Consider the following 288,358-nt stretch of genomic DNA (forward strand, 5'->3'; position numbering starts at 1 on the left):
ATAGCATAATACGTTACTAAACGGAAAAGAAAACATTGAATCAATTTAATAATAATTGAATATTTGAGTTATAATATTATTTGTAATCTGATAATGAGATGCGAGTGATTTTTAGTTAAACACACACATTATTTTGTTTGTGTAACGTGCTCGGAGAGACATTATTCATCTACACGAGATGGAAAAGCATTGTAAATATATTTTAGAGAGGTAAATGCTGATTTGCTGGAATTTGCTCTGCTATGCCCATTTATTTATCTATTGTAAACCTGCTTCAAAAATGTATGCCTTAAATACCGAATATACAGTAATAGTTGGCGGATCATGGAGTCCCCCACACAAACGGAAATAACTGCCTACCTGCACCCGATACAGACAATAGTACACATTGACCAATATGTACTACATACAAATAGTAACCATTAGGCAATGTGCAAAATTATATGTCCATATACTGCCGTGTATGCAGTACCCATTTCCCAATGTTACTAACATGTACTACAGTGTACTTACTAGCCAGCGTGGACGAGTTAGTCACCGCCCAAGCCGATTGCAGCCTTGCAAACCAAATTTTGCCCAACCCTATATTGTAGTGGCCGATATTATGGGCGCATTACACCAAATCACTGCGCGAAAGGTGCATTGTGATGAGTTTGTTTGTTTGTTTTAAATGATCTTCCCGTAGGAACTCGACAACAACCCATAATAGGAGAGGGTTACGGCCCGCACTACCCCACCCTCGGTCTACGCCAAGCTGGCACAACTAGGCCAATTTCTACCAACTTTTACGTCTTTCAGGAAATGCCATTTTGTAAGACTTGCATCTTGATAATATCCTTAGGGGGTACAATATTTGCTCTAGCCTTTTGGGTAACGAGAAAGGACTAACTGATTCCAGTCTCTAACAAGTTCCAGTTAAAAGTATATGGCTACTGGAGATGATGTCATGCGCGTATTTGGGTGGGGCTTTGGGTGCGCCAGCCTCCCGGTGTAAAAGCAGGGGGCGGCTAAAACTAAGGGGCGGTGGAAGAAGGGGTGGCAAAAAGTTGGGCGGCGAAAGAAGAAGCGGCGGCAAATAGTATTAGTAAAGAAGAAAGGGCGGAAAAAATTTGAAAAAGTATACAAATTTGTGACTATAGCCTACATTTATTGCTTTTAGGGCGCTAGCGCCTAATCCTTATTTAAAAAAAAAAATTTTCTCTCTTCACTTTTTCAAACAACCTTAAAAATATTGGGTCAACCTTTTCAGGCTGTTGACTAGGGGCGGAAAATTTTCTTCAGCCCCCCGGGATCCGGGCCCGGGATAGGAGCGGCCATGGTACACCACTGGATGTGGTGTCCTTAGGGACCATGTTCTTCGTGAGGTTGGCATGTTCTGATTTAAATGAAAGATGCTATACCTATTAATGACTAAAATAGCTATGATTTTATACCAATCGATTTCACAAGAAAAGTAGGCCCTGTCCAAATTACTGCTAAGGGGTGGTGCAATAATTATGTGTACCCCGGGGTGAATTCTCAAAATGGTCTGCCAAAATCGCTTGACCCTCCCCCTTTGGCCGTGCCAAAAACCTTTGCCCCCCCTTTCGACGTGCCAAAAATCTTTGCCCCCCCCCTTGCACATGCAAGATTTTGGGGAACCGGAATTTAAAACCTTAAAGTGTCTTAACATATAATGCGAGCACAGCGAGCAGGAAATTTTGCATATTTGAACGTGTTCGTAACGTTTTCCTACGCCTTTTAGGGCGTAATATAGAAACAGTGCCCAAAATATCTGTGCCAAAAATTGCTTGCCCCCCTTTCGACCTGCCAAAAATCACTTGATCCCCCTTTCGACCTGCCAAAAATGCTTGCCCCCCTTTTGGCCTGCCAACAAATCTTTGCCCCCCCCTATAATTCACCCCTGGGGTACACATAATTATTGCACCACCCCTAACGGAACAAGTTTTTTTGGCGTTGAAATAGCGGCGTCGCTTTTCAACATTTTTTATAAAAAACTGAATCTGTAAAGTTCCCAAAATCGAAGCTTAACCTTAATTAATACAGGGATGATGTTAAAAAGTGTAAAATATTGTCACGCCTGGTAGAAAACGCCGCTTAAAAAAAGTTGATTTTACGTGCTTTTCAAAGGGAAGTTATTTGGTGGTCTGCGCCCTTATAGTACTTATTTTACCCAGAATGCAACTCGTTGGCATACTATATTCCCAGTAATGACGATACTTTTCAATATTCATCATAATGACGTCACAAATATGCCAGATTCCAAAATCTTATATAGTAGGGGCTGAGCAATAATTAGCAAGCTGGGGGGGCGTAAATGTCCAAATACGGTGATTGGCCCACCCTCCCGGCCTGCCAAATATCGATTGACCCTCCTGTTCTTGGCCTGCCAAAAATCCCCATGCACATTGCCAATTTTTGTAGTTGCGGCCGCTTTGCCCCCAGGCTGGACAAAAAATTGTCATTATTAGGATTGCATCCAGTGGCTTAGGGCTGTGCAATAATTATGAGCCCCCAAATGGTTCGCCAAAAATTGCTTGCCCCCTCTCAGACCGCCAAAAATCGCTTGCTCCCCCCTCACGGCCCATCAAAAATTCTTTGCCCCACCCCTTGCGCATGCCAAATTTTTGGGATCCCAATTTACAAACCTTAAATGGTGTAGATGCATGTTGCGAGCGGAGCGAGCAGGAAAATTTGCGTATATAAGCGTGATCTGTACTGTTTTCCTAAGCCTTTTTAGAGCGTATTGTTTAAAAGGCGCAACATGAATGTGTGCCAAAAATCGCTTGCCCCCCCTCTCGTCTTGACAAAAATTGCTTGCCCCCCCCTTTCGGCTCACCAAAATGTCTTTCTCCCCCCATTTTACCCTCCCCAGGGCTCATAATTATTGCACAGCCCCTTAGCTATCGGGCTTAGCTAGGGGTTGTGGCGCCCAGGGCTACGGATACGGATACATAATGGCACCCCCAAATACATTTCTTGAAACAATTGCGAACAGATGCGTGCCAAAATTTGGATAAATATGGCCAACCACAATTAATTTTGGTTTAATGAAGGTGAATATCGGTCTTAATGATCTTTCAAATGATTTTGCGCTGAAATGCACGCGAAGCGTGCAAAAATTTTGACTTTAATCGCTTGGAGGGGCGCAGAATCGATGTCGAATCGGTCAATTCAGCGCTCCCCGCGCCCCCTTGTAACCCCGACGCCATGCTACTGGGCATCTTGTGGAAAGGGGGGGCAGGAACATCAGTATTGTCTAGTTTTAAGTTTTGGTTAGTAGTTTTTTATCGTCTAGCTTTCTCTTACAGTCCTTCTCCTTCTCCTACTTTTTCTCTTTCTCCCCATTCTTCGTCCCCATTTTTTCCCCTTCTCCATCCCCAATTTTTCGGTGTCCAGGCAGGGCAGTATGTCCCCTGCCCCCCCCCCCCTTGCTGGCTACGCTTTATGGTGTCATGCGATTTTGGCAGTTCATTTTGAGAACTGGCCACTAATTTATTTATTTATTTATTTATTTATTTATTTATTTATTTATTTATTTATTTATTTATTTATTTATTTATTTATTTATTTATTTATTTATTTATTTATTTATTTTTATTATTATTTTTTTTATTTATTTATTTATTTATTTATCTATTTATCTATTTATTTATTTATTTATTTATTTATCTATTTATCTATTTATCTATTTATTTATTTATCTATTTATCTATTTATCTATTTATCTACTTATCTATTTATTTATTTATTTATCTATTTATCTATTTATTTATTTATTTATCTATTTATCTACTTATTTATTTAATTATATATTTATCTATTTATTTATCTATTTATTTATTTATTTATTTATTTATTTATTTATTTATTTATTTATTTATTTATTTATTTATTTATTTATTTATTTATCTATTTATTTATCTATTTATTTTAATAGTTATTTAGTTAATATTTAGTTATGTAGTTAATTATTTAGTCATTTAGTTATTTAGTTTGTTTGTTTGTTTGTTTGTTAGTTAGTTAGTTAGTTTTTATTTTTGTTTTTATTTCTTATTTGTTTGTTTGTTTGTTTTTTCGTCCAGTTCTATAATAGAAGCCGGGAATAGAAGCAATGTCAAACGGGTGTTGCAACGTGATGACGTCAACAATTAATATTAATGAGGTCAACGTGTATGGACAGAACCAGGTCAAAGATCATCCTACGTTGCAGTCAGTAAGATCTTGTCCAAGTCTCCAAAATATTTATCTGTGATCGAATACGGAAGGAAGCGCAAAATTCAGGGTACTTCAGCGAGATTCATGCTATTGCTAGACACTGTCATTTATTTACGATTGGACATATTTTTATGTATGTCCCGGGATAGTTGTACACTTGACGTTGTGATTTTCTTGCGTAGAAAATAGAGTAGGGGTCCTACTTAATGTCATCGAGTACATGAGTAAGTATGGGAATTATTAATCACATAATATCACAAATGAAATAATCATGATAAATAAGAAGAGCTGCTACTGTGCTAGCTGTGTGTATTGTGTGTGTGAGCATGTGTAAAACAACACATTACTATGCAATCAATACATGTACCGATAACCCTACAGGGCCACACAGGGTGATGAGTACAGTACAGAAGCAGAAGCATGTGCACATAATACAGACGACGGTGGCCGACATAATTCATGTTGCAACAGCCAATAAGCGTAAACAAAACAGACAATAATATGGCGGCAACACTGCCTGGACGTTCATGATGTTGGGCGCCCGTGCCGAGCCCGAGCCTGCCGAGGTGCGTTTTAGCTCTAATTGGCCATGTTAGTGTGTTACAGAAAAAAAAAGCATAAAATATATTTCTCAGTGCAATGTATACATTTTCACATGAAAATAAATATTTTTGGATTCAAACAAAATGAATGTGAAGAAAAAAAATTATTACTATGTCTAGCCAGGAGTGGGAATCGATCTCGGGACCCTCTGCGTGGGAGGCGAAGACCTTACCGCTAGACCATGCAAACAAAGATACACGATGGGAGAAATTTTTAGTATGTGTCATAAACATATCGTTTGTTAATATTCATACAAAACATTAAAAAAACATGAGGTTCACTGTCGAACCTCAATGGATTTAGACTAATAAAATAGTGCTTAATATTACATGCATACACTTCCACTTTTGGAATTATTGGAGACATTTTAGTGTTTACGTGTAAAACCAATGACAACATCAAAATTCAGTCAATCTTGACCCCCGATGTACATTGTGTATGATCTCCATAGTCAATGGTAGTAGTTCGGCAAGAAAAGTGGCTTATGGAATTCAATCGTAGCAATTTTTGGCACATGTGTCGAGAGGTGGGACAATTAAATTTTGGCGCACATCCGACCATGTAGCCCGAGGTAAACCTACTCACACCTCCGTCACTACGATTTCCACTTTTCAATGCAAAGGTCTGAGATGTCTACCTTAAACCTTTCCAGGGACATAAAATACCACTTTTTCTAATTAATAAATACCACTTCCTACCATTCCTCATGTGAAGATGAGACTTAAACAAAACATATTTGGTGCATGTTCGTAAATTTTGAGCACATTTGAGGATGTGAAAGACCAGACTTGTATCATCGCCGTGTTTTGAATTCTTCCTATAAATAGATGCCGTCAGCGTGACGTCATCACCGCGACATCAGTTCAGACTTTTTAACATGGTACGCGTTCATGGCCCTATGGCGAGGAAGGAACAACTAGGGCCATGATGTTTGAACTACCGACCATGGGGACACGGTGGGGGTGGTTCTAGTACTAGTTCTGGCCACGCGTTTTGAACTCGCCACCCAAAAATGGTGGTTATTTTGTTGCGCTTTTCCAAATCGAGACTTGTTCAAATTGTTATATCTCTGATAAACAAAAGGTATTATAGTGTATTTGGTGTCAGTTTGTAGCTAAATGAGTGCCCTAACAGACCTCCAAAGGAGAATTGTTTATCAGCTACATGTAAGATAGTGGAGTTAGAGTTGTTTGAGTTCAGAATGACCGAGGTGGTTGATGAGGTGGTGGCGGATGAGGCGGTGGCGGTATGAACAAAGTCTATGGGAAATAAAGATTTTCTGCTAATTATTTTTAATCATTTTGAACTCTTTATGATTGGTTTAGTCTATAAAATACAAACTTTTACGTGCGCACAAAACTACCCGTTTTCATATTAAACACTGTAGTAAGCAATGCGGATGTCTTCAAAATTTAAAAGTTGCTGTAAATTTTAATTACGGTACTTACCCTATCATAGTCAAAGTAAACATTTTCTGAGAGGAAATTTGATGAGGAATCTAAATATGGACTTGGTTGCATGTCATGAATTGGTCATCTTTTGTGTAACATAATGTAAAATGAGGAAAATATCACCAATTTTGATTCGCTTCAACACAACTTTTAATAAATACATTTTAGACCATTATAAGTATATATTTCTGGAAAGCTTATATTACAAGGATGCCAAATCAACAAAATATAACATCATAATACAGGGTGGGTAAGAAATATACAGGGTGGAACATCAACAAAATTAGCATTTTCCTTGTCATAGTGAACCCCATATTTTTCTTTTCTGAAAGCTATGTAGGTCAAAATGAATATGGATTCAGAAAGACATTTCATGGGCCCTTCAAACAAATTAGGAAGAAAGAGTTTGGTATCCCTTGTGTTAAACATACAGGGTGGTCAAAAATTGTAAAATAATTTTACAATTTTTATGACATTTATCAATCAAAACTTTTTTCCTCCATTTCTGGCACTAAAACTAATAGCATAATTGAATTCCTCATCAAATTTCCTTAAAATATGTGTACTTTTGAATAAGCAGGATGACCGGGCCAAAGATGGGCCATTTAGAAATGTCAGAGCATTACGTGTACACTTTGTACAGTAACATATAGGAAAAACTGTCTTAATTAGCATTTAATTAGGCAATTAATTAGTTACATCTTTTGTTACAGTTGATCTACTATGAGGTAGATCTACAATCCAGGATGATATACATGTATGTGCAATTTGTGGTCCATGCTAGTTGTACTTTTTAAGATACAAAGGTTTGAAGTTGGCCATATTTTCACAATTTTGTGTACAACCCTATGGGTCTCCCCCGCCCCAGCTCCCCCGCCCCGGCTCCCCCATTGACATATCTTACATTTATAATGAAGTATAAATCTCAAAGTAGTTGCCCAATTGACTTGTTTTTTTTTTTGTATTTGACAAAGAACATAATTATCTACAAAATGACACCAAACTTTCCAAAATAGGTACTATACTTATAGAATAAACCAAACTTGAAGTGTGAAGAAAGCATTTTCATGTTACGGCTCCTCCATTTTTGGGTGACCTATTTGTGACATGCGACCACTTACTTTTTCTGTATGGGTTAGGGGTAAAATGTTTCAGTTCAAAACATGTTGAATTGTAAAAAAATTTGAACATATTTTGGGACACCCTGTATTCCGAGATTACCAATCAGCTGTGATTTTTTTTCTTCCAAAGTCAGTAGTCTCCCCTTAACCTCTAACCAAATCAATGTTGTTTACTTTCAGTTTATATCTGCAAGTTAGTAATGTAAGCAATGGCCCATTTTATATTTGGAATTTTTTTATTCCACCCTGTATAACTTCAAGGTCACCCTGTACAATGAGTTGAAATGTGTATATTTAAATTGCTTTTGCCTTCAGCTTTCCAAAAATGTATACTTTTGCTAGTCTATAGGGTTGATAGTTATGGAGATATTCTAATTTGAAACTTGATTGGTGTAAAAACTCATAATATTTGTGATGCAACGCTAAGGGTGGCGAGTTCAAAAGCGTGGCCTTCTACTGGATTTATTGGTAGACAACTAAGTTAGGGGCTATGCAATAATTATGAGTCCTGTGGAGGGTAAAATTGAGGGGACACAAAATGTTTGGCGAGCCGAAAGGGGGAGGAGCGGGTGAAAGCAAGTTTTGACAAATCTGAGAGGGGGGGGCAAGTGATTTTTGGCATACATTCGTGGGGTGCCTTTTAGTGCTTGCGGTTAAATTGGATTGATAAACAAGCATGATTGACAGTGTGTTTTAGAGACCAAAGTCCCGGGGTAAAGTTCTGCTTAAGATCCAATGTACATAGTCGGATTTTTTACTCATGCTTCAGCGATCAATAAACTGGTAGATTCCAATTCCAAAATCAGAATGGTTTAGTATTGAAGTGAGCCATTATAATTATGCAAGATATATGTTGTATTCGATAACTTTTATTTTCACTAATCATCTAATTATGATATTTCTTATCTCTTTATGACCATTTTACTATTGAACACTTTAATTTTAACATGTTTTAAAATAAACATCAATATAATTTTAAGTTCAACGGAATGCTTTCATCATGATTAAATTATAATAACATATTTTTATCAAAATTCGACTATGGCTTAGTCTCGCACCGCTTACGTTGTATGGTGCCCATCTTGTCCTCCTCTTTTCGAATAGCTCTGATGACACTTTAACATGCACAGGGATGAATCCTCCTGAACACGGGACAAACGGCTTTATGTGACTTCCGAATCACGGACGTTGCACATACACTACCTATATCTGCACATGATGCTAAGCAGTGTATGGGGCGAGAAGAAATTCTACAATTAAATTCTGTGATGAAACAACTTAATTGAAGGATTCCCGACCATATAGTCCTAGACTTCTTGGGAGGGAAGAGAATTTTCACTATATAGTCCTAGACTTCTTGGGAGGGAAGAGAATTTTCACCTAAGGCAAACCCAAGGCTCGAACCCTCGCCGATCGTATCTCCCAACCGACAATGCCACTGCTCTGCCATCTCACCTTCAAGTTTGGTTTTAGTAGGGGTGTGCAGCTGAGAATTTGGAAGTGGACCCATCAATATATACCAATTCTGGACGCAAGAAATTTGGACGCATCGAATTGATATAATTATACCATTTAGAAGCAAAGCATGAAAAAAAGCAAATTATCACTGCAAGTCATGAAATGAGGCTTTTTTTGTTTCGGAGGCTTCATGTTAAAACATTATGGAACTTTTTTCCCCATAAGAACACTGTTAGTATCATCTAAGATGTGATATTTTTGTATGTATTGAATCAATAATTCTGTGTCGCTGATATTGTAGATTTATCACACTTTAATTTTTTCACCCATTTGTTAAGTATGGTGTCAACGTGCATGTAAAGCATCCGAAACAGGCTTCTGTGGGTATCGGTATATTTTTCAAACAGTAACCATTATAATATATCAACACTTGTTTAAATTTATGACATTCTACACATATCAAGTAACAATTTAATGCAGATATCAGTATGAAACGCTCCCAATTTAGATGCGCAAAGATGATAATTAATCTTATTGTTGTTTCGGAGACTTCTTTTGTTTCGGAGGCTTCAAGTGTTAACGGAAAGTTTGTATTGGGTCCCATTTTCATACGGTGATGTATATCTCTACTGTTTTAAAGACAAGTGACTTGAGGATATAAATGCTACATTTTGATAAATAGATTGGATGATCTCTTTTATTTATATTTGCTTTCAAGTTCAGTCATCAACTGTTATGAATCAAGAAGAAAATGAAGAAATAACAAAGAATTATGAATCAAAGCTATACCCACAAAGTTTGTTCGGAAAATGAAGCCTCCGAAACGACAAATATCAAAGTCCGGGGTCGAAGAAAACTTTATTAGTCATGCGAAATATACACAATATACATGTATGAAGAGCTTTGTTGCAAAACCCTTTACATCCACTTGAGCAATTTTGAGAAAACATCAATAAATCATCAAAATGATAATTTTCAACAAAAAGCAGTTTTGGGCGGGATGCTTGGGTAGGATGAGCATGAAAGTCCCGAACATTTTTTTTAAATCAACAAATTTTTGGATTGATGGGCAATAAGAAGATATATTTTTCAAAATAGGCACGTTATTTTACTCAAAAACATTACTGGGTTAGTCATTTTTGCCAAATGATTTGAGAGGTGCAAGTATTGATGAAGCCGTTGATCATGGCGAAAGTTTGAGACAGAATATACCCCAAAAATGTTGCATTTTTAATTAATGGGTCTTGCAGTGCATTATTTTTCTGCCTATCTTGAAGTTTAAACTTCAATGCAGAGCCTGGTTGTTATTAGACTACTCCGTAGTCCACTTGCCCATTAATGCATACGCTGGATATTGCATTTAAGTGTAAAACTCCGATTTAATTAATTTGTGCACAATTGATAGATTTTCACAATTGATCATCTGACTTTGGATTGCGGTTTACATGCTTAACACGGCTGTCTATGAGCTTCTATGGATGAGATTGTCGGATTCCTGGCTTCTAAAATTGGCCATGATGTAATGCATCTTCAAATGGATCTGGCTTGTGATTGCTCGCACAGATCTCGTTATGGTTTAAATACTCCGGGCACCTGCCATTACCATTAATAACTACATGGTACAGAACTATGCGGCATTTGTGTCGGCGGGAACATGAGCGCGTCTTGTACCATGCTTGTATTTCCAGGCTATGTGCGTGCGGTTAAATTGGATGATAAACAAGTATGATTGACAGTGTTTGTTTAAAATTCAATGTCCATAGTCTATCCTAATATGCGATTAATAAACTGGTAGATTCTAAAATCAGAATTGTTCAGTATTCAGACTGAAGTGCTTATATAATGACATTATGAGTTTGCATTTAATAATATAAGCCTACATATACTTTACTTTTACTGTCACTAATATAATATAAACTTTTTCATAACAATTTTATACTAGTATTTTGATGTAATAAATATCAGTATAATTTCGAGTTCAACTGAATGCTTTCATCATGATTAATAACATGTTTTATTTGTCAACAATCGACTATGGCATAGTCTAGGTTGTTATGAGTTATTATTTATTCTATCATTTCATCTGAAATATCCAGGTTCGGCCGTTTTCTATCTCTGTTAGTCTTTTTGTTCATAGGCCTATAAAAAGATACCATGCACGTATTAAAATAGGCTTACAAGAGCATAGAGTGTAAGTTATATTCACAACTTGCATCTCATCGATCCAGAACACAAAAGGTATAGAAATCGTTGACATTAGAGTACAATGTTGCCAACACTGCGGTTAAAGTGCCAAATTGTTCTAGTTCAGTTTATAACATAACGTAGTCTCTTGGATTGGATTAATTATAAACACTATTAAATCAAACACAAAGGGACCACCAGACTCATGCACACACAAAGTGATCTACATGTATACATAGAGTTGCATTTGCTATTTTAAGATGAAATTCATAGTTCTAGACTTCTAGTCCAATAAAACAGCATTTACTGTGGACGTTTCAAAGTCTGAAAGATTTTCAAACATGTGAGTTGGATTGTATTGCCCCTCGTCTCTGCTCATGGCAATGCCTTGTTGCCTGATTTTCACAGTTTCCAATGTGGTATATATGTCTGCCGCTCTGCCTCTATGATGTGGTCTTTTTCTAGAACATCGATCAATATTTAAAAAAATCAAAGAAATTGGGCAGATTTTGTGAAAAAAATTGTGTCAGGTGTTAAATGTAGGCTTGATTCCAAGCATCTAGCCAAGATTGAGAAAGATTCTGTGTTTTTGTCCAGATTTTTAATGTATTTCTCAAGCCGCCACTTTCTAGGTATAATCACAAGTGTCACTATTCTGAAAATGAAAAAACTTGATAGTCTTCACGGTCCACCAGTAGTTAGAAAATTCAATAGTCACCAATATATTGCTTTTTGTTTGTTTACTTTCTTGTTTGTTTGTCTTTCAGGAAAATATTGCTTCGAAAACTTGAGTCACTTCATAAGGTAGCAAGAGCCATTTGAACAGAGGCCATTTTGTACACAAAGTATAGGGAAATTTATAGTATTGTGCACCATGAAGGGAGTGTATGTGTGTGAGCCTATACGAAGGATGTTTTGATCGAGCAAGTTGTGCCAAACAGGTTTTGATTAGCATTTGCATATTGATTGAGGTGTTTTTAATTGTAATTCATATAATTTATAGCTAAAATCGCAGAAAAAAGCAACATATACTAGTTTACCAGTGCTAAGGTGAGTTATAGCCCGAAATGGGAGACCGGAGAAACATCAGTATGGTGGCACTCAATGTTGGTCAATACCTGGACAGGTAAGCTTACCTTTTGTGAGTGGGGGTGTGTTGGGGGGGTGTGAGTGTGGGCTAGGGTAGGCTAAGCTTAATTATGACAGGCAGCCAAGTTGGAGATAGAGAAAATGTCGATACAGTTTCACTGTTATAAAACTGTCTGGATGGGGTATGAGGGTGTGAGTGTGGGGGTGGTGGATAGGCTAAAATTATGACAGACAGCAAGAAAGACACAGATATGAAAAACATGACCACAAATGCAATGCATGAATTATAGGCCTACTTATTGTTGAATTACATCCGTCTTTGGTCATGTTGGTGAAATCATAAGCTTAGCCTACCCACCCACCCACCCCCACACACAAGGTAAGTTTACCTGATCCAGGGGCCCGTGACATAGGCTCCAGTAGCTATTGTGTTTGTTTGTTTCCATGCATTACCAAATTAATTTGATGCCTCAAACATTATACAGATGGGGATCAACATTTTCAAAATAAATTGATTTTAATTTGATCCATTCCAGTACCTCCATGACCTTTTAAATGTACTATCTACAGTAGATAGCACATTAATAGAATTTAATGCCAATTTGAATTTGTCCCCAAAAATGTCAACTTGAGATCGGTCCTCATAGTGAAGTTACATATAATGTTAATTAGTATTAAAACCCTTAGAAAATAAATCAGACATCTTGAGGTCCCTGAAGATTTCACATCACCAAATAATGTCTCTAAAGGCCTTCCATCCCCGATATACAGCGTTTAAATTACATTTCGGTAAAAGTTAAACAACTATAAATAAATATTAAAATCAAAGAAATTCGGCAGATTTTGTGAAAAATTTGTGTCAGGTATTAAATGTAGGCTTGATTCCAAGCATCTGGCCCAGATTGAGAAAGATTCTTTGTTTTTATCCAAATTTATTCTGAAAATGGGATGAAAAAACTTGATAGTCTTCACGGTCCAGTAGTTCGAAAATTCAATGGTCACCAATATATTTCTTTTTGTTTGTTTACTTGCTTGTTTGTTTGTCTTTCAGGAAAATATATTGCTTCGAAAAATTGAGTCGCTTCATAAGGTAGCTAGAGCCATTTGAATAGAAGCCATTTTGTAAACAAAGTATAGGGAAATTTATTAGTATTGTGCACCCTTCAAAGCTATAGTGCTGGTGACTGGAGGTAGAGTATAGTTTTGTTTCATCTTTCTTATTTGTCTTCTGCATAGGGGTGTGCATCTGCTGTGGAACTTTTTCAATACAATATAGCCGCTGTTACTAAGAGCTTTCTTGATGATGCCTTCTTCACCTATCTTGACTTGATTTTCTGTTTTATGAACTTATTTTTCCTGCCCATGAGGGTATGTATTGCTCCCAATTTCTGATATAAGTTCATGTAATGGATGGTGCGAACTGAATATCAGATATTAGTTGGTGTGGGTTGCTTTATGGTACACCAATAATTTCATTGTGTCATCTTCACGCTGAACTACAATGTATCAAAGTGTCTATATGAATTGTATGTTTCATCATTTTCCTGCTATATGTACATGTACATTTGAGATGTTCTGTGTGCAGAGGTATACTGTGTCCTTATTGTCAACCTCAAGCATTATTTATAAAACATGCTATTTGTCTACAAAACTTTAATACTGGTTTTGACGAAAGAGCACCAGATATTTTTTTTACTGACTTGGTACATGGAGTCAGTGTTTCAAATAAAGTGGGCCCAAGGGCCCACAGCTAATAAAAATCAGTCTGGGCCTACTGCATGAAAAAGCTACCGTACAGTACAGGCCTGTTGGGCCAGTGTTGGCCCATGATTAGATTGTGTAATATTCATTGTTCTGATCGTTCTTCATAATTATTCATATTTCAACTTTTTGGGCAGTTACACAGGCCCTGAAAATTTCAAATCCAAGAGCCCAAATGGCCCAATGATTTTACTGCATGAATACTTAGAGTAAACATTGGGTGAGGGTGGACTTGGTAAAAGTTTTTTAGTGTGTGTGTGCCCGGTGTGTGTGCGCACAAAGGGTAATGCTACAATGTACATAATTTCTTTTAAGCATGCTTCTATGGTTTATCCTTAGCATAAGAGAGCACAAAATACTAATAGGATTAGAGTTAGGGTTAGGATTTAGGGTTAAGGTAAGGGTAGGATTAGGGTTAGGATAAGGCTTGGGATTTGATTGGTGTTCTTTTACACGAAGGATACACTGCTTTCGTGAATGTCTCTTCGACACAATGGCCTTTGGATGTATTGGCACATAAAAGATGTCAGCATATTAGAGGTCATCTACAGGTCACATGATGGATTGGCACATAAAGATGTCAGCATATTAGAGGTCATCTACAGGTCACATGATGGATTGGCACATAAAAGATGTCAGCATATTAGAGGTCATCTACAGGTCACATGATGGATTGGCACATAAAAGATGTCAGCATATTAGAGGTCATCTACAGGTCACATGATGGATGTCATTTGATAAGATCATTGCTAAATAGGGCACAAAAGCTAAATATCTGGCCATTGTTAGATCCACTATGGCAGGTGATGCATGTTCTTTGGAACAGTGTTTATTGTTTATTAATTTTATTATTAATAATTGAATTCAGACTAACTTTATAGAAAATGCTAGATATGCCATCAGTCATAGATGTAATGTTACTTCACTGTAACATGTGTGCCAGTGTACTGCAAGCAAAGGTGTTGCTAGTTGTTTAATATTTTACTCTCTGTTTTGTTACGTCTATAAATAGTTAGCAGACAACAAGTGTGGGGATACCGTGTGGAAGGCTGCAGGAGCACAGAACACTACCAAAGCTAAACAGGATGAGATGGGCTTGGCTGTTGCCAGATGTTGCCATACATTGACCCGAAACATGTTTAGTGGTGAAATGTATGGTTACCCTCATTTTCTCCACACCAGCTTCATGCTGCAAGAAGGGGTGCAGTTCATGTGGTAGGACGTGATATGCAAATATTGGCTGTGGGCAAAAAAAACAGCAAAATAAACCAGATTATATGCCAGGGGTACAACAGCAATGAAGCCTGGGACAGTCAGGTGAGTTAACTTACTCCACGTGGTGACAATGTCTGACACTATAATTGAAACGTGCAGTATATCGCCAGGTCTTATTTTGGGGTAAGACCATAAGAGGTGGATGTATTTGTATTATTTTTCTTTATGTACCCCACCAACAAGTACTGATTACTTAGTACGGAGAAATAAAGTTTAATCTATGTGGTAAATTAAATTAAACTGAAGGCCTATAGATAATAACATCACTGCTCCTCTCCATCTGACTTATTAGCTCAGTTGGTAGAGCATCGGTCCGGTGATCCGAAGGACGCAGGTTCAAATCCTGGATAGTCAGTGAAATTTTTTCACTGGGTGTCAGTTTATGTATGTGTTGACTTGACTTAAAAACCTTGCTCTTATTACTTGGTAGTTATTGAAATACATCAGGGCCGTAGCAAGCGTGGTGGCCGGGGATGCTATGGCCGCACCACTTTTTGAGAAATTTGTTATGTTTTTCTTTGTATGTTTATTTCAATATGGGCATAGATTTGTAATTTGGCCACCCATATTTGTAATGGCCGCCTCACATGAATACAAATAGTTGAGATAAACAAATGAGAGCATCATCAAGGAGTACATAGATCAGTAGGTCATCCTCTTGTTGATGGGTTATTACCCAGTGAGTTCAGTGTTTTGCTTGAGACAAAGTAAATGCATCATAAAAACTTGATAATTAGCATATGGTCTCATGTCATAATTTTGGTATGCAAAAAGGATGGAGGGATTACACTTTTCTGAAAATTGTGATACAAATTTGATTGGCTTTCCATAACCCCACATCCTACTGCAGTGGTTGATACCTCATTTTTTTCCTTCCTTCCTTCCTTCCTTCCAATACTGTGCAGCTCTCATTTGGTTCAGAATAAATGCACAATGTGTTGTGGGCTTGCGTCCCGTAAGACGACAAGAAAATTGAAAAACAGGTGCAAATATAAACATGTGCAAGAAAAAAAGTCCGGTGGCGCCTACTTCAGAAGAACATCCCTCAGAGCAGTCTTGAAGCAGTTGAGAGATGGGTATGCAGCAGGGTCTACTGGCAGACGGTTCCACTCCACTCCGGGATGGTGTGAGGGAAGAACGCGCTGGCATATGTTGAAGAGTGGGTGCGTGGAATAAAGGACCTAGAGCTGTGGCCTCTGGTGGTTGATGTACATGTAAGCTGAGATATGTACTGGTGGTTCCACGGGATGTCGACCAGGTTGAACCGGATTTTGTACATCGATGTGCAGTCTGCTATTGCGGCGGCATTCCTGAAGTGAAATCCAGCTACATTGTAAGATGTTTCAGCATGGCGGTGACACTACTGTACTTGCAGTAATCACCCATGACATACCGAGCTGAACTACGTTGGACTTGCTCCAGTTTGCTTGTATTCCTCTGTGTGTGGGGTCCCATGAGGTGGCAGCATATTTGACTGTTGGGCGGATGAAGGTAGTGTACACAGCTTCTTTAACCCTGTGTCTGCTGTGACTCAGGTTTCTGGAAAAGAAGGCTCTGTTAGCTCTTTTGGGGTTGTGTCTACATGGGTATTGAAGCTCAACCGAGAATCTAGACTGACTCCAAGCTACTTGGCCATGGATGGTGTAATATTGGCTGGGATTGGTCTACGCTTATTGGTGATCTGTACAGCTTGACACTTGGACACTTTTAAGCCTAATTTTATTCTCTTTCAGTCTACTGAAGCATACACAATATATAATATTGATATTCTTTTCCTTAATAATAGAATAACCGTCTCGCTATTAAATTACTCAAATTTGTCATTTTTGACCATGCGACTATATTATGTATGTGCTTACCATCAAGCGCTTTTGAAAACATGAAATTGTACCAAAGTCTGGCGCTTTACCAACTGAGCTAATGGGGTTGAGACACAAATTTGCAGGGTTACTTGTTCGTATATAGCTATAATGTCTATCGATGATTTGCTCAAAACCCTAGCTATCAAGTTTTTACGGTAACAGGCACCCATATGCCGATACACAATTTTATTTTCAAAATCAAATAGAAATGTTACAACTCATTGTGTTGTTTAAGTGATAAATTTACATGATGTACATCACATTAAACACTTCTTAAATTTATTAAATATTCTAAATTTTGCCTTTGAAGGACACTTACCAATTTATGTTTTTGATACCTAACAGGTCAAATGGGGCAGCCGATACCAAGAAGATGCAGGCATGGGCAGAGGTGAAGAAATGGAACAGATATTCAGCTACTTATCAAGGTTGAATTCTATGACAAAGAATGTGTCTGCTGCAAGTAAGTGAATACTGTTAATAATGATCAACCTACTGCATAATTCTCTGAGCCTTGTATACATATATTTCATGTTTATTATATGGACGTGAAAATTTCCCACTCAAAAAATAGTAAGTCCAGTTGACTAGATTATAGTTCAAATTTCATTATTGTTTACTACCTGGATGAATGATAATCTTCACAAACATGAAAAACTCCACATATTGGTGCTTTTGTATTTTGAATATGTTTGAGAAGGGCTGTATTAAAAAGAATTGTGATTTCACATTTTGGACACAACCCACGGGCCTAAAGTATTGCTGCTGTAGGTAGCTGATCAGGGTATTTTTATGGGACAGCCAAGTGTAGCCAACAATCGGGGTTATTATCCTGATCGGAACCGATTGTAACAAGGTCTTTCATCATGGATCTTCTGCCTGGCCTTTATCAGATGAGTCACATAGAGAACGGATAAGGTTTTTTGTCCTGCAGGAATTGAACCAAAGACTGCTTGCACCAAAGGTAAAGACCTGAACCAGTATGTCACACAACTCCCTATACATACTATTGGTTGTGCTACCACCAATAGTATTATCAGGGATCGATGCAAAGGGATGGGCATCCTAGTATTACGTAACAAACCGGAAGATGTAGTTTAAGTCTAGACAATAGGCGGATTAGCGGCCATTTTGTCTTCGACATGATTTTATTCACGTGTCTTTATACTTTAGTACACAAATATATAAGTTAACATGTTTACAATATTAAAATTATATTTTGAATAATCAATTATATTCTGTAGTAAATCGATCAAATAACGGTGATTGTTTTGGTATTATATGCTTGATAAAATTAAACTGTCTGACAAGTATTCTTATCCGCCGTCAGTGTGATTCCAGACATTCCACGTACCATGTTGAGAAGGTGGAGGAGACTAAAGCTGTATTAACGAACACGCATGCGTTAAAAATGATGTAGTTTAAGTCGAACAATAGAGTGACGTAGTTTCCGGCATTGTTCCTATGCACTTTCACCCTCCTGGTATTATCATATATATTATTTCAAGATATTAGTGCTGACATGGGAAGAAATTAATACTCACATTTGGACAATCCTAAAATATCCATTTAAAACATTGTTAAACAATTGACACAATAACAAAATTGCCTATCAATTAACTGCACATAATTATGCATTATGTATTTTCCATCACCATGCAAAATACAAGAGCAAAGGGGTTAGAAGGAATGAAAAAAAAACGCAGATTGTGCGATATTATATTACTTTACATCTGCACTGCTGCATGCTCAATTATCCAAATGGTATGCTTTAAAGATGGCACATACTCTATGTGAAAGAACAAGATATGCCTATAGCAGTATCATCATTTGTAAGTAAAAATGTAGATAAATGGCAAACAATGTTTTTATGGACACATACTTTAAGTGCAAGGAGGAGATTTTATCTTTGCAGTTTCAATGCCCATTATTTCACTATGAAACTTGGACAGAGTTTGTCACTTACCCTCTGGTAGCAGAAATTGATAACTCCATTTTTCAGGATTGTGTGACTTAAGCCCATTCTATATTTATTGTTTTCAATTAATTGTACACAATTTTGGTGCTGTTGTTGTTAGTAGACAGATGTGTTTATAACACCATCTGTTATGCTATGAAAAGTTCTATGTGCACCAACGGGTGTCTTGTTGTTCTTGATTTTGTGACTACCTGTAATGATGGAAGTCATGTACAGAAAGGAATTACACGTACCAAACATCAATGGGATCAAACCCCATTGTTGTTTTATTGCTATGTAGATGACATCCAATGCAAAGTGAAGAATTTTCATCAATCTGAAGTATTTACTGATCATCTGGATCAGGACATTTAGTTTACCAGAAAAGGAAAAAAAACTGTTTGTTTTCTTAATGCCATATATTGTAATATTATAATATTTCCATAAGAAATAGATTATATTGTATTATATTGTAAATTGTATTTTTTTGTCCATAAAATGTTATTTTTCACTGTCGGATATAAACTCACATCCAAAACCACAGTTTATAATTACCAGTTTTTTTATTTGTTTCCTTTTTATTTTATTTTTTTTTTACACAGACAGAGTCGATACCATAACAGAACATGTATTTTTCTGGAATACAAGAAAGATCGTACCAATGTCAGCACATCAGTGAATAGATTCATCAGGTTTGTAAAACATATCAATTAGCAATTTTTGCTTGACAAAACCAGTAAGGTTTTACTTACTCTAATATTTCGTCCTACATGTCGGAGGACTTCATCAGATGTGACCATCTGATGCACTTTCCCAAGAAATGTGACTTTCGGTTGTGATTGGTCTGGTCTCCTGTCTTTAAAGAGACTGAAGAGTAGGTTCATGAAATGCTGAAAGACGAAAGAACTTTAAAAAATTGAAGACTGACCCCACCCCAAAGTACAAGCGAGAGTTAACTACCATCCTCGCTAGACTTAAGAAAGAACAAAATTGATGGTAAACAATATAAGCTTTTGTACCCTACAAAAGCAAATACCTACGACTTTATTGCACTGCAAAATTCACAAGCAAGGCAACCTCTAATATGATCAATCGTCGATTATACAGATTCCCTCGGCTATGAGACATCAAAAGCCCATGTCGATTTGCTCAATCCTTTGGTCGGTACCAAGGAACACCACGATAAAAATTCAAAAGAATTAGCGGAGGACCTAAGTGGAGTGTGTATTGAGGAAAATGAAATATTTAACTCTCACGACGTGGTATCCTTGTTTACCAACACCCCAATAAGGAGGCCTTAGATGTGGTTAAACCAAGACTGGTGGATGACAAAGATCTTAAAATGCGCACCAAACTTGTTGATGACATTATCGAACTCCTTGATACTCACCACCACATATTTTGAATTCAGAGGTGCCATATATAGGCAAAGGTTTGGTGCAGCGATGGGCAGCCCAGTCAGCCCCATCATAGCGAATTTCTTTATGGAATTCCTGGAACAGCAAGCAATCGTGACTGCCCCGATTGATTGTAAGCCAGTACGGCATTGGCGTCATTATGTGGATGACGTGCTCGAAATCATAAAAACAGATGAAGTTCAAAATTTAATTGATCATCTAAACCAAGTTGACAAAAACAGACAGTGTAAAATTCATGTACAAGGAAGAGAAAGAAGGGCAAATACCATTTCTCGACACGCTTATTGTTCGGAAACATGGCGGTTCGGTAAAGCTCCTGGTATACAGGAAACCAACCCATACTGATCAATACCTCGGTTTTAATTCAGAACACCCCGTCCTTCAGCAAATGGGTGTAATCTGAACTCTATTTGACCGTATGTACAGCGTGGTCACAGAAGAAGCGGATAGAATGAATGAAGAAAAACATGTGTGTGGAGCCCTGAAAAACTGTGGCTATCCTAAATGGGCAGTGGATCAAGTCAAAGCTAAAATGCAACAAAAATCTAAAGCGGCTGTGAAACCTAGCGCAAAGAAAGATCAAAAGAATGATTGTAACATTCACCAATTATCTGTGCAGCTCCCCAAATTTCATTGGGTGAAGGAAGTTTTTGATAACCAAACAACTAATCACCGATTTTTGCGTTACAGGAGGAAACTGGAGATCCCGGAGAAAACCTGCGAGAGAGCTGTTTTGAATTGGTAGAATTATTGTATCCTGTGAAAATTTATTGGCATCATTTGTTACACAGTTATTTTAAAGCGGGCTTGATGAAGAATTAAAATATCACAGTTACACTTAATTTTGAAGGAGTGGTTTCTGGAGTTCTGATGTGCAGCGGGTTCATAAAACAACACATATCTCAAGAACCACAGTACATGAATTAATCTAGACAATGACAATTCATGTAAGTTGAAAGATTATGACAACTCTAAATAGTCTTAAAGCATGTCAGGGTATTCATGGTCATTCAACATGTTCAACTCCCCCCAAAATAAATTTTCATTGTTTAGATTAGTGGTTAATGAAAAATGACACCTTAAGACTTTAATGGGTATGGAATGCAAAACATGCACTTTCAAAAATTGCTTAAGGTATTGTGGTTCTTGAGATATAGGTTGTTTTATGAAGCTGTTTCTTTTTGACAATCATTACATCAGAACTCAAGAACCATAAGACATACAAAAGTGCAACTGTGGTATTTTTATTCTTCATCATGCCTGTTTTCAAGTAGCTGCAACAAATGCCAGTGGTCATTACTATTTACATGATACAATGATTTGACCAATCCACAACAGCTAACAAAGGAAAACATGGGGATTTTGTAATCCATAGCCCCCTACCCCCCATCCTCTCATATACACACTTTTCTAATAAAAACTTTTTTTAAACCACTAGAAAGCTTTGTCTCTATACATCATGTTTATGTACCAAATATTTCTTCCTGATCAATTCGTTAAGCAGAAATATCACAAGTATTAAAAAATTGTTTGATTGGCGTAACCTAAAAAGGGGTAGGTAGGCAGGGATTTTTTTAAACTTTTAAAGCTGTTAATCGTGTAAATTTGGGGCCTTGGGAACCTTTTTTATTTCTTTTACTTTTAACTTTATCTATTTATTTATTTGTATTACTTATTATTCTTTTTTGCAAAAAAAAACAACCAAAAAAGCTTGGGTCAGGCCTACTTTTAAGGTCAGTCGTGTTGTGCCAATCAAGCAATTGTTTTTGTTTTAGGCCTTACGTTCTGGTATACCAGAATGAAATTACAACACAGTGGCGTATATGGAGCAGTGTAATACACATAATCATGCATAACTCGCAAATGCAAAATCAGAATAAACTGAAATTTTAAGAATACGCTTTTTCATGGATACTGAAAATGCTAGGATGACGAAATACTCCTTAACCATGAATTGCTTTCTAATGTTTTGCATTGTGTGACACAATAATCTGTCTGTTGCACACATAGTGACTCAAATTCCCTTAACAATTGTATTTTCTTATAATGTTGTTTGTTAAAATATGGCATACTACATTGGATTAAAATTTTAATAATAGACAAACTATTAATTTTTTTACCCTTAAAATTGTGTTTTGTTGCACATTGTTTATTAAAATATGGCATACCACATTGGAATAAAAAATTAACAGACAAATCTTTTAGCCTAATAGGGAATGAATGCTTAAAAACCATGAACGTGCATTCACGGTGAAATTCCACCTATGTATGGAAGTATATGTGACCAGCTCCAACAACACCCGGAACAAGTTGCCAGACACGTCTTTTGAGTTGTAGGCCTTTAAGCTGGTACTGCACCCCCTGATAAATTTGTGGCTAATTTGACATTTTTTACAAAAATAACTACACACTGGTAACAAAAGTTATGTACATTATAGGGGCAAGGAATCCAATTACTTCACTGAAATTTCAATGATTCAAGACAAGTTGTTCATTATATATGTTAAGAAATTAGGTACGTTCTAGCGGTACCACTCTTCTTGTTATGTATATTATAGGGGCAAGGAATCCAATTCACTGAAATTTCAATGATTCAAGACAAGTTGTTCATTATATATGTTAAGAAATGAGGTACATTCTTGCAGTACCTCTCTTCTTATCATAAATAACTTGTTGCAGGGGCGTAGCATCATGAAATTTAAAAAAATCCCATATGAAAATTGCCAAAAAATGGCTTGTCCCCCCCCTTCCCCAATCAGATACGGTGCCCCCATCATGGTCGGTGCTCCCCCATGTGATGACCCATGCCACTGACTTGCTGCTTGTCTTGAGTCTCTGAAATTCCAGTATATAACTGGATTCCTTGGCCCTAAATATACATAACCTTTGTTACCATTGTGTTATTATTTTTTGAGAAAAATGCAAAAATATAGTCACAAATTTATCAAGAGGTGTAGTATCACCTTTAAGATGACATTCCCATAAAAAATATATCAAATTTTGGAATTCTTGATTTCATGGTATTTGACTGTGGGACTAAGTGGACTTTCAAATCCTTGAAAGTACTAATCAAAAAGAGGTTTATTTAATCAATAAGTAACTGTTGAGCTGTGATAATCCTTATTCAATCCTGTGTAAAGCATGTCACTATTTGGCCCATTACTATATTCAGTTTTGGTGTTTTCAAAACTACTGTTCATTGCAATTGATGACAAAAATAGACAAACTTTTGCCATGGCAAGTTTAAAAAGTTAACTGTATGATTTGATCTCAAATATACGGTCAGATATAGTATCATGATGGGTACAGCAAATATGTATAGCTATCTCCATTCTATAGTCGACTTGAAATAGGCAAGACTTGTTTATTTTTAATACTGCATGATATGGGACCATAGAGTGCCAAATTAATTTTAAAAAGCATGTTAAATTAGTATGAAAAGTGCAGTTCACGTATGTGGAGCTGCGCCAGCCAGCTATGCATGCGTACGCCATTCTATATCAATCCATGATGTTACAAGTCCTGCCTATTACGAGCTGATCATAGCGTAATTTTATTATTGTACATAGAAATGAGTTTCACTTTGAAATAAAGACCTTTGCGGTGTCACCTGATGACCAACAACAAAAATAAAACTTTGAAAGGACATTTCGTGATTTTCAGTCTGAGCATATTTGCAGACACTTTTTAGCATGGTACATAGATATTTTAGTAAACTGGCTTTTCAAATTACCCCATCTGGGATGATAAATGAAAAATGTACCTTAACCTTTATTTGGAATTTGTCACCATGTGATTTAGTATGCAATTCTGTTTGGCATAAGAGCATTATAATGTTAGTATAGTAACAAAACATTGCAAACACAAAATAAGCCAAATACTGTCACAGATCAACATAAATACCTATATTATAGTTACAGCTTAATACGGTGCATGTATGGCACAATGCTTTGTTAACATCACGGTGCATGGCACGATCTTAGGGCTGCAAGAGGTGTCACCTGGAAAAATATGAAAAGAGGAAAATAATTGTACTACTTGCACCTTATATTTGTACACTGTGGGTATGCAACTCACCGACACACAACACTAGGGGGCTAATGTTAATTCAATGCATTGAAATCGAATTGAATTGAAATGAATTTTGGGCGATTTTCATTTCAATGCATTGGAATTGAATTGGAATCGAAATGAGTGGGCTTGGGCATGAATTGAATTGGATTGGAATTGAAATCATCGTGAGCAATGAAGAATTGAATTGGATTGGAATTGAAATCATGTTGAGTGATGAAGAATGAAGTGGAATTGAAATGAAATTCAGCTTTGATTTCAATTCAGCATTTCAATTCACAAGATCATTTCTGTAAAAAGTGCCCTTCCATTTAAACAAACTAAACATGATAAATAAAAAAGAAACAGCAGTCACCATAAACTGGTACAAAACATAAACATAAAGTGTTACAAAACATATTTTAACTAAGTATTCTGGAAAGCTTTTATTTAAAAATACACTGTACATATTGAAGAAAATTAAAAGTATGATATCATTTCTCATACACAGGTATAGTTAAACTTGTTCTTCTTAATCTGTCTTTAGAAAAATATATACTGTCTCTCTTGTCATGTGGAAAAATTATAGGTTCTATGTTCATAAAGACACTAATATCTTCTAATATGATGCAAATTGATTCTTAGCATTTCCAATGTTTTAAATTGCTTGATATGATCGATAATGTGAGTATGAGACCCCCCCCCAACTTGCCAAAGATCTCAAACTTTTGGCACTGATCATATATAAAGCCCCTATTTTTCTCAAGCTCCTAATTTTTATGCTCAAGAGTCATTGTACATTTGAACAAATTGTGAGAAAACCATAAAAGAAAATGCTTATCTTTGACAGCTTTTTTCACACTTTTCAAAAGTACAAGGATTTTGGGTGTAAAATCAAAACCTTGATTTTTGACATCTTTGAGGTCAGTGTGGGGACAGGGTCTCATTATCGATTGTACCACACACCTTAAGTTTAGAAAATAATGTGCATGGTGGACAAGAAGTTAAGACAAATATTAGGAAGTCAGTTACCTAAGAACTAAGTTCCAAAGTTTCATAAAATAGGACCCAGAGGTCAAGGATCACTCGCATTGTTTGAATGTGAAAAGTGAGTTAACATAACAATAAGTATCTTCTGTTGAAATGTTTTTGTGACAAGTAGTGTACTTGATTTTGACTTTGTGTTGCTGACTCAAGTGTTATAAAATTGATAGTAAAATTTAAAACATGCACTGCAAAAACAGTGTCTAGATATTAAACACCATTCTAGAGACCATCTTGTCCTCGATTTGTAAACATGTCTAAATGCTAAACATGTTTAGTAATTTGATGCCTTGTGTTTAGATATTAAACACTTGATGTTTTGAAGTTTGACATTTGTGTTTAGATTTTACACGTGTTTACAAATCGAGGACAAAAAAATGTTCAATCTCTAGACACAACTTTTGCAGTGTGCCTTTAGTCAATTAACGCAAACTGCAACTGTATTGGAATTGGAATTGAATTGGAATTGAAATGAATGCTCAGAATTGAATTGAAATTGATTAGCTGTTAATTTCACTGCATTGGATTGGAATTGAAATGAAATGATTTTGGAATTGAAAAATTGAATTGGAATCGAATTGAATTAATTCTAAATTGGAATTGAATAGCAAGACTCCGGGTGTAGAAAGAATTGAATTTGAATATAATTGAAATCAATTTTCTGGAGTGAAATAACAATACACTAGGCACACAAGGAGGGGGAGAGCTGGAGAACTAAGAGAGGGACAGACAGAGAGAGAATGAGAGAAAGAGAGATAGGAACAAGTGGCATTGCCAGGGGCATATGCCTCCAGTCAGAACTCTTTCTCCCCAGTTGCCCACCCCAGAAAAAAAACATAATTATGAAAATGTCCAGTGTTTGCTTGCGCAAAAGTACGTTACCCTCCCTGAAATTGACTTCCCCTCCAAAAAAAACTCTAGTGCCGCCACTAATCGGAACAGATTCAAGTCATATAGATAGACTTGACTAAAATCATAGAAAATAATACCCCCATCTTCATCATGAAGAGAGAGATAGAGACAGACAAAAAAAGGAAGTAAAGAGATGCAAACAGACTGAGAGGCAGACTTGACTAACGTGATCAGGAAACAATGCCTTCATCATCTACTCCATTTTTTTTTTAACAGGACAAGAAACACCTTCAACTTCATCCATCCATATTTTCTTCACCACCTTTGAATGTACAAGGGTTATTCAAAACGTTGTGCCTCAACCCTCATATCTGAAAATAGCAGCCCCTTCATATTTTCCACAGTTATGATATAAGGGCAGGCCCTCTCAACTGGCAGCGCGTGCACCACTTGTGACAATTGAAGTCAGTCGAAGTGGCACATGAAGTGGCGCACAGTAATTTTAATTATTATTTTTACATAAATCTTAAACAAAAATGGGGTGAAAAATACCCAATCTAGGCATTAAAAAACCTTAAAATCTAGGAGCTTCCAGGGCAATGCCCTTGGACCCCAAATACAGCTTCACCACTTTACCTCAAGTTATTATTCGCTATGCGCACACGCTAACTCGCAAAGTCCTCCCTTAACATATTGGCACTTCATGATCTCTCAAATTTTCCTTTGGCACTTAAAATAAACTAGTTAGAAGGCCTGAGACTACAAGATTCCCATTGCGGCTGCCTGCACAGGTACGCCGTCACCAAGGTAGCGGGCTGGTACATGGAGAGTATACCTACACAGCACCAATGATGCTTCTGCACATTACCCACCAGCAGTGGTACTGTACTGGTACTACATTGGTACTCCCCTTGTACTGTACAGTACCAGCCAAGTACTGGTGGGAGAGCGTGGCGCAATGGTTAGGGTACTTGCCTTTAGTGCATGAGGTCCCGGGTTCAATTCCCGGTGGTGGTGATTTACTGGGATACGGACTTGGATAAAAAAGATCTGAAATTAATTGGCAGCATTTGTAGATTAAATTCAGACTTCCGCTCTCCCCGTGGTTCATTTAGAATTGTGTAAATGAATCATGATAGTACCCTGTCCTTCGGATTGGATGTTAAGCCATCGGTCCCGTGTGCAGAGAGACATTACTGTACATGTATCTCGCAGCCAGTTTCGAAAAGAGTAGGGTTTTAACCCCTGACTGTTCCCAACCCGTCCCGGTATTCAAATGGACCCCAATGGAAATAAGCTTCAATGTAGGCTTTCTTGGGTTATCCAGGCTCGTCCAAACCCGAACAATTAAATCAAATCAAAAATTATATAAGATCATGCTTTACATGTTAAAATGTCTGCATGGATATGGACCAAATTATCTCATTGAATCAATTTCATTGTACAACCAAACTTGTCCTGGCTCGCATTCTGCAATGGACACTAAACGTCTCTCTATACTAAAAGTCAACCATAAAGGCCTGCAATCAGCTTTCGACAAGAGTTTTTCTCTCACCGCACCTGCACTCTGGAACTCACTTCCATTTGAACTCCGTCCTGCTGTTTCTCTGCCAATTTTCAAGAAAGGTCTCAAAACATTCCTGTTCCCTCAATAATCTGGTGGCTTTGTTTCAGTTTGCTGTTTTATTTTGCCTTTCAAATGTTTTGTGTTCTATCTTGGCGCCATGGTCTTTATGAAATGGCCCTATAAATGCCTTGTATGTATGTATGTATGTATGTCCCATAGATTTTCCAAACGGGAAAAATACGATATCTGCAGAAGGAAGGTGGTATGAAAGTCAAACAACCACAAAAAAGTGTATCTTTATAACATTATACCAATAACTCAATTTCAGCCAAAAGTGGATTTGCAACAGAGCGCTTCATAGGTTAATTACGTTTCCTATTTTAGATGGTATCATTACAGTTTAATCAATTTCTTGATAAATATTTGATGTTTCTCTGTAAACATTGCTTAATTTGGCCTTAGGGCCACAGTGCTTTTTTAATCAAATGAAATGTAATGAATGAGTGATTAACCATCACATGCCTTGAAAATCTATACCCATTGATCTACTACACAGGCCAAAACAATACTAAAATGGTTATTTTTATAATTGTACATGTAGGGCGAATTTCTCGACGGGTGGCTTAGCAGTTGGCTAGTCTAGCCTCAAGGTTTAAGAGGTCGTAAGATCAGGCTTAACTGAAAACATGTTCCCCGAAGCATGGCTACCATAGCCTCGAGGCTTCGTTAGCCTGTGGGCCAGGCTTGTAGGATTAGCCCCAGGCTTCGGTAAAATTTGCATTTCTCGAAATCAGTCTTCTGTAGCCGTAGTCTACGCAAGCCTGTTAGATCAGGCTTACAGCGGCTTTTCTTGGCTCTGCCTCAGAGCAGGTCTTGGGTCGTAAGCTGTGGTCTATTTCAATTGACAAATTGCTTAAATTGTAATGCAAAGTTTTTCTTTCATATTTTTGAGAAATCGAAACAGATGCTGTCTTTCATTCAACATAGAGTAAGTAATAATTATTGTTCGATTTAGTTGAACATTTCAACATTTTAAATATAATAATAAATGTCGTGAGCATCTTCAGGAGAGCAATGATCCTTTTCTGAAGTATTCGGATACCAAATTTAAATCGCGCTGCCGATTCAGTAAAGACAATGTATTAAGGCCTACTGATCTGCTTGGCTTGAACCTAACTTGTAACGGTCAACAAATAGGAGCAACCCTCTCCTTCCTGTTCCTGCCCCCCCCCATATTTGACATGTCCAAAAACCTTGACGTTCCACATGAACTTGCTCCCATGCTTTTCTCTTTTTTGCCTGAGATTTGCTTGCTTTCAATGATAATAATGGCTATATTTGTGAACGGACACGTTTTGCTAACATACCCGAAGGAACAGTTCTTGAAACATTTGAATGATCAAGAAACAAAACATTCTTTTTTTTCTCCTCCTCCTCCTCCTCCTCCTCCTCATCCTCATCCTCAACCTCATCCTCATCCTCATCCTCATCATCATCATCATCATCATCATCATCATCATCAACTATAAACTCATGCTAAATTCGCAAATAGAACATGAAAATATCAGCAGTAGATAGCACGCAAGATGGTTGTCAAATGCTTGGTTATGTTTTTGTTTTTGCACCAAAATTATCCTTAAATAATGTTATTTTACTTTTGACAAACATGTGTATGATTGTGAAACAATTTTTGCTTTAGGCCTACTTTTAGGGGAATCAGAGTTTCCTTTTCTGTAGGCTTGCAGTTTGACCCTTTTTGAAATGCAAAGAAAAATTAATGAGTCAAGTAAAAAACATAGAAATATCATTCATGCAAGCAGGACTCATAATAATTAAGTAAAGTGAAAATAAAATAATACATAAAGGACACAAAAAACAGAAAAAATAGTCTTGCATCAAGTTGTGTACGGTGTAAGCCCAAACATAATACCGCCGGTTTAGGCTAGTCTTTGTGCTGATATCATTGCGATAATAAAACGGTAACCTTGTTTGTACGGTAAACCGTGACGGAAAACAGCTTATGCACATCTACCTCCAACTGCCAATACAATTAAGTCGCTGGTAGAAAGGGACACGGTTGTCAAGCATTAAGCCTGCAAGGCCTCTAAGACCAGGTTGAATTTGCGTTCAAGAAATCCGGCTACAGTTAAGACTCGGGCTTCGAGAGCAGGCTAGGCTTTAGCCTCAAGGCCACCTTAAGCCTATCGAGAAATTCGCCCGTAATGACTTACCTAAAAGGTTAGTAATTCAATATAAATTGGAGTTTACACCGGAAATGTAAATACCCCGGAATACTTACCTCCACTGGCTCCTTCTTTCTCGCCTGATACTACATAACCAATATGCGCCACTGCTCTGTGTTCTATTAATTGCAAACAAGAAATACATTCAAATAATATTTCCAAGAAACTGTGAGAGATTTAAATTAAACTAGATGCCACCCAAAGTAACAAGATTCAGACTGCCTGCCCTCCAGTAAAAGGAAAGTCAGTTTCCTAACAAGTTTCAAGTGGCACTAGATTTGCTTGTTTCTTGCCCAGATGAACTTCATATCAAGCAAATATTTCCAAGAAACAGTGTGAGATTGAAACTGAAAAGAAACACATACCTCAGCATATCAAATGGACATTTCGACCGTCTGCCTTTGGGTCGAGAGAAAGGCAAATTCCTAGATTTCCTTGTTCTTTGTCCAGAGGAACTTTAAGCTATTCATCGTTGTAGTGCGATGTTAAAAATTGAGTCAATGGGTTGATAACAGGTGTACAACCCATGCAAGTCTTGAGCACAAACCAGATGAATCACTCACTACAACGGCAAATTAAAGTCAATTTTCTTTAATAAGTACAGCTAGATGAACAGTGTGCGGGGTCAACTGCTGCCTTGCTGATTTCCATCCTGACTGCAAAGCTATTCATTGAATTCAGTATTTCCATTTAAATTACAATTCGCATTTACATAAATACTTACCTCCACTGGCTCCTTTTTCTCGCCTGATACTACATAACCAATATGCGCCACTGCTCTGGGTTCTATTAATTGCAAACAAGAAATACATTCAAATAATATTTCCAAGATACTGTGAGAGATTTAAATTAAACTAGATGCCACCCAAAGTAACAAGATTCAGACTGCCTGCCCTCCAGTAAAAGGAAAGTCAGTTTCCTAACAAGTTTCAAGTGGCACTAGACTTGCTTGTTCCTTGCCCAGATGAACTTCGAGCACATTAAACTCAATTTTCTTGCATAAATGCAGATGAATAGTGTTTGTGGGGTCAAATGATTCTTTATCAATTTCTATTCTGACTGCAATAAGCTATGATTGAATATAAGCTAATATAGTATGTATTTCCATTTAAAATACAGTTCATATCTACATAAATACTTACCTCCACTGGCTCCACCATTGGCTGCACACACGCCCTGTGTATTGCTTTGGCTTCTATTAATTGCAAACAAGAAATATATAAGAAACGTATTTCCAAGAAACAGTGTCATTTTTAAACTAAAATGAAAAAAAAAAACACCACCCCAGTGTATCAAGTGGACATTTTGACTTGTATTGTCTGCCCTTGGAAAATTCCTGCTGAGGTTTGACTGGCCCTACATGTAGGTTTAACTCACTGATGGAAACAAAATCAGTCAAAGTCACTATATTAAATTGCTGCATATTTTCTGTTAATTTTGGCTAAAATGTTGCCTTTTCCAATTTCTTGCATTATAAAACTTTGAATTACACTCTATATTATTGATATTCATGTCTTGAATTTTAAGCTATTTGGAGCATTCAAAGAGAAGAAAATTCCCATGGAAACAGCCATTTACACCCATTTTTGTGAATTTTACTGGGAAATTTTACACTGCTTAAAGTGAGCATTAATGGCCATTGCCATGGAAATTGCATTCTCTTTGAATGCTCTCAATACCCTAAAATTAAAGAAGCCTTGTTTATTAATAAAGTTAAGGTGGTACTACACCCCTGGCAAATTTTGTGCCTATTTTTGCATTTTTCTCAAAAATGATAGCGTATTGGTGACAAGTAAGATATGTATATTATAGGGGCAAGGACTACAACTACTACACAGCACAGACAACAGTTGTGGAGTTACAGTCAAAAATAAGGGAAAATCAATATTTGATCAATAAATAAATAACTACTTGCCATGAGTTGCTGAATTTTCAGTGCAGTAGTTGTAGTCCTTGCGCCTATAATATACATATCTTACTTGTCACCAACGCACTATAATTTTGAGAAAAATACAAATATAGGCAAAAAAAAATGGCCAGGGGTGTAGTACCACCTTAAGTGTAATTCAAACTTTTGGAATGTAAGAAATTGCAAAAAAATGGTTAAAAGGGTCCATTTTTGGCTAAAATGACCAAAATCACTAAAAAACATGCATTATTATGAATTATGATTTACTTTACTACACAACTAGATGGCACAGCTGTGTTTGAGCAACACACATATTTGCCAACACTGAACTGTAACCCGCCATAACAGACCCTTATCCCACTGTGACACCCCTTAAACGTGCCACCTCTTAAAACACCATAACACTCCTTAGCCAATTGTAATATCATATACACCCCTTAACCCTAACAGGACGGTATACTACAAAATACTACTTGATATATGCGCTGTTCGTGCAAGCATCCCATGTGGTGTGATGACGCAATCACCCTAAGTGATATAAAGGCACGGTTTCGCTGGCCAGCGAAGCCCAAGACCTGTGGCAAAGTGTCGCCGACCCAGTGCCTGGCATGCGAGGGGTCTCGGGTTCGAATCCCACCCAGAGCAAACAACTTCTTTCCTTCTTTTCTCTCTTTATTCCTTCCTTCTTTCCCTTCCCGTCGCCAAAAAGCCCTTAGGCGGTTAGGGTTAGAGCCATAATGTGTGATTTGCTCCACAGCAACACCCTCAATTTTTCTTGAATTTCTACTTGCATGATTGTAATGCAGAGTGATGAGCCTGATGTATCAATGAATCAGTGATGTATAAATTGTGTACATATCACTATCTTCATACTGTACGTCTGATATTATACATCCCAGCTGCGTAAAGCTCCCCAGTAATTAATACAATCAGCGAGCTAATACACGCACTGTATGCGCTGGAATGAAATAACAATTTTCTTCATTTTACCTCGTTTGTTAGGCTCAAAATTAAATGGGGACAATGTAATCAGTGAAAACTAACATATGAATCAATATCTTTATGCAAATCACACATTATTACTTGATACCCCTTAACATAATACAACACACTTCACATTATGATAGCACCTCTTAATCCTCCAACACTCATTTACTCACTCTGACAACCCTTAAAGGAAGTGTCCGGCAATCACAACATTAAGTCTTATATGTTAGAAAAATAATTATCAAGCACGCATCACATGGTTTTATTTCAATCAAACTCATATTAACCATAAAAACGAATAAAAACAGCCACCTCTCAACACGCGATATTCAAAATTCCCGCGCCGAAATTGTCTAGAGCAGTGACGTCCCAATAGTTCAATGAAGCCTGTCGACAAATGAGCACAAATAACCATGACATCACTGCTCTAGAACATTATTTTGAATATCGCGTGTTGATTGTTTTTATTCGTTTTATGGTTAATATGAGTTTGATTGAAATAAAACCATGTGATTCGTGCTTGATAATTATTTTCTAACATATAAGACCTAATGTTGTGATTGCCGGACACTTCCTTTAACCCACCTGAACTGATTGTATGTGCATTGTGAAGACTTGTGTCTAAAGCCAGTATTATTGCAAATTATAGCTAGCTACCACATTAGTGATAATTGGACTATACTAAACAATGATGTACATATTTTGCTTTTTATTACCTATGAACTTAGATCTGGGGTCACAGCTACTAGGCCATCAGTGTACAATCTACCAAGAAATGTACCATATTTTTCAAGCTTTGGTAATTTTTGCTTAACCATATACCATCCAAAGGGCTTATTGGCAAATACAGTTTAGTTCTGCATGCTGATACATCGATCTTATATGAAATGGGCACATTGATATTTCCATACGTGCTGCATTTATTTAGTTATATTTTAACCTAGACATTATTTTAGGCAAAAAACAAAATATTTCGCCCCCAGCCCCCCACTGAAAAATCATGCACATAAAACAAACTACAATGAGATTATTGATGAGATTCATCAGGATCGTTCAAAAGTCAATTAATTAAATGAGATTCTGGTTACAGATCAAAAAAAATTGAAGTACTCACTCGAAATATTTCAGTTCCAATCAGGAACCTTGTTCACTCTGCAATGACTGTAAGTGGTGTTTCTAGATGTCGGCAGTCCTAGGTGGCTGTGATGACGTCGCCACTTTTGTAGGTTGCCTGAAAAAATAAGTGCCAAAAATTTCACAAGGTTCCTGATTGGAACTGAAATATTTTGAGTGAGTACTTCAATTTTTTTTTATCTATAACCAGAATCTCATTTAATTAATAAACTACAATGAGGCATGGGATCTCACATACCACCCACACTTTTCCCTGGCTTTTTTTTTCAATATATGAGCACAAATGCTCTAGCTCATGCACCGCAACGACTTGCCATAAAATGACAAAAAGACTTTCTGCTAATATTGTTTCATACATTTTGACAAAGAATAACAAAATAAAAAAATTGATCAAAAGCCTATACACTGGAACCTATATCGTCTAATTTCTATGTTCTGAGATTCATATTTCTTTTGCTTCTAAAGTATCATTACATCCGATTGCACTTACTCTTAAATTGCCCCACTGCTTCTTCACATTCTCTGTATTCATCATTTTACTAACCATCTTCTCCGTTACTACGATGCATTATTAGTATGCTTTCTGTAGAGAAAAGGAACAAAAAGGAAAGGTGAAAACAGAAACTTGATACATTTTCCCCACTTTGAATTATATCTTAACATTTGATATGAAACATTAACTTTATTATGACAAAAAAAAAACAGTTTCCTGTAGCAGATCTAAAAAGTCAAATGCAAAATGCATTTAAAACGCTTTTTTTTTTTTTAGCTATTTTTTGAAATGAAAAATAAACAACAATTTAAATACCATTTCTGCTGCAAATTGGAATGGAAATTTACAGTGGGTTTCTCCAACAAACACCAAAAAAAATCATATTTCTTCATATTCAAGAATTGATCTCTGGTAGTTTTTCAATACGCTCATTTATTGATCTAATTAATCGATTTAATGTCTTTACTCCAGTAGTGTTATATATATTAATATTATTTTGGGAATTTTTTTCGGTTTATTGCGGAAAAAAAATTGAAATTCGCAAAATAAGCTGTCAAAAACTAAATTTGTGCGCGCTACAGGAAACAAACTTGGTTTTTTTGGCCTTATACAGTTCCCCTAAACTTAGAATTAGAATGAATGATTCTGAATAATATTGCATGATCACCGGCGTGTCCAGCATCTTTTCTTGTGTGGGGTTCGGAGGGCCTTTCAGAGTTATGTAGGGAGCTTAAAGGGGCATTTCATGATCCACAGCCTCATCCCCCACTTTTCTCAAAAAAGTTGAGATTTTTATATCACTGGAAACCTCTGGCTACATAATGTTTATGTACAAAATATTTCTTGCAGATTAATTCGTTAAACAAATATCGTGAAATTTGAATTTCGTTCTGGTGCACCAGAACGAAATTACAACGTATTGTCTATGGAGCAGTGTAATACACATAATCATGCACAACTCGCAAACGCAATATCGGAATCAACTGAAATTTTGGGGATATGCTTTTTTTGTGGATATGTACTGAAAAATGTCATAAAAAGAGGATGCTAGGATCACGAAATACTCCTTTAAGGATAAAATCCCAAAAATACACCTGAGCACCCCAAAGCAGCCCCCCCCCCGACATGCCACTAATGATGATAAATCAATGAAAATCTCGGCCAAAAGTATCTTCCATAGCTGATATTGATCTAATCATTTCATGCAAACTGTTTGCTTCGTATATTGATTTACTTTGGTGCTTGTTTTTGTAGCCAATCATTATATTGTATGTGTGCCATTGACTGTATGTAAGATGTGTCAATGGAGGATCCGGGGTGGGAGAGCCCCATAGGATTGTACACAAAATTGAGAAAATATGGCCAACATTAAACCTTTGTATCTTAAGGGGGTACTACACCCCTGCCGAATTTTGTGCCTCTTTTTGCATTTTTCTCAAAAATTATAGCGCATTGGTGACAAATAAGATATGTACAATTGTACATGTATATTATAGGGGCAAGGACTACAACTACTGCACTAGAAATTTTATTTCAGCACAGACAACAGTTGTGGTGTTACAGTCAAAAATGAGGGAAAGCCAATATTTGAACAATAAATCAATAACTATTTGAAATGAATTGCTGAATTTGCAGTGCAGTAGTTGTAGTCCTTGCCCGACATATCTTACTTGTCACCAATGCGCTATAATTTTTGAGAAATGGGAATAAACATATATCATCCTGGATTGTAGATCTACCTCATAGTAGATCAAATATAACAAACTAATAAATTGCCTAATTAAATGCTAAGACAGTTTTCCCTATATGTTACTGTACAAAGTGTGCACGTAACACTCCGACATTTCTAAGTGGCTTATCTCTTGCCAGAGTCACCCTGCTTATTCAAAAGTACACATATTTGAAAGGACATTTGAAGAGAAATTCAATTATGCTATTAGTTTTAGTGCCAGAAATGGAGGGAAAAAGTTTTGATTTGATAATGTCATTAAAATTGTACAATTATTTTACAATTTTTGACCACTATGTATGTTTAACACAAGGGATAGCAAACTCTTTTTTCCTAATTTGCTTGAAGGGCCCATGCAATGTCTTTGTGAATCCATATTTATTTTGAGCTACATGTACATAGCTTTCAGAAAAGAAAAATAAGGGGTTCATCATGACAAGAAAGATGCAATTTTGTTGTTGTTTCACCTTGTATATTTCTTACCCACCCTGTATTATGTTATACTTTGTTGATTCGGCATCCTTGTAATATAAGCTTTCCAGAAACATATACTTTTAATGGTCTAAAATGTTTTCATTAAAGGTGGTGTGTAAGTGAATCAAAATTGGTGATTTTTTTCTCATTTTACATTATGCTACACGAAAGATGGCCAGTTCATGACATGCGACCATATGTGTTGTATTGCATGTGAATCAAATGGTTCCTCAGACTAATGAGTTTTTGTTTTGTTTTGTTTTTCCCTTTCCCCCCCCTCTTTTTTCCTCTAAAACACCAAAGCAACCGACGGTCAAAATGTTATCCACGAACAGGCAGCGCTCCATAAGTGATATCAGGCCAGCTAAAATAGTGTGTGTCAACAATCATGGTGGAGCCCAGTCCTGATGTATTGTGGCTGACACTTTCATGTCTAAATGATCATGATGACATTAATATCATTTAATTACCTCCTGCAATGGGCATCACGATTGTGGCATAATATGCAACCTCCATGCCGTTGTAAGTCATGTTTTTTATGTTAGCCCTGTAAAAACAAGAAATAAAGATACAACTCTGTAATTACATCCCAGCAAACAAAATGCTTTATACAAAAAATGTAAGGTATAAAAAGCTTTCAGAAAACATTTTGAAAACTTATTTTATTATTTTTTGCAATAATATTTTAACAGCAAAAGAAAGACATTTTAGAGAAATTGGCTTTTTGAGCACCTATTTCTCAAGCAACTATGACAAGTTATATATCATTTTAAAGCTTGATTTAAAAAGATTTCAACTGTTTAATATTAAGAACTCAAAATTACTTCAAGAAACACAAATATCAGGTGGCCGCTGATATGGTTTTTGCAGTTAAGTGTCAGGATCATTTTCCCCGACTTACAAACCAATTGGAGCAACTTTGAAATTGACCTGATCTTTGACCTCAGATGACCTTTGTGGTTTTATACTCCCCAAGTTATGAGATTGTTTTTCCTAAATTACAGTTCCATCGCAGCATCTTTAAATTTGACCTGACTTTTGACATGGGCAAAGTTTAACATTTTAGTGAACAGTCAGGAATACAATTAGCCCTAGAACATATTAACCATTTTTACTTAGGGCCAGTGGCACTTTACATTGAAACACTTGTAGAACATGCTTGACAATCCAGTACAAAAGTTGAAAGCATTTCAATGCTTACTGAACCAGTACAAAAGTGTCACTAATAAATCCCACATTTCTAAAGATACCAGTGTGCAAATTTGGAAAAAATCAGGTCATCCAGCGGATGACCAGGTCATGAAATCTGGTCTTCCGCAAAAAATATTTGGTAATTTTGGTCAACCATAGATATATATTTTAAAATTTAGATTTTATTTTTTTTTAAGTTAGAACTTTGCATATTAGGCTAAAAAAAAACATGTTTGTTTCCTGTAGCAGGTGAGGCCTAAAAAGTCCAATGAGATATATGCGTTTTTTTATCTGTGTCTTGAAATGAAAATCCTGCAATGGTAATTTACAGTGGGTTTCTTCAACACACACCCCCATCCACTGCCACACACAAATCATAGACCCTATTTCTTAATATTCAAGAATACTTATGACCCCCGTTCAACCGGCAGATTAAAAAAGTATTTAAAAAATCACAAGAGATATTTTTTGTAAGAAAAACATAGAAACAGTGGTGTTCTTTTCTTCTCTTAGTATTTATTTGCTCACTGCTTGCTTGCGCCAGGTCTTGGAAGTTTAACTTAATTTGAGCCTTTGCGTGTGTTTTTATCTTTGTGTGTGACTTCGGGTAAACTTAGTGACTTTTAATACTTTGGACACTCCCATTAGGTCCTTGATTTTGTTTCAAATGAGTCTTAAAATAGCAAGCACAATAAGGTGGGTACCAATTTTATATACTGTTGACCAAATTTTGATGAAATTTTTCATATAGACGAATCCAATTTCACGCATTCCTACACCTCAATGGCAGCCATTACCTGGGTCCCCGCCGGCTCTATCTCACCTAAAATGTGAAATGATGCGGCCTTGGAGGGTATTTTAAACTGCATTCTATCACCTGTGTTACACGTAAACAAAAGAATGATGACAGTTTACAACACAAAAGAATCTAACATCAAATTTCAAGCTGGTTTAATCCACCCTGTTTGGTGCATGCGTGGACCCAATAATGGTCGACCAAATCCTGACCATGATTTGTCTGTACTGACCTGCACAAATCGTTAAGTGTATGGTGTAAGGTATGGCGTACATGTAGGACTGGTGACTGATGAGTGAGTCCAGACATAGGCCCTAAATTACAGTTCCATCGCAGCATCTTTAAATTTGACCTGACTTTTGACATGGGCAAAGTTTAACATTTTAGTGAACAGTCAGGAATACAATTAGCCCTAGAACATATTAACCATTTTTACTTAGGGCCAGTGGCACTTTACATTGAAACACTTGTAGAACATGCTTGACAATCCAGTACAAAAGTTGAAAGCATTTCAATGCTTACTGAACCAGTACAAAAGTGTCACTAATAAATCCCACATTTCTAAAGATACCAGTGTGCAAATTTGGAAAAAAATCAGGTCATCCAGCGGATGACCAGGTCATGAAATCTGGTCTTCCGCAAAAAATATTTGGTCATTTTGGTCAACCATAGATATATATTTTAAAATTTAGATTTTTTTTTTTTTAAGTTAGAACTTTGCATATTAGGCTAAAAAAACATGTTTGTTTCCTGTAGCAGGTGAGGCCTAAAAAGTCCAATGAGATATATGCGTTTTTTATCTGTGTCTTGAAATGAAAATCCTGCAATGGTAATTTACAGTGGGTTTCTTCAACACACACCCCCATCCACTGCCACACACAAATCATAGACCCTATTTCTTAATATTCAAGAATACTTATGACCCCCGTTCAACCGGCAGATTAAAAAGTATTTAAAAAATCACAAGAGATATTTTTTGTAAGAAAAACATAGAAACAGTGGTGTTCTTTTCTTCTCTTAGTATTTATTTGCTCACTGCTTGCTTGCGAAGTTTAACTTAATTTGAGCCTTTGCGTGTGTTTTTATCTTTGTGTGTGACTTCGGGTAAACTTAGTGACTTTTAATACTTTGGACACTCCCATTAGGTCCTTGATTTTGTTTCAAATGAGTCTTAAAATAGCAAGCACAATAAGGTGGGTACCAATTTTATATACTGTTGACCAAATTTTGATGAAATTTTTCATATAGACGAATCCAATTTCACGCATTCCTACACCTCAATGGCAGCCATTACCTGGGTCCCCGCCGGCTCTATCTCACCTAAAATGTGAAATGATGCGGCCTTGGAGGGTATTTTAAACTGCATTCTATCACCTGTGTTACACGTAAACAAAAGAATGATGACAGTTTACAACACAAAAGAATCTAACATCAAATTTCAAGCTGGTTTAATCCACCCTGTTTGGTGCATGCGTGGACCCAATAATGGTCGACCAAATCCTGACCATGATTTGTCTGTACTGACCTGCACAAATCGTTAAGTGTATGGTGTAAGGTATGGCGTACATGTAGGACTGGTGACTGATGAGTGAGTCCAGACATAGGCCTTTAAAAGGTACATGTACGGTATATTCTGGTGTATAACAAACACCAAATTGGCGTTTTATGACCTTTGACATGCATGCATACATTGACATTCTTTTGTCGAGAGTGACATGGTCTTTCAATTTATTCCGCAATTTATGCTGAGTGTCCCAGGGATATAGTCGGGATAGGCATCTGAAATGATGTAACGAAACCGGAAGATGTAGCCTAGGTCTAGACAATAGGCGGATTAGCGGCCATTTTGTTTCTACATGATGTTATTCATGTGTCCTTTTATTTTAGTACATATAGAAGTTGATAGGTTTACAATTGTAAAATTATATTTTGAGTACCGGTATACAATATATTCTGTAGTGAATCAATCAAATGACGGTGTTGGTTCAGGTATTATGCTTGATAGAATTAAACTGTCTGACCAGCTAGCATTCTCCTCCGCCGTACCGTGTTGCGAAGGTGTAGGAGACTAAAGCTGTATTGAAGAACACGCATGCGTTAAAAATGATGTAGCCTAGGTCAAAAAATAGCGTGACGTAGTTCCCGAAATTGCCCCTATGAACAGGCACCCTCCTGAGTGTCATTGGCAGACTTGACTATGCTTCAGTGGTCATGAAAGGATTCATATATATTGTAGATAACGGTCCTTTGCCCCAATAATCCCAAAGCAAGGCTAAGCTATCAATGGTCAGAAACTGCTCTTCGGAAAATGTAGCATAAGAACTCCCCAGTCCAAATGCTGGTCATAAACGGCCAATAGATAAATGACTATCATTGGAGACTGAGTTCCGCAGTCTAAACAAGTCTAAAAATGTCCGGAGTTTTTTACTCTCTGGTATATCCCAGTGGCGGCATCAGGAAAATTTTTTCGGGGGGGGCAAAGTGAATTTCGAGGGGGGGCTAAATTGCCTCAAATAGCGGAAATTTATGTAATTTTGGGGATTTCGTCTCTGGTATACCAGAACGAAATTCAAATTTGATGATATTATTGCTAAACAAATTAATCTGCAATACATAAACCCGGGACATAATTATTATGTAGCCAGAGGTTTCCAGTGGTATAAAAATCTCAACTTTTTTGAGAAAATGGGGAATGAGGCTCCCATGACGGCCATGAGGCTGGATCACGAAATACCCTAAAACATAATGTTTGTCAATTGTCATGTGTAACTAAATTTTTGTTTATTAACTAGCATGACTAGCAATGCATTCTTTTACTGATAGCAATTGTGCATTCTTCTTATTGATAAATTAAGAATTTATAAGATGCATCTAGTACAAGGAACTGTCCTCATTCACAAACTGATACTATCTGACATGCCCAACCAGGGTTGTAGCTACGCCAGGCGGTGGCGGGCGAACCCGCCCAGCACTCTTAATTTCTACCCGGCACTCAAGTTAATTTTGAGCCCAATTACCCGGCACTCCAGTCTCAAATGTTTCAAATTTAATGAACAATCAGTACAAAATTTGAAATTCTTATCAAATTTCAATTTTTTTACAATTTCATATAAATTTCACCCGGCACTAAGATTTAGCTAGCTATAACCCTGTGTCCAACGTATAAGGCTAAGACCGTCAAGAATAGGCTACGTCACCTGTTGTTTGGGATCCCTCACAGTCTCTCAAAACATCAAAACACCAAAAGCGATGCACATACTTAATTAAGACTGTCTTTTATCATATTTTATCAGTTTTGTCAACTTGCCTAGAAAGGTCAAATTTTGCCAAATATAATCGCTTGCATAGGATTCCGCATCACATCAATATCGGCGATCATGTTTTTAAACTGAATTTTTAGTGAATTAGGCTGGTTCCCACCCGCATCGACATCATGCACGTGACACAGCTAAAATAATCGACCAGAAATCGGGGATCATTAAACATCAACCGTTTCAAAATACCTAATGACAGTAAACTGAATGGCGAGCAGTCCAAATTTTGAGCCATACATCATCATCTCCCACTTTTCTAAAAAAAGTTGAGATTTTTATAGCACTGGAAACCTCTGGCTACATAATGTTTATGTACAAAATATTTCTTGCAGATTAATTCGTTTAGCAAAGATATCGTGAAATTTGAATGTTTGTCATCGGCCTGGTCATTGGCCCTCAGACTGTGGTGGAACTCACTTCCCGGCACCATCCTAGTCTCACCGTCTGTTGAGACTTTCAGGGGAGCTGTGGCGGCATCAGTCTAGTCTGCAGCTATTGGTTTTTTACTCGCACACTGTATTTGTATTAATACACACACTCACTCTTGCACCACTCATGGACAAAGTCCCTGGGCTATATATCCACATGTGGAACCTACCGAGTACAGAAGTAGAAGTAGAAGTGTAGGAACCCATGGATTCGACCACTGTTGATTTGACCCATGTAACATTGTCTATGGAGTATGGAGCAGTACACATAATCATGCAAAAAAATAACTCACAAACACAAAATCGGAATCAACTTAAATTTTGGGAATAAGCTTTTTTCGCGGATATCTACTGAAAAATGTCATGTATTAAAAAGAAGATGATAGGATCACGAAATACTACCCTTGTTTAGTTGCCGAGCAGGCGTTGACGAGTATTTTCGTAGAAGTAGAAGTAGAAGTACCGGTACTCCTTTAATTTGATCTCGTGTGCTAGCTTTTAATGTTTGAATGTTTCCATGTTCTAGTGTATGATGCGTATTCTGTCGGTCGGACATCCGGGCATGAACCGGCTGACAATAGCACTGCACTGGAGTGAAAACAACATTCGCTGAACTCTGCTCTGCCACTTTGACTTTGCCCTGGCCTGTACACTATTGACATGATTGAATATTCACTCGGTCGGACATCCGGGAACATTGTCCCCTTCGTCCCCTTTGCACAAGCGCGTGCATAGCAACCAGCTCGAGAAAGGGGAACTGCACATGCGCTGCACATGCGCACACTGGTTTTACAAGGCTATTTCCCCTTTGTGACGTCAGCCCGACCAAGAGAATTGTACCAGGTAAGTTGTTTTCACTCCAATGCATAAATGGATGTGACGTGGCCCCGACTAGACGTTCGCTTTTCGTATCTCTTTCCTTGTTGGAAAGGTATAACGTTGACGAGATAGGAACATGTACCGAACATCCGGGACCTACAATGTACTCTGCCCTGTTTGGCTGAGTAACAGTACATGAACATGGTCTTTCATGTCTTTTGTGCCTATGTAAATTAGTCACTGTGTAAAGCTGTGTTTATAGTTTATACCCATAGGTTACTCATCATCACACTGAATCATTGTCGTTAACTGCACAAGTTATGTGTGCAATTCTAGAGAACGTTGACCGACAGAGGGTGTCAATATAGGCCTACGTGTCGCTTTTGAAAAACAGCGATTCATGCGCATGCTCAGCAGGCAAATACGACGGCGATTTAGTACACTGATCATGTGTGCGATTCAGATTTCTGCAAAAGCGATTGAGTATAAATGCATCTTTAGAAATGACTGGTGATTGTGTGTTCTGAAGTGGGTTTTATCATGTTAATTAGTGACCTGACACACATTTGTATAATTTCGGCTCGATCGATCAAGCATTGATTTTTTGTACTGGATCGTTCAAGCATCTCCAACAAATTTTTCAATGTAAAGTGCCTCTGGCCCTAGTGGAAGTAAAAGCGGATACTATGGCCAGAGTTCTAGGGCTAGCCCCGACCGAGAGAATAGAAGCCGTCAGCGTGACGTCATATGCCGCTATCTTGTGGGTACACGTTGCGATGGTCGTTCGATCTCCATGGGTGAACAGCAAAATCACCATGCCAATGCGCGATAACAGTTGCGTGGCAAGCTGCGCCCTGCGCGTAGTGTCCGACGCATGCAACCGCGTATCATTTGTACCCACAAGATGGCGAAAGGCTGACGGCCTCTATTGGGTATTAAAAAAGCCTATTCCCTACAATGCAGTACGTACACAAGTACGCAGAATTCGGCACCCTCAATCATTCCCGAGGCTACGCATTCACATCATTGTGTGGTTGTGCCTGATCAAAACCGCGCAAAATGACAATTATAATTATACCTTAGGTATATCCACGACAAACGTACAGAAAAGGGATAAATTACATGGAAAAGCTGCTACTACGTACCTCTCCGCACAGGGTCCTACCCGATTTCGTGTTCGATCGCCAGTGCATGGAGATCGCCATCTTGGTTATCACTGGTAAAACTGGCTGGTTCCCGAAACATTTCCACATCATATTTTAACGGAACTCTATGCTGACGAGAATTGTACGGTAGTAGCATTAAAGAATGCTACTATCCATATGCCAGTATATAGACATTATAATTTCGCACATTGCCTAATGCTTACTATTTTTTTCCAGTACATATTGGCTAATGCGTACTGTTTAAAGAATCGCCTGCTACCACTCAGTAAAGCAGCCAGGAAAGAAAGAGCAAGAAAGAGAGGGAGGTAGGGTACAGAGTGTGCAGACTGCAACGGAATGTAGATTTTAAGGTAAATTCAAGCCGGAAGGGCGGCTTACCGGGATGACCAATTCGATCTATCTTACAGATATTGGACCACCATTGCAGTGTGCACCCCTCCTCTTTTGGCCCGCTTTACAACATATTTGAATTTTTAATTATGGGCCAAAATAGTGTACATTTTTACACAATTTTCTGGGTAAAATTCGAGAAAGTTAGGATCAATACTTTACCATATTTATAGTTTCTGTAAAACAATTGCACACAGAGAAAGAAAGTGCATATGCTTCCTGTCCGGGTTTCATTTTGCACCGAGGGAAGGCTAAGGCTAGCACCTATTACCGCCCAGCCCTAACAACAATGTAATCCAAACAGGGCGGCTGAGCCAACTCAACTGTACATAGTACATTGTAGTATGTCGCGCATGTCTTGGCTGTACCGCTGTTTGGTCCTATCTGCCGATGAGTACCTCCCTCAACTTGAGGATTGTCGTACTTGTCGTCCTATAAGAATGTTACTTAAGAAACATGTCATAAATAACATTAAGAACACAATAGTACCATTAATGCTTGAATCAAAATGATTAGCTCCTGCAATTGGTACAAACTTAATAACCATCATAGTAAATAAATTTATAGGCCGCTTAATATGGAAATGGAGGAAAAATTGTCAGGTAACATGACTTTGTTGACTACTATCCTTCCCTAAACAAGACTAAAGTTGAAAAATAAATAGTAGAGAGATTGCGATTTTCCAAACGTAGACGTAGGACGTACGTTAACACGTACGTTAACACGTACGTTTTTACGTAGCTATGTATTGCAGTGAGGCCACATACTTTACCAACGCTCGTGTTGTGGCGCTATGTCCTATAGTCAGTCATCTGGTGATTTGTTTTGCATGAAATCAGCCCGGGGTAGTCGGTAGGGTCAGGGATCAATACAGGGATCTTAATCCTCTCTACGTCATACATAAATTCGCCAATCTCATTTCCCTAATATTAAATTTAAAAAAAAAATGGAATTTCAGTTCGGCACAGGTGGTCCTCGAACCCACGCCGCTGCTACATACAGACACAGAGCATACCTTGAGAGGACACTTGGCTCATTTGCATGGCAGGCGGACTCTCCATTGTATTTGTTCATTTGTGTATGGAGAGCAATGGCGACCCTTCATTGTATTTGTTCATTTGTGTATGGAGAGCCATTCTTGGAGCCCATGGGACTCAGGCTAGGTGCTCAGGTAGAGTCAGACGCTGTATATACTAGAAACGCATATTCTTAATTCCGCGTTTATTCAATGTTAGCATTAAATTTGTATTGCCCGGCAGCCCCGCGCAATGGAAAAACCTGAATTTGTTACATAAAAAGAAATGAAAATTAAAAAAAGTCGGGTTCCACCTGAGTACATATTAAATGGGTGTAGAAATTGTTCTGAAAATATTAATTAATTTAGACAAACATACGGGATATAATGAACCTTTGACATGACGCCATGATGACATGATTTTATTAGTCGTTTTTGTGTCATAATACCAATATTTTGTAATTTTATATAAGAACTAATATTTTGCATCATAAATGCGCAGTCCATATGTACAAACAAATACTAATCTTCAAGATATTAAGCTTTAGAAGACTTTAAAATAACATGTCACTAAGCAGGTCATAGGTGCTGGCCTTGTCCTATTGTACTTGTTCATTTGTGTATGGAGAGCTCACTGACCTGTATAGAGGTCAATGGGAGAGCTTCTTTACGGGGCACTTCTCCATCGGTTTCAGGGCGTAGTTCATTGAACTCAACGGGCTGTTATTTGAAGTGCTTTTATGTTATTGCAAAACGGATCGTGGCGAAAGCTAATAAATAATTCATACCAGGGTTTAATTGATCTGGGATGCGGACATTCATTATTCGCAAACCACCGGAATTCGATATAGGTTTGCGTTGTAAAATGAAAATGTGAATGAGAGTGTCATCCCCTTGATACAGAATACAGAAGTCCAGCGCACTAATCCACTGCACCACATGACAGTTCGGTAGCCATATTGAATTTTAAACATATAGGCTATAGGCAACTCCAAAATTGATCGGGTATAGACCACTTGACATGTGACGTCATTGCCCGGCAGTATGCGCGCGAATTATGACAATTTCCAGTGTTCTTTGCACTGCAGTATGCGTACGCATCGTAGTTTGCTCAGGGCACGTGCATTTCAAATCGCCCACCATATTTCATATATATAGCAGAGAGTAGATATTCTTGAGAGGGCACTCTATTCACGTGGTTTCTTTTCCAACGCTAAAAGATCACGAATTTTGGTGGTTTGCAAATGAAAAAATGTCCGCGCTATCGATTGATTGCGTAACTGTTATGAATAATTTATTAGGTTTTTCAATGCAATCGCCTCGACCCATTAATACATATTATCTGTATTATCAAAGTACTTGGAATAGCAATCCGGTGAGTTCACTGAACTACGCCCTAATACTGATGGAGTTTTAATGGCGTTTAATGGCGCTAATCCTCTCCATACACAGATGAACAAATACAATAGATGAAGGTCAACACGTATGACCTCCTATGTGACATGTTATATGTGATGTACAAAACCTGAATATCATAAAGATCAGTATTCGTTTGTGCATATGAACTGCACATTTACGTTGCTAAATATTACTCATTATATATAATGACAAATGTTGGTATTATGACAATACGGTATATACATTGTATATAAAACGACTAATAGATCCTACTATCATGGCGTCAGGTCAATGTTCATCATACCCAGTATGTTTCTTAAAATTCATTCATATTTGAGACAAATTGCTGTGCCAATTTTATTGGTGCACAGGTAGATCCGTGTTTTTTTTTAATTTTCATTTCCTTTTAATGAAAGAATTAAGGTCTTCCACTGCACGGGGGCCACAAGGGTGATACTAATTGTAATGCTATATTTTCATAACGAATACGTGCTCCCGGTTGGCTCTATAGCGATTTCACAGAAAAGGTATTTCTAGTGCAATACAGCGTCGGACTCTAGCTGAGAGCGTAGCCTAAGTCATTCCGGACTCCAAAAAGGGCTCTCCATACACAAATGAACAAACACAAAGGAGGGTAGTCTCCTCCGTGACCAGCTTGATTTCGATGGAGCGGAACCAAATTGACTGCGGAGGAGACGGGTCATTTGGATATGCAAATTAGGTAGTGTCGCTGCCCTGTATATAGTACAAGAAAGCCATTGAACAGTGTAGCGGTTTGTTTGAGCATATCGACAGACGAGTCCCTCGCCTTTGTTGATAAACAATGATTTCATATTAGCATAATGACAATGCTCATCAGTTAATAGCCACTTGGTGAATAGATGGGCATTATCAGCTATCAAAGAGATGTCTTATGCAGCTGCCAATCACGATAGAGGCTTGAAAACATTTTAATATAAACCCAAAAGTGATAGAAGGACAAAACTGTGCATGTTGGTACTTGATTATTTGGATTCTTATATGTTGAAAATCCCTTGTAGTAGTATTTTTTATGTGTAGTGTATATTGTTTATAAATTATACAGCTTTTCAATTTTGGACATTAATGCTCTGTTGCACTGTTTTCATCAACCTATTTTATCGTAGTGCATTTCTTATGTGTGTGAGCCGAAATGTCATGGTAGATTGCAATCATGCTTTTGTTGAACTGCACTCCGCCATAACTACGGTGAAGGACACCGGTTCAAATCCTTTGTTTGGAGCCAAGTGATAATAGAATGCAGGTCCTCTGTAAGTTAAGAAGTTACGTAGTAATCGCAATAGATGAATACAATGTTTGAATAGATCGCCCAACCATGCCAACACAAGCAGATTGCACTAATCACCTGTGTATGTCTGCAAACATAGATTGAATACAATTGTGCATATTTGAACGTGTTCCTAATGTTCCTAAAATATCTGAGCCAAAATGTCCTTGCCCTCCCCGGCCACCCAACTTTCGACCTGCAAAAAAAAATGCTTGCCACCCTCCTTTTTGACCTGCAAACCAATCCCCCCCCCCCCACCCCCTATAATACTTCACCGCCTCGGGGATACACAAAGTTATTGCACCACCCCTCAGCTGTACAAAAAACACATGATATTTTGACTATAACATTCGTAGAGAAACACTCGTTCTCTACGTTTCCTTTACCTAGACTCGAGGTAAAATCAGCCTATTTCCACGTGGAACCATGGTGGAACGTACGTTTTAATGCTACGTTGAGTCCAAAATGTCAAATCGCAAGGACATTTTTTATACGCAAAGTATCACACACATTTCAATAGACAATCTCTGCGTATGAATATTGCGTTTAAATTTAGTCCATTTATAACACATCGCTGTACCTTTATTATAATGATTTGTTACAAACAAAAAGGATCATAATAATAATGAGACTTTCCTTCGTATGTTCATTATCTTTGACTGTCTTTAACATATTGTGAAATGGACAAATTTTGTGCATTTTCAACGATGTATCTACGTCGATTTCGCACGTGGAATATCTTCAAAAATAGCTAAATACGTGACCTCGCTTCGATACAGGAGAGTGATTTTGAATAGATCAACGTACGTCCGATGTCTACGTTTGGAAATCGCAATCTCTAGTGTTTTGCTTTAGTGGTGCAACCTTAGAGTGGGTACTTGTGGACCTTTAAGGTACAATGGAACAGTAGCAGTTGAGGCCTTTTATGTCGTGCCTTGCAGGCTTTGCTGTTTAGGGCAAATGATTGAAAGCGTCATTGTTTAAAAAACTTTATGTAATAATTTAAGGTGTACAGAGTTAATCTTAAAAGATACCAGTGGGTACGTTGAAATCAGATTGAAATGTCTACGTCCTATTTGCGAATAGACTTCTAGTTTGAAATCAAGTAGTTACCCCTTTTAATACGAGATAATAATTATAATTATGCATCAAATTTGAAATAACAAAAAGAAATTCAATTTTGTTTTCCAAATGAAGATGGTTTTGTTTTGGGCCGAGGTATTTTTCGGGGACCAAAACAAAACCCGACAATTTCACATACTGAACTCAAAATAGATGGTGGAAAAGGTATCTGATAGTAAATCACAGTGGCTTTTTATTTCATTATATGCTATAAAACGCTGTTAAATATTAACAGTTTCAATTATTGTTATAACCTACCCTACAACAAAATCGACTAGGCAATCACGAAAGTGTGACGGGATTGCGTTTGCGTGTGCGTTGACACGCAATAAGCACGCGGCCAGGCAATCAATTTATTTTGATTTGGATCACAGGCTTTGCGTATAGGCTATTCATGAGGTTATGAATTTGTCTTGATAACACAAAATGTGCTGCTACGATTTTAAGCTTGCCGATGAATGACACTCATACCGACACACGCAATGTCTATCCTGTTCCTCACTTAAGGTGTTCTTACAATGTCTATCCTTGTTTAGGGGCAAATTTCAAAAACTAATTCCTCGCTTAGAGTGTTTTTATTTGAATAAAATCCACGTTGAGGATTAGTTTGACACATTTTCAATATCCTAGATTAGGGTCATTTTTGAAAGTCAATTCACGCGGATGCTTACAACTTTTATACATGAGTGCCCCCCCCCCCTTCCGGGAACAGTTTGGAACATTGAAATACCGTAACCAGTTTAAAACCACAATTTCTTCCACAATCGTTACATGTTTTGAGTTCTAAGTTCTGCTTTTCTTTTTAGAATCTTTCAACTGTTTTCTAAATAGTTCCATAGAGATATCATCTATCATACTCCGCTTTCCAGGGTAGAATCATGATCCGCCCAGTTTCTCTATCATACAGGTCAACCAGTTGCTGCTTCAATCTTATCACATCAAAAACCTGTATGATGTAAAAAAGAAGACACAGTAGAATGAATTTAATGGTAGATATAATAAATAATCCAAGGAGCGTAACCACGAATTCTTGATGTTTGGATCACACTTGCTGCCCGACGCAGGGGGTGTCACAGGCAGAATGAGCCCCCAAATAATTGGGCAATGTTCTAATATTAAGGCACAATTGAAGCCATTTGGTGTACATTTCTACACTATTAGTGGGTACATTTTTGATGGAAAAAGTTTGAAATATTTTGAAAATGGACCATTTTTTAAATTAATATTACTTTAAGAAAAAAAGGGGCCCGTAGTAAAACTATTATTTGCCTAAGAAAATGTGGCACCATATGTGACATGATCTGGTCTATGGAGCCCAAAGGCGGCAAATATGAAACTGAGATAAAGGTAAAAATATGCAGTAAAAAAACAATAAAATACAAAAGAAAACAGACATCAAAAAACTTTATTTACAACCAAGTATGTTAGACCTTTGGTGTTAAAATTTGATATTATTAAATTTCCGTTACTATTTCGAGCAGAAATAAATATCAAAGAACATGGATGGTAGGAAGCTAAAATTATTTCCGAGCAATTTGCACACAAAACCTGAACGTGGGAATGTTCCCTTCTCTAAACACTGATAGCGGCCATAACAAAAGGTTATCACCAGGAGCTTCCAGGGCTGCTTATCACAATATGAAGCAAAATATTATTGCTAAGGCTATAAGTCAAGAGGTGTGATTACCTGTGCAGACTTCTTGTTCATGGTTTATTAATGTTCATAGCAGAAATAATGTACAAACAAACTAGAAAGTAAAAGTAAATTAAATTAAACTTCAACACTACTTGTTTATTTTCGCTCATCGGGAGCGCTTTCGAAGAACTTCCACGTCGTCAGCCGATGTTGATGGCTCTGATGTATTTCTTGGAAACGGCTATAACCTAAAATAAATGTGAATTGTGGTGAAAACATCTGTATGATACGATTTTAGTCATGACGGAGGGCATATAGTTTTCCTTCGTCAAAAGCGTGAATGGTAATTTGCCCGAAGCGGAACTGAAAATAAATTAGTATTACTAATAAACCAATACAGTTAATTGGTGCTACATAAGTGCTTATTGTAAAATGCGTCGAGTATGTGTAAAACTGTATCATTGTTCTTAGGGAGCGATCACAGGGGAGGACGGAGGATGTTCATATATTTTCGCACACAAATTTTATGTCCTCCCTTAAAGCCTTAATGTACGATCTTTTTTCAGAATACCTTTATTTTTTTCAAAAACGATTGTTTTGGCATATTTGTAATACTGACACATGTTCCAACCTACATCTATGAGCAAACTGTCAAATTCGTCCTATTTGTAGTAAAACGGGATGATTTTATGTTGGTCCGACATATTATCATAATTTTCAGATTATGATAATATGTCGGAACGATCGTATGTTTGGTTACGCTCCCTCCCCACATGTGGAGGGAGCGTTACCAATCTGGCTTCTTAGGAGACTCTGAGGCCGCACTCGTCGTCCTAATCCAAAAGGTGCGAGATATTTCGAGTGATAGAGGTAAAGTTTATGATGTTGTTTCTTTTCAAATTTCCAATGTGTTTCGCGTCCAAATGTATTGGGAACTTTCATAATGATTGCGCTATGTTATCATTTTAGAAGAAAAAAGGCTTTAAATCAATCAAAAAAATTCGCGCCCACCCTTAAAATCATCTGTTCCCCCCTCCCTTAAATTTCAATAAGATAAACTCCTCAACGAAAGTTTGGAAAATTGTTCAAGCATCTGTATATCAAATTATTTGTTACATATTCATATCGTATTGCATATCGATGGATAGCTACAATACTCCACTTTACAATGACACCACATTTGAATCAATCACGTTTTTCACGGCTGAGTACGCGCCTTGTGAATGTAATGGGGTCTCAAACAGAACTTGCCAAATTGACCATTATTCTGAGCAGCAGAGCTGCACTCCCATATCTTCACAATCTGGGACCTAATGCAATCCTCCAAGATGACACCGCTCGCCCCACAGAGCCACGGTAGTCAACGACTACCTACAGAATATGGGAGTAGAGCCAAAATGGCCTGCCATCAGATCAGACCCGGGGCCAGACCTCAACCCGATTAAACACTTGTGGGACCAGCTTGATCGTGCTGTGCGTGCCAGAGAAGCACATATGCATTATGCAACCAAATTGAATGACCTGCGACGAATCATTGTTGAAGAATGGAATGCCATTGATATTTAAATACGATATGAATGTGGTACAAATATTTTTTAATACAGATGCTTGAAAAATCTTTCCAAAACTTTTGTTGAGTTAATAATATAGGGGCTGCAAAAAGGTCCACATGTGGCACACCGTCATCGCCTGGCTAATAATTATTTGGTGCAGCAGAGACATTAAAATGAATACACGGGATCGATACACGTGAATTGCTATGCACGATTTTGATATCAGACGAAAATCTTCGGATACTGGGTTAGAAAATGATGAATATCTCCCGTAAATGAATTTATCTCAAGAAACCAGATGTGGTCTCATACACTTGAAAATACGTGTTGAACAGATATTATAGTCGTTAGCGTGCGCTTTGAAAATTGGCCGTGCGCTTTGAACTCAGAATTTGACCAAAACTCTCAATTTTATATTGCGTTGGTCCTGTAGGCCTATGGACTACAGCGCGCAGCAGGCTATAGCGGCACTCACTCAAGTGGAGACAGTATATTAACCATTGACCGCAATGTCGTATACAAGCTTGCTCACACAGCGAGAAATCAATTACCCCGTCTATTGTCATAGCCTTAGTCAGGTCACTTCGCTAATAATATGCATCTCTTAAGGTCCGAATAAAATAGCCATGTGTGGCTGTGGATTCAACCTACCATGGCGATTTCTACTATGAAGTTATCGGGGCGATGTCACTGTGTGTGGGTAAAATAGCAATTTTTCTTCGTTTTGCCTTAGTGCTTGAAATAAGCCAATCTCTTCAAGTACCGTTCGCTTCTCACGTTATTGACTATTTACATGTCACTGATGCTTACTGTAGCGTAGCATATAAACGAAACACCTTTAATATAACCTAAAGAAACCTCATTGCGTGGTCAGTGTGTATAGATTTGTTTTAGAAAATGGGGAATGAAAACTGTGGATTAGATATCAAAAAGTCGAAGCGAAGCGAAACCATAACGGCGTGGGGTCCATGGCCCGCTTAAGGGACCGCTGGTGGGGTCACCGGGACGGGACGAAGCCCCCGGAAGCTGTAATGTTATTTATAGAAGCTGAGATGCAGAAATGGTACCAATGCTTGACCTTTCTGTCACCTATCCATTAGTCAACCATGCAGCCATAATGTAGTGCAAAATTATGATTTGTTGAAGCTAATTTTGACATAAATGAGGTTTTCATTGAAGTTTTTAATCTGCAGTTGTTTCAAAATGATAGCAAAATATGGTAGCAAAATGATTCTTCTATTCACAGCTTTTAGAACTTAACAAAATGTCTGTCAAGTTATGCTAGACATGTTTTGTAACGCCTAAATTGATTTGGCCATTTTTGGAACACCGGCCCAATAAAACCTTCTAGAAAAACCCCGTACATGCCAATGAATCATGGTTTTATGCTGCAAGATAATTGCATGGGTGACTGTGTTATCATAACAATTATGGAAAACAAAAATACCGTTAAAGTAAAAGTGTAATTTTTTCTGAAAGCATCATTCTTGAAAAATTTGATTATTTTTGACCAAAAATTGTTTTTTTGGAAATGGAACAACTTTGGGATGGTAGCAAAATAATTGTTCTATTCACAGCTTTTCAAATCAACAAAACGTACGTCAAGTTATGCAAATAAATGTTTTGTAATTTTAGGGGGGGGGGTATTTCTTTTGAACCCTGACTCACCTCAACTGCTCTTGTGGCTCTGGACAATTATGATAACAAATATAAATTCATTTTAAATAAGTTCAGAGTATATAAAGCTCTTAAAAACTGTCAATTTGTCCTCTTTTAATATTAAATTAGATAGCTACGTACAGGTGCCCATTAATCTATGAATTTTTCGACCTTTTTTATAGGTAAACCGTCATGATTCATTCACCTCTAGCTCTCAAAAGCCGATTTAGATATAATGTAAAATAAGAGTCATATTTTTGCTTGTACGTAATATTTTGAAAATCGTTGCCTTGACATCAGGGGTGGGACCAAGATGGTCAATTAGGAGGGGGGGTCTGGGGCGTAGAGACTATAAGTGTCTAAAATGGGCTGATTCTGCATGATTTTGATCCATTTCAAGTGTGAGCCCGCGTCCACCTTCTGGATTCAAAAATGGACATGACTTATTAATTTCTAGCTTGTTCCTCCTATAAACACTTTAGTTTAAAACATTTGAAATATCTTTTTACACACATTTGTAATGTAATAAACTAATCATTCAAATAATTTAATATTGAATATTTGTATCTAATTTGTTTAAATCCTGTTTAAAGTATTGATACAGGGTGTCCCAAAAAAAAGAGGCCCCTCATTGCACCCTCTTTTTCTCATATTTAAGACAAGTTTATCAAGTATATGTTGGTATGTAAAGAAGCCTTTACTCGTTCGCTTTAATAAACCGAAACAATTATTTCAATTGAAGATATGCCCTTTTAAAGAAATGTATCCGTTTTTCACTCTGTCCACGGAGGAGGTTTGGCTACTTCAAAGATTGAAAAGTGCATATACCATGCATGAATATAAAACATTCCTCGATGATAACTTTATAAAATAACAACAATATTTTAGGGAATGGGCTTTACCGGTGGGCTTATGGGTTATGGATTTTGTTAAGAGTCATTAATTTGGGCAAAATTGATGTGGGATGGGACTTCTTTTGCTATACTTGCAATTACTTATGTTTTTCTCGGTTATTTTATGCCTTTTTGTTTTATCATGTTTCTTACTTTCTTACTTTATTGTTTCTTGCTTTCTTTTTATTGACAACAAAAGTCATTTCTGTTTTTGGAAATAAAAGGTAGCCCTGAAAAGGGCTGCTTAGTTTGTCTTTGGTTCCTTTGAAGTGAGTTTAATGTGCTGCTCTGCCCTCTAGCTGGTTGCCTCCTTGACGAATACAGGTTTCAGCCCTAGTCCTCATTGCATCAATTGCGTTGCGTACCAACCTTGTGCGCCGGATACTTGCGAATATAGCAGTAATACGTTTGGATTTTGCCACAAATGAAGAAATCAAGTGGTGTGAGGTCTGGTGATCTTGCAGGCCACTCCACAGCATGGCCCATCCCAACCACTCTGTTTGCTATCCGTGGACACAGTGGAAAACGGGTACTTGTCTTTAAAAGAGCATATCTTCAAAAGTTGTGAGCCGATTGAAATAATTGTTTTGGTTTATTAAAGCTAACAATTTCTAACGGTTTCTTTACATACCAAACAATATTTTATCAACCTTTCAGAAATAGGCGAAAAAGAGGGCGGAATGAGGAGCCTCTTTTTTGGGGGACACCCTGTACCAATGCTAAGCGCAGCGATCTTTACTGGATCGTTAAATGCTGTCATTTTCCATCCAATTTATAGACGTGGCAATCCCGCGGGTGGCAATTCATGGGGCTATCGAACTTTCAAAATGCCCATTCTAGGTTTAGGTGCAAAATAAGCAGATTTAACATTTACTACTTCATATAAAATTTCCAAAACTCATAGTACATGTAGTATGCCTAGTTTAAAATAAAAGGACGTTGAATACTAAATGTGCAACCAGGTGAGGTGTCAAATGTTTATAAAGGTTGTAATTTTGGGCGGCTAAACCACTACGGCGGCAATACTGTGCATGATCAAGTTCAATGAATTGTAACAATTCGCATATTAAAGCCAAATAATCGAGAGTTCAATGTATTGTTCAATAATGTTTTATTTAGATATTTGGGATATTTTGATATGGTCATGATTTTACATGTAAGAGGTAGTTTATTTTTTATCAATGCAAAACTAAGTACGATTATTTCACGTTTTTAGCAATTATAACACAAGGGTTGATACACGGTCAGGTTTAAGATTTTAACCAGCTTTACTTTTATGGGGATACCATCAAAATGTGACATAAGAATGTCCAATATTAATAAACAAAAATTAATTTGCAGTGACAATGCTTTGTAATTGAATATATGAATACAAAAGCCACCCAAGTCCATACTACAGTATGGCCAAATTGAGTTAAGCATGGGAAAGTGTTGCTATACATAGGCCTGTCATATGTTTGAAAGAACAACTCAAATTCATCCTCTGTGTCTATTGAGCATGTGAAAAATAGCATGTTTGAACGAATCAACCCAAGTCTATGATTTAAGTCTTGTAACACATTGATTGAAATCCAGTATGTATAAAAGTCCATTTGTAACATCTTCATTGCTGGAGAGTGACTTTTGAAAAAAAAAAGTAAAGTAAAAGAGTAAAGGGTTAATAAGCGGGGAATCAACACCATGTGACAAGTACATTGAGTTAAAGAAGTTAGTTTCACTTTTCTGTAGCTCTGTAACGCTAAGTAAAGGAAATCTCAATGTGTATGCATTTTCGCACGTAATAATTGTCTATAGGGATAATACGTGCAGGCATTGTTATGTCCTACACACCTGTGAGTCAATAACAATACAATTTGGGTGTTGCTTAACTTAACCTGATTTCAACATGTTCAATTGTGTCGGGAAAATAGTTGCTAACCTTATGATGGGTTACGCACTGCACATAATGCTTGTGTGAAACGATTTTTACACGATTTCAATGGTTACAGGGCGAGAGTCTGAAGGACCATTAGTCCAAAATCCCAATAACTAACCGCTAAAATAGACTTCACCCTAACCTCAATCTATAACACACGCGCTAACCCTAATCCTTCACATAGTCATATCCATAACCCTTAACGTGTCCCCGATTCTAATCCCATTTATGGCCCTAACCCTACCCCTACCCTATCCCTACCCTATCCCTAACACAAACCCTAATCCTAAACCTGAACTTAAACCCTGTTGGCACTCATGACCCTAAAGAGAAGTTTATGTTTGAAAGAAATGAACGACAATATACTTTGCAATCTTAATAAAATTATATATTCTATTAATACATTATATTAATAATGTCTTTATCACAAACACAATGAATGTAATTCTTATTCAGTCGGTAAATTAAATTAAATTAAAACTGTTTGGATAACATCTCCGCGTCGTTCCAGTGTGTGATCAGTATCCACTGCGGTTCATTACACTAATCGTGTTCACACGATAGATTCTGCTAGGAGTAAACTTACGCTAACTTCAATGAAAATCTTCATCTTGCCATTCAAAAAGGCTCTGCCTGGAGCGACGCTGCTCGCCCCCCTAAGATCGCGAGGTCTTTGACAAAGACTATGTATAATCCGACCTTATGTCCACATTGCACTGGGCGACACTGACCACTGCGATGACCAACTTTCTCCAATCACCCACTTCTGGTAGGAGTAAGTCAGCAGAAAATACCGTCCCTCTGAATTACGTTGCCCCTCTATTCAAACCGCACACATTAATGCTGAAGCCGGAGCATCTTAAAATTGACGCTTCATCACAGTCCAATTCTGTTTTTTAACCTTTCATAAAGACCATTCTAGTAGAAACATTAAATAAAGTGTTTCTATTTTTAGGTGATATTTATCCGGCATAAAAAAATGATAATAAAAAAACCCGCGCGTCTTTACGCCCAACCGTTTGAGCGTAAAGACGCGCATCTTTTTAATGCCGGATAAATATCACAGCAACATTATGCTGTACTGATGTTTGTACTTATTTTGGTATCACTGGACAGAAGCGGTCCATACCAAATATAAAGGTTTGTAACGTTATATTATATTATATAATAATAATAATAATAATAATAATAATAATAATAATAATAATAATAATAATAATAATATAATAATAATAATAATAATAATAATAATAATAATATAAAATAATAATAATAATATAAAATAAACGTCCGTTGGACACATTCTGCAATTAAAATGAATTCGCAAAATGTCTTGAGATGTCTTCAAAATTCATGCTTAGATGTAGGTTTTATTTGCTCTGTGAGTGTGAATAAAGAAAAGTCATCAAGAACCTTTTAATATTAACCAAGCCATGCCAAAATTAATACAAGTGAAAAGTATCTGTTTTTCTGCCATATCTGATTTTTGTCACTTGTTAGTAAATTCAACAAGTTTCAACAAGGCATCAGACAACATAGACAACTGTTCACATACAATTCATATCAAAAGTTGAACTGCAATTGAAAATAATTAATTCATGACCTATACTTTATTCTATGTTCAGTGATGTCATGCATATTATCGTTACCTTTTGAAAGGATAATCTATTGAATGAATTTACGGTTCATAGGAAAATAAAGCACTTCACTCTATAGTCTAGTTATTTCATTAGCTATTCAATTTAAAATCCACACTACCCCTGTGAAAGAATTAGCTAAAGTTTGCCACAGAGGGAGTATCAATTTTGAATAGAATGCGTAATTGGGTGACTTCTATTTGAAACACTTACTCCAGTTGTGGAAGATATAGGTAAACTCATTATACAGAGGAAGTATGTGTTTAAAAAACATAATCCAAATGTGAGAGATATTTCATAAATCTTCCACAGGGGTAGTGTGGATTTTAATTGGAATAGCCAATTATTTACATAACTGTCACCTTCACACGCATTTAAATCAGGTAACAGTATGAACATACACAGGTTGATGGTTGAATTGACAAGGTGTCTGAGTATTTGTTTGACTTTGAACTACCTTATCATAAAGTGATGTTAGTTTGAAAATCAAACTGAGCGAAAAAGCAAACTTATACTTGTTTATGGCAACAGGGAATGTCAATGTTACGTCTACTATAGCAACCGGTTAGGCCTACCACTGGATTTTTATACACTGCCGGGGAAACACAACAAACCGTAAGCCGAGATAAGGGTATCCACTCTTCCTCCGGCCCAGGAAAATGGGGAACAACAGGTTTTTGCCCGTTTCAAGATGTCATTGTTTGCTAGTGGGTATATTCTTGTTGATTTGCTTCAAGTTTGGGAGTACACAGGGTAAGTTTATATTTGAATAATTTTCCATATACAAATAGATACATTACTTTTATCTCTCATTTTTGGGGGACAGGTAGGCCTAAATGGCGAGTGAGAAATGAGCGAGTTATATGCGAGTGGCGAGTTACCCCCTGCAGAGTTTAAAGAGTGACCTTTGGTGAGAATAAAGTCCCGCCGGCGAGTTACGATTTCACGAGTCCCTCCGGCGAGTTCATATTTTTGCGGCAAGTCCGCCGGGGTTAAGATTTTACGTCAGGTGCCCCCCGGCGAGGTAGGATTTTCACGACAAGTCCCATCGGCGAGTTAAGACAAGTCTCATAAGCCAGTTAAGATTTTACAGCAAGCCCCATTGGTGAGCTATGCTTTGTAATATTCTAAAATATCAACTGCTTTGTATAGTTTCTTCTCACCATCATGATTTATGTATTAGCTTTGTTAAAGGAGTGGGAATTTTACACAAGTGAAATACTGCCTATCCTGTCTCGAGGACCGTGCTGCTCTAACTGGCCAGTGGGGCTTGACGGCATTGCTGTAGCTCGCGCACACTGCAAAAACGTCGGCGTTAAAAGTAATACCGAGGGTGTTTATTTTCACACCGGGGTGGTGTTCTGAGAGGTCCACACTTTTTGGTGTTATTGAAACAAGTGTTATTTTGACACTGCGAAGTGTTATTTTGACACTGTATCCTGGTGTTACTTTAATCCGGTGTTAAATTCCTATTCAACACCGTTTGGTGTTGATTTGATCCTTTTGCCTGAATTTCCTATATTCAACACCACTGTGGTGCAAATGTAACACCACTGGGTGTTGATGGAACATATTTAACACTGCGGCGGTGTTCTGGGAGGTCCACACTCTTTGGTATAGAAGTGACACTGGTACGGGTATTGAAATTATCATCTTTAATCATTGCTAACATCTTTTAAAATTAATGAGCGTGAATTGTTTCTGTTGCTTCCGTAGGTTTCCACACAAATAATAGATCACTTAGATCTACAAAAAAGTCCATGCAGTGCACATTTAAGATTTTGTATTCACGCCACGTGGTGTTAATCTAACAATCTAACACCGTAAATTAACACCAGAAGCGTCAACACCGGTGTTGTTGTAACTCGCTTACAGCACTTGATGGTGTTGTCGTAACTCGCTTGCAGGACATGATGGCTTTGTCGTAACTCGCTTTTAGCCTACTTGGGGGTGGGGGGGGATAATTGACACAAAACGTAATCTCTGTGGGGGTAACTCGCCTTTTAACTCTATTTAACTCGCCCTTTTTTAAACTCGCCACATTTTTTGCAGATCTGTCTATGTTTCTACCTTTCTCAAGACCATGTTGGTATATTCAATATTACAATGCATGAAATGAATGGATATGATAATTAGTGTATTACGCCCCCCGCCATTCCCCCAGTCAGAATTCTTGCCCCCTCCCCCTGTTAAAAAAATCCAAAATTACGAAAATGTCCACTTTTAGCGGTGATTTAGCGCAAAATTTGTTGCTTTTGCCCCCACCCTCTAAAATTCAATTTGCACCCCAATGCCCCCCCCGCCCCGAAAAGAAAAAAAAAATCCTGGCGCCGCCACTGTTATTGGGTTAAGACCTTTCTTTCTCCATTCTCTATAGCAATTTCTCTATCCTTGAATTGCTTAGTACATGCAGATATAGGTAGTGTATGTGCGAAGTCCGTGATTCCGAAGTCGCGTAAAGCCGTTAGTCCTGTGCACGTGAAGTGTCAGAGCTTTTCGAAAAGAGATTCAGATTCAGATTCAGATTCAACTTTATTTAGCCACGGTGGGCCCACTTCAACCCTAGGTTGTTCTTCCTTGGGGCCGTGGATACAAAATATCAAAAGAATTGTTAAGAGATACAAAAGATCATATAAACTTATATTAGGTTACCTTGTAAAACTGTTTACAAGCGATATTTCATAAAAATATCAAATGAATTGTTAAGAGGTACAAAACATCATAAATAAACTTATAATATACAAGGGGACAAATGAAAGAATTTATTAACTTATAAACAAAACTGAAAAGAATTAAAATGAAATATCTTTCAGCATATTTTTGAAAGTAAATAAATTAGGTGAATTTGTGACCCTATCATCAAGACTATTCCATAAGATTGCACCTCTATCTGATAAGCTACGTTTTTTGTAATCAGTTTTAGGCTGTGGGATGAAAACATTATTTTTACTTTGCCGAAAATTGTATTTATTATTAGAAAACGAGCAAACAGTTGAAAGGTAAGGAGGTGCTAAGTTATTCAACATGTTATAAATCCAAACTGAGGTATTATACTGATGTCTGTGAGAAAGTGGCTTCCAATTGAGCTGATCTAGGACAATAGTGCTGGAGGTATCCCATGGAGCTCCACAAATAATGCGAGCAGCTCTGTTTTGGATAATTTGTAATCTCTTTGCTATAGACATACCACAATTTCCCCAAACAACATTACAATATTCAAGGTGAGGAAGTACAATTGCATTATAAACCATATTCAAAATATCTGTAGAAATAAAATTAGATTTACATTTCTTCAACATAAACATACCTTTAAGAGCTTTCTTAAGGGGCCCAAACAAATTGGACAAAGTGGTATGCAAAATGAAGGGGCAAATCGTCTCATTTTATTGGTGGCATCGGTATCAATGTAGCTTACATGCTTTTGAAGATAGAAGCCAAAAGGAGGTACATCACTGATGATTTAAATTCACTTCATTTTGGAAAGCTTACTATCAACGGATTTCGTTAAAATTTTGGATATGTGTTGCTAACACATTAGGGAAATAATGTTGATATGTAAAATGGGAATAAGTGGTCCCTGATATCTTTTATGACTTCTTGAACTTGGTGCTCCACAACTATCAAAAAACGAACCGGTTAAAATGCTTCTATTTTCAATGTCGAGCTATATTTTGTATTTTGAACTTGCAACACTATGTCACTGAAACTTAATTAAGCCATAGGTAACAGGTTACCACAACCACACTACAGCAATGTTGAAAAAGATTGTATTTTTTGTCACCTATACCACCATATTAGGTAGTTTTCCGTAAGCTTCATTTTTGTGATTTTGGTAACTATTTTATATTTATTTGCCCAATCCAACTCAACTAGGCAATCTAAATTGTACTCACCATTTACATCCCAAGGTATTTTAGTATATCCACCTCACACATTTCCATTATATATCCAGTAACAGACAAAATATCAAAATTGATGCCTCATTATGACATGTATGATATCACAGACTATCACATGTATTCAAAATTGATGCCTGAATTTGACCTGAACCAATTGACCTATAACCTGACCTTTGATGACCTTATAGCCTTTTTTAATCTCTTTTCCTAACAACATATTATAGAAGATACATACATGGGGTAGTATTAAATTGTCTATGTGGAAGAGATTATTTAGGCCTATTTAATTTATTCAGTGTTATAATCAGTGAGTATATTTCTATAGATAGTATATAACAAAGGATTTAATGTATTCTATTCATGTATTCTACTTGGACATGTTCAATAGAATAAATTATGGTTTGTTATGAAACACACATCTCAGTTACCAGGATACAGTAAACAAAAAAATATATAGGGCTAAAATGATTTTCTAAAATGGTTTAAAACCACTTTGTATGTAGAGATATTTTATAAGTTCAGGACATGAGATGATGAACATATTCATATACTTTATAAATTTGCACAAAAAAAAAGAAGATGGGTACTGATGAAAATCAGGGTATTAAATCGCCTTAAGCCAGTGCGACAATACTCAATTTGAGGTATGTACGTATATATAGGAAGAAGCAGACAAAGTAAAAATTACCGGAAATGAGCTATGTTGCTGTCGTACTGGTATGTTATGCTTTCCAATGCTTCTGTAGCTGATAATGAGATTATTATTCTTGGAGATTTTAATTGTAATTATTCTCCTAATGTATCCACCAAGGAGATCAATGATTTTACGTTTGTTATTGAAATGCATCAATTACAACAATTGATCTGTTTACCAACAATACCAATAAGGGTCACGTCACATAGAAAAACAATCATTGATCTATTTTACACTTTTAAACCTGAGTTACACAGTGAATGTGGTGTTATACAAACATCAATAGGTGACCATTGCATGATTTATGCAGTTAGAAATTGTTAACCAGTGAAAGGTGAACATCGGTAGTAAAATTTTAAAGCTGGCCAAATCTGCTTTTTTTAAGCAGCCTTAATTATTATTTAAGAAATAAAGGGTAATGCTTTATCCTTTACACCCAAATAATGTGTCCGAGGCAGTAAAAACGTAAATAATGGGTGAGGCGCAGCCGAACCCATTATTTAAACGTGTTTACTGCCGAGGACACATTATTTGCGTGTAAAGGATAATACTGCACCCTTTATTTCTATTCTGGGGTATGAGCGACCTTGAAGTACCGGTATCTGGAGAGGGGAAGCAATGAGTTACGCCAAATCACAGCGGCAGGTAGTGACTGGGCCGCCGAGTGCTAATATATATTTATTTTGGAAGGTTCGTGTTTGTTTTAAATTTTGGGGCGTTTTTCCAAAATTTGATATTTTGGTGATATTTCAAAAAAAGCGACATGGCAAAGACAACTCTTTGGGCACATAGTTTGTTATTGTTATTGCAGTTCTTTTCCACATACCTACGTTAACATTCGATTGGGTGATTTACTAATATTATATATTTTATGACTGCAATTTGGCGTTTTCAATGCGTTTTACACGTGTCATGAAATTAACGCAAATATCTAGTCACGCTGCTTTTAGAATTTTTACCTGATCGTCGGCTTTTGCAGGCAACAGAATGCAGATTGGCTCACGATAGATGTCGTATTCCTCTATGTGGTTCACTCATTGATAAAATGAGTTTGCATTCCTTGTAACAACACACATATTGCCGTCTGGAAACCGGGTCTGGTACTGATTTTGGGACAGCCATTATACTAGCCATAGACTTCAGTGCCGTATCAAATCTCATAAAAACCACACGACTGACGACTATGTGTTTATGTTTCCCGCACGAAAGCTTGTGTCTACATCTATTACTATACTTCTTTGGAAACGTTGACCTTTGACCATTCTTTGAATAACGCCCTGATATGACCTTGATATGTTCTCTTGATTGGGTACGTTATAGCATCCATTTCATTGAGTTGTTAGGACTTGGTCAGTAGATAATACTACAGGATACAATAGTTTAACATGGTGTGTGAGCATGGTGAAAGACTCATTATTGATTAGGCGCGGACATATTAAAGGCACAGGTCCTTTGCGTGTATAGCAGAAAATTATAATAGAATGTGTGAATAGAATGTTTGGAATTTTGCAACTAAAATACTAACTGCATTCTGCATTATGTATTTATGTATTTATTTAGGCCTATGCCTATTTATTTATTTACTGACTTATTTATTTATTTTATTTATTTGGTATATTAGTTAGTAGGCCTAGTTAGTAATATTCCATGATAGGCCTACGTCGGTTTATTATTGTTTGTTGATAACTTGTCAACTTGATTGATTGATCGATTGATAGTCATTTCACATTATATTCCTAGTTTATAGGCCAATTTGAATAGCATCGTACATTAGATAAATAGACCTATCAGTATTGATTTATTCTATTCAGCAATATCAAGGATTACTATCAAACTTCTCATAGATAATTGTCAGTTGGCTCAGTGGTAACACAGTAGGTTTCACAGCACGGAGGTCCCGGGTTCGATTCCCACCTCTGCCTATTTTTTGCAAGGCTGAGAAAAAAATGAAATTTCTGGACTGCAAACTTATTTGGCGCGCGATCTGAGCTGGTCCTTTTCTGGTGGCTGTGTCTGTTACAGGCTAGACTTCTTCGTAGTCCACTTGCCAATTGTGCACTACTCTGGCTATTACATTTAAGCTTAAAACTCTGATTTAATTAATGAGTGCACAATTGATAGATTTTCACAACTGATCTTTTCAGTCACCGTACGCCCTCTGTTTGTTAGCTTCCCAAGTGGACTACTGACTTTGCCTTGAGAGTTAGGCCAATTTCTGGCCTAACTAAAATTGGTGATGATGTAATGCATCTTTAAAATGAATCTGGCTTGTGATTGGTCGCCCAGATCTCGTTATTGTTTAAATCCTCCCGACGCGTACTGGTACCATTATAACTATACATGGTACACAACTATCTAGGGAATGCGGCGCTTTTGTGCTGGTGGATGAACGTATGCATCTAGCGCGTATTGTACCACCATGCTTAGTCTTGTGGTTAGATTTTATTGATAAACAAGTATGATTGACAGTGTGTGAGTCCTGGGGTAAAGTTCTGCTTAAAAGTGAAAGTCCATAGTCGGTTTTTCGGATAATAAACTGGCAGATTCTAAAATTAGAATTGTTCAGTATTGAAGTGTCATTATAATTATGCCATTATGATATGTTGCATTCAATAATATAAGCCTACGTAGGGCCTATACTTTACTTTTACTGTCACAAATATAATTATATAGCCTAAACTTTTTCATAACCATTTTATACTAGTATTTTGATGTAGGCCTACTAAATATCAGTATAATTTCGAGTTCAACTGAATGCATTCATCATGATCAATAACATTTTTATTTATCAAAAATCGACTATGGCATAGTCTAGTTACAGGCACACTCCCTCTGCATCCAAACCAGGTTCACGCTCATTACACCCCCCTTAACTAAGCATTTACTTTATGACACATCTTAAGGGCTGGGGTATGAGCGACCTTGAAGCAATATCAAGGATTACTATCAAACTTCTCATAGCTAATTGTCAGTTGGCTCAGTGGTAACGCAGTAGGCTTTACAACACGGAGGTCCCGGGTTCGATTCCCATCTCTGCCTATTTTTTGCAAGGCTGAGAAAAAAATGAAATTTCTGGACTGCAAACTTATTTGGCGCGCGATCTGAGCTGGTCCTTTTCTGGTGGCTGTGTCTATTACAGGCACACTCCCTCTGCATCCAGACCAGGTTCACGCTCATTACACCTCCCTTAACAATACATAACCTTTTAACAATACATAAAACTTTCTCATGAATAATTTATAAGTAGATCACCTACAATCTTAAGCTAGTGTGATCCAAGAAACAAATTAATTGGATAAGAGGCAATAAATCACACTGCACTTAACCTATTGGGATGACAATACACACTCATATGAAAAGAATCACTTGAAATTACCAAAGTTTACTTAACTCGAACCTCTTAACAATGGAAGGCAATAAACAATAAAGACACAAACATTTGAAGAACTCATCAACTTGAGAATCAAAGGATGCCTACATTTTCATAATCAATGGGACAAATGACCTTTTCAAATGAAAGATAAACCATGAACAGTTTTAAAGACAATAATGCTTACGATGGAAAATAAGTTTACTTGATGATGATCATGATCGATCAATTACACAACAGAAAGAAATATAATTTGATATGAAACTAAAAACCTACATTAATTAAGAATGACACAATCAAAATAAACAAAATAATAAACATGGTAAAAAATGATATTGCCTTAATCTTCCTAACATTTCAAACCCTACCCTTATTATTAAAAGCAACCATTCTGATGCCGGTTACATTATGAATCTGTGTTTGAGAACAAGCGTGTTTCCAGATTTATGGAAAGAAGCCAAAGTAGTTGGTTGTTATATATGTTTAATGATTGGACTAATAGTATAAATTCTGGTAAAATGATTGGTGTTTCGTTCATAGATTTGCGCAAAGCATTCGACATCGTCAGTCACGACATATTGCTCAGCAAACTTAAAAAATGTGGGTGCTTCTGCCACTGCACATGAGTGGTTCAGTTCATATTTATCGTGCCGCACCCAGAGAGTGTGTTTTAAAGATACTAGAGAGATTGCGATTTCCAAACGTAGACATCGGACGTACGTTGATCTATTCAAAACCACTCTCCTGTATCGAAGCGAGGTCACGTATTTAGCTATTTTTGAAGATATTCCACGTGCGAAATCGACGTAGATGATACATCGTTGAAAATACACAAAATTTGTCCATTTCACAATATGTTAAAGACAGTCAAAGATAATGAACATACGAAGGAAAGTCTAATTATTATTATGATCCTTTTTGTTTGTAGCAAATCATTATAATAAAGGTACAGCGATGTGTTAAAAATGGACTAAATTTAAACGCAATATTCATACGCAGAGATTGTCTATTGAAATGTGTGTGATACTTTGCGTATAAAAAATTACCTTGCGATTTGACATTTTGGACTCAACGTAGCATTAAAACGTACGTTCCACCATGGTTCCACGTGGAAATAGGCTGATTTTACCTCGAGTCTAGGTAAAGGAAACGTAGAGAACGAGTGTTTCTCTACGAATGTTATAGTCAAAATATCATGTGTTTTTTGTACAGCTGAGGGGTGCTGCAATAACTGTGTGTATCCCCGAGGTGGTTAAGTATTATAGGGGTGGGGGCTCAAAGATTGGTTGGCAGGTCAAAAGCGGGGGGGGGCAAGCATTTTTTTGCAGGTCGAAAGTTGGGTGGGGGGGGGGCAAGGAAATTTTGGCTCAGATATTTTAGGATCATTAGGAACACGTTCAAATATGCACAATTCCTGTATAATTTATAAACAATATACACTACACATAAAAATACTACTACAAGGGATTTTCAACATATAAGAATCCAAACAATCAAGTACCAACATGCACAGTTTTGTCCTTATATCACTTTTGGGTTTATAACAAAATGTTTTCAAGCCTCTATCGTGATTGGCAGCTGCATAAGACATCTCTTTGATAGCTGATAATGCCCATCTATTCACCAAGTGGCTATTAACTGATGAGCACTGTCATTATGCTAATATGAAATCATTGTTTATCAACAAAGGCGAGGGACTCGTCTGTCGATATGCTCAAACAAACCGCTACACTGTTCAATGGCTTTCTTGTACTATTATGAAATATGCTGGGCGATTAGAAAAGCACGTGCCCTGAGCAAACTACGATGCGTACGCACACTGCAGGGCAAAGAACAATGGAAATTGTCATAATTCGCGCGCATACTGCCGGGCAATGACGTCACATGTCAAGTGGTCTATACCCGATCAATGTTGGAGTTGCCTATAGCCTATGTTTAAAATTCAATATGGCTACCGAACTGTCATGTGGTCCAGTGGATTAGCGCGCTGGACTTCTGTATTCTTTATGTAGCAGCGGCGTGGGTTCGAGGCCCACCTGTGCCGAACTGAAATTCCATTAAAAAAAAAATATTAGGGAAATGAGACTGGGCGAATTTATGTATGACGTAGAGAGGATTAAGATCCCTTTATTGATCCCTGACCCCACCGACTACCCCGGGCTGATTTCATGCAAAACAAATCACCAGATGACTGACTATAGGACATAGCGCCACAACACGAGCGTTGGTAAAGTATGTGGCCTCACTGCAATACATAGCTACGTAAAAACGTACGTGTTAACGTACGTAAAAACGTACGTCCTACGTCTACGTTTGGAAAATCGCAATCTCTCTACTATGTCAAACTCACGCCCTGTTTAAACAGTTGGTGTCCCCCAGAGCATTATATACAGTATTAACAAAGTAATTTTCTATGGTAAAATCTCTATGTATGCCTACCAATGTTGCACATTATTATTCTTGTGAGACACTACACTCTAAATTTTGCAACGGTTAATGTAGTTGGGAACAAATTGTTGAACCGTTTGTTGCACTCTCTTGATGCTACGTACTTTAAATAAAAGTGTACATGCAGTGCTTTAGTGATATAATGGCCATACCATGTGTCAAATTAGTCGTTTGGTAAAGGGTCGTAATTGTTTCTTTCTCTTTATACAAATTACACCATGTATTTTCGGGACAACTATGTGTTAGTTCACTAACACACAGTTGCCCCGAAAATATGCTTTTGTGTTTTCGGGACCATGTGCATGTTTTTTCTCTGGAGGGGTAAAACGCACGAAATTCTCGTTGCATAATATTATTAGAACCGCACGACCTATGGACATATAAATGCGATTATTGGCTACCTTGTACACACTATAGGCTATTTGCCTCATTCAATTAAAACATAATGTGCACGCTCATTGCTTCTTTCGAGTAATATTAATTTGCTTCATTCAAACAAGTAATCAAGGTTCTTGAAGTCGATTAAGTGTAATATATTCGTTTTGGTACATCAATGGACAAACAGCTTATACCCAATTAACTTGTGTGTCTAATGATATAAAATACATTCAGAATTTAAGTATGCCCTTTTAATGTATATTGTCTTATTGAAATATTGCAGCGTACTGTGGTTTACTGGGGTGTTGTTTATGTATCAATGTACTCATATTACATAATCAACACAAATTTTGCAACCAGAACAGAGCACAACAAACAAAGTTGGAGTTTACTTCCTCTAATTTTAATTAATTTTCACCAAATGTAATCGCATCTGTATTTTCATTACCCAGCAAACATAAAACGTTTTAAACAGGTTATATTTGGGCTTTTGATTTTGGTAAAACGTATTAATAACACTTAAAAATAACGATATGATAGTAAGTTATCAAAAACTGTGATTTTGTTGCTGCCGGAGCAGTTCGAAGTCCATGGGGGGGGTAATTTTAGAATATTAATTTTACCATGGATCAACCTCAACAGTTTAACCTACACAGACATACACCTGTCTTTGATGACAAAGAGGGAAGAAAAAGAGGGACAGAGGGAAGAGAAAGAGGGACAGAAGAGAAAAGGGGAATGGAGAAGAGAAAAAAGTAAAGAAAGAGGGAAGAAGAGAAAGAGAAATGGAGAAGAAAAAAAAAGGAAAATTGAAAGAAGAGTAAAGAACAACTGCTTCAAACAATCTATACTACTTTCATTGTAAAATTTGAACTCTTAAACACTGATTTTTTTAGCTATATGCCGAAAACCATGAGCTTCCAGGGGCTCCGCCCCTATACCCCTGTAGTTTTGTCAAAATCCGCGATTTTGAATAAAACGCCGATCCGGCGCTTTATTATTACGATGGAATTATTAGTCGAACGCATACACGATGTTCATAACACACAGTACGTACACGGCGTGCGTGACGGTGATATACACAACAAAGGGTCGTACCACAACATGACCGAAGGAGTGGTACGTATTGGCGACATGTGCGTTGGTAGTAAATTCCAATTTTCTTTGCTTTGCCGTAGTTAACATTTTATGGCAAAGAAATGATAATCTATTTTGTTTGAAAATGTTATAATATGGCTTTAATATCCACTCGAATATGTGTCCTGCAATAAGATATGTACACAGCCTTGCCAATTTTATACCAATTGATATGTTTTCTAACGAGCATGTACAGGGTGAGTCAAAAAAGTGCAATAGAGCAAAGAATCGATATTTATGCAAGAATCAAGTCAAATTTTCCCATTATTGAACATTTTTATAAATGCCACACTCAAAAGTCACCTTCTGTGAAAATATGAAGTAAATCGTGACTACCGTTTAATTTTTATAAGTCCTTTTGCTGCGATACCCAATTTCGTTATTTGTCCACGAGATACCATGTATTTTGAATGAGAGCACACAATGCACGGTAAAGGCATTAGCTCTGAAACTGACATGAACTTAAAAAGGTTGATTTTGCGTTATTTTAATTTCTTTTTGTTCTGTTCAAACAAACTTTCTAACATTACTTTAAGTCTTTCATACCTCATTCGACTCAAACTCCAGTTTTTTAATCCCAATATGTCCAACTTACTGGATATTTTATAATTCACTCCACTTCAATTTGCGCGCATTTTATTTTGACATTTGAAAAATGTGTATGTTTTTGATTGAGAATAAACATCTTTAAAGTAGGCCTAAAGGTAAAATGAAAATAGCAACAAATAATGTTTATTTTCCTTAAAAAAGACCAATGGCATTAACACTTTGGGAGCTCCATTTAATTTGTATGCCAATGAGGTTAAGAAAATGGCAGTTGTTCCAAATCTACCCTACATAGAGTGCGATGACATTCAAATTTTAGATGTCTCTTGGACAAACATTAAAATTGGGTATCGCTATAAAATGTGTCATAGAAACAAAACGGTAAATGCTGATTCCTTTTTTTTCTTCACAACAGGTTGCTGATGAATGCATCATATATAAAATGTTTTCAAACCTAAAAGGTTCCACTCGGTTCTTTAATAAAAATGGATTCATTTCTATATTGCACTTGTTTTGACTCACCCTGTATTAGTTGACTTACATTTATGTACATTGTTTTAATATATTATCTTACAGTGCATAGTACAGTGCATATACCATTGTTTATTAATAGAGAGTTCATAACTTCCTCGTCATCTCCGGTATTTTCTTCTTGTCATTTATTTTATCACCTTGATTTTCTCCTTTTTATATCTTTCTGTTTTCTCTTTTCCTTATACGACTGTCATTTTGGATTTGAGAGATAATGTCGCAAAGGAATAAACCATTAAGTGATTAATCTGTTTCACTCTTAAGCTATTCCAACTGAAATCAAAAGACCCCCAATGGAAATTATGATCTCAATTTCCCCCAAGGAGTGTGAAATCCAAACGGGGTTACCTGAATGAATGTCTGTATTTCTATATCCGCTGTATGAGAGACCAAAGCAATATCTTCCATAGTATGAATTTTAACTGGTACAGCCTAACATTAGATATAGGTGACAGATTTAGCAATCAAATGAAAAAATATATAATTGTGAGTAGGTCTCATGTGAATGTAGCATATATTCAACAAGAACCACAATTTACAAAGTAAACACATTTGACTTACTGGTTCATTGAAGCTGAAAATGAGATCTTGTTTATCACGATTTACCATAGAGCCACATGTGAAAATTATATTCGGCAAAATTCGTGAGCTGAAACTCAAAAGTGTTTGAGATATGCTTGCCGTGTTTGTATGTAAACCTCAGCATCTGAATCCTTATATTGCTTTGTTTAAATAAAAAAGAAACCCGTTAATATTCCTGAATTTAAAAAAAAAGGAATATTAAAATGTAATATAGGCCTATCTTGACAATTCTTATTGTCCATCAATATTATCCATCAATTTTCTATCAATATCTATATGTCATAAACTCATTATTTGATTTACTTATCATATTTTCAAAAATATTTCACCGTTGTAATGATATGACTTTGTTTGTTTGCTCGTCTTATTTATATTGTGATCATTTTCGCATAATTATTTGACTTTTTTGTAAGGTTCTACTTTTTGTTCTTTTTGTTTGACTTTGGAAAATAAACTTCGTAACATACAGAAAAGGCCCTGAAGACATCAATAAAAAGTATTTCCTTTTGTATTATATTCGATCAACTGTTATTATCTTACAATTATGTTTACTATTAGGTAGCTGCAGATGATTATAATGGTAACTATTGAGCCTTTTCATATTAAATTATCATTCAATAATTTGGAAAAGACGTGGAGTAGGCTCCGGAGCATAAGCGTCAGTATATATTAAAAATGTATTTATTGTTGCTAATGTTTTGGAACGTCAGGCATCATCTGCATTTCCTTTTTTATACCTTGGCCTAACGACATGTTGTTTACAAAAATATAATTCAAAGCACATATCAATAATGTGCAAAATTGTGTCAAGAACAAAGGCGTTGGGAGGTATTCAAGTTAACCTACTCACCATTGTAACAGAAAAGTGTTTTTTTTTCTGCATCCTTACACCTGAAAGGATAAAACAAAAACTGGTTCCATTGTTGTCTATACCCTAATAGAGGGATCGAAGGTCATTAAGGAGCCAAAAGTTAATATTTGCTCTATCATACTGTAAAATACCTCAATTTTTTTCTCTCATTGCTAGGAATAAAAAAGGCAATTGACTTATTCCACTAGGGTTTAGTTAAGGAGTTATAGAGTAAACCAAGACGAATATAAAATTTCTCATGCACAGAAGCCAAATTTTCAAATTGCACCGATTCAATCGAAATTTGTCTTATTGTTTAAGTTCATGTTCAAGTTTATGTTCTTATTCATGGCGCCGTTATAAATCTCTGATTTTTTAGTAAAAATATAATAATTTAGTCATGCATATCTGGAAAACCAAGAAGGAAAATAAATGGCTTTGTTGTTCTGGCAATAATATTACTTGAATATACTACTCTCAGAATGATTTGTATAGTCGGAAAGTTCGTTCTTTGGGCAATGTCCCACCACAACTAAATATAATTAAAATACTGAACGCAAAAAAAGGAGTCCTATCGATCGATCTGAAAGTTCTGAATTTTGAAAAATGACCACCCTGTTCTTGAAATATAAGCAATCTGATGCATCGTTTGTGTGTGCCCGGCATGAAGAAAAAAAACCCTACATGAGGCCTACAACATACGTTTTTACTAATTGTAGAGGCATTGTTTTACAGTTTTAAACACTCTACAATATTGTATGTGTTTAATTTAGAAAAAAATACATATTTACATACAAATATCCAATTCTATTCTAATTAAGCAGCATAGTTAATTATTGCGTTTTTGTGTGTGTGTGTTTTGTTCTTTTTTCTTCTTCTTCTTTTTTTGATCGCAGCATGGGGGCCAGCAGGCCCAGATAGCAAGGGGGTCCTGTCAGCAACTGCTGACTTACTGAGAGCTTAAACCCACCGCGCGCCACTGCTTATAGCACAATAAGCGCACAACCTTGCTTGTTGGTTTACTATACCTACAACCATGGCCAAAATGTGTTGGGACACTTATGGAAAACGTACACTATAGTATGACCTTATTTCCGTTATTATTAACGTGATAAAGTGGAGGTTTCTTTGGTGTCAAGCCTAAACACTTTCCTAACACCCCAACCCTCCCCTTCCCCACCAATCAATGTTGGGTGCCACAAGGCTCGTGTGACCAAAAAGTCGAATTCAACATTGATCGGGGAGTGGGGGCTTATTTACATTACCCTATCAAACCGTCCCAACACTTATGGCCAGCATTGTCTCTAAGGTACAAAAAATCTAATTTTAAAATGTGTGTTTTGGCCCATATCTCCTCAACCATAGCTTAGATTTTCATCAAATTTTACATGAAAACGGAGAAACTATTTATCTTTTCACTTATATAAAAATTATTGCATTTTCCTCATGTGATTTAGGGATACGGTCACGTTTTATACGCAATATCATGTATTTTACAGTGCGTTCTGAACATTATTAGCCTATGCCAACTACGTATTTTGCGTAAAATGACGTTTTATTTTGAAAGAGTAGTGATTTAATCACCAGAAATACATGATATTTGTTGACAGAAATTGATTGAAGTCTTTTAAAAGAGTGATTTTGGGAAAAAAATACTTAATATTAAAAAAAAAGCTAATTTTAGAAGAAAAAAACAAAACTTTAATCATTTTCATCGTTTGCATCAAAAACGTATGTGGTATTTGCAACGAGTATATCGTGTAAATATAATCATAGTCGGCAGGAGTAGGCTTAAATTACATTTTATGACTGAAATTTATTAAAGCGCTTTCAAAGAAACTTATAGTAAGTATAGAAAGTAAAATATAGGTAGAAATAAAAAAAAAAAAGAAGGACGGACATTGGCAAAAATTAATAGAACGACGAATATAATATGATGAAGGATATTGTAAAATAATAACAAAAAAAAGAAAAGAAAAAAGAAATCTAAATAAATTCAGGGGCTCGAACCCGTGTCCACTGCGCCTGTGGCAGATGCCGTATCCATTGCGCCACAGAGCTGTGTAACTTCAACAGGCTTAAACTATAATATAATGCTATTCAACATGCATGTATATAAATATACGCTCTACACGATATACAGTCCAATAAAATACATTTTACGGCATTTGTTTCATTAACTGAATATTTATCATATAGCAGGTGTTGGCTGACATTGTGCTCCACATTTAGTTCAGTTTTTGTCCGGGATAAATGACTACGGGACAAAATCGGACGGTATACACGTCTTTAAAGAGTAAAGAATTTTAATATAATATCACTTTCTTTTTCTTTTTACAAACGTGTATATCGTTCGTTTTTGTCCCAAAATCATTTTACCCCGGCCCAAAACTGAAATATATGTGGAGCACAAATGTCGGCCAACACTTGCTATATGATAAATATTCAGTTAATGAAACAAATGCCGTAAAAGTGTGATTTGTTTGACTGTTTATCGTCCGTAGAGCGTATATTTATATACATGCATCTTGAATAGCATTATATTACAGTTTAAGCCTGTTAAAGTAATACAGCTCTGTGGTGCAATGGATACGGCATCTGCCACAGGCACAGTGGACACGGGTTCGAGCCCCTGAATTTATTTATATCTCTTTTTCTTTTCTTTTCTGTTATTATTTTACAATATCCTTCATCATATCATATTCGTCGTTCTATTAATTTTGCCAATGTCCGTCCTTTTTTTTTTTCTGTATTTTGTTGCTTCATTTGTGGTAGACTGCGGTAAATTGGGAAAACAAGTGTGCATGGGTTCGATTCCTTTATTTGTTTTTTGATCACGAGATGTTGTGATAACTTTTATTTTCTTCTATAGCTGTAATGTAACATTTTAATTGGTGGAAACAATAATTTTCCATTTTAAAACCCAAGTTTTTGACAGTTAAAGTGACGAATAGTGAACTTAGACAGGGCCAAAATATCGTTTTAAGACATTTTAAGTGACCAGTCCCTAAATTTCAAATGTAGCCATCCAAAATTTTTTTTTTTTTTTTACATGATAAGATCTCTAACTGCTCCAAATTTGGTGTCAATATCATATTTACTTTTTGAGTTATAAGCAAAAAACTGAAATTAGATGATTTTTTTCAACTTTTCAAATACAACCATGGCCAAAATGTGTTGGGACACTTATGGAAAACGTACACTATAGTATGACCTTATTTCCGTTATTATTAACGTGATAAAGTGGAGGTTTCTTTGGTGTCAAGCCTAAACACTTTCCTAACACCCCAACCCTCCCCTTCCCCACCAATCAATGTTGGGTGCCACAAGGCTCGTGTGACCAAAAAGTCGAATTCAACATTGATCGGGGAGTGGGGGCTTATTTACATTACCCTATCAAACCGTCCCAACACTTATGGCCAGCATTGTCTCTAAGGTACAAAAAATCTAATTTTAAAATGTGTGTTTTGGCCCATATCTCCTCAACCATAGCTTGGATTTTCATCAAATTTTACATGAAAACGGAGAAACTATTTATCTTTTCACTTATATAAAAATTATTGCATTTTCCTTATTTGATTTAGTGATACGGTCACGTTTTATACGCAATATCATGTGTTTTACAGTGCGTTCTGAACATTATTAGCCTATGCCAACTACGTATTTTGCGTAAAATGACGTTTTATTTTGAAAGAGTAGTGATTTAATCACCAGAAATACATGATATTTGTTGACAGAAATTGATTGAAGTCTTTAAAAGAGTGATTTTGGGAAAAAATACTTAATATTAAAAAAAAAGCTAATTTTTAGAAGAAAAAAAACAAAACTTTAATCATTTTCATCGTTTGCATCAAAAACGTATGTGGTATTTGCAACGAGTATATCGTGTAAATATAATCATAGTCGGCAGGAGTAGGCTTAAATTACATTTTATGACTGAAATTTATTAAAGCGCTTTCAAAGAAACTTATAGTAAGTATAGAAAGTAAAATATAGGTAGACATACAGAAAAAAGAAGGACGGACATTGGCAAAAATTAATAGAACGACGAATATAATATGATGAAGGATATTGTAAAATAATAACAAAAAAAAAAGAAAAAAGAAATCTAAATAAATTCAGGGCTCGAACCCGTGTCCACTGCGCCTGTGGCAGATGCCGTATCCATTGCGCCACAGAGCTGTGTAACTTCAACAGGCTTAAACTATAATATAATGCTATTCAACATGCATGTATATAAATATACGCTCTACACACGATATACAGTCCAATAAAATACATTTTACGGCATTTGTTTCATTAACTGAATATTTATCATATAGCAGGTGTTGGCTGACATTGTGCTCCACATTTAGTTCAGTTTTTGTCCGGGATAAATGACTACGGGACAAAATCGGACTGTATACACGTCTTTAAAGAGTAAAGAATTTTAATATAATATCACTTTCTTTTTCTTTTTACAAACGTGTATATCGTTCGTTTTTGTCCCAAAATCATTTTACCCCGGCCCAAAACTGAAATATATGTGGAGCACAAATGTCGGCCAACACTTGCTATATGATAAATATTCAGTTAATGAAACAAATGCCGTAAAAGTGTGATTTGTTTGACTGTTTATCGTCCGTAGAGCGTATATTTATATACATGCATCTTGAATAGCATTATATTACAGTTTAAGCCTGTTAAAGTAATACAGCTCTGTGGTGCAATGGATACGGCATCTGCCACAGGCACAGTGGACACGGGTTCGAGCCCCTGAATTTATTTATATATCTTTTTCTTTTCTTTTTTGTTATTATTTTACAATATCCTTCATCATATCATATTCGTCGTTCTATTAATTTTTGCCAATGTCCGTCCTTCTTTTTTCTGTATTTTGTTGCTTCATTTGTGGTAGACTGCGGTAAATTGGGAAAACAAGTGTGCATGGGTTCGATTCCTTTATTTGTTTTTTGATCACGAGATGTTGTGATAACTTTTATTTTCTTCTATAGCTGTAATGTAACATTTTAATTGGTGGAAACAATAATTTTCCATTTTAAAACCCAAGTTTTTGACAGTTAAAGTGACGAATAGTGAACTTAGACAGGGCCAAAATATCGTTTTAAGACATTTTAAGTGACCAGTCCTAAATTTCAAATGTAGCCATCCAAAATTTTTTTGGTAAAGCCACATGATAAGATCTCTAACTGCTCCAAATTTGGTGTCAATATCATATTTACTTTTTGAGTTATAAGCAAAAACTGAAATTAGATGATTTTTTTTTCAACTTTTCAAATACAACCATGGCCAAAATGTGTTGGGACACTTATGGAAAACGTACACTATAGTATGACCTTATTTCCGTTATTATTAACGTGATAAAGTGGAGGTTTCTTTGGTGTCAAGCCTAAACACTTTCCTAACACCCCAACCCTCCCCTTCCCCACCAATCAATGTTGGGTGCCACAAGGCTCGTGTGACCAAAAAGTCGAATTCAACATTGATCGGGGAGTGGGGGCTTATTTACATTACCCTATCAAACCGTCCCAACACTTATGGCCAGCATTGTCTCTAAGGTACAAAAAATCTAATTTTAAAATGTGTGTTTTGGCCCATATCTCCTCAACCATAGCTTGGATTTTCATCAAATTTTACATGAAAACGGAGAAACTATTTATCTTTTCACTTATATAAAAATTATTGCATTTTCCTCATGTGATTTAGGGATACGGTCACGTTTTATACGCAATATCATGTATTTTACAGTGCGTTCTGAACATTATTAGCCTATGCCAACTACGTATTTTGCGTAAAATGACGTTTTATTTTGAAAGAGTAGTGATTTAATCACCAGAAATACATGATATTTGTTGACAGAAATTGATTGAAGTCTTTTAAAAGAGTGATTTTGGGAAAAAAATACTTAAAATTAAAAAAAAAGCTAATTTTTAGAAGAAAAAAAAACAAAACTTTAATCATTTTCATCGTTTGCATCAAAAACGTATGTGGTATTTGCAACGAGTATATCGTGTAAATATAATCATAGTCGGCAGGAGTAGGCTTAAATTACATTTTATGACTGAAATTTATTAAAGCGCTTTCAAAGAAACTTATAGTAAGTATAGAAAGTAAAATATAGGTAGACATACAGAAAAAAAGAAGGACGGACATTGGCAAAAATTAATAGAACGACGAATATAATATGATGAAGGATATTGTAAAATAATAACAAAAAGAAAAGAAAAAGAAATCTAAATAAATTCAGGGGCTCGAACCCGTGTCCACTGCGCCTGTGGCAGATGCCGTATCCATTGCGCCACAGAGCTGTGTAACTTCAACAGGCTTAAACTATAATATAATGCTATTCAACATGCATGTATATAAATATACGCTCTACACACGATATACAGTCCAATAAAATACATTTTTACGGCATTTGTTTCATTAACTGAATATTTATCATATAGCAGGTGTTGGCTGACATTGTGCTCCATATTTAGTTCAGTTTTTGTCCGGGATAAATGACTACGGACAAAATCGGACGGTATACACGTCTTTAAAGAGTAAAGAATTTTAATATAATATCACTTTCTTTTTCTTTTTACAAACGTGTATATCGTTCGTTTTTGTCCCAAAATCATTTTACCCCGGCCCAAAACTGAAATATATGTGGAGCACAAATGTCGGCCAACACTTGCTATATGATAAATATTCAGTTAATGAAACAAATGCCGTAAAAGTGTGATTTGTTTGACTGTTTATCGTCCGTAGAGCGTATATTTATATACATGCATCTTGAATAGCATTATATTACAGTTTAAGCCTGTTAAAGTAATACAGCTCTGTGGTGCAATGGATACGGCATCTGCCACAGGCACAGTGGACACGGGTTCGAGCCCTGAATTTATTTATATATCTTTTCTTTTCTTTTTGTTATTATTTTACAATATCCTTCATCATATCATATTCGTCGTTCTATTAATTTTTGCCAATGTCCGTCCTTCTTTTTTTCTGTATTTTGTTGCTTCATTTGTGGTAGACTGCGGTAAATTGGGAAAACAAGTGTGCATGGGTTCGATTCCTTTATTTGTTTTTTGATCACGAGATGTTGTGATAACTTTTATTTTCTTCTATAGCTGTAATGTAACATTTTAATTGGTGGAAACAATAATTTTCCATTTTAAAACCCAAGTTTTTGACAGTTAAAGTGACGAATAGTGAACTTAGACAGGGCCAAAATATCGTTTTAAGACATTTTAAGTGACCAGTCCCTAAATTTCAAATGTAGCCATCCAAAATTTTTTTGGTAAAGCCACATGATAAGATCTCTAACTGCTCCAAATTTGGTGTCAATATCATATTTACTTTTTTGAGTTATAAGCAAAAAACTGAAATTAGATGATTTTTTTTTCAACTTTTCAAATACAACCATGGCCAAAATGTGTTGGGACACTTATGGAAAACGTACACTATAGTATGACCTTATTTCCGTTATTATTAACGTGATAAAGTGGAGGTTTCTTTGGTGTCAAGCCTAAACACTTTCCTAACACTCCAACCCTCCCCTTCCCCACCAATCAATGTTGGGTGCCACAAGGCTCGTGTGACCAAAAAAGTCGAATTCAACATTGATCGGGGAGTGGGGGCTTATTTACATTACCCTATCAAACCGTCCCAACACTTATGGCCAGCATTGTCTCTAAGGTACAAAAAATCTAATTTTAAAATGTGTGTTTTGGCCCATATCTCCTCAACCATAGCTTGGATTTTCATCAAATTTTACATGAAAACGGAGAAACTATTTATCTTTTCACTTATATAAAAATTATTGCATTTTCCTCATGTGATTTAGGGATACGGTCACGTTTTATACGCAATATCATGTATTTTACAGTGCGTTCTGAACATTATTAGCCTATGCCAACTACGTATTTTGCGTAAAATGACGTTTTATTTTGAAAGAGTAGTGATTTAATCACCAGAAATACATGATATTTGTTGACAGAAATTGATTGAAGTCTTTTAAAAGAGTGATTTTGGGAAAAAAATACTTAATATTAAAAAAAAAGCTAATTTTTAGAAGAAAAAAAACAAAACTTTAATCATTTTCATCGTTTGCATCAAAAACGTATGTGGTATTTGCAACGAGTATATCGTGTAAATATAATCATAGTCGGCAGGAGTAGGCTTAAATTACATTTTATGACTGAAATTTATTAAAGCGCTTTCAAAGAAACTTATAGTAAGTATAGAAAGTAAAATATAGGTAGACATACAGAAAAAAAGAAGGACGGACATTGGCAAAAATTAATAGAACGACGAATATAATATGATGAAGGATATTGTAAAATAATAACAAAAAAGAAAAGAAAAAGAAATCTAAATAAATTCAGGGCTCGAACCCGTGTCCACTGCGCCTGTGGCAGATGCCGTATCCATTGCGCCACAGAGCTGTGTAACTTCAACAGGCTTAAACTATAATATAATGCTATTCAACATGCATGTATATAAATATACGCTCTACACACGATATACAGTCCAATAAATACATTTTACGGCATTTGTTTCATTAACTGAATATTTATCATATAGCAGGTGTTGGCTGACATTGTGCTCCACATTTATTTCAGTTTTTGTCCGGAATAAATGACTACGGGACAAAATCGGACGGTATACACGTCTTTAAAGAGTAAAGAATTTTAATATAATATCACTTTCTTTTTCTTTTTACAAACGTGTATATCGTTCGTTTTTGTCCCAAAATCATTTTACCCTGGGCCCAAAACTGAAATATATGTGGAGCACAAATGTCGGCCAACACTTGCTATATGATAAATATTCAGTTAATGAAACAAATGCCGTAAAAGTGTGATTTGTTTGACTGTTTATCGTCCGTAGAGCGTATATTTATATACATGCATCTTGAATAGCATTATATTACAGTTTAAGCCTGTTAAAGTAATACAGCTCTGTGGTGCAATGGATACGGCATCTGCCACAGGCACAGTGGACACGGGTTCGAGCCCTGAATTTATTTATATATCTTTTTCTTTTCTTTTTGTTATTATTTTACAATATCCTTCATCATATCATATTCGTCGTTCTATTAATTTTTGCCAATGTCCGTCCTTCTTTTTTTCTGTATTTTGTTGCTTCATTTGTGGTAGACTGCGGTAAATTGGGAAAACAAGTGTGCATGGGTTCGATTCCTTTATTTGTTTTTTGATCACGAGATGTTGTGATAACTTTTATTTTCTTCTATAGCTGTAATGTAACATTTTAATTGGTGGAAACAATAATTTTCCATTTTAAAACCCAAGTTTTTGACAGTTAAAGTGACGAATAGTGAACTTAGACAGGGCCAAAATATCGTTTTAAGACATTTTAAGTGACCAGTCCCTAAATTTCAAATGTAGCCATCCAAAATTTTTAGCCACATGATAAGATCTCTAACTGCTCCAAATTTGGTGTCAATATCATATTTACTTTTTTGAGTTATAAGCAAAAAACTGAAATTAGATGATTTTTTTCAACTTTTCAAATACAACCATGGCCAAAATGTGTTGGGACACTTATGGAAAACGTACACTATAGTATGACCTTATTTCCGTTATTATTAACGTGATAAAGTGGAGGTTTCTTTGGTGTCAAGCCTAAACACTTTCCTAACACCCAACCCTCCCCCTTCCCCACCAATCAATGTTGGGTGCCACAAGGCTCGTGTGACCAAAAAAGTCGAATTCAACATTGATCGGGGAGTGGGGGCTTATTTACATTACCCTATCAAACAGTCCCAACACTTATGGCCAGCATTGTCTCTAAGGTACAAAAAATCTAATTTTAAAATGTGTGTTTTGGCCCATATCTCCTCAACCATAGCTTGGATTTTCATCAAATTTTACATGAAAACGGAGAAACTATTTATCTTTTCACTTATATAAAAATTATTGCATTTTCCTCATGTGATTTAGGGATACGGTCACGTTTTATACGCAATATCATGTGTTTTACAGTGCGTTCTGAACATTATTAGCCTATGCCAACTACGTATTTTGCGTAAAATGACGTTTTATTTTGAAAGAGTAGTGATTTAATCACCAGAAATACATGATATTTGTTGACAGAAATTGATTGAAGTCTTTTAAAAGAGTGATTTTGGGAAAAAAATACTTAAAATTAAAAAAAAAGCTAATTTTTAGAAGAAAAAAAACAAAACTTTAATCATTTTCATCGTTTGCATCAAAAACGTATGTGGTATTTGCAACGAGTATATCGTGTAAATATAATCATAGTCGGCAGGAGTAGGCTTAAATTACATTTTATGACTGAAATTTATTAAAGCGCTTTCAAAGAAACTTATAGTAAGTATAGAAAGTAAAATATAGGTAGACATACAGAAAAAAAAGAAGGACGGACATTGGCAAAAATTAATAGAACGACGAATATAATATGATGAAGGATATTGTAAAATAATAACATTATTTACATTACCCTATCAAACCGTCCCAACACTTATGGCCAGCATTGTAGGTGTTAAGCAGTATCATGCAAGCAAGACTAAGACTAGAATTACGAATGGGATTGAATTGATCTGATATTACTTTGCTTACGTGTCACTATTCAAAATGTCACGGTATCGCGTGATTTACATGTATGGGTGTTATCAAGCGGAATAAGAAGAATAAGGTACAAACCTTTGACTCTGAATAGTAAGTTCGTTCCTATTTAGGTTTATTCATAAACAGCAAAAATATAATTAACTGTCAAGGTTGACAGCATACAAAACATGCATATTTTGTCAAATTTGGTCAATAAGCAGATTTGTGTAGACAATATTAGTTGTCATCTATCAAAAATCCTACTTATTGGTAGTTATATATTCGTTTAGATTTTAACAAGTCAAAACAGCATTAGAATCCCTGTATATTTACTCGGTGCATATCTAAGAAAAACGAACACACATGTCATAAAGGGAATAGCTACTTGAATAAGAGAATTAATGACGATCACACTATTTTCTAACAGTTGGTCACCACTGTATTTCTATGTCAAACACTCCATTTTAATACCGATGTACATTGGTCTCCTCAATAGTAATAGCAATAATTATATAAACTACCAACATTTTCCGTACCCATGTCTAATGTTTGCTAGATTTATCGGCAAACTTGCTTATCGGCAAACTTGCTTATGTGCAAGCAATGATTGACAAATAGTTCAAATGTGACACGATCTGGTCCAAGGGGGCCAAAGGCGGCAAATTTAAAACTGAGATAAAGGTAAACATGTGGAGTAACTTTAGAACCAAATATGCTAGACCTTTGGTGTTTTCAGTAAATCTGAAACTCTGAAAAGGAAATAAGACCGCAGTAATAAAAATTGTATTTATGGTTTTGGCTGTGTAATGTTTATGAACTATGCGTGACTCAGAAAAGGAAGTACGACTGCAGTAATAAAAATATATGAAACGTTTTGGCTGTGTAATGATTATGAACTGTACGTATTTCTGAACAGGAAATAAGACTGCAGTAATAAAAAATTGTATTTATGGTTTTGGCTCTGTAATGTTTATGAACTGTGCGTGACTCTAAAAAGGAAGTAAGACTGAAGAAATAAAAGTTATATTAAAGATTTTGGCTGTGTAATGATTATGAACCGGTATTTTCTTATTGTCATTTAAAACAATCTCCTTAATTTTCTCCTTCTCCTATCTTCCTGCTTCTTTTGTTCTTATACGCTTGCCATTTTGGATAAGTGTTATGAAATCATATTCTATTAAAGTATAGACATAATAAGTCACAACTCCGATATCGCTGGCCAAAAACGACAAAAACCTTGGTCCAAGCATGAAGCCTTGAGTTGACGCTTGGACCAGCCACCCTTCATGGTTGGACATATTGATACATATTCGTATCCAGTCATTAGTTTAGACAACGAAACACATAAAAATGTACAAGAGACGTCTAAAGTTGTTCTCTAATACAAGGTTTCTCAGCAATCAAATATCGCAGTGAGAGAAATATTCGTTCGTTGCATGTAGATTTGTTTAAGCTGGGTCTTTTCTGAAAACCTTACAGTTCTTTTTCACATTTTTATAATACGCAATGTTTCAACAATGGGGTTTCAACACGAATTACTGGCAAATATATAATGAAAGACAGAGCTAAAAATAATTTATCGAGCACGGTTTGTTTACAATGTGTCGTGATGATGACTTGCTGAAGGCGGCGGTATAACCGGGCGCCTTATTGTTAATTTTTCACCTTCAAACATACAAACCATCTCAAAAGTTATAATTGTGAAGATTATCATTCATCCAGGTATAAATAACTGTGAAATTAGAGTCATAATCTGATCTACTGGACTTAGGTTTTGTTTTAATGGCAACATTTAACATCCTATCTCGGATGCATCGTCAGGCCAACTGATGTTACAGCGGCAAAAGTTCGTTGACCTGTGAAGAGGATGTTACGTCACATGTCGAAGGTGAGCCAAACCTCTGAAGGATCTTAATTATTGCTGAACAATAGGCCCCTGCCAAGTTGTGTCGTAGCCAAGACTCCTCCCGTTTGACATAAATCGATCCCTTGACTCCTCTCTCAAACCATCTGCTTTCGCGATCGAATATCTTGACATCCTTGTTCTCAAATGAATGATTGGTGCTGTCTAAATGCGAGTAAACCGCAGAGTCTCCGCAACCAGTGCTAGCTCTCCTATGCTGGTACATGCGCTTTGCTAGAGTTTGTTTGGTGACCCCTATGTAAAGGTCATCGCATCCACTGTCCTTGCACTGAATTTCGCACACAATGTTGCTTTGTTTGTCCTTTGGTTGTTTGTCCTTGGGATGGACCAGCGCTTGCCGCAAGGTGTCCCTAGGTTTGAACGACACTGGAATTCCTTGATCTTTGAAAATTCTGCGTTTCTCTGACAGTACAGATACGTAAGGTATATTCACGTTCCTGTCGCGTTTAATTTCAAGGTCACCTTGTGACAAAGGTCAACAAACTTTTGCCGCTGTAACATCAGCTGGCCTGACGATGCATCCGAGATAAGATGTGAAATATTGCCACTCAAATACGTAAATCCAGTATATCAGATTATAACTATAATTTCATACATCTCAAAAGTTAGGTCTTTATGGTAGGAAACTTTCTTTCGCGAAGGCACCATGTCAACGATGCTTAGTAAAGTTGCATTTTGCCTTGTAAAATTATTTCACCATTTTCTGCTATTCCTTTTCTCCGATCGGCACCAGATAAATCGGTCTTCCTTTTACGCGCTATTAACCTGTGTATATATGTAAACCAATCAAGGATCGTTATTGGCAGTGACATCAGACGCGATAAATTCTTTTTATATCTGTCTTTCATTATGGCCATTTTACTGGACAATACTTCTTGATGCGGATGGTCGAATAGGTTCTATCTCAGCGCATCTAATTATTATAACATTCGTCACCATTGAACTAAATGGATTGGTCCAAAAAGGGTTCTACGGCTTTATATAAAATATCGCGGGAAAAGATCAAAATTTAAAATAAATGGAGTTGGAATTTGAAAAATATAAATCGCATTTACTCTATGGCTGTGCTAACACTTTAACTTTGATGACTTTGGCCACATTTTTTTTTTTTTTTTTCAAATATCTTAAAAATACAATAATAAAAAAATAATTATTGAGCAGACAGTAGCTGTAAATGTTGCCCACTTGATTTAACGAGTGAACCTTTTTATATTTAATAATATCCCATATATTTGGTTAACACTTGGATTAATAATAATCATAATAATAATAATAACGCATTTATAAGGCGCCTTATGCCAGAACTGACCTCAAGGCGCCTTACAATGAGATACTAAACTACAAATAAAATATCTTAAAACTACTTTAAGTACTATTTTACGCTACAACAATGATAACAATATTTGCAAGCATATAAAATATATATACAAAAGTCGAAAAAGGCAAGCATAAGTACATAAGCATGATAAGTAAATTACACAATAAATCAAATTAAACATATCAGAGAATAACATGAGTCCAGCAAAAATTGAATTGAACGAGCCAGTCCGTGATGGTTAACCGGAACAGATGAGTCTTGAGTAGGCCCCTGAACTGCGAGATGGTGGCAGCATTCTTAATGTTCAAGGGCAATTGATTCTATAATTTCGGGGCCGCGACAGCAAAAGACCGAAGTCCGTTCGAAATGGTGGCATATCGCGGGACACAGAGAAGGTTTTGATCTGTAGATCGAAGACCACTGCTGCTTGGAATATGCGGTTGAATAAGTTCTTACTTACTTGCTTAATTCGGGTGGTGTCCTCGAACTGGGATGGCTTTCCACAACTTCCTGTCCTCCATAGCTGTCTTGAAGTCTGCTGCATCCAGTTCAGTGCCATCTTCCAGAATGTCAATGTAGGTCAGAACAGGTCTTCCAGATTTCCGCTTCCCATGCTTGGGTATCCAATGAACCATTTTTGATGCGGGCTCCTCACTTCTGGAACAGTGGCCAGCAAACCGGGTTCTTCTTCCGGGTTACTTGATACAACAGATATTGAACCATCTACTAAATGGCTACATTTTGAATTCATGGACTGGTCACTTAAAAAGTCCTAAAGCCATCGTTTTGGCCATGTTTAAGTTCACTATTCGTCACTTTAATTGTCAAAAAGGTAGGTTTTAAAATGACAAATTATTGTTTTCACCAATTAAAATCTTATATTAAAGTTATAGAAGAAAATCAAAGTTATCGCAACATCTCGTGATCAAAAAACAAATAAAGGAATCGAACCCATGCACACTTGTTTTTCCAATTTAATGCGGTCTACCTCAATTGAAGTAACGGAGTAAATCAACTTGTTAGCATTAATTTAGACTACATACAGTGTGTTAGCTCAGTTGATGCTCTGCTTTTATTTGTGATCTTATTTATGAAAATAAATCCTACACATTTTCATTTCAACATAAATTCAGTGATGTGAGAAATTATTTGTTTTAAAAAGAAAGCAAAAAAAAATTAAATCGTTAGGAATTGAAGTTGGACTTTTTGAGTACAAGACAGACGACTTATCAACTGAGCTAATATGTTCAAGTGACATTACGAAGTATTTTGGGGTATAAAAGCAATTACAAAAGGGAGTAAAAATGTTGAAACTAACCCGCTGCTTATAGGATATGAAACGTAGCTTATTGGCTATAGAACAACGGTATTCAAGGCCTTTTCGAAGAAAATCGATTTTTAAAGTGTAAGGTGCGCTTCAGACTCCGTATTGTACGTGCAATATTGTATGTACAATATTTTTCGTGACGTCAGAAAGTATTGCACGTACAATAAAAAGTATGTACCGGGAAAATATATATTTTGCCACAATCATTGGTTGCTTAATTGATACGGAGTTGCCAAATTTCTAAGAGTGGTAAATTTAGTGCAGTGTTCGTGCACGGAATGATGAACATCTTTTTATGTCTTCTTGTATTCAACTGTACTTGAATTATTATATAATCAATGGGCACCTTTAAAGTTAATAATACAGGGTGTCCCAGAATGATCTGTACCGGGAAAGATGGATTTTTTTAGGTATGAAGGGCATGTGGAATGGTCATATTGTTTTGCATTTTAAGTTTTACATATATTTAGCTTTCTCAGATTTTTTAGATTTTAAAAATTGGACTTTTCTAGTAGAAGTTATAGAAGATTGCGTAAAATGGTGAATTCTAAGTTTTGACAACGCAAACTATTTTGAAAATATGTAACATTACTAACCGTTCAGCACAAAGTTATTTTGGAAATGTTATGCAGGTATTTTAGTTGTGCCCTGTTCATATTTCCACTAAATAGCCGATATCTATCTATTATTTATGACGTTACGAAGCAATCATTATATGGAATTAAGGATTTGTGGCCTTATCCCATTCTCTCTTTGGCGGTAGTTTTAAATAATTAAAGTTATTGTGGTGCGAGGTCCATGTCATTTGAAATGCTTGCAGAGATCGAACTGGTTGTGGTACAGAAAAGACGGCTCCTCAATTTACTGTACAGCAGCGTGGATTTCTTTCAAAAACTTACTGGCAAACCGGCAGCTATGTTGAGACGCAAAGAAGATTCATTAGACGATAGTGTATAACGTAAAGAAGTTTGACGAGCAAGGAACTGCCAGGAATCGGCGGAGTGAAGCTTCAGGTGCTCGTAAGACTGTAAGAACTAGAGCGAACATTGCATATGTCCGGCAAGCTTTAAGGCGCAACCCCAACAGTAGTTGTTGTCGAAATCCTGTGCCAAACATCCCACGTTCTTCATTTAATCGTATCGTGCCAATTTTCAAAGGTATGCGAGTCATTTTTCATTGATTTTACATTATTGCATGCCACGCCAAAACAAATAAAGGTAGCATGCTGAAATTAACAGAATAAGTAGGAGACATGTCCAACATTATAATGCTGGTATCAAAAATAGATACACTGCCCGTCTTCTATTTTTAGTTATTTTTGCAAACACGGTACAAATCATTCTGGGACACCCTGTATTAATACTGATATTAATATAAAAAATATTAAAATTGCAATGATAATATAAATGGCACATTCAGTTCTTATTCATGTATTTATTTATTTATAGATTTATTTATTTAGGCCTATTTGTTTATTTATTTATTTATTTATTTATTTATTTATTGATTGATTACTGATTGATTAATTGATTTAGAGATTCATTTATATTCGTTGTATATCGGTGAGGCATGTTATGATGGTGTATGTTATAGGCCTACCTATGATCATCACAATACATCCATAAACGTGTTAATGCAGTAACCGTAGCTTTATAGGAGCACGGGAGCCCCCCCCCCCCAATTGATCTGAATTTTAGAAAATCCATAGGAAAACTGCCAAAACGGCTTGTGTCCCTGCCCCTCATCAGACCCGGATGCAACGCCTTCTATACTTTTTCATTAATTATAGGCCTATTAATAGTAATGCGTTGAAATTTTAAAAAGTAATATCCGCCTTTATTTATTTCTTTTTGAAATGATACACTCGTTACAAAAACAAATCAGCATGGAAAACATTTTTTTTCGTCAGAGGCAGATATTTGGTCTAATCAGTGTAAGCTACAAAATAGACGATCTTTTAAAATCATTTTTAAATGGCTTTTTTTTCAACCTTATTGTTTGTATTTGTAATGTTCACACAATCTGACAATGTCCCAACTTATACATAATGTGAATCGAGCCATTTAACATGTGCTTGTAGGACAACGATTTTGAATTAAACATGTTAATTGTGATATCTTAATTCCCCTAGAACACCACAGTTAAGCGTCCGAAATTGTAAGTGGGTTTTTTTTTATTTTACCTCATTATTTCGTTAAAAGTACTCGAAAACCCTCCTAAGAGTTGTTACTAATAAATATTTCATAATTTTGGGCAAAGAATAGCCAAATAGTTGACCGAAATCGTATATTTGTACCAATATTTGACTGAAATCGTATATTAGCATTACCGTCCCTTCGTGGCTTTATTGCAAGCCAAAGTGCTGCTAAATGTGAAACGAGATTACTTGAAATATATATTTCAGAGTTGAAAGAGTTTCAGCTATACGAACATATTTCTGAATATGTTTCTCTGATTGGTTGATTGTCAAGAGGATTACGGCATCCTCAAAGCCTCCTGCTGTAATTCTCTATTCGATATCTATTATAGGACCGATCTTTTGAAATCCATACAAGCGTGTAACATGAAATAGTCTCGAATCATAATTTGTGCACGATACAACGTTGATAGGCCTACCGTACGTCAGATTTCGGAATTTTATTGAAAATAGGCATAAATTACATTGAACAGGTTGAATGCTGGCAAAAGTAGACAAAATAACTATGGGTCGAATTTACATTAATCAGTGTCCTGGGCCTGGGTAACATTTAGGACTCCTTCGCATTCTAAAACAATACTTCACCAAATGTCCTTGCTTTCATTTTCTCATTTAATTTGTTTTAATTTTAATTAATTTCTTTATCCACTGGCTCTGTGGTAAATCCGGCGGTATTGCCAAATATTTCTCGTCCGTTATCCGTGTTAATCTATTTATTTATTAAAATCCTGTATTCACATGTATAGGCCTAGTGTATTTGATAACAAAGTTGTTTCTATTTTTGATTGGAATTTGGGGTTCCATAGATTCTGTTTTTACACGATTTCATATATAAAATATGTTTGGGCATGGCGGAATTAGTATATGATTAAAAATAGACATACTCTTAGGCCCCCTTTTTTAATGTTTGTACATTATTAATATTAATATTAATATTAATAATGTACAAAATGCAAACGAATGTATATATATTTTGATTGTTTTGTAAACATTAAATTTGATGTTTACTCATAATTATGTCTGGAAAGTCAGGGATAAAACTAAGGAGTATCGGTATTTAGTTTCCTGGGAAAGTGGATCAGATGAGCAGTGAGTAAAAACATTCCTCTAAATGTTTATTTTATTTTTATATGTTAATGAATTTATTAGGCCTACTGGTAAAGTGCAGAAAAAAACCCAAACGCACTTAGGATTTTTCATCAGCAGCAGTAGAAATTTCTCTTGCATAGATTTTCGGGTGACCTCGCTTGGATTTAGCAAACAATGAACCGTCAGGGTTATAGCGCGTTATTTAGAGAGATTGCGGAGAGGCGTTCACTGCAAACGCCATACGGGTTACGGATTTCTGCATTTTGCGGTAGAACGTCATAGTCCCGTTCACATCCAAACTAGCCTCCTACACAGCCAGTTTGTGTCGGTCCTAACGCTCGTCGTTCCTAGTATGTTCGTGATAGCCGCATAGAGTCTGAACCAAGACTACGTGTAAACGCAATTGCAATCATGATGGCGCTGTGCTGAGACAAATAATCTAAAGGTAATAGGAAGCACCCATTGATTCACCTTGGGTGCATCGAACCAGAGAAGATTATCTTCTTTCATCGAACTACTTTCCTCGGTATTGATATGCAAATACGACTGGCTGTATCTATAATGCTCTAAGCATTCAGTCCAGATTAGCGATATTTGAGTTTTGCGGGCTATTGGAAAATGAGTATAGGCCTATGTTCACACGTGTATGCTATTTGTCTAAATAATCTAAACAGAGTTTGGTGTTGGATGCCTAGGAAGAAACAAACTCCATTATCATATAAATAATACCCTGTTTACTTTCTAACGCAAAATGAAAATAGATAATCTAATATGCCTAGTTCGATTACTACCCAGCCAACACAAATATATTACAGAAAACGTTAAATGTCGGGTTAAAGGTTATGTGAGGGTCAAGGGCATTAAAAGTTTTAATAACATTCAAAAAACCCTTTGTTCTAAACTTGCTGATAAACGCTCTAACACAATAGACACTTAAATATGTTTGCCAAATGATATTTTACTATAGCATTTCGAATGTTGGCTTAAAATGTTGTTGTATTATTTTTTCAGTATAACACGAGTTTTCATGATTTTTATATAAACATACATTGATATGTTATCAAAACGTTTGAACTAAAACCAAAAACACATGCATTATCATGTTTTAAAAACATTTTGGAGTTTGCTGAATAGTATCCATAAGCAAAACACTTTGACAGCTGTTTAATGCACAACGAAAAAGCAAGGCGAAAAATAGCGTTGCACGAACTTCTGTTCCCCGTCCCAAACAGACAATTATACCGCATTTATGCCGTAACACGACACAATCTTGCCTAAAACGCCTCTTCGCAAGCTGATTTTTGGACGGCATTTTCCACACACAAATGAATAGGCAATCTGCCCGTTCGAATTCGCGTCGAAAAAAAAATCGAAATTTGTTCACTTCTTCTTGTCTATACGAGATCAAATTTTAACCCCAAAATGGATTTTATTACATGTCGGACTCTACTTGTTCTATTAGGCGACTTTGATTCGTTTCATAACATGATAAACATAACATTTTTCTGCATTTTATAATGCGTTTTTTGTCATTTTGGAACGTCATTTTTGCTACCAACCGCAACGTAATCGCCTTACGGTAATTCCACGACTGACCAATTCACAATAGATTTCACCCTCTAGAGGGCATAATAACCGATTTTCGACTAATGTAGCTTGCCGTTCGCGTTCCCGTGTCACGTTTCACGTAAATTTCGCAATCTCTCTATTTAATCTGATTCAACTCGTCGTGGCACGTATATTTATTGGACGTGCAATACTTTTTGACGTCACGAAAAACATTGTACATACAATATTGCACGTACAATAAGGAGTCTGAAGCGCACCTAAGAAAGTTTGAAGCCCACGGTATCATGGTATGCACTTGTAAACTGAATCAAGATATAGTAGTGATTCTCTTTTATTATAGTGCATACCGTGACATGAACTCAAGCATGTCCGCATTCAGTCTCGTCCTAAAGTAAGACTAATCATGAAATTTAGACATATTGGGTCTTTTTATCTTTTCAGTTTCCGTAACTCTATTGTTCAGATACGAAAACGCAAGGGATTCTGTAAGTTTACTGTAATCTGACTTCATTGTTAACTCTGAAGTACCAATCAGCTTATTTCAATAGAGGTAATTGCCTGTGTCAATAAAAGCCCATAAAGGCTGGAGATAAAATGCTATTGAACACCGGTGTCCGACCGCTGTTTTAATGGTCTAGCGCCCTCTCGTGTTTGACAGTGATAAATTGATTCACATTATTATGACAAAATGCAAATCCGAATGAAAAGGTCCACTTTTTTCTGTAAAAACGTTGAAAATAAGCCCTTCAATCACAACAGGTCCGCTTATGAGATTGTCGCGCACCCTTGCACTTGTGCAGGGCCACAGTGTCGCCCTTCCCTCGTATCAATGTCTATCTCCCTATTTTGCTTCCTCCTGCCCCCCCCCCCCTGATCAGGCTCCCCACTCCCTCCCCGGTCCCTACTCTCTCCTCTCGAGCTTTCTCTTTCTAGCCTGTCCGTCTGTCACTCTCCTCTCTTTATTCCTCACCCCTCCCACTCTCACTTGTTCACTCAAGTATCTCCCTCCCTCCCTCCCCCGGCCCTCCCTTGCGAAATGTATCAGTATGATCCATGACTAAAAATAAGCTCTGCAAAAATAAACATTTAAAATAAACCCGAGTCATGCATATAGGCCCAACCAATTATCAGATTAGCTTGCCATTGGTACGACTGAATAGAATATATTATCTTTGCTCCAATGCAATTCTGTTGTATTGCATTTCAATATAAAACATGATTACCAAATCACCACTTGTACGCGCCTCATTGGGAGATATTTGACGCTCGTTTCATCGCCAATAAGAAAGACTTTTGCTTATAACTTGGTTAGTATATATTTCAATGCAAGACAATGTTTACGAGCCACTTACGTCTAGGCGTAAGTGCATATACACCAAACACAAGTCAATTGAAGCCGTACAATTTACCGTGAATTTAGGACCGTAAAATTTAGACTCTTCTTTTGTCTAGATTAGCACCCAACCGCACATCTCAAGGTTTTATGTAAACAATCAATATAACTTACCAAAACGAAAACTGAAATTCACGAGCTTCAAATTTTCAGTAACTAACAAAAGGCTAGAATAAAAGATTGGTCACACCTGGGAGACTACCACTTCAGAATAACAATGACTTACAAAAACGGATACGGTTACGGAAACAGAAACTGGACTTTGTATTTAGGATGCAACGGTAACCCAACGAAACACCATCATGACCATACGCAAATGAATGCATCCCATCGATAAACCATTGCTATAAAGTATGATCATAGTCAATTGCTGTTATTCTAAGAATACGGTGGATATCGTGGATTCATGGCGTTATGTTTTACAAATCGACACAATATTTTCACAACAATATGGATTACCGATATAATCATTTCAGAAATTCAACTTATTTACCTTAATATTTTCAATTTAAATATCATGATTAATTTGACACTTGTCAATAAACAAAACCATACGAAAACCAGTGGTCTCCGATAGCTCAATTGGTTAGCGCGCTGGTCATCTCCAGTAGGCAGCGCGGGTTCGACTCCATCCATTTTTTTATTAATTATTTCGTGACAATTTGCTTTCAAATTACTTTGCAGACGAACAAAATCTTTTTTTTTTTCAAATAACATGCAAAATGTCACTATTATGCGAATTTACTGTGGCTTCTTAGTATTATATACTGCGTTTGTTGTGTTATATAGGTAATGTTGTATCATGAAGATCATTCACCTTTTCTTTAAACTTATCTCTAAATCATGAACTTATTCATCCTTAAAATCGGCATGTCCTAATATGCTGAATCCATGAATCACGGATACAAAAAATAATGTACGAGCGTATATGCTTTGACTTGCTAATTTGCATCAAACAAAATGGCCACCAAAATCATTAGAGTTTTATATAATAATTTAATGATTTTGGTGGTTATTTTGTTTTTATGCAAATTAGAAGGTCAAAACATTACTATTATTTATGGTATCCATGGTTGTGGGATTCAGCAAACCCAAATTGACTTTAAAAAAATAGATACCGTTTCTAACTAAATAATGCACCTAAGACTTCCATTTCTCAGCAGGAAGTCGACTAGTCTAATAGGATATGAAGGTGAATAGTCAATGATGTTTATCTCCTGAAGATGAAATTATGATATAGGAATTATGTGTAATATTTTAATAATTACTCTTTTTATGTGCTATGTTATTTTTCAAACGTAAGTTTCTTTGAAAGCGCTTTAATAGATTTCAGTCATAAAACGTAACTTAAGCCTATAATTATATTTACACGATATATAAATTAGCTTTTTTTTAAAATTTAATTATTATTTTTTTTCCAAAGTTACTCTTTTAAAAGACTTCAATCAAGTCCTGTCAACAAATACCATGTATTTCTGGCGAACAAATCACTACTCTTTCAAAATAAAACGTCATTTTAAACAAAATACGTAGTTCGCATAGGCTAATAATGTACAGCACGCCCTGTAAAATACATGATATTGCGTATAAAAAGCGACCGTATCGTTATATCACGTGATGAAAATCTAATAGTTTTTATATAAGTGAAAAGATAAATAGTTTCTCCATTTTGTATGGTTGGGGAGATATGGGCCATAACACACATTTTAATTTTTTTTTTTTGGTACCTTAGAGACAATGCTGGCCATAAGTGTTGGGACGGTTTGATAGGGTAATGTAAATACCCCCCATTCCCCGATCAATGTTGAATCCTACTTTTTTGGTAACACGCGCCTAGTGGCACCCAACATTGATAGGTGGGGAAGGGGGAGGTTTGCTGTGTTAGGAAAGGATTTAGGCTTGTCACCAAAGATACCTCCACTTTATCACGTTAACAAGTGTCTCAACACATTTTGGCCATGGTTGTAGTTTGAAAACCATACCGTATTCTATTAACCCCACAAAATTGGTATATTTGAGTGGTGTGTAGGTATCATATTAACTACTACGTTGCATTGTTATCGATTGTGTAAAAATCAAGAAGTGGCATACCATTGGCAAGATTGGACTTTAAGCTTTTAGAAAGACAAGTTTAATAAATATGTAAATTTTATGCAAATTAGCTCATGAATAATTATTGAGCTCATAGCCAAATACGATGAAAATATAATATACTTAGATTTAAAAAAGTTTATTAACATTTTTTGGGATATTCTTAGGGCAAAATGTGACCTGAAAATGGTTAAAATATTAAAGTTTCCAACATTTTAATCCATTTTTTTGGTAAATGGTACTGATATTAGAAATTTGTTGTTGTTGTTGTTGATAAATCAGTTCAAAAGAGATATGCACACTCATCAATTAATATGTACCTGGCTTGGCACACCTGTGCGCACAGTGCACATCAATACACTATCAATAAGATATTGCTCCTGAATTAAATTGTACTGTCAAAAGCAGGTAAAACATGTAACTTTAACTCTTATATATGACAGACAGTTTATATAGTGAATGTCTATTGCTTGAATCCTAATGTAAAAAAACGACAGTTTATATAGCAAATATCTACCGCTTGAATGCTAATGTAAAAAAACCCGACAATTTATATACCGAATGTCTATCGCTTGAATCCTAATGTAAAAAACAACAGTTTATATAGCGAATGTCTACCGCTTGAAACCTAACAAATAAATGACAGTTTATATAGCAAATGTCTACCGCTTTAATCCTAATAAACTTCCTATGGCCACATGTTTGTTATCTTGTGACCATTGATTAAAATAAAATAGAAGACCTGACAAAATATCCCTATGAAAACACACATTAGTGGTCATGCACCCACATGAAGCTACACAGAATGTTAATTTACCAGAATCAGCACACACCTGAATGACAATTTTGCCTGCCTCCAATCCTGAAAGTGCCCAATTATTTAAACACACTACCGTACTTCTGATCCCCAAAGTTGTAACAACCAGTGGTTTAAGGCTGTGACTAGTTTCATTGGTGGGGATTAAAAATTTGAATTGATGTCAAGTAATCCTTGATCAAGAAAATAAGGAATTGGATATGACATCCTACATTGTTGGTGCAATTTGGGACATTCAATAAATCCTCATACCTGTAGTTTGAACTTTTGTTTTATCACCTACTAGTTTTGTGACCTTCTTGAAGAGATCATGGCTTATGTTTTGCACGGGCTTCTTCCATTTCTTGAACGTCCTTTTCAAGAGGTTTTCTTATCCACTGCTTCACTTGATATTTTACCGCTTTGTTCAGCTTCCGATAGCTGTTTTTGTTTGGAGCTGAGGGGTTGTTTAACATCAAGACTCTGGCTTTTCTTCTCAAGTGGCACATTTTCCTGACTTCTTCAGGCAATCCCTTCACTTGGCGAGCCCTCCTAATATTAACTGATTCTTCAGTAATTTTGTTTGTGGGGTCTCTGAACTTAGCCCACAGGTCTTCTACATCAGTATCCTCCAGTTGAAGCAGGGGTTCAAGAGTACCACCAATCTTGGCTCTGAACTCTTCTGCAATCAGGGGGTTGGTAAGTCTACTGACGTCATAGCTTTTTTGGAGTTGTTTTCATGTGTTTGGTTCTGACTGGTGCTGACACCACTTTAGCGATCACTAGATTATGATCTGAGACTACATCAGCTGAGCAGTATGATCGGCGATTCTGGATGGTACTTAGGTTCTCCTTTTGAGTTATGACAAAGTCATTCATATTTATGTATTTCCCACAAGGTGAAGTCCGTGTTACCTTTCTATAGGTTTCATCAATAGCTATAATTCATGAACACATTATTTAATCTATTTATCATATTTTTAAAATACCCCATCATTTTAATGGCATGTTTGTTTGCTTATCTTTTTTGTTCTTAGTGTGTAATATTTGGAATGATTTTCGTCTATTTGGCTTTATGTGTAAGGACAAATGCTTCTTTATTTTTGTTTTTTTGATATTAGCTGTAAAAGTTGCCCGCCTGATTTGACGAGTCAACCTTTTTATATTAAATTCTCATCCCATATATTTGGGTAAGACTTGGATTATTATATATTCTTTGTATATCGAGGCTCCAAAGTGTAAATCGTCAGTATATTTTAAGATTTGTATTTCGGATAGTTTTAATTCCCATGTTGTTTTTTACATTTTCTTCAAATCACCTAGACATGTAATATTAATCTATTCAAAATCATAACAATCGTTCCAACAAGACTGAGTGTAATACCCAGTGCGTGAATGTCAGGCATAGCCCGCATTTACCTTTTCGATACCTATGCCTCACTAAATATTATTTATAGAAATTGAATTTCTATATATCAATAACATGCCTGCAAAATGTTGTCAAGAACAAAGCCGTTGGGAGGTACCCATGTTAACCTACTTACCATTGTCACAGAAAACACGAAAATCACGAGATTGTTGTACAATATGCAAGGCATGTGAATACTCAGTGGCGTATTAGGCCTGCTGAACACCAACATTAAACGCGAGATCGCCCGGTAAGCTGCACAGAATTTGATCAACAATTTCATCTACAATAAGTTAAAAAATAAAATAGCCGCTTCTGGTAAACGCTGAACTCGCGGTGGAAACTTGAGTTTCGCGTGTGTGAGTATGTGAGCTTATGTGGGAAAGTGAATTTTTCTTTTTAATTTAATTGAAAAAAAAACCGGGATTGATGTAATTGTTGTAATTGTTTTTGATAGATTGCACTCCCGTAGGACCCGCTCAGTCATGAAATATTTTAATTTATTCAATAATTCAATAATGTAACGAAAGAAACAAATTAACCAAATTTTGTCAGTTCAAAATAATTTTCAACCCGCGCGTTGACTTGAAAACAGTGGCGGCACCAGGATTTTTGTCGGCGGGGGTGATCCTGAGACTTTGACTGGTTGTACACGCTCTGTTTCTTTCGCCTCTGTGCGTATTACTCAAACATTAAAGTCATTTTGAGCAAGTCAGCGTCATGTCTTAAAGTCCCTCTAAAATTTGCCGAGTATATGCCTATAATGTAAATGCCAATGGACATTGCAGAATTTCAAGAAGTAGGTATCTTCCTCCGCATTCTTCAAATCTGACCACAGATGCGCCATTTCTCCGCAAATGTATAACGGTAGACTAGGGTTATTTTTAGGGTCTTCGTGATCAGGCGAGAAGAGCAGAATTGAGGGTTGATATCGGTCAATGCAATATAATTATTTTGAGCCCCCACAAGGAAATGCAGCGTGTGTTCAACCTACATTAGCATTAAGGGTAGAATAACACTTTACAGTTTCCCAAAAGTTCATTCTACAAATCAAATACTTTAAAAACTTGCTTGATTTATTGTTGTTAAAAGTGTATTTGTTTCAACCCTCTTTCAACTCAAAAACCACAGGACCTACAAAAGTATATTTGATATTTGATTTCTACTGCACACTTGCTATGAAATGACAATGCATTTTTTGCCAAAGCTCACTACCATTCGCAATATGCTGTGAACTACCAAATCGCAACAGCTTCCTGTGTAACCCTTTTCAATCAGATTTCCTCTGACATCTGTCACATGTGGTGTACCACAGGGATCGATATTCGGCCCAATTTTGTTTTTAATTTATATTAATGACCTCCCTCTTTGTTCCAACAATGCGGACATCGTCATATTTGCCGATGACACCAATATTCAAAATATCAAAAAAACTATTTTCATGATCTTCAAAAATAAATACAGTAATATTCATAACAAAGATATTAGACAAAGTTCACACAACTAAATTTCTAGGCATATTAATTGATGTCGATGTTTCATGTAAATCTCACACTTCCAATGTATCCAAAATGGTCTCTAAATATAATGGTATTGTCCGTAAGGCTCGCCCTATCTACCTCAGGTATCATTACATACACTTTATAACACCTTTGCTCTCCCCTACTTATCCTACTGCAACATTATCTGGGCTGACAAAAATAATTCCCATATAAATTCATTATTCCTTATACAAAAAAGAATTATTCGGACATGCACCAACTCTCTTTGGCTTGCCCATACAGACCCGCTTTTTAAACAACTCAATACTCTCAAGGTGCAAGATATTTATTTCCATCAACTCGGAACATTTATGTTCCAATACCACCACAATCTCCTTGCAAAAGATTTGTCCATTAATGAGTTTTTTAGAACTAACAAAAGTATTCACCATCACCGTACTAGGCAAGCCAATGACTTCCACGTTAAAATGTCCAACACCAAATTGGCTGTTATATAATTAGTATTCAAGGAGCCATTCATTGGAACTCACTTCCCCAGTCTATCAAATTTTGTAGTTCAGTACCATCTTTCAAATCCAACTCTAAAAAAATCCTCATCAGCACATATGTACAACACTGATTAGCCTGCAGTTGTTGTTTTTGGGTGTGTTTTTTTCTCTTCTCATTTGTCGGGATCTACTTTCATAAAATTAGTTCAGTATATGTTCCACATCAAATCGGACCAGTTGTCTGTCTGTTTGTATTGTTCCGTCTTTAGTTATTATTATTATTATTATTATTATTATTATTATTATTATTATTATTATTATTATTATTTTGTTACATTAAACATATGCTATTTCGTAAATTTTGTCAGCTCGCTTGGCCTTGTATGCAGACTATCACTTTTGCATTTCATTGTTCTTGCTCTGCAGAACTATACACAATTTACCATGTTAATTTATCATTGCATTAAATATATATCTTGGTGTAGATTTAATTTACAAAATATTGCATTAAATAGTTACCAGCTATGTAAGTTATAACTTAGCTCATTATTTAGACTCGTTGCAAGTGCACGTGCAATCATGTGCTTATGCTTTCACCCGGGCTAAATACATTTTTGTTATTATTGTACCGTAATACTTATACCATGCCTGAACTGTTTTATATTATAATGGGATTTTGCAACCCCTTTACACCTACTGTGTAGGTTTGGTTGTTATTTTCACCATCATTGCTCATTGATTTATAATTGAAAGCCTAGCTCTTGTGATAATAAGTTTAATATACCTAACCCACAAGGCATATGTGACTCCTCGCCACAACTGAGCCCGGATGTCGCCAATCATCATTTTTGAGATGTTCAACCAAAATATTCTGCTTGAAATTAGCTTTAAAATGATGTATATCATGTCTATAGTACTTGACATTTAAGTAGTGAAAAATCAATAAAACAGTCAATAAATCCTTTCTTTCCTATTGTTTATTGTTAAGTTCGATGGAGCATATCTCAATAGTGGCACTGGCGACATCCGGGCTCAGTTGTGGCGAGGAGTCACATATGTCTTGCTATTGTATTTATTATTCTTCTAAAATTTTGTTTATCATAATTATTTAATACTAACTTTTGTAAATGGTGCCAAAACAACACGCTCTGCGTTCAGTGGCATCCTCATCATTCTCACCATATTATACGATGTTTGTAAAAGCTTTTTTATATTGTAATTATTTAATCGATGGGATTTGATGAAATAAAACTGAACTGAACGGAACTGAACCTTGGTAAACAAGTTTTCTACATGATGTGAAACCTATGCTTATTTAAATCGTTATGTTAAGGCGTGGTGTATGGGCGAACTTGAAGTACAGGTATCTGGAGAGGGATCAACGAGTTACCCCAAATCACAGTGGCAGGTATTCACTGGGCCGCCGAGTGCGAATATGTATTTATTTTGGAGTGTTCGTGTTTGTTTTAAATTTTGGGGCGTTTTTCCAAAATTTGATATTTTTGGTGATATTTCAAAAATCGACATGCCAAAGACAACTGAATATATGAATACAAAAGCCACCCAAGTCCATACTGTGGCCAAATTGATTTAAGCATGGGAATCTGTTGCTATGCATAGGCCTGTCATATATAAGAAAAAAACAACTCAAATGTGTCTATTGAGCATGTGAAAAATAGCATGTATGAAAGAACCACCCAAGTCCATGATTTGAGTCTTGTAACAAATTGATTGAAATCCAGTATGTATAAAAGTCCGCTTGTAACACATTCATTGCTTCAGAGTGACTTTTGAAAAAAAAAAGGGTTTAATAAAGGAAAGTGTGTGGTTTACATTACATGTCAGAATGCTTATCAACATTATACATGCCTGTGTGCTTTATTTTGTATTATCTTACTAGTGGTAATCTCATTCAAACATTGTTGTCTTTGTATATGATTCAAAAAACCACCCAAGTCCAAAACTTAAAATGAACCCCACGAAGTCCCTGAAATGCTAATCGTCATACTTAATACAGTTTAACTCACTCATTTGCACATAAAACTTACCATATTGACCAGGTAAATATTACTGAAGGAATTAAAATGATACACGTGTTTTTCTCTCAAAATCACTTCCCATGGACTTGGGTGGGTTTTGTATTCATGTATTCAACTCTTTGGGCACATAGTTTGTTATTGTTATTGCAGTTCTTTTCCAAAAAAAAATAAAATAAAAAAAATAAAAAATGGTTCCATTTGCTTCGGTGATTTACTAATATTTTATATTTTATGACGGCAATTTGGCTTTTTTAACGCGTCTTAAGGGGGTACTACACCCCTGTGGTAAATTTGTGACTATTTTTGTATTTTTCTTAAAAACTAATAACACACTGGTAACAAAAGTTATGTATATTATTGGGGCAAGTAATCCAATTACTACACTGAAATTTCAGTGACTCAAGACAAGCGGTTCAGTATATATGATAGGAAATGAGGTACATCCTAGCGGTACCTCATTTCTTGTCATAAATTGAGCTCAAGATTGAGCTAAAAACAAAATAAAATATTTTGGAAAGATTGTTTTTTTGTTATGATGTACCTAACAAATATTGCCAAAAACTCACTTTTTGTGATTTTCTTCAGAATGGTTGTTTTTACCCCAAATCTGTATTTATATTAAGATTTATTGACGTCTTGCCTTCATAAAAATGTATACTTTTATATGTCTTGCGCAAATAAATACAAAGTTATTGCACTTTTACTACATGCATGTCTGAGAGTACACAGCCTCCTTACCACGAATATCTAGTCACGCTACTTTTAGTATTTTTACCTGATCGTCGGCTTTTGCAGGCAACAGAATGCAGATCGGCTCACGATAGATGTCTTATTCCTCTATGTGGGTCACTTGATGAATTACTTTGAATTCCTTGTAACAACATACAAATTTGCGTCTGGAACTGACTTTGGAACAGCTATAGACTTCAGCGCCGTATCAAATCTCATAAAAATGGCACGACTGGCGAGTATGTTTTTATGTTTCCCGCACGAAAGTTTGCGTCAACATCTATACTATATTTCTTTGGAAACGTTGACCTTTGACCATTCTTTGTAAATGCCCTGCTATGACCTTGATATGTAGACTTGATTGGGTACTGTGAAAGCATCCACTTTACTGAGTTGCTCAGCACCTGGTCATTAGATAATCCTACAGGGACACAGTCAGTAGTTTAACATTGTGTGAGCATGGTGAAAGACCCATTATTGATCAATTTTAAACCTTTGTCCACAAATGTTGCACGGGACCCTATGTAGCCAGAAAGTGGTCTCTCTACTAGTAGGACATGTGTTCCAAGCGGACAAATCATATATGAAAATGCTCAGTAGAGTCTGGGAAATCTTGTCTGCCATATTGTCATCCCGGGTTGTCAATTTTGTAATCCGCCTGTTCTATTCTGTTTCCATGGCAACTGTTACACTATTTAAGCATTTTTGTTATTTTTTACCCGAAAATTGCACATTTTAATTAGCTATTTCTTGAAAAGTAAATAGAGTAGAAACTTCATATTCGGTATACAGAATGTATGGCACATGGATATTTAAAATATATGAACAAAATCATCACTTAATCCAATACATTTAATCTATGGGTAAAAATGCCTTTATTGGGCGATTTTTGTTTTGACCAAAAATGTATTTTTTCACATGGGAAGCTTTTTGAAAATGGCATATACATCTTGGAAAGTGTATTAATTTACTAAGATGGATGTCTCGGTCAAAAAAGACAATAACAACATTTTTCTGTGACCTATGGTTTTGACCTATGAACTCTTGGAAGTCATAGATAGGCCTAAAAATGCATGTTTTTAGTGATTAAGGTCATTTTTGCAAAAAAATTGACCCTTTTTCGTAATTTTTAGCCATTTTTTGCATTTCAAATTACACTTAACTTTATTGGTAAACAATGCTTCTTTAAATTTAAGCTATTGAGATAATTCAAAGTGAATGAACCATTTTAAATCAAATATCCCCTGTACAATTGAGTTAATTTCCAAGTTAAAGGGGCATTTCGTGATCCACAGCCTCATCCCCCACTTTTCCCAAAAAAAGTTGAGATTTTTACACCATTGGATACCTCTGGCTACATAATGTTTATGTACCAAATATGTCTTGCAGATTAATTCGTTTAGCAAAAATATCGCCAAATTTGAATTTCGTTCTGGTGCACCAGAACGAAATTACAACACATTGTCTATGGAGCAGTGTAATACACATAATCATGCACAACTCGCAAACGCAAAATCGGAATCAACTGAAATTTTGGAAATAAGCTTTTTTCGTGGATATCTACTGAAAAATGTCATAAAAAGAGGATGCTAAGATCACGAAATACTCCTTTAAGTTCACAAAAAATGTGTAAATATCCGTGTCCATGGAATCTGTCTTTTCTTTGAATTCTCCTTATACACGTAGTTTAGAATTAATTTTGTTCACATATTGTAAATATCCCTGTGACATGTGTTCTGCACACCAAATATGAAGTTTCAACTCCATTTAGTTCATACGATAGCGTGACCGTTGCCATGGAAACGGAATAGAACTCCCCGGTTACAAAATTTGACAACATGGTAGAAAAGATTCTCCAGACTCTTCTGAACATTTTGATATATGATTCGTCCATTTGAAACATTTGTCCAACGACGTGGAAATTTCATTTCTATGCATTAAATGTATAAAATTGGAAATATCCAAATAATATGTCATGCCAAAATGGCCTATGGTTTTATGATAAAAATCATAAAAAAAGCATGTTTTAACCCAAAGTTCGCATCAATATGGTATGATGGAATATTCTTGTTCACCGATACAAGATATTCATATGCCCTATTACTCAGAGCAAAAATTAAAGTTGCAGTTAATTTTCAAGTTATGGCTACTTTTAGATTTAACATTTTTGAGTAAAGTCTATAAAAATATAATATATATAATATCTTAATATCTCAGTTCACGTCACTTTTAGAAATGCCAGCTATGACAGATGGAGGAGACTCTAACGATTAATTCTAACCCGGTTGGCACCTTTGTTCTAAAATGATGCACGGAACCCTATGTAGCTAGAAAGTGTTCTCTCTACTATACACAGTGAAAGCATGAATAACAACACACCGTCGGAGTATAAGTACTAAATTGAATGTGACATACACACTTTAGGAAGAGGGTGAGCGAGTATGAGAAAGACCTTGTGAATCTAACTTGCAATGAACTCCATTGACCCATTCATGTAATCACTTATTTAATCGCAACCAGTCAACCGAATCAAATAAAATTTGCTAGTATGATGCAAAATAAAAGCGTTGTTTGTTAATTATTTCGATGCCGATGCACATTTCTCGACTTATGTAAGATTTAATTTGCCCACTCAATTGTTCTAGGACACACTGTATAGAATTCGTTCAAAGAATTTCATAATGTTTTAATATTTCATATTTTCAATATTTTCATATGTGCTGATAACAAATCTGAAATAAAAAAATAATAATTAATGACCCCTGGATAACCTTGGACTCCAATCATTGTATGGATTACATAAATATTATCATTGGTAAGATTCATCAGGATCGCTCAAAAGTCAAATTAAATAATTAGGTTTTGGTAACAGATCTAAAAGAAATGAAGTACTCACTCGATATAATTCATTTCCAATCATTAACCTTGTTCACTCTGCAATGAATGCTAATAGTGTTTGCCGCGCTGAAATGCCTCTCGTCATTTGCCCCTGCTTCTGATCCAAATGGCTTCTTTTAGCCAATGCGTGGTTTTGTCTGCCTCTTGATCGATAATTTTGGCCTCGTCTCAGCTGATAACATGGTTTCTAGCTGCGAAGTGCTCAGGTATTGTCGCATTTGGATGGTGGAGGATTTTGGAGATCTAGTGAAGTTTTTTGCACGTATTTTTTCGGCTTCAGTTTTGTGTTCGGACAGCCTAGTTTTTAATAACCGGTCTTTTTCTCCTATATAGGTCTTGGAGCGGGTCTTGCAAGGTAGTTCATAAATTGATTCTGCCGTTTCAAGGGTTTCCTGTTTATCTTTCGGATGAACGAGCATGTTACGGAAGGTGCAGTGCGGCTTCACGGCGGTTAAGAAGCCATATTTTATGAAGACTCTTGACATTCTCTACGAAAGGCCCTCTTCGTAGGGTACAACGACTGAACCCTTTTTTGTCTTTTTTTCATAATTTCTCCCTTTCCTGCTTTTTGGATGTAATTTCGCTTCATAGATCATTTTCTTTTTTTCGGGAGAGGGAGGGGGAAATAATTTATTGTAGTTTATTGTAGTTTTTACCCCCTCCCTCTTCCACCTCCCTCCTTTCTGTCCCCTTCCCTTTCTCTCTTTCGCTTTCTCTTTTCTTTTCTCTCTCTTTTCCCTTTCTTTAGGGATTGAAAGGGGGTGTATCGTACCCGCATTGCGACGGCCCTGCTTTTGATCTAGAATTTTATTTTTTTCAGACGACAGATAATTTAGTTAAATTTTGAACAATTTCATTCTTTCGTTGTTCCTCTTTTCCAAATTTATCACGAAGGAATTGTGCAATTCCAAGTTCACATAAGAAGACAATGCAATGTCTTTAGGCAAACATACCCTAATGAAGACACGGAAATTCCATGTCTTCTTCAGGGGGATGCACATATTTTCTGCAATAGCCATTGATTTAGTCTGGTTCATCTAATTTCGACATTGCTTACAAATCCCACGCAACGTAGAGTATATTTCAAGTAATCTCAATCCAAGTAAAAATAATAGAATATACATTATATCCAATTTCACTCCTTTTCTATTCATTTTCAGAATAAGTGATGTAGTCAGTAATTGTAAATAATTATACTATTGCAACAAATTATAATGTATACTTTCTTTTTTTACATGTCTTCATTGGTTATAAAAAAATTGCAGTAACTTGGTATTATCTTGATTGTAACGATTACTATGTTGACGAGGGTGGGACTGCAACTATTGTCCTTAAGCGACGAGGTGATCTGAGTATGGCAACAACAACAAGTAAGCTACTTACCATGATTCTTATACAAAACAAAGTAACATAGACTTGGTTTTCTTATAAGAGTGGTCGTTCACATTGTAGCATTCCCGACAAAATGCTTTTGCTAAGCCTGGTGCCCGATCTGACATTTTGCAGACGAATAACATTGAGCTTTTGCGTGTAAATCTTGTGTCAAAATGGAGGAATAAAGAACTTCTTCAATGACTTTTATATTTGTCAATTTTGTTAGAGATCTGCTCTTTTTGATTTGTGAGCCAAGTGGATCTTTATGTTATTGCAACGTTGTTGTACTAAACATGGCGGAATAATGAAAATGGACAAGTTGAGACTATTGATTGACAACATTTGTGACAGTCTCACATGTTACTGAAGCAATAACGAAAGTCTTTAAAGATACGGGCAGCAATGTTGGTTCCTTTTGTGGGACTATGATGAGAAGGTTACTCGTGATAGGGAAACGTAAGTCATATTTACAACAAGGAAAGAAAATGAAAAATTGATGTTAACTTACCACGCAAATGTAAACACATCATCAATCTGTTTCATCGGCTAATGTTTTGGAAGATTTTCCCCACCACTGTTGTTTTGATTCCGTTTGTAGTTTGTATATAAACAATTGTGGCGATTGCATCTTCCGAATCATATAGTCTAAGATCAGATGACGTCATTAGATTTTAACAAATTTCAAATTGGCCAAATACTGGATGTACATGATATAACATGATATGTGGTCTAAGCTTTCCATTCTATAGCAGAATCTGTATTAAAATCAAAGTGACCATTAAAGATTAACATTACCAAAGCCATGAAATGACCACCTTTCAGTTTGTGACCAGTAAATCACTTAAATCAGCAACTGAATATTGCATTCATTTTCCTTTTGACCAATAAAGCTTTAACAGCAACGGATTTATCGACAGTAGCAGCAATGGACTACGGAACGCTTACTGCAACGACGGATCTTATATTTGCAGTAGGCGAAGATGAGAAAACTGTAACTTTGGCTATAACCGATGATAGCAGTCAGGAGGAAAGGGAACGGCTAATGGTAGAAATTGGATTTGATGATGCTACTGCTGCTGCTGCTGCTGGGCAGGCACTTCTTGAGCCTCTTTACAAAGCTACGGTCACAATTGAGGATAACGATTTTAGTAAGGAACTAAACAGAATGTTAAATCGTTTTATAATACTTAATAGTTCTATATCAACCTGATTCTCTTTAATTATATATCAGCGATAAAACTCTGCTTTACAAACGACACTTTAATATACATATTTTTCACCACGCATATTTTTAAGAAATTGACGATTTCCTGCTTAATGCATGTATATTGTGAAGAATATTTCAAATTGATCATTAATTTATAACTATATTGTACGCGAAATGTCGTGCAATCATTAGAACATATCAGTGATTACCATAATGAAGTTGGGTTTTACAGACATTTTTGGCACCTCTTCTAAAGAAGACAAGGGAGTTCACATAAGAAAACAAATCTAATCTCATTAGGCACACCTCCCTTCTTTAGGGATATGCTTAGAATTTCTGCAACTGCCATAACTTTATTTTCCCTGAAATATTGGTATTGCTTATAGACCCCACGCAAAGTAGATTATACTTTTACTAGTAATTACGATCCAAGTAATATATTCATGTTGAACAATTTCATTCTCTCGTTGTTTCTCTTTTCCAAATTTATCACGAGGGATTTGTGCAATTCCAAGTTCACATAAGAAGACAATGCAATGTCTTTAGGCAAACCTACCCTAATGAAGACACCGGAATTCCATGTCTTCTTCAGGGGGATGCACATATTTTCTGCAATAGCCATGATTTAGTCTGGTTCATCTAATTTCGATATTGCTTACAAATCCCACGCAACGTAGAGTATATTTCAAGTAATCTCAATCCAAGTAAAAATAATAGAATATACATTATATCCAATTCCACTCCTTTTCTATTCATTTTCAGAATAAGTGATGTAGCCAGTAATTGTAAATAATTATACTTTTGCAACAAATTACAATGTATACTTTCTTTTTTACATATCTTGATTGGTTATAAAAAAAATTGCAGTAACTTGGTATTATCTGGATTGTAACGATTACTATGTTGACGAAGGTGGGACTGCGACTATTGTCGTTAAGCGACGAGGTGATCTGAGTGTGGCAACAACAACAAGTAAGCTACTTACCATGATTCTTATACAAAACAAAGTAACATAGACTTGGTTTTCTTATAAGAGTGGTCGTTCACATTGTAGCATTCCCGACAAAATGCCTTTGCTAAGCCTGGTGCCCGATCTGACATTTTGCAGACGAATAACATTGAGCTTTTGCGTGTAAATCTTGTGTCAAAATGGAGGAATAAAGAACTTCTTCAATGACTTTTATATTTGTCAATTTTGTTAGAGATCTGCTCTTTTTGATTTGTGAGCCAAGTGGATCTTTATGTTATTGCAATGTTGTTGTACTAAACATGGCGGAATAATGAAAATGGACAAGTTGAGACTATTGATTGACAACATTTGTGACAGTCTCACATGTTACTGAAGCAATAACGAAAGTCTTTAAAGATACGGGCAGCAATGTTGGTTCCTTTTGTGGGACTATGGTGAGAAGGTTACTCGTGATAGGGAAACGTAAATCAAATTTACAACAAGGAAAGAAAATGAAAAATTAATGTTAACTTACCACGCTAATGTTAACACATCATCAATCTGTTTCATCGGCTAATGTTTAGGAAGATTTTCACCACCGCTGTTGTTTTGATTCCGTTTGTAGTTTGTATATGAACAATTAATTGCATCTTCCGAATCATATAGTCTAAGATCAGATGACGTCATTAGATTTTAACAAATTTCAAATTGGCCAAATACTGGATGTACATGATATCACATGATATGTGGTCTAAGCTTTCCATTCTATAGCAGACTCTTTATTAAAATCAAAGTGACCATTAAAGATTAACATTAACAAAGCCATGAATTGACCACCTTTCAGTTTGTGACCAGTAAATCACTTAAATCAGCAACTGAATATTGCATTCATTTTCCTTTTGACCAATAAAGCTTTAACAGCAACGGATTTATCGACAGTAGCAGCAATGGACTACGGAACGCTTACTGCAACGACGGATCTTATATTTGCAGTAGGCGAAGATGAGAAAACTGTAACTTTGGCTATAACCGATGATAGCAGTCAGGAGGAAAGGAACGGCTAATGGTAGAAATTGGATTTGATGATGCTACTGCTGCTGCTGCTGCTGGGCAGGCACTTCTTGAGCCTCTTCACAAAGCTACGGTCACAATTGAGGATAACGATTTTAGTAAGGAACTAAACAGAATGTTAAATCGTTTTATAATACTTAATAGTTCTATATCAACCTGATTCTCTTTAATTATATATCAGCGATAAAACTCTGCTTTACAAACGACACTTTAATATACATATTTTTCACCACGCATATTTTTAAGAAATTGACGATTTCCTGCTGAATGCATGTATATTGTGAAGAATATTTCAAATTGATCATTAATTTATTACTATATTGTACGCGAAATGTCGTGCAATCATTAGAACATATCAGTGATTACCATAATGAAGTTGGGTTTTACAGACATTTTTGGCACCTCTTCTAAAGAAGACAAGGGAGTTCACATAAGAAAACAAATCTAATCCCATTAGGCACACCTCCCTTCTTTAGGGATATGCTTAGAATTTCTGCAACTGCCATAACTTTATTCTCCCTGAAATATTGGTATTGCTTATAAACCCCACGCAAAGTAGATTATACTTTTACTAGTAATTACAATCCAAGTAATATTATACATTTTGAACAATTTCATTCTTTCGTTGTTTCTCTTTTCCAAATTTATCACGAGGGATTTGTGCAATTCCAAGTTCACATAAGAAGACAATGCAATGTCTTTAGGCAAACCTACCCTAATGAAGACACGGGAATTCCATGTCTTCTTCAGGGGGATGCACATATGTTCTGCAATAGCCATTGATTTAGTCTGGTTCATCTAATTTCGACATTGCTTACAAATCCCACGCAACGTAGAGTATATTTCAAGTAATCTCAATCCAAGTAAAAATAATAGAATATACATTATATCCAATTTCACTCCTTTTCTATTCATTTTCAGAATAAGTGATGTAGCCAGTAATTGTAAATAATTATACTATTGCAACAAATTATAATGTATACTTTCTTTTTTACATATCTTGATTGGTTATAAAAAAAATTGCAGTAACTTGGTATTATCTGGATTGTAACGATTACTATGTTGACGAGGGTGGAACTGCAACTATTGTCCTTAAGCGACGAGGTGATCTGAGTGTGGCAACAACAACAAGTAAGCTACTTACCATGATTCTTATACAAAACAAAGTAACATAGACTTGGTTTTCTTATAAGCGTGGTCGTTCACATTGTAGCATTCCCGACAAAATGCTTTTGCTAGGCCTGGTGCCCGATCTGACATTTTGCAGACGAATAACATTGAGCTTTTGCGTGTAAATCTTGTGTCAAAATGGAGGAATAAAGAACTTCTTCAATGACTTTTATATTTGTCAATTTTGATGGAGATCTGCTCTTTTTGATTTGTGAGCCAAGTGGATCTTTATGTTATTGCAACGTTGTTGTACTAAACATGGCGGAATAATGAAAATGGACAAGTTGAGACTATTGATTGACAACATTTGTGACAGTCTCACATGTTACTGAAGCAATAACGAAAGTCTTTAAAGATACGGGCAGCAATGTTGGTTCCTTTTGTGGGACTATGGTGAGAAGGTTACTCGTGATAGGGAAACGTAAGTCAAATTTACAACAAGGAAAGAAAATGAAAAATTAATGTTAACTTACCACGCTAATGTTAACACATCATCAATCTGTTTCATCGGCTAATGTTTTGGAAGATTTTAACCACCGCTGTTGTTTTGATTCCGTTTGTAGTTTGTATATGAACAATTGTGGCGATTGCATCTTCCGAATCAAATAGTCTAAGATGAGATGACGTCATTAGATTTTAACACATTTCAAATTGGCCAAATACTGGATGTACATGATATTACATGATATGTGGTCTAAGCTTTCCATTCTATAGCAGACTCGTTATTAAAATCAAAGTGACAATTAAAGATTAACATTAACAAAGCCATGAAAAGACCACCTTTCAGTTTGTGACCAGTAAATCACTTAAATCAGCAACTGAATATTGCATTCATTTTCCTTTTGACCAATAAAGCTTTAACAGCAACGGATTTATCGACAGTAGCAGCAATGGACTACGGAACGCTTACTGCAACGACGGATCTTATATTTGCAGTAGGCGAAGATGAGAAAACTGTAACTTTGGCTATAACCGATGATAGCAGTCAGGAGGAAAGGGAACGGCTAATGGTAGAAATTGGATTTGATGATGCTACTGCTGCTGCTGCTGCTGGGCAGGCACTTCTTGAGCCTCTTCACAAAGCTACGGTCACAATTGAGGATAACGATTTTAGTAAGGAACTAAACAGAATGTTAAATCGTTTTATAATACTTAATAGTTCTATATCAACCTGATTCTCTTTAATTATATATCAGCGATAAAACTCTGCTTTACAAACGACACTTTAATATACATATTTTTCACCACGCATATTTTTAAGAAATTGACGATTTCCTGCTTAATGCATGTATATTGTGAAGAATATTTCAAATTGATCATTAATTTATAACTATATTGTACGCGAAATGTCGTGCAATCATTAGAACATATCAGTGATTACCATAATGACGTTGGGTTTTACAGACATTTTGGCACCTCTTCTAAAGAAGACAAGGGAGTTCACATAAGAAAACAAATCTAATCTCATTAGGCACACCTCCCTTCTTTAGGGATATGCTTAGAATTTCTGCAACTGCCATAACTTTATTCTCCCTGAAATATTGGTATTGCTTATAAACCCCACGCAAAGTAGATTATACTTTTACTAGTAATTACAATCCAAGTAATATATACATTTTGAACAATTTCATTCTTTCGTTGTTTCTCTTTTCCAAATTTATCACGAGGGATTTGTGCAATTCCAAGTTCACATAAGAAGACAATGCAATGTCTTTAGGCAAACCTACCCTAATGAAGACACGGGAATTCTATGTCTTCTTCAGGGGGATGCACATATTTTCTGCAATAGCCATTGATTTAGTCTGGTTCATCTAATTTCGATATTGCTTTCAAATCCCACGCAACGTAGAGTATATTTCAAGTAATCTCAATCCAAGTAAAAATAATAGAATATACATTATATCCAATTCCATTCCTTTTCTATTCATTTTCAGAATAAGTGATGTAGCCAGTAATTGCAAATAATTATGCTATTGCAACAAATTATAATGTATACTTTCTTTTTACATATCTTGATTGGTTATAAAAAAAATTGCAGTAACTTGGTATTATCTAGATTGCAACGATTACTATGTTGACGAGGGTGGGACTGTAACTATTGTCCTTAAGCGACGAGGTGATCTGAGTGTGGCAACAACAACAAGTAAGCTATTTACCATGATTCTTATTCAAAACAAAGTAACATGGACTAGGTTTTCTTATAAGCGTGGTCGTTCACATTGTAGCATTCCCGACAAAATGCTTTTGCTAAGCCTGGTGCCCGATCTGACATTTTGCAGACAAATAACATTGAGCTTTTGCGTGTAAATATTGTGTCAAAATAGAGGAATAAAGAACTTCTTCAATGACTTTTATATCTTTCAATTTTGTTAGAGATCTGCACTTTTTGATTTGTAAGCCTTGTGGATCTTTATGTTATTACTACTTTGTTGCACTAAGCATGGCGGAATAATGAAAATGGACAAGTTGAGACTATTGATTGACAACATTTGTGACAGTCTCACATGTTACTGAAGCAATAACGAAAGTCTTTAAAGATACGGGCAGCAATGTTGGTTCCTTTTGTGGGACTATGGTGAGAAGGTTACTCGTGATAGGGAAACGTAAGTCAAATTTACAACAAGGAAAGAAATTGAAAAATTAATGTTAATTTAGCACGCTAGTGTTATCACATCAACAATCTCTTTCATCGGCTTAATGTTTGGGAAGATTTCCCCCACCGCTGTTGTTTTGATTCCGTTTGTAGTTTGTATATGAACAATTGTGGCGATTGCATCTTCCGAATCAAATAGTCTAAGATGAGATGACGTCATTAGATTTTAACAAATTTCAAATTGGCCAAATACTGGATGTACATGATATTACATGATATGTGGTCTAAGCTTTCCATTCTATAGCAGACTCGTTATTAAAATCAAAGTGACAATTAAAGATTAACATTAACAAAGCCATGAAAAGACCACCTTTCAGTTTGTGACCAGTAAATCACTTAAATCAGCAACTGAATATTGCATTCATTTTCCTTTTGACCAATAAAGCTTTAACAGCAACGGATTTATCGACAGTAGCAGCAATGGACTACGGAACGCTTACTGCAACGACGGATCTTATATTTGCAGTAGGCGAAGATGAGAAAACTGTAACTTTGGCTATAACCGATGATAGCAGTCAGGAGGAAAGGGAACGGCTAATGGTAGAAATTGGATTTGATGATGCTACTGCTGCTGCTGCTGCTGGGCAGGCACTTCTTGAGCCTCTTCACAAAGCTACGGTCACAATTGAGGATAACGATTTTAGTAAGGAACTAAACAGAATGTTAAATCGTTTTATAATACTTAATAGTTCTATATCAACCTGATTCTCTTTAATTATATATCAGCGATAAAACTCTGCTTTACAAACGACACTTTAATATACATATTTTTCACCACGCATATTTTTAAGAAATTGACGATTTCCTGCTTAATGCATGTATATTGTGAAGAATATTTCAAATTGATCATTAATTTATAACTATATTGTACGCGAAATGTCGTGCAATCATTAGAACATATCAGTGATTACCATAATGACGTTGGGTTTTACAGACATTTTGGCACCTCTTCTAAAGAAGACAAGGGAGTTCACATAAGAAAACAAATCTAATCTCATTAGGCACACCTCCCTTCTTTAGGGATATGCTTAGAATTTCTGCAACTGCCATAACTTTATTCTCCCTGAAATATTGGTATTGCTTATAAACCCCACGCAAAGTAGATTATACTTTTACTAGTAATTACAATCCAAGTAATATATACATTTTGAACAATTTCATTCTTTCGTTGTTTCTCTTTTCCAAATTTATCACGAGGGATTTGTGCAATTCCAAGTTCACATAAGAAGACAATGCAATGTCTTTAGGCAAACCTACCCTAATGAAGACACGGGAATTCTATGTCTTCTTCAGGGGGATGCACATATTTTCTGCAATAGCCATTGGTTTAGTCTGGTTCATCTAATTTCGGCATTGCTTTCAAATCCCACGCAACGTAGAGTATATTTCAAGTAATCTCAATCCAAGTAAAAATAATAGAATATACATTATATCCAATTCCATTCCTTTTCTATTCATTTTCAGAATAAGTGATGTAGCCAGTAATTGCAAATAATTATGCTATTGCAACAAATTATAATGTATACTTTCTTTTTTACATATCTTGATTGGTTATAAAAAAAAATTGCAGTAACTTGGTATTATCTAGATTGCAACGATTACTATGTTGACGAGGGTGGGACTGTAACTATTGTCCTTAAGCGACGAGGTGATCTGAGTGTGGCAACAACAACAAGTAAGCTATTTACCATGATTCTTATTCAAAACAAAGTAACATGGACTAGGTTTTCTTATAAGCGTGGTCGTTCACATTGTAGCATTCCCGACAAAATGCTTTTGCTAAGCCTGGTGCCCGATCTGACATTTTGCAGACAAATAACATTGAGCTTTTGCGTGTAAATATTGTGTCAAAATAGAGGAATAAAGAACTTCTTCAATGACTTTTATATCTTTCAATTTTGTTAGAGATCTGCACTTTTTGATTTGTAAGCCTTGTGGATCTTTATGTTATTACTACTTTGTTGCACTAAGCATGGCGGAATAATGAAAATTGACAAGTTGAGACTATTGATTGACAACCTTTGTGACAGTCTCACATGTTACTGAAGCAATAATGAAAGGCTTTAAAGATACGGGCAGCAATGTTGGTTCCTTTTGTGGGACTATGATGAGACGGTTACTCGTGATAGGGAAACGTAAGTCAAATTTACAACAAGGAAAGAAATTGAAAAATTAATGTTAATTTAGCACGCTAGTGTTATCACATCAACAATCTCTTTCATCGGCTAATGTTTGGGAAGATTTCCCCCACCGCTGTTGTTTTGATTCCGTTTGTAGTTTGTATATGAACAATTGTGGCGATTGCATCTTCCGAATCAAATAGTCTAAGATGAGATGACGTCATTAGATTTTAACAAATTTCAAATTGGCCAAATACTGGATGTACATGATATTACATGATATGTGGTCTAAGCTTTCCATTCTATAGCAGACTCGTTATTAAAATCAAAGTGACAATTAAAGATTAACATTAACAAAGCCATGAAAAGACCACCTTTCAGTTTGTGACCAGTAAATCACTTAAATCAGCAACTGAATATTGCATTCATTTTCCTTTTGACCAATAAAGCTTTAACAGCAACGGATTTATCGACAGTAGCAGCAATGGACTACGGAACGCTTACTGCAACGACGGATCTTATATTTGCAGTAGGCGAAGATGAGAAAACTGTAACTTTGGCTATAACCGATGATAGCAGTCAGGAGGAAAGGGAACGGCTAATGGTAGAAATTGGATTTGATGATGCTACTGCTGCTGCTGCTGCTGGGCAGGCACTTCTTGAGCCTCTTCACAAAGCTACGGTCACAATTGAGGATAACGATTTTAGTAAGGAACTAAACAGAATGTTAAATCGTTTTATAATACTTAATAGTTCTATATCAACCTGATTCTCTTTAATTATATATCAGCGATAAAACTCTGCTTTACAAACGACACTTTAATATACATATTTTTCACCACGCATATTTTTAAGAAATTGACGATTTCCTGCTTAATGCATGTATATTGTGAAGAATATTTCAAATTGATCATTAATTTATAACTATATATTGTACGCGAAATGTCGTGCAATCATTAGAACATATCAGTGATTACCATAATGACGTTGGGTTTTACAGACATTTTGGCACCTCTTCTAAAGAAGACAAGGGAGTTCACATAAGAAAACAAATCTAATCTCATTAGGCACACCTCCCTTCTTTAGGGATATGCTTAGAATTTCTGCAACTGCCATAACTTTATTCTCCCTGAAATATTGGTATTGCTTATAAACCCCACGCAAAGTAGATTATACTTTTACTAGTAATTACAATCCAAGTAATATATACATTTTGAACAATTTCATTCTTTCGTTGTTTCTCTTTTCCAAATTTATCACGAGGGATTTGTGCAATTCCAAGTTCACATAAGAAGACAATGCAATGTCTTTAGGCAAACCTACCCTAATGAAGACACGGGAATTCTATGTCTTCTTCAGGGGGATGCACATATTTTCTGCAATAGCCATTGGTTTAGTCTGGTTCATCTAATTTCGGCATTGCTTTCAAATCCCACGCAACGTAGAGTATATTTCAAGTAATCTCAATCCAAGTAAAAATAATAGAATATACATTATATCCAATTCCATTCCTTTTCTATTCATTTTCAGAATAAGTGATGTAGCCAGTAATTGCAAATAATTATGCTATTGCAACAAATTATAATGTATACTTTCTTTTTTACATACCTTGATTGGTTATAAAAAAAATTGCAGTAACTTGGTATTATCTAGATTGCAACGATTACTATGTTGGCGAGGGTGGGACTGTAACTATTGTCCTTAAGCGACGAGGTGATCTGAGTGTGGCAACAACAACAAGTAAGCTATTTACCATGATTCTTATTCAAAACAAAGTAACATGGACTAGGTTTTCTTATAAGCGTGGTCGTTCACATTGTAGCATTCCCGACAAAATGCTTTTGCTAAGCCTGGTGCCCGATCTGACATTTTGCAGACAAATAACATTGAGCTTTTGCGTGTAAATATTGTGTCAAAATAGAGGAATAAAGAACTTCTTCAATGACTTTTATATCTTTCAATTTTGTTAGAGATCTGCACTTTTTGATTTGTAAGCCATGTGGATCTTTATGTTATTACTACTTTGTTGCACTAAGCATGGCGGAATAATGAAAATTGACAAGTTGAGACTATTGATTGACAACATTTGTGACAGTCTCACATGTTACTGAAGCAATAATGAAAGTCTTTAAAGATACGGGCAGCAATGTTGGTTCCTTTTGTGGGACTATGATGAGACGGTTACTCGTGATAGGGAAACGTAAGTCAAATTTACAACAAGGAAAGAAATTGAAAAATTAATGTTAATTTAGCACGCTAGTGTTATCACATCAACAATCTCTTTCATCGGCTAATGTTTGGGAAGATTTCCCCCACCGCTGTTGTTTTGATTCCGTTTGTAGTTTGTATATGAACAATTGTGGCGATTGCATCTTCCGAATCAAATAGTCTAAGATGAGATGACGTCATTAGATTTTAACAAATTTCAAATTGGCCAAATACTGGATGTACATGATATTACATGATATGTGGTCTAAGCTTTCCATTCTATAGCAGACTCGTTATTAAAATCAAAGTGACAATTAAAGATTAACATTAACAAAGCCATGAAAAGACCACCTTTCAGTTTGTGACCAGTAAATCACTTAAATCAGCAACTGAATATTGCATTCATTTTCCTTTTGACCAATAAAGCTTTAACAGCAACGGATTTATCGACAGTAGCAGCAATGGACTACGGAACGCTTACTGCAACGACGGATCTTATATTTGCAGTAGGCGAAGATGAGAAAACTGTAACTTTGGCTATAACCGATGATAGCAGTCAGGAGGAAAGGGAACGGCTAATGGTAGAAATTGGATTTGATGATGCTACTGCTGCTGCTGCTGCTGGGCAGGCACTTTTTGAGCCTCTTCACAAAGCTACGGTCACAATTGAGGATAACGATTTTAGTAAGGAACTAAACAGAATGTTAAATCGTTTTATAATACTTAATAGTTCTATATCAACCTGATTCTCTTTAATTATATATCAGCGATAAAACTCTGCTTTACAAACGACACTTTAATATACATATTTTTCACCACGCATATTTTTAAGAAATTGACGATTTCCTGCTTAATGCATGTATATTGTGAAGAATATTTCAAATTGATCATTAATTTATAACTATATTGTACGCGAAATGTCGTGCAATCATTAGAACATATCAGTGATTACCATAATGACGTTGGGTTTTACAGACATTTTGGCACCTCTTCTAAAGAAGACAAGGGAGTTCACATAAGAAAACAAATCTAATCTCATTAGGCACACCTCCCTTCTTTAGGGATATGCTTAGAATTTCTGCAACTGCCATAACTTTATTCTCCCTGAAATATTGGTATTGCTTATAAACCCCACGCAAAGTAGATTATACTTTTACTAGTAATTACAATCCAAGTAATATATACATTTTGAACAATTTCATTCTTTCGTTGTTTCTCTATTGCAAATTTATTACGAGGGGTTTGTGCAAGTATTATTAGTATTGTTTACTTACATGTTCTGGCCGTGGTAGTTACTGCACTGCTTTAGTACTTTGAGTCTTTTTCTTCTTATATCTTTAATAAATGATGTACCCGGTGAATGCAAATAATTATGTCATTCCAACAACTTATAATGTATAATTCCATGTTTACATATCTTGATTGGTTATAAAATTTACAGTAACTTTGTATTTCCTGGATTGTAACGATTACTATGTTGACGAGGCAACTGGGACTATCGATATTATCATCAGAAGACAAGGTGATCTCAGTGTTTCACAAATAATTAGTAAGTTATTTACTGTGATTTCAATGCAATACAGACTAAGCGAGATATCGTTGAATAGATTAATCAGGTTTGCTTTGCTTGTCAAAACCAAGTGAGATTTAGTTTTCTTAAAGAATGGTCGTTCACATTGAGACAATCATCATTAAACTAGAGTGTAGCATTCCCGACAAAATGTCTTTGCTAGGCCTGGTGCCTGATCTGACATTTTTGCAGTTTCTACCTCAGGATCAAAATAAAAGAAAGCGACATTACTTGCCCTGCGATATGTGCTAAATTTTGCTCGAGTCTGCTGTTTTTGGTTTGTACTCCATGTAATTGTTCATGTTATCATTATTTTTGTACCAAGTACGATGACAAAAATTTAATGAGTTGAGACTATTGATTGACAGCTTTTGCAACACACGCACACGTTATTTTAAGCAATAATGGATGTCTTTCAAGATACGGGCAGCCGTGTTGATTCCTTTTAAAAGACAATGTGAGACAATAATAATCTGTCTAATTTACAACAGGCAAATAAAAATTAAAGTCAATAAGAAAACCCTTCCCGGCAGTTATTACTAATATTATTTCAGCATTTTGGGTAAAGAATGACAAAATAAAGTTGGATGGAAATCGTATAATGGCTTGAAGGTGTTTTTGTGACCATATGAATAACTTAATTCACTAACGTAAATATTGAATTTATTTTCCTTTTGACCAATAAAGCTTTAACAGCAACGGATCGATCGGCAACATCAACAATGGACTACGGAGCGCTTACTCCAGCGACAGATTTAACATTTGCAGCGACTGAAGACACAAAAACTGTAGCTTTGGCTATAACCGATGATAAGCTTGTAGAGCATACAGAACAACTGATTGTAGAAATTGGATTTGATGATGATGCTGCTGCTGCTACTGCTGGGCAGGCACTTCTTGAACCTCTTCACAAAGCTACAGTCACAATTGAGGACGAAGATAGTAAGTAATGAAACAGCATTTTAGAATTTTATTTTGATATAATATATACATACCACAATGTTAGTTAAAACTGAGTCCATTTATATATCAGCAATGAAACTTTATTTGTACACGAAAGAAAGAAAGAAAGAAAGAAAGAAAGAAAGAAGGAAGGAAGGAAGGAAGGAAGGAAGGAAGGAAGGAAAGAAAGAAAGGAAGGAAGAAAGAAAGAAAGAAAGAAAGAAAGAAAGAAAGAAAGAAAGAAAGAAAGAAAGAAAGAAAGAAAGAAAGAAAGAAAGAAAGAAAGAAAGAAAGAAAGAAAGAAAGAAAGAAAGAAAGAAAAAGAATGAAAGAATGAAAGAATGAAAGAATGAAAGAAAGAAATATTAAAAAACAAAAGAAAATATGTGGTAAAAAGATATAAATCACTCTTTCACTTCTTCAGATCACGGGCTTGGATTCATTTCTGCTCGAATCTATAAGGCAATTCATATAATTATGCATTTCACTTAAGCTGCAACCAATTTTCTTCAAAACAAAACAGTTTAATCAATAATAAGTCATTATCACAACCAATTCCACAAAGTAAGCTGTTTTTAAATGCTTGGACACACATTTTGAAATAAAACCAAAAAAAAAAAATTTATTTTTGTTTGAAAATAGTTAAAAAAAACATGCTTAAACATGCTTTTGTTTATCGTGCCATCAGTAAACAATTGATAGTGGATTTTCTTAAAGCAAATTGTACTCTCTATGGAAACTTATGATAGTGTTACTCTACAAAAACAGAAGAAAGGGCTGATCAAAATCATAAAAATCTATACCCTATATAGTAGACTTGCATGCTAGATACAGTTAGTCATGACCAATCCAAATTTTAGCCAAAGTTTGCTCTTGGTAAAAGTAAAACCAGCAATACTATCGAATTCTATTTGTTGTTGTGATATCTTGACCGTGGTAGAGAAATATATAGCCATATACGGTAAATTCAGGCCATGCGGCTTCAAAAGAGGTGCAATCTTATGCAAATCAGTTGTATCTGTAAAAAAACTAACCAACAAGTAATAAATTAATATCCTTCAAATAATATCATTTTTTACAGTTGAGTATTGGATTGATCCAGTTTATGTTTTCGATGAGTGTGATGCCGCGGTGGAAGTAGTCGTTCACAGAAACGGATATTTAGGAAACACTGATGACGAAGTTGGTAAGCTTAACATATCTTATGTTGCGTTAAGGTTATTAATTATTTTAAACTGTTGTGATTTTGTAGTTCACAGCATCTTACGAATGGTAGTGAGCTTTGGCAAAAATTGCATTGCTCAATTTATAGCAAGCCTGTAGAAGAATTAAAATGTCACAGATAATTATACTTTTATAGGTACTGCGGTTCTTGAGTTACGTTGTAAAGAGGGCTGAAACAACAACACTTTTGTAATTAACAACAATAAATTAACAACAATAAATTAAGCAAGTTTGCAAAGTATACGATTTGTAGAATGAACTTTTGCAAAACATCAAGGTGTTAATTTTCACTAATATATTGATCTAGATAATGAAAATCGATTTTTAGGTTGCTTCGACCAACAATACCTCGTCTACCCTTAATGGTATGACAATTGTTAAAAATTAAAGAAAAATTGAAAACCCACTTAATTTATTTACAGGCATATACACGACCGCCGTATCTGCTACTACCGCTGATTATACTGATATACCAATGGCTACAGCAACGGTTTCATTTAATGCAGATGACACTGCTGTTGCTCATCTTCTAACCCTAACACCTGATGACCTGGTTGAGGGATTTGAATATTTTATGGTTGTTATAGCAACACCCGGTGGGACGAATGCGGCAAATGCTTTGGTCCATACAGTCTTAGATACCGCAAAAGTGTTTATCCTGGATCATTCGAGTAAGTAGGAAAACGTAGTCTTTTCGTAAACGTTCTACCATGATACTTTTTAATGATGATAACTTCCAAAATAAGTGGTGTCAATTTAGAAAAACGATTTACAATGAAAAATGTCAACAAATCTTATCCATCTGTAATCTGTATCAATGCGCAGCTAAGCTTGTAAATAAAAATACATTGGACCTCAACTTTTATTATCGTACGACGGTCATTCAGCAAATTCTACCTCCATCATCAAAGCTCTGTTATCTTAAGTGTTAGGATATTGAAATTGATATTATACTCTTAAATCTAGACTAAAAATAAGCACAATCTGAATATTTGATTATTGGTTGTTTAGATAATTATGTTGGTTCAAGCAAATATAGATTGGGTAAACACTGAAGCCAATAGTTAAGTAACAATCATATTGCATCTTTGGATAATCCCCATAAAAAATGTTTTTGAGTTGTTGAACTGCTCAATCAGGATAAATATTTTGTTCCTATTTGAGCTCCTTGACATGCTTTGGGACTTCCAAATAATATAAAACATGTTTTATATGAGAAGAAAACTTCAAAGGGTACAAAAGACACACAAATGTTAGTAAAATTTGCCAGATTTCAACTAGATTGTTTTTAAGGGTTATTCGTATTTACGCCCTTATTTAAGAAATGTATGCATCTTGACGTTGAAATAAGATAAACAACATTTTGTATTATAGCCTTGTACATACTTACAAAATACATCATGTGCGCATACGACTTAATTGATTTTAACTTATGGCCCAATTAATACGACTTGAAAGAACACTTTCTCACTCGATCTAAGTCAACAACCTATGGAAAGGGTGTTGTGATATCATGCAACATTATGTTGAAGCTTTAAAAGATTTAAAGCTTGTATTATCTTTTCTTTAAACTATTCTAAACACATTAATGTACATAAGAAAACTTTTTAGCCAGCTGGAATACGTTATGTAATTAGGCCATAATTATATCAACATATACGAAAAAAGCTTTCATTTTCAATATCTTGAAGGTTTTCCAATTTGAACAAAACCAAATTAAATTGAACAAACGGAATGTTTTAAAAGATCGAAAAGGGTTCACCGGACAATTTATAAACCCACTCGACCGTTAACCATTAGTGCGCATCAGTCAACCGATGCAAGTAAAAATAGCGTAAGATGCATAATAAGATAAGGTGCATAATAAGATGGGCTGCAGGCTTTTTTTTCTTAAATTTTTGGATTCTAATGCCTATTTTCTCGACTTATGATCGTTAATTGATTATGGGACACCCAGAGGTCAGTGACTAGCACCTGTAAGATTAGTATCTTTGAAAAGACCGGTATTGAAAAGACCGTACCCTTAGAATCCCCTGTACCCACATTTTGTTGTTCCCAAAATAAAATATTGTCCCATGGGTGGGGGAAAGGTCATTAAACTTAACATGGGGTCAAATCTCAATTTTAAACTACTGTCTGTTGTGGTCAAAGTCATCAAAGAAAAGTGTTAGCAGACCCAACGTGATCTATACTTTTCAAATTCCAAAGTTCAATTTGAAATAGTTAAGTAACAATCATATTGCATCTTTGGATAATCCCCATAAAACAAAATGTTTTTGAGATGCAGTTGTTGAACTGCTTACCCAGGATAAATATTTTGTTCCTATTTGAGCTCCTTGACATGCTTTGGGACTTCAAAATAAAATAAAACATGTTTTATATGAGAAGAAAACATCAAAGGGTTCAAAAGACACACAAATGTTAGTAAAATTGGCCAGATTTCAACTAGACTGTTTTTAAGGGTTATTCGTAATTACGCCCTTATTTAAGAAATGTATGCATCTTGACGTTAAAATAAGATAAACACCATTTGTTAATAGCCTTGTACATACTTACACAATACAGCAAATGCGCATACGACTTATTTGATTTTAACTTATGGCCCAATTAATACGACTTGAAACAACACTTTCTCACCCGATCTAAGTCAACAACCTATGGAAAGGGTGTTGTAAAAGATTTAAAGCTTGTATTATCTTTTCTTTAACCTATTCTAAACACATTAATGCTAAACTTTTTAGCCAGCTGTAATACGTTATGCAATAATTATATCAACATAATTATACGAAAAAAGCTTTCATTTTCAATATCTTGAAGGTTTTCCAATTTGAACAAAACCAAATTAAATTGAACAAACGGATTGTTTTAAAAGAACGAAAAGGGTTCACCGGACAAAATATAAACCCAATCGACCGTTATCCATTAGTGCGCATCAGTCAACCGATGCAAGTAAAAATAGCGTAAGATGCATAATAAGATGGGCTGCACGGTTTTTTTTCAATTTTTGGATTCTAATGCCTATTTTCTCGACTTATGGCCGTTAATTGATTATGGGACACCCTGTATAGAGGTCAGTGACTAGCACCTGTAAGATTAGTATCTTTGAAAAGACCGTACCCTTGAAATCCCTTGTACACACATTTGGTTGTTCCCAAAATAAAATATTGTCCCATGTGTGGGGGAAAGGTCATTAAACATAACGTGGGGTCAAATCTCAATTTTAAACTAGACAATGCTAGCAATATGTAGGATGTTTCATAACCTAGAATTCGCATCAAATTAGGTCAATGACCATAGAAACCCATTGAACTTGACATGTGTTGATGTGTACAAAGGTAAGGAAACATCCTTACATGTTGGTGGCTAGCATTATTTAAGATCATTTATCAAAACGAAGATTTGACACCATTTTTATCTAGATCGGAAAAAGGTTTACAATTCCAATAGTCCAAAATTCAGCTCGTTTGTACTGATGCTAAAAGATAAGACTCGTGGTCTGTACTGGTTTCCTGACTTAAAATTTCATGATCGCATACATAGATGTACAGAAAAACATGTCAACGTTTGCTTGGCATAAAGATATTCTGTTATGTTAAGGGCGTGGTGTAATTCGTATTTTGTGTATATTACAATATGGCATAAATTGTCTTATAAGGGACATATATTATCACGGGCCTTTGTGACCTTTTAGTCACTAATATTTCTTATTTTTAAATTTGCCTTTGTAACATTCAAGTATCACTTATGTTAATTGTTGTCATTATTTTTACTCATTAATCAATTATTATCAGCTAAAATCTGGATCGATCCCATATATGTCGGTGCAGAAGATAATACGGTTTCGATTTATGTTCATCGATCAGGATATTTAGGAGACGATACAACGGTTGGTAAGTAATCCGTAACAATTAAGAAAATTTTGTAAACTTTTTGTGATAGTCTAAGAAGTATTATAGACGACCTCTTTAAGGACCAATTGAGATATATATCTATTTTACAATACATTGTTCATAAAAAGAGCTAAACTGACTTGAATATCATTATTAAACGGTATGTGATCAATATAAAACGGTATAAGATGTATATTTCGTGGTTTATAACGCATGTACTATATATTTATATTTAGTTAGGGCCCTATGTCCCTTTATGCTTATGCAATATAAAAATGGTCAAAAAGACTAATATGGTAATTGTTTTTTTAAAATTATTTTGCAACCATACCAAAGTCCTCCAAAAAACACAAACACAGTACCAAAATTACTACTCAATCCTGTTTATTGATTTTTGAAGTTTATTGAAAGTCGAATGAAATATCAGGGTAAAAACGATCGATGACCAATATTAGTCAAACTTAAATAGTAACCGCCTCATCCCCATAGGATGACTCACGTTACGCCTTTACACTACCTGTATGATGTATATCCCTTTACCGGGACTAGATTATTCTGCTTGAGCTGTTTAGTATCCTTTTATCCGGGTATACTCTTGCCCTGCAGTTTCTTCTCCTCCTCCTTATGCATCAAACATATCAAATTGACAAGGGTCCCAAAGACCAATTGTATCAGAATTAAAGGCCATACCCCTTTAGATGTGCGTTTCGTCCATTTTGGGACCAGAGGTTTAAAGCCAAGGGAACCAGTAAATATAAATATACGGATCATATCGTTTCTTAGCAAATAAAGTAGCCTCATGGCTTCTCTATTATGGGCCTTAGGGTCCAGAACGCTAACATAAAGAACCATCTTCAGGGCTCTGATTTGGTATACTGATATCGCTTGAGCCTTATACCTTATACAAGGGCCCCATATGTGAAATAGTTTCGGCTCAAGGACTCCAAACGTTAACAAAGGACTGGCCGTTTCTTATTCAAAAAAGCATCTTTAGGGCTCAGAGGTGGTGCACTGATAGCACTTGGGCATTTTACCTTTATAAGAATACACGAGCCTCATGTGCAAAATGATTTGGGTCGAAGACCCAAGACGTTAAAACAAAGAGCCGACCGTTCCTCGGTAAAATATATCAACGTGAAAGCTCTAAGTTGGTACAGTGATAAGGATTTTAAATTGACAAAGGGACATGGAATCATTTAAAATATTATGGGCATCAGGCGCAAACTGTTAGAACTGAATCGCCAAATGGACCAAAAACAACAACAACAACAACAACAACAACAACAACAACAACAACAACAACAACAACAACAACAACAACAACAAACAACAACAACAACAACAACAACAAAACTCTGTAAGAACATACGTGTAACCTTTCACGTGTAAGGGTGCATCTTATACATGTAAGATTTCATATTATACGTATTGGACTCGAGTGGGATGCTTAAATTGACAAGTCACATACTATGAAATACCAAATGCCCAATCTTCGTGCGCGTATAACACCCTCGACCAATGACATCTCGACGTGCAGTCCATTGTATACCTTTAACGGTATGCCAAGCTGACTGGTACGTACATGGGGCGCCGAAAATTTGAAATTATCCCGGACTTATAAAGAAAAGTTAAAAACAAAGTCAGATTAAACGGATAAACAATATGAGCATTTGGAGTTTCCATATTACAAATCTAAAATTTTGACACTGACCTGACAGTTTCGTATATCTTGAACGACTGGTGGTAAGACAGCTCCATCTCCAGGGGGCGTGGTCTTGATTAAAGGGTCGTACAATTGACTTAAATGGTAGGCTCCTCGTCTCTGTTCATGACGGTAGGACCTCTCTTGCGAATCCAAATGGATTCTCTGATGAAGCGGGTACTCGCATCACACTCCTTCACAAGTCGTCGGCAGAGTGCTACACTATCGTAAGTGCAGTTTGGACAGTTTTACAGGAGGAGCATTTTTGTGTTTAGCGTAGCCGTTTGTTTCCAAGTAACCATAAAATGACATGGGAATGAAAAGCAATTTGATTTTAATAATATAAACTATATAAATGGTGTTAAAGTTAATAAATCGATGAATTATTAACTGATTTAGATGTCGTAAGTGCCACATACGATAGTGTTACACTCAAATAGAAACGAGTGTAGAGTGCAACACTATCGTATGTGCCACATACGATAGTGTTGCACTCAAATAGAAATAAGTGTAGAGTGCAACACTATCGTATGTGCCACATACGATAGTGCAGCATGCATTGCTAAATTAGGATATGTGTAATATCGGCTCAAATATCCAATACTTTGTCATTTTATGTTTCTTAACAAGTGTTAATTTATTTTGGCACATAATATTTACAATAGCAAGACACCTTTGGCCGTAATATTGTCTCTTAAGATTTATTACTGAATCTAAAACTAAAAACAACGGATTTATCGTCTCTATTACCAGTCATGGGAGCTATGAACTTAGCCAGCATGGTGACAACGCATACAGCCGTCAGCGTCACAGCCAGTGATGTGTTAGAGACTGTTTTGCACTTACGATGGTGTAGCATTCCGTGATTTTGTTGTTTAGGCCCAATAGAGTAGCGTATGTGGCACATACGATGGTCTTGCAGCAAATGAAAAACAAAATTAGCGTGCAAGACTATCGTAAGTGGCATATACGATAGTCTTGCATGCATTAATTAAAATTGTATTGCACTTACGATATTTTATTTTATTATTTAAAAAATAATTAAGCAATTTAAAACCTGGTTTTTAAACCAGGTTTTAAATTGCTTAATTATTAAAATATGTGCGCTTTTATATGGCCTTCCATAATTCGTCAAAATCTCATTTTGGCCAAAAATGTCACTTACGATAGTATAGCACTCTGGCGACGAAGTCTTTCTGTTATACTTTGGTGTTGGTCCAGTTGATTTTGTGGTTCTGTTGGATAGTATGATCTGCTATGGCTGACTTGTTTTTTTATGTGACGGACCTTTTCTGGTCTGGCGCGTAAAGCTCTTTTTGCCCCTTTCCAAACTTTCTGTTTCTCTCTGATGTTCCTTCAGCCAGGTGTTACATTTTCTGCCGGTCTCTCCCCCGTATGTGCTCAGTGTCATAGTTTTGGCAATTTTGTCTAGCGGGTCAATGTTGTCTTTCGGGTGCGCCAAACGCTTCCTCAAAGCTGTGTTCGTCTTCATGGCGGAGGCAATGTTGCACAACGTCCGCGCCAGGTAAAGAATTATTTTGTATAGATATCAAAGCACATGCCTTTATGAACTGCCCGCCGGCCGATGAGAGTAGCTCCTATTACAATATAAGCCTAAATTTGTACTCCGCGCTCGGTGAGCGATTGGTCATGTTGGTTAAAAACCAATCATTGGCTAAAAACCAATCCCTAATAGAGTAGCGATACAGCTGTGAATAAAATGTTATATACATGTTACACCTATTGTCACTGTACTAGAGCTCGAGTCTCTCAATGGTCTGTAAACTCAGAGACAATAAGATCACATTCATATTTTTCATCATGAGATGAATTGAACTTCCAGTGAGTGTATTGAAAAAAAAAACCTGACAACAAATCGAATTTTCTTGTGTTGCCAACGTAAAAAAGAGCATGCAAATGAATAGAAACGCTTTGGTATCGCATATCGCTTAAATGCTGTGCTTAGCCTGAGCTAGATAGCTCTAGTTAGTTGGGTCAAGTTAGCTCAAAAGGGCGTTCGACTATGGTGCGAGAGGTTTCGGGTTCGAACCCTGGCGGTGCCTAGTATGTTCTCATTGAGTTAACTTGAAATCCCCCTGGACAAGGAACTTATTGCTAATTGTTGTATCATGGGGGCGTAATATAACGTTATATTACGCCCCCACTATTTATAGTGGTTGAGCACTTTCGACAACTTTTCGAGTAGAGACTGTGATGGAATGGCTAGGTTTGTCATGGTTTTGACACTACAGAATGTATATACCTGTATGCATTTGTGTTAACTTGAAATCATGGCAAATTATCCGATGATCGGTATACCCAATGATCGTAAGTGAGGGTATGCTGTGAAACTAGTAGTAACGGTTGCCTTTTCCAGAGGTCTATACTTTGAATTTGTTTCTACGCTCACCTGTAATGGGTTTGAGCACTTTTAATTCCAAAGTTAGTCACCTGAAAAATAACACATGTTATATATAAAATGTTATTCTATAAGCAGCTACAAATAACATAACTGTATAGAATTCTAATCTTTAGCGAATATTTTTTGACAATGCTCTATTTTATATGAAACCAAATAAAATCAATCAATCAATCAATCAATCAATCAATCAATCGATCGATCAATTAATCAATCAATCAATTAATCAATCAATCAATCAATCGGTCGATCAATAAATCAATTAATCAATCAAGCAAATTGATGAGGTAAAAGAAGATGAAAAAGAAGATTAGTAAAACATGTTCATAACTGTCAAAATATTAAAATTATTAGATATATATATGTGCCTTTATTAATTTTATTTATTTCAGTCGTTACAGTGGGTGCAGCAGGTGACACTGCAACTGTTACTACCGATTATGCACTGAATGACCCAACCGCTATACCAGTGGCCTTTGTAGATGGCGAAGAAGTCAAGGAAGTGGTTATAGACCTAGTGGAAGACGGTGATGTGGAAGGCACGGAATATGTTACTGTTACACTGGGAACTATAACCATGGCACTGGCTACAAAAACTACATTAGACACAGCCAGAGATACAGCTACCATATTCATACTAGATCGTTCATGTAAGTTATTTTGTTATACATTATCTGCAAAACATTATTTGGTTGGATTAGCTCCATGTCGGAAAGAGCTGAGTGGTAGATTGTTGAATAATATATATTTGTAAAAATGATAGCATCCGTTGTATAAATGAAATATCTGAATATCAATTTGTACATTTTATTTAAAGATTCATGGTGCCCAATCGTGACAAAATCATGCTTAAAATTAAAAGGCAGCGCATTTAATTTGTATTTAACGTACGTCAAAGTTGGTTTTATTTGAGTGACTGAAGCCTGCAAAGATGTCTTTATAAATATTCCATCGATCCCAGACGTGTTTCATCTGAAAAGGAGAGTCGTGTTTCGTTTGATTAAAACACGAATAACAGTTGATTGTAAAACAGCCACAAGTTAAGAATTTGAAACCTTATTCTATTCAAATAATATTAATCAATATTATTTTAGTCCTGTTTTGGATTGATCCCGTTTATATCGGCGATGAGTGTGATACCATGGTGGAAGTAGTCGTTCACAGATGTGGCTATTTAGGACACACTGATGATGCAGTTGGTAAGTTTATAAAATGTACAAACTCCAGCTAAGTTTAAAAATGCATGATGTATAATACTTGATCATGTATTTTCCACGTCTCATTTTTGTACTATTTTGGGTACCAGTTTGGGGTTATTGTTTTAATATTTGCAATTATAGTAGTTTTATCTTTTCTATGAATTTTAGATCATTAAAATAGCACATTCCGTTCAGAAGTTACCTGATGCTAAAGGAAAGTAGGTGTTTTTACCATTTTCGTCGCAACACTTGATCAGTAGCGCAACAATTTTAAAGCTCTATTTTACTACAAATACCTTTTAAGTGAGAATAAAATGTGGAAAATCTTGAAAATGTTTTATTTTTTCCTTGCCTATTTCTTCATTCATAATATATATAAATGATCTAATCAAAATTTACTGGTTGAGTGTAATGCCTTTTAGGACGGTAATTTAAATTGTAGTATAAGATACATTGAGATTACTAAGTAAATGGTGTGGCAGAATGGTTATAGACTGTTACTGGAATAGCGCCACAGAAGAATTACTGGTTGACACGAAGCTATGGAGAAATGCAGAGAAGAGTTAGAAGACGGTTTCCAAGAACAAGGAGTATCCTATGCAAACATGCTATAACTTTTAATGTTTCAAAATTTGATATGGGCATTTATAGAATGGATCCATCCAAGGTGTTTTAACTTTAAAGTTCCCTCAAGATGGGGCTTCACCTCACACTCTCGTAGTCGAAAGAGAGTCTTTGGGAACTTCGGGATCTTTTTAAAAGTGCATTTAAAGCAATTTTATGTTATGTAGACTGAAATGAGATATTGATTGAGAGCATGCAATAAATAGTTCAAGCTGTGAACCTATTTATCTTGTGTTGTGTAAGTAAATCTATGATTACGATCTATGTTTAAATGACAATAGCTTCCAGATGCATTAACCTATTATCTTCAGATTATTAGACCAATAAGTTAATATATGCTCCTTTATAGTTATGGTACAAAAACTATATTAATTAGGAATTTTATATTTTTATACATTTGAAAATGTCACATATCCCGCTACCAATCATTCTGGTACACCCTGTATTGATAATTCCAATAATATTTTCATTGATAGCAGATTCCTCACAGATCTATAGTTACAGCCCCTCAAACATGAATTTACTTCTTTTTGACATAGCCTGTATAATGCCCATGTTTTATTTTTTGAAATTGCTTTACACCCAGGTATATCCACGGACACGACAGGCGCAGGCGTAACTGCTTCCGCCGCCGATTTCACTGAAATAAATCCAGCTGTAATGGTCACATTTGCTCAAGGTGAATGTGCAGTTGCTCATCAGCTCGAGCTAAAACCTGATACATTGGTCGAAGGAATGGAATATTTCGAGGTTGTTATAGCCACAGTTGCTGGTACCAATATGGCCAAAGGCTCCGTTCATGCAGAATTATTTACCGCCAAAGTGTTTATCCTGGATCATTCGAGTAAGTACTGAAAAGAAATAAGCGATATTGACAATTAAGTTCATAGTCGGAAGTGGGTTAAATACAACAATCTCCTTCATTGACGGGCTGTGTGATAAATTGAGATCTGAAATCCCATGAGTCATTTACATAATCAATCAATCAATCAATCAATCAATCAATCAATCAATCAATCAATCAATCAATCAATCAATCAATCAATCAATCAATAAATCAATCAATAAATCAATAAATCAATAAATCAATAAATCAATAAATCAATCAATAAATCAATCAATAAATCGATCGATCGATCAATCGATCGATCGATCAATCAATCAATCAATCAATCAATCAATCAATCAATTTTCTGTCAATCAGTATTCATTCATAGTGATTATTGAATGTTGGATTGTATCTTCAGTAGGTAGCAGAATTATAGTAGACATACCAATTTCACTATAGATTCAAAGTCCTGTTATTTTATGCGTTTATTTTATGCCTTACATGATTGAACAGATTCATCAGGATCGGTATAGTAAACTGGTTAACAAAGTTTCTTGTATCTGATCCAGAATGTTCACTTTATGTACGTTTCAACAACACCTGTTGTCTTTATCAACACTTTATGGGTAGTGACTGCTATAGGCAACCGACGCTAGAAATAGTTCCAGCGTTATCTTAGAGTTGCCAGTCTGTTTTCCTTCAAGAGATTTTCTTGATCCCTGAGTCAGAAATAAGAAAGAGGAGGGCACCATCATGTACAGAGACGAAGGACAGTACCAACTCTCTCACATTTTTGATGAGTTCCTGACTCAGGGATCAAGAAAATCCATTGATGGAAAAATACTGGCAACTCTAAGATCAACGCTGGAACTACTGCTAGCGTTGGTTGCCTATAGCAGTTACTACCCATCAAGTGTTGATAAAGACAACAGGTGTTGTTTCGTCAAAACTTGGAATTCACCATTTTTACGCAATATCCTTTAACTTTTATTAAAAATGTCCAATTTCTAAAATATAAAAATTCATAAGAACGCTAAGTACATGTAAATATTAGAAATTAAAACAATATTACGAATAATAATGCTCTTCACACCTAAAAAACTTTCCCGGTATAAATCATTAGGGGACATCATTTAATTTGACCCCGAAAGGAATTTTACAAAGTTATAAAGTTAAGATTACTACACCCTGCCCAATTTTAATGCCTATTTTTGCATTTTTCTCAAAATTATAGCGCATTGGTGACAAGTAAGATATGTATACATTATAGGGGCAAGGACTACAACTACTGCACTGGAAATTTTTATTTCAGCACAGACAACAGTTGTGGAGTTACAGTCAAAAAAGAGGGAAAACCAGTATTTGATCAATAAATCAATAACTACTTGCCTTGAGTTGCTGAATTTTCAGTGCAATAGTTGTAGCCCTTGCCTCTATAATATACATATCTTACTTGTCACCAATGCGTTATAATTTTTGAGAAAAATGCAAAAATACGCACAGAATTGGCCAGGGGTGTAGTACCCCCTTAAGGTGATATTTTGTGTTTTCTATGCCAATATTCATTTGTTTTTTTGCCCAAATAATGGTAAAAGTTTGTGTTTACCGGGCCACTAAACTTTTAAACCCCGTTTAAGGAATCGAATTGCAACGTCTGTACATTATTTGTTGAGGGGCCTTGAAGTACATCAGACACACAAAATTGCATTCTGAATATGAGGAATGTCCTTCTGATAGTAAATAGTATAGCTTTTTTTAAATTCGCAACACAGTGCGAAAAGTAAAATTTATAACTACAATCTATTAATATGGGAGGAAAAGCTGTCCATCATTTGAAAAATTTGACTGTTCGTATTGAAGATAATATTTTTTCCAAAAGACATTAAATGTTTAGGTGTTTTTAGGGAATAAAAACTTGGTTAAATACATTTTAAAAGTGACTGTTCTGTATTTTTATACGGTGTCTCACGGATATATATATTTGTAACATTTTTTCAGCTATTATATGGATCGATTCGACATACACCGGTGAGGAAGGTAGTACGGTTAAGCTCCAGGTCCATCGATCTGGTTACGTTGGACAAGACACATCAGTCGGTAAGCACCACGTGGATTAGACTTAACTTAAAAGAGCCCAAACTCTGCCGTATTTACATGTTACCGGGGAATGTCACTCACGGAGGGCAATATAGTATACCTCCGGAATAGTTAGACATGCGTCCCGGTTTGGCGTCCGGCAACTTTAATGCGTATATTTTTGATTTCGACCATTAATAAATTCTATTACATACTTAGGCTCGGTAAAAGGTAAAGGTAAAGGAGGCGAACCTGTATATAAACAGTGATCACCTCTCTTTCATTGGCGATTAGGCCAGACTCCTCCATGTACAGTTGCTGTAGGGGGGTCGCTACACCTCCACCACCGCGAGTCTGTTACCTTCCCAGCATATAAGAATGCCGGTACCCGTTTATACACCTGGGTGAAGTGGAGTAATCGAGATAAAGTACCTTACTCAAGGGCACAACACGACGGCGTCACCGGGGCTCGAACCCGCAACCTTCTGATTATGAGTCGGAGCCGGTTCCGCTCGGGAACCGTGCTCCTACCGTGCTTTAGGTTCGGTAAATGCCTCCATTGTCATCGATTGAATTCAGCTATTGCCCATACGCTGGGGTATCTATTTGGTTTTCATGCGTGACGATCCTGGCGGATTTATCAAAGGTTTTTACGTTACAAAGGTGTTTAGTGCGTTCTCTTTAAAGTTAAGAAGAATGACCTGCAGTTCATTAACCACATAGGTAGCACACTAGCGTCATTTTTCGTATTTTACATTTTGAGAGGAACGTAGCGCACCTAATTCATCAATGTAGTATATAATACGATATAAGACAATAAGATTTAAAATACAATGGTATTAAATACAATATGGTATTGTAAGATGGGCAATTTTATAAGCTTTATAAGTTTTTTGAAACTGTCTAGTGCAATGACGTCCCAATGAAGGCTGTCATCAATTGCGCACAAGTAATTATTTTTCGCGTGGATTTTGAATATCGCGTGTAAGAGCCGGCTGCTTTTATTTGTTTTTATGGTCAATATGACTTTAAATTGTTATTATTATTATTATTATTATTATTATTATTATTATTATTATTATTATTATTATTATTATTATTATTATTATTATTATTATTATTATTAAAAAATAGTTTCAAACTCATGTCTACGTATTAGAGCACTCATAATTATGACTTTTGTTAAGAAGAATTGACGGATAATACATGTATTTCTAGCGCTCATAGTTTTACAACTACAGAACTATCAACTAATATATAGTATAATAATATTAACTGATTAGTATAATAACATATTAATATAATTTTCACAAATTCAATATTGGAAACAGTAGAGCTTATACAGATGAGATGCCCTCTTAAACGTTGTGATACTTGCTGCAACTTAATAATTGGTGGCAAATTGCCTTTCCAGTCTATGTTGCGGAGAATTTTTCTCTTTGTGCTAATTTTAATCACAAAAACTACACTACCATTACGTAAAATTAGACCTAACATTATAAACATCTTTCTTAAATTTAGAAATAACTTTGACTCCTCAAACCGCTGTAATCGCCGACTACGATGACATTGGCGGGGCAACAACTATTGACTTTGTGGACGGCGAGATTGTGCAAGAACTACTCCTCGACTTAGAGACTGATGCCCTCGTGGAAGGTATTGAATACTTTCAAGCTGTACTTGGAGCCGTGACTGTCGCTGATACTGCTAAAACAACAGTGGATCCTATGTTGAACACAGCTAACATATTTATCTTGGACTTGACATGTAAGTTTCAAACCAATAAATAAATAAGGACGTAATTTATAATGACCTCTTGCAGATTTATTGACATGGTACTATTATAGAGAGGGTAGACTTATAATAAGTCTACCCTCTCTTTTTTTGTCATTAGTTTATGACTGCGATGAGTAACATAGGGGATATTATGAAAAAAAATGCCTCAGACAATGGACTAAATCCTGCAAAATGCCGGTGGTAGAGAAAATTCATAAGTTTGTATTATTGATTTTAAGCAAAAATGTTAGTACGTTTTATCAATAGAATACAGTGGTGGATTTCAATAGATTTGAAATGTTTTAAGACTAATAAGCCTTGTCGACTTTCTTAAATGTTGCGTTCTCCTTCATATTTTCCTTTCTTTAAATATTCCTACAAATATGCAATTTAGTCAACTTGGACATGCAAGCAAAAACTGTGAACATCAATCGATGTAGTCTTTGCCTGTACAACACCTTATTGATTGCAATTATTCTTAATGTTCAATCATTCTTCTTCTACAGCGTATTTCAGGATAGAAGAGAAGCAGTATATAGCATTTGAGGAAACCACATTAGAAGTTACATTTATCAGAGGTGGTTATCTTGGTCGAACGGATGTAATAGGTGCGTTACTATGGATTCAGCATGCCATTTGCGAAAAATGAGTTCTTTTAATTGTTCTGCGCATGCTCTTACATCATGAGTACCGACGGCTTTTTCGATTGACTTTTTTAAACTGGTTTTAGGGCCATTCTAAGGGATGTCTGTAAAGAGAGGTAACATCGAACTCTGTTGCAATGTGAACTATATTATTAAACCATTGTTTAAAGGTCGTTTGATTTGACTTTTCTGTGACTTGATTTTTCGATAACTTAACTATAAATATGAACGCATCCAATTTAGTCATGTTATATTCCGTGACACCCTTTATCCACTGCAGCAATTTTATCGTTAGAAGCGTTGCGCACTTAGGCGTAGCGCGTATTTTGGCACAACGCGTTACGCACAGAACACAAACAACGACAAACATTGAACTTGCTAGATACACTATTTGCCCCATCAGCCACACACTATCATGGTGGAGTCAATAATTTTATTATTTATTTTTATTTATTTATTATGCTTCATCACTGGCTCATATACAATTACAAAGATAAATATATTATATAAATATTGCACATACTAATAATCAAGACAAAGTAAAGAATAAAATGCCAGCGAAAAGAATGGGACAAACAGGTGCAAAATCACCTCTAGGACCATCCCACCTTTCGATTTTTGAAAACAAATTATTGGAAAAAAAACCCCATCACAGCCCCATCCCAAATTAAATAAGCCTGCAATTCGAGAATAATCTTTGGTTCTAATCAAAATGCCCCCGACATGTAATGTGTCCTGCCGCTTTGGTGGGTCATCTTTAGGCGGATACATTTTTGCAAACTTCCAACAATTCTCAGTAATAACAATCAACTGAGTCGATACAGAGTGTTCAAAGAATTTAGTAAAAGGTAGGACTTTCAGATTGCAGGCACAATGAACATACATACAAACTCCAAAAACATTCTCAGCATTTACTATCAAATGAGTTCATGAATATTCCTGGGGAATACAGACACCACTGAATAATCACAGACCATTTAAATACGATTACTAACTTCTTACTGCGTGTTTAGCTCGTTATGCTTACATGCAGTTGTTTATGTTTTGTAGGTTAAACATTTCTTATCTAATACAATAACATAATATTATTTAAAAAATCATCTTTAAGGTTATGCTGCAACTTTTTCGGAAAATTCTACTAAATTGCGCCATTCTGCTTTGCTTTAAAAATTTGCAGAGATAGACATGCACAGATGAATTTCAAGCAAAAAACTTCATTAACCGTCTGATTTTTCTAAACGGACTGCCTAAGTATGTTATCTGCTGCCAAAACTGAAAAACAAAGTGAAAAGTCTGTGAATTCACAGCGCCCTCGATTATAGCAGTACATAATGTAGGCATAGACAATGAGTCTACGTGCAATAACACAATCCTGCTGACAGCCTCGATGTATTATTTCATCACTTATATTAGAGGTGACATACACCGATGCAAGAGCGACTGATCCGGAAGACTACGCCCCAGACATGGATACTACGATCACCTTCAATGACGATGAAACTACTGCAACAAAGACGATTGTAATTGAGCCTGATAATATTTTAGAATACAACGAGATGTTCTTCTTTGAAATTGACATACCAGCCGGTTCAGCTCTGTTAGATACTGCGAGACTTGATTCCCCATCTGTGTCAGAGGTCATCATAAAAGACCGTAAGTATTTTAAATTTGCATGATAAAAAATAAAGGCTGTAGTCAGATAAAATTAGATCGCAGTGTAAACAAGTTATCGTGATTTAGTTTTGACGGTACAAAAAATCGTTTCTTATTTTTCTATATTTAATATAATATAAACATACGTTTTTCCAAATCACCCATACTAAAGTGCATGTTGCACGGTATGTCCGATACCTGTAGTATTAAAGATATGATACGGTGTTGCACAATTTTACTTTAATATTGAAGCTATCGTGATTAAGTTTTAATGACGATTGTGAGGCTCGAGAACACTGGCATATGAAAATGTTGAGAGAGGAAAAATCAGGGATTGAACCCTGGTCGCTGGATTGCTGGTTCGGAGTTTTAACCCGGCACTACACTTCATGAGTTCACAGTTGGTACTTGTGGTGCGTGGCCCGTGTGTTAATACGACGTTGAAAACGGCGTAATATTGCTAGTCTGTATTCAAAACTTTTTTTTTATCTTTCCACAGAGCACACAAGGTGTCCTGTGTATTTATTTATCAAACATGATCTCAGTTATACATAGTTATAAAAGCCACAATTATACAGAATAATTACAATAATATTACATTGATGAAAGTAACTGTTATTACATATTTATAGAGTTCCATCTTTTATTCCATTCATACATTTTACCTTTATTGTTTGCAATGTGTTTTTCAGTCTCGGCATACCTTTAAAACCTTGTATGTCCAGCTTATTTTTATTACATCTTGCATTATAAATAAACTTTTTTCCCTGAAGAACAACAAAATTATAATGACAATAATCAACATCTAATATGCCCATTAGAACATCCTTCATGGTAAGAGTAACTCTTTTTTTAAAGATATTATCTTGAACCTTCTTCCAAAATTGAGCAGAAGTACCACATTGCCAAAATAAATGTGGGATATTTTCTAACTCCTGATTACAAAAAGTACAAAGATTTGAATCAACATAACCATATTTAAATAGATTGTCATTTATACCTATAATTCTATGCAGAATTTTGAATTGAAAATACCTAAGTTTGGTTGATAGGGAGGAAGACAAGGGAATCCTGTAAATATCGTTCCAATTTAAATTCATATCATCAAAAAAGACAGCCCATTTGGCCTCGGCTTTGGGCGTCTTAAACAACTTGTCAACGCAAATTTTGTGAACCAATTTGCAGACCTTCTTAGAGGAACAGATAAGAGCAAGCATATCATCATGATCATTCTGAACAGTTCCCAAGTCTTCCCCCCTCTCGACACTTCTGATCCATACATTTGGAATGGCATAGATTAGAGCAAAATATTCCAAAAAGTTACATTGTAAATTATACTTGGTCTTCAAGATATCAAGGGGAAGAAAACTATCATCTTCATTTAAAATATCAGAAATAAATTTAATACCTTTCTCATACCAGACTTTTTTGTAAACAGTGTTTTGGGCGATAACAATAGATGAATTATTCCATAATATTTGATGTCTAAAATGACTTGAAGGAGAATCATAAGTAATTGTACACCAAGCGTTGAGAATTTCACCAATAAACACATTCTTAATAAGCTTAATACATTTCTCCTCTGGTTTAGTGTTACATTCCCAAAAAAGATTACCACCAATCTGTTTCATATAAAACATATAAAAACATTTCCATTTACCATTGTTGTTCACATCCAAGAGACGTTTAACCCAAGCCACTTTAAGCCCATTTATAACTGAGGGAATGTGAACCATCTTGAGGCCCCCTTTCTCATAGTCACCAATGATGGACTGTCTGCTGAGCTTATCTGGTTTTGCTGACCAAATAAATTTAAATATTATCGCGTCAACCTCCTTCAAAAAATTATCAGGTGGTTTAGGTAAAACAGAAAACAGAAAAATTAATTGAGAAAGACCCAAGGATTTAACAATTGTAATTTTACCAATTGGACTTAAATCTCTCATCGACCAAATTCGCAAGATTTCCTTGAGTTTTTAAAGTTTTGGAACGAAATTTAATTCAAAAATATTGCTCAGATCAGAACTAAAAACTACACCCAAAAGACGAACAGGATTGGCAGTAAAATGTAAATCATCATTGTTTAAATCAGGAGGATTATCCTTAAACAAACCTAAAGGGAGTAACTCAGATTTATCCAAGTTAATTTTCAAGCCAGAGTAAATATGTAGACCCCAGATGGGCTAAACTTTCAATAATTGCATATAAATGGTTAAAAAACTTGTTCTGCAATAATGATTTTGTTCTGTTTTGCAAATGATTATGAAATGTTTCTTTCGGATTTCTTTATACCAGTTTTCTGATATTTTTGTACCATTATGTATTTTAAAATATAGGCCTATATAGGTCCAAACAGAAGTTTAAAAAATTTTTAAAAAGAATCAGAAAAAAACATGTATTTCAACGGTGTTGGAAGCATTGGGCCGACATTGGTCATGTTGGTTAATTTAAAATAACTCTCATTAAGATTTAATCCATATCCAATGCTTGCCCTTTGCGTGTTCTTTGGTGTTTATTTTTTCTGAAAAAAGATGACATATATGGTTATTTTTTCTCTCTTTAATGGGAGACAACTATGCAAAATTAATTAATATGCAAGTACGATTGTTTCGCCAGTAAAAATGTAATTGTCTAGGAAACAATACTTAGCTGCCTCAAATTAATTATATGCATGTAGCTTTTTTTCCAGTAATAATCTAATTATTTATGAAACATTACATAATTTTGTGGATTAAGTGTTGGTAGCGGCAGGTATATGTTTTTTTATGAAGTTAGTAGTGATTTGTATGAACTAAAATTTTGCGCCTTTTGAAAAATTTTGTGACAGTATACTCTACTTCAATCAACTGCTTTTAGTTTCGACTTATCATCTTATTTCACAGTGCCACAGAGAAGTGGTCTCGCGATCACTGTTACTTCTAAATTTTGCTTTTTGTCAATTTGTGGCCCTTTTCGGCGAGTCTAAATTTAATTTTGTCTTAAATTTAATTTTGTTTATTTATTTATTTTTTTGCCAGACGAGATCAATTTTTTTCGTTTTGTGTGTATGTGTGTGTTTTTGGTATGTACATACAGTTGTCTGTTGTATTTTCGATGTAAAAAACACAGAGGAAAACAAACTACAATCAATCAAGAGGTTCATGATGTAAACTATGAAATATATTATTGTGATACAATTGGGATACAAATGTTTATTATGTTCAAAATCAGTTACGGAATTAAAGACGGAGAGGGTGATCGACTACATTGTATTCATATCATTCCATTTTGTGTAGGCCTACCCATGTTTACAAATAGGATTCCCACATTTACATGACTAGTGACATGAACAAACACTTCTCAATAGCTTCCATGAATTGTCGAGGTTTAGCCAATGTAAAAAAACGTAGAGATGTACTTCACTTTTTAAGGAAGAAAAACCATTCCTTATATTGTCTACAGGACACTCATTTTGTAAAAGATGTTGAAAATATAATTCGTTCTGAATGGGGATTTGATTGCTATTTTAGTTCATATAACAGCAACGCAAGGGGCGTGGCAATATTTTTCAATAATAATTTTGAATATAAAGTTAATCAGTTTAAGTGCGATACAAAAGGAAATATGCTTGTAATTGATATTGTAATAAATAATTGCAATATAACATTGATTAATATATATGGTCCCAATAACGATGAACCAGAGTTCTATGATAATTTATACAATGTAATTAATGAGTTTGATAACGAACATATAATTATATGCGGCGATTGGAATTTGGTAATGAATGAGGCACTTGATACTTACAATTATGTTAGAGCTAACAATCCAAATGCAAAAAAGAGAGTGGTAGAACTTTGCAATTCATTGAATTTGACGGATGTATGGCGCATAAATAATCCAGATTTACGCAAATATACATGGCGGCAACATGATACTTTGAAACAAGCCCGTCTTGATTTCTTTTTAATATCGTCAGAATTAAATTCCAAACTATCTAAATGTGATATCAAACCAGGTTATCGTACGGACCATTCATTAGTCGATATACATCTAGATTTCAATGACATTGAGCGTGGCAAAGGCTACTGGAAGTTTAATAACTCTCTTTTAAAGGATACAGAATATGTTAATTTGGTGAAGAAAACTATAAAAGAAGTGGTAGAGAAGTATGCGGCACCTCCATATATTTTGTCAAATTTAAACACAATCCATCCTAGAGATATCCAGTTTATAATCAATGATCAACTGTTTTTGAAATGATTTTATTAGAAATTCGTGCTAAAACTATTTCTTACTCAGCTTTCAAAAAGAAAGATTTGGGAAGATTGGAGAGAGAACTTGAATCTGAGATAACAGAATTATTTACAAAGGTCGCCTCGGGTGACCACACTTTAAATGTACAATTGAATATGAAGCAAAACGATCTTGAGAATCTGCGTAAAGATAAAATGAAGGGGGTCTTGATAAGATCTAAAACTCGCTGGTTTGAGCTTGGTGAAAAACCGTCTAAATATTTTTTGAACATGGAAAAACGTAATTTAGTTAACAAAACAATAAATAGAATAGTTCGTACAGATGGTTCTGTTTTAACCAACTCAAAGGATATTCTTTCTGAGGCAAGACATTTTTATAAAGATTTATATTCGGAATCTGAAACTGATGATAATGCTGATGTTGACTCTGTTTTTGCAAATATAAATACTCCAATCTTGTCAAACGCCCAGCGCGATAGTCTTGAGGGTCCTATAACATATAAGGAACTTTTAAATGCTCTTAAAAACAGCAAAATGTTAAATCACCTGGATCTGATGGATTTAGTTCGGAATTTTATAAAGTATTTTAAATGATCTTGTATGGTATTTGCTTCGTTCGTTAAATTATGCGTATGAAAATGGACAACTTTCTGTAACTCAAAAATATGGTATAATCACTTTATTACCCAAAGGAGATAAACCACGTCAATTTTTGAAGAACTGGCGGCCTATATCCCTCCTAAATGTATCTTATAAACTCGCCTCGTCGTGCATCGCAACCAGATTAAAATCCTGCTTGTCCGATATTATACACGAACACTAAAAAGGTTTTGTCACGGGTAGATATATTGGAGAAAACATACGTTTAATGTACGACCTGATGAGTTTGGCAGAGAATAAAAATATTCCTGGTCTTTTTCTCATGATTGATTTCGAAAAGGCCTTCGATTCGGTATCACATACATTTATAATGAAAATATTAGATAAATTCAATTTTGGCAAAAAAAAAAAAAAATGGATTCGTGTTTTTTATAATCAAGCTTCATCATCAGTACTAGTTAATGGATTTCTTTCGGAATCTTTTAAGGTGGGTAGAGGATGCAGACAAGGCGACGGACTAAGTCCCTATTTATTCATCCTTTGTGCGGAAGTCCTAGGTATGATGGTTCGAAAAAATCAGAATATTAAAGGTATTAGAATAGGGGATGCAGAATATCGCATATCTCAATATGCTGATGATACTGTTCTTTTTTTTGTTGGCACAGAGAAGTCAATGAATGAAGCTTTTAAAATCCTCGATTCGTTTGAAAACATGTGTGGTTTACGGGTAAATATAGACAAAACTAATGTTGTGTGGATTGGGTCAAAAAGTGGCAGCAATGAAACAATTTGTGATCATTTGAACGTTAAATGGATTCATAATAATAACTGTTTTAGAGCACTAGGTATTGACTTCACTGTGTCACTTGAAAGAATGGTGCAGATTAATTATGTAAAAACAATGGAGTCAATTCATGAATTAATTCACCAATGGTCAAGACGTAATCTTACAGTGCTGGGCCGTGTAACAATAGTTAAATCACTTATTTTATCTAAGCTTACCTTTCTGATTTTAACTTTGCCTAATCCACAATACGAGTTAATAAAAGATTTAAACCAAATAATATATACATTTATATGGAAAGGTATTGATAAGGTTACAAGAAATCAAATGATCCAAGATTATGGTCAAGGAGGTGTGAGAATGGTTGATGTCCAGTCATATATACATGCACTAAAAATAACCTGGATTCGTAGAATCATTAAAAATGCGGAGACAGAGTGGGTAAAGCTTTTTCTTCAGACAACAGGTATAACCCGTATCCAGGACATTGAGGGTGGATCTACTAATATTATGAATTTCATGAATAATAACAATGATAAACCGAATCAATTTTGGAAAGATGTTTTTTGGGCATGGTTTAGTTTTTCTAACTGTCATCAACCAACTACCAGACAGGAGGTACTGAAAAGTTCACTTTGGTACAATGAAAACATTAAAGTGGGTAAACAAAGTTTGTATTACCAGCATTGGGTTCGTAATGGTGTTGATCTTGTAAATGCCGTATCATTGAGAGAGGGAAATTCCTCTTGCTGGAGGATTTTATGCGTATATTTCATGTTCGCACAAATTTTGTTGAATACGGTGGTGTAATATTGGCGATCAAAAAGTCATTTCCAAAATTCTTTGACAAACCTGGTGATACCCTTGTTTATCCCACTATTCCATTTCACTTTGATGTTCTCTTTAAAGATAAAAAGGGTTCCAGAAGAGTATACAATATTCTTGTTTCGCAAAAAAACAATTGTTCGTAAATATGTACAAAAATGGGAAGAAAAGCTTGAAGCTACATTTGATCCTTCAAGATGGAATGTTATTTTTAATACACCCTTCAAATGTACAATAAGTACTAAACTCAGGTGGTTTCAATTCAGAATAATTCACAGAGTCCTTGGTACAAACGCATTTTTATTTAAAATTGGGATAAAAGATTCCAGTATGTGTACCTTCTGTCTGGAGGAGAGTGAAACTTTGATTCATATGTTTTGTGATTGTCATGTGGCTAGGAAATTTTGGGATGATGTGAAAAGGTGGATCGAAAAAAAGTTAATATAAATCTCTCTTGGAAAAAAGATAATCTGCTTTTTGGCGTTGGTCCTAGCTATATTGTTTTGGATTTGATTCTAGTTTTATGTAGATTTCATATATATAAAATGAAAATGAAAGAAAATAACCCTTCGATCCACATTTTCAAGAAAGAATTGCAAAATCATTATAAATTAGAAAAATATATTTACATATGTAACAATAATATTGGTTTATTTTATAAAAGATGGGGTATTTTCCATTCACTCTGTAGAGAATAAGATTTAGACCCTCATACACGCGGAGAGGTTTTTGCATGGCTATGTGTAGTGGCAGAACCTCGTAATGTGAGGTTCTGTACTTGCATAGCGTTGTGTGAGAGTTTCTCTGTGTGTATGAAATTATATTTCATCATGTGTATCATGTAATATCATTGTGTATCATGTGTATGCTTAATGTTTACCTCTGTTTAAAGTTAAACTTGAATAAATGTTTTTTTTCCTCTGAAAAAAAAAAGGAAAAAAAAAAAAAATTGGAAAGTCTCAAGAATGTGAACAACTCTGTGAAGGGAGCCAACATCCTTTAAGTAAATAGTGGTATCGTCCGCATAAGCACTAATAATAATTTCAGTATTCTCAACCATGATACCTTTAACACTATTATCATTTCTGATGGCCAAATTCAAAATCTCACTACTAATTATATGAAGCAGCGGACTAAGTGGACAACCTTGACGAAGTCCACAAAACAATTAAAAAAAATCAGAAGCATGTCCTTTGTTCATAACACACGAGGTAATATCTGTATAGAAAACTTTCACCCAATTAATCAAATCATCACCAAAATTAAACAATTTTAATGCCTTAAACACAAAGGACCATTCAAGTTTGTCGAATGCCTTTTCAAAATCAATTAAAAACATAATACCAACAAGATTATTTTCATTTACATAATTAATAACATCAAGGGCAAGCCTGATGTTTTCACCAATGTAACGTCCTTTCAGGAAACCTGTCTGGTCATTATGAATAATATTAGGCAAAACCTTTTTTAAACGGAGGGCAATACATTTTGTAATAATTTTATAATCAGTATTGAGTAATGAAATAGGCCTCCAATTTTTCAGGTAGATCGGATCTTTATCTTTTTTCGGGATCAGGTTAATTATTCCCTACGTTGATCAATTGAAAGGCTTCCATTGTCAAAAGAATAATTATAACTGTTGATAAGAAAGTGAACAATATCGTTGAAAAAAAAACTTGTAAAATCGTGTAAAATCTTCAAAACTGACTAAATACACGACCTCGCTTCGATACATCGATACAGGAGAACAGATCGACGGGCTTACGATCAAGGCGTTTGGGAATAGCAATCTCGTTATTATGCTTCATCCTAGCGGAGCGTAAGACATTGCGAGACACAAATAATAATGCGAGGATCCGAAATAAATGACGCAAGAACGAGAAACTATGATTTTAATGACGATTTTTGGGCTCGAACATATGAACATTTTGGAGAGAAAAAATCAGGACTCATCTGTCACTGGATTACCGGATTTTCTCTCTCTTACAATTTTCAAATACCAGTTTGCTCGAGCCCCCAAATTTTCATTAAAATCATATTTCTCGGCAATGTATCATTTATTTCCGATCCTGGCATATATTATTCGTGTCTCGCATTGTCTTACGCTCTGCTAGGGGTGAAGCATAATATAGACCGCCTCCTTCTTGATTATTTGTGATTTAGTTTTGACAGTACAAAAATAAAAACAGATAACTTTTCTTAGTTCTCTTTAAAAGATTGAATAAACTTACATGCATTTTCATACATACAAATCACACTAAAGTACATACATATTCAACGGTATCTTTGATTTGGAATGTCCTATACGTGACAAGCTAAGCACTACACCACATTTCGTCATACTGCAAGAGTTTCTAGAATGTTGTTAAAATAAGAAAAAAAATGAATGCTAATTTATTGCACATTCTAGGGAAGCGTCTATATGGTGATGAAGTAATATAAAATGCAAACTCAGACTTTACAAGATTACTTATTGTACAAATTGATATTATAGGCAATTGCTCTGTACTACTATAATGGTCGTAGATATCGAAAATATTTTTCCTGTCAAAACTGAAGCATCTTCTGTATAAAAGAAAATATGGATATTAACTGCATATCATATATAACGATTCGTGATACCCAATTGTGGCACATTTGATGTCGCTTAAGAGGCATAGAATTTTATTTCAATTCTATATACGCCAAAATTTTTTTTTTAATTGAGCAAGAATAAGGATAGAAAAAATGTTTAAAATTCTATGTAAAAATTACATTAGACCCTACCAAAGATTACAGTTTCGTTTTTATGGTAATCTAATCTTTTATCTCCTGAAAATACATTTGGGGTCTAATGTCGATTTTTTTACATACTTGATAAAAACATCGAACGTGTATACGAGAAAACTGGTAGGTTCCTCTATAGTATTTTACTGATCATGGAGCACGTGTTAAAATCGATATTGCGATTACATGTTCAAATACGTTTAAATGGATACCAACAAGACAAGTGGCCGAGTGGTCTAAGGCGCTAGGCTCATAGAGTATCCCAAGCTCTGCGCCGTGAATTCGAATCCCGCCTCCGCCATTTTTTTTTAAATCTCATATTGGGGAAATGTGACTGGGAGAATTTATGTATGGCGTGGAGTGGTGTGGCTAAGCACCAATTATATAATTGATTTTGGTTGTTGACGGCAGCTTCCTTAAATACCTACCAAAATAGTGGATTTAAGGAGACTGATATTTATTTTTTGTGGGGGTAAAATTTCCGAATTTGAGCAACATTATTCTGATATTATCAAATTTATTAAGGTTTTTAGATGATATTTACTGAGCCTAAATACCAATCAGTGTTCGTCAGAACGAAAATGCACTTATAATCTACCAGTTTTGGGGCCAAATGTTATAAATTTACTGTACACAAAGAAACAGCATGAGTTCATTTGACAACCAGGAATTCGCGTACTTGTTCTTAACATTTGACCCCAGGGGGCATTTCAAACTTTCTGAGTACGTGTCACTTTTAAGAGCCATGTCTTAAACTCCTCCCATGTTAAAAAAAAATGCAAGTGCATTTCAGCTGTGATGAATGCTAATTCCTGACGAAGTTTAGGAAATATCACCTCAAACCCGTATAAATTTTACAATAACAGAACAGTGTCCGAAATTGTGCCCCAACAAAACTCAAATTCAGCCCTCCCTAAATCCGCTACTAAATTTCACTACATTATGAGCACAATAATGTAAACTAATATAAAGTTCTATAAAGTAGAAATACTCGGAGACTCATTTCTGACTAGAAAATATTTGCAAGAACGTGTTTTTCTAACCCGAGCAGACGAGTCAGAAACGAGTCTCCGAGTTTTTATACTTTTTAGAACTGGGGCCCGAGCACTGATGAAGACCTCGGCATCGCTGGATGCAGATGTTTTTGCTGACTTGGAACTTTTGCTGTGTTCAAGGGTTATGTCCGACACAGCGTTATATTTAGGCCTATGGCCTTATTTTGCGGCATGTCTCCGAATCAGTGGAAGAAACTCTACTTGGAACCTACTTATCATGCCGACGTAGCCACCTCTACTTTATTAACCAGCTGTTAACGTTGTCTGTTATCTATATTATATTCTTTAGCCACATGGTACGTATTTAACTGTGCAGACTTCACCGTTATTGAGTCTACCGGACAAGTTGTGATAACTATTCTTAGAAAAGGAGACCTCCGAACTGAAGGACATGTCTGTAAGTGAAGGCTTTTACAAGGTTTAAAAGCTACAGAAGGGCCAGAGTCCAATTTTGACATTTTAAGATATAATCATTTGAATTTTACCAAATAATGTAACAAAAAGTTTGAACATAAAATTTGGTATGCACATAACCAATATTTTGGCACAGACATTTTGAATGATAATTGATTATTGATTTTGGACTTTGGCACTTTTGCAGCCTTGGTCAATGATGATATCAAATTTAATCACTCCTAAAAGAGCATTTAAAAATTATGAATTTGGAAAGTTTGCAGTATATGTTTTGGGTCCTGTCAATATTAAAACTGCTAAGAGCTCATTGTCGCAAAAAAAGAAACAAAACAAAACAAATCTACAACGTAGCACATTATAGTTGGGTGTTGTTAAAACAGTTACTGAGCTGCAGAGTTAGTAATAAAAATTCCTTTAAAAAGGAACAGGGCGAACAAATGAGGAAGTGTCAAGATAAAGGTGTAGTAAGGAATCAAATTTGATTAAAAAAATGAATAGGTTCTTGTCAATTATTAAAGTTTAAGCTACTTAGAACATAATTTGCACTTGAATGAAAACATCCATTAGTTCATTCTGTTGAATGCCAATAGTGAGTCTCCCCCATATTTCTACTTTCCATGTTGCTCCGGTTATTCGTTAACGAAAGTATTTATACCTAAAAATAATTTCATGCTGACATCTACAAAATTTATTTATCAGTTGAACAAGTTCACCCTCTGCATAAAATTCTTTTATTTTGAACATGTTGAATGCCAATAATGTACCTCCCCATGCATTGTATTTCTACTGTTTATGTCACTCTGGTTATTAAAACTAGGCTAGTACTTTATTTTCCGTCTTAGAGATGTGGCGATCAACTATTAACTCAAAATCAAAATGAAAATAAAATCTTCTGAAAGTAATAAAATATCTATATTATAAAGAGTATACTATTAATGAAAAAGTTAGGCCTAAAACGAATTAGACCTATAACAAATCAAACTCAAATAATTTATTTTCAAATTACATACCTTAAAATCTTCTGAAAGACAAACGGTTTTGTCTCAGCCCTTTATTAATTTCTAGAATATGCCGCAAATACCACCTTAAGATCTATGCATGACGACATCATAATTCATCTCTATTAGATTTTCAGTGTATAAGCAAGTAGAAGTAATATCATCACTACAATATGCCACCAAAACAGAACTCCCCCACCCCACATAATCGCAAATTGACACGACAGCTTCATTCCAATTCAAATTTAATATTTCATCCAAAACGGTCCTGTGATACACTTTCCCCTATCAAACACATTTGCATTTGATCATCTTCTACTCTTCCCTGAGTAGATCATTATAATATCAAATCTAAACACCATGCCATGGAATTCACCATATCACGTCCGAACTCACATGCACATTGGGCGCCCCATTCCTTTTTTAAAGGCATTTTTATTTATTGTCATTGCATGTAGTAGGCTATTTAATTATTTTACTGCTAGCAACATATGGCATTTATTGAACATTGACTTCAACGTATACAGCTGTATACCACCATACCAGGTTCAACCAAGTTAGCAGATAAAGGGCAACCAGTTATTGACTTTTCTCTTGGTAATTGGTCAATAAGCAAACACTCATGGTCTGTATGAGCAAATAAGTCCGGGCGATTTGTATTGCACAGGGCTCAGTGCTAAAGTAAATATATTTTCTCTTTATCGCCTGCCTAAGTTTCCCCATTTAAGGGATGGGGTATGAACGTTTGGACAGTATTTATTGTGGGACATTAGAGCACATCAGACATGTTGAATTGCATTCTAAATACGAAGAATGTCCTTTTGATATAAAATAATTTTGATTTTTTGAAATTGGCAAATGATGATTTTTACTTAAAGTGTATGTAGGTGGGATGAAAAAGCCGACGATCAATTGAAAATTTTGACCTTTCGTATTGAAGATATGGATCTCTTTCCCAAAACACAAAAAATTAGGTCATTTTGGGAAAAAATCCATATTTTCAATATTATAGGTCAAAAATTTTCAATTGATCGGCTTTTCCTCCCAGCTACATACACTTTAAGAATATGTCATTAGATTTATAAAATTTACTTCGAGGACTGTTATATATCAAAAATATGAAAATATCAAATTTTAATAATTTGTCATAAAATTTGTAGGCCTATTACATCGTGATTTCAAAAAATGAAAATTATTTGATATCAGAAAGACATTCTTCGTATTAGGAATGCAATTCCATATGTCTGATATGTGCTCTCATGTCCCCCCAAAAAAATACTATCGAAACGCCCATTCTAGATCCCTTAAGTACTTTAATTTACTCAAGGTTGTGTTTGTATAAATGATTCAGTTATATAAACACAGCCTCGTGAAAAGGTCATGTTGACATAAATTAATTGACTGTGTGGTTCATGGGTTAAAGTATCATTATCAGATTCTATACGCTATAGTTAACAACAAGCACATGCAAGCAAGTATTTTGCCAGTATCAATAAAACTATAATGAGGCTATTAATGTAGCCCAACTGTACGTACAATCTGGCAATACCGCTCAGTCTTAGAGAAATGAAAAATATCTGTTGCAATTTTCTGATTTGCATAAAAGTAATGCTAGTTCATGGAAGTTGTAAAACAATTATTTCTTTTAATACAAACATATTCCTTGGTAAGACAACTTTATAGCACTGTTTGAATATCAACATGAAGTAGTAATGACAAATTTAAATGGACACTATCGCCTCTGTAGTTTTCTGATTACATAGACAGCACGAATATTTCATTTTTATTCTGAAACGCCGTGAAGAAGTAAGTAGTACAAAACCCAGCGCAATATGGGTCGAAAATCGCTTCGCGATTTTCGCCCAAAAATTAATGTTTCTAGATTTTTTCGCAGATAATTTCTTTTGACCTTGTAAATTAACTTGGTACACTAAAAACAGCCTATATCGTTTTTAGCAACGAGTTTCAATATATCTTTAAGAATAATTGTACATAAATAGTCATTACAAATTGAGGTAAATAGGCACAAAACAAAACACAACAATTATTTGTCTAGAATTGCAGATTCTTTCGTAGTGGTAATACAAATGAACGTAATTTAAATTAAACTTAAACACTACTTCTTTATTTCGCTTACCGTGAGCAGTTTCGATGGACTTCCTCGTCGTCAGCCGAAGTTATTAGCTCTGATGTTTTCTTAGACACGGCTAGAGACCAAGTATGATGTCACCTGATCAGATTGTATCTACCCGTTTCCAAGAAAACATCAGAGCGAACAACATCGGCTGACGACGAGGTAGTTCTTCGAAAGCGCTCCCGGTAAGCGAAATAAACAAGTAGTGTTGAAGTTTAATTTAAATACTTTTAACTATTTTGTCCCTTTATCGAACGAGAGAAAAAAAAATCATTTCAAATATTGCTTCACGTATTACCAGAAATACCGCCTTATAGACAGTAACTACATAACACTCTCCGAGTGTAGGAAGTGAGTTTTTGCACAATATAAATCAATTGATAAGACCTGTTTCTGGAGTCATCATCGTAATAATAAAGAAAAACATGGTGTGTGTGTACAGGGTGATTTAAAATGAACTGTACCCAACTTTATCCATTTTTTATATATATTCGCGGAGATTGTACATACCAAAAAACTATCATAGAAAGCAGTGATAAGTGTTCTGTAGTAGAAATTTTGAATTTTGATAATACGTGGTTTTAGTCAGAAGATATCGCATTTTCAATTTATCATCCCATTTTTAGACCAACACATGGAACTAAGTTTATCCGTGTTCTCTACCGCAATAACAAAATTGGTGTGTTTTATAAAAATGTACTTTTCTTCAAAACGATTTGAGGTAACGACATGATTTTTTTACAAATAATAGGAAACATACTATCCTGTTACAGCTTACAAACACAAATTATTTAAATGTCGGTAAGTATTCTATTTTAATTTTTGAATTTGGGTACAGTTCATTTTAAATCACCCTGTATGTGTGGTGGGGGATTCCCCCATGATAACACAACGAAAATAGCAAAAGGAAATATTCCTCCTTAGTGTTGTTTAAATACCCATACTTTCAGTAAACACCGTGATTTGGATATAAATAGTGTAATTTCAAATTTGTGCTCACTTTACGCGAAATGAACCAAATGTGTATCCGCTTTTACTTTAAAGGTAGGTGATCAGATTTGTTTTCGTATTGTGTTTTGTCCCTCACATTGAGGCCTGTGTCAAGATAATCCAATTATCAAGTTTTGAGGTAAATTGCAATGATGGTTTTGTTATTAGAAGTAAAAACGTGTTTTATAACAGCCCATAGAACGGTATGTGTGGTATACCACAATTGGGGATAAGGCTATTACTTTTCCGTTCATAACATTCGAATGGAATATATTTTGAGCCTAAAATTTCACTGCTATTATGAAAAAATATGAGGTTTCTTATGATATATCTCTAGTTTGATTGAAAAAAGTGGGGGGATGAGGCTGTGGATCAGGCCACCCATCTTTAAATAGTATAAAACGGAGCCTAATTTTTGCTCGTTGGGCAATCCTGGTACAAATTGAGCCGACCAAATGCTCACCTCTGACAAAAAAAAATTCAGCCACGTCACTTTCTGGGATGTGTTTTCAGGGTATGTGATAACAGTGATCACGTCTGTAATATTTAATCAATTATTGTTATTGTAGGGATTGGAACACGAGATCGACTAACACCCGTTGAGTTAACAGCTTCATCTGCTACAGACTTCACATTTGTCACTATGCAAGTTGACTTTGCCGTTGGGCAACCGGTGGCGACAGTTACTATAGACATAACTCACGATGTATTTGTCGAAGGCGATGAACAGTTCCAGGTGTATCTTTACGATCCTGACACGGCTGAAGCACTGGGAGATTTACATAAAGCAATCGTGACGATATATGACGATGACGACTCATGTAAGTAGAATTATTGTCACAATTAAAACCTAATTATTGAGATGAGCGTGAATTATTATCATGCAATTTTTACATGTTAACACAAAAATATACGCGTTTCATAGGGCTTGAAGGGAAACAAAAAGTCGTATTTACACCGTTGAATCTTTCTATCTTTAATTACAGCTACATACTCGTTTAGGAGAGTGGTGCATCACGTGCCCGAATCTGGTGGTTCTGTAATCATCACTATTTTGCGTGACGGACCTCTTGCTAGTGACACTGCCGGATCTGTTGGTAAGGCAATAACAAAGCAGAATATAAACACAGCTCATTAATTAACCAATATATCTAAACGTTGACCTCTAGTTGAGCAGCATGATTTTGCGTACCTCAGATTCAAAGACCATTCATTATTGTACAATGCTATTGGGTTAAAGACATGTGTCATTCTAATTGCCATGTTGAGTTCATTGGGATGGCTACTTGGAGATTTATTCTATATATTTTAGATGTCTGTACCACCAAATTGATTCATTTTGATCTATTGGTACTTTTTTTTTTATTACAATTGAAGATATAAGCACTGTAGATAGCCAAGATAGCAGATTCCTGACAGCTGAAAATGGTACAGATTTTGTCGGTTTCGAAAGTAAAACTATCGAATTCCTTGCCGGTAATCGGATTGTTCATCACACCATTAATCTCGCTGATGGCGTAGACGTTGACAAACAAGAATACTTCGAAGTATGTATGTCTAACCCAACGTTTGGAACCATTGATCCACCAGAGTGCGCCATTGTTTACATTGAAGACGACGATTGTAAGAAAATATTGTGTTGATTTTCTCATTACGTTACACCTGTCTTACACATTAACTTCACAAGTTGAGTTTCCCTGAGATTTCCTCTCATTCACTGAGGTGACCATAAACAGTTATAACCAAATGCATGATATAAATGAGTCCATATTTTTTTTACTTACGATAACCTTATTTAGTCGTGACTTTCTTAAAAAAGTCACTTGAGTTATTTGGTAGTCAATGGGGTATTTCAAATCTTTACACCCCGTATGGAAGACATGGACTTAACCTTCCACATAGAGAGTGTAAATATCAAATGATATGGTTTCCCTTCACCCCCTCTGTGTGGGAGATTAAGACCACCAATTTGGCTGAATAAAAATTATATATATAATATATCATATTATATATTACTAGATTTCGCGGTTCTCGGGTCGGGCGGTTCTCGTGATAGGCCTATTTCTAATTACCCCTCCCCCGTTACCCATATACCTGCCCTGACCTGTTAAAGTACTATGAAATGCGTCTCTTAATGACCCAACTGGACACAACTTAATCAACTCTGTTTGTTTAGTATCTGTGATGCTTTCTTCAGTCGGTAGTTCGGTAGGCCTACCCATAATCTGGAAACCCATTATTCGCCTCTTCCAAGCCCTGTCCTGCTACCACTTTGGGGGACATTGGTATCTTGACGTGGATATAGGCCGTTACTAAAGTAATGAAATCAATCGGGAGAAACGTGCAAGCAAACGAGGTTGAAGGCCTTACCATAACTGATTAATTTTTTATGTTAACCATTCTGGAGGACCCCGGAAATAGTCGTGTTCAGCTGAAATAGGCCTATATGCACGTACGTGTTCGGTATTGAAATATGTGTTGAAAATAGGCCTATTGGTCCGATGAGATGCGCCTGTTATTTACACTGTAATGCTTTTCGATGCGCTCACTGTACTCCACGCACACTCCCGTTTATACTCCGCGATAGCGCACCGCGAGCAGCACGCGATAGTGCACCGCGAGAACGCGATAGCGCGCGGACGGACGGACGGACGGACGGACACTCTGTATATAATAAACTGAGCTAAAAAAGAAACTTATAATTTTTTACAACTTGTGAATCACAAGGTCATATCTTAAAATGCTGTCAATCAAAATGAACCAAAACCAAAATGTGAAAGATTTTCTTTTTGAGCTCAGTTTATTATATTCTTAAAAACACTTGTATCCTAATGATATCTACGACCATTATAGTAGTACAGAGCAATTGCCTATAATATCAATTTGTACAATAAGTAATCGTGTAAAGTTGCACAATTTACAGCTGTGTTTGGATTCGATAAACCAATCTACTATGTAAAGGAAGACTCTGATGTTACGGTTAACATCGTGCGTCTTGGTTGCCTTAAAGCAGAGGGCAGTGTTGGTATGTACAATATTTTGATGTTAAAGTCGTATTTTTACTTTCTGTGACTATTAAAAATAATGGGTTACACCATATCATATGTAGAACTTAAAATGCAAACAAATAGGACCAACAGAAATGCCGTTCATACCTAAAGAATTCCATCTTTCCCGGTATAAATCATTCTGGGACAGCCTGGCAGTACTATTGTCTTACTTGATTTTAGCAATACCTTTATAAAACGTAAATAAATTATATATAACCAACACTTGTGTCGTTACACAACCGGTGCCATTATTATTGTTTGGTTCTTTGTTAATATATCACTTGTATATATAGAACGTTATGTTACGGCTAAAAATAAAACGATTCTTCTCCGCCGGTTGTTTTTAGTTATCAGTACAAATGACGTAACAGCATTTGCGGTTGCCGACTATAGATCCATAACCAACAGCATTCTACCTTTCGACATCCAGCAAACAAATCATACACTCAATGTTGTAACGTCTTCACCTGACTTTCGCGTCGAAGGAGAAGAACGTTTCGAATTGTGTCTAAGTAATCCTGTTCAAGGTGTTTTAGGACTATATGGACTGATTCGATGCACGACAGTTGTCATAGAAGATTGTGATAGTAAGTATGCGGCGTGTAAATATGTTCCTAACTGTGGGAAACTTCTTTCTTCATATTACCACTTATTGTCACATCTACATGTACACCAGGCACAAAAAGAAACTCGTCAGTTATATTCATCCTTGCTGTTCAATAACTTGATAATTTTGGATTATTCTGAAATATACATTTTGTTAATTGGACTTTTCTTTCTCATTTAACACCCTGTTCGTGAACATTGAGCAAGAATTGACCAAGATATGCGCCTCAAACTCTCAAACCCCAAAATGAAAAGTTGCAATTTTAACGATTCAATTGTGCCTGTTACACTGTGTGCTTTATTGATCATGTTGATTGGCCCGTGGTGCGTGTGTGTAATACAACGACGCGTTCCCATTGAAAATCGTTGAAAATGCAACTTTTGATTTTGGGGTTTGAGGCTTTGGAGGTGCATATATTGGTCAATTCTTGTTCGTTTTTCACGAACAGGGTGTCAAATGAGAAAGCAACGTCCAATTAACAAAATGTATATTTCAGAATAATCCAAAATCATCATGTTTTTGAACAGCAAGGATGAATATAACTGACGAGTTTCTTTTTGTGCCTGGTGTATATCATAATTGTGATCATATTGCATCGATAAACCGTATAACTGTAGTTACGCATGTGTCAATATATTCGCTTTTGTCCTTGCAGCTGAAATTTCTTTTGGAGATGTTTCATACACCGTGAACGAGACTGTTGGTGTTGTTACTGTCAAAGTTGTCCGAAGAGGTTATCTCAATAATATCAACAGTGTCGGTAAGACCAACATTAATTAATAAAACGCTTTAATCCTCAGCGATGGTCCCATGAGAGAGATGACCCAATTGCACCGCGCTTACTTATAATAAAGCAGTATTCAGACTTTGTAGTGTACGTACAATATTGTATGTAACATATATACGTTATTTAATCTATTGCCATTCTATTTCCAGTAATGTTTAAGTTCTAACGAATGTTTGATGACGAAAAATCGATAATATATTTCTGCTAGATATTGTATGTAACATATTATCGATTTTTCGTCATCAAACATTCGTTAGAACCTAAACATTACTGGAAATAGAATGGCAATAGATTAAATAACGTATATATGTTACATACAATAGTGTACGTACAATACTCTGAGTCTGTGGAGCGCTTAAGCATTTGGTAAATATTAAGACTTGAGATAACTAATTTGATTCAGGCTGGATTCTTTTGTTCGACGATGCGAGCCCCAGTAACGTTATGCTGGTTTCATACTTTCTGCCGCTTGCCGCTGAGCGGCGTGTGCTTCATCATGTCGCTTGCATTTGTCTACAAGCGGAGGGGCAACACCGCTGAGCGTCAGCGGCATGATTCTGAAAGGCACTCTTGCCGCTCAGCACCGCTCCAAAATCGTATTTTGTGTTCTCATACGTCAGAGCGATGACCTCTATGGTTCCAGATCGATATACCGGCTACACCGCAAGCGTTTTTGGTGCAACTGCTCAGTGAAGTAAAATCATATTTAGAGCGGCAAGCGGCATTGAAAGTATGAAACCAGCATTGGCAGATATCGCGTTAGCCAGAGCAGTGCCTCCGTAGCCTCAGACTAATAAAAATGGATGTAAATAACTTCGTTAATGGTCCTTGTCCTCCTTTACTTCACCTGATGATCCTCCGATATTGTTTCATGACAAAGAGACGTGATTATTGTCATATCTAACGACCTCTAAAATAACATGTTCCACAAAGTCATCACAAGCGTCCAATCAACGAATCTCATGACACCATTCGAGTGTCTTATATTGGCCAACTGTCAATTATTTGTATGTTAGATATCAGTGGCGTATCGTCATATGATTCGATTTTAAAAGTTAGAATTTTGCCCCATTTGTAAGCGCTCATTGGCAAGGTCATAGTTACAACGGTATGACAAAGTAGACGAAAATAGTAACTTTTTGCAAAAGATTTGCAATTTAAAGAGAATTAGCCATTGCTCATTCTAGTGGCGCTACTATATGAACAATATAAAAATATTTTAGTTAGCAATTGGGGTTTTAAAACCTACATTATAGTTTAAAAATGTGCTTGAATAGGTAGTTTTCAACAGATTTTCCACATTCACCTTGCTATAACATCGAATTGCGTTATCTGTTGATCTAGTGACGAAAAGTGTTTTTAGGGAGAAGTGTTAGCTTTCGTTTGATATAAAAAAAATTCTGACTAGATGAAGGGAACACATTTTTGATATGAAAATTAATTGACAGTTTATTAACTTTGAATATAAACCACTTACATTTAAACATGAAAACACTTTATCTTCAAAAAGATAAAAACACTTGACATGCTTAACAGAAATCATCAGAAATATTGATGGTGAGCTTATTTGTGCTGTACATTGCATAATTCTGCAAGTTTACCAAATGGTCCATGTTACCCCAGTGCACTGTTCCCTGATTGAAGGCGATGTAAGAGATCATTCACACACCCGATCTCACCCGTACAATTCCCAGTTCTACAATACGATCCATATTACACACTTATTATGATAGAATCTTTACATGGCAATCTCTACAAAAGTACAAACCTGGCGTAAGATAATATAGCACTTTTTTTGCTATGTTTAAACCTAAAATAACAATCCAACATAATATAAGATTTTTTCTATAAACATATTTTCATGTAGAGATCCATATTACCCAAGGGTCATCATCACCCAAGTGACCCTATATGAAGTGTAAAGCATTTGATCATTTATAATAATATTATAATGTATAACGATAATTTTGTCTTTGACCTCCTCAAGAATAAAGTACCCAAACGAATTCTGAATTCCATGCTTAATACGTTATGTTTGCTATCCCTACAACACTACAGTTGTTGTGTCGTCAGATGTCAATGCCAAAGCTGGTGCTACTAAAGACTACAACGAAGTCCATCACACCGTAGTATTTGGTAAAGGTGATGATCCTCAGGAAACGACGGTTTGTTTTGATATCAATATTAACGATGACGATGTAGTGGAGTACTTAGAGACGTTTCATTTGGAACTACGAGATGTCACCAATGCTCTTATCGGTCAGCCGAGCATTGCAGAGGTCTTTATTGAAGACAACGATGGTTAGTGGAGTTATAGTGTAAATCTGTCTTGCAGGCCCGGGGGGGCACTCCAACTTTAGAGGTGACGCGTATGTAGGGCTGTTAAGACCCCCCTTTTCAGCGTCGCTGTCACCCAAAGACCCCATATTTTTTACGAACACATGCTCTGTCACCCAAAGACCCCCTGTTTTTTTTTCCATTTGATCTGTCACCCAAAGACCCTTACAAGTTCAATTTGAACAGCAACTTTCATTTATTACTGATTTTGTTACTTATGTTGAAAAAAAAAAGAAATTTGAAGCCATTTAGAACTAGAAATTCAATATTTGTGGTTTCTGTCGCGCTGTTTCGGCTCTCACCCAAAGATTCCATTTACAAAAAAAAGGTCATGTTCTCACCCAATGACACCATAGTTTTTACATTTTGCTCTCACCGAATGCCAAAAATCATGCTCTCACCCAATGATCCCATATTTTGTAAATTTTGCTCTCACCGAATGCCCCTTAGTGCGAAAGTGCCAGCCTACACCTATATCCATTTCATATCGAAGTGCCCCCCCCAGGCTTGCATGTAAGCATGATATTGTGTCATATCCAAATTTGGAGATATCTTGCATAGAGACGTGTCTTACATTCTGTTCTCAGACAAGACATGTGGTTCTATTTTTAAAAACTGTTGAAGACAGCCTAATTAAAAGGCAAATGTACTTACAAAGATAAGAGATGTGATGATGAAGGTAGAACTTTTTGAATGACTCTCGTACCTTGATTTTCTTTAAGCATTTTGTGGAAGGAATATATTGGAATGTTTTGCACCCAGTCATTTATAAGGCGTTCATATGAAGGGGTATAGCACATTTCCCAGAGGGTATTTTATTTTGAAACACACGTTTAATATGTTTGTCTCAATTTCGGGCGTTACCGTTTACGTAAGTAATTTCACTAAACAAAGCACATGATATAATTATCATAATGATAGATGATATGGCTTTGTCTTTTTATTTTCTTTGGCGACATTAAATTTCATGATTTCTATAATCATTGATTAACATAGAGGGGGGAGGATCAGTAGAAATAAGGGTAGAAAATATCGGAAAAAGTTGAGCCGCCGGTTAAGTTGGTGTACACCTACAAAGAAAGAAAACAAACAGCATACTGATCTTCACACTCCTATGACATCAATCATGAATATCCAGTGTTAAACTCAACTCACTTTTACAGACGGTAAGAAAACTATGTTAATAAGTTATTTTCCTCACTTTTGAGCAAATGTATGAATAAAACATTTGCCTTCTTTTCCCTTGGCAAAATGGTGTTATTTTGTGTATTGTAGGTGTGATATATAAATATTATTTCAGGAAACTATAATTGTAACTGTCACAGGTTTTAGTCGGGAGAGGTTTGGCTTATTTACCATATAGGCACCATTTGGGTAACTTGAACCAATGATCATGGGATAAGTTGAGCATACGGCAAAACATAGTGGCTTGTTTCCGAAAAGTCGGTTTTTTGGTAAAATGTGATGAAAATCACTTCAATTTAGGTTCATATAAACCTAAGCTATGCAAAAGTTCACATCAAAAAATAAATAAACAGAAATATTTTTTTAAATATTATTTTAGTGGCTTCTTCGTGAAAAGTCAGTGTGCTTCGTACCTGCCACACTGGCTCAACTTACTTATCACGCCCCGGGGGGGGGGGGGGCACCCCTATTTGGAGGTGACGCGTATGTAGGGCTGTTAAGACCCCCTTTTTTTTTTTTTTTTTCCCCCAAAGACCCCATATTTTTTACTAACACATGCTCGCTCCGCGCTCTGTCACCCGAAGACCCCTTATTTTTCCATTTGATCTGTCACCCAAAGACCCTTACAAGTTCAATTTGACGAGCAACTTTCATTTATCACTGATTTTGTTACTTATTTTGAAAAAATAAAGAAATTTGAAGCCATGTAGAGCTAGAAATTCGATTTTCGAGGGTTTTGCGGCGCTGTTTTGGTTCCCAAAGATTCCATTAAAAAAAAAGGTCATGTTCTCACCCAATGACCCCATATTTTTTATATTTTGAGCTATTTTGCTCTCACCGAATGTCAAAAATCATGCTCTCACCCAATGACCCCATATTTTTTACATGTTGCTCTCACCGAATGGCCCTTAGTGCGAAAGCGCCAGCCCTACACCTATATCGATTTCAAATTGAAGTGCCCCCCCCCCCCGTATCACGCATGTGCAGATAAGTTTCAAAACCCTTCCTGTAATTAAACTGAACCAATAAACCGAACTAGTCATACAACAGAGTGTCCCTCAAACGACTGTATCGTCGGAAACGTAAAACGCCACAACTAAAATAACTGAATACTTGGTGTGGTTATGAAATTAATCAGCTATCACATGGCCTTTTGAATTTTGACAATTGACCGTACCGTTCTTGAAATATAGGAATTTTACGAAACTCCTTCATTTTCAAGCATCTCCACGGCTTCAAATATCAATTGATGGTCTATATAGTATACATGTAGACAGAGTGTTATAAAGGCTATCTTGATTTAATAATTCGTCTTTACGCTCGGCGCGTTTTAGTAAAATCGCCCATTTTTCCGCGTCATTCCCGCTGGATTTGATAAATTTCAGTTTGTTCCGCTGTTTTGTTGCACCATTCACCACCACGATTTACCACACACAAATCTCACGTCTGACATCAGACGACAACATAGCCCAAAGCGTAAATCTCAAAAAACAAATCTCTATCTTGACCACAGGTGGTCTATTCTTGCCAAAGATACACAAAATTAATTAATTAAATAAATAAATAAATAAATAAATAAATAAATAAATAAATAAATAAATAAATAAATGAATAAATAAATAAATAAATAAATAAATAAATAAATAAATAAATAAATACATAAATAAATAAATGAAATGATTAAAACCGCATTCCGTATTAGGTTTTTATCCTTGGAATGGCTTTGAGATTAAAAGGGGATTAAATATTAACATGGTCTAATCACGTTTGCCTTTAACAGTTTAATATGTAGCCGTATTTGTTTTGCATCAATAAAAGTTACTAAATAAAACGAACAAATACGGAAAAGCACAAGATACTTCACTGGCGTTATCTTATAATATTAGAAACACACTGAAGTTACCCTGTTTAAACGCCTGCTTAGCATGTCGTAGCTATTTATTCATTTGCATCCTGCAAGTTGTTTTTATAAGTTACCAGATAAATGGAAACAAATGATAAAAAAGAATAATAAGATACTGACACTTTGATCAAACTGTTTATGTTTGTTTATTTTAGTAACATACAGCTTGGATTCTACTAAGATCTGTGGATCCGAAGCCGATGGCGAAGTTACATTCACGGTAACAAGATATGGTAATCAGAACGAAGAAACCTCAATTGGTAGGTATATTATTAGAAAATTGTGCAAACCATCTCCTGGCGACTGAAGAATATAACGATAGAAGAATATATTCCTTTCTTGGAAGAGGTACGCACTTTGACGTATGCTAGATCTGCACCGTTATTACTGGATAGTAGTATAATGACTACATACATGACATAAGATATGTCTGGTTCGCAATCACCCATAGGTAAAACCACATTACATAACCCACAACAACGCTGCAGTAAACTATTCCCCCGGTCATATTTACATGCTCTTATACTAAACACCAAAAAGTCCCATCATTACTGAAACTTGCAAATTGGTGAGGCTAAAAACTTTTACGGTTTACATTATTTCGGAAATCGAACTTGTGCGATGCAAAGAACAAGGTCGTGCGCACTTAAATAAAACATCAACTTTTGTTTTTGTTTACGTTAAGGATGTCAAATTAAATTAGTTTCAAAAGTATCAAAAGCTCCCTGCGAGCTAAGCACTCAGTAAACAGTCACAATACACTACAATACAGTCATCTGTCCGAGAAGCCTCAGCTGTGTAGTCCGGTACTCCGGTCACTATACCCTAGGCATTCAATATGCTTTTTTGAGATCCAGAGTTAGGGTTGAAATTTGTTAGTATAGTATAAAAATATGGAGAGCTAAAAGATCATTACACATTTTAAAAGTTGTATAAAGGTCTTTGACCCTACCTGTATTACAAGCTCAGCATAATGCGATCAGATAAACAACCAGTTACCTCAATAATATACGTTCAATACATTTTTTATAACAGATATTTTCACCAGAGATATATCAACATCTTCATCTGAGCCCAACCAAGACTACCTGCCACTTCTGGAAGAACTTTCTCACAATGTCATTTTTGCTCCGGGTGAAACCTCTAAGACAGTAACCATCGATATTGTTGATGATACCTTCTATGAATTACCTGAGGAGTTTGAAGTAATATTGGCGAGTGACATAGCCGCTGAACTCAGTGCCCCAAGTAGTGCTGTGGTTACCATCATAAGTGATGATAGTGAGTCATAAACATGATATTAATGACACTTTTTAATTTCTATCGTCATTCGGTCTAATATCGTTTCGTCTAATTCCCATTTAGTCTGTATTCAATTGGTCAATTATCAAAAAGGCTAACTACTATTTATTGAGACGAACACGTGTATAACAAACAAGCGAACTACACTAGGTATCAAATCTAATACATTATTCCCAGGAATTATCAGTAGAATTACTTGTATAGTTATTGGTTATTGGCTTAATTTGTGGCCAACATCCTGTCCCCCTTGTTGGTAAATCTGAAAGACATCTGCAGAACAGGGAGGACTTAGTCAACAAGATGTCTAAATTCACTCTCGGTCCCGATGAATGCCTTGTGGCCTTTGATATCACAGCCCTCTTCACGTGCGTTCAGGTGGATGAAAGTTTAGTGATTGTTAAGGACTTGTTAACAGCGGACACCACCTTAGAGTCCAGAACTGATCTTAGTCCGCAACAAGTTACTGAACTTCTGAGCACCTGTCTGAGAAGGCTCTTCAATCGTGTGCTAATCCCCCCAAATACTGGGGGCGCTATGTCGATGACATTATGTTGATTATGGACAAAGCTGAAGTAGATAGGTTCACGCAACATCTGAACGCTGTACACCCATCCATCAAATTCACGGTTAAACTTAAAAGCAGCAATGCACTCGCGATGCTTGACACCCTCATCACTCGTGCTCCTGACGGTAAGCTGGTCTTCAGTGTCTGCCGTAAAAGTACTAACACCGACCAGTACTTGAATTTCTCCAGTCACCAGCCATTGTAATTGTAACACAAGCTAGGAGTGATTAGAACTCTGACTCACCGCGCAAAAACTTTGTCATCTTCTTGAAAAAGAATTAGATCATGTCAAGAAGTCACTGTCCATATGCGGATACACCAAATGGACCTGGACTGCGCTGAGTAGTAGGAAACGGGATCCCAAACCTCGCAGGAGTGATACCCCCTCCATAGGTCACGTCCCGTTACCCTACGTACAAGGCGTGACGGAAGCGATAAACAGGAAAATCAGGAGTGCTGGTGTAACTGTTCAAGTTAAACCCTCGAACACCATCAGGAGCATGGTGGTGTTGCCCAAGGACAAAGTAAAGACACTGGACCGTACGGGGTCCATCTATCAAATCCAATGTAAAGACTTTCCATCACAATATATAGGTGAGACTGAAAGAGCTCTCGGAAAAAGGGTTTCCGAACACAAAAGAGAGCCCTGGCCGGTCGGAGGACATATGAAAGCTGCTAGACACTCCTTTGACCCTGGTGAGGTCAAGGTGTTGGACAACGATTCCAGGTGGTTTCAGCGAGGGGTTAAGGAAGCGGGTATACATCGCATCCTCCGAACCGGACCTCAATAAAGACCAGGGACGCCACCCCCTACCAGCCGCCTACAAGAGGCTACTCGGGTCAAGTGGTTTGGGTTCATTGCCCAGATCACGTGTCCCGAGTAGCGGTACGTCTCCCAGTACTACGCCAACTCAGTGCTGAAGAAGTGACCTCGGATGAGGCTCGAAAATTCCACTCGGAAGTGAAATTTTACTATTGCTTGTGTGAATCAGTTTTAAATTGTTCTACATTATACTTGTATAGTTATTAGATTATACCTGATAGGTATTAAACCAAAATGGTTATTGAACTAAATGGTTTTAGACTTATTGGTTATCGGTTGGATCAAATGGTTATGGTCCAAACGATATTAAACACAACGGATGCAGACCTCAAGAGTTTAGACCAAACGGATGTAGACAAAATGTGTATTAGACGAAATGATATTAGACCAAATGGCAAGTCCCCAATAAAAACTGTGCGTATTTGAATTTATTGTTTGACTGGAGGGAACTTAATGACAGTGGACGAATTTTGGGTTTAATAAAATTATTGAGCTGTAGTAAGGAGTATACTTCGCACAAAAGTGTATGCAGTATCATCGTAGTCTTACCAGCAGATTCTATTCATGCCACTTTCTCTTTCAATATTTCAGTTATATGCGCTTTAGATTGTCAAAATGGCGGCTTCTGTGTTGGGCCAGATGAATGTCAATGTGCAGATGGATATACAGGCACATTATGTGAAGAAGGTAGGAATTATGGAATATATTTCATTTGAATAATCATAGTCATTTCGTTGTAAATCAATTTAAGTACGATAACCATATAACTCGTCTTGATTTCCTCATAATGTCCAATACCAGATTATTGTGAAACTTGCGAGCGATTTGTATTTGACCAATAAGGTAGAGAGCTTATCCCAACGCAAGTAAAAGTTCAAAAAACCATTGGCTAGAAACCAATCGCTCGACGTTCAGCGATGAAGTATAAATTTAGCTAAAAAGAGTCATAACCGTAAATTGTGATTATCAAAATTGGCAAAATTTAAAAACAAAACACGGAGAAGAAAGTGACGCCTTGTTTAGTCACCTTGTACAGTCATTATAATACACAGTCTGGGGAATCGGGACCAGTACCTCTCGCACTTTTGAAACCCGGACGCCACTGACTGCAAGGTGCAAATTATGTCAATTTAATAAGGGAGTGATTCAAATTATGATTGATAATTTATTTCCCTTTTTATACGTTTCCTTTTAATATAGATATAAATGAGTGTGAGTTAAATCCACCAATGTGCATCGGCAATAACATAGAATGTTTCAACAAAGTTGGAACGTACAAATGCATTTGCACGGATCCAGAATATAGCCTTGAAGGCAATCGATGTATTCGTAAGTGAATATTAGAATTTATAATATACTTTCACTTAAGCTGGAATACTTTGACCCCACTATCCATCTATGGGGTTTCATACGTGTCTTTAAGCCATATGACAGGTGCCTTTAATGATGTTAATGAAACAAAAAATCTTTTTAATATAAAAATCTTTTTAAAATATTTTACAGAGTCAAATATCAAAAAGGGCTTTCCGCTGATAACAAAATATCAATTTGGTAGTACTAAAGTATTAATGTGATTGTTGATGAACATCTTATGAATTCATATCTAATTATGCGATTGATCGTATATTAAACCAGCTTGTCATGATGAGAAAAGATACTGGATTTTAGGACAAGCTCTAAATAAACACGAAGGACAAAATTATGGTTATCGAGCAATTCTGTTTTTAAAGCCATCACTTAAGAACAGGAAGTGAGAGTTTAACTGAGCAGCTGTAGTCCTACGTACATATGTAGGGATAGGGAATAATGGACCTAATTGTATAGACTATCCCTATGCTTAAGGTGAATCTTGTGCCGCCTTATGTTACACTCTCACCATTGCCCTGGGAAACACCGATTCAGAATGTGTGGGTTTAAGTGTGCTTTCTTATTTAATTTAAATACAGTAAGCCAAAATATTAAGGTACCAGTTGTGTTCACCCCTGTATATCCTATATATAAAAAATGTGTCAAAATTAAAACAAGCAGCCAATACCTGTACTCTTTAGCTCTGATTTAAGACCTCACCTGTTGAAATTGGTTGAAAATTAAAGAAGCGGTGGTCTAAAACCTAATATAGAACGAAATCAAAAAATCAAATCAATGAAAGCACGTCGCTAATTTTAACGTGTTACTCAATGGAAGCATGGCGCTGGTTCTCTTTTCGTGAACGCATTGTGTGCAAATTAATGGGGCACGCCATGGAGGAAACCACAACTTTTACATTGGCATCTTCCTTGGGTTTTTGGATCCTCATATCTTTATTTCTTGAACAATTTTAACAAACGAGGTCTTAAATTCGAGCTAAAAGATGCAGCGATTATGACATATATGTCTTTGTTTAGGATATGCAAGGGAACATAACTGGCTTACTGTAGTTGATGCCATAAATCATTCACATATTCTCAGATAACGAGAACTAAGCAGATGTTAGAAAAATGCAAACTATTGATTGATTATGCGTATACATTATGTGACTTGTCATGTCAAAAAGAGAAACTTTTGGGCAGGATCGCGAATGGAAAAATAACCAAAAATCTGACCTGGGGTGATTTTTTCACAATTTAGGTTTGTTGCGAATTTGTTGTGTTATTAATGTTAAAAATATTGTCTGATAATTTCAGACTGGAATATAACTGACATCTTGTATTTTTGGAGATATTTTTCCAAGGTAATTCCTACTCTCAAAATTGTCAATAATATTTTGAAACACCGATATCTCAATTTCCAATTTTATAATACCATAACTTACGAACTTAATATCTTCGCTTCGGAATGTCCGATTTCATTGGGGAAAACGGCGTTGTGGAGCAAAATATCTCTTTATTTAAGATATGTAAACACCTCAAAATTGATAAACTGCCCAAAAGTGTCTCCATTTGACATGACACGTCACATTATATGCACGAGCGCGCACTCCACGTGCTATATTGGGTTTGGTTGATGAATTTTTAGTTGCTTGTATTTTCCAACACTTTAGTAACGATTTTGTTTTAAAAATAGCCAAAATCATGGATTTTTGCTCGTGTATAAAATAGGTTAATAAATACGTATCACTTTCTTGTATTTGCTGCATGTAGGTGAAACGAAAACTATTATTGGACGAATCTACGCAGATGGGTTAGATGGCCTACCACTACAATTTGTGAGAGAAATGTATGACCCTGATAGTCAAGAATTTAAATACTTGGCGGATATTGTTGAAACTCAAGTTAGTATCAAATTACTGCTATTGATTTACTTCCCATGTACTTGGAATAAATGAAAAATCGCACACAATCTTCAAAATTGCCCAGTTGCTGATAATCTCACTATACAATGAAGGCTCTGTAGAATCTAAGTTTGCTTCTGCAAATTCCATCCGCAAATTCCGTATTTTTTGCAGATTTTTAATATCCCACGTTATGGTCACGTTTTGTTTATACTGGGCACCTAATAAGGGTGCCTTTGTTGCATTCTTATTTATCAAGACGTGTTTACATGCATGTAGCTTGTTAATTTGATATTCATTATGAGCTTGTTCAGTACTATTTATTTTCTTAGACATTGGTCTTTCAATTTCTGAAACAAAAATTTATGATTTTCATTTGTACTAATTACTGTAACTCGTTAAGTCTAATTAGTCAGGGGTGGCTCATGTGGCGGAGGATCATGTGGCGGAGGATCACAATGCTGTACAATGGTGATCCTCCACGACGTGATCTTCAATAAACATTATTGATGGATATTTACTTATCTGTACTTGATCTCAGCCAAGTAATATCATATTTGGCATTCATTGCCTCTGTGTGTGTTAATTAGACAATTAAAAATTACTAATTACTTGTTGCTACATTAATAAAGTTCGTTGCCCTCTATATATTTGAATAGGGATTTAATGTAGGCAACATTCAAAAGGGTGCTATGGACAAACGAAACATGATAAAAGACTAAAATTTCTTACGCAGACCTTGGTTGTGATCATGCTCACTTTTAATCCAAAAAGTCCATTTTTACGAAAACGCTTCATGGAATTCTCTTTTAACTTTCAAAACTGGATTGTTGAGCTTATTTGACATCTAGTTACATGCCTCAATCATGAAAATTTGCATCTCCAGTGCCAGATAAGGGGTGTTTTGAAAAATTTTATATAAATATTGATAGATTTTTGACCACCCTGTATTTACATAATGAAGTACTTGACCGCTAAAAGTTCCATATGGCTGGGTGGGCAATTAAGTTAACTATATTAAACATGTGTCAAAACTTTACATTATCAATGTACGTCGAGGGGTGACACCCTAACTGAATTAATATTTCCATCCTTATTTTGCTTGTTACACCCTGTATATTATATGGGTCACCCTTTATAATGACTCCCATTGTATGGTTTCTGAAATTTTCTGAGTATATGCTCTCAGAATATATACTTTTATTGGGTTCTAATATAAACTTTTGAAGTTATAGTACCAAACCTATAAAGGCATGTGATTTGTTTGAAATATGACATGTGCGGAATCCCATTACCCCCCCCCACACACACACACACACAAACGACATGGGTATGTTGATGGTCATGGTGAGATTTATTCTAGAATCAACAATATTGAATCGACATGTTTCATAGGTATTTTCGGTACGTGATATAGGTACTATAGCATTAGTATTACACAGCGAGAACAAAAGTACTAACCATTGCAATTATTGGTTTCGCAATACCTAGGCACTATTATCTTTTTAGCCTTCGTTTCTGTTCTCGTTTTTTGTTTCGAAAGTTATTTAAATTTCGGACATGACAACTTGAAGTGAGAGGGTCGGTGCTCATCCAAGAAGCGCCCACCCCCCATACCCCCCCAAAAAAAAAATACGGTCTTATATTCGCAATAAGTTGTACGGAAATTGACTTGTGTTAAATGTACAATGTACATGTTGTGGTACTCGAACCTAGACGGTAATGACTCATAAATATAGTCTGGCATAGAAATAAATTACTAACCAGGTTGTAAAGCTGTAGGTATGTGGATCATCAACTCACACGTGTTTATTATAATGTTATTTTTGTCAATCATTGAGTATACTGATAAGATGTATGAAATTTTGGGAGGGGATGCAAAGAGAGGAGAAGAGCGGAGAGGAGAGGAGAGGAGAGGAGAGGAGAGGAGAGGAGAGGAGAGGAGAGGAGAGGAGAGGAGAGGAGAGGAGAGGAGAGGAGGAGGAGAGGAGGGAGAGAGAGGAGAGGAGGGAGAGGAGAGCAGAGGAGAGGAGAGGAGAGCAGAGCAGAGAAGAGCAGAGGAGAGGAGAGGACAGGACAGGACAGGAAAGGAGAGGAGAGAAGATGAGAGGAGAGGACAGGAGATAAGTGAAGAGAGGAGGAGAGAGGAGATAGGATGGGGGAAGAGAGTAATTAGATGATGTTACCAATTTCAGCATCACCAAAAATCCAAAACTTGTCTTCTTAGTAAAAATTATAATATATTAGATTTGTCAATTTTGAAACCATTATTCAGCCAAATCAAAATCCAAGATGGACGCCTTTTTTCAAGATTGCCGCCACTGATTAATAAAAGGATAATGTTTATAAGGATCGCATTGTCATAAAATCACTTATTAGTTTCAAAACATCCAATTCAAATTTGTAAATAGCCACAATTTTTCAAGATGACCGACCGTAAATGAGAAATAGCGGCAGTGTGGAAGCAAAATACACGAGCAGGCATTCATCTCTCTTTGGATTTCGCCCGATAGTCGTTAAAACAAATAACTGAAAACTGAAAATCGCAGTATTTTCGGTAATACCAATTCACAGACAGAGTTGGTATGGAAAATGGTCGATGTCTTTTTTCTCATCTTCAATGAATTCATTCCTAAATATCGTGTCACGTTTTACCGATGATTAAATTAGATATTAATTTTGAAATTAAAATGTCTTATCTACGTCAGTTGATTTGCAGTGATAGCGCATGCATGCGGGAGACAGTATTGACAGCATAGTTGTATGTAGACTGTCCCACAGTCTCGGTTCCATCTCTGGGTAAATGATTAGAGCTTACTCCTTCTCTCCATAGTGCTCCTGGAGCATTGTGTGTCGACGAAAACTCAATTAATCTACAGACCAACATGCTTATTTTTTTATAATAGCGTTTCTAATCCGAGACTGTTACATTTTGAATAGAGATGTCCCTTGCAAATAGTTATCAAGCTATGTAACGTGGCTGTTGCGTCAATTATGATAGCACGCCCGGGCGTCAATTCAAATATGGTAGGCACATAACATGCATGACCCAGCTCTATTGTTATTTTGCACGCGCGTTGGTTATGATCATTAGACTATCAATTAAAACCACTTCAAATATGTAGTAGCAGCAATCCATCAGAGTGCTGAAGAAGTGAGCTTGGATAAGTCACGAAAATTACACGTAAGTGTAAAATCAATTTGCTTGTGTGAATCGGTTAATATTTACACCAATAGTATCACTTCAAATATCGCCTTGCATGCTGGGATCTATATTGATTGGTCAGACCCAGTATCGGTAAAATTGAATTCACACAAAATGCTGGGAAATGGAAGGCAACTTGCCTACAGATTGGGAGGGTCCATGTATCGGATTTAGTTTACGGTTATATAATCAACATTACCAGTCGTTCTCCATGGACCCGAGAGAGGGTCTAAGTTGTATGCGTTTTCCTTTAACGCTTCTTTTGTAAAGTACAAGGTGTCCAATAAAAAGGTTACATGTAGAAAATGAACCGCATTTTGTGATGGTACAACAAAACAATGTAATTTTTTCAGATATTATTTATCCATCCTTCCTTCCTGTTTGCTAAGTTTCAATTCCGTATCTTAAAAGCAGCTTAAATTATTAGCGCAAGATGACAAGGGTGTCAAGAATGGGTAACCATCAAAATATTGCACAACGAAAGTTGAACACAAGCATTTTATTACTTTTTTATGTTTCTCTCATTTTCATTGTTGAACTTATTGCACAAAAGAAACATGTTGAAAAATTAAATATTGTGCACTGAAAATAAATCAGTTTTACAGCTTCTTGACTCTTGGTGGTAGCAAGTAAATTAAAATGGTCAAGAACACGTTTTTGGTGAAAGCAGTTCTGCACGCTGTATCTTCTGTCATCAACATAGTGAAATGACTATTCCTATGCTTTCTTTTCTATTCCTAGGCCTTGCTTGATTTTGTTGAGTTGAAATCACTGCTGTTTTTTTTTGCATTTCTGACTGAACTCTTGAAATAAAATTGAACAAGTTTTATTCTTTGTTTATCAGAATAAAATACTACATCTGCCATGCTCAGTGGCTGGGCCTACTCAAGTGCCCCGCCAAATGCACGGTGGCTGTCACGGTGATACATGTATGAACCTCGTGTTGCATTTATGTCACGTAGAGAGCTTGGTCAGGAATGTCTGGAATGCGGGCAAATTATGTACGTTGTGAACTTGACATTCGCAGGGGTACTAGTAGAGGGTACATAGATTATGTCATGAAAAGGAAATTTATATATGTTAACATTAACTTAGATTATTTTCAAAAATCTACATGTAACCTTGTTTTGGGACACCCGGTATAACAATATAATTTTATAATATTGTTTTCTCTTTTGTCTCGTATTGAAATTTCTATAGCTTCGCAATAAACTGCCACCCGCCGTCGATGGGTTTGATGAGGTATCTGTTGCACGATTATTTCCTACGTCGGATGGACACGTGGGAATAGTGTTTGAAACGAGTGTGGCTGCCGCTTCACGCACTGACGGGACGGATGTTGACATCCTAATCGCAGCGTGTATAACACCAGATGGGTATTTGGGAGACAGTACCTTGAGAGTTGCCAGACCCATAGGTAATAGCAATACAAGCAAACAACCAATAATCATCATCATCATCACAATTCGTCGTCCGTATTCCATAGTGGCGTATAGTGGGGCGCCGCGAATAAACAACTTTTCGAGAAAATCGGGTTTGAAGAAATGCCAATTTAAAATCGAGTTGTGTAAATCAGACATTCATTATATTTTGTAAATGATGTGAAATTTCTGTAGTAAACTAAATAGATTTTATTGTTATATATTTTCAAAAGAAATAAATACATACTATTGCTGGCAAACTGACAATAAAACTATACGTCACTATGGAAAACGAACAAAACGCAATACCCTAACCTTACGTTAACCGTACGCCACCTCGGTCGCCGTGTAATCCCTATGGCGTTACTTTTCGTCGTTCGTATTCCATAGTGGCGTATAGGTCCGATACGCGTACGCCACTATGACATACGATGTTTTTCATTTTTGCCGATATTTCATAATTATAAAATGTGTATAAAAAGTGGCGTATGGTCGATACGCCACTATGGAATACAAAAAATGTCACTTTGTAACTATACGCCACATTTAATTAATTAATTACTAATTAATTAGCTAATTATGACTGATGAGACTTAGAAAAAACGAAAGAGAACATCGTTAAAAACATATGTGCCAATTTTCAAAAAAATGACCAAAAATCACTATACGCCACTATGGAATACAGCCGACGAATTGTTGTCATCATTATCATCATCATCATCATCATCATCTCCAACGCCAACAATGCAACCACCATCACCACCACCACCACAACCACCACCACCACCACCCCAACCACCACCACAACCACCATAACCACAACCACCATCACAGCCACTACCACCACCAGCACCACATACACCGCCAGCACCACCCACCAAAACCACAACCACCATCACAGCACCACCACAACAACCACATCACCAACCACCATCACAGCGACTACCCCCACCACCACAGCCAACACCACCCACCACCACCATCATTATATCTTTGCTTTATCACAAGGACAAGGACAATACACAAGAAGTATCGAAGGCATATTTTATGCGAGCAATGGAGAGGAGTTCGACCCGAGTTTGCTGGACACAAATAGTCCCGAGTTTCTTGAATTTGCCAGTGAAGTTGACCCAGCAGTACGTGTAAAAATTGTTTGTATCATTCAAAGCCAGCAAAATTTCGGAAAAGGCTTCTTGCAAAACTTGATGTTTCATTAAATATTGTATAGGAAACCACTGTTAACGCATAAGGGTGCTTCTTTTTTTTTGTAATTTTGAAGAGCGTTTTTCAGAACAATATTATGCTAACCTATGACGCTTAGTTTTAGAAAATGTGTAACTTACCCTATTTGGCGCCCGGCGCCATGGTGTCGGAGCTAGGCTCTACCTAACCACGGACAAAACGTAACTCAAAAGAAGGTCCGATCAAGATTTTGCATAAATGATCAGCTGCAGAAACCGTGTTTCGTGCGTCTTGTTGACATTTATCAACCTACTAAATATGAAGCCCACGTGTCATTTAAATTTGAGCTATTTCTTCCTGTTTTAGCCACGTTTGTCAAAACTACGCATCACGTTGACAACTAAGGTATGAAACATATTTAGTGAAGTTGTGAAAAACGCTATCCAAGTATCCTTAACCTCTCTGTAGTTTAAAGGCCTGAAACTGGTATATAGTAGGACGAAATAAGTACAAAATAATGCTGTAGTTAAACGTCAGGAGTACGTGCTATTATGGTTATGCTTAACCTCCCTATAGTTTAAAGGCCTAAACATGGCATACATGTACATGGCAGACCGTTTCACGATTGTAATATCAATTAAGTCAGCGAATTGTAATCAAAACTTTGGATTGTAATAGAAGTTCCAAGAGTGCAAATGTCACCTGTTCTTATCCTCTCCTGTTTGGTCACAGTTGGCAGAAATATTCCATGATCCAATATTCCAAAGTGTTCAGGTAAAAAGAGTTGTCCCGATCGGAGACATGATCTGCGTGGTCTACGAAGTCACGGTAGCAAGCACTTCACCGTTAACAGTGGGCGACGTCGATAAAATCTTTAGGGATGCTACTGGTTTGTCTGGATATTTAGGATACACAGACTGGCGACTTTTGTCAATTGGAGGTAAGAACTAAGACATATCTGGCTACAGAAAAGGTTACAGCTATCTGATTTCCTTAAAAATCGTTAAATTGACGCTGACAGTGTAGAATTTGGCACAATTACCCTACTAGTACTAAGCAGGGTGAACATTTAAGATATGGGGCCATATAAAAAGCACTCCAATCAGATATTTTCATGTTTGTAATATGTGCTATTGTCTAGATTTTAAACAAATATATTACTAATAGCGCCATGATATTATATATAATGACTGTGCCTGTGAAGCTTTATATTTCATTCTCACCCAGTCCCATTAAGCTACTAATATAAAAGAAAGATTGTTATCTACACACTATCATTGGTGAATCCCCCGGGGGCGGCGTATCCGGAGGTGGCAGGGGTAGATTTCCAATCAGCGTAACATGTCTTCCAGTGAAATGGAGACGAATAATCGGTGCAAATTAGCCGTGTGTGGATCCTGAAATTGGAAATTATCCAATGACCTTTGCACCTCTGAACAACCAAGCTGGTTACGTGTCAAACATCGCATTTTGCGCCACTTGTTTTTAAAAAAAATATTTTTGCTACATTTATTAGTCATTGATTGTATTAAATTATTATCATTATTTTAATTGGTGTGTTTCTCTCTTTAGATAGATGCCCAAGATCATTCTGCGCTAATGGAGGCGTCTGTAATGTGCAAACAGGTTTCACTTTTAGTTGCATGTAAGTTTGCAAGTTTGCAAGTCATGTGTGTGTGTATGGGGGTGGTTATATGTCAGTTAGGTGTCTTGTTTAGGGGGGTTGTTATATGTCAGTTAGGTGGCTTGTTTGCTGCTACGTTAAAAGCGTCTTATATAATATGTAACCAAGCATCATACGAAGGTCATACAAAATGTTCTACCTCCATCATCACATTTCTGTTATCTTACGTGTCAGGATATTGAAATTACCCATGATTTTATTCTTAAATTTTAGCTACAAAATAAAAGTTATTTGATGAAAATGTGGTTTTGGGTTGTTTAGATATATCGGTTATAGCGATTTGGCACAAAAAACTTAAGCCAAACGTTTAGTAAGCATCATATTGTAGCTTTGGATATTCTCCATAAAAATGTTTTCAAGATGCGGTTGTCCAACTGCTTACTCAGGGTTAATATTTTGTTACTATTTGAGCCTCCTGACATGCATTGGGGCTTTAAAAAAATGCTCAACCGATCGGATATTACGCAAGCACACAAGTGAGATCATAACTGATGCTTAATCGTTCCCCCAGTATAATATAAGTAAAGTAGGTAATGGGGATACACATACTGCACAAGAACAAATAAACACAATGGGGAACGATTGCTCGCTACAAGAGGAAACTGAAATACTACACCCCTCGATAAATGTGTGTCTATTTTTACATTTTTCTCAAAAACTAATAACACAGTGGTAACAAAAGTTATGTATATTATAGGGGCAAGGAATCCAATTACTACACTGGAATTTCAGTGACCCAAGACAAGCGGTTTGTTATTTATGATAAGAAATAATGTACCTCGTTTCCTATCATAAGTACTGAACCGCTTGTCTTGAGTCACTGAAATTTCACTGTAGTAATTGGATTCCTTGCCCCAATAATATAATTAACTTTTATTACCAGTGTGTTATTATTGTTTGAGAAAAATGCAAAAATAGTCACAAATTTACCACAGGGGTGGAGTACCCCCTAATAAGAAAGAATGAACACTTTACGACCCAAAGTGTTATAATTAAACTTGCAACAAAAATACATTTACTGTTTGCAAATGTGATGCTGGTTAAAATAACAAATAAACACAAATCCCGACATGCACATTACCCAAATTAAAAAAGGGGGAATGTGCCGTCATAGGCATCTCTAGACGGACGCCTTATCCATTAGGCTACCAGTTCCCACTGATAAACTGTGGTTAAAACTGGGTCTAATGTAAGCAGTCGCGGTACCCAATACACACAAACAAATATTACGCAAGTACACAAGTGAAGGAGATCATAACTGATGCTTAATCGTTTCCCCAGTATATTATACGAAAAGTAGGTAATGGGGATACGCATCCTGCACAAATACAAATAAACATAATGGGGATGCCGGAACGACTGCTCGCTACAAGAGAAAGCTGAATATATTTATTAAGAAAGAATGAACAGTTTACCCGACCCAAAGTGTTACAATTAAACATGACAACAAAAATACATTTACTGTTTGCAGATGCGATGCTGGTGTAATTGGAGATCGATGTCAAGGAATCAACGGTACTGATAACACTTCAAATGGTAAATATTTAGTCCTCACACTTTTCTTCTTTTTGACGGAGAGAAAGGAAATAAGAAAAGAAGAATGAACGAAAGGAGTAATGGTAGAAGAGAAAGGTTACAGCATGTAGACTGATTTTGGATTCTGTCATGTTGACAGAAGCTTACAGATGAGCTTTTTATTGAGTAGCGACGTAGCTTATGGCGCCTTCATTCAGCTTAGTGATTACTCTCCTTCGGTCACCTGACCAGCCGGTCAATGCCCTCCTTCAATATATCAAGGGTCTGTCGGAAAAGCTAGCAAACATTTTCCGTGACCACGAGGTAAACGCATACCACAAGCCGGTTAATACAATAAGGTCTTTCCTTGTCCAGCCCACGCATAGAGCTCCGGACTCTAGCAAATGTGGTGCTATATACAAAACCAGTTGCTCGGAGTGCACAGACACTTATGTTGGCGCGATGGCACGAGCAATCGCCACTAGGTTCAAGGAACATACTAGAGCCACAGCCCCGCTGACAGCAGTCGGTGAACATACATATAATAAAAAAATCACCCACATCAAAACCTGGTGGTCATGTAACCGGGAGAGTCATCACTACGCTGAATGAAGACGTCGTGATGACATCGCAAGCTACGTCGCTCCTCAATACGAACACTGAAAAGGTAACTTTTGAAGCTTAGGAGAAAGGTTGTTTGCTTCGGCCACAGTAACCCTCGGGGAGTGTTTTGGTGGCCTGGTCACAGTTTTCTTGTGTATATCGTGCGCGGATGATTGCTCAAGGGTACCAAGGGGATGCTCGCGCTTACAGTTGCTTTGTTAAGAACAAAACTATGAAATCGATAAAATAGTAGAAGAGGACAAAAACGATAATATTTTATAGAACAGTTTAGACTCTTTAACACATGTTACTTTAAAAAATATACACTTTAATATACTGTATCAAGCAGAATATTATAAAAAACTGTTAACTGATGTATTTTCTTATGTACCCCGTCAAAACTATTTTCGAGACACCCTGTATAACAATGACGATGTATTTATAAAGGGTACACAAAAATAACTCCCCCCTAAAATTACAAACATTTCTTTTCATAACTTGACATATATTTCGTTGATTTAAAAAATTTAAAAACCAAGTTATGCAAAGAAATGTTCTGTAACTCCTAAAGTGATTTTACCATTTTTGAAACACCGGCTCAATAAAACCTTCTAGAAATACCCCGTACATATCAATGAATCATTGTTTGAATTTTACATAAAAATTTTTGGTTTTTATGTAGGTACCGCCTATAATCATGTTTTTGTAATATTTTGTAATTTTAGGGGGGAGTTATTTTTTGTGAACCCTTTATTTGTTCTATGACATAGGTATAACAACGCAAGGTTGGATCGCACTCGGATATGGGGTTGGTTGTTCTGCTTTAGCTGCATTTTTTGTAGCTCTATGTTGCATTTATTGGCGTATGGGAAGAGTAGGACCACGTAACATACCTTTCGACACAGAACCTCCCATACCGTCTTACGTAGTAAGGGACCCTTACGTAGAAGTGGACGCTGGAGGGCAGCTTACTCCAGCTTTCCCGTCATTATTGGTAAGTTAAACATTACTACTCTCAGGCAATAGGACAGCTTGCCCAGCTTTACCGTCATTATTGGTAAGTTAAACATTATTACCCGCAGGCAATAGGACAGCTTACCCAGCTTTCCCGTCATTATTGGTAAGTTAAATATTACTACTCTCAGGTAATAGACAGCTTACATCAGCTTTCCCGTCATTATTGGTAAGTTAACATTACTACTCTCGGGCATTAGGACAACGTACCCAGCTTTCCCGTCATTATTGGTAAGTTAAACATTACTACCCGCAGGTAATAGGACAGCTTACCCCAGCTTTCTCGTCATTATTGGTAAGTTAAAAATGACTACTCTCAGGTAATAGGACAGCGTACCCCCAGATTTCCCGTCATTAATGTTAAGTTAATCATTATTACCCTCATGTAATAGGACAGCTTACACCAGATTTCCGGTTAATATTGGTAAGTTAAACATTACTACTCTCGGGCATTAGGACAGCTTATCCCAGCTTTCCCGTCATTATTGGTAAGTTAAACATTACTATACTCCAAGTCTGTTGGACAGCTTACCCCAGCTTTCCTGTCATTATTGGTAAGTTAAACATTTTTATTCTCAGGCAATATCTCATTTTTGGTTAGCACCATTAGGTAATAGGACAGCTTACCCAGCTTTCCTGTCATTATTGGTAAGTTGAACAATACTACTCTCAGGCAACAGGTCAGCGTACCTGTTATTATTGGTAAGTTAAACATTACTACTCCCAGGCAAGCATTACTACCCTAAGGAAATAGGACGCTTACACATATTTCCTGGCATTATTGGTAAGTTGAACATTACTACACAGGGTAATAGGGCAGCTTACCCAGCTTTCCCGTCATTATTGGTAAGTTAAACATTACTACTCCCAGTCAATAGGACAGCTTACCCCAGCTTTCCCGTCATTATTGGTAAGTCAAACATTACTACTCTCAGGTAATAGGACATCTTACCCCAGCTTTCCTGTCATTATTGGTAAGTTAAACATTACTATTCCCAGGCAATAGGACAGCTTACCCCAGCTTTCCCGTCATTATTGGTAAGTTGAACAATACTACTCTCAGGCAACAGGTCAGCGTACCTGTTATTATTGGTAAGTTAAACATTACTACTCCCAGGCAAGCATTACTACCCTAAGGTAATAGGACGCTTACACATATTTCCTGGCATTATTGGTAAGTTGAACATTACTACACAGGGTAATAGGGCAGCTTACCCAGCTTTCCCGTCATTATTGGTAAGTTAAACATTACTACTCCCAGTCAATAGGACAGCTTACCCCAGCTTTCCCGTCATTATTGGTAAGTCAAACATTACTACTCTCAGATAATAGGCCAGCTTACCCCAGCTTTCCTGTCATTATCGGGGAAAGTTAGACATTACTACTCTCAGGCAATAGGACAGCTTACCCCAGATTTCCCATCATTAGTGGTAAGTTAATGATTACTACTCCCAGTCAATAGGGTAGCTTACCCGAGTTTTCCCGTCATGCTTGGAAAATTAAGCACTACTACTCTCAGGCAATATGGCAGCGTACCACAGATTTCCCGTCATTAGTGGTATGTTAAACAGCACTACTCCCAGTAAATAGGATAGCTTACCCCAGCTTTCCCGTCATTATTGGTAAGTTAAACATTAATACTCTCAGGCAATAGGACAGCTTACACCAGATTTCACGTCATTATTGGTAAGTTAAACATTGCAACTCTCAGGCAATAGGGCACCGTACCCTATATTTCCCGTCTTTATTGGTAAGTCAAACATTACTACTCCAGTCAATAGGACAGCGTACCCCAGCTTTCCCGTTACATTATTATTAAGTTAAACATTACTATTCGCCATATTCTGTAAATAATAAATAACGTGAAATATAATAATAATAATAATAATAATAATAATAATAATAATAATAATAATAATAATAATAATAATAATAATAATAATAATAATAATAATAATAATAATAATAATAATAATAATAATTATTATTATTATTATTATTATTATTATATTTCACGTTATTTATTATTTACAGAATATGGCGAATACTGGAACAGGCAACGATGCCTATTGGATGTCTGAAGCTGAAGAGTAGAAGGGACATCGTGACCACCTAATCTTATTTGATATCATGATACTGTGATTTCCGCACATTGATTATTGTCGGTTTACTATATTCCGTATCAGTTTCCATAATCCTAGGCAGTTTTCATTCAGCGCGTGTAATCATAGTGTAATGTATCCACCATGCTAAAGAAGCTTTCCACTGACCTAAAAGTACATAACATGGCCATCTATAGTCATTGTAACGGTTTATAGTCATTCTATCTGCGGGAATCATGATGACATCTTGATATTGAAATAGTTTTGAATCTCAAGCAGTAACGTAATATTTAGAATGAGATGACTCTTAGATCATCGTTAACCTGTAATTAATTTAATAAAATGCAAATAAAAATTAATGTGAAATAGATAACAATAAGGAAAATCAGGCCAAAGTTTCACCGGACGGGTGAATGAAATGAATCATAAATTTGTAATTTATTATACTCAAATGAAACATAAATTTGTAATTATAATTATACAAAAACATAATAAATTACTAAACAGACAAAAAACATGGAATCGGATTAAATGAATACTTGAGTTATAATATTTTTGTAATCTAATTTCGATATGCGAGTGATTTTCATTAGTTAAAAACACGCATATTATTTTGTATGAAGTACTTGGAGAGACATTATTCATCTACACGAGATGGAAAAGAGTTGTAAATATATATGAAGAGCTTATTTCTAAACTGTGTTAAGTCCACAGCCCCATTTGTCTCATTTACTTGTGTGATACAATCACAATCACTTTGAAAAGTTTGGCACAAGCAACAATGAGTTGTACCATCGATCAATAAGGCATTATTGACCATAACAATGCTGTATAATAGTATGCAGACTATTGTCTCATTTGGGAAACAAAGCCTCAGACAAAGTATTGTTACTGTGCATCCATCCACTGTTTGCCTTGTAAGGGTGCATTCAACTGAAATTATAATACCTCCCATTGCAATACCGTAAAACCCCGTCTACAAGCATATAGTGTGCTTCTGATGAGAGCTAGATTAATCCAGTCGCCATTATGGAGTTTGAGCAAATAAATTACGGATCTAAGCATATACAAACAAGTATTATTTTAAGACCGATCTATTGTATTGGTATATTAACGCTTGCTTCGAATTAATTATGCTTTTATAAAAAATACTATATATGCTTGTAGACGGGGTTTTACGGTATTGCACAGGCAAATCAGAAACATGGGTTTGTGGACTTAACACGGTTTGGAAATAATTATATTTAGGGAGTTAAATGCTTATTTGCTGTTAGTTATATACCTATTGTAACACTGCTTTAAAAATGTATAGCCTAAAAATACACATAACAACTGAAAGATTCCCCTTCCCCACACACAAATGGAAACAACTACCTACCGTGCAGTGAAGCAGCCAGCCAAAAAAAAAAAAAAAAAAAAAAAAAGAGGGGATGAGGTAGGGTACAGAGTGTGCAGACTGCAACGGACTATTGGTTTAAGGTTATTAATTATTTTAAACTGTTGTGATTTGGTAGTTCACAGCATCTTACGAATGGTAGTAGGCTTTGGCACAAACTGCATTGCTCAATTCATAGCGAGCATGTAGAAGAATTAAAGTATCACAGATATACTTTTATAGGTGCTGCGGTTCTTGAGTTACGTTGTAAAGAGGGCTGAAACAACAACACTTTTGTAAAACGTACATAACAACAATAAATTAAGCAAGTTTGCAAAGTATACGATTTGTAGAATGAACTTTTGCAAAACATCAAGGTGTTAATTTTCAATAATATATTGATCTAGAAAATGAAAATCGATTTTTAGGTTGCTTCGACCAACAATACCTCGTCTACCCTTAAAGGTAAATTCAGGTCGGAAGGGCGGCTTACCAGGACTAATTCGATCTACCGTACAGAAATTGGACCACCGTTGCAGTGTGCATCCCCGGCCCGCTTTACACCAGATCTATTTTATTTTATTTACGGGCCAAAATAGTGTAAATTTGTTAGCAATTTTCCGGGCAAATTTCGGGCAAAAAGTAAGACTTTTTCATGTTTATAGTGAACAAAAGGCTACCGTCGAGCCCTATAGGAACTGCAGTGCAATCCAAACAGGGCGACCGAGCCACTTCAACTGTACACATATGTCTGGAATGACATCTAAACTAAGCTTGCTTCGGAACAAAATTGATTCTTTTATGGTTGTACCGCAGTTTGTCCTATAAGAATGTTTGATATTATAAAGCATTAGAATAAATTATTTACAGGTATTTAATAGTGTAAATTTGTTAGCAATTTTCCGGGCAAATTTCGGGCAAAAAATAAGACTTTTTTATGTTTATAGTGAACAAAAGGCTACCGTCGAGCCCTATAGGAACTGCAGTGCAATCCAAACAGGGCGACCGAGCCACTTCAACTGTACACATATGTGACCATCCACATCGAAACGCTCGTAAAGTCGGCCCCTGGTCAATTTTGTTTTCTTGCGTATTTAGAAAATATATATCATTTAACTTCAAACAATATCCAGATTCGGTGTTATGGCTTGTTAAACTTTGCTACTTCAGTAAAAAGGTACATTATTTTTGGTACTACAATATATCTCTTTTTCTACATTGCTGGTATTAAATATCAAATGGTCATAATTGGCGGTCACTTCAAATCATCCCCAAGTCAACGAGGTTCAGGAATGTCCTCTCATTGTTAATTGTTGGTTAACTCACCACTTGAACAGGATTAAGCCAAAACAAACAAAGACTAAAGCTATTTACTATTAGTATAAGCTTATTATCCTCTGCAACAACAGGATTAAAGATTTGTATTTGACTGGACTGAAATGAGACACTTGTAGGACAATTATTAGGTGCATTATGAATACAAGCTTTGTGCACATTTTGGAATGTAACTCGAAATACAATTTGCCGACTTTACGAGCGGTTTGAGATGGATGGTCACATATGTCTGGAATGACATCTAAACTAAGCTTGCTTCGGAACAAAATTGATTCTTTTATGGTTGTACCGCAGTTTGTCCTATAAGAATGTTTGATATTATAAAGCTTAATTAGAATAAAAATATTTACAGGTATTTGAGACTTGTAAACGCTACATTTGCTGAAGAAAAATCGCATAAATACCGTCATAAATAACCAGGAAACATGAATGTGATGACTATTATCCGTCACTCCCCACGACTAACGTTGAACATTGTTTTTCAAATTCAACAGTGGTACAACCATACATCGGTACTTCAGGCCCTTCATTGTATGGCAACTTAAAAGGCTCTTATATGTAATAATCTCTGATGTACATAGTTAAGATATGATATTTTGGTTTTTAATCATAATTTCACCAAAATTTGGGTAAAGTTACTGTGACATCAAACCTCATATATCCGATATGTAAAACTATTATCACTGTACATTTGTAATGTAACAATAATTCAACGGGGTTTCAACGGGGTTTCATTGTAAAAAACAATATACAAAATGATTTTTTAGTTTATTATAATTTTAACAACGTGTTTAAGTTTTTTGTAGCTGTAGAAAATATATAATAATCGGAAAACAAAGATGTAAAATATCAGGGTTCGGTTTTTCCCGGCAAGGGTGGCAAAAGCTGTCAAAAGTTTTTTCCCGGTTTAAACCGGCAAAAATGACAAAAACCGGCAAAAACTCACTTATAGTGACTCAAATATTAAAAAGTAACACAGAAAGCTCAAAGAGTTAACACAAAACTTTGAATGAGTGATTCAACATATTTTTTGTCTCATCAAATTCTTAAAATTAAAAAGTTTTGATTTAATATATGCCACATTTCAGTTAAATTCACTTGAGCAATGAAAATCCATCCCTTTAATTTCTTCATATGTTTACTTACAAAATCTGGCCTTGTTACACTCAGGCAAATATTTTTGTAACTTGATATTTTGATTTGAGATGAAATTATAAATCACTCTTTTAGTTTTCGCCGGCAGAAATTGGCAAAACCGCGTTTTTCCACCTGCGGGAAAAAACTGCGAACCCTGTAAAATATGTATTATCCACTCGTATATATTATCTATTTGCTTTTTGTGAAGGTAGTTTTGTGAAGATAGTTCGATAAAGGGGATATAAAGCACAAAAATAATATTTAAACATAGTATCCATTTTCAAATATTTACCAGTTTTAGTGAACGAGGCTTAGTGCCAAATCCACTTTATGTACAAATTCAATGGGGTTTCTTAATGATAAGAATGGCATAACTCAAAAACGCTTTGTTGGCAAAAATTAGAATTTGACATACAAGTTTTTCTCACCCAACTACACATTGTGTATCATTTTTTTGGGCCTTATAACTGTGAAGTTGATGTGTGTGGGTTTTTGTGTGGCAGAAGCATTATACCACATACCTACAAAAACCCTAAAACGTGTTTAAACAATGTTATTATTGTGTTGATGCGTCCAAAAGAAATCACCTGATTATAGTAAACTGAGCTCAAAAAGAATCTTCTAATTTTTCACAACTTGTGAATCACAAGGTCATATCTTAAAATCCTGTCAATCAAAATATTCAAAATTGCACCCAGAATTACTTCAATACTCTATTCAAAACACATGTCAGTAAATAACCAAGCAATTGTCCAACTGACACAACAGCAAAAGACACTGACAGGGAACAGTTTCCTGGACCACTTTTACAACCCAATATTTAGCATCCAGCACAAAAATCTGCGAGTATGCAAGATCCTAGCACATATGAAACGTTGTTGCTTTTTTTCTTTTCACACACTTTCTTCAAGAAACAAGTTTAGCTCCACACTATTCCACTTACTCTTTGGGAATTATCACATGTGCAAGGATCGTGTACTCATTCTCAGAGATTTCTTTTGCTGGGTGCTGGGTCCAGGAAGCTGTTACATGACCGTGCATTTTGCTGTTATGTCAGCTGGAGAACTGATTGGTTACTGACATGTGTTTAGAGTAGAGCATTTAAGAAAACATGTGTGTAATGTTTGTTTATTTTGATGGACAGGATTTTAAGATATGACTTTGTGAAAATTTATAAGTTTCTTTTTGAGCTCAGTTTATATACGTCATAGTCCAAGGTTTTCGTTAAGTATTCTGCTTAGGGGGCATATTCAAATTTTGCTTATATGATTATGTATATCCTATCACCATCAGAAGGAAATTGAACTCCTTATAAATATAAGTTTGTATTGATAATTTGGTATTTGGTAAGGCATCATAGATTAACAGTAATTGTAAAGTAGAAACCACTTAAACTAGTAGCTTTTGTTTGTACACAGTATCCCCAGCAAATACACAAAATATTTTTAAAACAATATAAACGTGTTATGAACTTTCATGAACATAAACGTGTTATATCTGACTTGCTACCACGAAATCGGCGTAAAGTCGTCGCGACATTATACTAATTTTGTTTAGTTGATATTTGCGAGATTTTGGTTTGACTAAGTTGATGTTCATTGTTTGCCGCAACCTGTACAAGCCAGTAGTAGTCTCCTTCGTGAATGGTCCACTGTGCCCCCATTCAAAAGGACATACAGGAATACTTAGTGGCTTTAACAGGTGAGTGAACACCAACGTTATATTTTGATGGTTAGTCACACTTGATATCCCCGGCATGTTGCACTTATAAGTTTAGTTGCTTTTAAGATGAGGAGTTGAAACTTGGCACACAATTACAAGAAAGATGAGTAAATGTTATCTGAAAAATTGACGTTGGTTTATTGTACCATCAGAAAATGCAGTTCATTTTCGACATGTAACCTTTTTATGGGACGTCTTGTATTTTGCTCAATTCTTAGAAAGAAAACACGTTTATATTAACCAGTCAACCGAAAAACGTTTTATACCTTTTATATAACCTGACATTTAAACGTTTTGTGTAAAATATTTTGTGTGTTCTGGGATCTTTATTTTATATTATATATTATTACTTTTTGTGTAATTTCCATATTTCATAATTGAATAAATGGCAAATTAAACAAAACCATATAGTCCGGTGGCAGACCAAGGTAGGTTGGTTTTGCCCGTTAAAGTGTTTTTGTTTCTGGATTATTGTTCTGTTGGTAGTACAAAATGAGATTCCGAGGGATGTAAAATTGCCACCCCTGGGCAATTCGAGATATCCAAGGTCAAAGTTTATACAGGGGTCAAAATTATAAACTTGTCCAATTTTGTCCAAACATATGTCAAATTATTCCTCTTGTCATAAGGATTCAGAAAATATATAGTTTTACATATCTACGACTTATCATTGTGGAGTTATGAGTAAAAAGGTCAAAGGTTAAATAGAGAACTCCCACAGGGGTATGAAAAATGCTCCAATTTTAATGAAAATGGTTTCAAATTGGTCTTTCTGTACCACAACTCGAATAATGAATAGTTTGAACTACCTAGAATGACTTGTTGCCTTGGTAACACATTAAAATAGGTCATTGTCAACTGAGTCCTACTGATGTTGACCTACTGGTACTTCTCTGAATGCTTACCTAGGTAACGAGTCATTACAGTTTGTTATAATTATTCTTTATTCGAACTATTCTTATGCACTAAAAATAAATTCACGAAATTTCTCCACACGTCTTCAAAATTCGTGCTCAGACGTAAGTTCTATTGACTGTGAATAATAAAAAGTCATCATGGGAACTTTTTAATAATAACCAAACCGTGCCAAAATTAATAACAAGTAAAAATTGTGTGTATTATATTTTTCTGCTACATCTGATTCTTGTCACTTGTTAGTAAATTCAACAAGTTGCAATCAAGGTAAAATAATGTTTTCTTCTGTCGCTACATCAACGATAAGTTTTATTTGCTCAGTCAACATGGGCAACTGATCACAGACTATTCATGTGACAAACAAAATTACAATTGAAAAGAATGAATCCATCCATGATATTGCATGTCTATGTTTTATTTTATTTCTATTTTACGTATTTTGCTATACATGGTCTCTTTTACATAACTGCCGACTTTCCCACGTGTTTACTCTGATGCATTATGAACAGACGCAAGTTGATCGTTGAACTGATATTAAATGTGTCTGAGAATAATTGACTTTGAACTACCGTTTAATAAAGTGATGTAAGTTTGAAAATCAACTGAACGGATATTCAAACGTTATCTTGCTTATGGCAGCGGATAATGTCAATGTTACGTCTACTATAGTGGTTACTACTGGATACTGAAAAACTAGTTTAACTGAGAGACCGAGAAAACAATACAACTAATTTGACTCGTCTGGATTTGTGAGCAGCGACGTTTAATTCATTACACACCCCGTAAGGCAACCTATGTTCTCTGAGGGGAAACCCAATAGAATGTAAGCGGGGATAAGGGTACATTACCCATCCATTTCCGGAAAATGGATAGCAACAAGTTTGTGTCCGTTTTAAGATGTCATTGGCTGCTAGTGGGCACACTGTTTATAATTTGTTCCAAATATGGGAGCGCGCACGGTGAGTTTATTTTTGAATAATTTCCATGTAAAATATATACTTTTTAACTTTCATTATATTCGGGAGTTTTTAAATATTTTTTTCTTACAGGGTGAAAAAAAAGTGCTTGAAAACTTGTCCATGTAATTTACCTATTTATTTTTCGCTGAAATGATTTGAGCAACAATAGTAATATTTTTGATTAGTATAATGACGACGCTTTCACAAAATATACAGTTTGTTTAAGTTTTGCCTAAAGTTAAATTATACACGGTGTGCCAAATACCTGTACAAAATGTATACAAAATATTTAGATAACTGATTACGTACACATTATTTGGTCATGTATTAACAAATGAATACTCAAATATATTCCAGAATGTGACTTGAATGTTGCAAATTACAGTAAAAATGTTAAATTATGCCATACAAAGTTATGCAGGGTGTCATTAAATAGTAACACAACATAATTTCTGCAATTTAAATTATACATGGTGTCATCAAATAGTAACGCAACATAATTTCTGCTATTTTAAATGAACGACATGCAAATATGTTTTGAAAAGAAAAAATATGTTTAAAACATGAACATGTTTTCTACACCATGTACATCATTCCTTGAAGCAATCCCTTATTACTTATTTTAAAAAGGAATGGAAATTAGCCGTGTTTATATACTTCACCATACATGTATAGGGTGTAACATAAAATTCCATGATAGGCCTATGATATATTCGTAGCATAAATTGATCACAATTGACATACCTTGTCCAGTACAAAATGTTTCATACAGTGGTATTCCACGGTATTCGGTAATACAATGGTAGTCTCGCGGCCAGACTGTATGTGGCTATCACGAACATACAGTCTGGGAAACTGAAGGATCTACGTGATTGTGATTGGACAGTCGATTCTGAGTGTCAAGTCACGCAATTGATATAACATCGTTCGCAATTGGTCAAGATACCATGACGTAATTTAACCCCGGAAGCCGTTCGTCAGCTGGCTGCAGTGTATTACGGGGATTTCCCGGGAACTGTTTACGGTTATGTTTACGAGGATTTTATGTAAACAAAGAAGGTGCTAAACATGAACAAAAGAAAGTATAATTAAAATGCTGTGTGGCGATCCGAGTGACACTTTATGGATACAATTTGTATGGATTTACCGTGACCGGCGCGGCAGACAGCTGAAGCACGATCGCGACAGAGACAGCACAGCTGCACAGGGCAGTTTTGTGCTGATCTAAGAAAGCTTAAAAGTGACGTGAGTATATTTATATTTAATTAAATAATTAGGTGGCTGGCATTTTCTTCGGAAGGGGGTGGGTCTCAAATATACTGGGGGGTCATACAATTTTTTAGACCAAAAATAGGGGGGGGTTATAATTTTTTTTAACACCCAAAATAGGGGGTTTGTAGAATTATTAAGGGCTGGCGACTAAAAATGTTCACGCGCTCCGTGCGCATTCTTTAACTTCACAATCAAAATGTGCATACAATCAATAGCTATATAATGCAAATTTTTTATGCACTTCACGCATCTTCATCGCTCTTAGCCTTTGGCGCACTCCGCTTTAGTTCCGGCAATGAATGATTTGTCTTGAGTGCGTGTAGGTGGAAGGGGGGGGGGGGGTTGGTCATAAAATTTTTTGACCCAAGATAAGGGGTTGTTAAAAGTTTTGGCTGCGATAGGGGGGTCATAAAAATTGACTCTGGTCACTGACATATTTGGGACCCCCTTCTGAAGAAAATGCCAGCCCCTTATACTAGGAGCTTTACATGAATTGAATCCTACAGTCTGAGGGCCGATGACACACATTCGATGGGTGTACATGTAAGGTGCTTGCATGGAAGGTCATTAGTTCAAATCATCCTCCACTGACCTCCAGACCGGCGCTCCAGAAGACATGCAAATGCATTTGCATGTCTTCTGGAGCATGTCTGGAGGATGAGTGAACTGATGACCTTCCGTGCAATAATTAGGGACTGTGCAATAATTATGAGCCGGGGGGAGGGTAAAATTTCCGAACGGTTCGCCAAAAATTGCTTGCCCCACCCTCTCTCAACCTGCCAAAAATTATTTGCCCCCCCCCTTGCGCATGGCCGCATGCCAAATTTTTGGGATCCTAATTTACAAGATACATGTTGCGAGCGCAGCAAGCAGGAATATTTGCGTATTTAAGCATTTCCGTACTGTTTTCCTAAGCCTTTTTAGAGCGTTTTATTTAAAAGGCGCCACATGAATGTGTGCCAAAAATTCCTAGCACCCCCAATTTTATCCTCCAGGGCTCATAATTATTGCAAAGCCCCTTATATGTACCGCAGGGTGGTGAATGGGGGGGGGGGGCAAAGTTTTTTTGGTAGGCCAAAGGGAGGTTTGATTTTAAAATAGGTGACGACAAAATAAAACCCTGTTCTATGGGGCTGACCTACTGAGATTTTTCCAAAATTGGGAAACAATTTAAGTTTACAAATGAATGCCACTGAGTAAACCAAATGTTGGGAGGGTAATTTTTAAAGTTTGACTAGCTATAAAAATGTACCTACAGTCCACCTGATCTGCAACCAGTATGTGACCAGTCACAGTGTATCATTTTCAATTTACCAAAAAAATTGTTTGATTTTAAACAATAAAAATATTTTATTCTTTTTTTTTTAAAATTTACAGGTTGAGGTGGTAAGCCGAGTGGTTGACCAAGCCTGGGAAACTTACAGAAGCCACCTGGGAGTCAGCAATATGAGGTTCCACATTCTGCGTTATTAGTCCGATGTACACTGGTGTGGCAACAAGCATTCCACAAACAACTTTTAATTTAACACATTCCAATTTAGAAACTAAATTTATGCAGTGAAGTGCGGCAACAAATGAATAAGGATTGATATTATGAAGCTTTGTTAGACTGGATAGACAGAAGCTGAGAATCATGTTTATTCAGTGATTCTCAAATTTCCAATGAGTGCACCACTATGAACTCTTTAAATTACACCATAGTACCACTTTCAGTGCACCTTAATAGCATGTAATTGGTACAAAATTCACAGCGAAATCATCTGGCCATTCTTACATCCGTTCACAGCTCAACTTATTGTCAGAAAAATGCAAGTATTTTCATACCCTATGAAATACTTCCACTAACTCATTGTGTGGCAATAGATGGCCTTGAGGTCTACATGAAATGTGTAATTTCCACCTCTTGATGAGAGATGAATGACTATAATCTGACTTATAAATGACCGTGGTATATAAAAAATACATTTTATTCAACCTCTTTTCATGGTATCTGAAGATTTACTTTTCATACACTATTGAAAGAAACTATAATTATATTTGATAACACAAGCACTGGTAATACTGTTGGTAATTACAGATGGCATTTAATAACAATCATGACTTTGTATTTCATGACTTTGTATGTGTAACAATGGAAAGAAAGAATAATAATTACAAGCATAATTATTTTAGTTTGTTTGAATTTGCTTCAGTGTTAATACCTGGGGAACTACTCAGAATAAATGTGTTGTCATCATCGAGCAACAATCTGCAGGAAAGGGTACTCTTTTCATGCATCATCATGGTCTGCAATTTAATATACAATCCTAAAACCTTTGGGATAAAAATATTTTTGCAGGCAAAAATAAAAATCATGAAAGATCATGGGTTTTATTTTTGCCTGCAAAATGTTTTTTGTCCCGTAGGCTGTAAATGTTTGAAACTGTGAATACAAGAAACTGCAAGTTGAAGGGGTTGGAATAAGCGATAGCCCGATAGCCATGCCTACCAAATTTTCCATTGGGCTATTGGGTTTTATCTCCATGTGGCCCGTCGGGCTATTTAAAAAACATTTAATTAATTTATTTAGTTATTTATTCCACCATTCTCGCCGCCCCATTTCTTGTCGAATACGATATGATTTCGGTCATAGGCACGTTAACACAGCTACTCAATAGGACTGGGGTTTTTAACTTCGATTTCGGCAGGCGATCGTGCATACAGGCTTATAGGCTTGAACAGGCACTGTCATTAATTGGTTAGGGTTAGTTTAGGGTTAGAATAGGGTTAGAATTAGGGTAAGGATTAGGGTTATAGGCTTAGGGTTAGGATTAGCAACACAAAAAATACATGACGACCCTCAACCTGTAGCTTGATGAATTACAAGCTAGTGAGGGCTCAAACATGATCAGAACGCTCATCAGAAAAGTTCTTAGAACCGAAGTTCTATCGTGATCAACCAGTAATGTACCTTATACACAATAAGATCAATACGATCAATAAACAGTCAGAAAAACAATCAGAATACGTGGTGGATGGTGAACACATCCGCCTATTTTCAAACGAATTACAACGGCGCTAATCTCTACTACGTCCACAATGACGTGATGTAAACTCACCATAATTGATCACCTGACGTTAGTATGTATAATCACTGACCTCGTAGGCAAGGGGCAATTTATATATTCATTTTAATAATAATTACCTGTAGTTCTTCTGATCAATTCCGGGTAACTATAAAGCAGTTTTACTGAAAAATCCCTTATTGTGTGACCTTCGACCTACCCAATCTGTATGCAATACCCGGATTTAAGGGGGCGATCATGACTTGCTATTATATAGTGAATACATGGTATTTTTTAATTTGGGGTCAAATGTCATTAAGAGGCCACTTCCGGTTAGAAACCAAACATTTTGATCTTCACCAAATTTGCTTCTTTTTCCACATATTACATAGCACGGTGACATCACTTGCACACATGCATTGCCTATTGCCAGTGTCTAAAAGTTCTTCACAGAATTGGGATCAAAGGTCATTAAGGGGTCACTTCCGGTCAAAAACCAAAAATGTTCAACATTTTTTATTAGCCAGTAAAAACAGCAGAGTAACGGTATGTTCACACTTGACTTGCTATTACATAGTGAATATATGGTAAGTTTGCATATTAAATCATTTCCGTACTATTTTCCTAAGCATTGCTAAAGCGTTTTATTTATAAGGTGCAACATGAATGTGTGCCAAATATCGCTTGCCCCCTCCTCTCAGCTGGCAAAAAAATTGCCCCCACCCCCACCCTTTTGCTCGCCAAAATGTCTACATTTATTATTGACTCTGTACAAAAAAACAGTTATGTTATACCGCCCGGGAGACTCGACTTTGGAAGTGACGAGGAGGTGCGGACAGCAGTTAAAAACTTGGTGTATCTCAGTGAGAGCTTAGACAACAAAAAAGGGATATTTCAGTGAGAAGGCCTCCCCCAAAATGAGGTTTACCCGTGAGACGGGGGAAACTCTTACCAAAAAAGGGGGTCTTTCAGTTAGACCGGGCAAAATTTGGATCAAAAGTCATTCGGTGAGATATTATCAGAAACTAGTCTGTTTGCTGATGTTCTAATACCATTTTACAAGTGTCTACCCCTTGTAAAGATGCAAACACGATTTCAGATGAATAGCGCCATCATTGTTCAACTTTTCTAAAAAGAAAAGATGTTTTACATGCAATTTGGGTAACCGATTGTAAAGGAAAGGTAAGGAAACAATGGCATGTGGACCTTTGTTCACGAAATGAGACAATGGCCTGCTTTTTGTTAACCAGCATTCTTGAAAATGAGCAACATAATGATTGTTGACTTAACACGGTTTGGAAATAATTTCTTCATATTTTTGGTGTTAATGAATGGTTCTTATAAGGCACAATCTCTTCCGATGAGAAACTCAAACATGTAAAGCACGAAATTGACAAACAAACATATACACAATCGATTAACAAAGATTGGTTTTAAGTTGGCGTTTAAATAACGAAAGTTTGGGGATGTTACGAAGGTTATTTGGTAGTGTGTTCCAAACAGTTTGCTTGTAAAACACACAGCGTAATATTTATGTTTTTTAAATGAAAGTTTTATTTAAAATATTGCCCAATTGCATGTAATATTGATGGTTTTTTTTACCAAATGTTGGTCAAAGTTGTTTTGAGGAGAAGCAAATGTCAACACATTGGTCCGATGATCACGGTGATGATGACATCAAAAATTTAATCACTCACGTGATGAAAGATCCCCATCGTGCTATAACATGATCAGTGTTATAGGAGCGCTATAGGCCTGGGAATTTCTTTGCTATATTGAAATTTTGGCAACACTGTAGCCAGGCCGGTCTTCTTACGGCACCCAGAGATATCTATCTACAATGGTAGTATTAGCCTCAGATTTCACGCGTTGATTTTGAAAATTTTTCAGCCGACAGTAAAAAATGGTGGAATCAAAACGGAAATTCTGACAAAACTATGATATATCGCTCACGGTGATGTGCGTTAGAAAGTTAGGAAAAATCCTTCATTAGCGAACTATATTACTTTGAAAAGCTAAAAGGTTGAAGTCTATCAAATCGAAAATCTTACACTAAATGACTGAATTTCACGCCTAAGTTTAACACTAGGATTTGAAAAAAAATACAGTATCAAGCATTACAGTTTGTCCTGACATTTACTGAAAAAATGAAAATTATTGCTTTCAATTTGGCCGGGAAAATTAGTTTTACATTGAAAAGGTGTAACTCCAAATTTTGCTCATTTCAACACCAAGTTTGATCGTTTGTATTGCCTCATTTAATAAACAACTGAGTGAGCCTTGCAGAACAAAAGAATCGGTTGTCCTGCGTTGAGACTGTACAACAATCATCTCAGCATGATCACACGATGCCTACTTTAGGGACTGTGCAATAATCTTGATACCCGGGGGAGTTAAAATTTCCAAACGGCTTGCCAAAATCGCCCTCCCCCCAATGATATTGAATTTCTGTCTGATCGTTATCATTGCAACCACCTGTATAAAATGGGTGGGGGTGTGTGTGTGTGTGTGTAAACTTCACACAAATTATACAACCGACTATATTTCTAAATAAAAATTTACCACTAAGAACTACTAGTACTTTTATTAATAAGTGATGAACGACTAGGCTATCTGAATTTTGTTTATGGCCGTATTAATTTATATTTTATCCATATGGGCTTTTGGTGGTGGTAGTGGTGGGAGGTAATCATGTTTTGTTTTGGAGGGGTGTGATTTTGAGAATTAGAAAGTGGACCAATCCATAAACCAATTTTTCACGAAATATTGACACATTGCTATACCAAAAGTTGTACAACGTTTTTTTTTACAGTCAGGCAACTTGGGCTATTAGGGGCTGAGGGATTTGGTGTGGTTGGGGGGGCAGGGGTGAAGGCGAGAAGTAAATGAAAGGAGAATTCCGGAGAGAATCAGGGGCTAATGGGTGGTCTGGAAAGTTTAACACCGAGTGACGTAATTTGCGTCCGTAATGCGTCTCAAACGTTGGATTCATTTTACCAATTACGACTTATAATAAGTTCACGCGCCAGTTATTGCCAATCGTGCGCGTGTCTGTCGGGACTGTGCAATGACTTACAACATTTTTATGCTTAATAAATAAACGTCCAATGCACACATTCTTATGCACTAAAAATAAATTCACGAAATTTCTCCACATATCTTCAAAATTCGTGCTCAGACGTAAGTTCTATTTGACTGTGAATAAATAAAACTTACTTGTTAGTAAAGGCAACAGGTTTCAATCAAAATGAATATTGACTTATGTCGCTAACCATGAACAGGTTTTTTTTTATTTGCTCAGTGAACGTGCTCAACTGATCACAGACTATTCATGTGACAAACAAAATTAATATTGAAAAGAAGTAATCCATGACATTGCATGTCTATGTTTTACTATATTTTTTTATTTAACGTAATGCATATTTTTGCTATGACCTTTTGAATGGACATTATTGAATATATCTAAATTTACGGTTCATAAGAAAATAAAACACTCCACCCTATACATTATTTCTTTTGCATAACTGCCGATTTCACACATGGTTAAATACGATACGTATTGTGCAGACGCGGGTAGATCGTTAAACTGGTAAGGTGTCTGAGAATTATTTGATTTTGAACTACCTATAAAGTGAAAAACATGAAAAAGCGAACTTAATCTTGCTTATGGTCACGGAGAATATCAATGTTACGTCTACTATAGCAAGTGGTTACTGCTGGATTAAGAGATCAGGAAAACAATACAGCCAAGTTGACTCGTCTGGATTTGTGAGCAGCAAAGCTTAATTATTCATACCCGCTTTGAATAAAGGCAACTTACGTTCACTGAAGGAGAAAACAACAGAGCGTAAGCCGGAATAAGGGTATCCATCCCTTCCCGGCCCAGGAAAATGGGTAGCAATAAGTACATGTCCGTTTCACGATGTCATTGGCTGCTAGTCGGTGTACTCTTAATGAGTTGTTCCAAGTTTGGGAATGCACATGGTGAGTTTATTTATGAATACTAGTAATATTTTCCTTGTAAAATATATGCCACTTTCATGTTTAGTATATACAATATGTGTTCTTTCCATTAGTAATTTGTTCTGGTGATGTTGTATATAACCACTGATTGGCCCATATGGTTGTCTCATTATAATACCTAGGTGCCTGTATAAGTTCTTGACTTGTGTCACTCCTCATGTGATAATGTTCACTTTAGTATTTTGTATATAAAAATGTTCGATATTACAATAATATCTATCTGAAAATTGTGCTCTATTCACTTATCATCATCGAAGTTGTTCACGGGAGGGAGAGAATGCCCAAGTTTTGATATGTTGGCCTTAACTAAAGTACTATGAAAAAATAAATGCAATTGCTGGGTAATTCCCTTAACTCAAAACAAGGTAGATTTACACATGTAGGTTCTTAGAAATTTTAAATACTTGTTACTACAAAGAATATAAACTCATTCTATTGTGATTCTGCAGTGCCTGTGGTATATTGATTTTATACTAGTTACATAAAGTTACAGTCTTAACATTTTTATTTCAGTACTTAAGATTGCGCTATTTAAGGTTACACAAAGAAACGTATAAAAACGTATAAAAAACGTATAAAGTTGTCTCAGCAATTAAATATCACAGTGCAAGAAATGTTGGTGCGTTGGATGTAGATTTACGAGCGTACATTATTTTTGTGTGTTTATACAATTCTTTAGAATGCGTTTTCAAATTCTTCGTTTATATCCTTTTTACGCACCATGCAAAAGAGACCAAAAACGCGTTTCATACTATTTTTCAAATGTGTGCTCCGTAAAAAACAACACCCAGTGATTACTTTCTCCTTTTTTGTATTGTGCTAAAAACAGATCAAAGAAATAATGTCACCATTTATTAGAACTAAATTATAGTAACGATTTTATTTTAGAAGCTCGTTTCTGGGAAAATTTTGGAGAATCTTGCATGAGAAAAAAAATTGTTTGTGAAATTATCGATATCTTGATCACGAGACGATAATTTAGACATCTGAATACCTACATTATTTCTCAACATTCTGCCAATTGCTATCCCATTTGATTTTCACTCCAAATTGAAGCTAGTATTGCAAAAAACGAGGGTTTTCCTACATCAGTTCGTCCAAAATTTCAGCGCCGACATGCGTGTTTATTCTAAGAGCCATTATGCGGACGCGATTGTTATCACATCTTGGTATCAAATTATAATTATACATCCGCTTCGAGGACAAGCAGTTGTGTAAGCTGGCCGACTGAATAGAGCGTTAGACGTCGAAACTATTGTTAATCGTTTTTGTGGGTTCGAGTCCTCGTGTGGCTGAATTTACGGTTTTTTCCTCTTTTCTCAATTTTATTTCTTTTTTTATTTCTTTTTTTATTGCTTTCTTTCTTTCTTTCTTTCTTTCTTTCTTTCTTTCTTTCTTTCTTTCTTTCTTTCTTTCTTTCTTTCTTTCTTTCTTTCTTTCTTTCTTTCTTTCTTTCTTTCTTTCTTTCTTTCTGTCTGTCTTCTTTATTCTTTCTTGCTCCTTTCTTTTTAGTTTTATTGGATTGATTCGCTGACTGCAGTGATTGATGGTTTTTCACTTTATATAATTCAGAAATGTGTAGGCCTGTTAAGTCTGTCTTGTTGAATATTCTTCCCAAATTCGATTTACAAATAATTGCTTTTTGATATTGTTGTTGATGTCATTCTTGTACCCTATTACATTGTAATCAGGAGAATATAGCAGCATTGATGTATTTCATCAAAGATATCAAGGCTATGTAAATTCAAAATCAACACATTTTCCAGACGGTGCAGTGGTGTAGCTTCATGGGGGCCATAGGAAGTGCCCCAATTTTAAAATTTATAAAATCCTTATGAAAATTGCCGGAAACGGTTTCGCTTGTGCCCCTCCCCGGCATCCGGCAAGTTTCATGTCTTGACCTTGGTTCGATATTCTATTATAAGTCCCGATACGCTTGTGCATTTTCTGCATGGCTGTTTCTGTTAAGAACTTACGCCCCTCTGAAATCAAGTACGTGGAAAAATTATAAGTACATACAAGTATACATTTTCAGGAAATAACACAAGAAATCCAACTAGCGCAGCATATTTCTACCAATATTGACCATTATTATTCTTGCAAGGGACATCTCATTTTTGATCTCGTGCGCTAGTTTGTAAAATTTTAGGTCTTTCAGCCAAAAATTTCTTTGCAGCTTTTGGTTTTCCGTTTGATTTCCCTAGTGAGATAGTTGTACCTTGTCTGTTTGCTAGGATCTATCAGTTTCTCCTGCTTGATCTTTACAGTTAGCAGCCTGGACAACCGATTCTTTTGTTTAGCAAGGCTCACTCAGTCATTTAATGTGGCAATACAAACGATCGAATTTGGTGTTGAAACGAGCTAAATTTTGAGTTACACCTTTTCAATGTAAAATTAATTTTCTCGGCCAAATGAAATGCAATCATTTTCATTTTTTCAGTAAATGTCAGGTCAAATTGTAGTGCTTGATACTTTTTTTTTTTTTTTTTTTTTTTTAAACTTAGGCGTGAAATTCAGTCATTTCGTGTAAGATTTTCGATTTTGATAGGCTTAAACTCTGCCCGCGAGCCTTTTCTTGGATCAACCTTTTAGCTTTTCAAAGTAATATAGTACGCTAATGAAGGATTTTTCCCAACTTTCTAACGCACATCACCGTGAGCGATATATCATAGTTTTGTCAGAATTTACGTTTTGATTTCACCATTTTTTCACCGGCTGAAATGTTTTCAAAATCAGCGCGTGAAATATAAGGCTAATAATACTAGCATTGTGGATCGATATCCCTGGGTTTAATAGGAATACCGGCATGATACAGTGTTGGCAGAACTTCAATATAGCAACGAAATTCCCAGGCCTAATAGCGCTCCTATACTGATCATGTTTATAGCACGATGAGGATATTTCATCATCACGTGAGTGATTCGGACCAATGTGTTGAAATTTGCTTCTCCTCAAAACAACTTTGCCCGAAGGCTTACATGCAATTGGGCAATATTTTAAACAAAACTTTCTTTTACAAAACATTATATTACGCTGTATGTTTTATGATCAAGCAAACTGTTTGGAACACACTTCCAAAGAAATAACCTTCGTAACGCCCCGGCGTAACGCCCCAGACTTTCGTTATTTAAACGCCAGAAATAGATTGTCCTTATAAGAACCATCAGAGATTGTTAAATTTTCTTTGTATAATAAGTAAAATTATATCCTTGATTATGTATACTTACTTAAAAGTATTAATTACAACAGTGGCCTATTAAGGAGTGTAATACACATAATCATGCATAACTCGCAAACGCAAAATCAGAATCAACTGAAATTTTGGGAGTAAGCTTTTTCCATGGATATCTACTGAAAAAGAGGATGTCATAAAAAGAGGATGCTGGGATCACGAAATACTCCTTTAAGGGGAACTGGTGGATATACCAAACAAATATAATCTCCAACATACACTAAAAATATTTTTAGTCAGTTTTGAAATCTATGAATTTTCCTGATTAATTAAAATCGTCTTTGTGTATAGCTTGAAGTTTATTTCTTGTAATTTCCTTGTTGAAAAAGAATGCACATGTACATAAGATGTAATAGAAAAAGGTATTGTAACTCTGTGAAAGAAAAGAAAGAACCGAAACAATAATAACCATGCCATTTACAAAAAACCAAAAAAAAAGAACTCAGCTTTATAATTGTGTTTGTGTCCCAGTTCTTCATATTGTGTGTGTAGTTATTTAGAGTTGCTTCTAAGGGCCGCTACAGAATCCAAGTATTCGACGTATAATATAGAATGGGACTAGAGTAAATAACGTAGATATGTTACATCAAATATTTTACGTCGAATGAAAGGTCTGTACGGTCACTAAGACTTTATTTGTTATAATCGATTACTGGTCACTGTCATTTGTTAAGTGTTTCATTTATTTATAAGCCCTGTGTGTATAATGAACTTAAACACTATAAATTGCGCACAAATAGTATCCATACACATAAAGACAAAGTAATGCATAGCCTATATGTACGTAGGCTACAGTAAAAGTAGACATTTTACTGATCCTAGCAAAACAATATAAAGACTGCACAAAAAGTAACGCAGCTGTTATAAATACGCCTATAGCGTCAGAACTAATAATTGCGTTCACCATATTTCAGCATAGAAGAAAGGACGATTTATTTACGCGCATTTTGATACCACATTTGTCCATTTTCGTTCAATATTAACAACACAGCAGTGTTTTAACGAAAAATGTCCTAATTTAAAAGTTGCAGCTATTTGTATTCATTTGTAGTCAGCGCGAAGATAAATGGAGGGTTTTACGTGTCACAATGCTTGCGTAACAACCATTGATCGCTGTAAACCGCAACTTTTAAATTCGGGTATTTTTCTTTAAAAGCACTACTGTGTTGTTAATATTGAACGACATTTGACAAATGGGGTATCAAAATGCGCGTATATAAACCATCCTTCTTTCTATGTAGAAAAATTGTGGAAACAATTATTAGATCTGAAGCGAAGCTATAGGCGTATTTATAACAGCTGCGTTTCTTTTTGTGCAGTCTTTACATTATATACAACCTTTCAAATGGCTGCATATTGTCCCATACAACATTTTGGCTAGTATATTAGAGCAAGATACCTTGCAGCCATGATGGGGTCACTGAGCAAAATTTGACATTCAAAGGCATTCCTCACAATAACATATACATGTACAGTAAAAGTGGAAATGGGCTATTCCATTTAAAATCTACACTACATTACATTAGGCAGCTCCATTTGAATGTCATACTCTCTAGTAAGAAAGATTCAACCTGGATCTTCCACAGAGGGAGGGACGTGAGTTTCAAACGGAGCTGCCTAATGTATTCATTCTATTTGAAATTCGTACTCCCCCTGTGGGAGATATTTCCAAAATTTCCACAGGGGTAGTGTGCATTTTAAATAGAATAGCCCAATTTACCTGAATTTTATTCACGCTTTGCCAATTTTGAAAAGTATCATTTGTTTTCAACTTCATGATTTTCCTTACATTGACCTAACTAAAAAAGGGAATGCGCTGTTCATTGCACATTGTTATTTTCGCGGTAGCTGATTTGACCGAAAAAATGTGAAAGACAGTAATGTGGAAATACCCATTTTACAATTTGGGTTTTTGCATTCTGAAGCAGGAATTAATATTTGGTCTTACTCAAAAACCACATATCATATATACAGTTACACATGCTTTAGTGTTGCCGTTTGAACCCACGAACGAAAAACGGTTTAGAATAATTAACATTGCGAAAAATCAACACCGCTAAAATATCCTGCTATTATTATACTTATTGCAAAAAATTATTACCATTAAAATATGCTAAATGTTTGAGGGGGAAGCTCAGTTACTGATGATTTTTCTTAAAAGACTTTACCCAGTGGTGGTTCTATATGGCATAAATTGTATTTTCCCGCCCCCAAGAAGCGTAGGTATTGAGCAAGTTAGATATAGTTATAAACCCAATTATTCAATTTCTGACTTTGCTCTGATTGGATTAGATCATGTCACAAATAAAACTCTGAACGTCAAAAAATGTAAAAAGTTCGTTTCTTGCATTAATGTTGGAATCTTGACATATTTACCTGCACAGTAAATTAGTGTTCACTTGTGCCTTTTGAAGACCCCGGGAGTCTATTCTTAATAAGAAAGTAAGCTAGACTAATATAGGCTGAGACTATTTCATGGTTCAGCAAAAAGTTAACAAATGTCTGAAAATGTCGCATGCTATCAGAGTAGGGTCTTAGTAAAGGACTGTAGTTGAACTCTATTTGTATAATTATGTTTTATACAATTATTGAACTGTTTTTGAACTGTTATTGTATATATCGTATATGTTTTGGAGACTTATTGTCTTGGTTTTTCACCGGTGTTTCCCAATGACTCTATAACTATAAAGTGTCTTTAGAACAGGTTTTTATCTTATAGGAGTGTATATTTATAAATGGTAGATTTCATATCTAAAGAATGGGTCGTAAAAAAATTGTAATTGCATCTCATTACATTGTTCATGTAGTCTTGATTTTTTTTAAAGTCATATTTATCAATTTTTAGTATCTCGATGTCAGTAGTATTGTTCAATTTATATCAAGTTATCAACATGAGTAATATTTTCCAGACGGAAGTGAATAAACTTATAGCATGAATAGGGTGCCAACAGTGCCATACCTTTTGTGAAATGCTTTGTCAACTATACATTTTTAGCGATTAAAGAACTTTATCATAAACCTATTGTGCCAGATTGTGTGGGATTTCCCCCAATGTCGCACTTTAAAATATAGTTTTTTTGCAACACTGCTTCACTAAAGTAACCTAGCCAGGTCAGTGCATTAAGTGTAAAGTGAAGAAAACTTGGGGATTTGTTGAATTGTGATGCGATCAAGCAAAATCAGTCGGAACTTGGCAATAATAAATTTTCTGTTTCTTACAGGATAGTAACAAACATTTACAAAGCTGCATTTTGCAGAAAACCCCATTGAAATTGAACAACCAGTTCCAAAGATATGAGCAATTAAAGAGTTTCCAAAACAAGAAGAAACAAAAGGAAATATTTCCTTTATTTGGCTATATCTCAAAATCAATATTTCCGAGTTCCGACTGATTTTGCTTGATCGCATTACAATTGTCAAGGTTACTGCATTAGGGTGAGCGCGAATTTATTGCCGCAGAAAATTTTGGTTTTTCCCAATGGTTCTTTATATAACATTACTTCACCAAAGCACCAAGCCACGTAATTGCATTAGTTGTATGGGTGAGAAGTGAACCAAAAGACTTGTCGCCGATAATATTGCTGAATTAAAGTGTCTTAGGGAGTGTTCATTAATACTTTGATGGGGTGGGCTGGTCTTCCTCAAATTTTTCGCTCGAAAACTTTTTTGACCCCCCTCGATGGACCGCTAAACTTTTGGACCCCCTCTTTTTTGACAGACAAAACTTTTGACCCCCCTCATATATTATCGTATAACAAACATCATACTTAATAGTGTTGTTTCCAGAGGTGTATCTGGGTCACATGTCCAGGGAGGAAATTGTTTGAAACATTACCGGTGGGACAATTGCGCATGTAATACAAGCACAAAGATTTTTTCATTTTATACTTAATTTAGATTTATCCCAAATCGGGGGTGTTTATCTGATTTTAGAGGATTTATTTGGAGGTTCATGGGCACATCGGCATAATTTGGATCCATGGCCAATATGATAGTACAAATATGTGCGAACCGGGGGGGGGGCACTCAACTTTAGAAGTGACGGGTATGTGCCTACCAGTGTCGCGAAGTAGGGGCCTATCGTGTACAAAGCTATAAGATATAAGATTTCCCAAAAAGGATCATCGGTTAGAAAATTTTAAAAAAATTGAGCAAAATTTTGAAAATTTCGGCATAATTCTGAAAAAATTGAGCAAAATTTGAAACTTTCAGCATTATTTTTTGGCATTTGCTATTCTAGAAAATCTAGAAAAAGAGGGTCATTGGGTAGCCGCAACCAAAAAAAGGGGGTCATTGGGTAGCCACAACTAAACAAAAGGGGGTTCATCGGGTATGACTTTTAAAAAAAGGGGGTCATCGGGTATAGTCGACTTCAAAAAAGGGGGCCTATTAACAGGCACATACCGTCACTTCCAAAGTTGAGTGCCCCCCCGGGTTTATTTGCAATATTTTCTTGATTTAGTTGTATTTTTCCCAATTTTTGATCAGATTGGTGCATAATTTATATGTTTGTAGCCTACTTTGTAGAGATATAAAATTCTATGATAAAAATATTTCCTCGACCAACCCAGATGTTGCCTGTTGCTGATCATCTTTAATGTTATATTAATTAATAGATATGTGTGCAGACTGTGGACTAAGTGCATCATTTTGTCAAACAACATAATTGAAAATCCAAACTTGTCCATGTTTAAAGTGATATATAGAGAGTCTCAATGCGCGCGAAGCGCGCGGGAATTTGGGGTTTTAAAGCGGAAAACTTTTTGACCCCCTTTCAAAACACCTAAAACTTTTTGGTCCCCCCCCCTCTTTAAGGTCCAAAACTTTTTGGTCCCCCTCCATTTTTACCAGCCCCCCCCTAACAATAGAAATGAGCACACAGACATTTCTTTGAAAGTTTATTTTTAGATGATTCCACTGTAATAGAATTATTGGTTTGGAAGAATATGAATGGTGCCACAAGATTTCTTGCAAATTTGCAGCTATGTTTGTTGTGTGTTTGTTTCTTGTAATGTGTTTGTTTGTTTCTTGTAATGTATGTGTTTGTTTGTTAGCTGTGGTTTGTTTGCTTGCTTGTTTGTTGGGGGTGTTTGTGTGAGTATATGTAGGGGTGTGTGCATTTACAGTATTCTTTGTGTGTGTGTGTTGATAACAGGACCAAACTTGAGAGTAATGTGCCTGTGTTCTGAACCTAATGTGTTTTGTTTGTTGGGGTGTTTGTTTGTTTGTTTGCTTGTTGGGGTGTATTTGTTTGTGTGGTTATATGTCTGTGTGGGGGTGCATGTACTCTTTGTGTGTGTGGTTAACAGGAGTTAACTTAAGAGTATTATATTATGAAACTGTAAAGCACTTAAACTTATACATTTTCTAAATAAAGTTTGTTGCTAAATGATGATTGATAGACAATTTTCACCAATCAATACTGGTCTCTAACCACCAGACTAGTGTATGCAGGCTCCAAGGTGTAGGCTTTTTGATGAAATTGATCAGTGTAACCAGTGGCAGATCAGTCCAGGAATTTGCGAAGGGAGGGGGCACCTTTGCAGCTATTGCACGATGCAGATGAGGGGAAATGTGCTCCCTGTGAAATTTTGCACTATTATTGTCATCATTGATTAAAACAAAAAGTGTACGGGTGTCCAAAACAGACGCCAAAATGGACACTTCTTTATCCATACACAGGGGGTGTCTGATAGGGAACCTTTAAAACAGACTGCCCAGTGCAAGCCATTTTGTGGATCTTTTTTATTAGGCTATTATTGTTATCATTGCTTTAAACAAAAGTATACAGGTGTCCAAAACATATACAAAATGGGCACAATGGTGGGGGGGGCATGGGCCGGTGCCCTGCCTGAAGTACTGAATATGCTACTGAGTGTAGCATATCGTCACCCTCATAACCAAAGTGCTTAAGTCATTATAATTACATGTTTCACATTTGCAATTTTGATTTTCTGAGTAATAAACCCATATTTAATCAAATTTCCAGCTGCATTCTTCATTAAATTGTTGAATTCATCTCTTTTCATTATACCATTCAGACCAATTTTATCAAAAATGAGAGTACCGTGATACAATTATTAACCAAGCAGTAATCATGGTAATGGCAAAACAGATACAGTGTTTGGCTGTGGGTGGGCAGGTCTCTCTTCATGTATCCCACAATGCAGTTCACTAGTATAACATTCAGACCAATTTTGTCAAAAATGAGAGTACCGTGATACAATTTTAAAGCAAGCAGCACTGGTAAGTAAGATTGAATAACAAAATTATATAAATTTACAGATTGATATAGGGTTATGCTGAGATATGTTGAAAGCAAAATCGTTGTTGATTTCAAACCTCAATGGAGATGCATCCATGGTGTATTTGAAGCCCGGTCCCAGCACTCCGTGCATCCGCAGGTATTCATGCTTGTCGGTGAACTGTAAAAACACCCCCTTTTGCATCTCATTTCGCGAAGTTCTTAAGGGAAAAACACCCCTTTTAGCGATTTCGCGAATTATTTGCCCTTCCACAATACCCCTATTTTCTTTTAAACGCGAATGATATTTCTAATATACACTTTTCTGGCAGAAACGTGTAGGCTGCTCGATAAAAAAATTTCAATTTCGCGAACACATGGTTTGAAAAATCACCCCTTTTTTGTGTGTTTCGCGAATCGCGTTTCTTCATCTGAAAACACCCCTTATTTCGCGAAATTTTCGACGAGCATGAATACCCACGGATGCATGGAGTGCGGGGACCAGGATTTGAAGCTGGGTGTATATGCAAATAGTTTTAATATCATAGACTTATTAATTGTATACAAAATCCTGAATGGAAATACATTTTGAAAGTCTACTAAATAATTAAAGCTTAACAAATTAAATGGATTGCTTATTCTTGCTACTCGGACAAATAGTAAACTTGTGCTAAATCACTGAAGAAATAAACAGGAATCAGGGCCTAGGCAATTTCTTTTTGTGTATATGATTCAGTGCTGGTAGACAGCCTATTTTTGATTGATTTTCTAATAAAGTAGAGGGATGTACTTATATTTGCTGTAGGAATAATTTTGATTATATAGTATTCCTTGATTGTAGAAATAAATTTTGGATAGAATCTTGTTTACGTGTGCATTTTGGAGAATGTGGCGTGATATAGTTCTTTATTATCAGATTGTATATGAGAAATGATGCAACAGTTGTTAACCGTAACCTTGAATGTAGAAATTTATTTTTTGGTAGAATCTTGTAGCTTCTTGTTGACATGTCTGCAGTTTTGGAAGCATTGCGTGATATGGTTCTTTTATTATCATATTGTATTCATGAGAAATATGTGAACCGTTAATGACATGATTTCTTTCATAAATCTTTTTTTCACATATTGAACAGGTATAGAATTTGGTAGATATGAATGTCATTGTTGTTTTAAATGTAAATAATGGAAAGGCTAATAATTATTTGGTCCCTAGATGTGATCTTGTGACGGCTCCATTTATGGCACCGATATCTTTCAGCAATGATGAATTGAATAAGTTCAGCGACACAACCTTTTAAAAATCTCCTTTTTTTGGTAAACATGGCAAGTTTAAAATTTCAGTTAATATGATCATTGTGATTTGCAACACACAGATACACATGTAATAGGTTATTGTTACCAGCATTGACGTCAACACATTCCAATGTGTATTGTTAACAAATTCAATAGTAAAATCCAAATCAAGTTTAATGCTCTGCATGCTAACCATAGGCTTCAACATGAAAAGTCTCAACATTTGAGATATTTTCTCAAAATATTAAGAGCTATTTTAAGAACCACTGAACCAATGCAGGGCTTGTTTGTACTTATTTTAATGCATTTTTCATTCTGATTCCAAATACAGTCATGAAAATGAACAATTCTGAAATTTTTGAATTAAGAAAAAAATTGAAACTTGTCGTCTGCAGTCAACACCTGAATGGAGAGAGTTAATAACATGCAAGCTTGTGCGGACACTGTGACCGGTAATAAGCATGCCTTATCCACGCAGAGTCTCCTTAAACCTTCAAAATTACAACATTGAACTAAACAAAGATGTTGTCATCTTTACCATTTGTTTAAAGGAGTATTTTATGATCCTAGCATCCTCTTTTTATTACATTTTTCAGTTGATTCTGATTTTGTGTTTGCGAGTTATGCATGATTATGTGTATTACACATACAATGTACACTAGAACGTAATTCAAATTTCATAATATTTTGATAAACGAATTAATCTGCAAGAAATATTTTGTACATAAACATTATGTACCCAGAGGTTTCCAGTGATATAAAAATCTCAACTTTTTTTGAGAAAAGTGGGGGGGATGATGCTGTGGATCACAAAATGCCCTTTAAATGAGCAGGATTCAATATAAACGTGTTGGTGTGTTAATTGCTATGACAAATACCTGTAAATGTGTTGTAGTGTGTATTGGAAGCAACACCTCCTGTACTGTGATGTGTTAAGTATGGACTTAAACATGTTGAAGTGTTAAAAAAGAGTTATCCATATGTTAACACTTGTGTTTAGAGTGTTGTTGCTTCCTTTTCAGCATGTGGGGTGCGGTGTTATTTTGTAAACAAAAAACCCAAAATGACTTTATTAAACGCCCTGGGCAGTTAATGGGACACATACAGTAATATTTTCTCCCATTGGGTTCAAAACAGGCCCAAGTGAAAGAAATCCAATCAATCCCTGGGAGTTAAAACAATTCTGCAAATAATATGTAAAAAAACAAACATTTTTCCTGGTTTATGATGACATTATATCCATCACTTGGAATTGTTGGGTGTAGGGTTGAAGGGTATTAGAGCCCATGCACCAAAATTGTACAGGGATGATCCCCAAGCCCCCTTTCCCTAAGCCTATATGCACTTTGTTTATACTGGTCAATGCCCACTTTTTCATTTTATGTATTTATTTATTTATTATTATTTTGTTCCAGTAGTTACAAGTTTGGCAATACTACTTTGCTAAAGTTATGTGCGTCATATGTTTTGTGTCTAGATAGTTTGGCATATTTTGAACTAAGGGACGCACCATTTGATACTCAGGGGGGGGGGGAGGAAGTTGGGGTTGGGGGAAGAATTTTGTTTTCACCGCCGAAGGCGGCGAAGTTTTTTTTTTTTTTTAATTTCATGCATTATACACAGTTTGGTGGGGAAAGTTTTTTTAAATTAATTTTTTTTTTAGTGTTGGTGGGGAAAGTTTTTTTTTTGCTCATGTAGTGGGTGAAGTTTTTTTTTTTTTTTTTTTTCCTACCCCCACCCTGAGAATTTAATGGTGCGTCCCTAAAGAATTTTCTGTTCCTTTTATTTCTATATACCTTCAAAAGACTGTCAGAAATCATGTGATTTCAACCAAAGCATATGGGACCGGATGACAAATTCAATTTATCGCTATAACTAATGCATTCCTTTACGCTGGTGACTTTAACGTTGAACTTGATAATGAAATCAATTTCAATACCACTAGCAATATTTAAGGGTGGTGCAATAATTATGTGTACCTGGGGGGCAAAGATTTTTGGCAGGCCAAAAGGGGGGGGGCAAGCATTTTTGGCAGGTCGAAAGGGGGGTAAAGCGATTTTTGGCAGGTCGAAAGGGGGGCAAGCAATTTTTGGCACAGATATTTTGGGCACCGTTTCTATATTACGCCCTAAAAAGCGTAGGAAAATGTTACGAACACGTTCAAGTATGCAAAATTTCCTGCTCGCTGCGCTCGCAATATATGTTAAGACAATTTAAGGTTTTAAATTCGGGTTCCCCAAAATCTTGCATGTGTAAGGGGGGGGGGGGGGAAGATTTTTGGCACATCAAAAGGGGGGGCAAAGATTTTTTGGCACGGCCAAAGGGGGGGGCAAGCGATTTTTGGCAGATCATTTTGAGAATTCACCCCCGGGGGTACACATAATTATTGCATCACCCCTAAATGTATATTCTTATTTTATTTCATAACCATGATAATATTTAAAAGTGAACAATAAAATTGTGGATTTATATTAATCTAAATGATTTAAGATGAAATACAGAACTACCATAACAAAACATATACCATGTTGTAACTGTATGCTCTTGAATTGAATCGGGGGGGCAAACATGCAAAACTTTCCACATTTTTTCATTCAAGACCAATCCCTAAACTAATATTTTCATGACCTGGTTTTACTCTACATTATGCTCAAAGAAAGGTAACAAACTGCAGTAATAAACCATTGCCAATAAAATTTCATCTGATTCAGAAAGATTTAAAGGGGGGTAACCCTGTTGGTTTTGGATATGGATTGTCTTTAAAATTACATAATAATATCAAATATCTCCCCCTTTATGCTGCTTTGTGAAAAAACGAGAGCATTTTCAGCGTAAATGTGAATAAATAGCCAAATTTGCAATCCAATACCTTGTATACGTGAATTGCATTCTGGGTAGGCATGCAACAACAACAATTCCCGTTCGTATGACGAATGCTGACATGCTGCAATGCCCGGCCCGTATTGAACGGAAAATATTTGTTTTTTTTGGTTTTTCGTACCGTTTCAGAAAAAAAGGAAACAAAATATATTTCCCCTTGCAATATGTACATTTCAAATGAATATAAAAAGTTTGGGTTAAAAATGGAGAGGAAAAACCTTCCGATACCGGGGTTTGAACCGGTACCTTCGGGTAAAAGAACGGCGCGCTAGCCAATTGAGCTATTTCACCAACTGAAATAATTAAGGAATTGTTTTAATTATATACGGCGGACCGTCTCCTCAGCACTTAGCGTAGTTCGCTTTTTTCTCTTCCCATGATCCGAAGTAATTTTTATTGTTTACAAACTGGTATACCTGTAAAAACAGCTGTGATTCATGATTTCTCCGGAAATACATCGACTTGGAGCGTCAAATTTCAGGATAGTAAAGAGAAAAATAGTATCTATTATGTGATACCAAAACCTCATCAACAATGAAAAAAATCGGGGGATGATGCTGTCGATCGGGTTACGGACCTTTAAATGTCAATCTGTGTGTTTATTCCCTCTCTAATTGGCAAGTATTCTTTAAAAAGCTTAAAAACAAAACAAAACATTATTGTTAAATTTAAATTTTGTTCCCTTTCCTGAAATATTGGGCCTAGTAGTAAACCTTACAGTAATTTTCTTGCAATTTCAACCGTGTCCAGTTGTTATATTTTCCTGTGGCAAACATCAGGATCATGTACAACAACTGAGCATTACGTACATAGAGCTATACCTCTGGTGGTTTTTATTTTTGATGAACCTTAAAATGGTCCCAGGGGGCACTCATGTAAAAAGTTATAAGCATGCGTGTGAACAAAAACTCGGGGAAAAGGGTGATATTTCTACTGCAACGTGGGTCTTAAGGGTCTCAAAATCATTGATTATAACAAATAAGGGTGTCTTTTTTGACACCATGTGTCCGTGCTAAGGGTAGTTAAATTCAATCACATTCTTACCCCCACAAATGTCTTAATAAGATAATACTGTTAATGTAGAATTTTGTTCTGATTAAGATGATATCAAATATATATTTCAAAGTAAGACGTAACTCGACTTATAGCCTAAAACATGACCCCTACTTTGCACGTAAAGTCTATGGAAAGCTATTTTGTGGTATGTACCCTTTACGATGAAGAGCTCAGTGAAGAGGCGGCGATAAAGGAGTCCCGAGAAAGTAGTTAATCACCGTAACCTTCCGAGTCCAAAATGTGTAACCCGTAACATAGTTCTTTTTTAAAAGAGCACTGAGCTAAATTGTTACAATTTATACGGATCTGAGTTAATTATTTACTTGATGCAATATAAACGAGCGTTTTAGCACCAAAAGGAAAGGACAATTATCTATTATAGAAAATTGATCAATACTATCGAAAGAACCTTTGAAGAAGTATTTTGAAAGTATTCGGTCAGACATCGAAAGTGACCCTTAATGACCTTTGACCCCGCCGAAAAAATACCACGTGTACACTAGGTGACATCAATTCATGTGTGAATATACCGTCAGTGTGCTATGTTTTCTTGGCCGATAAAATTTTTTGAAGATATTTTGTTTTATACAGGAAGTGACCCCTTAATAACCTTTGACCCCAAATAAAAAAAACACACATATACATTGGGTAAACACAATTCATGTGTCAACATACCATCACTCTCCTATGTTTTTCTTAGCTAATAAAATTTTTGAAGATATTTCGATGTATACCGGAAGTGACCCCTTAATGACATTTGACCCCAAATATGTGTACACCCCATAGACACTGGGTAATACCAATGCATGTGCGCAAGTGGCGTCACTGTCCTACGTAATTTGTGGGAGAAGATGCATTTTTAGCTGAAATCACTTTTTTGACCCCTATGACCCCTGCGTGACCTTTGACCCCACAATTTTCATGTGACATGTAGGGGCATGGTCAATGATGGTTGTGACCAAGTTAGGTCAAAATCGGTACAAGCATGTCAGTGCTAGAGCAAATCTAAAGGTTGACAGAAGAAAGGTAGACGATCTCGTAAGAAACAAAACACAGCTCTCGGCTGTGTAACTAGAGTCAACAGACGCTGATACAAGCCGCAATTTGACCCCTATAACTTGACCCCTGGGTTACGGATGGGGTCAACTGCTCTTGCATTGTGCTTAGGAGGTCATAAGAAATATTCCTGGTGAATTTCAGCTTAATCGGAACTTATACATGAATTTTGATTGACCTTTTGACCCCCTTAATGACCTTTGACCTCAATGAAAAAAAAAACTTTGTGTACACCGACAAAATGCATTGTTCCAATTTTAATTAAAAAATTCTAACATGTTTAGTTCTCGAGATAAAAATTCTTAAAATTATTCAGCTAAAAACAGGAAGTGACCCCTTAATGACCTTTGACCCCCAAAATAAAAATACCATGCATACATCAGGGAACACTTATTCATGTATGTTGGTTATATTATTCTGGTCTGTTTACAGTTTGAGATAAATATTTAAACATTTTTGATAATTTTCGTTTTTGACCGGAAGTAACCCCTTAATGACCTTTGACCCCAAAACTGTAGGCATCCTAAAGACCCTGGCTAGTAGTAATGCACGTGTGCTAATGGCGACTCTCTGCTATATAATTTGTAAAGACAGTGATTTTTTGAATATTTTTTACAAATTTTTCATACTTTTACCGGAAATGACACCTTAATGACCTTTGACCTCAATCCTTTTTAGGAAGTTTTAAGCACTGCCACATGTTGATTCATATGCATGAGTCACATGATCATTGCATGTAATTTGTGGAAGGAGTAGCATTTTTTGTGAAATCAATATTTTGGCCATAAGGTCAAGGTCAAAGGTCACAGTCAGGTCAAAGTCAAATGTAAGATTTGGCCTAGTCCAGTGGTCATTTGGATCAAGTATGGTTGAAATCTGTCGAAGCATAAGAGAGCTAGGGCGAAACGTGGCAAGTCACGCAAAATGTCACGAGTTGCCAGAAGAAGAATTGGAAGAAGACAGTACAAGCCGACGTTCGTCGTCGGCTTGTAACTAGAGTCAACAGACGCTGAATACAAGCCGCAATTTGACCCTATAACTTGACCCCTGGGTTACGGATGGGGTCAACTGCTCTTGCATTGTGCTTAGGATGTCATAAGAAATATTCCTGGTGAATTTCAGTTTAATCGGAACTTATACATGGATTTTGATTTTTTGAAAATGTTTGATTGACCATTTGACCCCTTAATGACCTTTGACCTCAATGAAAAAAACCCTTATGTACACCGACAAAATGCATTGTTGCAATTTTAATTTTAATAACATGTTCAGTTCTTGAGATAAAAATTCTTGAAGTTATTCAGCTAAAAACAGGAAGTGACCCCTTAATGACCTTTGACCCCCAAAATAAAAATACCATGCATACATCAGGGAACACTAATTCATGTATGTTGGTTATATTATTCTGGTCTGTTTATATTTTGAGATAAAAATGTTTTGAACATTTTTGATAATTTTGGTTTTTGACCGGAAGTAACCCCTTAATGACCTTTGACCCCGAAACTGTAGGCATCCTAAAGACCCTGGCTAGTAGCAATGCATGTGTGCTAATGGCGACTCTCTGCTATGTAATTTGTAAAGACAGTGAATTTTGAATATTTTTAGACTTTGACCAGAAATGACCCCTTAATGACCTTTTGACCCCTTATCTGAGCACACCCTATAGACACCGACTAAAGTCGAGTCACATGATATAACCATGTCCTCATCGCATGAAATTTGTGGAAGGAGTAGCATTTTTTTTGAAATCACATTTTTGACCATTATAGCTAGGTCAAAGGTCACAGCGAGGTCAAAGTCAAATGGAAGGTTTGGCCTAGCCCAATGGTCATTTGGGTCAACTTTGGTTGAAATCTGTCAATCCTTGCGGAGCTACATGCAGTTGATTGCGGTTGCCAGAAGAAAGAAAGAACTAGAGTCAACAGACGCTGAATACAAGCCGCAATTTGACCCTATAACTTGACCCCTGGGTTACGGATGGGGTCAACTGCTCTTGCATTGTGCTTAGGATGTCATAAGAAATATTCCTGGTGAATTTCAGCTTAATCGGAACTTATACATGGATTTTGATTTTTTGAAAATTTGTGATTGACCTTTTGACCCCCTAATGACCTTTGACCTCAATGAAAAACAAACCTAATGTACACCGACAAAATGCATTGTTCCAATTTTAATTAAAAAATTCTAACATGTTCAGTTCTTGAGATAAAAATTCTTGAAGTTATTCAGCTAAAAACAGGAAGTGACCCCTTAATGACCTTTTGACCCCAAAATAAAAATACCATGCATACATCAGGTAACACTGATTCATGTATGATGGTTATATTACTCTGGTCTGTCTACATTTTGAGACAAAAATTTTTTGAACATTTTTGATAATTTTGGTTTTTGACCGGAAGTAACCCCTTAATGACATTTGACCCCAAAACTGAAGGCATCCTAAAGACCCTGGCTAGTAACAATGCATGTGTGCTAATGGCGACTCTCTGCTATGTCATTTGTAAAGACAGTGATTTTTTTAATATTTTTTAGACTTTGACCGGAAATGACCCCTTAATGACCTTTGACCCCTTATCTGAGCACACCCTATAGACACCGACTAAAGTCGAGTCACATGATATAACCATGTCCTCATCGCATGAAATTTGTGGAAGGAGTAGCATTTTTTTTTTTTTTTACATTTTTGGCCATAAGGTCAAGGTCAAAGGTCAAAGCCAGGTCAAAGTCAAATAGATGGTTTGGTCTAGCCCAGTGGTCATTTGGGTCAAGTTTGGTTGGAATCTGTCAATCTCTTGCGGAGCTAGATGCAGTTGATTGCGGTTGCCAGAAGAAGAAAGAAGAAGAAGAAGAAAGAATTGAGAAGAGACAGCACAAGCCGACGTTTGACGTCGGCTTGTAACTAGAACTGTAGACAGATCTGAACCTAGCCGTTTTAGCGGAAATGACCCCTACATGACCTTAGATGAAATAACTCCTGAATTTTGACCTTTCGGGTCATAAATATTTTTAACATGTTTAGAATGTGGTACGGACCATTCCACTTGAATTTTAGCTTGATTGGACCAATTTTCAAATTTGACCTTTGACCTGTAAACTTTGACCTTTGGGATCACAAATATTTTTAATATCTTTAGAATGTCGTAAGGATCATTAATGTTGAATTTGAGCTCGATTGGACCAATTTTACAATTTGACCTTTGACCCCTAAACTTTGACCTTTGAGGTCACAAACATTTTTAATATGTTTAGGATGTCATAAGGATCATTTCTGTGCAAGTGGCATCGACATACTATGTTACATGTAGCAGATATGAATTTTTGAAGATTTTAGATTTTAACCGAAATGACCCTTAATGACCTTTTGACCCCAATTCTATGAACACCCTATAGACACTGGGTATAGCCGATGCATATGTGCAAGTGACATCATCGTACTATATAATATGTGGCAGAAGAAGCATTTTGAAGATATTTGGTTTTATACCGGAAATGACCCGTTAATGACCTTTGACTCCAAATTTGTGAACACCATATAGTACATAGACATAGCCGATGCATATGTGCAAGCGACGTCATTGTAGGATGTAACATGTAAGAGAAGAAGCATTTTGAAATTTGTTTGAAATTTGTTGCCAGAAGAAGAAAGAAACTAGATCTGGTTACAGATCTGGACCTAGCCGGGGCCGGAAATGCCAGTCTTAACTTAAAGCTTGACATTTGACCGGCTATTATGGACATCTCACACCATTAATGGTGCATCACTGTAGCATGTAGGGGCTTTATCCGTCTTCCATAGGCTGAGATACAGCTACTTTTCCGTAATTTTAAACATTTTTTTGCAAATTTGACGTTTTGACCTCCTTAATGACCTTTGACCCCAATATAAAAAAAACCTCATATACACCGAGAAAATGCATTGTTACAGTTTAGATTAAAAAAATCTACTATGCTTAGTTATGGAGATAAAAATTCTTGAAGTTATTTAGCTTAAAACCGGAAACGACGTCTAAATGACCTTTGACCAAAAAAATAAAAATACCGTGCATACATCGGGTATCACTAATACATATATGAAATTAATGTCACTCTGGTCTGGTTATGTTTTGAGATATAAAAAAATGAACATATTTGATGATTTTTGGTTTTTGACCGAGAGCGACCCCTTAATGACCTTTGACCCCAAAACTGTAGACACCCCAAAGACCTTGGTTGGTAGCAATGCATGTGTGCTAATGACAACACTCTGCTGTGTAATTTGTAAAGACAGTGATTTTTGAATATTTTTAGCTTTCAGACCGGAAATGACCCCTTAATGACCTTTGACCCAAATTCTGTGAATAATTTATAGGCACTGGATATAGCCGATGCATATGTGCAAGTGACGTTATTATATGATGTAACATGTAGGAGAAGAAGCATTTTGAAGATATTTGGTTTTATACCGGAAATGACCCCTTAATGACCTTTTGACCCCAAATTTGTGAATATCCTATAGACACTGGATATAGCCGATGCATATGTGCAAGTGACGTCATTGTAGGATGTAACATGTAAGAGAAGAAGCATTTTGAAATTTGTTGCCAGAAGAAAGAAGCAGAAGAAGAAAGAAGAAAGATCCGATAGCATCACAAGACCTAGCCGGTGTCCCGGCTAGGTAAGAACTAGATCTGGTTACAGATCTGGACCTAGCCGGAGCCGGAAATGCCTGTCTTAAAGTTTATGGACGTCTCACACCATTAATGGTGCATCACTGTAGCATGTAGGGGCTTTATCCGTCTTCCATAGGCTGAGATACAGCTACTTTTCCGTAATTTTAAACATTTTTTTGCAAATTTGACGTTTTGACCTCTTTAATGACATTTGACCCCAATATAAAAAAAACCCTATGTACACCATGAAAATGCATTGTTACAGTTTAAATTAAAAAAATCTACTATGCTTAGTTATAGAGATAAAAATTCTTGAAGTTATTTAGCTTAAAACCGGAAATGACATCTAAATGACCTTTGACAAAAAAAATAAAAATACCGTGCATGCATCGGGTAACACTAATGCATATATGAAGTTTATGTCACTCTTGTCTGGTTACGTTTTGAGATTTAAAAAATGAACATATTTTATGATTTTTGGTTTTGACCGGAAGCGACCCCTTAATGACCATTGACCCCAAAACTGTAGACACCCCAAAGACCTTTATTAGTAGCAATGCATGTGTGCTAATGACAATACTCTGCTATGTAATTTGTAAAAACAGTGATTTTTGAATATTTTTAGCATTCTGACCAGAAATGACCCCTTAATGACCTTTGACCCCTTATCTGTGAACACCCTATAGACACCAACCAAAGTCAAGTCACATGACCTAAGCATGTCACCATCACATGTAATTTGTGGAAGAAGAAGCATTTTGAAGATATTTGGTATTATACCGGAAATGACCCTAAATGACCTTTTGACCCCAAATCTGTGAACACCCTATAGACACTGGATATAGACAATGCATATGTGCAAGTGACGTCATTGTAGCATGTAACATGTAAGAGAAGAAGCATTTTGAAATTTGTTGCCAGAAGAAAGAAAGATCCGGTAGCATTTCAAGACCTAGCCGGTGTCCCGGCTAGGTAAAGAAAGATCCGATAGCATTTCAAGACCTAGCCGTGACGCAAGTCACGGCTAGGTAAGAAAGAAGAAACTAGAAACCGCCGTTCCATAGAAGGGGTACAAGCCGACTCTTGAACTTTGACCCCTATAACTTGACCCCTGGGTCACGGATAGGGTCAACTGCTCGTGCATTGTGCTTAGGATGTCATAAGAAATATTCCTGGTGAATTTTAGCTTAATCGGAACTTATACATGGATTTTGATTTTTTTAAAATTTTTGATTGACCTTTTGACCCCTTTAGTGACCTTTGACCTCAATGAAAAAAAACCCTATGTACACCAACAAAATGAATTGTTCCAATTTTAATTAAAAAATTCTACTATGTTAATTTGTTGATATAAAAATTCTTAAAGTTATTTAGCTAAAAACAGGAAGTGACCCCTTAATGACATTTGACCCCCAAAATAAAAAATACCATGCATACATCAGGTATGACTGATTCATGTATGATGGTTATATTACTCTGGTCTGTTTACATTTTGAGATACAATTTTTTGAACATTTTGGTTTTTGACCGAAGTAACCCCTTAATGACCTTTGACCCCAAAACTGTAGGCATCCTAAAGACCCTGGCTAGTAGCAATGCATGTGTGCTAATGGCGACTCTCTGCTATGTAATTTGTAAAGACAGTGATTTTTTGAATATTTTTTAGACTTTGACCGGAAATGACCCCTTAATGACCTTTGACCCCTTATCTGAGCACACCCTATAGACACCGACTAAAGTCGAGTCACATGATATAACCATGTCCTCATCGCATGAAATTTGTGGAAGGAGTAGCATTTTTTTGTGAAATCACATTTAAAGTCACGGCTAGGTAAGAAAGAAGAAACTAGAAACCGCCGTTCCATAGAACGGGTACAAGCCGACTCTTGAACTTTGACCCCTATAACTTGACCCCTGGGTCACGGATAGGGTCAACTGCTCGTGCATTGTGCTTAGGATGTCATAAGAAATATTCCTGGTGAATTTTAGCTTAATCGGAACTTATACATGGATTTTGATTTTTTTAAATTTTGATTGACCTTTTGACCCCTTAGTGACCTTTGACCTCAATGAAAAAAACAACCTATGTACACCAACAAAATGCATTGTTCCAATTTTAATTAAAAAATTCTACTATGTTAATTTGTTGATATAAAAATTCTTAAAGTTATTTAGCTAAATACAGGAAGTGACTCCTTAATGACCTTTGAACCCTAAAATAAAAAATACCATGCATACATCAGGTATGACTGATATATGTATGATGGTTATATTACTCTGGTCTGTTTACATTTTGAGATAAAAAATTTTGAACATTTTGGTTTTTGACCGGAAGTATCCCCTTAATGACCTTTGACCCCAAAACTGTAGGCATCCTAAAGACCCTGGCTAGTAGCAATGCATGTGTGCTAATGGCGACTCTCTGCTATGTAATTTGTAAAGACAGTGATTTTTTGAATATTTTTAGACTTTGACCGGAAATGACCCCTTAATGACCTTTTGACCCCTTATCTGAGCACACCCTATAGACACCGACTAAAGTTGAGTCACATGATATAACCATGTCCTCATCGCATGAAATTTGTGGAAGGAGTAGCATTTTTTGTGAAATCACATTTTTGACCATTATAGCTAGGTCAACGGTTACAGCAAGGTTAAAGTCAAATAGAAGGTTTGGCCTAGCCCAGTGGTCTTTTGGGTCAAGTTTAGTTGAAATCTGTCAATCCCTTGCGGAGCTAGATGCAGTTGATTGGTTGCCAGAAGAAAGAAAGAAAGAACTAGAGTCAACAGATTCTGAGTACAAGCCGCCGTAGTTGACCTTTGACCCCTAAACTTTGACCTTTGGGGTCATAAATATTATTATATTTTTAACATGTTTAGAATGTCGTAAGAATAATTCCTGTTGAATTTGAGCTCGATTGGAGCAATTTCGAAATTTGACCTTTGACCCCTATAACTTGACCCTTGGGTCACGGATGGGGTCAACTGCTCTTGCATTGTGCTTAGGATGTCATAAGAAAGATTCCTGGTGAATTTCAGCTTAATCGGAACTTATACATGGATTTTTATTTTTTTATATTTCTGATTGACCTCTTGACCCCCTTAATGACCTTTGACTTCAATGAAAAAAAAACCTTACATACACTGTCAAAATGCATTGTTCCAATTTTAATTAAAAATTCTACTATGTTTAGTTGTTTAGATAAAAATTCTTAAAGTTATTTAGCTAAAAACAGGAATTGACCCCTTAGTGACCTTTGACCCCCAAAATAAAAATACCATGCATACATCAGGTAGCACTGATTCATGTATGATGGTTATATTACTCTGGTCTGTTTACATTAAGAGATAATTTTTTTTGAACATTTTTGATAATCTTAGTTTTTGACCGGAAGTAACCCCTTAATGACCTTTGACCCCAAAACTGTAGGCATCCTAAAGACCCTGGCTAGTAGCAATGCATGTGTGTTAGTGGCGACTCTCTGCTATATAATTTGCAAAGACAGTGATTTTTTGAATATTTTTTACACATTTTTCAGACTTTTACCGGAAATGACCCCTTAATGACCTTTGACCTCAATTCTTTTTGATAGGTTTTAAGCACTGCCAGATGTTGATTCATATGCATGAGTCACATGATCATTGCATGTAATTTGTGGAAGGAGTAGCATTTTTTGTGAAATCAACATTTTTGACCATAAGGTCAAGGTCAAAGGTCACAGCCAGCTCAAAGTCAAATGGAAGGTTTTGCCTAACCCAGTGGTCGTTTGGGTCAAATATGGTTGAAATCTGTCAATGCCTGGCGGAGCTAGAGCATTTTCATTGGTTGCCAGAAGAAAGAAGAAAGAATTAGAAGAAGACAGAACAAGCCGACGTTCGTCGTCGGCTTGTAAAGAAAGAAGAAGAAAGAAAGAATTGGAAGAAGACAGAACAAGCCGACGTTCCGTCGTCGGCTTGTAAGAATTGAGAAGAGACAGAACAAGCCGACATTCGTCGTCGGCTTGTAAGAATTGAGAAGAGACAGAACAAGCCGACATTCGTCGTCGGCTTGTAAGAAAGAAGAAGAAAGAAGAATTGAGAAGAGACAGCACACGCCGACGTTTGACGTCGGCTTGTAAGAAAGAAGAAAGAACTAGAGTCAACAGACGCTGAATACAAGCCGCAATTTGACCCCTATAACTTGACCCCTGGGTTACGGATGGGGTCAACTGCTCTTGCATTGTGCTTAGGATGTCATAAGAAATATTCCTGGTGAATTTCAGCTTAATTGGAACTTATACATGGATTTTGATTTTTTGAAAATTTGTGATTGACCTTTTGACCCCCTTAATGACCTTTGACCTCAATGGAAAAAAAACCTTATGTACACCGACAAAATGAATTGTTCCAATTTTAATTTAAATATTCTACTATGTTTAGTTGTCGAGATAAAAATTCTTAAAGTTATTTAGCTAAAAACAGGAAGTGACCCCTTATTGACCTTTGACCCCCAAAATAAAAATACCATGCATACATCAGGTAACACTGATTCATGTATGATGGTTAAATTACTCTGGTCTGTCTACATTTTGAGACAAAATTTATTTGAACATTTTTGATAATTTTGGTTTTTGACCGGAAGTAACCCCTTAATGACCTTTGACCCCAAAACTGTAGGCATCCTAAAGACCCTGGCTAGTAGCGATGCGTGTGTGCTAATGGCGACTCTCTGCTATGTAATTTGTAAAGACAGTGATTTTTTGAATATTTTTTAGACTTTGACTGGAAATGACCCCTTAATGACCTTTTGACCCCTTATCTGAGCACACCCTATAGACACCGACTAAAGTCGAGTCACATGATATAACCATGTCCTCATCGCATTAAATTTGTGGAAGGAGTAGCATTTTTTGTGAAATCACATTTTTGACCATTATAGCTAGGTCAAAGGTCACAGCGAGGTCAAAGTCAAATGGAAGGTTTGGCCTAGCCCAGTGGTCATTTGGGTCAACTTTGGTTGAAATCTGTCAATTCCTTGCGGAGCTACATGCAGTTGATTGCGGTTGCCAGAAGAAGAAAGAAGAAACTAGAGTCAACAGACGCTGAGTACAAGCCGCAATTTGACCCCTATAACTTGACCCCTGGGTTACGGATGGGGTAAACTGCTCTTGCATTGTGCTTAGGATGTCATAAGAAATATTCCTGGTGAATTTCAGCTTAATCGGAACTTATACATGGATTTTGATTTTTTAAATTTTTGATTGACCTTTTGACCCCCTTAATGACCTTTGACCTCAATGAAAAAAAAATCTAATCTAACCATTATAGCTAGGTCAAAGGTCACAGCAAGGTCAAAGTCAAATGGAAGGTTTGGCCTAGCCCAGTGGTCTTTTGGGTTAAGTTTGGTTGAAATCTGTCAATCTTTGCGGAGCTAGATGCAGTTGATTGCGGTTGCCAGAAGAAGAAAGAAGAAAAAGAAGAAAGAAGAAGAATTGAAAGAGATAGCACAAGCCGACGTTTGACGTCGGCTTGTAAGAAGAAGAAGAAGAAGAAGAATTGAGAAAAGACAGCACAAGCCGACGTTCGTCGTCGGCTTGTAAGAAGAAGAATTGAGAAGAGACAGCACAAGCCGACGTTTGACGTCGGCTTGTAACTAGAGTCAACAGACGCTGAATACAAGCCGCAATTTGACCCTATAACTTGACCCCCTGGGTTACGGATGGGGTCAACTCCTCTTGCATTGTGCTTAGGATGTCATAAGAAATATTCCTGGTGAATTTCAGCTTAATCGGAACTTATACATGGATTTTGATTTTTTGAAATTTTTGATTGACCTTTTGACCCCCTTAATGACCTTTGACCTCAATGGAAAAAAAACCCTATGTACATCGACAAAATGTATTGTTCTAATTTTATTTAAAAAATTCTACTATGTTTAGTTGTTGAGATAAAAATTCTTAAAGTTATTCAGCTAAAAACAGGAAGTGACCCCTTAATGACCTTTGACCCCCAAAATAAAAATACCATGCATACATCAGGAAACACTGATTCATACATGATGGTTATATTACTCTGGTCTGTTTATATTTTGAGATAAAAATTGTTTGAACATTTTTGATAATTTTGGTTTTTGACCGGAAGTAACCCCTTAATGACCTTTGACCCCAAAACTGTAGGCATCCTAAAGACCCTGGCTAGTAGTGATGCATGTGTGCTAATGGCGGCTCTCTGCTATGTAATTTGTAAAGACAGTGATTTTTTGAATATTTAGACTTTGACCGGAAATGACCCTTTAATGACCTTTGACCTCTTATCTGAGCACACCCTATAGACACCGACTAAAGTCGAGTCACATGATATAACCATGTCCCCATCGCATGAAATTTGTGGAAGGAGTAGCATTTTTTGTGAAATCACCTTTTTGACCATTATAGCTAGGTCAAAGGTCACAGCAAGGTCAAAGTCAAATGGTTGGTTTGGCCTACCCCGGTGGTCTTTTGGGTCAAGTTTGGTTGAAATCTGTCAATCCCTTGCGAAGCTAGATGCAGTTGATTGCGGTTGCCAGAAGAAAGAAAGAAAGAAACTAGAGTCAACAGACGCTGAATACAAGCCGCAATTTGACCCCTATAACTTGACCCCTGGGTTACGGATGGGGTCAACTGCTCTTGCATTGTAATTAGGATGTCATAAGAAATATTCCTGGTGAATTTCAGCTTAATCGGAACTTATACATGGATTTTGATTTTTTGAAAATTTTTGATTGACTTTTTGACCCTTTTAATGACCTTTGACCTCAATGAATAAAAAACCTTATGTACACCGACAAAATGCGTTGTTCCAATTTTAATTAAAAAATTCTACTATGTTTAGTTGTTGAGATAAAAATTCTTAAAGTTATTTAGCTAAAAACAGGAAGTGACCCCTTAATGACCTTTGACCCCCAAAATAAAAATACCATACATACATCAGGTAACACTGATTCATGTATGATGGTTATATTACTCTGGTCTGTCTACATTTTGAGACAAATTTTTTTGAACATTTTTGATAATTTTGGTTTTTGACCGGAAGTAACCCCTTAATGACCTTTGACCCCAAAACTGTAGGCATCCTAAAGACCCTGGCTAGTAGCGATGCATGTGTGCTAATGGCGACTCTCTGCTATATAATTTGTAAGGACAGTGATTTTTTGAATATTTTTAGCTTTCAGACCGGAAATGACGCCCTTAATGACCTTTGACCTCAATTCTTTTTAGAAAGTTTTAAGCACTGCCACATGTTGATTCATATGCATGAGTCACATGATCATTGCATGTAATTTGTGGAAGGAGTAGCATTTTTGTGAAATCAACATTTTTGGCCATAAGGTCAAGGTCAAAGGTCACAGTCAGGTCAAAGTCAAATGTAAGGTTTGGCCTAGTCCAGTGGTCATTTGGCTCAACTATGGTTGAAATCTGTCAAAGCATAAGAGAGCTAGGGCGAAACGTGGCAAGTCACGCAAAATGTCACGAGTTGCCAGAAAGAAAGAAAGAAAGAAAGAAGAAGAACTAGATCTGGCTACAGATCTGGACCTAGCCGGGGCCGGAAATGCCAGTCTTAAAGTTTGACCTTTAACCACTAAACTTTGACCTTTAATCTTAAACTTAACATTTGACCCCTAGACCTTTGGGGTAAATTTTTTTCATGTTTAGAATGTCGTAATAATCATTCCTGTATCACCACCTTAATCCCTCCTTCTTTCTCCCCCTCTCCTTCCCCAACTCAACCCTCCGTTTCTCATGATCTCCCCTCCCTCTTTAAATTTCAAATAATTACTCTGTTTTGTACCAATCGGCACCTTAATCTCTCCTCTCCCCCTCCCTCTTAAATTTCAAATCATTACTCTTTATTGTATTATGGTTTATTAAAATAATGCGACTTATGCTGGGTAACTTTAAAGACCCCAACCCCACCCCTCTACCTTACTCCTTTCTCTCACCCTCCCGCCAGCTGTCCCTCCCCTTACCTCCCAAGTTCCTCTATTATTTCCCCTACCCCACCCCTCCGTTTTTCATAATCTCCCCCTCTCAATGCTCCAAATACTATTATTACTCTGTTTAATACCAATCGCCATCTTAATCTCTTCTTCCCAAATAATCTTTATTGTATTATTAAAATAAAATGCGACTTTTTGCTGAGTAACTTTAAAGACCCCATCTACCTTACTCCTTCTTTCTCTCACCATCCCGCCATTTATCTCCCCCTCCCAAGTTCCTTTATTACTTCCCCACCCACCCTCCGTTTCTCCCTCCCTCTTCAATTCCAAATAATTACTTTTTTTATAACAATCGCCACCTTAATCTCTGCTTCCCCCTCTCTCTCTTAAATTCCAAATAATTACTCTTTATTGTATTGATAAGGTTTGTTAACATAAAAATGCGACTTTTCCTGGGTAATTTAAAGATCCCCTCTCCTCCCTTAGTCCTTCTTTCTCTCACCCTCCCTCCATTTGTCTCCCCCTCCCATGTTCCTCTATTTCTTCCCCTACCCCACCCCTTCGTTTCTCATGATCCCTCCCTCCCTCTCTTAAATTCCAAATAAATACTGTGTTTTGTACTAATCGCCACCTTAATCTCTCCTTCCCCTCTCTCCCTCTCTATAAGTCTTTATTGTATTTATAAGGTTTATTAGAATAAAAATGCGACTTTTCCCTGGGTAATTTAAAGATCCCCTCTTTCTCCCTTACTCCTTCTTTCTCTCACCCTCCCGCCATTTGTCTCCCTCTCCCAAGTTCCTCTATTACTTCCCCCACCCCACCCCTCCGTTTCTCATGATCTCTCCTCCTCTCTTAAATTCCAAATAATTACTGTTTTGTACTAATCGCCTTCTTAATCTCTCCTTCCCTCTCCTCTTATATTCCAAATAATTGCTCTTTATTGTATTCAGGTTTATTAAAATAAAATTGCGACTTTTGCTGGGTAACTTTAAAACCCCCCTCTACCTTACTCCTTTTTCTTTCCCTCCCCCCCCCCCATTTGTTTCTCCCCCTTACCTTCCAAGTTTATCTATTACATCCCTCCACCACTCCCCTTTCCATCATTTCTCTCAATCTCCCTTCCCCTCTCTTAAATTCCAAATAATTTCTGGCTCTCAATCTCTTCTGTCCCCTCTCTTGAATTCCAAATAATTAAATGACTTCACTTTAAGTATCATGAGCATGATCAGCACACGTTGAGTGCAGTGCTTGTATGTTTACATGACTACTCACATGATATGGCACGTCACCCAAACGGTATCGCTTTCCAATTATTGTATGTCTCGATTCTGGTTTATGTCATGGTCTAGGAAAAGTTCATAAAAATTGGAAATTGAACGCTAAACATTAATATGTATACATGTAGCACATGTATCATCATGCATGATCATCATGGTCGTCATCATTCCCTATCATGATGATGATGATGATGATGATGATGATGATGATGATGATGGTGATGGTATGATGATGACGATGATGATGATGATGATGATGATGGTGATGATATGATGATGATGATGATGATGATGATGATGAGATCGGTTCTACCTTAATATGATGATGATGATGATGATGATGATGATTCATCATCATCATCATCATATCATCATCATCATCATAACCATAATAGGCTCTACCTTATTCCTTCTTTCTCTCACCCTCCCGCCATTTGTCTCTCCCCCTTACCTCCCAAGTTCCTCTCTTTATTACTGCCCCCCCCCCACCCACTCCGTTTCACAGTCTCTCCCTCCCTCTTTAAAATTCCAAATAATTACTGTGTACCAATCGCCACCTTAATCTCTCACGCGTCACGATTCTCGAGTACCCGGCTACTCAAGTATTTTATCTCATGATTGACAGGCACTAATTGACAGGCAAAATGATGGATTACCCAATTATTACAGTATGTCCCACTTATTTTTAGTTTCGTAAAATCGGAGGAACATATCTACAAGGTGTGCTTTTTCTAAAAATTTGTAGGCAAAAACGGATAAATTACTTCAAATATTGTGGCTATTTCAAAATTTAACCCTTGACTCCAAGCAATGGGTAATGACCATGCTGTCAGTGCAGATGGCATCAACGTACTATGTTACATGTAGCAGATATAATTTTTAAAAGCTTTTTTAGACTCGCACCGGAAATGACCCCTTAATGACCTTTGACCCCAATTCTGTGAACACCCTATAGGCACTAGATATAGCCGATGCAACTGTGGAAGTGACGTCATCGTACTATGTAATTTGTGGCAGAAGAAGCATTTTGAAGATATTTGGTTTTAAACCGGAAATACCCCCTTAATGACCTTTGACCCCAATTCTGTGTTAACCCTATAGACACAAGATATAGCCGATCCTTATGTGCAAGTGACGTTATTGTAGGATGTTTTATGTAGGAAGAAAAGCATTTTTAGCTCAAATCACATTTTTGGCTAATTTGACCCCTCTGTGACCTTTAACCCATTAAAAGTAATGTGACATGTATAGTCGTAGTCAATGATGATTGTGACTAAGTTAGGTCAAAATCGGTCAAAGCATGTCCGAGCTGGAGCAAAAAATGTGTATATTTGTTGCCAGAAAAACCGACCGATAGCATTTCAAGACCTAGCCGCAGTCCCGGCTAGGTAAGAAGAATTGGAAGAAGACAGAACAAGCCGACGTTTGACGTCGGCTTGTAAGAAAGAAAGAAGAATTGAGAAGAGACAGCACAAGCCGACGTTTGACGTCGGCTTGTAAGAAGAAAGAAGAAAGAATTGGAAGGAGACAGAACAAGCCGACGTTCCGTCGTCGGCTTGTAAAAACTTGATTTCAACACAAAATGCTACTTATCCCACAAAGTTCGCAGGACAGTAACGCCACTTGCACACATACATTGTTATTACCCAGTGTCTATAAATCATACACAGCTTTGAGGTCAAAGGTCATTAAGGGGTCACTTCCGGTTAAAAACAAATTCCTTTATTAGCTAAGAAAAACGTAGGAGAGTGACGGTATGTGCACACATGAATTGAATTATGTTAACCTAATGTATACGTGATATTTTTTATTTGGGGTCAAAGGTCATTAAGGGTTCACTTCCGGTATAAAACGAAATATCTTCAAAATGCTACTTCTCCAACAAGTTACATAGGACGGTGACGCAACTTGCACACGTGAATTGCTATTACCCAGTGTCTATGAATCATACACAGATTTGAGGTCAAAGGTCATTAAGGGGTCACTTCCAGTATAAAACCAAATTCCTTCAAACAATTTTATAAGCTAAGAAAAACATAGGAGAGTGACGGTATGTGCACACATGAATTATGTTTACCTTATGTATATGTGGTATTTTTTTGTTTGAGGTCAAAGGTCATTAAGGGATCACTTCCGGTATAAAACGAAAAACCTTCAAAATGATTTATTTGCTAAGAAAAACATAGGACAGTAACGGTATGTTCACACATGAATTGTGGTTACACAATTCATATGTGGTATTTTTTTTATTTGGGATCAAATGTCATTTAGGGGTCACTTCCGGTCTGAGACGAAAAACCTTAAAATGCCCCTTCTGCCACAAGTAACATAGCAAAGTGGTGCCACGTGCACCCATGCATTGACATTAGCCAATATATATGGGCGTTTTTATATATTTTGGGGTTAAAGGTCATTAGGGGTCACAACACGGCTGTGTTCGTGGGTTAGACCACAGCTAAGTCTAGTTTTTTTTTCTTCTTCTTCTTCTTCTTCTTCTTCTTCTTCTTCTTCTTCTTCTTCTTCTTCTTCTTCTTCTTCTTCTTCTTCTTCTTCTTCTTCTTCTTCGTCTTCTTCTTCTTCTTCTTCCTTCTGTCGACCTTTATATTTGCTCTAGCACTGACATGCTTACACCGATTTTGACCTAACTTTGTCACAACTATCATTGACCATGCCCCTACATGTCACATAAAACTTGTGAGGTCAAAGATCACGTAGGGGTCATAGTGGTCAAAAACGTGATTTCAACTCAAAATGCTTCTTCTCCCACAGAATTACGTAGAACAGTGACGCCACTTGCACACATGCATTGCTATTACCCAGTGTCTATGGGGTCCTCACAGATTTGGGGTCAAAGGTCAATAAGGGGTCATATCCGATATAAAACGAAAAACATTCAAAAATTTTATTTGCTAAGACAAACATGGGCCAGTAACGGTATGTTCATAAATGAATTGTGGTTATCCAATGTATATGTGGTATCTTTTAAATTGGGGTCAAAGGTCATTAACGGGTCATTTTCGGTATAAAACGAAAAACCTTCAAACATTTTTATTTACCAAGAAAAACATAGCATTGTAACGGTATGTTTATACATGAATTGTTATTACCCAGTGTATACGTGGTATTTTTTAATGTTGGGTCAAAGGTTATTAAGGGGTCACTTTCGGTCTAAAACGAAATTCCTGCAAAATTCGGGCACGAATAACATATACCAGAATGATGCCACGTGCACATAATGCATTTACATTCGCCAATGTCAATGGCATGTTCAGAGATTTTGGGGTCAAAGGTCATTAAGAGTCACACAACGACTGTGTTCGTGGTCTTAGACCACAGTTATGTACATGTCCAGTTTTTTCTTACTTACCAGTCTTATTTCTTACATGATCTTCTTAGTCTAGCCGGGCTCGGCTAGACTCCTGTTTTTCAGCGGTTTCTTTCTTCTTCTTAGTCTAGCCGAGCGGCGGCTAGACTCTTGTATCCCAGTAGTTTCTTTCTTCTTCTTTCTTTCTTTCTTCTTTCTGTCAACAATTGATATAATTTGCTCTAGCTCCTTCATTATTTGACCGATTATGACAAAACTTGTGCAAAACTCCACTAACCCAGCCGTAACATTGGACATGACCCATTTGGGGTCAAACGTCATGCATGAGTAATTTTGGCTAAAAATGTGATTTTTACCAAAAATGCTTCTTCTCCTACAGATTACATGGTACAGTATTGACATTTGGACATTGACCTTGGCTATAGCCGGGGCCTATATGGTCATCACAGATTTGGGGTCTAAGGTCATTAAGGGTGTATTTCCGGTACATAGCCAAATATCTTCAAAACGCTTCTTTTCCTACAGATTATATGGTACGGAGATGCGACTGACACATATTCATTGGAATTACCTGGTGTCTATGGGGTCCTCACAGATTTTGAGTTTAAGGTCATACAGGGGACAAAAATGGTTGATTACTGAAAATCACTTTAAAATTCAATTTTTTTTCTGTTTAATATGCATGTAAAAAAATATTTACACAAATAAGTTCTTATCTTTGGATTAGTTTTGATAATTTATCACTTCTCTATCAACAAAACACCTTTTTTCCTAATACAACTACCATTAACACATCATAAAATGGTTTAAAATGTTGGAAACCTGCATATTTTGACAATTTTTAGGCCACATTTTGCCCTAAAAATAGCCCAAAAATGTCCATAAACTTTTTAAATATGGTCCAAAGTAACTCGGATTTCTTTTTATTACATGTAGAAACACGACAGTGTATTTAAAACTGCATACAAATGCCACATTGATGTACTCATACACTTCAAAATTGTAAATGAAAATAATTTTTTGATCATAATGGCTATGAGCTCATTAATTATTCATGAGCTAATGTGCATAATATTTACATAATTAAATATTAAACTTGTTTTTCTAAAAGCTTAAAGTCCAAGCTTGCCAATGGTATGCCACTTATTGGTTTAATAACAATAACACTGGAACGCAGTAGTTAATATGATACCTCCACACCACTCAAATGTACCACTTTTGTGGGGGTAATAGAATAGGGTTAATTAAGTGCTGTGATCACCAGAATAATGCCAAAGGGCTCTAGCATTATGTTCATATACGATTGTAATCAGATTTGGCTTACACATGGAGGAGGGTCTGTTTTGGGGTCAAAAGGGGTAAAATTCTAAAGTTTGTCTAAATTTGAAAATTTTAAAATTTAAAAAACACAATGTTCAATGACCTTTGACCCCAAAACTGTAGGCATCCTAAAGACCCTGGCTAGTAGCGATGCTGGTATATGTGATCTTGATATGATTCAAAATATATTGGAGGTCATTTCAAGGTCACCAGAGGTCAACCAAAGGTCAAAATAAGGGGTCAAATTCTAAAGTTTGTCCAATTTAAATGAAAATTAGTATATGTGATTTTGATATGATTCAAAATATAATGAAGGTCATTTCAAGGTCACCAGAGGTCAACCAAAAGTCAAAAGTGGTCAAATTGCAAAGTTTGTTTAATTTGAATGAAAATTAGTAAATGTCATGTGGATATGATGCAAAACGTGGCGAAGGTCATTTCAAGGTCATAGAGGTCATTTCAAGGTCACGGCTAGCCTTTTAAGGATGCAATATATCTAGTTCTTTCTTTCTTTCTGTCAACATTTAACATAATTTGCTCTAGCTCCTTCATTATTTGACCGATTATGACCAAACTTGCGCACAAGCTCCACTATCACAGCCTTTAAATTTAACATGACCCGTTTGGGGTCAAACGTTACGCATGAGTAATTTTGGCTAAAAATTTGATTTTTACCAAAAATGCTTCTTCTCCTACAGATTACATGGTACAGTATTGAGATTTGGCCATTGACCTTGGCTATAAGGTCATTAAGGGGGTATTTCCTGCACATAACCAAATACCTTCAAAATGCTTCGTTTCCTACAGATTATATGGTACTGAGATACGACTGACACATATGCATTGACATTAGCTGGTGTCTATGGGGTCCTCACGGATTTTGAGTTCAAGGTCATACAGGGGCAAAAATGGTTGATTACTGAAAATCACTTTAAAATTCAATATTTTCTACATATTAAGTGCTGTGATTATAAGAATAATGCCAAAAGGGCTCAAGCATTATGTTCATATACGATCGTAATCAGATTTGGCTTAAACATGGAGGAGGGGTCTGTTTTGGGATCAGAAGGGATACAATTCTAAAGTTTGTCCAATTTAAATGAAAATTAGTATGTGATCTTGATATGATTCAAAATATTGTGGAGGTCATTTCAAGGTCACTAGAGGTCAACCAAAGGTCAAAAGGGGTCATATTGCAAAGTTTGTTCAATTTGAATGAAAATTAGTCTATGTAAATGTAGATATGATGCAAAACGTGGTGAAGGTCATTTCAAGGTCATCAGAGGCCATTTCAATGTCACGGATAGACTTTGTAGCCTTACAGGGATGCAATATATCTAGTTTCTTTCTTCTTTCTTTCTTTCTTCTTTCTTCAGTCAACCTTTATATTTGCTCTAGCACTGACATGCTGAGACCGATTTTGACCTAACTTGGTCACAACCATCATTGAACATGCCCCTACATGTCACATGGAACTTGTGAGGTCAAAGGTCAAATCAAATCAAATCAAATTTATTTATTTCAATATACATAATAAAAATTGAACATCAAACCATGCAGCAAACAAAAAAGACAATATGGAGGAGTTGACCGGAAGGCCAATGAGGCCTGAATAAGCCAACCCCTAAACAAAATTCGTTGCAAAAATAACAAGAACAAAAACACATGAGACCTAACATGCAAGGCCAATAAGACAAGACGGACAGTTCCCAGAAAAAAATAAAAGGAAAAAAGTTATTCGTTAACTGAAATCATATTTCGTTTAAGCTGATTACGAAAAAGTTTAACGGATTTGCAAGTCTTTGTTTTTTTATTTATACTGTTCCAAAAAGTGGGTCCAGCAGCTCGGATGGAATGATCAGAGAATGCACACATTTTTTTATTATTTGCCAAGTTGAGATCATTTACATGCCTTGTCTGGCAGCCGTGTATGACAGAGCGCTTTGTAAAATAACCATTAAATAAATCAGGCAAATCATTCATAGAATATCTATACATAAATACGCCCAGTTCGAGTGAGTACTTATCTTTTACAGTTAGTAGGTTATATTTTGCAAATAAGAGTCCTAAATGACTTCTGTAATGACTATTTGACACTGTTCTAATTGCCCACTTTTGTAATTTAACAAGTTTATCAAGATAAGTTTTACAGGTACTTCCCCAAATAAGTATTCTATAGTTGAGGTAAGGCATTACTAGAGTAAAATATAGAGTGTGTAAAATACGTTCTGGAACATAGTGTTTTAATTTGTTCCTGACAAAAATAGTTCGTGCTAGTGTTTTGGAAACACGATCAACATGATGTTTTCCATGCAGGGGTCATAGGGGGTAAAAAACATGATTTTAACTCAAAATGCTTCTTCTCCCACAGATTACGTAGGACAGTGATGCCACTTGCACACATGCACATATTTGGGGTCAAAGGTCATTAAGGGGTCATTTCCGGTATAAAACGAAAAACTTTCACAATTTTTTATTTGCTTAGAAAAACATGGGCCAGTAACGGTATGTTCATAAATGAATTGTGGTTATCCAATGTATATGTGGTATTTTTTAAATTGGGTCAAAAGTCATTAAGGGGTCACTTCCGGAATAAAACGAAATACCTTTAAATAGCTTCTTCTCCCACAAATTACATAGGAGACTGATGCCACTTGCACACATGCGTTATTCGTTCTCCATGTCTATGGGATCCTCACATATTTTGGGTCAAAGGTCATTAAAGGGTAACTTCCGGTATAAAACGAAATGCCTTTAAAATGCTTCTGCTCCCACAAATTACGTAGGACAATGACGCCACTTGCAGTTATACATTGTTATTACCCAGTGTCAATGGGGTGCACACAGATTTGGGGTCAAATGTCATTAAGGGGTGTCATTAAGGGGTCACTTCCGGAATAAAACGAAATACCTTTAAAATGCTTTTTCTCCCACAAATTACATAGGAGAGTGATGCCACTTGCACACATGCATTGTTCGTACTCAGTGTCTATGGAATCCTCACATATTTTGGGTCAAAGGTCATTAAAGGGTCACTTCCGGTATAAAACGAAATACCTTTAAAATGCTTCTGCTCCCACAAATTACGTAGGACAATGACGCCACTTGCATTTATGCATTGTTATTACCCAGTGTCTATGGGGTGCACACATATTTGGGATCAAAGGTCATTCAGTGGTCACTTCCGGTCTAAAACGAAATTCCTTTAAAATGCTATTTCTCCCACAAATTACGCAGGCCAGTAACGCCACTTGCACATATGCATTGTTATTACCCAGTGTCTATAAGGTGTACACAGATTTGCGGTTTAAGGTTATTAAGGTTATTATTCATGTGACATGTAGGTGCATGGTCAAGTTAGGTCCAAATCGGTGCAAGCATGTGAGTGCTAGAGCAAATGATATGGTCGGCAGAAGAAGAAAGAAAGAACTAGACATGTACATAACTGTGCTCTAAGACCACGAACACAGCCGTTGTGTGACCCTTAATGACCTTTGACCCCAAAATCTCTGAACATCCCATTGGCATTGGCTAATGTCAATGCATGTGTGCACGTGGCATCACTCTGCTATATGTTATTTTTTGCCGAAGATGCATTTTGCAGGATTTCGTTTTAGACCGGAAGTGACCCTTAATAACCTTTGACCCCAAATAAAAAAAATTACCACGCATACACTGGGTAATAACAATTCATGTATAAACATACCGTTACTTTGCTATGTTTTTCTCGGTTAATAAAATGTTTGAAGGTATTGTGTTTTATATCGGAAGTGACCCCTTAATGACCTTTAACCGCAAATCTGTGTACACCTTATAGACACTGGGTAATAACAATGCATATGTGCATGTGGCGTTACTGGCCTGCGTAATTTGTGGGAAAAATAGCATTTTAAAGGTATTTCGTTTTATACCGGAAGTGACCCCTTAATGACCTTTGACCCAAAATATGTGTGCACCCCATAGACAAAATTTAGCTCAACATTGAAAATACAAGCATTTAAACCAGTTCGTTTGTTGATAGGTGTGGAGTAGTGAAAATCACCAAGTTCATGATGTCATCAAGAACCACTAATTCCCATTTTACATATCAACATTATATGCGTTAGCAACATGTATCCAAAATTGTAACGAAATCCGTTAATAGTAAGCTTTCCAAAATGAAGTGAATTTTAAACATCGGTAATGTACCACCTTTTGGCTTCTAGCAAGATTCAAGATTTATTTATTTGATATTCATCTTACAATAACAGTGGCGTACAGTGGCCGCTCCTACCGGGGGCTAAGAAAATGGTAATGTTTGGACTGCTTTATCGGGGGTCTACGTCGCTTATCTGGGGTTACGGCGCATTACTATCTGGGGTTTAGATGCCTTATAAAAAAAATCTGGGTTTATACTGCGATATGCTAAGGTCAAGGCATCTTAGCCACAGGTAAGGAACGTAAACCCAGGATAAGGCCGTCTAAACCACAACATTTAAGGCGCCTTATCCCTAGATAAGGGATGTAAACCCAAGATAAGGCAGTTTAAACCCCATACAAGGGACATGAACTCCAGATAAGGCGGAAATGGTACACTTATGCTTCTGCTCTCATTCAAAACTCACATTACGCTCTACCAAATAGGGGCCATCTTGGATTTCTGGGCAAAAATTATGTTATAACGTCAAATTAATGTCAGATTCAGATTTCTTGGGGTCGACTTACCGGAAAAAGTGTCTTTGTACACGATTTTAGGAACTCCGGTTCAAAACTTATTTTTCAAGATGGCGCCGGCGGCCACCATCTTGGATTTCTGGGTAAAAATGAGGTCGTAATGCCAAAGTAATGTCAAATTTGAAATCCTTGTGGTCGACTTATCCAAAAAAAGTGTCTTTGTACACGATTTTAGGTCCTCTGGTTCAAAACTAAATTTTTCAAGATGGTGCTGGCCACCATCTTGGATTTCTGGGTGAAAATGATGCTGTAATGTCAAACTAATGGCAGAATCGGAATCCTTTACTCGACATATCCGAAAAGTGTCTTTGTGCATGATTATAGGTGCTCTGGTTCAAAACTTAAATTTTCAAAATGGTGGCGGCGGCCATTTTGGATTTTGGCCTCTAGCGAAAAATCCCGGGATTTTCGCGAGGGACATGGGGGCTATTTTTTTTCTAAATGGTCCATAATCAATCGTCAATCCTAGCCAGAGAGTGGTCTCCAAATTGGAAGTTTTTGACTAGCAGTTTCTGTCAAAGAAGAACGGCACGTGTTTACATTTTGAGAGCGTGCACAGCGTAAACATGGAAGTGTGGTACTACAGCAGTCATCGCCGTACGCCAGAGTGTCTAGAATGCTGCTAAAATAAGAAAAAACTTAATGCTAATTTATTACACATTCTAGGGAAGCGTGGTTACCTTTATGAAATCGCCGAGTGGGAGGGTTTTCAATGAAATATTTTTTGTGTAAAAACTGAAGCTTCATAAATCATAATCAAAATATATGACGATTCGTGATACCCAATGGTGCTAACGTTTATGTGGTATAGAAAGCAGAGAATTTTATTTCAATTTTATATACGCCAATTTTTGTATATGTTGCAAAGCTAAATAAAAACTAAACTAAACTAAACTAAAGTATTTTCTGAATTGAGTGGAAATTAACACTGAATTGATGGTAAAAATTGTATGTAATTTGTACGTAGGTCCCCACTAAAAAATACCGTTTTGTCTTTATGGGAATATAATCTCCAATATCTGGAAGAAACTTTTTGGGACTGCGTGGAAAACCTTCTATTAATTGCAAAAATCCAGACCGTGTATACACGGAAAATGGTAGACCCACATGTATATACCCGGTAAAATATAGGAGTATAGCACGTGCAGCCCAGCGAGGTCAAATCGATAACGTATTGTGCAAATTAATTGTTGGTTTTCTGTACATCTTCTCTGGTAAAACACGCACAGTTATCTACAATTGAGCGCTATTAATACACATTAATGTTTTTAAGCAGATAAAATTCCAAAATATGGTACGTTTCTGCCTTTGCTTGTCACGTGGTAGGATAATGTTGAAGTTGCAAATAAATGTTCAAATACTCCCGTAATGGATACCAATAAGACAAGTGGACGAGCGGTCTAAGGCGCTAAGCTCTTAAAGTATCTAAGATAGTGGTGCGCCGGAGTTCGAACCCCGCCTCTGCCAAACTCAATTTTACTTTTTTTAAATTTCATATTGGGGAAATGTGGCTGGCAGCAGGGAGGTAAATAACATGTTAACTGCCCACCCAGTAAATTATTTTGCCCACCCAGTAAATTAAAATTGCCCATTGCCCAAAAGTGCCCACCCAGTAAAGTATTTTGCCCACAAAAAAATGGGCACCCTATAATAATTACCATCTAGTTTTACTGCTTTTTTTCCTGCGTAGGAGTAATGGTGAGTGATAATTAGTATAAAATTTCTAAATACCCAAAGTGAAATATAATATGATATACCGGTACAATTGTACTTGAAAGTTGCTAAATGAATATGCTAAAAATTGGCACAGATCCTTGAGAGAAAGGGGGGAGGGTAATGCCCACTTTTTACATCAATTAGCCAAATTGTACGCAAAAACAGATCTACATTTCCGAAAATCCAAACGCCTGGATGCCAATAATTATCGCTGCCCACCCAGTAAATTATTTTCCATTATTTGAGGGCAAAAATAAATTAAATTGCCCACCCAGTGAATTATCCTTATTTACCTCCCTGGCTGGCAGAATTTATGTATGGCGTGGAGTGGTGTGGTGTGGTACTGATTGTCTAATTCAATCGTCTGACAATCATAACAACAGACGCGGTAATCTGTTGCGTCAAAATGTCGCTCATTAACAGGGCGCTCGCGTCAATCTGAACAAGGTACTGCCGTTCGTCTCTAAAACCGATTGTAGTTCAATTGTAGTTAGGGTGATTCAGAAATACACACGTTTTTATTTTTTGATGGGCCAACATCTAATTTTGTTCATTTTGGTGTAAAAATGCATCATGCAAAATTTCATAAAATTTAGATCAACTTTGGAGGGTGCGCCCGGGCTTTGAAGTTTTGTATGTAAAGTCAATAGGGTTTTGGTGCAAAATTTGTCTCCAACAGTTTTTTCACACAAAGACTCAACTTATGTGGATGAATTTCTCAGGTGTGTTAGATACACATGTTTCCTATGTAAATCCATCGGAAATTTAAATCATCAAGCTCACGATTGGCTATAATAATGAAAAAAGTACATTCACTGAAGAGGGAGTGAATCCTCTCAGTAGCAACTTCTTGTTGTTCATGCAATGGCAGATGAATAAACTTATGAATATTAACAAAGGCGTATCCACTATATGTTTCAGGTTGTTACAATCATGGAGCTATTAAATAGATGGAGAAGAAATAGATTACGTAACGCATTGAAACCTTGTGCCGATTTGAAATCTGACAAGCTATTCATCGAAAGGTACCTTTTGTTTGGGACAAAGGGCTTCCGCCATTAAATCGGTAAGCTGACCCGACAGTGTATTAACGCTTTACCTAGCAGGCTACTGTCAATAAGTGATCAAACGAAAGGCGTGTGAAAGCGACGTCTGGAACGAAAAGTACCTTTTGTTATAATAACACACAAGGATGTGATTGAGTAGCCGTAAGCACAAAAAGCACACATTAGCCGCTGAGTACAGTTCGTGATCACCCCACTGACTTCAGGTGCTTCATTTAAATAAATTGAATGCGCTTGCTGAATGATTACACATCAAGCATTCAAGGCTGCCATTTATGTCTATAGTACTGTATAATGGTAATAGCTATACGTATACATGTAACAAATAATAAGTATACCGGTATAGGCCTATATAAAAGTTGTTTCACAAATTGACATTTTATTTTATTTTAAGAAGGAGAATGTCATAAACAGTGGCGTACTGAAGGGGGGGCAGCTCTTCTGTGAGAGGTCTTGGGAAGGGATGAGGAGGAAGAGGTGAAAGAGGGATATGAAGAACGAGAGGGGGGGTTGGAGGAAGAGAGGAAGAGAAAGAAATGAAGAGAAATAAATAAATAGAATTAAATAAATAGAAAGGTAAGGTAAGAAAAATGATAGGAATGAGAGGGGACAAAAAGTAAGAGGGGATGGAGAAGGAAGGAGATAAGAAGAGGGAGTGATACTTCAAGGAAAGAATAAGTACAGAGAAAAGAAAAAGAAATGACAAAATGTAGGCATTATAATAATTATTATAGAAACACAGCCCCCCCCCCCCTAGGCCTAACGCTAACAGCACTATAGGCAGCCATTCGATGATGTCAATGCCTTTATGCGTTACGTATTTAAAACGCCCAGTCAGATGTATTTTACACCTGCCAAGCACAAGTCACCCAATTTCGAAAATTGGACGTTGAATGTACACTCTCATGAATATTGATTGGCAACATTTTCCAATATGTCAGCGCTCAAATCGGACACAATAGAACAATAGACCATTCAGTGCGTTGGTTACAATTATCTAGTAGTATAAAAGAAGAAAACCTCCCACCACCAGACATCAAGTTGATATTGCAGGCTCCCATAATGCTTTCCTGCATAATGCTAGGATTTGTAATACCATGGAGGTATATAAATAAATGGAGAATGATCGCCAGAATTCTAATCTCTTAAGTGGAGATTATCCTATTACCTCTATTCAATGAGTCACCAAACTTGAATGACTAGCCACTTCAGCCAAGCTATTGATCTCCACGATGGTTATGAGACTCTACCATGGTTCATTGATCGTCACTCCCAAAATTTCCTCATAGGAATTGACCCTACATTGACCCGTACCGGAAGGCTTGTAAAAGAGACTGTATAATGACGTCAGCTAGTCAATTAGCTGTTCAAAGTCGCCAGTTTTGATAGCTTATAGTTTCAATGTATGATTGTGCGAAAACCCTATGAAATTTGGATGTTCTGTTCTCAAGTTATGAAACTGTTTTCTACACTAGTTGTGCCGTAACTTGACAAATATACTTAGTTTTCATGTTCATATATTAAGCTTTTAAGGGGGTCTGAGGAGTTCAAATATAGTGCAAATGAAAGCAAAACGTTTTTACCTTCCGATTGTGAAAAAAATTATGTTGGGCCAATTTGGGCCAATTGAGTTAAGAGCGAGTAAGATTTACCGGAAGTACTTCGAATTCAGCTAAAATCTTTTCATCATCATTAAACTTCTCATTTTATAATAAATAATTATCAGTATTTAGGCCTAAATGATTATTAATATTATTAGGGGCTATCATTTTCTTTGGAGGGGGTTCCAAATAGGCCTATACCGGGGGGGGGGGGGGGCACAACTTTTTGGAAAGGAAAAAAGGGGGTCATAGCCTAATTTAATTTGTCAAGAATCATGACCAAAATGTAGGGGGTCACAATATGACCACAGATATAGGCCTACAGATAGGGTGTTTATTTTATTCAAAAAGACTGAATGCAATTTTTTTGCGAAAATGACATTTTGATATCAAATTTTCTGAAACATGAGCACTTTCCAATAAACATTATAAGTAACTGCATTTAGCACCCCATTGAAATAAATGACCAGTGAAACAGACTTAACAATGTAATCAGCTTAGCATAATCAATATCCCTGAAATTGCCTATTCAACAATAATTGGTCATAACCAACGTAGTACAAAAGATGCTTGGCTAGATCATTCTCCATTTATTTATATACCTCCATGGTAATACCAGTGTCATTCTGGTCATTATGACAGTTATGAATAGAGCCATCTTACCATTCAACTCAATAGATACAATGCACAATGGGAAGAGGAGAGATGGACATTTTGTATTCTCTATTGTATTTCCAAGTGGATGACGGGTCACTGAAGCTGAAAACTCAATAGAGAATATGTATACCATTCATTCATTCTATTATAGGCTATCCTAATTATAATATTTTCCTGTAGCCAGAAGACTGGCCAAATGTTTTGGCTGTTCTGTCTACTGCTTTCCACTATTGAAACAATTGAGATAAATTTTGAATTTTCTCCGTTTGTCAATATTTTCATTTAATTTTTCTTACATATTTGTTTCATGAATACCTAAGACTACATGCTGACAGTTTTATAGCATAGTTGGATAAGTTGATTATTACTTTCTGGTGGTTGGGTGAAAATTACCAAAAATCCTCATAGACGTCACACACAAAACTTCAAAGCCCGGGCGCATCTTCTAAAAATTATTTGAATTTCATGAAATGTTGCATGATGTATTTTACACCAAAATGAACAATATTAGGGGTTGGCCCGTAAAAAAATCAAAACGTTTGTATTTTTGAATCACCCTAATTGCATGTACGTGTGTTTAACTGCAAGCTTTAAAAAAGTGTGTACTCACTCATGCACTTCATCAAAATTCAACTCACTATAAATCCATTATAACTTGACTTCGATGAAAACATGGAATTGAATTAGGCCTAATTAAATAGGCCTAGCCTGAGCACCTGACAATGTTTTCTTTCAACTCTTATTATTTGATCAAACCGCCACTTCGCAATCGCAATAGGGTGTCGCTTTTTTGATTTTGTTTTCTTTGTCAATACCGATGGGAACTTAACGGGTTAGGCAATTTTAAATCGAATTTCGAAAAGTTTTTTGATACATTCATTGATTTCTCAAAAAGTAAAAATCGCAGTTTAACGAATAACGGTTCAAATGAAAGCCATTATTGGGGGCTAATTGTTGTATCACTATGACAGGCCTAACACCAATATAAACACTTGTTTCGGTGACCCAAGTTCATGGTCATTTCTGCTCACGCACTTTTTTACAGATGGCCTGGAATTTCATATTTCGGTTTCAACGATTCTACTTGGAATGTAGATAGTTAATTGTTGCTATTACTCTTCGCGATTTTAATTTATGCCCTCTTTAGCCGACAATTTTTAATGCATTTTACACAATAGATACGTCGCTTGCATAAATACCGCTATTTTTATCAGTATCGTTTTTGTTAACCAACATACCATCCAAATTAGTTCTCAAGACTTTGATGAAACCATAGATACCAAATCGGACTGCATGTGATGAACAGATTTTAAACTAGAATCAAAAGAACCAGCGTAAGCCCTCTCAAAATGTACTTTTTAAAAATATCGCGTTGTGATAAAATGACTGCCTTTTCCTTGTTTTTTATAACAAGGAAAAGCTTTACTTACCTCAAACTTCACGCGTAGTGTTGTCTCAGTGTCCGTTACTGGTTGGTATTATTCAGATTAAGCGATTTTCATGATTTAGGCCTACTAAGCCTACATTTGACCAACTATTTGCCCACACCGTGTACGAATATATTCCATAAATGACGCTGCATTCAGTATCACACTAACGACAAGGTTATACTAAGATGTGTAAGACTTTCTGACACTATATTCACTGTTTTTCTAATGGCTATTCAAACTTATGACAAATTTGGCTGGTTTGCGTTGTTCAATACCATTTTACCCTGATGTGACAGTGACGTCACATCCGGGGTCACGTCAGTATATAGCAAGTTTCATACTACCCTGCCGCTTGCAATGAGCAGCGTGGCGCACGCGCATTGCACAAACGGACAAAATCAAGGCTTGTCATTGGTTGAAACGCTATGCCGCTTGCCGCAGCGGCAAGCGGCAGGAAAGTATACTGGGGGCATTATACGAATTTTATTAGGCGTAGCATCACTCGCTGGAGTTCGATGGCGCTGGTGTACATACGCACGCTCTTAAAGACACCGCATAGATGCGCGAGCGAAACAGCTGTTCACAACGCGTTAACATCACTGCCACATCGGGGTGAAAATGGTATAGGTAATAGATGACTATGAAACCTCAAAGTCGCCCCTCGATAAAGGTTGGCAATTGAAGCAGGCCTCATTTAGGCGAACTTTTTCTAGTTTAATGTGATGCGAGTGCAAGCGCCGCTCGGACTGTGAAGGTTTCTGGATACCGAATATGGGTTTAGATTAGGCCTATATCATGTCCTCTAGGCCATATAATTTATTTTTGGAAAGGAAAGTCTAATCTCGGAGCCTATTCAATTGAGAATGGACTGGATTTTGTCATAATAATATAAAAATTAATACTTGTCGTCCATAACAAGAAAGAATGCCTCGCGATTTTTTTGATATCCAGCCATAGTATTTTAATTGATTAAACTGAACATGAAGCTATATCTTTACTAGCTTCATGCACTAATTTCCAGACCCGCCCGGCCTTCTACATGTAGTGAGTACCATATACCACATTAGATTGTGTTTACAAGAAATAATAAGCGCTGCCTCCTCGAAATTTCTTATGCCAGCAGCCTTGATGATTAAATATTATCTACAACCCCGCACCTGTGTTCAATCAAGGCCTTTCTTTTATCTATTGACCTCAAAAGAAAGGATTACAATGATCAGAATGTCGTCCCTGAACCCTTTCCACACATTAATAATGAATCGGTAAGGGAACGTGCTACCCTTTATACTTCAGCGAGTACGTATGGCCACTACACAGTTCAATGACCTTATTGTGATCTGGCGGGCGTTTTAAAAGCACGATCCCTGACTGCGTGGGCATATTTCCGGGCAAGGAACAATAGAGACCAATTGCCTGGCAATGACGTCACATGTAATCCCAGTCTATAGTGTGATTAGAACATTATAGGCTGGTGGTCACTTATAGTACGATCAGTACGAAAAGTCCAATGCGATTATTAATATATTTTCTAAAATTAAAAGAACCACTTTTTAGCGGGAATTGTTGTAAGTTACACAGCTGAAGTTGTGAAAGGGTTGAAAGACTACAATATTACGGCATAAACAAGAATGTCTTTGTTTGGTCGTTATTCCTATAGGCTCATCCCTTAACGAATGAAATTTGGTATCAAAATAAAGCTAATCATGTGTATAATAGCTATTATATTATTATGTATACCATGCTATCCATCAACCTTTTTTGTTATTTTGTCACTAAGAAAACCCGTTAAATCAACACCATTGGTGGTGCGATATCTATCTCGTTGTGCACGCGAAATTCCTCTTTTTGTCTACTCGCCACATACGCCCAACAAGTATGCATTTCTCAATGGGCTAATTGTTTAGGCTGATTACAAGTCTGTTCTTTTTAAACATAACAATTTTTCATTTTAAATATATATTTTTTAAATAAATCTAGATTTTTTTATGAAATAAAATTGACTTTTCTTGGTCCACTTTGATAAAAAACCTTGTTCCTAAAACATTGCATCTGTATGAATGAATAATGATTTGGAAATATTCAAAAACACATTTGCCACACAATGTGAATTTTCTTTGAATTTTTTCAAAAAGTGGACTTGATTTTGTCCAGAATGAAAAGTATACAGTTTTATTAGGTGTTTACTTTAGGAAGGGCTTTGAAACAATCTATTAAATTATGATGACATAAAGAATTATTCAGTTAGGACATAACTAATATGATTTTGAAAACTAGAGGAATATATTACCATGATTTCAACACGGGAATAATATTACATTATTATAGGCAACTTGCAACATCGGCCTATGGACTCACACCCACCTGCAATATGGCACCTGTTGTTTAGACAAAAGGAACCCACAATCGTCAAGTCATTGAATCGTGACGACACTCCACATTCCATTCCCATTGTTAATTTAATTCCCTGACTAACCAGAAATAAAGGCAGCTGGTTATGAAATCCCTCTCTTTGCTTTATTTTCTTATTTTTATTGTTATCTTATACAGATGTTGAATGTCCTGTTGATTGGGAGGAGTTCGATAACTTTTGCTACTTTCTTGATAACACACTGCGCTCGTATGATGATGCACAGGCCGATTGCGTCGCAAATGGAGCAACATTGACGAGTATTATCAGCTCACTAGAACAGACTTTTATCAACACAAGTAAGGTTTAGGACTCATGCTGTAGAAATATATATTTTTAAGATTCACTTTCAGTGACTTTCATTAGAAAAAATACTAGAGCAGGTGCATACGCAGAAATTGTCAACACTGGTGGAAGGGAGGGGTGTCTGGGTTTTTTTTGGGTTTTTTTATAGCTCAGTCCGATGGAGGGAGCTGAGTAAATAAAATGTGTCCGAAATAGGCTAATTTGGCATATTTATTGAATAAATCCAGGGATGCAAATTCCCACCCTGGACACGCACATGAATGACAAATGCATGATTCCATTTTCGATTTTAGGATATACACGACCACGAAGTAGAATTTCCTTGCCTCTCCAAAAGCATTCTCTTACGCTTTTAATATTAGGCATAGTATAATAATATATAGCTGCGATAATCGTAAGTAGCATCCACTAAAACTCATCGGTTTATATAAGGCGGAAATTGTTCGGCTTTTGTTACTGCGCGCGTCAATAAATTCCCAACTCACGCTCGTGTAAATTGACATAAGCGTGTGATAGTCACACATAACGCAACGCACACCTAGCGTAAGCACTGCGCCCAACAGCGTGCACGCCATTCTATATCAATACACAGTAACGAGTCTTATTTTTCCGCTTTATCTGAACAAACCACCTGTATCGTATTATTCTTTCTACAGAGGTCGGCATTACAATAAAATTTGTAAATCACTACACAAAATATGCAAAAATCAAGACACAATTAATTAATAGTCATTTTTTTATATTGCATCTTTATCTCCTCATCAAATGATTAGATTTGCTTTGCTCTTCTGCTCAGCCGTTCAGAGAAAAGTATTATTAAGGTTAAATACAATTGATTTTCAAGGCTTGATTCCAGAGGGGCGTAAGTTAATAATGGAAACAGCCATGCAGAAAAGAATGAACTCACGCGTACAAGAGTGTATCAATCTGAACTAGGGCCACGGACAAACCGCGGCTGGTGAGTCATCCTATATGTTGCAGGATAGGGAAGGGGTGACCATGATAGGACCATATGGGCTGATGGGGGGGGGGATTGTAGGCAGCCGTTTTCGGCAATTTTCCTTTGGATTTTCTAAATTTTCAAATTTTTAAAATGATCCTGAATGATATCTGTCGTGAAATAAATCAATGCTTTTATAGGCTATAATAGCTAGTATACCTATTTATACCCTGATTATGCAATATATAGGCCTACAACAATAACTACAACAACAGTAACAAAACCAACAACCAATATTTTGTTAATCTAATTTGTAAAAATATATTCATAGGCCGCGCCTATTAGACTAGTAGCCTATAGCCTAAAAATTCCTGAATTATATAATGAAAAAAAAAACGGGCGAAAACAATCAATCGCTGCAGACAGAAAGAAAGAACCGAACAAGAAAAAAGAAAAAAGTGAGAGAAAAATAAAATAAAATAGATGGAATGGAGCACATAGGGGACTCGAACACGTACCAAAGTTTTCCAGCTCAATACTGTATTATATAGTCGAACGTGAGTCCAGCGCGCTAACCGATTGAGCTACTGAGTGATCTGTGAAATCGATTGATCTCAAACTGACTATTATGGAATAGTGCATACCAGGCTCTTATGATAAACAATCTCACCGCTGTAAATGTCGGAGGTATCGATGGCGAAAAACCTCGATTTTTGCAAAAGTAAATTAAGTTTTGAGTGAAATTTTAAATGGTAAAGGAATCGACATACTTTTGAGAAATAATGTAGGCAGTTAGAAATCAAAATTAATGTTCCACAATCCAGATATCGATAATGAAACATAACAGTGTTTTGTGGTACAAGATTCTCGAAAATTGTTCCCAAAAACGGGCTAATCAAATTTAATCGGTACTGTTTTTGGTTCTTCCCCATGGCAAAATTTGTACAATACAAAAAAGGAGAAAACAATCACTCGGCGTAGTTTTATACGGAGCGAATATTTGAAAAAAAACTGCATGGAACGTGTTTTTGATCTTGTGAACATGGTGCGTAAAAATGATTTAAACGGATTCTAAAAATTTGTATAAACAAACAAAAATAATGTTAAGATACATCATGCACCAACATTTGACTCACTGCGATATTTGATTGCTGAGAAAACGCGGTTTTAGAGAACAACTTTATACGTCTTTTATACGTTTTTTATACGTTTCTTCGTGTAACCTTAAGAACCTCAATTCGCATAACCTACCGTTTCATGAACTTTCGCACAGTAATACTCGTTTCGTTTCCTAAGACCATTTTACACATGTGTGCATAGGCGTGACATACCGTAAAACCCCGTCTACAAGCATATATAGTGTTGTTTTTTTTATAAAAGCTTAATTAATTCGAAGCAAGCGTTAATATACCAATACAATAGATCGGTCTTAAAATAATACTTGTTTGTATATGCTTGGATCTGTAATTTATTTGCTCAAACTCCATAATGGCGACTGGATTAATGTAGCTTTCATCAGAAGCACACTATATGCTTGTAGACGGGGTTTTACGGTATGTGATCGAATCGTAAAAGCTTTTGTGAATTACTGAAATTGTCTAATCAGTTTACGTAATAATTTATTTATGTTATTGCAATTTTCTAGATTTTCTCGTTAGTGCTGGTATAAATATATGGATAGGACTGATTGATAAAATGACAGAAGGAACACTTGAATGGGAGGATGGAAATACGGTAAGTTAGTTAAACTAGTACAGTGCTCACAACGAGAATGTCGACATTAGTTTTAGGGTTCATAATTCTTAACACTAGTTGATTAAGAGCATTGAATTATTGATTATGGACGTACATGTAAGGAATTTCGTTGGCTTGTGTTTGATTCCGTACTTCAAACTCTCCAGATTGTAATGAATTTGTGAAAATGTATGCAATTTTAAAAGTTGCAAATTCAATCAGATTACGCACGCATTAAATTGCCTAACCTAAATACTTAAGGCATGGAATATGGGCGAACTGGTATCAGGTATCTGGAGAGGGGAAGCAACGAGTTACCCAAAATTACCTTCGGCAGGTATTGACTGGGCCGCCGAGTGCGAATATATATTTATTTTGGAAGGTTTGTGTTTGTTTTAAATTTTGGGGCGTTTTTCCAAAATTTGATATTTTTGGTGATCTTTCAAAAAAGCGACATGCCAAAGACAATTCTTTGGTGATATATTATATTGCAGTTCTTTTCCACGTACCTACGTTACCATTCACTTTTGTGATTTACTAATTTTGAAATTAGCTTATCATGAAAGGAAGGCGAATATCTTTTCACGCTCCTTTAAAACAATTTACCTGCTCGTCGGCTTTTGCAGGCAACGGAATGCAAATTAGTTCACGATAGATGTCGAATTCCTCTATGTGGGTCACATGATGATAAAATTACTTTGAATACCTTGTAACAACATACAAATTTTCGTCTAGAAACAGGGTTTCAGATTAATTATGAAACAGCTGTAGACTTCGGCGCCGTATCAAATCTCATAAAAATGGCACGACTGGCGAGTATGCTTTTATGTCTCCCGCACGAAAGCTTGCGACTATATTTATACTATACTTTTTCGGAAACGTTGACCTTTGACCATTCTTTGTACAATTACCTTGATATGTACACTTATAATGACCTTGATATGTACACTTGATTGGGTACTGTTATCGAAATACACGCATATTATGCTCATAGCTTTTTAATGAACTATAAAACAGACAGTCCGACACATCTCGCCACAGAAAATATCGTCAAAAACGTATCCGAGTCAAGGAAGTTTACTTTTTTTTAGAATTAGATATGCGTGACGCGTCATGAAAAGGAGACACTTTTGGGCAGGTTGTCAATTTTGAGGTTTTTACATATCTTACATATAGATATATTTTGCTACACAACATCGTTTCCGTAATGAAATCGGACATTCCTAAGCAAAGATATTGAATTCGTAATTTATGGTACATTATAAAATTGGAAATTGAGATATTGGCAGTTAAAAATATTATTGACAATGTTGAGAGTAGGAAATACCTTAAAAAATGTCTCAAAAATTACTAGATGCCAGTTATATTCCAGTCCGAAACTATCAGACAATATTTTTAACATTAATAACATCACAAATTCGCAACAAACCCAAATTGTGAAAAAATCACCCCCGGGTAGATTTTTGGCTATTTCTCCATTTACGATTCTGCCCAAAAATGTCTCCTTTTGACATGACACGTCACATATTGTAATAATCCCAAGACCTTGCAGAGGTGGTTTTCGTTCTAATAATATATTCGTAAGGTGAACGTTTTGCCCAACATATTATGCAATTAAAAGATTGACATTTTGTGTTTAGTACTAGTAGGCATAACACGAGGTAAAGAAAAAATACCGTTGGGGCAATTCCGCCCAATATGTGAAGGGGCAAGTTCGCCCAGGTGGACTGATGAAGCGGATTTGCCCCATCGGCTTATTATGCAAAATATTGATAATAATACCTTTAAACAGGATAAAACTACATGCATTTTTTAGGTTAAGTGGTATCAGTATTACACATACCACAGTTTTTGCCCTAAAACCATAATTGCCGAAGTTGTAAATAAAGGTTTTGCTCATTTAGAACCCCTACGTTTTTTAGCTTACATTATACCCCTCCAATAAATTAAGTATACTCTTTGGAAGAGAGTGAGTGCCCAATATACCTTTTACTACACGTTTTCAATAAATGTATCATTGTTATGCAATATTATAACATTTTCTTTTTATCAGGGCGAACTTACCCCCACCATAGGGGCGGACGTGCCTCAGCACGGGCAAGTCCGCCCTCGCATCGTTATTTTCCCTTCTCCTGCCTTTACTGAAAGCTCAGTGTTCTTACAAAATGCAGTGGGTGACCGTCATGGGACCTCTTGCACGGTGGCGAAAGACCTCCACTGTACTTAACTACTCTCAATACTGACAAATTAGCTAAGGTATGGAGTGAATATTTACTAATTGCATGAATGCTATGCGCAAAGAGCAGGATTATGTTAGAAAACGGGTAGCACAGAAGATGCACAGGGCAATTTTTAGCGCTTCATTCCATTGTCCCCTTCTTTAGTCTTCCTGTCTTTTCCTTCCATCCTTTTCCGTTCCCTTTGCCTTCCCGATGTTTGCTTTAATATTTTTTGGGTGGGGTGGGGTGGGGGTGGCGACACTCTGTTGTTCCTCAGATAGGCCCCGCCCCAGGCTACGCCATTGCAACGACTGCGCACCACGGACATGTATATAGCACCATAAGTGGTACTGGTTTATTATAAAGGTATACGGTTAAAAATAAATTGCCGATGGCATTATTGGGACATTGTGATTAGTTTTTTTTTTCTTTTTCTCTTTTCAGTATGTAGCTGCTGATAGCAATTTTCGTGCAGGCCAACCTGATAATGGTGCCGGTGGTGATGAAGACTGTATGCACGTGTATGACAATGGAGAATGGAATGACGTACCATGTAGTACTACGCTTGGTTATATCTGCAAAATGAAAAGAAGTACATACTCGTTCACCTACTCTCCCACTTTAAAACATAGTATCTGCGAATGAATAGCAAAGCAGATACTGCCAGGCACACGGCACTATGTGCAAAATGCCAGGCGGTATAGGACGAATGACACGTGATGTACTTACAGTGAGGTTTTTTGTCGATTTATAACAGGGCGTAGCAGGGTGGACGAAATCCATGGGCCCCGCGGGTTCAGGGGCCCCGAACACTAAAGCAAAAATTAAATAAGGGCTGATAATGGAGATGATAAAAGCAGACCCGGATTTACCATTGGGCCAGATGGACCCGGGTCCAGGGCCCCTAAAATTTCGGGGCCCGAAAATTGTTCTATGCATCTTTCTTCTAAATTAAATAACAGCGTGTTTTTTGGCAAAAAATAGGGCAAAATTGTAAAATTTTCTGCGCTTCGCGTACATAGGTCATTCAAATAGCAAAATTCATATTGATATGGGGCTAAAGTCTGAAATTTAAGCAGATGTCCTAGTAACATCGGAACAAAATATGTTAGTCCTCCTCTATGGGACTTCACATTTTGGGATGGTGGTGGGATACTTTGTGGGATGGTGGTATGGTTCAGTCTTAAGATCCCATGTAATTTTGGTCGCAAAATATGCAAATTAGCTACCTTATTTGCATATTTTTTTATTTTTAAAAACGTTTTTATCTAGAATAGAAGGCTGATGCTGCGCCAAACACGTATGTAAGTGCAAAATTATTTAAGGATAAATGAACTATATACCACTAAATGTTCCTGTCAGTGCTGCTGAGTGCAAAACTTCTCATGCAATTCCATCTTTAACATTACATTCAAATAATAATTACATTGTAAATTGAACTGACACCAATTTTTTCAGGAATATCTTGTTTAGATAAAAACAAATGTGGTTATGGCATTAGTCCGACGTTGTTCAATATTTTGGGACGTCGAAATATCAAGTCTGATAAGACACACTTAAAATTCAGAGTTTTGGTGTGTACACTACTACCCTTTTTAATTCATGTTTTCTTTATTAAAAACCTAGAAAGGTAAAATCTTAACTGCAATCCAAATATTTTTGGCACATTTTCGTTGTTCATTTTCGCGAAATAAAAAAGTAAAACATTGGAAACACGTAACGCGGAAGTGCTTAATAACATGGCGACATTTGGCAAACTATCGTTGTCCATTGACGGCGAACTCGGTGTACCATAGAAAATCATCCGAACGTCGTGAAAATATAATCAATCATGACATATTAATTTAGACAACTTATGGAATCGATGCATATAAAAAAAACCAGTTGAGTAGATGTCGTTGTTAGTAAGCTCAAGTTATTGAGCTTTTCTTCTCAGGTCTTATTGCCGACCAAAAGTTCGTGGGAAACCCCTGCTTTTCTCATTATTATGTTCTCAGAATCTTCCTTCCTATACATTGTACAGAGTTGAAGAGTCCAATAAAATCAACACAATCGACTCAAAACTTGGACTGTGTTGGATAGGCTCACTTTTCCCCAAAAAAAAAAATTTTCTACAATTTTTGGACCAAAACTCATTTTTGACTTGCTCATTTTTGACCCAAATCACATTTTGACTAAAAATCACATTTTTGATAAAAAATCACATTTTTGATAAATCACAATTTTGACCGAAAAATTACATAGTTATTGACTAAAAGTCAAGTTTTTGACCAAGAAAAGATTCTGAAAACATAATATTGAATAAAATTATAAAATGATAAAATTGGATGGTTTTTTTTCCACCCAATAGAAAATTATTGGTCTCGCTATGAGTTTTAAAAATATTGGACTCGACTTCGTCTCGTCCAATATTTTAAAACTCATAGCTCGACCAATAAATTTGTGTATTGGGTTCAAACCATCCAATTTTATATCAATACATCGTTGCTGTACCATCGTACGGATTGACTGAGGCTGACTGAGTTTTTATTTCACTTAATTGCCATTAGTTAATAAATAATATGATATTTAATTCGACTTTATAAACTAAATTCCACTTGCCCAATTGTTTAAAATTACCTATCATAAGAGCATGGTTTGTGATTCAACTCAATTCAGTCACTTTTCGAACACAGAGAAACGAAAGTGGCCCAAGCTGCTCTGGATTAGGAGCCACCTTACAGGTCGTTCCATCAAAGTTGTCGTATCTACTCAGTCATCAAGTACTTCCTCCATCAATGCCTCAGTTCCACAGGGGTCAATTTTGTGCCACTATAATTATTCTCTGTCTCCAGAACAGAACAGAAGCTGTCTGATGAGTGTGAAAACCAACGCTCTCACTACGCCACCTTGTTTTGTGAGATCACATCTAGAGACAAACCTGAAGCTGTTACTGCTGGCCTGAACAGAGACCTGCAGAATATGAGTATCTGGGCAGACAGATGAAAGGTGACCTTCGAGCCATCGAAATGGAAAAAGGCAGTGACAATATTAAGAAAGAGGAATCCAACTTAGCCAGATCTTCTGTTTGGTACCAAACAAAGCACATTTCTAACGTCTCTTCAAGAACAGGATAGAAGATGGGCGCTCTGAGGAGAGTTGCAAATAAACGTGATGTCAGAGGCAGGGCAACTATTTACAAGGCCCAAGTTCGCAGCGTGATGGAATACGCCTCCATGTATTGGATGAGTGCCAGCGCCACCACTCTAAGATTACTAGACTATATCCAGAAGAAAGTCGTTCGAATCATAGTCGTGAGCAAAGAGGAAGCAAGTACAGAGCAACAACAGTCCTCTACAAATTGCACACCAGCTTTTGTCCACCAGACCTGAAGGCACTGCTACCAAGGCCATTTGTAGTCAAAAGAGCAACCCGCTCCAGCGTGTTCATGCCTTACCATGTTCTCACGTCACAGTACCAGTTTCAAGAACTGACAGGACCTTCATCCACACCGCAGTTCACATTTGGAACAGCCTATCTGATGGAGTGGTCGGAGACAGAGGAGGCTTAAAGACATTCCTACAATGCACTATGATTAGGAAATTTGATCAATATAACCTAATTTAAGGGCAAAGTCCCCATTGCCACACACACAAACTGGTGATTTTAAAACTGCAGCCAAAGAGCTAATAGTTGAGACTTAAGCCTGATACTTGATTTTCTTACAGGAAACATTCATATTGTCCCACTGTATTAATTTTATTCATACGTCTCGATGTTTTGAATGTTAAATAATAGGATGAAAACACCAGATATTTGCACACAATCTCAATGCAAGGTATGATCAACTGCACCACAAGGTCAGACATACAAGGTCAGAAACCCTGTTGGGTTGTGGGAATGTCTTTAAGAGTAGTATTGCGTACCAATCAAAGAAAATCAAAAATAGTTGGCAGACTTCAAAAAATGGAATTTCTTCTTACTTTATATCAGGATGCAACTTTGGTCAAAGTCTACAAAAATCAAAATTATTTCATCACTGCACCTTCGTTACCATAGCAACGGCCAAAACATCAAAATGACCGGTTTTAGACTATTTCGGCACTTTTACAAGGCTAAAAAAATAACAAGTTTCAGGATTCACCATATAAAGGAAAAATAGAAGTAAACCTTGAGAGTTCCACGACATAATTGGCAACATCTAAGCTTTCTAAAAATACAGTTGTTTTAACAAACAGTCTGTCCTACTTGGGATATTCCATTGTTTCAAATAGGGGTGTTTTTCGTATTTTTTGACTTTCTGAAATATAGCAATATTCAATGAACTGTAACCCCCAAAGTGGTGCTTTTTATATGTTATATTTATCAGTGTGGCTGGACTAGATAGTACTGTACCCAAATAAATAAAAAAAAAGTTCTGGTAATTTTAATATAGACAAACAGTGTTGCCATAAAGATAGGTATTTTTCCATAAAATAAGAGTTAGACCAGGTTAAAAATGTTACCACACATGAAAGGAAACATTCTCACATAGTTTTTCTAGACCATTTTTCATGAGCAACAAGAATTTATGAGGTAAAAATAAAACCATGTATCCTGAGAACTCCCTGTGAGGGCGCTTTATTCAAAATGGCTGCCAAAATCCAATGAAAAGCTACTATACGTTTAAAAAGGTCGCATAAAAGATAAAAGTGACTAGATTTCGGATTTGTATTGATGAAAGTAATGTATAACTATGCCAAGGTATTAATAGAATGGTACCAACAGGTCACAGTTGGGAACGCTTTTCAAAATGGCCGCCAAAATCCAATGAAAAGCATATATATGGTTAAAATAGTCACTTATGAGGTATGATTGCAGTGGCGTAACGTCATAGGGGCACGGGGTTACATGGCCCCAATCGATCTGAATTTTAAGAATCCCAAAAACGGACTGCCACCCATATTGGTTGGTGCCTCCCATATGATAACTGGTGCTACGCCACTGTATATGCTTGACCAGATTTTGGTTAAGCATTGATAGCAGTAATGTAAATATACGTCAAGATATTAATAGGAAGGTGCCAGGAGGTCACAGCTGAGGCACTTTTCAAAATGTCGGACCAACATAGTACACCGTTAAACTTAAAATAGTTACTTAAAAAGAGGTATAATTGACCAGATCTTGAATTAATATTGATCCCAGTACAGTAAAATTAAGTCAATGTAATAATAGGAAGATACCGGGGGTCACAGTTGAGGTTGCCTTTCAAAATGGCCACCAAAAAGAGCTGCATGATATCAGCCACAAAGCCACAGATAAAAGTGTTAAGAAAGAAAGTTGTCTTTGATAAGAGAATGTAATAGTTGTCTTTGATGAATCATTCAATAGTTGTCTTTGATCATTGTCACCTCTAAGCAAGTGTTTCAGAGTGCTATATAGCGAGCTACAAAGTGCTATATAGCGAGTCAAGATAGCTAATATGATTACCAAATCTCCAAAATGACCACCAGAGAATTGTCCCTATGTATTGACTATTGACAAAGGGCAGGATATTTACTTCATACTCTTCTTGGTTTCACTGAATTCTTTTATTGTGTGTTTATCTTCGAGATCACTCACATCGATATCACTACATTAAGAAAATTATTCTTCATTATCTAGCCTATCTGAAATCAAAGCGGCATATAGGTCATATATATCTTCTTTTGTGAAAACGTTGCATTCTCTGAAAAGAAGATAGCTGCACTTTGAGTCTGCTAAAACCTTTTCCTTCTTTGACACCAATAGACTGCTTTGTTCTCGATGTTGGTAAAGAAACTGTTGAAATCACAAGACAACTGTGATTACCTGCATGGCGATAACTTTGGATGTCATTATTGTCATACCTCTTGTTTGTCTCTCAACATACTTGATGCTTTATGTCAAGGAAAAATGCAACAATGATCAATTGTCTTGCATATAGGCCTACTGGCAAAAGCGAAATCCTCATACATGACTGGTAGGTGTAAATGTCCTGACTAAAGTCATCGGGTCAACGGCACATGCAATGCCAGTTGCCTCTGCTGTAACTTCAAGAAGCAAAGTTAAAAAGTGACACACTGGCCTATTCAAAACAACACGGACTAGACATCTGGTTTGAGAGTGGTAAATGGCTAATTTGTGTGTGCCTTTGATTTAAAAGAAAAGGAACAAAAGAAAACTGAAACAAAAGAGCTGACAAAAATACAAGTTATGAAAAGTACAGAGAAGTAAAAACTGAAATAAATATTGCTTTAAAATAAAGCTTCATCGAAGAAACTGTGTAGTCTCTTTGTTGCGCTTGGTGGAATCTTTTTGCACATCGTATAGGCAAATTAATTTGTCACTTTTAAAACTGGACCTTCGTCTATTCAATTGCTTGTAATTTTTCTTCTTGAGGTCACATTGGATTCAATGTGGTGTCATAATGTGCAGGATTAGATAGTGCATCTATTACAAAACCAATTTCCCCCAATATGGTTAAGTTTTGAAATAATTGTGCTTATTTTTCCAAGTGTAACTTGGATCGGGGGGGTTCTCTCAACTTTAGAAGTGACGGGTATGTGCCTACCGGTGTCGCGAAGTAGGGGCCTATCGGTAACAAAGCGTTATTTTAAAAAAGGGGTCATTGGGTACAAACAAAATAAAAAAGGGGGTCATTGGGTATAATATTTTGAAAAAGGGGTCATTGAGTATAAGATTTTAAAAATGGGTCATCGGGTAGAAATTTTGAAAAAATGGAGCAAAATTTGAAAGTTTTGACATTATTTTGTTGCATTTTGATGACGTTCTTCTAGAAAAAGGGGGGCATTGGGTAGCCGCAACCAAAAAGGGGGGTCATCGGGTATGACTTTTAAAAAAAGGGGAGTCATCGGGTATGACTTTTAAAAAAAGGGGGTCATCGGGTATTAGTCGACTTAAAAGAGGGTTGACAGGCACATACCGTCGCTTCCAAAGTTGAGTGGCCCCTGGGGTAAGGATACTTTCTTAGTGCAGTATATTTAGTTAATATGTTGCCCTTTGTGAACATAAATTATTCCTGTGGACATTTTAGTGGTCATCTTGACTTGGTGACTCGTTCTTAGAGGTGACAATGATTAGACTACGATTACATCAAAGACAACTATTTCAATGTTTCAAATATTTTTTTCAATAACATTATCTGAGGCTTTGTGGCTGATTATACTGTACTTTGATAAATATTAATCCAAATTCAGTTCAATTATGCCTCTTAAGTGACGGTGTACCATATATATAAGCTTTTCATTGGATTTGGCAGCCATTTTGAATGCGTCCTCAACTGTGACCTCCTGGTAGCTACCTATTGAAATCTTAATTTAGCGTTACATTACTGTCATCAATACTTAAACCAAAATCTGGTCAATTATACCTCATAATTGACTATGGTAACTGTATAATGCTTTTCTTTGAATTTTGGTGGCCATTTTGAAAAGCGTCCCCAACTGTGACCTCCTGGTACCTTCTTATTAATATACCGACTTATTTATACATTACTTTCATAAATACAAATCCATAATCTAACAAATTCTATCTTTTATCCGCCTATTTTAAGAGCATAATTGCTTTTCATTGGATTTTGGCAGCCATTTTGAAAAAAAAGCGCCCTCACAGGAAAGTTTTCAGGATACAGGATTTTTACCTTATACATTCTTGTTCCTCAGTTTCTCCTTTCATGTGTGGGACCTAGCTCATTTTAACCTGGTCTATTTGGCCGTTTTTCAGCATAGCTGTATGATAGGAAATAACAAGATGAGCAACAGCTTCACTGAGAGACGTTTTTTCTGGCAACACTGTCATTAAAATATTATCAAATCGTGTCTCACTTTACGGTGTATTGATGCCAATTTCTTTTGGTACATTATCAACTCTAATCAGGATTTTCAGTGAAAGTAAATGCTCAAAATCCATATTTTTCCACACTACCTTATAATGTCAACAATCCTAAAAAGTTCAAGGTTTCTGGCAACACTGCTCTCCAGTAAAACAATTACCAGAACTTTTTTTCTATAGATAGGTAGACCAATACCTTATCTACCTACCCTGCAAAAAATAATTTAAAAAAAGCACCACTTTGGAGGTTACGTCATTTTTTAAAAGATCATTTTTTCATAATTAAATTAATGAAAAACACCCTATTTTACAAAATGGTATCTACCATATTGAAATAATTAATTGTTTTGTTTACTTCATTTTTGGAAAGGACAAGGATGGATACTTCATTGTATGGGAGAAGATTATTTTAATTCACGTTCTTCATACAGAAATATGACCTAATATTTAAGCATTTTTCCAGTTGTGAAAAGGGTAAAAGTAGTGAAAATTGGGTCAATTCATATTTTGGCCGTTACCATGGTAACCATAGATGAAGAGGTAAAATGTTAACCAAATTTATACATGTTGACTCAATGTCTAACCATGTGCAATGTATAAAGAAAATCGATTTTTTGAAGTCTGCCACCACATCTTTGATTTTTATACACAAGGTCTCTTAAACATCGTCTGGGTCGGAGACATATCTGAAAAAGCCGCATTATCCTTCAAGAGCAGGCCCCGGTGCTCAATCTCGCCGATTAATTTGTCGGCGTGCCCGGAACCCAAGCCGCAGACCCACGCCGATGCAATTATGCTGACAAATATGTTGCGATATGCACTAACAAAATGTATGTCTGTCCGATAAAAGGCCATGTTCAGTCACCCGTTCTTCAGCTTCATCGAACCAACTCATGTATATCTCGCAACCGGCTTATAACACTTGGCAACAATACCCTAACAAATCAAAGTCCTTGAGTGCATTGATGAATGACGGATTATATCGACTGATCCACACATTACTTACGGTGATTAAACTCAAGCGAGTACTACAATAAACATTAAAGGGGGTCTCCGGCAATCATAACATTGTACCTTATATGTTAGAAAAATAATTATCAAGCACGAATCATGTGGTTTTATTTAAAATAAACTCATATTGACCATAAAAACTAATAAAAACAGTCGGCTCTCAACACGCGATATTCAAAATTCCCGCACTGAAATAGTTTAAGTGCAATGACGTTATTGTTTGTGCTCAATTGTCGTCAGCCTTCATTGTATTATTGGGACGTCATTGCACTCGACCATTTCGGTACCCGGGAATTTTGAATATCGCGTGTTGAGAGTCGGATGTTTTTATTCGTTTTTATGGTCACTATGAGTTTGTTTGAATTAAAACTATGTGATTCGTGCTTGATAATTATTTTTCTTTCATATAAGGCATATTGTTGTGATTACCGGAGACTTCCTTTAATATAAAGGTTTCTTGTAATGAATAACAAACCGCAGAGCAAGAAGAAATAATAAATTCCTGATTTTTCTTTCTTACTAACCAGCTCATTTTCGGATCGAGTCTGCCCAGTATATTGGAAAGGAAGGATCTATGTTATCAATCACAGTTCACCGTGATGGCCTCATCGCCAACAATGATGAAATAAGTAAGATAATAACTTTCTTATCGTGACTTCTGTAAATAGTAAGATGTCTTTATAGAGTAGCACCTTATTATAGACTGACCCCCTCAGTCGGGTTGACAACTGAAAAACTTCCGGGCAATGCACCGTAATATCTATCGCCCTCAGCTGAAAACCAAGAACGTGCACAACATTCACCTTAAGAAACACTCAACTTTTCTTCACAGAAGTTACTCAGATTTTATCGACAGCTATATATATGATGATTGAAATCAGCCATTGCCTGATCTCTCTGACTAAGAAAAACAATTGGTCGACCGTCATTATTTTTGACCACTTAACATCGAAGTCACTGATATCTATAACTCACTTTACTTTCTATGCAAATATGGGCCTACATGTTTTGTGACAGAAAACAGATAGAAAAGGTTACTTAAAATCATTAAAAAGTACTTGGTCTAACATATATGTGGCAGAGTTGTACTGAATTAGGACCAATCCCAAATAAACCAGCTTTAAAGGTACTGTCAAATATGTGGTATATATTAAGTGTTGAATATTGTTTGTTGAAGTGTTGACCAAATAAGGCAGTTGTAAGCTGTTGTTTGGACAACAAATGCCTTGTTGGTTACTATTCCCGTTCTTGGAATGGAGTTTCAAGATTTAAAAAAGCCATATTTAGAGTAAATATGAATATATTTAATAAATATTGCGTTTTAAAAATGGGCTCAAAACAGAGTTTTGTGTAACTGTCTCTATATGGTATTTTTCAAGCCAAATTCGTATTTATATTTAGCTTCCAGGACTCAGTTTCTTCCAAAATATGTATGCTCTTGTATGTCCTGCATATATTAAAGCTTTGTAGTTATAGTCAGGCGGGTAGCCATCCCATCACAAACACCACCCACAACCCTGACAACGCGCTTGGTAATGCCACTTTCAATTAATGCATTTATTTCTAAGATTTGACAGTTTCCTTAAAAGTAAATCTATGGTGACGCTCTTTTGTGTAATTAGTGACGTGTCATGTCAAAAGCAGACACTTTTGGGCAGGTGATCAATGTTGAGGTTTATACATACCTTGATATTTTGCTCCACAATGCCGTTTTTCCCAATGTAATCAGACATTCCTAAGCGAAGATATTGAGTTCGTAAGTTATGGTATTATGAAATTGGAAATAGAGATATCGGCCTTTAAAAATATTATTGACAATGTTGAGAGTAGGCATTACCTTGAAAAATATCTCAAAAATACAAGATGCCAGTTATAATTATTTGGGTCTAAAACTATCAGGTAATATTTTTAACATTAATAACATCATAAATTCGCAACAAACCCAAATTGTGAAAATATCACCTACGTTTCTCCATTTAAGATCCTGCCCAAAAGTGTCTGCTTTTGACATGACACGTCACATATTTGTGATGCAGCCCAATTGTCGGCATTGTGCCGTATCGGCAACAATGTTTATGCAGTGCAGCACCGTTTACTTGCCATCATTTTAATATGTTCTGCACACGTACAATGTCCATATTTTGCGAAACATGCTCTCTCTTGCTGCTTTCTCGCTGCTTTCTCTAAACATTTATCTCCTTGCGCTGCTTTGTCCAAAAATAGTGTTTCTTTCACCAATCACTCTTTCTCCCGGGAATAGGCTTTTTCTGCATTGCTCCACTGTATTTGACAGATGTGTTGTTTTAAGAAACCCAGACTCCAGCAATTCGACAGAAAAACCGTTTAATCCTTTGCTAAGGAGGATCACTTTCATGTACTCATAAATATCCTTCGTTGCTGTATTAAAAATAGCACATTATTGCTAAACTAGTAAAAATGTACTACTTTTTTTGAAGCACGAAGACCAACACATTCATGTAGAGTTTACAATCTCTCATGACATTCTGTAAAGCCCAAACTGCAGCTCTCACATTTTATACATATATATACAAACACCCATCATCTATTAAAAAAACATTCTGTTTTATTTCACCACTTCGTGTGGGTGATTCCCAAGTCTTATCAATTTCATAATCCGGGGGATTTTCCCAAGATTATTAATGAAGAGAATCTTCTAGAAATAAAGAGGGGTTTCCCCTAAAACAATCTTTATTAAGATATGATTCATTTTCTTTTGCTCACTTGATAAATGAAATGAAATTTCCCTAAAACATGCCATAACACACAAACTCTTGCATGATTACTTCTATAAAGGTGTTTCCTCTTGTCTCATATTTCTCATTAGTAAAAATTTAATAATTTACTAATTACTCAGGGCACGTCATAGTATCTCCCTGAGTGTCATTATTATTATTATTATTATTATTATTATTATTATTATTATTATTATTATTATTATTATTATTATTATTATTATTATTATTTATTATTATTATTATTATTATTATTATTATTATTATTATTATTATTATTATTATTATTATTATTATTATTATTATTATTATTATAATTTACATTATTTCTTAAGCTTTGACTGCAGATGTACCCACCACCGATACTGCTACTTACGGTACCGATTATTCATCCGACACCGGAGCTACCGAAACCTTAACTTTCAACCCTGGGGATGAAACAGTCACCGTCGATTACACACTTACCGCAGATGATGATTTAGACGACTTGATGTTTTTCACTCTTACTCTTGCCTTGTCCGGTGCCACGATGACAGGTAGTACAGCTGGCGTGTATGCTTCCCTTGGGTCACCATCGGTTACTCAGGTGTTTATTCACGACTGCTCATGTAAGTTTAGGTCTTACTTTTAGGTTAAAGGTAGGTGGTCCGATTGTAACACATGATGTTTTATATGAATATTTAGGCACATCAGCCAAACATTTTTGTTCCAAGTTTTCATGCAGCAGTGTATTGGATATAGAAATATAAGCTCTTCATATATCTACGTACAAATAGAGGTCGTCAGTCTTTCGCCATCTTGTGCCCAGACAAACAAGAACCTAGACAACCTACTTTGCTTCGCGTAGTGAAGTCAACAATGCAGAGTGTCGACGCCCTATACGATAAATATAAAGTTAATACTCCGTTGGTGAGCGACGGGCGAGTGGTATTTCACCGAACGCAAGAAAAGGAGTTCTATTTGATTGGCTAGCAATCGATCGCTTAGGTCGCCCAGTAGTCAACTACAAACTCAAAATGGAGCAATGTATACAATTCGATTGAAATTGATATTCTATTATTGACGTAGATAAAGAGCGTGATAGTGTGTCAATAATGTACATGTGTATTGCACCTGGATTTTAAATACATTCCTTTTATAATAATTTTCTCAAAGAGTTGAATATAATCACAATTTTTATTGTGGATTTCAATTTTTTTACTTCAAAATTGCAGTTAAACAATATCCTCATTAATTAGTGTATTTAATTTCCAGTTAGTGTATTTAAAATAAAACCTGTGGTTTACCTGACAACAAATAAAATTGTCTTGCAATAGAAATATCATATGGGATACTGATATGGTAGGCCGCAACCGCCACAACGTGGAGCTGCTACACGTAGCTGACTTTTTGCTCCGTGGAGCCAAATTGACCAATCATGTTAAAGTTTTTCATTACTCAGAGGTAAAACTGACCAATCAAGTACGACTTATTCATTACGTGAAGCGAATTAATGCATTAAGAATTTGCCAGAGGAGCTTCACGTAGTTGCAAGATATCCTCGGGCACGAAAGTTATGATTCAAAAAGTAGTTTATGAAAAGTACGAACCGACTTATTAAGATGGACATGCACTCATAAGAAACTCATACAGTATTGTACATAACTATATAGCTAGGCAGAGTGGTGGTAAACCATGCACACAATTCTGCGATCTGCAGTGTATCGCCGGGAGCTAATTTGTACAACTTCCGCGGCGTGGCATGCGGAATTCGACCTTCAGCAAACCAGTTCGGATTTACTTTATATACTAGTAGTAGGCCATACATACTGTAGTTACTGTCCGTTTTCCTATACACAATACTCAGTGCGCTCACCATTGACGCTTGACCTCTACAAATAGTGTATGTAAGAAGTATAGGCCATTGCCTAGTTGACGTCACTGTGTAACACATAACAGGCCAATATTTAAAATATTCTTTGAAATTCTAGAAAATATAGTTTTGTAACATGTCCTAAATTTTTAGCTAATTTAGGTGTTTGGAAACATTGGTACTTTTGTGTTTTAGGAATGATATGTAAACGACAGATAACAGCAAAAAATATGAAGAAATTATTTCTAAGCTGTGTTAAGTCAGGCAAACCATTATGCTTCTCATTTTCAAGAACGCTGGTTAACAATAAGCAGACTATTGTCTCGTTTCGTAAACAAAAGCTCACACAGTATTGTTACCTTATGTTCGCTTTATAATCGTTCACCCAACTGAAACTATAATACCAGCTCATTGCACAGGTTAAACAGACACAAGTGCAGTGTGTATTTAACCAGAGATCTGATGTAACATAGTTCAGCTGTTTTCATTGAGTGTTATCTTGGTTTAATAGCTTTTATTGGGGTTTAAGTCGTTCAAAGGTCGTGGTGAACTCTACTGTAGGCATGACTACATCATGTTTATTTTAAGGTCAACAACATTCAACAATATGATCACCGTGATAGTATGACAGTATCAGTACCGTGGGTGTCAGTGATCCTGGCCTGACACAGTAGACAAACAAACAAACACGCCACACACATGACACATGCATGCAAGGTAACATTGACTATACACTAAACAAACAATGGTATTGATCCTGTACAACTGGTCGTGGTTTATTTACATTCGATTCATTTAAAATCCCCACAGTAAACATTAATTTTGGCAAGAGTTTTCTCTCTCTGGAACGAGGATGCATCCACTGGCACCGCGTAATGAAAATATCTAACATGATTGGTCAATTTAGCTCCGCGAAGCGAAAAGTAAACAACGCGTAGCAGCTCCACGTTGTGGCGGTTACGGCCAGCCATATACTGATCATGCGAAAATCGTTAAAACATAGAATAGAAACAGTGTGGCAGCCTCTCAAAATCTCAAATTGTATGCTTAGCCTGAGTCGCTCGGCCTATCTCGAACAAAATCACCATGCCTAGCTGTTGAAAAACGTGAGGATTCATCGTACTATCACGGCAATTTTTGACACGAAGATATAGGGACGATGACGGTGTGCACTGCATAGCAACAATTTTGACAAGGACGCAACCCAGACGCAAATAAGCAGACGTATTCGCGGGCGATAACGGCAGAGTAACCACGCAAACGAGCGCGTCAGAATGTACGCGATATTTCTCCGCGCCTAGTAACCTCGTCAATCCGTCTATATCACCTTGGATACGGGGCTTCACCTCCCGCTGTTGTAAGGGATGGGCAGTCTAGGTCTAGGTAGTATGTCTATGATCTTGTGGGTACAAATGATACGCGTATTCATGCGTCGAACACTAGGCGTAGGGCGCAGCTTGCCACGCAACCGTTACCACGCATCGACACAGTAATTTTGCTGTTCACGCATGGAGATCGAACGACCATCGCAGCATGTATCCACAAGATGGCGGCATATGACATCACGCTGACGGCCTCTATTGTTTTTAGCAACACACCCCGAGGAAGGGGTGTTGAAATTTGATTTGGTGCCTTATAATAATTACACATGTTCAATGCAATTGGGTGCCTGTTTTGACAGGCATTATCGTTATAGTCTTTGTATATTTAAATAATGGGATTTAATGAGCATTCCCACTCTACCATATCAAATGTTACATTTTGAAACCCTTTACGGTGATGAAGATATTATAACAATGTTGTTATATCGTTACATATGCTAACAATATATCTTTATAAGTAAATGTGGTGAAAAATGAAAGACAGATAACTTACATTAACAAAATGGTGGTATTTATTAGTCAGCGGAACCAAAATCACTTTGTCCACGCTTAATACTATTATTACTAATGATTAACAACATCCATCAAGCGCCAAATACAAAGATTTCTAAGCGCTAACTACAACTTACACTACAACGTAAACTACTACAAAATGACATGAACATGATAAGCAATAAATACAGAGTCAATTAATTGAACAAGAAAGTTTTGAGCTTGGTTTTGAATTTATCAATGGATACAGCAGAACGGATGGTGAAAGGGATATCGCCATTGTAAGATGTTTTGACAAGCGGTGCGGGTTTTAAAGCGAGCTGGTGAGCGGACCGGAGAGAGCTGTTAGTGGATAATGATAAGAGGTTGCAGATGTAGTTGAGTGTTTCTATTACCATCGGTCCTGCGTTAGGCACACATATAGTTGGTAGACACCATCATTCAAATGGTTTACATGCATGAATGAATTACAATCCAAGATTGTTATCCTCACTATTCATGAGAGTTACAATAATGTACACCAACTTCACTTCCGTCATTGACAAAGAATTATGACATTATAGGTATCATAATTTATTTTTGAATATTTTTTTATCAAATACTCTTAAAACATGTTCTTCATAAATATGCAACAACAATTTGAAACGTCATTAGTGGTATGTTAATCAAATTGTTACGTCTGTACATGACTCTGGAGTTAGCAGGTGTTCGACCAGTTCTATGACGTCAGCTGCGCAATTTACATCTATACATACATAGTTACTTCTTCTGTAGATTTGTGGTAGGTTTTGGCGAGATTCTCATATTTTGGAAACGAAATTGAAACTCAACCAGTACTTGGAAAAAGCTCCACGTTTGGAATATATACGTTTACATCCTGTCTACAAATATACGTAGTCATAAAATGAAAATAATTCAAATAAAAAAAATCACCAAATCTCTCGCCATTTTTGTTAATGTGGTTTTTTTTTCACCACATAATCTGAGGACGATTTATAGATTTCGAATATTTAAATTATGTAACAATATCGGGAACAGCGGCAGTGAATTCCGATAGATTGACCTTACAAATTGGGTAAAGTTCTTTTTGGACCACCCTGTATTGCAACTTACATGTTGCAGTTGCATGTGGTACATTCGGATATCACTATGAGTCTGTATGGTCAACAAGACGACAACGCATAGTCCCGTCCTAGTGGCTGCTGCTGGCAATAACATTTGTATTAAAGCATTTAATACAGCGTATTAACTGATTTCTGTCAGTTAAACCTTAAATAATCTGATCAAATATTATCGATATATTGCAGTCATGTTTTGGATAGATCCTGTTTACATTGGCGACGAGTGTGACACTATGGTGGAAGTAGTCGTTCACAGATGCGGCTATTTAGGAAATACTGATGATAAAGTTGGTAAGCTGTAAAAATATTATACATGGTATATAAGTTTTGAAAATGTTTGTGCAATAATATTTTGATGAACTGCAAATCCATTTTAATGAATCTAAGACGTATGGTAAATTTTGTTTTTAATTTGAAAAAATAAATAAAGTTACAATGTTAAGTTGTAAAATATTCTACTGTTGACTTATTCAAATATTTATTCATACATCAAAAACTTAGGACGTTCTCTAAAGTTGTATGCAAAATTAAGATAAAATTATATAACCAAAACGTATAATTAATATTGGCATTTCAGAAAAATCGTATTTTTAATATTAATACTATTTTTTTTTGGGGTCAACGTTTTTGATATTTTTCTCCCAAATTGAGCATTTTTAATTTCATCTGACGTCACCACTGGATTCGTAAGGTAATTCTCATTCGCAATATGTATACTTTTATACACTTTAGGTCAACAATTTAGAAGTTAAAAGGCTAAAATGTTTTCCATAACTTCATGGTTCAGACCAACCTGAATCATCGAAAATATCACAAATATTAACAAACTCACACACATTTGAACAATAGGATTCAAACTACCATTTTAAACATTTAACAAAACTACGCCAAGCAATAACAAGTTCTAGGTTGAACGCCTATATTTGAGATTGGTATTTAACATAAATTCCATAAATTAAAATAAACTTCCATAAATTATGCAGTTTTATTTGCACACAATTACAACTATGCTTTTGTATATAAATAAGAACGACTTCCTGCAACTGGATTTTCTTTCTTTTGCTGCTGCTATGACGTGTTCGTTTTACTTTGAATTGAGTTTGATTTCACATAATATCATCCGTATGACCAAAGTTACAATGGGATACAACATGTTAAACCTAAGCCTACTGTCGATCCATTCAAATATTCAATCATAATTCAGGACATTCTTGAAAGTTATATGCAATTAAAGGTACAATTCATATATACAAAAAAATCAATTAGAGAAATCTTAATTTTAATATAAATTCGCAATATAATTAGTGATAATTTTACCTCTTTTATCATCGAGTTCAGTATCGTTTGAAACAGGTGTTTAGACAATACATTGCAACAATGTATCAATAGTAATAACACCCCGTATTGACAACAGTCATTTTATAGTTGACCATTATAATCATAAAATAAGTCGTTATGAATTCGGCAGAGTGACGAATCGAGCATATTAGGCAAATTGAGTTTTTGTATGCTTGTGATTATGTTTCAGGCGATCTTTCATTTCCATCAAAAATTAATGATAAATCTTACTTCCCGACGTAGATATTGAAATTGTGATTTGGACGATTCGCGCCTAAGTGCGATTAATGAATTTGACCAAAAGACAAATCGTATACTTAGCTGTACAAATCAGGTTGATAAATTGTATAGTATAGCTAGTAAAACTCCGAATTTTCTATATTACATGTCATTTACTGTTATTTTTGATACCAATGGGCAGCTATAGGTATCTTCTATCCAGTGATGCCAAAATAAGTACAAACATTCCCCACACAGAAAATTATAGGCCAATATTGTTATCACTACTCTAAAATCCTTAATTTCAACAGGAGTTTTTACTAAATACTACGGGGATGACTAATTATAACTTATAATACCAAGTTTAGAATCTATAGCCTTAGGACAACCAGCAATTTTTACATAAAATACCCAAATCAAGGATGAGTGCTATAGTTTACACGTAGTTGAATGCGGATTCGTCCTGTATGTAACTCTTTGCGCAGGGATTGACACTTTTTGGATTTAGCATAAAGCCGCATAGCTGTAAATATCTGTTTTGAGGGATATATCGATTGTTTCAGAACATGCATGTATTGCAAATAATTAGTGCACATTCACTTCTATAATAAACATTTCAAATGAGTGCTCACGAATGTTCTCATATTTAAGCAGGGCCGATGGAATGGTACCAATATTTTCAAACGCCGTTTACTCAGCACAGCGATTTTGCGGGTTCGTCACTCTGCCGTATTCATAACGAAGTACAACTTCAACTTCTGCAACTGCATTCACTTCTACTGGAACTATAATATGCGCGTTTTACTTTGAATTTAAATTTTATACAGAAATATATACGTCCACGACAGGCGTGACTGCTACCGCCGCCGATTTCACCGAAATTACTATGGCTGCAGCAACAGACCCAGTTGATACGGAGGTCTCTTTTGCAAAAGGTGATTGTGCAGTTGCTCATCAACTCTCCCTAACACCTGATGACGTGGTTGAAGGAATGGAATATTTCGAGGTTGTTATAGATAGAGTTACTGGAACTAATGCGGCTAAAGGCACCGTCCATACTGTCTTAGATACAGCAAAAGTGTTTATCCTGGATCATTCGAGTAAGTAGAGAAACGTTATAAGCTATTTTGATAATTCAGAACAGAGCTTAACGTGGCATATATTAACACAATATTATACATTGACAGAATATCAAGTTCCCTGTCAATGTATAATACTCTGTTCTGAATCGCCGATATAGCTTGTCTTTAACGACCCGTCTTTTCTTGACCTTCCTTCTGTAAATGTGTAGTTTTGTGATAATATTAGCGATAATAAGGTATAGCATTATTCTGGTCTTTTAACCAAACGATGTATAATATTCAATTCCTCCCAGCTTTTACTCTATTCATATCATAAAATAGTATTATACAATAATAATATTGTGGAAATTATCATAAAAAAACTGACTCATTGATTATCTTCAGCTATATTCTGGATCGATCCCATATATGTCGGTGAAGAAGATAGCATGATTTCGATTTATGTTCATCGGACGGGATTCGTCGGAGACCCTGCAACAGTGGGTAAGTAACCTGTACTATTTTATTATGAAAATGTTTGTATATTTTGAGGGACAACGTGAGCCCAAGAAGTATGATAATGCGAACACGTTTGGTTTTGAATAATAATTATTGAGTTATATGAATTAAAGGTTCCCAAAATATGGACCTTAAAACTAAAAAAATAACTAAGGTAAGAGAATAATAACTAGTAAAAATAAAGCTGTTTTAACTTTTTTTTCTGACACATTTGTCATTTCTTCATTATATGCTTATAATTATGTATGCAACTTTGAGTAGGTCAAAATCATCCAAAGTGGCACTTATAACCAACCATAAGTTATGCTTAATTGTTCAAGCATGCCAAAATCTATCTCTCCACCGCCCGATTTTTTTAAAATTTTGAAAATATGAGCCTAATGGTGGATCCATTCCATATAGTGGTGTCACATACTTCTGTACATTGTTGTTGTTGTTTCTATTAGCCCTTAGCTTGGGTACACCAGCAACTGCAACTCTCACTGACGATTATACAGTCGGCACTGTACCAGTTGTATTTGCCGATGGTGACATTGTAAAGGAAGTGGTAATTGATCTGAAAGCTGACGATGATATAGAAGACACGGAATATGTCACAGTAACACTAGGAACTATAACGGTAGCTAGTGCTACAAAAACTGCATTAGATGCAGCCAGAGATACAGCCACCATTTTCATACTAGATCGTTCATGTAAGTTATATCCAAAAAATGTATTGGGATAATTGGGATACTGAAGTTGAGTTGTGATAATATGCTGAGAATTTGAAAATCCAGCAATGTTTATACCATATTTCCATGAAATATTGATCCATCGATATACCAATAGTATTGATTTCGGTTTAAATCAACCAATTTGACCAGAGTTGTTAGAAACAGTCTAAAAAATGTTTGGCAAATTACGATTATTGTGGAAATCTTGTGGTAAAATGACGCAGTTTTCAGAAAATAGAAATAAAAAATGGGATGATTAAAAACAACAACAAAAAAACAAAAACATTTAGCCGAATTGGACCAGAAATTTGTGTCATCGATACCAAAAGTTTGCAAATAAGATGAACTTTGCGGCACATCATATGGTCATTTGTACTTTGCACAGTCCGATGATACTTATGTCGATGAAAGACAACAGCAATAACAACAACAGCAGCATATTATCCATTGAAATGGGCACATAAATGTTAAGACCTTCTATGTGAGGGATGTGGAGGGGAAAAGGTTAGGGTGATTAATCCAAACGAATACAAGCAGATATTAAGAATAAAAAACGGCATAATTTAAAAAATAAAGACTTATACCATTGGAAGGATGAAATCGCATACTTGAAATAAAATTGCAAATGACGTGTTACATTGATTATGGTATGGCCAAATATTATTCACTAGGAGAAAAAATCTGAGATTGGTTGAAAAATCCTAGCATAATATGTGATTCAAGACATTTTTTTTTTCACTGATTTTTCAACCAGTCACAGATTTTTCACAGAAAACAATTTTCCTTGTGATAAGTGACAGACAGTAGTAAGTATTTTCAAAACTTGGTCCAAGCCTTGTGGTAGTTGAAAAGAGGTGGGGACATGAGTTTAATCAAATATGTTATAAATGTTTTCTGTTACAAAGCCACATATATAAAAAAAACAGTTGTAACCTTAATCAAATCAAATACTATCGCTATATTACAGTCATGTTTTGATAGACCCAGTTTATATTGGTGACGAGTGTGACACTATGGTGGAAGTAGTCGTTCACAGATGCGGCTATCTGGGACATACTGATGATGCAGTTGGTAAGCTATAAAAATACCATACATGGTATATAAGTTTTGAAAATGTGTGTGGCAATACTATTATGATGAACTGCAAAGCCATTGTTATGAATCTAAGACGTATGATAAATATTTGTTTTTAATTTGAAAAAAAAATATAAGTTACAATTGGCATAAAAATAATGCATAAGCTGTAAAATATTCTACTGTTGACTTTTTATTCAAATATTTATTCATACATTTATAATTATGGTTTTTTTCTAAAGTTGTATGCAAATAATTTTACCTTTTTATCGCGAATTCAGCATCGTTTGAAACAGGTGTTTAGACACTACAATCCAACAATGTATCAATAGAAATGGCACCCTGTTTGACAACAGTCATTTTATAATTGATGATTATAATCATAGAATAAGTAAAACTTCCACTACTGCAACTCTATTCACTTCTACTGCTACTATAATATGCACGTTTTACTTTGAATTTAAATTTTCATATAGAAATATATACGTCCACGACAGGCGTAACTGCTACCGCCGCCGATTTCACCGAAATTACTATGGCTGCAGCAACAGACCCAGTTGATACGGAGGTCTCTTTTGCAAAAGGTGATTGTGCAGTTGCTATTCAACTCTCCCTAACACCTGATGACGTGGTTGAAGGAATAGAATATTTCGAGGTTGTTATAGATAGAGTTACTGGGACCAATATGGCTAAAGGTTCCGTGCATACTGTCTTAGATACAGCAAAAGTGTTTATACTGGATCATTCGAGTAAGTAGAGAAACGTTATAAGGTATATTGATAATTCAGAACAGAGCTTAACGTGGCATATATTAACACAATATCATACATTTACAGAATATCAAGTTAACTGTCATTTAAACACTCTGTGAGCTTACCGCTTATTTTAATTCCAACCCAATATTACCCACAGTGTCCTCTGTTCTGAATCGCCGATATAGCTTGTCTTTAACGACCCGTCATTTCTTGACCTTCCTTCTGTAAATATGTAGTTTTGTTATAATATTAGCGATAATAAAGTATAGCATTATTCTGGTCTTTTAACCAAACGATGTATAATATTCAATTCCTCCCAGCTTTTACTCTATTCATATCATAAAATAGTATTATACAATAATAATATTGTGGAAATTATCATAAAAAAACTGACTCATTGATTATCTTCAGCTATATTCTGGATCGATCCCATATATGTCGGTGAAGAAGATAGCATGATTTCGATTTATGTTCATCGGGCGGGATTCGTCGGAGACCCTGCAACAGTGGGTAAGTAACCTGTACTATTTTATTATGAAAATGTTTGCATATTTTAAGGGCCAACGTGAGTACAAGAAGTATGTTAATGAGAACACGTTTGGATTTGAATAATAATTGAGTTACTTGAACTAAAGGTTCCCAAAAAATGGACCATAGAAGTAAAAAAAATAAGTAAGGTGAGAGTGCAAAAACTAGTATTGAGTGATAAGAATAAAGCTGTTTTACCCCCTTTTTCTCTGACACTTTTTTCATTTATTCATTATAATTATGCTTATAATAAGATGTATGCAATTTTGAGTAGGTCAAAATCATCCAAAGTGGCACTTATAACTAACCATTATGTGTTCATGCTTAATTGTTTGAGCATATAAAAATCTATATCTCACCCCGCCCGAATTTTTTTAACTTTTTTGAAAATATGAGCCTAATGTTGGATCCATTCCATATAGTGGTGTCACATACTTCTGTCCATTGTTGTTGTTGTTTCTATTAGCCCTTAGCTTGGGTACACCAGCAACTGCAACTCTCACTGACGATTATACAGTCGGCACTGTACCAGTTGTATTTGCCGATGGTGACATTGTAAAGGAAGTGGTAATTGATCTGAAAGCTGACGATGATATAGAAGACACGGAATATGTCACAGTAACACTAGGAACTATAACGGTAGCTAGTGCTACAAAAACTGCATTAGATGCAGCCAGAGATACAGCCACCATATTCATACTAGATCGTTCATGTAAGTAATAAACTATACTGAATGTCGGTATAAAGATTTTCTAAACGTTAGTTTTTTTCCAAATCGGTACGTAGGCTAGTTTGGCCATGCCAGGGCAGGACCTCGCGTAACTGGTACTGCACGGAAAAACTATTTAATGTTTTTATTGTGGTCAGGAGATTTTATTTTACCTTTGCTATGCTGGCACATTGAAATAAGTTCGGACCTACGCTTGATTATATTGTTTCTGTTCATATTTATGGCAATTTTTTCTTCTAGGCATAAGTAATATTGACCACTTTTACGGATACCTGTGTTTGATTTTTTATCACGTCCCAACGTAATGTATTATACTAGTCAATATTAGTTTTATATGTATTTAGTCCCATATGTATTTAGAACAAAGTCCATTTCTTCAGAGCAAATTCTCCTCGCTCGAAGACGCTGTGATTAAGGGAATGCATTTTTACACGATGGTAGGTGACTAGAGTTATAATTGTAAGAGTCGATAGGTTTTTAATATATATTGAATGAGATTGTATCACCGTGAATGGAGACCTTAAGGTCCAAGAATATTATTAGTTATCCGACATCTCAAGGGTATCAGCGCCGGATGGAAGGTGGATAAGCTCTGCGTGACTGCATTGAGCAGCACCCATAATGTTATCAATGTATATCTTATAAAGAAGGAGTATTCTAACGCCAAGCTGCTCGAACAATCTTTCCTCAATATACCCTAAAATGAGGCAGCCGAAGGACCCACCTCGGTTCCCATGGACACGCCTCTCAAATGAGTGAATTAGTGGTCATTGAAATGAAATGTGTTGTTGTTAAGCCCAAGTTCAGTAAGCCGAAGGAGGGTAGTAAAATCGTATAAATACATTCACAGCTTTACAAAATTCTACAATGGTTTAATTTTTGATACCCACGAATGCCGAAGATATGGGAGCCCTGAAAAGCAGGGTACAAAGGTTATTTTAAATCTAAATGCTCACCACATATTCACGCCATAGATATATATCTATATTAACAGTTCACCACGAATCTATTGACCCGTTTACCACGAATCCGTGCTGCAAATATTTGTCGTAATTTGAAATTTTGGTATATCGATAATCCCTTATTCTATATAGAACAATTTGGTTAAAAGGATAGGTCGACAATGGTCAAGTAAATATTTTCTAAACCTTAGCCCAAACCGTGTGGTTGTTAAAAGAGGAAAACCATGTGCTTATTAAAATACTCGAATGTAAGCTCATACGTGCTGGTAATAAACAATTTCCAAAAGTTGAAACTGACTTTCAGCACAAAAAATCACTAATCTTGAATTTTCGATGTCCTGGAATTGCCAACCTTATACAACGCCCTCATTCGACAAAAAGTTGCCAATGATCAACAAAAGGGCAAGTCCATCACAACATCTTAGGACTCCTTATGATGAAGATATGTGTCACACATCGAAAGTTCAAGGTTAGTGCAGTGAATTTGTGTGCTGAAAGTCAGTTTAAACTTTTGGAAACTTATTAAAATACGTAATATTAAAAGCCACAAGTAAAAAATCTGTAACCTTACTAAAATCAAATACTATCACTATATTACAGTCCTTTTTTGGATTGACCCAGTTTATATTGGCGACGAGTGTGACACTATGGTGGAAGTAGTCGTTCACAGATGCGGCTATTTAGGACATACTGATGATGCGGTTGGTAAGCTATGAAAATATTATACATGTTATATAGGTATTGATTGTTATGAATCTAAGACATAATTTTAATTAAGGGATCTGGAATGAGCGTTTTGAGCGTTTCGACAGTATTTTTGTTGGATATGAGAGCACATCAGACATACTGAATTGCATTCTGAATACGAATAATGTCTTTCTGATATCAAATAATTTTTTGAAATTGACGATATAATACAAATTTTATGACAAATTATTAAAATTTGATATTCACATTTTTGATATATAACAGTCCTCGAAATAAATTTTATCAATCTAATGATATATATATAAGTGTATGTAGCTGGGAGGAAAAGGCCGAAGATCAATTGAAAAATTTGACCTTTTATATTGAATATATGGATTTTTTTCCCTAAAACACAAAAAAAAAAATCCATATGTTACGAAAGGTCAACATTTTCAATAGATCGTCGGCTTTTCATCACACCTACATACTGTTAAATATCAAAAATATTAATTTTTAATCATTTGCCATAAAATGCGTATTACATTGCGAATTTTAAAAAAAATCAAAAATATTTGATATCAGAAGGACATTCTTCATATTCAGAATGCAATTAGATATGCTTGATGTGCTCTAATGTCCCACAATAAATACTGTCCAAACGTTCATACCCCATCCCTTAAAAAAGTTACAAAGGGTCGCAAAATGTTAACCTATAAAAAAATAATATCGATTTATTCAGATACTTATTCATATTTTCATATTTAGAACATTCTCTAAAGTTATATGCAAATAAAGATACAATTCAAATAAAAAAGATAATTCTGAATTGAAACGAATAATGATAATTTCACCTATATCATAGCAGGTGTTTAGATAATCCAACAATGTGTCAATAGTAGTATCACCCCGTATTGACATTGAATAATTGATAATGCAAATACACCATTTTTATGGTGATCTCAATGCCAGTGTTGGATAATGTAAAAATGGAGAAGAATCAATCTTGGGCAAATTTGGAGTTGTAGTAATAGATGAGAAAACTGCTCCTTGAGTTTGCCGCAGAACAAAACTCATGATAAGAAACTCATGAAAAATACAAATGGAGTAACCAGGAAGCAGATAGACTATTTTGCAGCCAAAAGGAACTGTGAATAACTGTGAAGTTATCACCAACGACAAGACGTACACATTGCTATCGACCATAAAGTGACCAGGGCAACAATATGCATCAACTCTAAGCTTGCAAGTCTTCAATTCATCAATAATAAAAAAGAAGAAAATAATTGACATTCTAAAGTTAAGAGAGGAAAGAGGAATTCCAACTGAAGATGAAGAACCGCTTTGCTGGTCTGGAGGTAGAGGACATCGATAATTTATAAGATGCGACCACCGAGAGAGAGAGGGAGGATGGATGCTGAAATTGAAGACAAAGAACAAGAAAGAGGAAACTGGCAAGCATACTCAAGATTTTGAAAAGTTGAAAAGGCCCAAAAACGGTCTTAAAAGAAGACCGCAAAAAGTCAAGAATTAATCAATTACAGCATAAAGATGGTACATTTACATCAGACAGGTCAGATACTCTGCAAATTTGTGCAGAGTTCTACCAAGACCTAGGACAGATCTTGAGAATGGATACCGACACAGCTGAAGAGATCCTAGTCCGTGTAAAGGCATGATGGAGATGCTTTGGTTTGCATAAAGAACTGTTGACAGATAAAACACATCCCATTGTCACTGAGACGACGAGTTTATGACCAGTGTATGCTAACATTATGACCTAGTTGTGCTTCACCCTCATTGCGTGATAGAGTCAAAAATACAGTATCCCAAGTCATAGATATCTTGCAGAAGATTAAAGCAACAACAAAATGGAGATGGGCAGGTCACTTTGATCAATACTCAAATATTTAAAGACGAATTATTGTCACAACAATTTCACAAACAATTCAAAACTCGTCAACATTTTTATAAGCTTCTAAGTAACTACCCATTTTAAAGGATTGACCAAGCACATACTTGCATACTTCCACAAATTATGCAGTAGTATTTGCACTCGATTAAAACTATGCTTTTGTTTTCTTAGAATAAGTACGACTTCAATTTCTATAACTGCCTTTATTTCGTATGCTACTATAGTGTGCCCGGTTTTCTTTTAATTTAAATTTTATACAGAGATATATACGTCCACGACTGGCGTAACTGCTTCCACCGCCGATTTTACAGAAATTTCTATGGCTGCAGCAACAGACCCAGTTGATACGGACGTCTCCTTTGCACAAGGTGATTGTGCAGTTGCTCATCCACTCGCTTTAACACCTGATGACGTGGTTGAAGGAATGGAATATTTTGAGGTTGTTATAGGAAGAGTTACTGGGACCAATGCGGCCAAAGGCTCCGTCCATACAATCTTAAATACAGCAAAGGTGTTTATCCTGGATCACTCAAGTAAGTAGGGAAACGTTATAAGTGATATATAAGTCAAAACAAAGTGCAAAGTGGGATGGACACGAACTTTTTTGTATTCCATATCAATATTACCCACAAAGCATTCTGTTCTGAATGATCAATACAGAGCTTCTTTTGTTTAACGACCTTTCGTTTGATATACAGCCTGTTTCCAAAACAAATTGTGCAAGTGGAAAGCGCCATTTTCGGTAATTAGAAAATACTGTTGTGACATGATGTTTTCATCAACGTCAGGGGAACAGACCTATCTTTCAAGTACCGTTTGTTTTATTCATTTTTGTTTCGGCAATCCAGATATCTGCTTCACTAAACACAACTGTACAAAAACCCATTTGTGCCACTTTTAGAAAATTGAATATAATGTTATAATCCAAATTCCTGTACATTACAGAATGAAATTAAATTCATTTGTTAATTTGTAGGAATGGAAATAAAACAAATACTCGGTATATTTCAAACGTATCCGATATGCAATATTTCATTGATATGATAACAAATAATTTAGATTTTTTGAAATTCGCGATATAATGCAAATGTTATAGGAAATTATTAAAAGCAAAGCAAAATTTATAAATCAATTGATATGCATTGACATGTACTAAAAGTGCATGTACATGTAGCTGGGAGGAAAATATGTCCATCATTGGAAAAATGTGACTGTTCGTAATTTCCCCCAAAGACCTTTAATGTCTAATCTGGGGATAAAAAGTATTGTTAAGTATATTACAATAGTGATTGTTCTGTATTTTACACGGTTTAATCCCTCTAACAGATCAAGATATGTGAAACATTTTTTCAGCTATTATATGGATAGATTCAACATACACCGGTGAGGAAGGTAGTATGGTTAAGCTCCAGGTCCATCGATTTGGTTACGTTGGACAAGACACTTCAGTCGGTAAGCACCACGTGGATTAGACTTAACTTTAAAAAGCTCGAAATTTGTTGGAAGCAGAATTTATTTCTGCGCATTTTGACACCTCGTTTGGTAAGCTCAGAAAACAATAAAACGCAGATCAATTTAAGGGAAGGGGTATGAACGTTTGGACTGGTTTTATTGTGGGACATTAGAGCACATCAGACATACCGAATTGCATTCTGAATACGAAGAATGTCCTTCTGATATCAAATAATTTTGATTTTTTGAAATTCGCAATGTAATACACATTTTATGGCAAATCATTAAATATTGATATATATTTTTGATATTTAACAGTACTTGAAGTAAACTTTATAAATCTGATGATTTATACTTAAAGTGTATGTAGGTGGGATGAAAAGCCGACGATCAATTTTGACCTTTCGTATTGAAGATATGGATTTTTTCCCCAAAACACCAACAAAATAGGTCTTTTTGGGAAAAAAATCCATATCTTCAATATAAAAGGTCAAAATTTTCAATTGATCGTCGGCTTTTCCAACCAGCTACATATACTTTAAGAATATATCATTAGATTTATAAAATTTATTTCGAGGACTGTTATATATCAAAAATTTGAAAAATATCAAATTTTAATAATTTGTCATAAAATTTGTATTATATCGTGAATTTCAAAAATGATAATTATTTGATATCAGAAAGACATGCTTCGTATTCAGAATACAATTCGATACGTCTGAGGTACTCTCATGTCCCACAAAAAATACTGTCGAAACGCCATAAACGCTCATTCTAGATCCCTTAATGTATTGAGTTTTGAAAGTTGCACTTACATACAATACAAAAAACAAACAAAAATATTATTACATAGATTTCCTTACATTTTACTGAATACAAAATCAAAACAATTTACTGCAACTTTCGAATCTTGGGTTATATTTACGCTGTGACGTCAAAATTTAGTCAATTGCTACAAATGAGGTGTCAAACGGATTTGTAATCAACTGGCCAGTTTTTGAATAAGGGGGAGGGTTAGTTGCTTTTTTGATCTGTTTACATCATTATATAGGGTACATTTATCTTATCACTCATAGCACTTTTCAAACAAAATCATATTTATCAAACGCGACTTTCTAACCATATCTGATTATCTCTACACTCACACGTACTCATGCTAGCCGACTCCAGCTGTTCAAAACTTCCCGCGCTAGCACAGGATGTGATTACAATCCCGTTCGCAATAGAGTGGCGCCAACTACAAAAATCATAATCATACAACTTGCAAAACTTGGTAGGATCCTCCAAAACACTATATATACAGTTCAAATGTCTGACTTCTATCACTTGCTACAAAAAAAAGGAAGGTTTTATTTCAAACTCAAATTGTGACCCGCAGGTCAAATTGCTAGAATTGTACATTAAACACACCCAAACAGACACAATGCAATTTGCAGGCAGCGGTTTAATCAGCGCCAATATTGTAACATTGAAACAAAGAACTATACAAACATCCAATCCAGCCCAACCACATCCCCAAGTAGGCAATGAGGATAAAGTACCTTGCCCAAGGACACAACACGTTGGCACGAGCGGGGCTCGAACTCACAGCCTATGTATTATGAGTCGGGCGCCTTATCCACTCGGCCACACATGCTACTACCAGCTCAACGATGCTAGTCCAAAGTGAAGAAGATATATTACTACAAGACGACGGCGAAATACCATCGGGGCAGCCATACCCTGCTTTAAGAGATCGAGAACGAGAGAGAGAACCAACTTCTAGAGCTTCAACTTATAGACCTAGAAGAGAACCCAAACTCACTGCAGACATTATTGAATACATGAATCCAAAACCCACCCAAGTCCATGGGAAGTAATTTTGAGAAAAAAACCTGTGTATCATTTTAATTCCTTCAGTTAGATTTACCTGGTCAATATGGTAAGTTGTACGTGCAAATGGGTGGGTTAAACTGTATTAGCTATGACGATTAGCTTTCCAGGGACTTCGTGCGGTTCATTTTAAATTCTGGACTTGGGTGGTTTTTTGAATCATATACAAAGACAATAATGTTGGAATGATATTACCACTAGTAAGATAATACAAAATAAAGCACACAGTTATGTATAATGTTGTAAGCATTCTGCCATGTAATATAAACCACACACTTTCCTTGATTAAACCCATTTCTTTTCAAAAGTCACTCTCCTGCAATGAAGATGTTACAAGTGGACTTTTATACATACTGGATTTCAATCAATGTGTTAAAAGACTCAAATCATGGACTTGGGTTGACTCTTTCATACATGCTATTTTTCACATGCTCAATAGACACAGAGGATGAATTTGAGTTGTTCTTTCAAACATATGACAGGCCTATGTATAGCAACACTTTCCCATGCTTAACTCAATTTGGCCAAAGTATGGACTTGGGTGGGTTATGTATTCATATATTCAATTAGAACATTGTAAAAATACTTTCTGTAGTATATTGGGAATACGCCCATCCCTACTTATCATAATACGGACCTGATATCGCCCAGGTCGTTGCCTTCGACCTTTTGATAATCACTGGACTCTATACCATTCTGGTAAGTCCCACCTTAAATACATAATACTTTCCAATAAATCAAGAGATATCATCAGCATCAGAGAGAACTCGACATCTTTTAAGAAAATCTCATCTACAGGTTGACCAAACTATAAGACCAAACTGGTTAGCCTGCCGCCACAAAGGCAATGGTACCTGGTAGCACTTGTGGTCCACCACTGCTACATGGTACCGTTTGCCTTTCCCTGCCGAATTCCACGAGGAATGGTCAAGAACAACTTAGACACCAGATTGGAAGATCATCGTCAGACAGCTCAAGACACCATCAGACGGGAAATCTCAGAAGGAGACCAGATTGAAAGAACTATAGCGCTTTTTTTACCCTACACAACCCAACGGCTCTCATAGATCACAACTAGTAGCAAAGACAGTTTTGCCAGAAAAGTCAGAGTATCTTATATCGTGCACGATAAAGACAAATATTTGCTCCTTTCAGACCCAACTCAAAATAAAGATTCTGAAAACAACAAACTTGAAGATTATCTGTAGCAAACCAAAAATGAAATTTGCCATCAAAGATTCACAAAACCAAATCGCGCATGAAAAGATTAATGCACTCTCCAATAACCACGACAAAACTAGAGGCTTATGCATTATGTCAAGCTTTCTTTACAGAAAATTTGGACTTTCGCCCCACCACGTTGAAAAAATACAATACGACAAAATGCATAAAACAGCTCATTTAAGTCGCTAGTAGATATGTACAACTCCAAATATATCAACGAAGCTAGTATAACTAACTACGTGTGCTTTTTAGCAAAAGTTCATAAACAACCTCCAGATAACTTACCATTCCATGCACGCCCTATTATAAGCGGAACAAATTGACCTATATCCAAAATCTCAACATTTTGGGATTATTTCTAAAAAAACCTATAGCCTCACAACAATCTAGTTATGTTTAAAATGTCCGTAGTGTATTTAAAAATACACTACGGACATTTTAAACAAAATAGAGGCTAACAAATACCTCCTGTAACGTCATTCAATCCGAAGCAATAGATATAGCAACGAGTCTGAAAACTCAAAGTTAATATATAATAATAACAACCCACCAACTGAACATTTTCGAAATATTCTAAGTCTAATCCTGGAATTGTGCACTTTCTGCTTTGATGACACCTTTTACAGGCAAAAAATGGCCTGCCATGGGTTCCCCTGTCCGTCCAACTTTATCCAATCTAGCATTATACCCACTAGAACTAGAATTTCTTAATACCACTAATAACATTCTCAACTACTGGAGATACTTAGATGACTGCCTCATCATATACCAAGGAACAGAAGAAGAACTAAAGATAGGCATTGACTACCTTAACCCTTTGCATCCAACTATTAAATTTACAGACACTATCTCTAACACACATATGCACATGTCGACTACCTTTCTCGGGTTTTATCAAAGGAGAATGTCTAAGAATTATTAGAAACTCCAGCAATAAAGATGATGCAATTGAACGCTGAAAAACCTTATAATCCGAGACTACAGAAACACTCAGAAAGTCTCATTACCTTAAAATAAAACAAACTAAAGATATTAAATTCCCACTAGTCTTTAGCACTAAATTCGCGGGACATCTCGAATCATACACTCTCAAACAAATTCTCTTGGAATATTGGAATCACATTGAAAATGATAGGGAACTTGACAAAATTATTCCTAAATCACCTATCATTGCTTTCAAAAGAGCCAACAGTATTCAAGACAAACTTGTCAAAGCAAAACTGCCACCAGACAATGACCTGGAAATTCTCATGAAACTTCAAACTGAATGACGCCAACAGACAAAATGACATAACACAAATCTTAAATTATGGAGATTCGGTATAATCATTGCACTTGACGAGATCCAAGCGAACAGGATCGAAACCGGTAGTGCCTTTTTAATTATCAATTCTTATATCTCCTATTTCATCCACATTTTACACATCATTTATATTTGATAACATTTCAATTTACCAATACCATATTTTTTACCTACCTATTCTAACAAAAATCTTATCTATGAATCACTTATGAACTTTTCACCTCTATCTATGCAATACTTCTTTATCATATTATTTCATACACTTTTAGCGTCTCCCTAAATGAAGGGTCTGACTTCAACCCCATTATAAGTGAAATACGGGGAAAGTAGAGCTATAACGTTGTACCGATTATGCTTATACATGAGATGTCCTCTTAAAAGTTGCAAAATTTGCAGCAACTGACTATTAGATGGCAATCCCTGATGGCAATTCGCTGTTTCACTATAAGTTGTCAAAACCTTAATGACAAAACTTACTCAAATGTACCTGCTACTGTTATTAACTGTTGCGTAAAATTAGGCTTATTTTGTTAACAACTTGCCTTTCTTAAACTTAGCAATAACCTTGGCTCCGCAAACCGCAGTAATCGGCGACTACGTTGACTTTGCCGGGGCAACAACTATTGATTTTGTGGACGGTGAGATTGTGCAAGAACTACTCCTCGAATTAGAGACTGATGCCCCGTAGAAGGTATTGAATACTTTCAAGCAGTGCTTGGAGCCGTGACTGTCGCTGATACTGATAAAACAACAGTGGATCCTATGTTGAACACAGCTAACATATTTATCTTGGACTTGACATGTAAGTAAGGACATAATTACCAATGTACAATAATCGATGTCTAGGGCTATGATTATAATAAGCGATTCAATAATAGTGAGGATCGGTAACGTGTTTAATTCCGATATCCCACAGAAAGTCCAGAATACTCACGCAAATGTCCTAAAACCTTGGAATTAATAAGGTATATTGCAGTGGTTTGCCTAATGGTATATCTGTATACCAAAGACGTTACAAACTGTTTTGTTTTTCACCCTTTTTAAAAACCATTTAGGAAAGTTATTTTAAGGCGTATACAAAGTCATCTACATGTATTTAATGGTATTCTGTTTTTGTTCGCAGTGTTTTCGGAAAAGCATTTCGTAGAGTATATTTATTAAACGTTCACTCTTATAGTAGTTATCCGCCTCATGTATAGGTTGTCGGACTGTATGTCCACAATAGGTTCAACGCTGTGAAATGCGAACAATTTGCTGTTTAAATATTAAGTGTACTAATTTTATGAACACGCGGTAGTGTCAAACATGAACTTTTTTCTTAACTAAATTGTTACACGTAAATACAAAGCTTCTGCACTAACACTGATCAGTTCTTTTGAATAAAAAACCCATAATATGTCGTTGAGATTAAGGCCTTTATCCCTAGAATTATTGATCCATATTTTGTAGCACCGACTACGAAGGGGGAGGGGGTGCAACCCCTTTAACATTCAATTATAAACGTCATATACATGTATTATGTACTAATTTAGAGCTATAAGGTCTCTTCTACCAAAATAAGTACAAACATTCCCCACAAAATGTCGCTATGACGTCATAATGTGCCCTTATAAAAATGCAAAATTGAGAAATTCTGGCTACGTACAAAAGTATAGGAAAATTGATTTCGGCTAAAAATTCTACAAAAATGCGAGTTTCACAATGTGAAAGGAAGGGACTATTTTCACCTAACTAACAAGTAAAAAGTCAGTAGCTCTTAAAATAATTACACAAGAGCCAAACGAAAATCAATAGGACCTCACCCCCTTCCACTCCCCCCTCTATGATAATCTTTGATGGCCGGTCCTACCCCGGGAGAGGTGCTGGGACAAAAAATTGTATTACCAAAATGGCAATCATCCTAGCCTTCAATTCTTTGGTATAAAGCACTTAGAGGCAGATAGTGTTGAACTCCTTGGTCTCACCCTCAGCAGGGATTTATCTTGGAATCCTGTTAAAACCGAGATGGCAAAGACTGCGGCCCAGCGCACTGGCCTCCTCCGTCGTGCTGCACCCTACTTGGTGCCAGCTCAGAGAGCCATAAAAGTATGGTCAGAGCTAAGATCGAGTATGCTAGCACAGCATGGCATGAAACAACTCCTACATCACCGTCAGAACTAGATACAGTCCAGCGGCGTGCTGCTCGCATCATCGATCTCCCTGGAGAAGAACTTTCCTTTCTTCAAATTCAGCCTTTGGCTCACCGTAGAACAGTAGGTGCCACCACTATGTTCCATCGAATTTTCTACGGGAATGCCCCTAAATTACTATGCCAACTACTTCAGGACCAGCTCCAGATTCCAAGATCTAACCTTGTTAGTCATGAGCTGTCTTTCATTCCATCTACAGCCCGCACATGGAATGCACTCCCGCCTCACATTCCTGGAATTGTGAAACTGAACAGCTTCGAAAAGGAGGTTAATAGCTATCTAGGCGCCAACCTGTCAGCTTTATCGTAACGATAACAGCTGTTAATGCCTTGATATGTCTTGACATAAAAAAAATGAGCGTAAATGCTGGATTTACGATTAGCTTAGGTCACTTGGGCGTATTTTTATTTTATGACGGATACAAAATATTAGGAGGGGTACACCCCTTTCGTAGTTCAAGGGTTAAAGTATGCATACATTGAAACAGATTGCGCATCAAACAGACTTTTTTGAGTGACTAGTTGTTATACCCGTAATCTCTATCAAAGCATAATAATATTTCATAACAATAGGATGCTAAATAATCCGTATTTAGTAATCATGGTAATGTAAAATTCCTCAGATTTCCATTTTTTGACACTATCAGGTTTCATTGTAAAGCTTATTTAAATGTCCTTATCTTTGCGGCTGTATAAAATCACAAGATAAAGTTTGAAAAAGCTATGCCTTTTTGTTATTGAAAATAGAAGGGGTGTGTGTAATAAAGTCCTAACATGTTACTGGTTTCGCGATACGTTGTTTTTTAACCAAGTAAAGAGAATTTCCATAAGTAAAGTATACAAGCATAAAGTATAGGAGTTCTTTAACAGACTAACTGTTTTGTTGAAATCATTCGCACAATTTTTACACACAAACCGGTCATTTGTAAAGTTGTGGGTTAGGACTTTTTGCCACAAGAACTCCGCACTTGTTTCTAGAACTACTTATGA

The 288,358-nt window shown here is 36.1% G+C and overlaps 5 protein-coding genes and 1 long non-coding RNA gene across 11 annotated transcripts in view; 5 read left to right on the top strand and 1 right to left on the bottom strand.

The window, feature by feature from the left end:
- Positions 1-22,791: 22,791 nt before the first annotated feature.
- Positions 22,792-44,853, bottom strand: LOC140145523 (uncharacterized). Of its 6 annotated transcripts, none has more exons than XM_072167236.1 (7): positions 44,573-44,848; positions 37,350-37,426; positions 34,674-34,766; positions 31,296-31,348; positions 30,878-30,939; positions 30,210-30,272; positions 22,792-24,398 (listed from the first exon to the last, which is right to left on the bottom strand). In XM_072167236.1, the coding sequence occupies exons 3-7, from the start codon at positions 34,728-34,730 to the stop codon at positions 24,319-24,321; spliced, it is 315 nt and encodes a 104-aa protein (XP_072023337.1). In that variant the 5' UTR covers positions 34,731-34,766; positions 37,350-37,426; positions 44,573-44,848; the 3' UTR covers positions 22,792-24,318. The 6 variants fall into 6 exon arrangements, 2 of the variants coding, with proteins under 2 accessions (XP_072023337.1, XP_072023343.1); XR_011858087.1 differs by lacking the exon at positions 30,878-30,939 and adding an exon at positions 34,164-34,280 and having other exon boundaries at positions 24,328-24,398; XM_072167242.1 differs by lacking the exon at positions 37,350-37,426 and having other exon boundaries at positions 44,573-44,853.
- Positions 44,854-59,534: 14,681 nt separating this feature from the next.
- Positions 59,535-189,107, top strand: LOC140145481 (uncharacterized). The gene is made up of 45 exons (XM_072167197.1): positions 59,535-59,870; positions 108,166-108,270; positions 109,165-109,422; positions 110,349-110,453; positions 111,343-111,599; positions 112,528-112,632; positions 113,527-113,784; positions 114,710-114,814; positions 115,710-115,967; positions 116,895-116,999; positions 117,894-118,151; positions 119,080-119,184; positions 120,079-120,336; positions 121,094-121,201; positions 121,910-122,164; positions 123,246-123,350; positions 123,811-124,059; positions 127,180-127,278; positions 131,792-132,049; positions 132,494-132,598; positions 133,809-134,066; positions 136,050-136,148; positions 137,649-137,894; positions 138,410-138,511; positions 139,961-140,200; positions 150,755-150,862; positions 155,571-155,822; positions 155,988-156,098; positions 156,379-156,624; positions 157,925-158,026; positions 158,399-158,638; positions 159,314-159,418; positions 161,504-161,746; positions 165,026-165,130; positions 165,906-166,151; positions 168,152-168,247; positions 168,761-168,889; positions 170,680-170,810; positions 175,216-175,432; positions 176,445-176,572; positions 177,351-177,558; positions 178,191-178,263; positions 179,774-179,838; positions 181,191-181,414; positions 183,469-189,107. Exons 5-45 carry the CDS (start codon positions 111,494-111,496, stop codon positions 183,526-183,528), a joined length of 6,771 nt encoding a protein of 2,256 aa, XP_072023298.1. The 5' UTR covers positions 59,535-59,870; positions 108,166-108,270; positions 109,165-109,422; positions 110,349-110,453; positions 111,343-111,493; the 3' UTR covers positions 183,529-189,107.
- Positions 189,108-191,790: 2,683 nt separating this feature from the next.
- On the top strand, positions 191,791-194,414 carry LOC140145558 (uncharacterized). The gene is made up of 2 exons (XR_011858096.1): positions 191,791-192,224; positions 193,629-194,414. It is a non-coding gene; the product is annotated as an uncharacterized lncRNA (long non-coding RNA).
- A 4,431-nt stretch (positions 194,415-198,845) lies between these two features.
- On the top strand, positions 198,846-272,692 carry LOC140172307 (uncharacterized). Its single transcript, XM_072195546.1, has 10 exons — positions 198,846-199,279; positions 247,332-247,490; positions 250,083-250,171; positions 252,835-252,982; positions 261,759-261,860; positions 264,320-264,592; positions 269,018-269,122; positions 271,216-271,488; positions 271,855-271,953; positions 272,415-272,692. The coding sequence occupies exons 1-10, from the start codon at positions 199,186-199,188 to the stop codon at positions 272,690-272,692; spliced, it is 1,620 nt and encodes a 539-aa protein (XP_072051647.1). The 5' UTR covers positions 198,846-199,185.
- A 959-nt stretch (positions 272,693-273,651) lies between these two features.
- LOC140145490 (uncharacterized) lies at positions 273,652-285,868 on the top strand. Its single transcript, XM_072167204.1, has 8 exons — positions 273,652-273,752; positions 274,232-274,504; positions 274,922-275,020; positions 275,505-275,750; positions 277,331-277,435; positions 279,590-279,862; positions 280,683-280,781; positions 285,738-285,868. The coding sequence occupies exons 1-8, from the start codon at positions 273,695-273,697 to the stop codon at positions 285,866-285,868; spliced, it is 1,284 nt and encodes a 427-aa protein (XP_072023305.1). The 5' UTR covers positions 273,652-273,694.
- The window catches only part of LOC140145498 (FRAS1-related extracellular matrix protein 3-like), a 9,779-nt gene continuing 7,287 nt past the window's right edge, over positions 285,867-288,358 (top strand). The window contains exon 1 of the mRNA XM_072167212.1: positions 285,867-285,982. Within this exon, the coding sequence (XP_072023313.1) occupies positions 285,943-285,982 (40 nt within the window). The 5' untranslated portion in view covers positions 285,867-285,942. The remainder of the gene's footprint in view (positions 285,983-288,358) is intronic.

This window comes from Amphiura filiformis, chromosome 2 (assembly GCF_039555335.1).
Source record: "Amphiura filiformis chromosome 2, Afil_fr2py, whole genome shotgun sequence".
Taxonomy (NCBI): Eukaryota; Metazoa; Echinodermata; class Ophiuroidea; order Amphilepidida; family Amphiuridae; genus Amphiura; species Amphiura filiformis.

Bases quoted from the DNA above. Each gene is read 5' to 3' on its own strand.
- LOC140145481 (XM_072167197.1), top strand. From the start codon at position 111,494: ATGGTAGAAATTGGATTTGATGATGCTACTGCTGCTGCTGCTGCTGGG. The intron at 168,248-168,760 runs GTAGGAATTATG...CTTTTAATATAG, and splicing joins AGGCACATTATGTGAAGAAG to ATATAAATGAGTGTGAGTTA. The intron at 168,890-170,679 runs GTAAGTGAATAT...TGCTGCATGTAG, and splicing joins TGAAGGCAATCGATGTATTC to GTGAAACGAAAACTATTATT.
- LOC140145523 (XM_072167242.1), bottom strand. From the start codon at position 34,730: ATGGTTAGTAAAATGATGAATACAGAGAATGTGAAGAAGCAGTGGGGC. The intron at 31,349-34,673 runs GTAAGTGCAATC...TGCAATTAATAG, and splicing joins AGCAGTGGGGCAATTTAAGA to AAGCCAAAGCAATACACAGG. The intron at 30,940-31,295 runs GTAAGTATTTAT...TGCAATTAATAG, and splicing joins CAATGGTGGAGCCAGTGGAG to AACCCAGAGCAGTGGCGCAT.
- LOC140145490 (XM_072167204.1), top strand. From the start codon at position 273,695: ATGGTGGAAGTAGTCGTTCACAGATGCGGCTATCTGGGACATACTGAT. The intron at 275,751-277,330 runs GTAAGTAATAAA...ACTATATTACAG, and splicing joins ATTCATACTAGATCGTTCAT to TCCTTTTTTGGATTGACCCA. The intron at 279,863-280,682 runs GTAAGTAGGGAA...ACATTTTTTCAG, and splicing joins GTTTATCCTGGATCACTCAA to CTATTATATGGATAGATTCA.
- LOC140172307 (XM_072195546.1), top strand. From the start codon at position 199,186: ATGGGTAGCAATAAGTACATGTCCGTTTCACGATGTCATTGGCTGCTA. The intron at 252,983-261,758 runs GTACATACTCGT...CTTACTAACCAG, and splicing joins TATCTGCAAAATGAAAAGAA to CTCATTTTCGGATCGAGTCT. The intron at 269,123-271,215 runs GTAAGCTGTAAA...AATTTTATACAG, and splicing joins AAATACTGATGATAAAGTTG to AAATATATACGTCCACGACA.